General features: G+C 54.9%; 1 protein-coding gene across 2 annotated transcripts; it reads left to right on the forward strand.

The window, feature by feature from the left end:
- Positions 1-18434: 18434 nt before the first annotated feature.
- CMIP (c-Maf inducing protein) lies at positions 18435-222154 on the forward strand. 2 transcript variants are annotated; one of them, XM_065925089.1, is made up of 21 exons: positions 18435-18857; positions 146505-146630; positions 154383-154433; positions 177158-177319; positions 181822-181863; positions 186366-186428; positions 187815-187895; positions 192139-192242; positions 193699-193803; positions 199281-199634; positions 207385-207450; positions 208651-208677; positions 208967-209015; positions 211439-211546; positions 214413-214529; positions 215611-215751; positions 216067-216114; positions 217133-217279; positions 218104-218209; positions 218510-218580; positions 220180-222154. In XM_065925089.1, the coding sequence occupies exons 1-21, from the start codon at positions 18561-18563 to the stop codon at positions 220231-220233; spliced, it is 2319 nt and encodes a 772-aa protein (XP_065781161.1). In that variant the 5' UTR covers positions 18435-18560; the 3' UTR covers positions 220234-222154. The 2 variants fall into 2 exon arrangements, with proteins under 2 accessions (XP_065781161.1, XP_065781163.1); XM_065925091.1 differs by lacking the exons at positions 18435-18857; positions 146505-146630; positions 154383-154433 and adding an exon at positions 171900-172025.
- The last annotated feature ends 53842 nt before the right edge of the window (positions 222155-275996 follow it).

Here is a 275996-nt window from a genome sequence, read left to right on the forward strand (position 1 = left end):
GGCACATGTCACCGTCATGTAATTTGTCCCCTCTTTTCACCTGTTGTATGTCTGCTTTGGTGAATCCCCCATTCATACCTTGGCCCATTTTTTGCAGCTGGAGTTAAGAGTGTCTTCCATACTGATTTATAGGACTTGTTTGTAGATCCTCGATACACCCCTGCACTGCACAGCTTTTCAGCTGGTCTCTGGCTCATCTTTACACTCATTTATGATCTCCTTTGGTGCACAGAGGGTTTTTGTGTTATTTTTTTTTTTTTAATTAATCTCAATGTAGCCAAATGCTTCAAGCACCAATGTTTATCTTGTTTAAGAAATCTTCCCCTATATCACCGTCATGGAAATGCTGTCTTATATTTTCTACTAAATAATTTCAAGCTTTGTTTCTCACATTCTGGCCTTGGTCAACCCGGGCTATATTTGCGATGGATGAAAAAAAAAAATCTAATTTTGTTTTCCCCATTGGATTGGCGATGGCTGGACCTATCCTAGCTGGTTTCCCTGGTGGGCTGAGGCCCCAGCATCCTGACCCCTGATGTCCACATCCATGGCACACTGGGATCTTCCTCTGAAGGGCTCAGTGCTCAGAGCAGGGCCGTCTGTGCCTGCTCCCAGGAGGAGCCCGGCTGGAGCCCACAGCGATGGCTGTGCCCTGCTGGAAGAGGCTGCAGAGATGGATTCTAGTTTCCTAGGGTGGTCATAACAAATGACTGCAAATTCAGGGCCTTGAAATGACAGACACGTTTTCCTGTCATAGCTCTGGAGGCCAGGAGTCTGAAGTCATGGCATCAGAAGTGTTGATTCCTTCTGGAAGCTGCAAGAGAGAATCTGTCCCAGGCCGCTTTCTGAGCTTCCTGTGGCCTTTGGAGGTTCTTGGCACTCATCGGCCAACGGATGGGTCAGTCCAGTTTCTGCTTCGTCTCACATGGTCTCCTCCTCCATGTCTGTGTCAGTTCCCCCTTCTCTCCTAAGCACTGTAAGTGGGTTTAGGGCCCACCCTAATCTGCAAGGATGTCACCCTGAGATCCTGTATTACATTTGCCAAAGCCTTTTTGAAAGTCAGGTCATATCCACAAGTTCGAAGTGGACATGGCTTTTGGGGGCCACCATTCAACCCACTCTAGGTCTTATCTGTAGTGGGAAGGTGAGTTTCTACTCACTGGGACAGCAAAAGTGGTCCTCCTTCAGCAGTCGCTTTCTCTCACCGATGTGCACTGCCTTCTGGCTCCCTTGTTGGGTGATCTGGGAGCCTGGTCTGCTGTTTTTCTTTTATTCCTCGCCAACTTCCTAGTCCAGTGATGAGTTATCCCACTCCTGGAAATGTGTCTTAAGGAACTGACTCAACAGCATGAGAAAAAAGATCTTGTTGTTGCCTTGTTGATAATACTGAAAAGTTGGACGTAACCCCCAGGAGAGGAGGTAATTACTTAATTACGTCAATAACACTTGTTCATCACACAGACTAACTGAGAGACTTAGAAGCAGCTGGGAAAAGGAAGGAGCAGGATAAGAGGGGACGGTTGCCGCCTCCCTGGTGAGGGAGATGTTCCACTTGTGATGACCCAGAGGGCCACATAATGTCAGTAAGGAAGTGGACACCCAGGGAAGTCTTGGGTGTGATAAGCTGGTCTGAAACCATGAGACTAAGCCATGAAGGAAAAGTTTTCTCTGGTGGACCAGGCTGAGCCAGGAAGGAGGCTTCAGGAGGAGGGCAGCCTGCTGAAGTCTGCAGGAACCTCCTTACCTTGCTGGAACCCATGACCAGCCACCAAAATCACGAAACATGACAACACAGAAGGGTGCCTGATTAGATGAAAAATACAGCATAAAAATTGATTCAGAGACGTGCCTAGAAAAGTAGAATTGCCCTATGATCCAGAAATCTTACTTCTGGGCATCTACCCATAAAGAAAAACAGGGATTCACAATATTGTCAAAATGGCTATTCTACCCAAAGCAATCTATAGATTCAATGCAATCCCTATCAAGCTACCAACGGTATTTTTCACAGAACTAGAACAAATAATTTCACAATTTGTATGGAAATACAAAAAACCTCGAATAGCCAAAGTAATCTTGAGAAAGAAGAATGGAACTGGAGGAATCAACCTGCCTGACTTCAGACTCTACTACAAAGCCACAGTCATCAAGACAGTATGGTACTGGCACAAAGACAGAAATATAGATCAATGGAACAGAATAGAAAGCCCAGAGATAAATCCACGAACCTATGGACACCTTATCTTTGACAAAGGAGGCAAGGATATACAATGGAAAAAAGACAATCTCTTTAACAAGTGGTGCTGGGAAAACTGGTCAACCACTTGTAAAAGAATGAAACTAGAACACTTTCTAACACCATACACAAAAATAAACTCAAAATGGATTAAAGATCTAAATGTAAGACCAGAAACTATAAAACTCCTAGAGGAGAACATAGGCAAAACACTCTCCGACATAAATCACAGCAAGATCCTCTATGACCCACCTCCCAGAATATTGGAAATAAAAGCAAAAATAAACAAATGGGACCTAATGAAAATTAAAAGCTTTTGCACTACAAAGGAAACTATAAGTAAGGTGAAAAGACAGCCCTCAGATTGGGAGAAAATAATAGCAAATGAGGAAACAGACAAAGGATTAATCTCAAAAATATACAAGCAACTCCTGAAGCTCAATTCCAGAAAAATAAATGACCCAATCAAAAAATGGGCCAAAGAACTAAACAGACATTTCCCCAAAGAAGACATACAGATGGCTAACAAACACATGAAAAGATGCTCCACATCACTCATCATCAGAGAAATGCAAATCAAAACCACAATGAGGTACCATTACACGCCAGTCAGGATGGCTGCTATCCAAAAGTCTACAAGCAATAAATGCTGGAGAGGGTGTAGAGAAAAGGGAACCCTCTTACACTGTTGGTGGGAATGCAAACTAGTACAGCCACTATGGAAAACAGTGTGGAGATTTCTTAAAAAACTGGAAATAGAACTACCATATGACCCAGCAATACCACTTCTGGGCATACACACTGAGGAATCCAGATCTGAAAGAGACACGTGCACCCCAATGTTCATCGCAGCACTGTTTATAATAGCCAGGACATGGAAGCAACCTAGATGCCCATCAGCAGACGAATGGATAAGGAAGCTGTGGTACATATACACCATGGAATATTACTCAGCCATTAAAAAGAATTCATTTGAATCAGTTCTAATGAGATGGATGAAACTGGAGCCCATTATACAGAGTGAAGTAAGCCAGAAAGATAAAGAACATTACAGTATACTAACACATATATACGGAATTTAGAAAGATGGTAACGATGGCCCTATATGCAGGGCAGAAGAAGAGATGCAGAAGTACAGAACAGACTTTTGAACTCTGTGGGAGAAGGTGAGGGTGGGATGTTTCGAAAGAACAGCATGTATATTATCTGTGGTGAAACAGATCACTAGCCCAGGTGGGAAGCATGAGTCAAGTGTTCGGGCCTGGTGGGCTGGGAAGACCCAGAGGAATCGGGTGGAGAGGGAGGTGGGATGGGGGACCAGGATGGGGAATTCGTGTAACTCTATGGCTGATTCATATCAATGTATGACAAAACCCACTGAAAAATAAAAAATTAAAAAAAAAAAAGAAAAGAAAAGAAAATGAGATGACAAAATAAGGATCAACAAAAATCCATCATAATTAAGTTGACTCAGACTGTATATACAACTAATGGCCAGCAATGTAAATGACAGTAGCTTAGTATTAACTTAGGAAAAAGTTCACAGGTCACTCAAAAATTATTTTAGCTTCAAATTTTCTTTCTAAATACTTGGAATTATATTCTATTTATAACCCCAACAATTCCCAAATATCAGTATTAATGATAGCTACATGTTAGCATTCGCCTTCTAAAGCATGGCTATATGAATAGTCCTGTAAGTTACTAGAATTAATAAAATCATGATTAAGCCATGAAAAAAAAAAAAAAGAAAAACAGAGATTCAGAGAGATGTGTGTCCATCTGTGTTCATAGCAGCATTGTTCCCAGTAGTCAAAAGGTGGAAAGAACCAACGTCCATTATCCCCAAATAAATGGATGAACCAAGTGTGGTCTATCTATGCAGTGGCATATTATTCAGACTTAAAGAGGTAGGAAATTCTGACACATGTTACATTGTAGATGAACCTTGATGATGTCATTCTAAATGAAGTAAGCCAAATGCAAAGGACAAATACTATATAATCCCGATATGAGGGACCTGGAGAAGTCAGATTATTCATAGAAACAGAAAGCAGAATGTGATTGCTGGGGCTGGTGGGAAGGGGAGGGGAGTTAGTGTTTAATTTGGGAAGTTACAAAGTTCTGTACATGGATGGTGGTGATGGTTGTGTCACAATGAAAAACACAACACTGCAGAGCTTTGTTCATGGAACAGGTGGTTAAGATGGAACACATTATATGTATTTCACTACAATTTTTTTAGGGAAAGGATGCCTAGTATAGTAGCTGACTGGCTGGGGGAGGGGGTATTCAAATCCCAGCCACGCCTCTTTGTGCATTCTTTTGTCCCTCTGGCTTTATTTCTCCTGCTTAGATGCTGTGTGGCAGTGGGGGTCCTCTGCCCTGTGGGAGGCTCCGGGCAGCAGGGGCAGGCAGGCCTTCACCAAGTCACATCATCAAATACGGGCATGGATTTCCTCTCAGTTATTAGGTCTGTGACCTTGCACTAGCTGCCTCTCCTTTCTGAGTCTGTTTCCTTGTCGGTAGGAACAGGGACAGTCACATGACTGATGATAAAGCATGAGTGTCCTCTGAATGGCCCAGGCGGGAATGCTTAGCTGAGCAGGCCCTCCACAGGGGTGAGTTCCTTTTCCGGAGCTCCACGTCAGAAAGAAACGCCTGTGGACAGCGCTGACATGATTCGTGTTGCCCATGATGGACTCAGGGAGTATATATCCAGGTATTTTAAGTCATGTACTATCCTTTTATATGCCCAGAAGGTCTGGCAGGATATTCACCAAGGTGTGAAGAACCGGTGATAAGATGGCAGCTAGGAATTTTTTTCCTTAATCTCAATTCAGGGAGATCTTGAGCAAATATCCTGGCACCTCTAAACCTCAGTTTGGTTTTCTCAGGTGCCAAATAAGAATGTGTTTTTCTTTTTAATGCTTTATGGTGGGAATGTTCAAGCCTTCACCGAAGAAGAAGAAATAGTCTAGTGAACTCTACTACCCAAGAATGAAGAGTTAGCAATAAACTGCCAGTTTTGGTTCATCTCTGCCTCCCCACCTTTTCTCCTGATGGTTATTTTTTTTCCCCTGATGGTTATTTTAAAGCAAATCCCAAACAAAGAAACTCTTTTAAAAAAAATCACAATACCATTATCACACCTAAATTTTTTTTTTTTTTTTTTTTTGCTTAATTTTTTGGTCACACCACACAGAATGCAGGACCTTAATTCCCCAACTAAGACTGGAAGCCACACTCGCTACAGTAGAAGCTCAGAGTCTTAATTCACCGCCAGGGAAGTCCCTAGGTAATTTACGAAATTGATTTTTTTAAAGATTTTAGGCATAGGGACTTTGGTGGTCCAGGTTAGGGCTCCATGCTTCCACTGCAGGGGGCGCAAGTTTCATCCCTGGTCAGGAACCTGAGATCCCATATGCTGTGTGGTGTGGCCAAAAATTTTTTTAAAAAATAAGAAAATTTAAAAAGAATTATCTAATATATAATCAGTGTATAATCATCCTTGATTGTCCTGTGAATGCTTTTTAAATTTGATTTGCTTGAATCAGGAGCCACAAGATCCACACATTACACTTGCTTGATACATGCATTTCCCCAGAGTTTTAATTGGACAGTTTTCAAATGTCCAGTGAAGGCAAAAGGATTTTACAGTGAGCGCATGCATAACCCCCAGATTCAACCACTGATGTGTTACTGTCCCGTGCTCACCCATCTCCCTGTCTCTCTATAGTTAGTAGTACTTTTAAATCTTTTGACCTAAAGACTATCCTTGCTCTCATGTTTTTTCCTTGCCATTTATCTGTTGCAGAAATCATATCATTTGTCCTGTAGAATTTCTCATTTGAAGATTAGATGCACCGTATGCATAGTGCTTAAAATGTCATAGGTACCTAATTAATATTCATTATTATTTTGTTCTTTATCTGTATCTTCTGGTTTTTCCCAATGAAAATATATCCATTTTGTGTTAAAAAAAAAAAAAAGAGTTTTAAAAACGTCCCTGGGCTGCTAGACTTTTCAAAGCTACATTGGTTTGTAGCCACAAGGGGGTCTGTCTTCACTTTATTTGCTGGGCTCGCCCTGCCCCCTAGGCCCTCAGGAAGGACCGCCAGCCCTGGGCAGTGGAAGATGGCAGAATGAGGGAATGTGGAGGTGGGAAACAGAGCTGGAGGGGCTCAAGGGAAAGGTAGGGGGGAGTCTGGGGTCCAGCAACCTGGATCGGCCCCTTCCCCTGGGCTGAGGGCAGTGACACCAGGAGGGAGGCCCAGAGGAAACACTGCAAAGTGTGAAAAGCTGCAGAAATCCTGGGAGAGCGTGGAAGCAACAGCACACATCATTAGGACGCAGAGGGAGCATACAGCTTGGTTTCGAGGGGCTGGGGCATATGGAAAAGAGAAAGATGAGACTCTCTGGGGATCTGACTCCACAAACTCCGACACCAGGCAGACAGATGAGAAATACACAGGAACCAGCATCCTCCATGAGCCGCTAGAGGAAGAAAACCAGGAGACTGGTGGTAGGGAGCTCTAGGAGGAGGGGTCAGGAGCTCCAAGCCGGGATTTGCACTCCCACGACACCCATCACCTGTGTGGTCCTGGCTAAGGCTCCCTCCCTTCCCTGAACCTCAGTTTCCCCCACCTGCAAAATAGGAGGGGTGAACCAGAAGCCCCCTAAAGGTTTCTTTTCGCTCAGGCAAGGCCAGTATCCCATCTCACTGACTGCTCCCTGTGGGTGAAGGAGTGGGTCATAGCTGCTGGGATCTGGATGTGTTGGTGACTCCTTTGGCACTTTTCCTTTCAAGAAGGTAAACAGCAAGTCCAGGCTCAAAACTGTGAGTCACTAAGTCAAAGTACCAAGTGAGCTCAGGCTGTAGCATACACCATCCTGGATTCCATTCCTCACCCTGCCCTTCCTGGCCTGTGATCTTAGGTAGCATTCCACAAGGGACTGGTGATGCCTGTCAAGGCTAAAGAAACGGGCCCAGCCGGCTTTTCCTGAACCCAGATCCCAGACTTCTGAAAAGCGGTTAATCCTTGCAGTAGATTTGGCTAATTCACCTCCAAGGAAAACCTGCTGAATATTTTTAGCCAAATCAAACAGAAAAGTGAATAAATATAGAAATAAACCACTTGCCTGAATCCCTGGCCCAGGACCCCAGCCACCTGTCAACCACCACCATTGTGAAACCACAAGGCCAGAGGTCACACCAGTCAACTTGCATGTGTGGGTCATTGTCATCCACGCTAATGAAATTCATAAGCCTATTGTGAGTTAGGTCTAGTGCTATTCAGGTCTAGTGCCTCTGAAGTTGCCTGATGACACTGGTGCATGGTGGAGAAGCTCAGACCATGGAGCCTGAGCACAGGTTCCCTAAGTGCCTCGCCCGGAGTTGAGTCATGCCCCACCCAAGGTGCCCCAGTGGGTCCTCCTGAATCACGGCAGCTCCCAGGGAACTGCCCTCATGTGAGCTTGAGGACAGGAGGGCAGACTTGTGTCCATGCCCATTCCAGGGAAAACAGGATGAGCAATGCCCTCTGGGCTGTAGGAGCCGGGAGTGAGTTGTCGCGGTGAGAGCTGGTTAGGGCAGAACTAGCAGCACTTAACGTGGCCCACTTTGGGCTTCGTAATGGGTCACATTGTGCCCCTCCAAAAAGGTGGCCGAGGAGGGGTTCCCTTATGGACCAGTGGTTAGGACTCTGCGCTTCCACTGGCAGGGGCCCAGGTTCAGTCCCTGGTTGGGGAACTAAGATGCCACATGCCACATTCATGGCCAAAAAAAAAAGAAGAAAGAAATGAAAAAAAAACATGTCCAAGTCCTAGCCCCCAGTACCTCCAAATAAAGACTGTCACTGTATTTGGAAATAGGTTGTTGCAGATGTAGTGAGTTGAAATGAGGTCATGCTGGAGTAGGGTGGGCCCTTTATCCAGCAAGACTGTGTCCTTATAAATAAAAAGGGGAAGTTGGGGGTACAGGCACATGTAGGAAGGATGCCTTGGGACTTGAAGGCAGAGCTTGGGGAGATGCCCCTGTGTACAAGCCAGAGATGGCCAGCAAACCCTTGGGAGTGAGACAGGCCCAGAACAGACACTTTGCTTGGCCCTCAGACGACAGCAACCCTGCTGAGCCTCCAGAGCTGTGAGAGGAGATGTCTCTGCTGGGCAAGCCCCCCAGTTCATGGTGCTCTGTGACAGCAGGGGTTTGGGTGGCGACAAGCCAGAATCTTGAGTTGGTGGCCTCATTTCTGGGAGCCCTGGGGCAGGTTACTTTCCTTCTTTGAGTCTTGGGCCTAGAACCCAAGGCTCAGGGGGCCCATCTGGATAAAGCCCAGCCAGTTCCCCCGAATGCGTTACCTGGACATCTGGAGGTGGTGGGAAACTGGAAACGGTGCCCCCTTAGCCCTGGAGACTGGACTGAGTTGGCCATTTTGGGCCCAATGCCAGACATACAGCAGAGGCAGCCGGAGTCCCATGAGGCACTGGAACAGAATTCCAGAGAGATCAGGACAAAAGACGGAGGAGAGAGGAGGCTTTGTGCAGACCCTGCCTCGACTCCTGTTCCTCCCGGGCCCTGGCTGTTCTGTGCTGGCTGGGTTCTGACGTGTATGTCCTTTCCGAAGACTCTCCTTCCTTGAGGTGTCACAGAACAGTACACTAGCTGATCTCTTTGCCTGTCTTTGGAAGTGCTTTGAAAACTGTAAAGTGGGGAACACGTTTTCTCAGTGACAGCCACCTTATTGAACACCTGTTGCATGCAGGTAAAGAAGCTGTAAGTCCTGCCCTAGGTGGTCCAGGCCAGGGAGGCATCACAGGGCGGCGTGGAGAGGCAGTGACAATGCTGTCATGCCTGCCCACCTCCCCGACCCCCGCCCAGTTCAGAATGAAACAGAACTGCCAGCAGAGTTCCAGTGTTTTCTACTGTCGACTATAAGAGGTTTTGTGAGACGTCAGAGATGGCATTCATCCCCTTCCTCATCTTTTTTTCTCTTTTTGAGAAACGTGAGCTAACAGCAAAATTATGAAAAGCATAACTGGAGCTAAAACAGGCAGCACTGGGAACTCCCTGGCAGTCTAGTGGTTAGAAGTCCAGGCTGTCACTGCCAAGGGCCCGGGTCGGGGAACTAAGATCTTGCATGCCATGAAGCATGACCCAGAAAAATAAAATAGGCAGGGACTTCCCTGGAGGTCCAGAGACTAAGACTCCATGCTCTCAGTGCCAAGGGTCTGGGCTTGATCCCTGGTCAGGGAACTAGATCCCACATACTGCATGAACTAAGAGTTCACATGCTGCAACTAAAGATCCTGTGTCCTGTAAGATTCCGCACTCTGCAGTGAAGATCTGAGTGCCACAACTAAGACCTGATGCAGACAGATGAGTAAGTAAATAAATATTTAAAACAAGTAAAATAGGCAACATGGCAGGGTGGCTAAGAGAGGGAGTCTGGTACTAAACTGACCAGGTTCAAGTGTGACCTTGGGCAAGTTAATGAACCTCCCTACTCAATTTCCTCATCATAGGATGGATACAATAAACCCCACCGCAATTTCGTGAAGATTAATTTAAAGGAGTCAACACAGGCAAAGTGCTTACACCAGTGGCTGGCACATAGTAAGACAAGTAGGTATTTGCTATTGTTAATAAAATAAATGCATAAGGTTGGGGAACACAATGAAAGAAGTGGTTATTATTTGGGATAAGATGTTTCTTAGGGGACTGTCCAGCTCACAATGACCCACCTGACCATCCTCACCTCTAAGGAGTGGTCACCAGCATCCATATTCGGACAGCTTAGCTCAGACACTGGCTGGGGTGGGCATCTGGGCCACCTGAGCAACTAAATTCTTCCCTTAGAACTGGACCAAAGAAAGAACTCCCAGCAACTATATATAACTTTGTATATGTAATTTTTCAGGTCTCCTGTAAATGCGTTATCATATTTTCATAATTTAAAAGATAGAAAGAAAGAGCTGGTATTGTTGATCTCAGCGGGTCTCTTGAGGGTCCCCTTCTATTAGGCTGAAGCGATACAGCAGAGCAAGTCTGGATGCAGGGTAAGAAGGTGCAGAGAGAAGCAGGCACACGGAGCTGAGAGAAAGCCCCTGGTTTCTGGCTGTTTCTGAGACCTGCCTACCTTTATGCCCTTGGGGGTCCTGTGAGACACCCTTGGTTCCTTCTAAGCCATTTCCACTCTATTTGAGGCTACTCCGATTGGTTTCTGTTGCAGCCAGGGTCTCGGCGAGCACCTTGATGCTGCAGCCTGCCCTCCCCTCGTTTCTCTGAATCTGTGAGGGTCTGCTCACCAGAGCTACAAGAAAACGTCCACTCCTCTCCCTTCAGCCCAGGCAGACTGCAGTTTCAGTTTCATGGCTGCCATGAAGTTCAGTTTTGTGGCTGAAGAAAAAAGGAACCAGGAGTTGAGCAACCTGGCTTCCCTACCATGCATTGGGCACTTCTTCCTAAACCTTGTTCTGAGCACTTCACATGCATTGTCTCATTTGCTTGATTGTGACTATTAGATTGGATCTCTGTTTCACAGATGAAGAGATTGAGACTTCTGAGAAGTTAAGAGGTTCAGGTAGTGTCACCCAGCTAAATCAGGTGGACAGCTGGGATCCAAATCCAAAGTTTGTGCTTTCAGCCTCCTTCCCATCCCTCCTGGAGCCCCTGGATTCCATCCTCCTGTTCTTCTGCTCTGGGATCCTGAACAGACCCTTGATCATGTCTCGGCTGATGAAAGGGGGTGTGGCTAGGTTTTGGAAGAGCCACACATACTCCACACATGTTAACACGCCCCTGCCCCCCCATACTTCCTTTCCTTGCTTCTTAGCAACTGACTCAGAGCGGATGGAGGGGAAAGAAGTGAGGTCACATTTAAATTGGTCAATTTGAGCAGCTCACCGCAAAGGCTGGTGTGGGAGAGAGATGCAATTAATCTGAAAAACACAGTGGTTTTTATTTTTAAAAATATGATCCGTGGCCTTCAAACCTCTGTGCGGCTGTGCCAGGCATCCATTTCCACGCGTCAGCAGCAGCCTGGCATTTCATAAAGTCCCTGTGAATTTTTAAAAAAATGAATGGCATTTGTTTTCTTTTTTCAAAAGTAAAACAAATCAATACATGTTCATTGTAGAAAATTTGGGCTTGGGGGGTGGGAAGAGAGCAGAAGAGGACAACAGTATTTACCCGTAAGTGTTGCAGCCGTGTAATGGATAGATTAGTCAGCCACGAAAGGAACAGACCACAATACATGCACCAACATGGATGGATTGCCAAAAGTGTTACGGTGCATCAGAGGTCAGACCCAAAGGAGGACGTATCTTCTGACTCTATTTATACGAAGTTCAAGAAGGGGTGAAACTATCTATAGTGAGAGAAGGCAGATGGGGCGATGTCTAGGCCAGCAAGTGGGTGGCTGGGATCAACAGCAGAGGAGCAGAAGAAGCTTTGTTTGGGTTGTGAGAATGTTCTATATTGGTGTCTTGATTTGGGTGGTGGTTAACTGGTTGTAGACCTTCATCAACACTTATCAACCTGTTCTTTTAAAACTGGTGACTTTTATTTCATGTAAATTGTATTCTGATAGTGTTGATTTCAAAAGACAAAAGAATGACTTATAATCCCACCCACTGCAGAGATAACTGCTATTAAGGTTTTGGTGTGTGTATGTAAATCAATTGACTGACTGTGTGTAACAAAGATTAGTTTTAGATAAATGTTCAGTCCTCTGTAATACATTTTTTTTTTTTTAAATTAACCTCAGGGACTTCCCCAGCAGTCCAGTGGTTAAGACTTCATCTTCCAATGAATCTGGTACAGGTTTGATTCCTGGTTGGGGAGCTGGGATCTCATATACCTTGGGGCCCAAAACACCAAAACATAAAAAAAAGAAGCAATATTGCGCCTCCAAATCCCCTAAACTAGAGGAGTAGGGGGTGTGGCAGGTCATCACTCAGCTACCCAGTATCACAGGCTGCTAAATAGGAAATGGGGCTCCCATGCCCTCTCCCTCTGTCCCCACCCATGAGCCTAGAAAATGGGCTGACTTCATATCAGCTCAGAAGCGGGAGGGGGATGTTCCCTGACTTCAGGATGAAAACATGACTCCTCTCCTTATACCCAGAGAATAAGCACATTATTTGATCAGTACATTAAATGCCATCAGTACAGAGTGTGTGTTCCGTTATGCTGGTGTCTCATGCCTGTTAAAAATAAGGCTCAGGAATACTCTCCTGGATGATGTAATTTTGAGACAGAGTTTTCAATCGGAGCTTTGGGAGTGTTCCCCCAAAGCAGCAGTTCCATGGGGTAGCTATGAAATTAAGAACAAATAATTCTGCTTCTGGTACCTGGCATATGATTACAGGCATAGCTTCGTGCCATTAAGGGGCTCCAGAAACATGACTCCAAACAGGTTGCATCTCATTTCATCCCGTGGGTTCCTGTGTTCCTTGACAGCCTGATAAAGCTGGCTGTGAGTTTCCTCCGGCCCCTGGGAAGTGGCATCTGAGGAGGGACGTGCCGTTGCATGAGTGTGGACAATATAATCTCCCCCAGACCGTGAACCACAGGATGCCTGGGGAGCAGCCTGTACCGGCTGAGAAGGTGGGAAAAACATTTTCCTTCAAATCCAGGGTTCTCAATCAGGGCTGATTCTGCCTTCCCGGTGACATGCGGTAACGTCTCAAGACATTCTGTTTGTCACAAATTGTGGTTGGTCTTGGCATCTATGGGTTAGGGCCAGGGATGCTGCTTAACACCCTCCAGTGCCTGGGGCAGCTGTATGCTGCCAGGAATGATCCAGCCCTTAAATGTTCATAGCAGCCATAGTTGAAAACCCTGCAAAGACGCTGTATTGAGTCTCTGTGCTCCAGTTGTTGGGCAGTATGATCTTGAGGAAGGCTGTAATCAGGGCCTTGGAAACATGGGTTCAAAAATGGCAGTGGCAACAGGAAAATACAATGCTTATTCTATGTGCTCACCCAGTGCTGGGCTGTGAGCTCATTTAATTCCTATGACTCTGGGAAAAGGTGCTGTTATAATTCATTTTACAGTAAATCAAACAAAGATACACACATCTGGTAAATGGAAGGGCGAGGAGTTTGTTTTCTTCTCGACACACTTTTTTGAGGGGGCGAAGGGGGAGGAGGGGTGTCTGAGTCCCCTCACTCAACTATGAGCCCTGCGAGGGCAGCATCTTGTGTGATCTGGACCTATAGTCCCCAGCAAAGTCCTTGGCCCTCAGTAGGTGCTGACAGGGGTTTAATGGGATTGAATGAAGGCAGGCAGGAAGCAGGGCAGTGTTGTCTAGTGGTTAGAATGTTGGCATTACAGCTTGATTTCCAACGATTCAACAGATAACCGTCATGCAGCTTCTATAGTCCAGAACAGGAGGGGACCTGTTGGAGCTGACCTATGCTCGCCCATGAGAGCTGACTGTCTTTCAGGAATTTTGCAAGCTGGTTGTCAGAGCCATTAAACAGGATGGAATTAATATCAACTTACATTTAAATAAATTATATCTTTAAAAACATAATAAAACTCATCAGTTCGGTCCAGTTCAGTTGCTGTCATGTCCGACTCTTTGTGACTCCATGAAATGCAGCACACCAGGCCTCCCTGTCCATCACCAACTCCCACTTCCTAATTATTTTACTAGCATTTCTGTTCTGAAGGTTATTTATGCCTATTTCAGGGGTCGCCAAGCTTCTGTAAAAGGGCCAGATAGAAATATTTTAGGCTTTGCAAGCCCTGAGCTGAGACCCCTCTGCCCCTGTTTCGTGTCCCCTGGAATATTGTATCTGTAGGGTGGAAACACTCTGCAATGGGGTACATCTCTTCCCAACTCTCCATGTTCAGCAAGGCCTGCGATAACCTGAAGATGGCCGTGATGGGAATATTTCCACTAGGGAGATTGTCGAATGCTATAAGTCAGCACCCCGCCCCCCCAAGCTGATGCTTGAACATTCACCAGCACACCGCTGGACACAGTGATGGGCAGAACTGGAACAGATCCTGCCCTCCTGGAGGATACAGCGCGTTGGGTTTGTGGAGCATTTCGTGGAGAGGGGAGGAGGGAACTGGGCAAAGGACCTATGGGCGTGTGGTAGGTAAAAGCAAATGCCTAGGTGGCCCTCTCCCAGGGCTAGTCATCAGCTTTCGTGCTCTCCTCCCCACCGGGGACTTTGCCACTTCCTCATGTCCCTTTGTGGGCTTCCAGGGCAGCAGGTCTGTCTTTCCCCTCTGAGTTGGCTCCAGGGGGTGACCTGAGGGACCTCAGGGTTGAGCTGAGAGCTGTTTCCTGCCGGCTCACTACATGCCCCCAGCGTCTAGCAAGGAGTAGCATCTTCACCAACATGGTCCCGAGTGAACCCGTGGTATGCTGTTGATCCAAGTGGAAGAGGAACTTGTAGTAAGCCGGTGAGAACAGAATATTGCTCTTTGGGACAGGCTCAAACGAGGAGGGGCTGCCAGCAAAGATCGGAAAACATGGAAGCTTTGTCTGGTGATCTTTGTGAGTCAACCAGCCTGTGAGCCCTAGGAGAGTAATGGGGTCATGACCTTGCCTGTCATTCCTACTGCTCCATGACTCTTTCAGGTTTGATGCTAGGAGGGTGACCTCTAAGGGACTTGCACTATTGCTGGCAGAATCTGGACTCCTGTGACACCGAGGATGACCTGGGTACCTGAGGCACTGGTGGAAACTCAGTAGGCTTGTGTCTCCTACAGAGGTCGGGGGGCGGCTGGGAGGGGGATTCTGATGGAATCTGACAACTGGACTTACTCATTTTTAGGTCAAGAACCTAGGCCATTGGGAGGCGAGGGACTCTGTGTATCACTGAGTATAAGCCAACCCATCTCCTCGCAGCCTCGCTCACTGACCTCGGTCTATGGCCTCAGCAACAGGGCACAGTTGAGTCTGACCACAGGTCACTGTGTATTTGCTTGCAAGCACGAGGGCTACTGTTGACCATGAACTCCTGCTTTCAGTTTCCAGGGAACTTCTTACAGTATCTTGTAGGCTCCATGTCACTGTCAAACTCAAACCAAGAAATATTATTGAAAGATATATTGATCAAATTCAACACTTTTCTTCCTGAGCCTCATAAAACATTACAAAAGGAGTGGGAAAAACATGGTCAAACAGAATTTTGGGTCAAAATCTTGGCTAAGATCCTCATGTTTGTCTAAACCTCAACTTCCTCATCCTTAAGATGGAGATGGTAATTTCTGTCTTCTGGGTTGGTTGAGAGGAAGAAAAGAGAACAAATATATAACGCCTCCAGCATAGTACCTGGCACTTTATCATGCTGTTTCTGTTCAATGCTTACAGATTAAGCACCATATCAAGCAGTGCTGAGGAGGTCTGGATGAAATCTTAAACTGCATCCTGGTAAATCTTGTTCTGCTGAAGTTCTGCCCCTGAACGGGGAGAGGGTCCACAGATGTCCCTCAAGTGGACAGCAGCTGCTTTGTCTGCCATCGAGCCTCCCCACTCATGATTTCCTGTTGCATCCCATCACCTCCATCCTGGGTACCTTCGGCAGCCTCTCCACTGGCCTCCCTGCCTCCAGGCTGCTGCTTTGCAAACTTTGTCCATGTCGTGCTGTGTGTGACCAGTGGCCTGGATAAAGGTGACATCTACAAGTCACTCCCCTGGATGGCCCGTGTGGTGGCGTCTCACTGCTCTCAGGGGAGTCTGGTCCCTAGGCCTGCACTTCAGGGCACTGCTTGCTCTACCCCTGCTCACCTCTAGCCCCTTTGCCCTGCACCCCCTGGGCTCTTTGTATGCGGTGGCAAAACGACTGCCATCTCCTGCACCGGCTGAGGGTCTTCCCTGCTTCCAGGAGCAGCTTTCCCTGATTCCTAATGACCACCTGGAGTCAGGACATGTCCACAGTGCCACAGCACATACCCGCAAACCTCTCCCCACCACCCCCCATTCCTGTAGTGCCATGAGCAGTATGGTCATTGTCTGTACGTGGCCTTAGATGCTGAGCTCGCACCTGGGCCGGGTCCTGATGAGCCACATGAGGCTGGCAGCCTCTCTGTATCCTTACCTGCAGGAGGGGATGGTGATGGGTCAACCCTGTGTCATAATGTTGCTATGAGAAAGAAAAGCTGTGTGCGTGCTTAGGACACTGGGAATTATTCCTGCAATTGGCAAACAGCAGCTCAATAAAGGTCTGAACAACAGATCTAACCACCTTAAATGGGCTTCCCAGGTGGTAAAGAACCCGCCTGCCAATGCAGGAGATGTAAGAGACATGGGTTCGATTCCTGGGTCGGGAAGATTTCCTGGAGGAGGGCATGGTAACCCACTCCAGTATTATGGCCTGGAGAATCCCAGGGACAGAGAGGAGCTTGGCAGGCTACAGCCCAGGGGGTCGCAGAGGGTCAGACACGACTGAAGCAACTGAGCACACATAAACCCTCTTAAAGCTATGGCCTGTTGCTGTGTCATCAGTTAGGGGCTCCAGCTTGTTTGATGGTTTTCTTAAGGCTGCTGAAGTTCAGAACCTGAAGAAGAGAATTTGCCAGCAGGTTGTAGGGCGTCAGTGAATTCCCCATTTCCCCACCTCACTTGCCTCTCCAGGGCTCACGAGAGAACAGCTCTGTGCATCTATCTCCCGGGCAGCCTGCAGGTGTCTTCTCTGTGGAGGGACACACATCCGGCCCTGACTTCCACCCGGATCCCAGCCCTGGCCAAGCTTGGGTGAGAGTCTTTTGGGGAGCCCTAATCTTGTGTGTTCTGGAGTGCGGGGGAGGGGACAATCCCCACCGAAGGGCTGCCTGGACAGACTTTAGCATTTATGATGCAATTAAACGCATGCTCACACACCTGTGTGTCCACTTACAGAGGCACCTTCACTAAGCAAAAAGGCACAGATCTGGGGGTTTTAATGCTATTGACTGTAGAAGTGTGTGGATGTGAGGAACCCAACCCCAGAGCTGAGCGCTGGCTACCTCTCCCGATGGCACAAGGGGACCGTTTCTTGTTGCACAGCTGGAGTGCCCCTGTAACATGGCAGTTTCTTCCCCGAGGGTGCATCCAATATGGTTCTCTCACAGCCCTGCAGGGCCTGGGGATGCAGAGAGAAATGACCCGGACTGAAGGGGAGACGAAAAGAGGTCAGGGCCTCTGGGGTGCAGGCAGAGGGGGCGCCCATAACCCTGGAAAGGGATTCTGTGTCTAGGTTCCTATTAGGAACTGATCAGACTCCAGGAGGAGAAGGGAAGAGAGCGGGGATGGTGGCTGGGGAGCCTGTCCCCTTTCCCGAGAAGCTTGAGGACCCCAAGGGCAGACAGACATCTGTAAATGACCAGGACGCCCGTGGAGTCCGACTGGTTGAGCCAGGGCTTGTGTGGCTCATTATTCGGATACTTGACGGGACACTTGCAATTTGAGGGAATATCTGTGTCCCGTGGCCATCCAGGTGGGTGGCCAGAGCTGAGCGGGGGTGGAGGGTCACCTGGCCATCCAGGTGGGCGGCCAGAGCTGGGTGGGGGTCCCAGGTCGGGCGGCCCTCCCCCAGCATCTCCGGCCCAACCTGCCCCGGCCCCGGCCCCGGCCCCCCGCGCGGACCGCTCTCGGGCCGGAGCCGCTTGGGCACGGGCAGCGGGGGGGGGGGGGGGGGGGGCGCGGCCCGGCGTGACGTCAGGCGCCCCGCCCCCGGCCCCCGGTTCCGGGCGGGGCGCCGGGGTCCCTCGGGCCAGGCCGCCCCCGCCCCCCGCCCCGGGGCCGCCGCTCCCGCCCGGCCGCGCCCGCCCCGCGTCCCCCCGCCGGCGGACCCCGCCCGCGCGAGGCCGAAGCCGCGGCGGCGGCCGGCGTTGCCGCCATTGACGTCAGAGGGCGGGCACATGACCCCCGGGGACCAATCGCGCGCGCGCCGCGCGGCTCCGCGAGCTCCCCGCCGCGCCGGCCCCCGCGGCCCCGCCGCATACTCGCCCGCGGACGGCCGCCCGGACACACGCACCGTGCACACGAGCGGGCGGCGGGCCCGAGACACGCCCGCCCGCGCGGCCGCCCGCCCCCGCCGCCGCCGCCGCCCCCCGCCCTCCCGCGCCCCCGCGCCCCCGCCCGCTGCCCGCCGAGCCGGTCCGGCCGCCGCGAGCATGCACCCGACGAGCTAGGAGGAAGCCGGAGCCCCGCAGGAAGCCCCGCGCCGCCCGCCGCCCGGGCCCCGCCCCTGCGGGGCGCCCCCAGCCCCGCGCCCGCCGCCTTCCCGGGGGCTGGGGGGGTGCGGGCCGCCGCCCGGGGGGCCCCGCCGCCCCGGCAGCCCGGGCCAGCCCCTCTCCCCGCTTCCCTCCGGCCCGGCCATGGATCTGACCAGCAGCTCGGGCGGCGGCGACCCTCGGCAGATCGAGGAGACCAAGCCGCTGCTGGGGGGCGACGTGCCGGCCCCCGAGGGCACGAAGATGGGCGCCGTGCCCTGCCGCCGGGCCCTGCTGCTGTGCAACGGGATGAGGTACAAGCTGCTGCAGGAGGGCGACATCCAGGTCTGTGTCATCCGGCACCCGCGGACCTTTCTCAGCAAGATCCTCACCTCGAAATTCCTGAGGCGCTGGGAGCCGCACCACCTAACGCTGGCCGACAACAGCCTGGCGTCCGCCACGGTGAGTCGCTCTGCGCGTCGGCGCGCCCGCACCCCCGCGCCTCCCCTCGGGGTCGGGGAGGCGCCCCCTCCCACCGGCCGCTGCACCTGGAGCTCGGGGCCTGCCCGGCGCCGGGGGGGGGGGGCGGTGGTGGTGGGGGCACCGGGAGAACCTGGCACCCCTTTCCCCGGCTGGGCTCCCGGCTGCATTGTGGGTTCCGGCGGGCCCCGGGAGACCCTGGAATTCTGGAGAGGATCTGGCCCTGTCCCCAGACTGAGCATTCGAGCACCTCCGGGCCCAGCGCTTGTGTTTCTTACGGCTGGAACCTTGGGATAGACCCGAGGCTGGGCCCCGATGGTGGTGAGGGTTCCCTTTCTGAAGGCACATCTGGATCTGCGCCGGAGGGGAAAACAAAACAATTAAAAAAAAGAAAAAGAAAAAAGCCCCAACAACCTCAAAACCCCAAAACCCCAAAAATTTCCAGAAGCCAGTTCCTTTCTTTGCTCTACCCGTCTTTTTCCTGCCGGGGCTGGCAGGCAAAACTGGGTGCTTCCCTTTCTGAGAAAGAAAAAAAAACACCTCGTTGGCAACACCGGGAGGGTGGAAGTGGAGGGGGAGGGGCGGGGGTCCCGGGTTATCTCCTCCCCACCGAGGACGGTCAAGTTTCCCTGCGGAAGCTGGCTTGTGGGCTCTGGTATTGCATTGTCTGTGTTGTATTTTGTACGTGTGTTTTGTTGCTGGAGGTTGTATTTATGTTAGTGTTTTAAAATGTATGGTTGGGACTGGGTCACCCTGATGAGAGGGAGAGAAGTCGGGGATTGGTTTCTGAAATCAAATCTGCAAGGTGGAGAGAGACGACTGTTGTGGGGTCGCTGCGGGGGAGGGTAGCAGGCAGGAGGTGAACAGGATGCTTTGTGTTTTGAAACAAGGACAGTTTAAAGCACCAGCTTTGCTTGGGCCCCAGCCTTGTTGGGTGCAGGGTTATGTGTGGTGGGGGGTGTCCCGTCCTCTCCGGGGAGGTGGCAGGTCTTCCCCAGAATGCAGCCTTCCCTGGGGTAACCATGATCCTGTTTACTAAGCTTGTGGGGCGGTGGGGGTGTGCTGAATCCAATGCCTGCCCACACCTGTGCCAAGAAAACCCAGCCAGGAAGCAGGGTGTCACTTACACGACATGTCACAAACGTGTAGTGTGTGCAGACGTCCCCCCGGTGTCCATGTTCCCTTGGCAGTGTGTCACAGGCCATGACACATGCTCCAAGGAATGGGGAGGGGGGTAAAGTTAGCAGAAGAAACCATACTCCTTGAAACTGCTCCCCCACCACCACCTCCCGAGAGCATTGAAACACACGAGGACTCTTATTCTGAATTTTGGGTCCGACGTGCTCAGAACACCTATTTTTTCTTTCCTGTGGGCACGCTGGTGCAATCTGCAATGACCGCCTTCTCGGAGAGGATCCTGGGTTGCTGTGAAGCCTTCCAGCCCCAGTTTCAGGCTCGCGCACGTTCTCAAACCCCGTCCTGAGCCTCAGGCCGCGGCATTTGGCTTTTCATTTGATGGAGGGGGAGCCTCGGAAAACCCGCCAGCACACAGCGTTTTAGATTCAGCCCTTAGTGGTCCCCTGCCTGGGAGCCGCAGCCTCCAAATCTGGCTTCAGAATTTCCCCCTGGCTGGTGGGGAGTGGGGGTGGTGGTCAGAGTGGGGGACTTTTATCTTTCTTTCTGCCACCTCTTAACATGAAGGGGAGCTGGGGAAGAGAAAGCGGCTGGGAGGCCCAGTGGCCCTCCGTGGGAAGGACGGACCAGCTCCTGTGGCCCCCTGGAGGAAGCCGGGTGCTGTTCTGTGCTGCCCGCGGTTGGGGTGAGCCAGCTCTGGAGGCGCAGGGCGCCCCTCCCCCTCCCTGCCCTCCCCCAGTTTACCTCTGATTGCTCAAGAGGTGTGTTTTGTGGAGAGAGAGAGAGGGGAGGAGGCAAGGGTGAAGCCACTTGCGCTGGACTTCTCAAGCAACCAGGGTGCCCTCACCGACCCCCCCTCCCCCTGCCACCGCACCACCTTCCCCAGCTGAGGTGGATGGCACCTTCCCCTGCCCAGGCCCCTCCAGAGAAGAGCCGTGATTTTCTGGGCCTGGGGGCCAAGGGTCAGATGCGGCTCAGTAGAGCCTTGCCCTGGTGTTGGGGCAAGGGGGGAGCTCCGGGCTGGTGTGCCATGGCCTGCCCCCCTTCTTCCCGTCAGCAGGGCCCGCTGGCAGGTTGTCCCTTACTCTGGCCATGGTGGGCTCCAGGGGGGTGCATGGGTCTCTGTGTGCCAGGGCTCGCGGGCACTGACTGGGGCTGCTGAGGCAGGCCCGGCCTCGGCGGCGGCCTCCAGGGCAGACGTGGGGTTGATGGGCACCGTATCCCATCACCAGACACCTGGCCAGTGGTGGTGTCCAGGCCCCGGGGAGGGAGAGCAGCCCCAGGGGTTTCCCTGAGGCCCCGGGCGTTATGTAATCTGTCTGCGTTTTAGAGCTCGGCCCAAGCCCTCGATTGAGAAACGTTAGCCCAAATGAAACAAAGGTGAACTTGAGTGTAGTTCACTACGGCCTCGGAAAGCCCCGTGCGGCCCAGCCTCGAGCTGCTGGTGGGGCAGTGTTTCCTATCGGTCTTAGCCTTCCATCAAATGTGCATCGTCCTTTCATTAAGCCGTCTACACAGCTCCTCTCAGAACCATTTGGTAATTATCTGGTTAACTGTGTGGGCTTCAGGCACAAGACTCAGAGTGATTGATCTGGATTCAAACCAATAAACAAACCAAATACACTCTTTGCCCAAACCCTCTTTGTAGTCTGTCTACACGATCCAATTAGCTGGATGGTGGTCAGAGATACAGACCAGGCGTCCAGGACCACAGCTGTCTCGGGCGGGGTGGTGGTGGGGGGGGGGGCGCCTAGGCTCTCAGTCCCACCTGGCGGGCAGCTCCAGCCGGGTGCCCCCCACCCCCCAGGTGGACGGCCCTCTCTGCATTCCCTGCTGGGGAGGTGGGCTCAGCCCGGGGGCCCCCCAGGGTGTTGGCAGAGGATGGGGTGGAGGGTGGCAGCCTCCTCCCCTGGCCCGGCTGTAAACTTTGCCTCCGGTGGGGTCAGGTTGGAGCTTGCCCCTGCGCGTATCTGCTGGGCCGGTTACTGATTAAATCCTTGCAGAGTCAACAGTGTGCCTGACATGGCCGGTGACAGCGCCAGGCCTGATGCACTGTGTGCAGGAGACTTTGGATCCGGAAGACTCATAAACAAAGAGGGGAACACAAAGGCGACAGTGACCCGGCTGGCCGCCCTGGGGGGTGGGCGGGGGTGCTTGCGAAGCGCCTGCCCCTCCCTGGGGTACACATGGCCGCACCTTGCGGGGGAAGGGCTCATCTGCCCAGGCTGTGGCCTGCACACGGCGCCTCCTTGCCGTTTCATGTCCAGACTTCCCAGTCCCCCGCCTCCCTGGGCCTCTCGTGGCTGCTGCCCACGGCGTCGGTGGTAGCCAAAGGCCCGGAGTCCTGCAGAGGCAGGCAGGATTCGGGTCTGAGGGACCAGAATCCATTTTGCTGTTGTCTTGCCTGGGCTGAATTTGATCACCTGCTAGGCATGTTTGTCCGCGGGAAGAGGGCTTTGTCCCTCTGCTTTGTCTCCTCTGCACCAGAGAAGTGCGGATCAGCTGCTAACCTTTTATTCTACCTTTCTTTTTTTAAAAAAGATAACGTAGCATGTGGCATCTCAGAACTGGGGGAAGTGGTCTAGAATTGGGGGAGCTGGTCTAGTCTGACCAAAGGGGGTCAGAGCACAGGTTAACAGTGGCCTTCTTTATTCTTAAGCCTCGATTCATTGATGAGGCTTGTTTTTAAATTCTCAGCCATTCCGCTGCTGCAACTAAAATGTCTCTGGGCTTTTTGCTGCAAAAGGGAAAAGAGGAGTCCCTTCAGTTTTCGTTGGTTTCTTTGGCCTGATGTTTTCTTCGGGGCCCGACCTTCTGAGCTTGGACTCACGTTTCCTAAGCACCTACTGGGTGTCGAGTGCCAGGTTTGTCCAGATGGTGGTTTCTCTTGGGAGTTAAAATCCATGTCCTCCTGAGTAAGTCCCAGGTCCCGTGGGAGCTTGCCTGTGTGTGCATGCACACGTGTGTTCGTTTCTCCACTCCTGTCACTTGCACCTCCTCCTTGGGCCCATCCCGGCCTTTGATTTGTGTGATGCGTTTCGTGGCGTGAGTAAACACAGAGAATTCTTTTTTCTTCTTTCAGTGCCTTTTATCATAAGATTTTGGAGTATATCAAATTTGTTTCCCAGGTAACTTGTCTGATTGGAGGGGGTTGGAGGGGAGGGGCAGAGACAGAAGAGGAGTAGAAAATCTGAATTCTCTGTAAATAGCACACAGGGTCTGCTCCCCCAGGCTGTAATGAATAAGTGCGTTTTCAGGAGGGAGTAGTTTTGATGCTGTCACTCGCCTGGTGCAATCTGAGGTGCCCTTTCTGGCCGCAGGCAAAATCGCGCCGGTCCAGGTTGAAGTGTCAAGCCTGCTGCTCACGACTGGGCTCTGCTACTGAGCCAGCATGGGCTCCGTGCCCACAGGTGGCCATGCCCGGCGTGCCCACTCCTCCGTGCCAACTGGGGTGCCCGCTGACTCACCTGGCAGTGGGAGAGAGCATTTGTGGGGCACCACATTCAGCCAGGCTTAGGGGGACCCCGGTGGCCAAGTCACCCTGAAAAACCGAAGCTTCCTGAGAGTACCTCGTTGCTGGCTTCAGCTTGGCCTGCGAGCGTGGTACCCACTTGGTAATGTGGTGGAATGCACCTCCAGACATGGTCAAGTTACACCTTAGATGAAAGGCTTAAATGAGACTCAGCAAGGCAGCCTAGTGGTTCAGGCGTCTCCACTGCGGAGCAGCACAGAAGGGTTTGCTCAGGGTTGGGTTGTAAACTTCCTGGCTGTGTGACTTTGGGACGGTTGCTTTCCCTTACTGGGCTTTGCTTTCCCCCTAGAAGCGGGGATGATCCTCCCTCATTTGCAGGGTCCCTGTGAGTACTGGAGATCGCTCACATTGGCCCCTGGCAGAATGGCCAGCACGCAGCAGGGGTGTGAGCCCCTTGGGCTTGTCCTCGTTACCCTGAGAGAGCGTCGTGAAACCCTGGACGGATGCAGGGAACGACCACTGTTTAAAAACAGGCCGAGTCCAGAGGAAAGTCTCTGGGGACGAGCGGGGTGTTTGGGAAACTTAGGGGTATTTAGTGGATCTGGGATGTATGAAGTAAGAGAAATTGTGGGAAGCAGTTTGTGAACAATTCCTCAAGGGGAACAGTCTAGTTGTTTTTTTTTAAATACAGAATTCCCCCCGCCACCTTTTTTTTTTTTTTCCCCTGAAAACTGAAATACTAATACGCACGTCAAGTACCTTCTGATGGTACCGCAGGGCATGGGGAAGATGACATGTCCCTACAGTCCCCAGTTCTCCCAGGCCGGCCCTGCGTCCTTGCTGAGCGTTTGGGGCGTCTTCACAGGGTCCTGTGCTGCCGTTCCTGGCTGGGCGGTGCGCTCCGTCGGCCGTCCTATATAGACCCGTGCCAGCCGAGCTGCTCCTCCCTGCAGCATGGCAGAGGGGCACCGTGACGGTGTCAGTAGACCATCCCCCCCACTGGACACTTAGCTTAGTCCCAGGCTTCTGCTGTTTCCAGCCAGACAACTTCCCATTTGTATGGAGTGGAGTTGCTCTGTTTTTCTCATTTGAGTGCTCTTCGCCTGCTTTTCTGGCGAGTGTTAAAATATCCAGGCGAGGCAGGGCCGTGCAGCCTGGGGTCACTGCTGTCTTGAGTCACGCCTGGGTCTGGCTCACTGTCACGGGCCTGCGCGCCTCCTGAGGGTCTGGCCGCCCGGCCCCAGCAGGAGCCGCTGACCTCCGCCCTGAGGACAAGGGTCTGCATGGCCAGGCTGGCCGTTTCCTGCTCCACCTGGGAGCATCGTTGTTGTCCCCTGGCTTCCTGCTTCCCCAGGATGGAGGCCAGGCTGCCCGGCCCCATGGTGGAGAAAAGGAGGAAGTGACAGTGTCTCTTCCCTGCTCCCGGCCCTGGGGACAAGGCACCAGTGCGTTCAGTGGGGCGCCTAGGGAGGCCGTGTGAGGCTGAACCTTGGCTGATACCAGCAGGGCCCCACGAAGGGTGATGAGGAACACGCATGCGCACGTGTGTGTGTGTGTGTGTGTGTGCGCGCGCGCGCGCGCGCGCATGGGGGTAGTTTTTGTGTCTGTTGAGACTAAGGGGATCATGGAGGACATATTTTTTGGTGCGGAAATAGGTGGTTGTGCTGAAATGAACTGTCCAGTAGCTTTTATACCTGCCACATCCCGCTGTCTGGGGTGTTCGTGGGGTGGGTGGAGGGGAGCAGCCAGACCCAGCAGAGGGGTCAGACCGGCAAGCTTGAGTCCAGCCCCCACAGCGTCCTGGCTGGTGGGTGACCTCGGGCAGGCCACCTCCCCTCTCTCGTTATCTGTGAAATTCACATTATGGGGACTTCCTTTTAGCATGATGTCAGGGTTAGGTGAATGAAGGCTCGGTAGTTCATTCGGCAGAAATATCACTATCTGTAGGCACTTTGGGGAAAACCAGTCCCTGCCCTCCTGGAGCGTGTGTCGGTGGGGTGGGGGACAGACGAGAAACCACTGAGTGAGGAAATATAAAGTCTGTCCAGCCCCTGAGAAAACGGAGCAGCAGGCGGGCGAGCTGTGTGGGGCTCGGGCCTTGCTGCTCTGCATGCGCATTCAGGGCAGGAGGTGGTGTCTGGTGGGAGAGCGTTCCTGACCCAGAGGACCGCACGTGCAAAGGCCCTGAGGCTGGCCTCAAGGCCAGTGAAGTGCCTGCATCTCAGTAAACGCTCTCCAACTGTTATCACCCCTGCCTTCCGGGAGCTGCTGTCATCTATTAAAAAATACCTGTGAGCGCCCAAGACGTGCTCTGTGCGGGCACGCTGGCAGCTCCCTGCCCCGGGAGCCCCTTCCTTTGTTTCTAGCACTTCTGGGGTGTGTGTGTTTTATTTAACCCGCTCCCTCCCTTAGTGAAGAATGGCAGTGCTCTAAGAGACCCTTAAATTATTCAGTACAAAACCCAGCCAAACTCTTCAAAACGAAACGAGCTCCCTTTGTCCATACTGCATTACAGAGGTTCTCAGACCTAGAACCTACTAATCATTGAATTCGCCTCAGGCTTTTTTATCCGTTGAGTAAGCAGCGTGTTGCCCAAAGACCCTTGCACTTGACTCAGCAGCTGGGCTGGAATTCACCCCGGGGGCTCCCAGCACCCCAGGCCGCTGCTGCTTGCTTCTCCTGCTCTTGGGTTGCTGTCAGAAAGATGTGACCGGAGAGTGTGTGCACAGACCAGGCTGAGCAGACTCCTTTCGGAGGGAAGGAGGAGGACCAGATTCTCCAGTTGCCTGCAGTACTCTGCGGGGGCAGGGCAGCAGAGGCTCCTGGGGCTGGGGTCATCAGGGGAGAGGAGATGGCCCTGGCACGTTTCCTGGGGTCCTGGGCTGGTCCCCGGCTCTTTGAGGCCCGGGAGAGCTGCAGGTAGGAGTGCACAGCCTGGGGAGAGCCCAGACTGCCTCCCGGCCGTCCTCTGCCTCTCTCGGCTTGCTGTCTAGCCTAGGTGAGTGTGGTCTCCTCTGCGTGCCCGCGTGAGGCTCAGCTTGCGGCGAGACCTCCCCATGGATGGGCCAGGGCGCTGTTGGGGGGTGGGGGAGAGCCAGCCTGTGCTTCCCGCAGCACGGGTCCCTTCTGGCTCCTGTCCTGGGCCCGGGGGGATTTCTGCTCTGTCCAGGGCCTCGCGGGGTGGGCGCTGGGGAGAGGCGTGAGCACCACGCAGAGGTTCCGTCCGTGAGTCTGGCCACTCTGTGGGCCACAGCTCAGTCACAGGGCGACCCCGGAGGGCGGGGGGAGGCTGGGGAGCGGAGTTTGTCACATGCGGGAGACAGGAGCCCCTGGATTGATGGTGGCTCCCGCCCCAGGGCCTTTGAGACGTGACAGCGGTCCAGGGGTCTCCAGGACACCTGGAGCGGAGCTGCTGCCCTGGAAGGGAAATCCACATGGCCTGGTCTCACCTGGCTCTTGGGTTTGAGCGTGGGGGTCCATCAGGAAAGTCTGCAGTTTGCTCTCTGGTGGGGAATAAAACGGGGTAGGTGAACCTATTGCATGGGCTGGAGCAGTACACTCATGATTACCGTGAGGCTTACCGTCTGTCCGCTGAACACCAGGCACCGTGCTCATTGAATTTTCCAAACAACCCTGCAGGGCAGGTGTTACTCTTCCCATTTTACAGATGCTGCAGTGGAGACTCAAACGGGGAGAACTGGGGAGAGGCAGAGTTGCGAGGCAAAGGCGGGTCTGTGCCACACCTGAGGGTGCTTGTCCATGAATGTCTGTGTGTCTGCTGGAGGTCCAGAATAACTTCAGCCTCTTGCAGAAGCATCTCATTTGGGAACCAGTGAGCTTATCAGTTTCGTGTTTGGCAGACATCCCTTTGCGAATTTGTCAAGTGAGTTCAGGGAACTGGTGTTGGAACGTGAATGCCAAGTATTTGCACAGAGTGAGCGCCAGGTACTAGGTTTTTGGATGGAGTACCAGCTACTGTGTGTGCAGAGGGGTTTCCAGGTCCTGACCTTGGGAGCAGGTACCCCCCCCCCGCCCCCAGGCGCTGGGCAGACAAGGTGCATGTTCGCTGGTACCGCACGTACAAAGTCATGTGCTCCCCTGAAGACTCACAGTCAGATTGGGGTTCACTTCAGATGAGGGGGCACCACAGGAGCATGCCTCCTCAGAGAGGTTTGTGCCTCGTCCTGCTGTTTGGAGGCAGGAAGAGGTGCTGCTGCTGGAGGCCGGGGGTTTCATGAAGGGCTTTGTAGGAGAGACTCATCTCGATGGATAGAAGTGGGACTGGGGACCAGCAGAGAAGGGGGTGGAGGCCGAGCCGTGGGGGCGCGTTGGGGACACAGTGCCGTCCTCCCGAGGTGGGCGGCGTGAGAGCACGTGGGGATAAGGACAGGCAGAGTTGCCTCCCCGTGTAGGGGAGGGGACTCACTGGGGCACGGGTGGGCTGGGAGGCCCCGGATCACGACTCGGGGGTGGCAGGGCCCGGCTGAGAGCCCAGGGTGCCCCTGAGTGGGAACTTCGGGAGAGCGGGGGTCTGCATCATCAGGGCAGTCTTCAGCCCCAGCACAACTGCCAGACCGCAGTCACCGCCCGGGGTTCACTTCCAGGAGCTGGGCTGGGTGGCCACTGCCGTGGCCCTCACACACCCCCACGCTGCTGTCACCCCTCCTCACAGAGGGGGCCCCAGGGCCAGGCCTCTCGGCAGATGCTCTGTGGCTGAACGCGTGGATGACCGAGTGAAGGAAGGAGCGGAGGAGCTGGTGCAGGTGGGCCCTCGTGTGGGTGGGGCGGGGAAGACCGCCACCTTCCGAGTCCCTGCCTGTCTCCATCGCCTCCAGTGAAGGGCAGCGCGTGCCCTGCAATTGCCCCACAAAGGGCTGGACAGGCCTGTGCTTCCTGGCCTGCAGCCCCCAGGGCCCTTGAGTGCTTTCCAGATCCTGGGCCTGGGCCCTCCGCAGGGCACTGTGGCTCCCAGGGCTCTCCTTCTGGTAGCTGCCTTCCTGGAGGCCTGGGGGGGAGGCCCAGCCCGGCCCTGGGATGCTCGGGGAGGGGGTCCCGTCGAGCCGAGGCCGGGCAGCAGTGCTGGCCGCGGGGGGCCGTGATGGGCCCTCGGGCCAGCAGGCTGGGCGGCGGCGGGGGCAGGGCCGCTCGCTGGAAAGAGGAATGGCGCCTTTCTGACGTCTGTCTCCTGCTGCCTTTGGTTTGTGTTTCCTGACCCGGTGACCTGCCTTGGGGATGGGAAAACGGGGGAGCTTGACCTGTCCCCGCCATCTGGTGACTCCTGCGCTTGGGGGTCCCAGCAGGGTGGGCCTCTGGGGTCAGACGGCCCCGGCCTCCCTGAGCGGAGGGGACTGCAGGCCAGGAATGGCGCTGAGCCCTTGGTGTGTCTGCGCGTCCAAACCAGCCCCCAAGGCGCCTGTTTACACGTGGGGAAACCGAGGTCCCGAGAGCCTCAGCGACACTGGGACCCAGACGGCCTGGCTCCACAGGCCCCTTCCTCCATGGCATGGTGCCCGCAGGGCAGCGAGGACCACAGCTGGCGCTCACCCCGCCTCTGTGCTGAGCCCTTCACGTACCCGAGCGGGTCTCTTTTTCTTTTTTTATTGCAGTATAGCCAGTTTACTGCATTGTGTTAGTTTCAGGTATATCGGGTGTAGTGATCCAGTATTTTGACAGCCTTTGCTTAGTTGGACGTTATAAGGTGACGGCTGTAATTCGTGGAGGGTGGAGACTGAGCGAGTGTCTCACCTTGGGTGGTTCAGCCGTCTCCCTGCAGACCTGTGGAGGTTTGCTTCTCACTTGGCCCTGGTAAGGTGTTGGGATCATGAACTCAACCTCTCAGAGCCTGTTTCCTCACCTGAGATGGCCTGTCCCCTAGAGCTGACTTTGATGGCTCGGTGGCGGTCAGCCTGGGGTCCAGAGCCCACCATGGAGCGTGGCTGGGCTCCCCCAGCCCCTGGGGCTCCGGCTCGGCCCCCGGAGCCTTCCCCGACCACCGGTGGGGTGAGTGGAATCTTGGCCCGGTGCTTCCCCAGCGGGGGGACGATGGCGTCTGTGCCTGCCTATCTTCTCTGTCAGCTGTTCGCCTCCACACTTGTAAAATGAAACAAAAATAATCCCACGGGGACAATGATGATCTTACAAAATACAGAAGGAAACGATTCTCCCATAATCCTGCCACCCAGAAACCACCCAGGTGGACACTTTGGGGTAGAGGCATCTCTGTTCTCCCCGGATGAGTCTGTATGACACATGTCGTCGTGTGCACAGCGAGCCGGGCCAGGCCTTCTTAGTCACGGGTGCTGAGCCATTCTCGTGCACGGCCTCAGAGTGTGTGCGCTCTGGCCCCGTGGTACTGGGGGCCCAGATTGCTGGTGGGGACTGTCCTGGGCTTTGTGGACGTTGAGCTGAGCACCTGGCCCCAGGCCATTAGATGCCAGAGCTCTGCTCCCCACAGTTGGAACAGCCCCTCACGCCCGCAGATGCTGCCGGGAGTCCCCTGGGGGGCACACGGTGGATTGAGAACTCCGTGGTGACCCGACGGAGGCCCCGTCTGCCCCCAAAGGTCCCACGTGAGGAGCGGCCCCGGCTGCGGGCTGGGAGCCCCTGGCGGAGCTGGGAGCCTGCGCTTCTGTCTGCAGTCACCTTGCTCCTCTGGAACCTGGCACACGGTGGGAACCAAGAGCTAGCTGTGCAGGGCCGCAGGAGCCCTGACCCCGCCGTCTGTGGCGCAGGGCCGAGCCAAGGGCCCCCGGAAGGAAACCCCGAGCTCCCCACACCTTTGATCCCTGCTGCGGGGCACCCCCCGCCGTCCCTGCCTTCGCCTGATGACTCAGGACTTCAGAGATCTGGGTTGTTGGAAGGGGAATTGCATCATGCCAATAAAAAAAGAAGAGAAAATTGGCATTAGAAAGTTTTGGTGTGAGGAAACCGACTTTGAGACTCGCTTCTTGAATCCTGTCTAAGTTGTGTTTTAGGGGGATGGGGCGCAGAGAGGAGGGGGTGGGCGCAGCGGGCGGCCAGTGTGGCGGCTCTCCTATAAAGGCCTCCTGTGCTTGGATCAAGCCCCACCCGTGGCCGTGCTTTGGCTTCCCTGTTCTTTGGAGCCGGGTGACCACACCACCAGCAAGGATACCCAGAGGAAGCTTCTGGAGTCTTTGTGGGTCCTGCCGGCAGGTGCAGTGACGGGGTGAGGGTCTCTGGCCAGAGACTGTTGCGGAGGGCAGTGGTCTGGGGCCCTCTGATGTCCCCGTGGTGAGCAGGGCGCCCTCTGGGCTGGGACAGCCAAGCACTGGTGGATCTCAGCACCCAGCCAGCTGGTTCCGTGTCAGGCATTCCCCGCTCGGCGTTCTCAGTGGGTCCTGATTGAAGGGGCCCCCTGCTGCAGAGCGAAACCCGGGAAAGAGGTAGCTCAAGACCCTGCCTCCCGGGTCTGGCCTTCCCTGATGGGGATGCTCATTGTCTACAACTGCTGCCCAGTGATTTTGGATCCAGATACTTTTTAATTAGGCCACAGGAGCAGTGGTGTGATGCAGCGCTCAGTATTCTTGTCTGTAAGCTGGGGCTAAGGGGGGCTGTCGCTGGGGTTCTCTGAATAATGAAGGGACACGGCATATGTGTGGAAAGTGCCACGTGGTGTCATGCAGGGACCAGCGCTCAGCAGACGTCCCTGCCTCGTCCCCGCCAGCTCCAGCCTGTCCCCGCTCTGCCCGCCACGCTCCTGGTTCTGCTCGACCATGAACTTCTTGAAGGCAGGAGTCTCATCCAGCAACACCCGACAACGTCACCACCAGCTTCTGGCGGGATCCAATTGTCTGACGTGTAGAGGCCCCAGACATTGCAGGCCAAGAAGGGGCGGAACGGGTCTCAGGTTTTGTGGGAAGCCCCAGCCCTGCCTGGTGACCCCGGAGCTCTCAGGAGGACCTCCAGGGTGTGATCTCGGACCCTGGGACCTGGAATGGACCTCAGTCCTGGACTCAACCCCAGCTGCCGCGTCACCGACTTGGGCAAGATGGGAACCGGCAGTTGGAAGGATTAAGCTATTATCGGTGGTTTTCACCTCAGCTTTCAGCAGCAGTGCTTGGGAAATAAGATTTTGATCTTGGAAAATATGATTTAAAAACAGAAATGAAAGTCGCTTTTATTTTCTCAACGAGATTGCCCCTGACACTTGCACAGGGCCTGAATGTTGACGTTGAGGCTGAGCCTGCCAGTGGGAAGGCCCCACGCTGCCCTTCTGTGGGGCACGCCTGTGCACACAGCATAACCCCCGCATCCCAGCTTCCCACCTGGGATCCCCCCACTTGGGTCTGTAGTGCGAGGGCGCGCGGTTTAGGCAGAGCCCGGGGAGGCCCTCATCTCTGGAGGTAGCTCACCGTGTGGTCTCAGCCTCGCCGGCACCATCGGCGGTGACCCTGCCGCCAGGGGAGGGGGCACCTCCCTTGGACCCTGCCGAGAACTGAGCCCCTTGCTGAGTGGCTTCACAGGGCGTGCCTCTGGTTCTTCCCTCCCAGCGTGCCCATCTCAAAGCAGGCACTGGGTCCTCTCCCTGTTGGTCGAAGCCTGGGAGCTCTACGTCCCCACTGGGCTTCCGTGGAACCTTCTAAGAGGCGAGGTGTTGCCTCGGCCGCCCCAGGGCTGACTTTCCACCTTCGTGCATGCTTCCACCTTTGTGCACGCTTCTATCCTCGTGCACGCTTCCGTGTGTCAGCTCAGCCCTGGACTTCTGTGCCCTCGGCCTCCAGGTGGGTCTGGCCCATCGGTAGGGACCCTGGAGGGAGATGAGCCCTTCACCTTCTTCCCTTGGGGCTGCTGTGGGCAGGCAGCGTCCCTCGGCCACAGCTCCTGTCCCGTCACCCCCGTCCCGGCTTCTGCAGCTGCTGCTTTTCCATGTCCCTTCGGGCCGCAGGGTAGGAATGAGGCGACTGGAAGTGTCCCACCCGTTTGCACTTGCTTCCTGTGTCCCGGGAAAGCCCCGGTCCCAAGCCAGTCAGGACAGAGGGTCACCCCAGGTAGAAACCCCCTCGCGTGCTTTCCCCGTGCTCTGCCCACACCTTGGTGTGTTGTCTTTTTGTCGCAGTTTCTTCAGATGACACCAGTTTGTGTCTGCCGTCTGTTTCTTTCTGGGGCCCCAGCTGAGGCCCCAGCAGCTCCCGGAAGATGGAGCTGTTTGCAGAGCCTGTCTCCCCTTAGAGTTCGGAGTAACCAAAGGGGCTGTACTGCTGAACGTGGGGAAAAAAGTTACTCTTTTGCACTTAGACTTTTTTATCCTGAAAATATGCCCCCTTCAAAGACTGGTGGTGGTGGTGGTGATAGCAGTGGCTCTTTGCCCACTTACTACGAGCTTGTTGTTGTGTTAAGAACCCTGATGCACTCATGTGTTCAATCATCATGACAACCCTCTGAGGTGCTTCCAGGATGAGAAAACTGAGGCTGAGTGAGATGAAGTAATTTGCCTGGAGCTCAGGATGGGCCCGAGGTCGGGCCAGGGTCTGAACCCCAGAGGCACTCCCCGCGAGGTTCCTGTGCTACAGGCCAGGCCAACCTAGGCAAGCCCACGGTTGCAGTCCTCCTTGCTTGGACGGGCTGTCTTGCTGGGTGTGCGGGCAGCAGATCTGATGTTTTCCACTTCCTCTCATGTGGCGGGGCTTGTGTGCATGGAGCACGCAGGACTGGCTGGGCGGCCGGTTTTGGCTTTGCTGAATTTAGCTATGGCCAATGTTGGAAAATGTTAGTCTGTTCTTTCCTTTTCCATCCCTCCCCCCCTTTAAAATTTTTGTAATTAAAATCAGAGGCGGCCAGAATTGAAAGCGAGCCTGCAGGTCGTCTGGTTCTGGGATGGCAAATGTATGTGACACACGTATCGCCCCTCCTCATCGCTTTGCCCCTGGTAGATGTCGCTGATCGATGCTGGCAGAATCACTCCTTCCCTTTAAACCTGGAGACGGTCAGTGCCAGTCAGTCGCTGTTGGCATGCAGCGTGTGTCCCACTGCATACATTCGGGACCCAAGGCCCAGAGAAGTTAAATGGCCCTTGTGGGAGCCGCTGGACTTGTGGAGCTCACGCTACAGGGGACTCGTTGGGAGATGACTTGGGAAAGTCTGCCGTCTAAACAAAGTGCATTGTGGGGGAAGGACCCGGGTTTTGCATAGCAGTGTGTGGGTCTGGGTTTAAATCCCGCTTCTGCTTCTGGCTGCAACTTGAGGCAGGTCACATGGCTTCCGTGAGCCTGGGTCTCTGAAACTGGAAAGTATAGAGCCTGTGCCGCAGGCTTGTGGGGGATAAATGACTCGGAGGGCCCACTCGGCCTCCTGCAGATGCCGATTGAGGGCCCGGCGGCACGGGAACTGCTCTGGTCCCGGCAAGTGGTGTCAGCCCCATGGACGAGGCCCCGCCTTCCGTGACCTCAGAGACAGGGCCTGACTCAAGTAGTGAGGGTTTCTTCCTCTTCACTTCTTGGAAGCCTGTGATATTGTACTGGTATGGTTATTTTTTTGTTTTTTTTAACAACTCTTCCGTCACATCCACTTAAATTTGGCCTGTTTATGCATCACAAGGAATTTATTTTTTCTTTCCTTCCTAGTTTCATTTTTGTCCTTGTATCAAGGAGGGTTGGGTCAGGGAGACTGAATGGATATGCCAGGATACTAGGTCTTTTAGACTGTTTAGAGGTACACCCTCCTCTTGGATACCTGATGAGAGCTGTGGACCCTTCCTCAGGCAATAATGGTAAGAAGACAGGGTCGTAAAATTTGGCATCTAGAGTATAGGCATTTTTAGGAATTGATTCATGGACCGCCCCTCTCAGGTTATAAACCAGTCCAGGGGCCTGTGAGACTCCACTAGCTGGAAATGGACCTTTGCCCAGAAATAAACGTGTAAATGACAAAAGAAGGACGTTTCATTGTGAAAGGTCAAGGTTCTTGTTTGGAGTTCCACTCTTTTGGCTGGGCCAGTGGGTTTGTCCATGTGGCACTCTGTATGCTCCTTAAGCTGTGTTTAGTCTTCTTGGTTATGGTAAAACATTTTTTCTTTTATCCTAGTCTGGAGTTTCAAGGTTGGTACTTCTTGCCCCTAAAGTGTTTATTTTAAGGTTTAGTACAGTTCTTTACTCTCTGATAAGGCAGACAGCATCCCTGCAGACACGCTGTGGTCAAGCCCGGGTCGATTCCGCCGGCATCGCAGGTGGTAGCCCAGCACTCAGCTTGCCCAGCGCGCAGAGTGACCTTGGGCCCCCTCACCTCTCTGACCTGCGGAGCTGGGGACAGAATGACCTCCAGCCCCTGGAGGTCAAGAATTAAAGAAGAGTAAGCCGACAGCCTAGGCCTGGAGGACGTCCAAATAGGCTGTAGTGGATTTTGCATTCACTTGCTTGGAATTTGGACTCAGAAGTATGGATCCTTTGCACTGTGAAGGGTTTGTGTTTTTATATGATGGAGGTGGCCTGGCAGATTCAGCTGAAGGGAACTGAGTCCCTCTGTCAGGCTCAGGGTGGGTGCAGTTCTGACGCCTCCTCCCCCGGGTCCGGGGGACTTGAGGAGAAGGCCAGGGCCCTCCTTGGCGGGCAGCTTGCAGAAGCGCCCAGTAACGGGTTTCCTCATGGTCTTTGACTCTTGGATGCCGCCACCCCCCGCCCGGGCACCCTCCGTAGCCACGCCTGGGAGAAGCATGATTTAGGTGACTAGACAGAGAAGGTTCCAGGGGAGCATTTCACATGTGGACCTGGAATTTTGCCGGGCTGATTCCTTTGCCATGATTTTGCACTTGCGTGTTCTTAAGCCAGAGAGAAGAGTTGAACTTTCCCTCTTGTTTGCTTCATTACTCCCACCACATTTGGCAGTTTGGGTGGGATGTGGTTGTGTTTTTTTTATGACTCTCAGATTTGATTTTAGAAGTGTGCTGTGTGCCTGGAGGCCTCTCGTATCCTTGAAGATTTCGTTGGGAGTTCCAAACCAACTGTCCAGCTGGGCATGACAGTGGAATCTGCTGTTGCTTGAGCACTTACTATGCGCCAGGCGCTTGGGCACCTGATTATGCCCTTGCAGCACCCCCCGCCCCCGGGTGGGTAGTGTCCCTATGTTACAGGGCTGTGGACAGCCCCTGGCCTCTGGGCTCACACAGCTGTGGGCTGGGAGTCACACCCCGGTCCAGCTGGCCTGAGTCCGTGGGCTTTTCCCGGAGTCCCACGCTTCTCCTGTGACCTCGAGGGACTTTCTGAGTGTTCTTTCTGTCTCCACCCTGGTAAGAGTCCACTGGAGGAATGATGAGTAGGCACCGGTTGCACAGCGAGGCAAGGTCTTGAGAGTTGTTGCTGCAGCTCAGTCGCCTCACCGCCGGGCTCAGGTGCGGCTGGGGTCGTCTCTGCCATCCAGCCGCTGGCCAGGCTGGCCCTCTCCAAGTAACGAGCTCTGGGGTGAGCTGGGGCTTCACTGTCTGCTTCACCTCTGTGACCTTCCCTGGCAGCCGGGGCTGTGTAGAGAGGACAGAGGACGTAGCTTTCCTGTCAGTCTCCCTGTTTTACAGGTGACGCCTGGGCTCTGGGGGCCTGGCTTGGGTGTGGCCATTCAGACAGACAGATGGGAGGCCAGGCTGAGCCTGAGCTGTTCCTGGGAGGTGTGCACCGCCTGTTTACCTGGAAGGGATGCCTCTTGGGTGTTGGCGTCAGGACCTGAAGGCAGATACCTGCCAGCATCTTCCTCGAATCAGCTCTGAGTCATTGCAGGAAGGAACGGATCTGTGTGGTCACTCCGTCCATGTCTGGTCTGGCGGGACCATCTCGGCTGGTGCTTCCGTTTTGCAGTTGGGCAAACAGAGTCACCGTTCCTTCCCCAGCACAGCTTCTGGTTTTCTCTCTTTAGTTACCATGTACCGCCTCAGTCTTATTTAGGCGTCTGAGTTCTGTGTGTGTGTGTGCTGTCATATGCACACCATTTATCATTCTAGATGTTTGTTGGGGTAATGGTGCCGTCACCACAACCTGGACCCCGATCTTCATCACCCTCAGCATAAACCCTGCCCCTGTTCAACTGTAACTGCCCCTTTCCCCTCCCCGCCGGCTCCTGGCAACCGCTATCCCACTTTCTGTCTTTGTGGGTTTGCCTCTTCTAGGTACCTCATGTAAGTGGAATCATGCGGCCCTTGTCGTCCTGTGTCTGCCGTGTGTCACTTAGCTTAATGTTTTCAAAGTCTCCCCATGTTGTGTGTGCGCGCACTCAGTTGTGACTCTTTACCCCAGGGACTGCAGTCCGCCAGGCTCCTCTGTCCATTGAATTGTCCCGGCAAGAATACTGGAGTGGGTAGCCATTTCTTTCTCCAGGGGATCTTCCCGACCCAGGGATCGATCCCAAGTCTCTTGCATCTCCTGCGTTGGCAGGTGGGTTCTTTACCAGCTGAGCCATCAGGGAAGCCCCTGCCCATATTGTAACATGTATCTAAATTTCATTCCTTTTCATGGCCGAGTAGTATTCCATCCTATGGGGAGGCCATATTTTGTTTATCTGTTCACCTGTTGATGGACACTTGGATTGGTTCCATGAACGTTTAGTTCTATGATTGATGATGCTATGAACTTGGGGGCAGGTGTTGGTTAGGGCTGTTGATTGCAGGTTGTTTTCTTTTTCTTTTTTTTAATTTTCTTTTTTTTAATGTTATTCACTTCGAAACTTTTATCAGAGACATGATTCTCTTCTGGGATGGGGTGTAGCCTTGACCTCCGGAGGGACTCTGATGTTTCCCCTTCCCCACGCAGGACAAACCAGACCTCCTCCTCCTCCCCAGCAAAGGGACGCAGGATGGAGGCCCAGGCCAGATCACGGAGGGGTCCTTGGGCCTCTGAGTGTTCACCGCAGATGGAAAGTGCGGTTGATTGTTCACCCCTGATGGAGAGTGAGGTTGATTGCAGTTCTTTTGTCTCTGTACCTCGTTGTAGACGTTTATTATTGAAGGATGGTCATCTCCACCTCTCCCATTTCAAAGGGAACTCAGGTGCACTGTAGAATACTTAGTTGATATGATCAAACAAGAGAAGAAATTAAAATTTAACCCAAACAAGAACATCCAGGAATGATAATTGACTTTTTTTGGTAGGTCGGTCATTGGCATGTGCTGTTTTTTCCATCCACACGGGATTACTCCCTATCTGCAGTCTTTGGTGCTGTGAATAGGTCTTCATGCAAGGATGGGAAGGCTTCGGTGTGAGGCGCCGGGAACAGGGAGGAGGCGCCGGCCAGCCTCTGCCACCAGCTGAACGTGCACTCCCTCCAGGAAGCGCCTTTCGGGGGACCCGTTCCTGCCCGTGACTGCAGGGCCTCCTTCACCTGTTCCCTTCCTGTCACCTGCTCCCTGGCCAGTTTGCCCAGCCCAGCGCCTGGTGGTGCTTCCTGTTCCGTAGAGAAGGGGTGGGTGAAACTGACAAGCCTGCTGACTTGAGGCTCATGGGGGTAAAGGGGGACCCTTCCGCCCACACCCTGCACCCAGAGTGCTTCACAGCGAGCCGTCTCTCTTCTGTCCCTCCGCAGTGGATGCTCTCGCCCAAAGCTGCCTTCACACCGCCCTGTTTATTCCCCGTGCGTGTCCTCTCCCTCCACACGTGTTTGCCGCAGGTCTCCTGCGTATCAAGTGCCTGACTAGTGTCTGGGTGTGGGGTGACCAGCACAGGGCCCTTTCAAGGACCTTATATTCCAGGGTAGGGGACATCCGTGTACAAAAGAACACGGTGACTTCAGATAGTCGTTAAATGTGGAGAAAAGAACACATCTTTTCCTTTTGTTCTCCCCCCTCCCCACCTTTTCATTTCTCTTTATCTTAAAAAAAAAGACTCCAATCCGGCAGCTTCTTGGTTGCTTGAGGTCAGGGTTGTGTGCACTTCACTGGGTTCGAATCCCAGCTCCTCCTCTTGCTGGCAGTGCCCTCAGCAATGCCCTCACGTTACACTTGGCGAGCCTGCGTCTTCGTCTGTGCACGAAAGGTGGTGGTGTGTCTGCCTCCCTGGGCTGTGCCGAGACCCCCATCGCGCCGTGCACAGTGCCTGGCCTGCAGCTGCTCTTGTCATGAACCTGCGATCCCAGAACGAAGCTGCCAGCTCTGTGGTTTGAAAACGACAAAACCAACCCATCCAGAGCAGAGGAGCCAGAGAAGCATTGCGCGTGGGGGGCTTGACACAGCTTCGCTTGCCTGGCCGCTGAAGCTGCATCGCATTTGTCCCGCCCGCCCTTCTCCCTGGGAGCAGAGACAGAGGGTCCAGCGTGACGGCCCCGGGCCCTCACCAGGCTGGGGAAGCCGGCGCCGGGAGTTCTGCGTCAGGGCCCGGCCCTTTCCGTCTCCCTCTGCCTCAGCTGGGGCCAGACCCCTCTGGTTAGGTGGTTGGGGTGCTCAGAGCATACAGGAGAATAAGCAGAAGCTCCCGGAGTGCCCTTGGAAGCACCCCATCCTCACAGGGAGGGCATGGTGGTCTCCCTGTGTGCAGAGAGAGGTTTCTAAATTGAGCCAGTTGCCAGGTCGTCTGGCACACTGCTTGGCGAGATCGCAGGGTGCCCCCCGGCCCACGTGGACCCAGCCAGTGTGGCCGTCGGTCCTGAACCCGCATGGCCCCTCACTGTGGGCCCCGGGTGAGCCCTTCGCTGTCCCTGAGAGTCCAGCCTCAGGTCCCACCTGCACAGGAGGCGCGGCACGGGGGTGGGGGACAGCGCGGCCCCAATAGGGGCGCCCCCCCCCCCCACTCCCAGATGCCTGCTGTGTGGATGCGGTCCCCTTGGGAGCGCCACTTGTACCCCAGTTCAGGTCTGGGAAGAGCAGACATAGGGGGCTTTGCTTCCTGGGCCTCCTCCTTTTGCTCCTCTTCGAATCCAAGGGTTCCTGGGCCTCGGCCTGCCCCACAAGACTGTGAGGTCCACGCCGGGAGTCCGAGGTGACAGGAGGGCGGGGAGGCAGGCGAGGGGTACATGGGGAGCTGCTCCCTCCTTCCCAGGTCGGCTCTGAAAGATGCTCCGCTGGGCTCAGCCCCTCCCTTCCCGCCCACCTCTCTGACCTGGGCCACGGGTCTGTGCCAGCCCCCAGCCCTGCACCTCCTTCCCTCATGGGATGGAGCCTTCCACACAGGGGAGGGGGGACTAAGTGAGAAGACCCTCCCGCCTGCGTGCTGGGGGCTCTCGCTCGGCACTCAGGTGTCCATGCCTGTAGCATTCACTTACGGAGCGCCTGCTGGATACTGGAGAGAGCTGAGGACAGTTGGAGCTAACGCCCCGTGTGCTGGGGGCTCCGGGGAAGCACCGGGGTGCCCCGAGGAGAGAGCTGCTGATCAGAGAAGGAGTTGACTCTGACCAGTCGGAGGAGGCGAGTGGCAGCGCTCCAGGCCTGGAGGCGTGGCAGGGCCGGCCCAGCTGGAGAGGGCGATCCTCCTTGTGCCGGGACTGGTGAGCGGGGTGGGCCCAGGCGAGTTGTCCATGTGCCGGGCTCAGGACTTTGGACTAGAACATGGCAGCCCAATCTCTGGAATGTGCCTGAACATCTTGCTCCTTTGTGCTCAGCCTTGCAGGGACCTCGTTCTTTGCCCCGACTCGGTCATCCTCAGGCCTGAGAACCTGGGGAAGGCTGAGCTGGTGACTGGGGTGGGGCTCGATTCATTGCCAGCGAGGAAGTGGCCTTTCTCCCTGAACCTTTGGTGTTGATGGGGAGACTCACAGGGCCAGCCCTTGAGATCTCTCTGGGCCACAAACTTCTAGGCCCAAGATGGTGGAGAGAACTGCCTGGTATTTGAAAGGCCGGGATCAGTTTTCCAGGGCAAAGGGAGCCCTGGGGCCAGTGATGGGAGCAGCAGGCCGGAGTTCTCCCCCGGGCTCCAGCTGTGTGACCTTGGGCAAGTGTCCTAGCCTTTCTGAGCTTTCATTTCTCGTTGGTACAAGGGGGTGGCTCTCGGTACCAATCCTCTGGGCTTCGGAGAGGATTTGCTGAGATCAGCGCACGTCCAGTTAGAACTGTGCCTGCATGTAAACGGTGCCCAAGAAAAAGAGAGAATCTTATGCTCCTGTCCCCAGGACTGAGGAGGGGTCTGACTCCTGCACCCCTGGAGGGCGGGGCTGAAGACGACTTCCCAGGGCAGGTAACTTGGTGCTTTGGGGACAGGCTCTGCCCTGTGTGTGACTCTGGGCAAGTCTCTGAGCTAAAATTGAGCATGTTATTTACAGCCTCATCCTCACCCCTTAGTCGTCTGGCTTGGAAAATGGGATAACAACCCTTTACTCCCAGGCCGCAGAGCGGGTGTGAGAGCCGCCAGGTGGAGGCTCCAGTCTGAACCACGTTTGGGGGGATGGCGTTGAGCAGGGCTTTCCGCAGCTCCCCCTGTCTCCTGAAAACCCCCCGCAGACGGTTGGGGGCAGGGAAGCCGAGACTCAGCCCTGGTGGGAGCGCTGGCCTTGCTGACATTTCACCCAGAGCTGTGTGTTATCTTTTGCAGAAGTCATGAGCCGGAGGAAGGACAAACCACTTCCTCTACAGCCTTCAGATTTATCAGGCTCAACTTTTGACAGTTTCAGTTTGAAGAGAATTAAAAAAAAAAAAAAAAGACGCCAGCAATGATGTTGAGAAGCTGAGAAGCGTTAGATAAATACAGCGGCCTCCAGCCTCTGCTCCCTGCGCCCCGCCTTTGGATAGGGCGCCTGTCTGCAGGGCTGCAGGAGGCTACGGGGCTGCCCTCGGTTTGAGGGGCACCCGAGTTGGGAGCCTCCTGTGTGCGGGCTGCTGGCTGAGAGGCCAGGGCTCCCAGCCTCTGCCCCGGTTCTCATCCCGTGCGCCCTGGTGTCTCCATACAGATATCAGGTCGCAGAGATGATGTTCCAGAAGTTTGACCTCAAAGCAGCTTTCTTTTCCCCTCGCAGTGTCTGGAGAAAGTGTTGAAGATAAGCTGGGCCGGCCTGCAGTGACCAGCCGGCCCCCTGGAACTCTGGCCTGGGTGTTGTCCCCTCAGCCCCTGGCCGCCTGCGAACACTGCACACGCGGGGTACTCTCGGGAGCCTGGGGAGACTGCAGGGAACTGCGACTTGGTGTCAGAAATGATTGAATATTGGTTTCACAAAGTTCAAACTACAACTTTGCAAGTCAACTCAATTCCTGACTTTCTGGTGTCATTTCTTGGCTGTGGCCCCGAGACTCCTAAGATCGGTAACAGAAGGAGGCCCTTTCTTGGGGAGGAAAGGGGACCGTAATGGTTGGTGTCCATATGCGTGTGCGTATACACGTGTGGATACTCGGGTGCGCATACACAGGCATATATATACACAGACACACACGGGTATATACACAAATGACACATGCGTGCATGCACACACGCACCTGTGCAACTATACACACGTCTTCAAAGGCTGTCTGGTGTTTCACAGCTGTGTTCATCTACTGGGTGTCTGCATGACTTGGGGCAAGTCGTCCAACCTCTGCCCTGAGTCCTCATCTCTGTGACGAGATGGGCAGTACTATTGATGACCCGGGATTGTGGTCAGGACGCAGTGAAAACACTCATGCGACAAGCTCGCGACAGGGCCCGGGGCCTGGAAGAGGCTCAGTGCAGACACGCTGCTGTGTTCTGCGTTCTTTCCGGGTCTCCTTGCCCAGCCCTCTCTGCCCGTCCGGCCTGCGGTTCTCCTGGTTACATGCAGTGACTCTGCCACCCACTCAGCACCGCCAAACAGTTGCTCCGTGTCCCGCTCTGTCCCAGGGCCACGCACGCCCTCTGTTCCCAGGAAGCTTAGAGTTCATGGTGGGGCTGTGATGACAGCCACCGAACTAGTCAGCAGTCACCACGCTCCCTTCAGAGGTGCCGAGTGCTGGGGCAAAAACGAACGGGAGAGGAGCCACACTGTGGACAGTGTGGTCAGGGAGGGCCTCTCCGAGGCGGTGACACTGATGGTGAGCCAATTCTGTGGGGTCTGGGGAGGAACGTTTCAGGGCTGGGAGCAGCGGGTGCAAAGGCCCTGAGGTGGAAGGTTTGTGGGGCAAGCATGGTGATCCCAGCAAGGAACTGGGATTTTGTTCCCACTGTCGTGGGGAGCAGGGGCGTGGTGAGGTCCGAGTCTTTTTTCTGAGGCTGGTGGTGGGACAGGGCCCGAGGGCGGACCGTGGGTCCTGGTCTCCTGCGGCCCCTTTGGGCTTGCCTGGACCCGGCCACACGGCAGCTGCCCGGCGGCTGCTCTGGGCCAGTGGAGCCCTCATCCCGAGGGTTTGCGGACAGACGGTCCTGGGCGTCCGATGGGCCAGGCCTGTGTCCTCGGTGTCCTGACCTGTGCAGTGAGCTGAACATGGGCACCTTCAGCCCTGTACCCCTCTGCCCGGGGGCCCTGCCCCCGCATCCTCTCCTGAGGTCAGCCCTGTGCCCCGTCTGTCCCGGGGGAGGGCGTCGCGGTGCATTCCTGCTGCGTGAATGGCACAGGGCAGGAGCATGTCTGTGCCGCTGCTCTGTAATTTTCATGTCTGGGACAGGCCCCGCGCCGAGCTGCTCTGCTCCGACGGGGTGGCTGTCGCCCGAGTCAACAGCAGTGTGTCCCCGGGTCTGCCTTTGTTGGTTTTCTTTTTTCTTTCTTCTTGTTTTAAGAGGTCTTCCCCCACACCCCTGCCATGAAAAAAAGCTGGTGACTTGGATGTGGTGGGTAGGAATTAGTAGTTTCTGTCCTTTTGGTGTGGGAGGCAGGGGGCGGGGGGAGTGCTGATTTAAACATTTATTTCCCATTAAGAGGTTCACAGGCTGGAAGCTGGTGGTGGAAGTGGGGTGATCCCAAGGCCTGGCTGGTGGTTTGCGATGCCCACCGACCGGCCTGCCTGGGCGGGAAGCGGGGAGCCCGCCGCGCGGAGGTTACAGGCGAGGATCCGTGGGCCAAGTCCAGTCTGCTGATCTGTTTTGTTTGGCTCACACAGTATTTTGGAAAAAAAAAAAATCTCCAGTAAGTTGTCCACATGTAAAACTCGGGAGAGTTCCCCTAAAAAAAATCCGGATTTCCATTTTCTAATAATAATAACAAAAGCAAACATTTCTGTGTGGCTTACTGCGTGTGGTGCCCTTGTCTCTGCTCCCCTGACTCCCCGGGACGGTCCTGTGCTGCAGGCATCTGTCTTGCTGTTAGCTGCCTCCTGCCGCTGGGGTAGCCGAGGCGGTGACCCAGGCTGCTCCTGGTGCCGTGTGTGCCTGCCTGGCGGCCGTTGGCCCGGGCTGGAGGTGACCTGGGCACGCGCCCTCCACTCATCCCAGCCTCGCCCGCTCTCTGTACTCGGGTTCCTTCCCTGCCCGGGCCAGGGCCTGGGGGTCATTGGACTTGGGCCCTCTTGAGCGTGGAGAGGTCAGGACGGGTGCGGGGAGGAGTGCTGCTCATCTCGGCCTGAGTCACTCATCACCAATCCGTCCCTCCTGCCCATGAGCTGGCAAGTCAGCCGCGCCACCTGGGCTGGCCGATCGCACACCACTGCCGCCCCCCCTGTCCCGACCCCGGGAGAGGTGCCCCGTGAGGATCTCCACGGTGAACTGGAGTCAGGTCCCAGGGATGGGGACCCAGCCTTCCTGAAGGGGGAGCCGGGAGGGTGGCCAAGAATCCGTGGCTCACCTGTGGAAAGAGCTGCATGGGGGCTGTGCTGATTGGGGCACCTCCTTGTGGGGTGCCCCTGCCTACTCCCCTGTCCCCCCGCTCGGTGCCAGGGAGCAAGCCCAGGGCGGTGCCTGTCCCCAGGCCCCGCCAGCCTGGCTGTCCTGTGTCCTGCTGTGGGGGGGGATGGCGGCGGGGGACAGCCACTGTTTGTCAAAACTGCCTGTGGGCGGAACTTGGTTCTGGGGTGGCCAGGCTCGAGCTGACTCATTCTGGAAGCTTTGAGATGGCATTGCACCTAAGGAGGCTTCAGCAACATGGAGGTGAAGTGGCTTTCTTCACAGAGAGCCTGTGGCTTCGTGGATGGAGCTGCTGTGGTCAGCGTGGCTAGCCTTCCCTGGGGCAAAGAGGAGCGTGTGTTGTGATGAGAAGCCACTGTGTTTGGAGGCCTTAACTCTTCCCTCCCTCCCTCCTTCCTATCCCCTCCACCCCCCGCCCTGCACTCTCCTTCTCTGGGTACATTAAAAAAAAAAAAAGCCTCTTTATTGCAGTGTAATTGGCATACAATAAACTGCACAGTCTCCCTCTCCTTATAAGATGCTGAACAGTTTCAGTGGTTTGAAGCAGTATGTAAAGTATTATGTGACTGTAGCCCCCCCCCAACATAAGGAGTAAACCCTCCCAGCTTCAACTCCCACTGTTGCTGTGTTTGGGAGCAGCCCCTCTCTGCCTTACCCCCTTGGCCTTTCTCCAGGCCCTGAATTCTTGTAAATATCCCCCTTCACAGAGCAAGGCGTTTCCCCTGCTGACCCGTCCTCTCCTCCTCTTCCCACACCTCCCTTCCTCACGTCCTTACATCCCAGTGGCAGCTGAGTTCGGCCCGTTGGGCCTCTTGGAAATCTTCAGGGTATGGTGAAGAGTAATGAGAGGAGCTCCAGGCCAGAGGGCTGGGTCTTTGGTTTTCGCCCCAAAGTGCTGGATGTCTTTGGACTTCACCTGTAATAGGGCTGTTTCCATCTTGTGGGGCTAAGATAATTCATGCGCAGTTGCGCAGAGCACCAGGGGCGTACAGTAGGTGCTTGCTAAGTGGTGGCTGGTTGTATTACCCTTCACTGGTAAAACCAGTTCATCCACTGACTTGGCAGAAACACGTCAACCTTGGAAACACTGGCCCTGAATTCCCAAGGAGAAGATATTAGGGCATGGAGGGGGCTATATGTCGAAATCACAAGGGCCTAGTGACTGGGGCTACCTCCCTTCCTGCTGAAGATGGCAGGGTGCTTGTCTTGTGTGAAGGCAGCCAGACTCTTTCATCATCTGCAGTAAGACTTGGTTTATCCTGCACTGGGGTTCAGGGTTCATAAAGTATTAAAGATCTCCCAGCAGCTTAAATAAACTGAAACTTTGTTTTTTTCTTTCTTCTCATGTAAAAGTCTAGAGTATAGGCTATCATAGTAGGACAGGCTATCATGTTAAAACTAGTGTGGTTGATCTTTGCTCTTCATGGACTCAGCTGCTTTTATCTTGCTGTTTCACTGTTCTTAGCACCTTGTCTCATGGCCCAAGTAGCTGCTCAAGTTCCTGCCATCACATCTGCATTCCGGTTTGTAATAGCAGGGAGTTGGCGGTGGGGGGGGGGAAGAGTGGAAAAGGACTTCTCTTTTAAGGAGACTTCTGCTGTCATGTTATTGTTCATAGAGAGTCACACAGCACTTTGTAGCTGCAAGGGAGTCTAGAAAATAAGAGGAAGGTGTATGGTGAGCAGGGCACAGACATGCCCTTATGTTTCAGGCCATCCTTGGGAAACCTGCTCACACGTGGAACAGTGGAAGGAACTAAGTCTTATCCTGGGGTCTCGGGATAAGCAGTAAGTTTTCATCAAGGGTGGTAGGCCGGAGAAGTAAAGTAGACCAGTAAAGTAAAGTAGTACTTTCCAAGTAAAGTAGACCAGAGAACTGTCTTATTCTTTATGGTATAAGAAAGTAGAGCTGAGATCCCTGAGAAAGGGTTGAAGGCAGAGATTTTGGCTTCCTGTATGTGGAGGAGTAGGTTACCAGGTGAGGTAGTGAGCTCCCCCGGGAGAGGAAGTACGCAAGTGGAAGTTGAATGGACGTGTGTCAGTCGGGAGGCCACCGAGTGCGTTCCAGATCTGGAAGGAAGGTTTGCTGTCCAGGGGATCTCGTCCCGGACTGGACCGTGCGTGCTCACCTCCCTCCCCTGTCCCACCCGCAGTGGTCATCACTGGTCCCCCGGTGCCCCGCCGAGCCATGGGCCCCCGAGACCCCTCCCGGAGCCCCCTGTTGCTGGCCTTGGCTCAGTCACCTTTCCTGCAGGAGTCCAGTCTGTCAGCGGCGGACGAGGAGGACGAGACAGGGCCGTGACGTGCCCAGCAGTGCGCAGTGTGGGGCCAGCACGCCCAGATTCAGTCCCCCTTCAGCCCCGCTGTCTGCCTCCTCAGTGCTTTACCTACCGGCCAGGAGACCCAGGCCTGCCAACACTGCCTCCAGGGGCTGGCGTGACTGGGTCGCGTTTGCCGGGGCCCATTGCAGCCCCGTCCCCCGGAGCCGGCTGGAAGGCCGCACCTGCCCTCACGCTGAGGCTGGGCTGGACACCCGGATGCGGGGCGCCGGGTGAACGGGAAGTGAAAGTGTACGCCGGCCCTTTTAGTTCTGCTACTGACCCGGCAGAGCCTTTCCTGGGGGGAGGGGAGGGAGGCACTGTTTTCTTTACTTAATCTGGCCTTGCCCCGGAGAGAAAACAAATGCACAGTCTCCATCCTGTTTGTAAAGAGGGCGTTCGGGCACTCGAGGTCGCAGGCCTGGAGAAGCTGGGACTGTGTCGCCCGGACAGAAGTGAGTTGTGTGCATCCACATCTTGGATGGTCAGCTTGTGACTTCCGGCACTGTGGTTAACTACACAGGACATACAGTTTTACCCTTCCAGCCATCTGTACATGTGTGCGGTTCTAAGTACGTTCACTGGTGGTGCAAACGTCACCGCCACCCATCTCCAGAACTCTCTCCCCTGCCCAGCAGAAATGCTGTCCCCTCCAAACACTCTCTCCCCGTCCTCCCCTACCCTTCCCCAGCGCCCGCTCTCCCAGCAAGCGCCCTTCTGCTTCTGTCTCTGAGTTTGACCACGTCAGGTACCTCGTAGAGGTGGAATTGTATGTTGAACTGCTTTGGTCCTTGTGTGTCTGGATTATGATTTTTGTTTTCTGGTGAGGTGAGATTGACAAAATCCAGCCGTGTTAAAGCGAACAGTTCTGTGGCATGCAGTGCCTTCACGGTCTTGTGCAACCAGCACCTCTGTCTAGTTCCACACTGTTTCGTCACCTCCAAAGGAAAGCCTCTGCCCGCTCACAGTCACTGCCCTTCCCCCTCCCCCGGCCCTCGGCCACCAGCAGGCGGTTTTAAACCTGAGTGTGCGTCTCCTAGACATGAGCTTGGCACCCTACGTACGAAATGTATGTTGAATGAATGAAGGAAAAGCCTCGTCAGCTGATGAAATAGTGAGGAAGCTTGAATCTCCTGAGCACTGTCCCTGTGCCAGGTCCGTGCAGGCATTGGTGTTTCTCTGCCCTGGTTATGCCGTGGAACTCTCCAGGCGGTCTTCATAACCTGGAGGTGTTGAGTGCCTTGGTCCAGGGGAGACCTGGGCACTAGCCTTTTTCAGACAACTGTGGGAGTGTTCCAGTGTGAGAATGACCGATAATGCAACATGTCATTGTGCTGTAGCACTCCTCTGGGGCTACCTACGATCTCCATTTTATAGAAAAGGAAACAGGTTCAGAGAGGTTAAGCAACTTACCTAGGCTCACACAGCCTCCAGTTGTTGAGTCCAGAGCTCTGACCTGACTCTCTCTGCTGCCCCGCCCTCCCCTGATTAATTCTATTGTAGGTGATTTCTAAAGGGGGGCCTGTAGCCACTGAAATGTGTACTATGGGCTAAAATAACTGAAAACTCCCTCACTAGCATCTTTGGAGCATCAACTGTATGCCAGACACTATGCGCTTTTCAGCTTCCCTGGTTTCACTCCTACGGGAGCCCTGGGCTAAAGAGACATCATAGGGAGGAGCTGGAGCTAAAGGGCATGTGATCTTCTGAGACACTCCTGGAGAGCCAGGTGGGACCCCACTAGCTATCACGCAGCTGTCGGGCGGGAGGGCAGTCTGAGCTCGGGCCTGAAGCCGGGCACGGCATTTTCACAGGAGGGCCTTGGTGGTCGATTTTCGCTCTGCCCAGTTGGAAATATTTGGGGGCCATTGGCATCGACCCAGGGGAAGTCAGTGTGACCTCAAGGACCTGGCTTGGCTTCCTTCAGGAGCGTCAGGCCATGTGGTTTGTGTCTTAGCTCTTTTGATGCTGTGGGCCTCAGTCACTCATTCATTCATTCACCAAATAGTACTGAGGCCTGAGAGCCTGGTGCTGCGGGGGGCTCTGGGGTGGATGGTGGGCAGGCTGGGCACAGTCTCCATTCTCCGCAGACTGGACTACTTCCTGGGACACAGATGGTCGTGGAGACCCTCGCTGGGTCTGGGAGCTGGGACTGTCTCTGCGTGGGTTCTCACGGCCGTTGTAGGGGACACGCCCTTGGAGTGATTCCGTGTGGGAGATGAGGAGGTGGCAGAAAAGTTGGGAAACCGTTTGCAGAGTTGTGCGGCTTGTGAGAGGTGGAGGCTGAAGCTGACCGGGCTGCCTGGCCTCCCAGTTCAGGCTCCCCACCGCTGATGGATCATTGTGAAAGAGGAAGTCCCCGGAGCGCCCGTGTGGGCTCAGACCACGCTGAGGGTGCGGGGGGTGTTGCTTTCTTATGGCCACTGTAACAAAGGACCACAAACTCGGTGCCTTAAAACAGAACCTGTTTATCTTCATATGCTTACGAAAGTTGAAAGTCCAAAAATGGTTCTCGTGCAGGCTGCATGAGGTGTTTGCTCTCCTTGCAGCAGCTGTCGGGCAGAGTTTGTTTCCCGCCTTTTCCAAGCCCTGGAGGCTGCCGGCGTTTCCTGGTTCCCAGCACCTTTAGTCCAGCCCCTGCTTGTGTTGTCACTTCTCCTTCCATGACCCTCCCGCCTCCCTCTCGTCTGGACCCTCGTGATGACGTTGCGGCCGCCCAGGTGATCCTGGCTTGGTGACATCTGCAGAGTCCCAGTTACCACTGACAGTCACACGTTCCCAGGACAGGGACATCGCTGCTGTGCCTTCCACAGGCTGGCCTGGGGCCCCGGGGGAGAGGGGGAGCCTCCGCCCAGTGCTCTCTGGCCCGGAGAGTGGAGAGCTGGGGCATCGGTGTCCTGCGGGTGCCCGTGGTCTCCGAGGCAGGACGGCGTCTGGCTCCGTGGGGTCGGGCAGGCCCCACGTGCTGCGTATGTCATCCGCTGCGACTCGCCCGGGCCTTGGAGCCCCAAGCTGGCTGGACGCGGGATCCGCCGCATTCTAATTCGAGCCCATGGTGTAAAATAGGGGTGTGGCAGGGACTGTCTCCCAGGGTCTCCTGGGAGCAGGCGCCAGACGAGGCACATCTCAGGACAGTGGAGCTGCAGAGCAGATGGGGGCCTGGGCCCCGCGGAGTCCCCCCAGCCACGGTGGGAAGGAGGAGAGAGCAGAGAATCCTTCCAGCTTCTGGAAAACACGCCAGGGAAAAATGCAGCAGGATAAGGGTCGCAGTAGTGCTGGCTTGAGTGGGGAGGGGTCTGCATGTCGTGGCACTTTAGATAAGGTGGCCAGGGGATATGAGGGTGAGGGGACATCTGTGCAGAGACCTGAAGGGAGTAAGGGAGCAAGCCGTGCAGCCGTCTCAGCACATGCCAAGGTCCTGCGGTGGGAGCTTGGCGTTTCCTGGTGGGGCCTGGAGGTCAGTGTGGTGGAGATGGAGCCCCTCAGCTTGCAGAGGGTGGTGGGCTTGGTGGTCAGGGAGGCCGTGAGGGGCCAGACGGCCTAGGGCCCTGCGGGGAGAAGAGAGCCGTGCGGGAGGAGACATCCGAGAACCCGGCAGCTCTCAAGGCCTGAGCGCCAGCCTCCTGCCCTCCCTGCCCCTCCGCGCCCCCTCCTCCACGGCCCGCTCTGGTGTGCGAAAAGGGCTGGCCCCTCAAGGCCTTACTCCGACGAGCCGAGCCTCCCTCGCTCTCTGGTTTGGGGCCCTCGCTCGGCCGTCCCCTCCTCCAGCCAGCCTCCCACCCATCTGACACGGCTTTTGCTGTTTAGACAGCAAGTGTACAAGCTCTGCTTCTAGAACGTCACAGCCTCTCCTCCAGTACCTTCCCTCTCCAGGCACAGAACGGCGAGCTTTCTTCAAGTCAACGACTACGGAGAGACTTGTCGGCGTTTCATGTTTCCCGCCCATTATGTTTCCTCTTACTTGTCGGACTTGCAGTGGACTCGTATAGGGTAGCATGTGGTTTAGCTCAGGTCTGTATATGATCATTTCAAGGTTACTGGGTTGGTTAACGTTGGTTGCGCATCTACCCTATGTGCAGTTTTCTGGTAAATGCGAGATTTGACAATGGACGGAAGGGTCCCTTCTCTTTTTCTGTCTGGCTTTATAGGAATTGAGAAAACAAGTCAAAATAATTTTTGTCTTGTTTCAATGTCATCACCCCAGGTCAGCTTGGAGGCCCTTCTGGCAGAAGCCATCCTCCCCTCGTGGACCCTGCTGGCCCCCGTTCCTTCTGGCCGGCAGTTGCACTTGCCAGCCTGGGGCGCCTTCTGTGGGTGCAGACGCGGAAACTGCCGGGCAGCACTCAGCAGGCCTCCTCCTGGGCCACGATCTTGAGGGAGCCATTGCCGTGGCTCCCTGCCTCCCTGAGGTCCTGGAGAGGGTGCATGTCCTCCTTGACTCTAGCGAGAAAGATTACTCGCTTCTAGAAACCCTCAGAGTAAAAACCAACTCTCCCCCTTTTGGTCTGAGTGGAGCTGGAGGTGAGGCATGTACACAGACCAGCTACTTAAGGGCCATTGATCAGACTTCTGCAGACCTTTCAGTTCAGTTCAGTCACTCAGTCATGTGCAACTCTTTGCAACCCCATGGACTGCAGCATGCCAGGCCTCCCTGTCCATCACCAACTCCCAGAGCTTGCTCAAACTCACGTCCATTGAGTTGGTGATGCCATTCAACCATCTCATCCTCTGTCGTCCCCTTCTCCTCCTGCCTTCAGTCTTTCCCAGCATCAGGGTCTTTTCCAGGAGTCAATTCTTCACATCAGGTGGCCAAAGTATTATAGTTTCAGCTTCAATATCAGTCCTTCCAATGAACACCCAGGATTGATCTCCTTTAGGATGGAATGGTTGGATCTCCTTGCTGTCCAAGGGACTCTCAAGAGTCTTCTCCAACACCACAGTTCAAAACCTGTAAGTGATGGAGATACTAGGCCGATCCTGTCCTCTGAGGCTCTGCATGCGGTTGAAGGTGCTAGGTGGCTTCTACAGCATGTGGGACTTCTCCCCCTGCTCCTGCTCCCCAGCGCGCGGGCCTTCAGTTGACTCCTGGCTTCCTTCTTCCTCTGTCCCCTCCTGGTAGCGCCCTCTGCTCAGGACATCCTCTTCCCTCCCCTCCTGCCTGCAGGCGGCCCCTGACGGCCTCCCTTTTCTGTCCAAGGCGGCAGCTTTCATCTTGGGTTGCCCTTCAGAACGTCTGGGGGTTTAGGAGACTGTGCCGATGCCCTGGCCCCATCCCCAGGGACTGGGATTCCTGCGATGTTTGGTGGGTCCTAGGCATCGGTCTTTATGGTGACATCATCTCATTTAACAGCTGCAGCGTCGTCTCTTGCACATATGTACCAGCATTGTTTCCTTTGACAGACATTTCAGTTGTTCCTAAAATTTCCAACTATAGTACGTTTTACATCCATCTTTTTCTGAGATCATGTCTGTCAAGAAACACTGTAAATGACTTTGAAATGGGTGGGGAAAAGATTCCTGGGTGTCTTGTCTGGCTCACTCATCTGAGCTATTTTCTGCCTTTCATTGTGTTCAAGCTATTTTACAACTCTATTGTAGAAAGCTGATGATAATGTAAATGATTCTTGTTCATAGACATGCCAATTGAGCGTGCCTACTGAATGCAGTTGGTTACTGCTGGACACCATTGTTTGTAAACACGCCGCAGGTGACTTTATTGTGCATCCAGAGTGGCCATCTCCAGCTTAGAAGGTTCCAGGTCATATCCAACCACAGACTGTTGTCATCCCTCTGGCCCCGATGGGAACCAATGGCTTATTTCTTTTGCTGTAGGTTTTGACAGACAGTGGACGTAATAGTAAGAGTTCTCATTTGCTGAAGACTTAAACTACCCCAGACATTTTTGAGCATTTGGGGTATTGTCTAGTTATGTGGGTACTGTCTTAGACAGGTAAGAAATGACCTGGTGAAATAGGTGCTCCCGTGACCCCTGGTGCAGACGGGGAAGTCGAAGCAGGAGGAGTGGCTGGAGGTGCTATCAGCCTTCGGGCCGCCGCACAGAGGCGGGGCCCTGGGGTCTGTCTGCGCCTGCCCCTCCTTCCACCGGGTCACCCTGCTGCGTCACGGGGCGCAGAGCTCCCAGGCCTGCTGCCGAGAGGCGAGGCGTTGGGTGTGAGTCTGGCTCCGTGCCTGGCGGGCGTGGGGGCGCTCAGCCAAGGTCACGGTCAAGGTTGTCACCCTGTGTTCTCTGCCCGTTGGGTGTGCGTGCTCATCCCCTGCCTGGTCAGAGCGAACACGTGTGTCAGGCCTCATGTGAGTGGGTGTGGGGGCTGTGGTGGGTGAGGCTTTCTCAGGGGCATTCAGGAGCCCAGGACTCAGGCCGTGGGGTCTGGAGTGGATGGGCTGAGAAATGCAGGGGCGAGTGTGCTGACATGCTCTGCCAGGGCCTTGCATCTGTTTCCCTGTCTGCCCTCAGGACAGCCTGGGGGTTAGAATTGATCATGTCCCTTGGACAGATGAGGAAACAGAGGCCTAGGCGTTCATTCCCAGGTTCCTTCGCTCATTCACCTCGCTGGACCCCAGCACACAGGGATCACCTAGGATATGGCATTTTGAGTCCTTTCTGAGGTTCATTCTCCATTGGGAGAGGTGAAATGATTTGCCCCGCAGCCCAGAGAGGGCAGGAGAGTTGCCCAAGGCCACACAGCAGGGAGTGCCCGGGCTGGGCCTGCCTGCCCTCTCAAGCCGCTGTGACGTGAGCACACGCTGGGACTCCAGGCACACCTAGAAGTCCATGCTCCCCAGCGAGACGGTTTCCGGGTGTCCTTAGCCCAGGGGGCCCTCACCCAATCCCCGGAGAGACCCAGGCTCCCCAGGAACTAATTTCTTAAGAGAACTTTATGGCTCTTAACTCCCTAAGCGGATCCAGATGCGCCTTGTGGCCGGCGCTGCTGCACATGTCCTGGCCAAAGCCAGCTTGGTTTGGAAGCCCGGCCCCGGCAGCCGCCAAGTCTGGAAATGCAGTAAATGAGCGAGTTGTTCTTGGCCGTTTTCCCCTCATCTCAGCCCAGCTCAGATCAGACTCGGGCTGTGACCTCAGGCATCGCACATTCCAGCCTCCCCCGGCCTCCTGGGGGCCGGGGCATGAGGCAGCGGTGGCCCCGTCGGGGGCGCTGATCAGGGCGAGGGGCGTGTCTGGAGGGAGCGTGGGACCCGGGGTGGGGGCCGCGGGAGGAGGCGAGGGGAGGCCCGCGGGGGTTCTGGGGAGAGCGGTCAGGCCCTCTCTGCTGGAGCAGAGGCGAGACTGCCTGAGCGGCCGGGTGGGGGCGCCTGGGGGCTCCCGTCCACACCCCCAGCATCTGCGCGGGAGCCCCAGCCCGACTTCCTGAGCCACGGCGGTGTCCTGCTGCTCCCACTGGGCGGCCGCGCGGGCTGCACCTGGATTCCTGAGGTCCTGGGGAACCCGGTTCAGGCCTGGGTGGTCACGGGTGAGCACGGCTCCAATTCCTCCACTCCCCGCCCTCGGCCCAGACCAGACCACAGCCCTCGAGGGTGAATCACTTTGAAGAGACGGGGTTCTGGGTCCTGTGGCAGCCAAGGGGCCGACTGGGCGGGAAGGGGCACACCTGGTGGGCTTGTCTCTCTTGGCTTCTGGCAGCTCCTCCCCTCCATGGTGAAGGGGACCGGAGCCTGGGGGCCAGGGGCCAGGCATGGGGGTCACAGAGGCTCTGTTCCCAGGTCTCTTCCTACCTGTGTGACTGTGGGCAAGTCCCTTGACCTCTCTGAGCCTCAGCTTGCTTCAATGTGCCGCACCTTCAAAGGAGAAAATCTACCTGAAGTGATTGACTCCAAAGTTACAGTATCAAACAGTAGTTGGTGGCGGGGGAGGCGTGAGCCACACCGCAGCTGACGTGCATTCCAGACAAAAAAAGGTGCTAGTTTTGCAGACTGCTTTTAGATAGTCTCGTGATACCCCTCATCTCTCTGACTTACTGCCTGCAACCCTCTTCCGTATACATTCTAGAGGAGCTGTTGTTGCACTGTTTTAATTATGACTGTTGTTGTTGGCCATGTGACCTTTGCACACTAAAGCTGAGAGTATTGTTAGATTATCGTGACCATCATCTCCATGACCAAGCACCCTAAAGCTGAGAGACATTGACCATAGTGGTTATGAGTTCAGGTTCCGCGGCCAGCCTGCATAGGTTTTGAATTCCTCTTCGTCTGCTTCCCAGCTGGGTGACCTGGGGCCAGTCTCTCCGCTGACCCCTCTCGGTGGGCTCCTTCCCCCCGCCCCCCGCCTGACCTCAGTGCTGGCGTGGCCCCTGGGATGTCCAGAAGCGCCTCAGGCGGAGCCTCCAGACCCCGTTCTGGGAACTCTCCCCTGGGCCCGACTCAACCCTTTTGACCCATAGTGATCTCCAAGGACGAGGAGGAGGTGACTGTCCAGTCCAGATTGGCGCCGCCGTCGTGAGACGCTTGACATGGGCTCCTGACTCTGGGTGGCTGCTGAGGGTGGGAGACGGCCCCTGCATGGTTCCTGCATGTTTCGTTCATGCTTCAGTCTGTTGTTCATTCATGGTTTTTTTTTTCTCGCTCTGTTCCCACTCTTTTGCTCTCATTCACTCTCTTCATTTGTTCTTTCGTCGTCACTCACCACCTTTCTGAGCGTCTGCTGTGTCCTGGCCTCAAGCTCAGGTGTGGGAGATGCGGCCAGGGCCCATGCAGGGGCTGCGGGGACCCTCAGAGGCCGACTTGAGGGATCAGCAGAGGCTTCCTGGAGGAGGCAGCATGTCAGTGGCCCCCCGGGGCTGGAGCTGGAGGTAGCCAGGTGAGGAGGGGAGGTGGCACTCGTTCCATGTAGAGTGGGCCTTACTACAGAGCCTCAGGGTCCCTGAGGCCAAGCGTGGGCTTCCAGAGCTGCAGGGGGGCCATGCTCTCTATTCCCCCATCACGAGAGGCACCACCGCCGGGTACCAGGGCTGAGGTGAGAGACCTGCAGGTGTGATCTGGTTTGTGGATCCCTCATCCCCAAGATGCCACTGTCCCCAGACGTCTGGTGGCCCTCCAGGACGGCTCTGTCACCAGACCAAGCTCCACAGCGCCCTTCTCCCAGGACGCAGCCCCCGGGTGGCCTTGGTGGTCCTTCTCTCTGGGGTTGGAGCCCTGTCCTCTGTGGCGTGGCTCTGTGGCGTGGCTCTCTAGGGTCTGCTCCACACCTGTCCACGCCAGCGTTGGGGTGGGTAGAGCTGGGATGACTGTGAAGTACCCGCACAGGGGAGGCTTCTACAAGCGCCAGTGCCCGCGGGCCTGGTCCTGGCCTGGGGCCCCTTCCCCCAGCAGCAGGAGGAGTCACGTGGGGGGCACGACCCCTGGGGAGCTCCCCCAACCATCCAGCGCCAGGAGCTTGGCTTTGGCCTCCTCCAGGGGTTCTGGAATGCGGCGCTTGAAGTCTGTCGTTCCTGCTGCAGCAAAGCAGCTTCTCATGTTTCTGGCCAGTGGGACTCACGGCACCTTCTCAGTGGCAGCCTCTGGTCTGATGCCCTTTTGGTGCCTGGGGAGGGGGCAGGGAAGCAGAGAAGGCATAGGGCCCATGGGCAGTGTGGTGGCCTGATCAGAGGCCTGCAGCGTCCGGGGAGTCTGGTACCCCTTGGGGGCTGTACAGGCCATGTCAGCCCTTAGTTAAGTGTGAACGAAGGTTCTTGTTTCTCTGGCAGAGTTATCACCATCCTTGCTTCTTTCATCCTTAGCTCAGCCTCTGTTGAGTTCCTACTATGTGCTTGAAAGACACATCACAAAGAACAGAAAGAATCTCTGTTCTCACGGTGGGTGGAGCCTGACCCTAACCTGTGAACACTCCGCGTGTCAGGTGCGGATAAGGGCCACGAAGGAGACCGAGGCAGGATGCGGGGTAGACTCTCGGTGCCAGGGAACCCTTGAGCCACAGAGAGGGCAGTCACGCAGATACCATTCCAGACAGAGGGAGCACGTGCAAAGGCCCTGAGGCATGGAGGAGCGCACGCTGCGGCTGGGCATTGAGCTGGGTGCGTGGTGCACTGCCCCCTTTCATCAGCGACCCTTGGGGTCCTGACCACGTTGCTCATGGTCACGCTGAGGCTCAGGGCAGCTCAGCAAGGGGAGGAGTCGGGACTTGCAGCCTCAGCTCCGCATTTGCGCCGTCCTGCTCATCCGGCTGCAGGGCTGAGGTGAGGGATGCGTGGTGGAGGTTCCCCTGTCAGTCAGCCGCAGGTCAGGGGGTTACCTCTGCCGGGGGGGTGGGTCTGGCTCAGAGCGGGGTCACGGCCAGAGACGTCCAGGGGCTGGAGCTCTGGTGTCTGAGGACGGGCCTGGAGGCCTGGTGTCAGGCCTGGCGCCGCCTCCTGCTGGCCCTGCTTGGAGCCCTGTCTCTGCCATCACGTGGCTGTGTGACGCTGAGGAAGTCACTCCGTTTCTGAGTCCTCGCTCTCATCTCGGTAAAAACCAGGGTCAGCAACTTCCCTGCCCTGCCTCCCCTTCCAGCGGACCAGGAGAGGGTATAGACGAGGAAGCCCTTTGTCAGCCCTCAAGGTGGCACGTGAAAATTACGATGGTTTCCTTTATTTAAGAGCAAAAATGGTATCAAAGGAACATTAAAAAGAGTTTAAAAGGAAAAGAAGAATCCTTTACTTACAGTTCTACCACCTCAACATAGCCACGAATATCCTGTCCTGCCCAAACATGCCCCAGCTGCACAGATTGGGATGTGTTTTCACATAAATTCTGTATTTACTAAACTTTGCGCTCCTTACTATCCCCCGCTCAGAGCTGCACAGATTTCCTTTATCTGGTATCCTCTCCCCATCTGAGCTGGAGCCAAATGGATTTGGCCATCGAGAATTTCTTGTATCGATTTTCTAATTATTCCTCTTGGTTTCTGTACATATGTGCCTGTGTTTTTGTGTCATTACAGGGCGAACACGCCAGCTTCCTTTTCATTTTTTCCTCCTCTGTCCCTGACATAGATGATGTTTCTCAGTCTCCACAGTCATTGTCATTGCACCATGTCTTTACGAAACCTTCTCCCTTTGGTTAGATGTTAAGGCAACTTCCAGCCTTTTTTCTTCACTGAAGTATGTCACCGTGCATATCTGCATGCTCCTGCTTCTTTCCCCCTTTCCTTGTGATGATGAATAATTGTTTGGAAAAATTCCCAGGAGGGAGATTAGTTGGTCAAAGGAGTATGAGTGTTCTGATGGCTTTTGATAGCGGTGAGGCTCTGTCGCTTTCCAAAGAGCTGAACCCATTTGTAACGCCATCGGCGGCGACGCATCCTCGTTTTCCCATAACCGAGTCTGCTGTGGGTGTCGTCGTTTTTTCTGTTTTTTTTTTGGTCTTAAATTGACTTCAGGGTGGAAAATGGTGCAGCGTTGAGTGTCGTCAACCAGCGGTCGGCTCTAAGACCCCTGCTCGCGCATCTCCAGCTCACGTGCTGCCCGTCGCTGCTCGGCCGTCAGCACCGCTGTGGGCGGCTGTGACCCGGACCCCCTCCCCTCCGCCTGCAGAGTAGGGTGGGTGAGGCGCGGAGGAGAAGGCCTCCCATGGGGATCGCGGGAGAGGGTCTGGGCACAGTGGCTCCTGGGGAGGGCGCGCCAGGCAGGGAGGGCCCCGGAGAGACCCGAGGAGGGGAGCACAGGACGCCAGGAGCCAAGCCCTGAGCAGCAGCGAGGACCACGGAGAGGCGTGGGGCCAGCTGGGGTGCAGGCCAGACAGTGCTGCGGGATGGGCAGGGGGGTGGTTCCATCGGGGGAGCAGGGGCTGGGGGGTGAGAGACAGACAGACAGACAGAGGTAGGGACTGGGAGGGAGAAGAGAGAAACTGCGTGAGAAGGGCTGAAAGGCAGGGAGAGGTGTCAGCTGGGGAGACAGAAACCCGTTTCTTATGAGGTGGTCGCTTTCTCTGCAGGGGGTGGGTGGCCTCCGAGCCAAGCCGGGCCGGGGGGATGGGGCTAGGACACTTGGATGGGAAGCTCTGCACCGTGACTTGGGTCTGGGACCCGCTTTCCACCCCAGGCTGCCCCTTCCTAGGCATGTGATGCCATTCCTGTCTCCGGTGATGGCACCGCAGGGTGACGGGGCCCGTGAGCAGCTGGCACACAGGGACGCCTGCTTCAGTGTGACAGAGCCCCGTGCCAGGGGCTCCCGTATGCCCGGCCGGCATCAGAAGCCAGTCCATGGGGTGGTGGGTGGGCGCAGGCCCTGTGGCCAGGGTGCCTGGGCGCGCAGTGCACTGTGGCCGCGGGCCCCCATCACACGGTGCCCGTGTTGTCTGTCATCCTGCAAACCGTGGGCCTGACACGCGAGCAGGCCGAAGCTCCAGGAGGAGTCTGGGCCACTCCTGCCCCACGGCCACCCAGGGCCGGGACCCAGCGGGCAGGGTGCTCTCAGCCTTCCAGGTGTTGATTTCGTCCCCAGGCCCAGAGCCAGTGAACTGGAGCTTTTCAGGAAGGCTTATGAGAGATGGTTTACCTACTGGCCATGTTTCGTGTTTTAATTTTTAAAAAAAGTCTGTGAGTCTGTGGAGCTGTGATTCCACATGGGATCTGAGGGTGGAAGCCAGGGTTCCCGACCTGAGGGCTGCAGCCATGCCGCCTCGGTGAGGAACGTTCCAGAAGCTTGTGTCCAGGCGCCGTCCTCAGTTGCCTGGGGACGCAGGGTCGGGTTGGGTTGGCACCAGCCTGTTGGGGCTGCCTTTTCCTGGGTCTCCAGCCCGTTCTGGCCCTGACCTCGCACTCTAGCCCCCTGACCTCGAGCTGTGACACCCCTCCTCCCTGGCCCTGCGCTGGGGCACCCGCAGTGGGTCTGGTCATCCGGGGGTGTTTGCCGCCGCGTGCTGAGAACAGGGCAGGTGCAGGGGGAGGGCCCGGGCCGAGGTCCGTGCATGCAGAGGGTGGGAGGGGAGCGAGGCTGTAGGCAGGGCTGGCCCCCACAGGAGCTTTCCAGGGGAAGGCCGAATGGCCCTCCTTTCACCCCGGGGAGAAAACGAGTAGGACACACTTCCCACAGGAAGCCCACATCAGAAGAGTGGGTTAGAGAGGGGCGCTGGCTGGTGTCCGCCCAGGGCGGCCCCTGGTGCCCAGCCCCGCCGGTGTTTCTCTGCAGGGTCCCCGGGGCAGTGTGACCCGAGCAGCCCCCTCACCTTGCTCACAGTGCCCGGGGCCCTGTGGTGAGGAGCGCCGAGACCAGATTCCAGCTCGTTGTCCTGGGCGCTGTGTCCTGGGCTGCTCTGACTCCCTGTTGTTTGTTGCCCAGGTGCCTCTCGGTACTGGGTCCTTTTGTCCCCAAACAACACAGAATTGACTTCTGTTGTGAATATTCTTGTTCAGTTCAGTTCAGTCTCTCAGTCGTGTCTGGCTCTTTGCGACCCCATGAACTGCAGCACGCCAAGCCTCCCTGTCCATCACCAACTCCTGGAGTCCACCCAAACCCATGCCCATTGAGTTGGTGATGCCATCCAACCATCTCATTCTCTTTTGTCCGCTTCTCCTCCTGCCCTCAATCTTTCCCAGCATCAGGGCCTTTTCAAATGAGTCAGCTCTTCGCATCAGGTGGCCAAAGTATTGGAGTTTCAACTTCAACATCAGTCCTGCCAATGAACCCCCAGGACTGATTCTTATTAAGAATAAATAATAACAGCTGCCGCTTATCCAGAGCCTGTAGACGCATTCGCTTTCTTGCAGTCTCTCATTTATCCGCAAAGCCGCCCCTGACACAGGCCCCTTTATTCACCGTGATGCCTGGATCGCGTTACTAGCCATCCATCACCAAGCTGGTGTCAGAGACTGAGGGACGGGACCTCCCCCTTCTCTGATGACTGAAGTCCTATCCCTGGGCACTCCAAGGCCCTGGGCAGGTCAGGTGACCTCTCTGAACCTCAGTTTCCTCTTCTGTACAGAGGCCTAGCCCTGCCCCCTATGGCACAACTCTGGATTCTGTGAATTAATACATGAGCAGCGCCTGGCACGGTGTCAACTGGCATCCCTGTCGTCATCAATCACTGTTACCATCATACAGGGTCTCCCGAGGAATCCACACTGATGGTCAGAGGGGATCTCCCTGGCCTGGGCGGGGGGCGGAGGAGCACCCAGGGGTGTTCCCAGGCAGGCTGGGTGCAGTGGTGGTGGGAGCCAGGCAGACCCCAGGGAGCGAGACTCCTGGGGGGCCTGGGCACGGGCGGACAGTGGAGGGACCTCCGGGAGAGCAGCAGACCGGCCCAGCCTGGTCACAGCTCCGTTTCCCGCGAGGAGGGAAGTTACGGGTTTCCGCCCTGGCATCCAGGGAAGGATGGGACCGGCTGTGGGGGCGCGGTCTGCGTGGGGAGGATGGGGGAAGCTGGCTGTGCTCTGCCCCGCTCGTGGGCTGAGTCAGGGCCTGCCCCCACGCCGCTGCCCACAGGCCGGCGGGAGTCACAGACCTGCTCCTAGAGGGTGGGTCGGCTTTGCTCCTAGTCTCACACAACCTGGGCCCCCTTCCTTTTTGGGGGCTTCCCTCCTGGTGGCTCAGACAGTAAAGAATCTGCCTGCAGTGTGGGAGACCCAGATTCGATCCCTGGATTGGGAAGATCCCCTGGAGGAAGGCATGGCAAACCCCTTCAGTATACTTGCCTGGAGAACCCCATGGACAGAGGAGCCTGGCGGGCTACAGTCCGTGGGGTTGCAAAGAGTTGGACATGACTGAGCAACAACTTTCAGTTCAGTTCAGTTCCCTTCCTTCAGTGTGTGTGAGGAGCGGCCGAGATCCCAGAACTGTTGGCCCTGCTGTTCTCAGGCCACGGCCCACGGCCCTCCCAGCTGGAGGAGACTCCGCTTCAGCCTGCCCGTCTCGAGGTCCACTGCCTCCTGGAAGCCCTCCCTGATGCCTGGTGGCGGGCACCCATTCTTCGTTGAGTGGGGTTAGCCCCACTCGGCAGCTTCACTTGTTTCTTTTCCACTTTGTTCCCCACCTAGAGAGGATGCTCCTAGTCGCGCGTCTCCTCACCTCGGGACCTTGCACGTTTGCGTGACTGTTGCCCGCGCTCACCCCGTCTCTCCTGCATTGAGGCTTGCAGGACCAGGGACAGTGGGAAGGGGAGGGTCGCGGGAAGCAGGGTCCTGTTCCCAGCACGGGTTGGGGCTGGGCAAGAGAGCCAGCGATGGAAGGCAGGGGCCTTGCAGGCGTTGCAAGTCACCACTGTGGGTTCGCGCCCTTTAGGGCCTCGTGACCTGGCCAGCTTGGAGAGGTCGTGGCGCTCACTGGTCCTCCCCATGACATCTCAGCCCTGGCAGGGTGGCTAGGCCTTGGCAGCTGGAACCCAGCTAATCTGCAATTCCAGGGGAGCCCTGGTGACCGGGATGCCAGTTTGCGGCACTTACACTGAGGCCTCGTTATGCAGTTGCCAGGCCTGCGTGGGCTCTGGGCTGGTGGAGGTCGGCGCGGGAGCCTCCACCCGGCACAGGCTGCCTCCTCTGCTGCGTGGGTCCTGGGCCCCCGTCAGAACTGCCGCCGGGAGCAGCCCTGTGCCCCCACGGCTCCGTGAACAGGACGTGCCCCGCGATGCCAGCCCTCCCCTCGTGCCCGTCCCCTGGGCGCTGGGTTCGGTTTCCTAGCCATTGTTCTTTGTTCATTCATTCCTGCCTGCGTGCGCGCACTTGTTCATTCATGTTCTCTCATTCATTCTCTGCTCAGAGCAGCCAGGGGCAGAGAGGGCAGGCCCAGAGCTCCCAGAGCTGGCTTGGCGCCCCTGCTCCGAGCGGGGTGTCTGGGGGCAAACCGCTCATCCCGGTGGGTGTGGCTCTCCTCCTGGGGCTGCCGGGAGGGTGGGGGGTCCTGGCGAGAGCGCGTCCAGCGGCTGGTCCGTGTCCGTTGTGTGTGTCCGTCCCCTGCTCGGGCGAGGCGCAGGGCCCTGTCAGCCTTACTGGAGCGGGTCCCGCCTTTTCCCGCTTTCAGGCGGCCAGCGGATGCCTCTGGCCATTCCTGGCCCTGGCCGCCCAGAGCTGCCGTCCTCATCGGCATCAGCAGGCCTTCACCCACTGCTGTTCCCCCCAAGCGTGTCCACCTCATGCACACGCGCGCTCCCTGAGCACGCCTGCACGCCCCCACGTGCACACAGGCCCAGGAGCAGCGCGTCTCGGGCAGTCGCACACACTTCCTCGGGCATCGTGGGGACACGGGACACGTGTGTGAGAACAGCCAGACGCACTCCACCGTTGCCCCCCAGGCACACCTGCCCGTGCCTCCCTGCCCCGGGCACGTACGTGCCCCGGGCACGCTTCTGCACCGCACACCCCTGCGTGTGCACAAGTGCCCGTGCCCAGCTGTGTCAGCACCCACCCACAGGCCTGTGTTTGTTCTTTAACTCCCACACAGGTCGCCTTCATTCAGGCCCTGTCTCAGTGCTTTCCAAGAGGGGAGTTCACTCAGCCCCGCTTCTGGCGCTCTGAGCTGGGGACTGCCAGGAGCCCCGTCTCCAGGTGAGGAAGCAGGCCTGGGAGTTTGGGAAGTCAGGTTGCGCGCCGGGGCATGGCAGACCAAGACGTGGTGCCAGCCCAGCTCCCCCCAGGGCTCCGAACCCACCAGGACGCTGTTCTCTGAAGGTGTGCGGCGTGCACTGCCTCCCTGCGTGAATGTATGCAGGCGTGACGTGCACCCTCACGGTGGTGGTCCCACGTTCTCAAGGTCACGGGCGCACACCCCTCCCACGTGCATGGAAGGACTTGTGCTGGAGAACACGCTTGTGTCCGCACAGACACTCACACTCTCGCTCTCACACTCACACACACACGTATTTTGCACCCGGGTCCCAAGCTTTGACCCCGTCTCCAGCTCCCTTTCCCACCTTCTGGATTGTTCTCTGCTTCCTCCCACGCGCCGGGCTGGAGAGAGGAGCAATCCTGCAGGTCTTGACTTGCCCCGCGCAGTCCACCTGTGCTCCCCACCTCCCGGGTCTGTGGCCTCTGTACGGGAGGCGACCCTGTCCTGGCAGCCCTCCCGAGCACCCTGCGGCTCTTCCCTCTGCTAGGATCCCTCTTGGCCCCCCATGCATCCATCTTCTCGGCTGACACAGGAATCTGGGAACGTCCACGCTGGACTGGGCCGTGGACGGGACCACATCCCAGGGAGCAGGAGTGACAGGTCCAGAGGAAACTCAGGTTTCCTGCTTCCGGGCCTTCACTTCCTGCAGTTCCCCGCTCCCCCCCCCCCCCCCCCGCCCCTACCCCCCACTCATCCCCCACCCCCACCCTGCAGGGCCTTTGAATCTGATCTGACCGCCGTGGTTCCTGGCCCTGCCTAGGGCCTGCTGTTGTTGCCCGCTGTTCACAGAAGTCTGGGCTTGTTGGCCAAGGCAGGTCTCTCCTGTTTCGTCCTCATCAGAAGCATCCAGACTTCTGGGCCCTGAGCCGCTGGGCTCCCCAGCAAGGTCACCTGTCTCTGCACCTGGCTTGGCTGTCCCCACCCCCTCACCCCCCCATGGTGTGTCTCTTTCCTGCCGCAAAACACCCCCAGCCTAGAAGGAGGGGCCAGGTGCCCCCCTGCACTCAGCCGTCCTCAGCCCCTGACTGTCAGGGCTGGTGGTCAGTGCTGGCGCCGCTGGGCCCGGAGTTGAGGGCTCTCACTGAGCTCGTAATTGTCCTCTTGGTGGATTTTGATTCTTCGTCCAGATGCCCATCCTTCCCCTCTCCCTCCGCCGTCCCCTCCCTCTTTCTTTCCACGTGCCCAGCACTGTGTCCAGCCCCGAGCACTGCCTCCCTGAAGCGCCACAAGTTGAACAACAGAAAGAAAACCCCAAGGAGCTGGGAAATCTCTTGATTGTGCAGGTGCCCTTTGCCAATTGGTTAAAAAGTTTTTATGAGCAAATCTGGTGGTTATCCTTTGGAAAATAAGCAAAGGCAAACCACTTCCTGCCGCTTCCAGGAGCCCGGCCGCCTGAGCGCCTGAGCTTTCGAAGACCTACCAAGAATCTGAAACTTCAGGCAAGCTTCCTGCATTTTCCTGGAGAACTCGGAGATTTGTGTTGGTGAAATTCCACTGGGCCTGATTGGGTTGGAGATTGCATTTCAGTCTTGTCTTGCAGAGGAATTTCTGAACTCGAGTAATTTGGCTAGTGGAGGGGAAAGGGGAACTCTGGCTTGTGACTGAGGCGCAGTGCCCTTTCTACAGAAATGTCCTACAGGACGAAGGCCGCTCGGCTTTGCAAATGGCCACCCAGCCTCGGGGGACCCAGGCCCCCTCTTCCGAGTCAGCCACCAGGCCGGGTGAGCTCAGGCGGCACCACCTGCTGTGTGTGGGTTCAGGCCTCCCTGCACGTCTTGCTTGACCTGTGTCCTGAATTCCCAGACCTGGAGAGGAGGTGCTGTGCTTCCCACTGGCGGAGGCGGGTAGGACAGCAGGTGGTTAAGACATGACCTGGGTGTCAGGTTCGACTCCTGAGACTGACGCTAACTACCCGCTCTGTGTCTTAGTCATCTCCTTGTTTGTCAGTGATGATTCGACTACGTCCCCTGGGATGGTAGAACTCTGATTCAGCAAACACCCAAATAACGTACCTACCACGTGCTGGGTTCTGCATCAAGGCCTCGCCAGTATTAACTAGTGGCATCTTCACAGTGGCCCTCTGGGCGGCCACTGCTACCTAGCTCCATTGTGCAGGTGAGAGGTTAAGGAAGCCACGCGGTTGTGGGTGGCAGGACTGGGCCTTAGGCCGAGGGCCTGGCCCCAGGGTCTGGGCTTGTTCCCCCAGAGCTCTCAGGTGAGGTGCTGTCCTTCAGCAGGGTGACCCCTGTCCCGTTTCGCTTGGGACGATCCCAGGTTGCACTCGCAGTCCGGGCATAACTACCACTTGTGCCTCATGGCATCCCCGACTCAGGTGGACGTCAGTTTGAGTAACCTCTGGGAGTCGGTGCTGGACAGGGGAGCCTGGCGTGCTGCAGTCCGTGGGGTCGCCAAGTGTCAGACACGACTGAGCGCCTGAACTGAGCTAAGCTGTGTCTCATTTCACATCATTCTGCAGAGTGTCCCATTAGGAGGAGTGACGATGTGGTCAGCTTATGTGTGGGGCACTCGGCGGGAAGGTGACCCAGCCACCACCCCCTGCTGGGGGCGCAGAACAGGGATGTCGTCCCCCATCGGTTCATCCAGCGGCCGCGCCGGGAATCTATCACACGCCAGGCACGGGTGTCCTGCTGGGGAGGGGGTGATGAGGCTGGAGGCAGACTGAGGGCACAGCCAGCAGCTCTGGAAAAAAGTCACGCCCAGGACTCACCCTTGTAAGAAATGCAAAGCATTACCGTGGGGATCATACTCCCCTTGCTTTGTTTGGCAAATTGTGACATGTCACTGACCCAGCACATTGTGATTACCTATTGTTTGAATTTTTTTTTTTTTTTTTAAAGAAGAAGCTGGCCAGAAGAATTGCTTCTGGTTATGTGATCAGTATTTAGAAGTTTCCATTCCTGAGCAGGCCTCAGGGCGGGGCCGTCCTGGCCCTAAGATGCCTGATAATTAGTTTATCCTCAGTATATATCCACCGTGCCCCGTCTCCCTGTTCTCAGAAGTGTTTGCAGGATGTCGTGGGATGTGACTTTCCCGGTAGGTGTTTTATTAAAGACTTGCCGCAGCGCCGCACGTGCTAAACGCGGTGGCTCAAGAACACAGGCTCTGGGGTCCGGTGGCCAGCTCACCAATGTTTGCCCGCAACTAGCTCCCTTTTAAAACTGGAACTCCCCAAGTCCCAGGAAAAGCCAGCAGTTGGCCAGCCTCCTCTGGCGTGAAGTCAGCCCTGAGCGATCACCCCTGGCTCTGCTGTGTGTGGGCAGGTGCGTTGCTCAACCACTCTGAGTCTTAGTCTCCTCTCCTGCAGAAGAGGCTTATTGGCACCTGTCTCATGGGGTCACTGCGAGGTGTCAGAGTGATGTACTGGTTATCCTCGTGGTGCTGAGGCAGTAGCTTTGTATTTATTTATTTGTTTATTTTTGGCTGTATTGGGTCTTCATTGCTGTGTGGGTGTTTCTCTAGTTGCAGAGAGGTGGGGCTACTCTTAACTGCGATGCGTGGGCTTCTCATTGTGGTGGCTTCTCTTGTTGCAAAGCATGGACTCTGGGCAAGTGGGCTTCAGTCGTCGTGGCCTCGGGGTCCAGAGCACAGACTCAGTAGCTGTGGTGCATGGGCTTAGTTGCTCCGTGGCATGAGGGGTCTTCCGGATCAGGGATCTAACCTGTGTCTCCTGCGTTGGCAGGTGGGTTCTTTACCACTGAACCACCAGGGCAGCCCAACTGAGGTGGCCGTTTTTATCCTCTGGTCTTAGCGGACCCTCCAGGAGGCCTGCCCAGTCCCCCCTTTAGATGCCAGTGTCACCACCTTATCTCAGGGAGGGTATCTGCAAGTGAATTCTGCATCTCAGCCCACTGCCTTGTCCTGGGAGGTTGCTTGCAGCCTGCGGCTCCGCCCAGACCCCTGCATCGGTCCCTGGGCCTGCGTGTGACATGAGTGTCACTGGGGACAGGGCCGGATGTGCATGAGGAGGTGACGCTTACTGAGCCCTTCACACCTCGAATTGTGGTCTGTGCACTTCATCCTTAAATCCTCACGCGAAAATTCTTACCTTGCAAACGGAGACCTGAGACTTGGAAAGGTATCCCCATCATCAGAAAAAGGGGGAGCTGGGACTTGAGCCCACCTTCGTTTTGATCCACAGGCAGGGTGGCCCAGGATCTGTGCTGCTCTGCAGGAGACAGTACAGTGAGTAAGCACGTAGACACTTTTCTAACATAACATTGGAATGATGTTTTTATTGTGTTTCCAAAAGTATCAGTCTGCAGCAGATTGGAAATTAAAGTTGAAAACTGGTCTCTCGCCCCAGGTATGTTGAGAAGTGCTGCTGTAGAATGTGCTCTTTGACTCCTTGTATCAGCCCGTTAAACTAGGTTATGCCCCAGTAACAAGCAACCCCGCCCACCAGTAGCTTTATACAACTGGACCGCCAGTAGCTTTACGCAACTGATGTTTATTTCTCCTTTGTGCTAAACATCAGGGCACTTCAGCAGGGTTCTTGCTTACCTCTAGAATATTCGGGGCCCCAGGCTGGCGGAGGCCCCATCTAAACGTGCGTCTCCACCATCAGGAGAGGCAGGATAAGAGATGTGGCAACTTGCACACGGGCCTGCAAATGACGTCCGTCCCTGTTCCCATTGCACTGGCTGGAGCAAGTCACACAGCCACACCTACAATTTGAGGAGGTGTGGGGGGCCGGGGTGGGGGGAGTGGAGTCCTACTCTGTGCCCAGGTGAAGGAGGGGCCCTGTGTGTCTGGGGACCACACTGCTGCCCGCTCCCTTGCGGGGTGCCCAGTCCTCCGGGCCGGCCGGGCTCACACAACCTCGGGGCTGCAGGTTCTGCCCCGCAGACTCTGCGCGCTGTTCCTCAGGCAGCAGGGTTCGTGAGCTCAGGGCATCTGCAGGGCCCTCTTGGGTTCTGGGCGTGTTGCAGGGGAGCTTTAGCACTTTCTTGGTTTGGGAACTGAAAGTCTTGTCTACTTCCGCCAACCCCGTGTGAGGGAAGAGATGGTGAGAGGCATCAGGAAGCTGCTCTGACATGCTGCCCGAGATAATTTCCCTCCCCAGACCTTGGGGCTCTCCTTGCTGAGACGGGGGGGCGGGGCGGTGTACATCGGGAAACATATGAGCTACCCTTTGTTGGGGGCTTCCTCTGTGCCAGTCAGCAGAATGAGCAGTTTGCACACATTGTCTCGGTTCATCCTCTGGCGACCCTAACAGAGGGGAATGGTCCTCAGCCTCATTTTGTGGATGAGGTGATCGAGGCTAAGAGAGGTTAAGTCACGTCCTCCAGGTTTCACGGCTGGCTGAACTGGGGTTGGGTCCTGGCCGCTGTGATGAGCTTGCACTCTGGGCTGATTCAGTGGTGTCCCAGTGACTGGGTGGGGATCTCAGAAGATAGTAATGAGGTGGGCTTCGCAGAGAAGTTTTCAACCCTTCAGAAAGAAAGCTTAGTGCAGTCTTGACGTTTATTCTTGAGACCTGGATTCTAGGTTCAGTTCAGCTACTTTTTTTACACAGAGAATCCTGATCCTTTTATTGACATTTACTATTTTTTTTTCTTACTGTCTTAGTGTAATGGAAGTAACATTAGAAAATTGGAAATAAAAGGAAAATAAAAGTTAGTAATGGCTTAAGAACACTAGTTGGGGGCAGGGGAGGTTTTCCAAATATAAAGATTATTAAGCAGGAGGAGAATAAAGTGGGCCTTTGAAGTTGCAGTGGCTCAAAGTCTTTTCTCTAAGTGTGCCCTGAGGCTCAGCCCTGTGGCCTGGCTCTTGGGGGTCTCGGCTGCGCGCTCTCTGCAGATTTTAGATATGGCCCCCCAGCTACTCTCACACAGCATACGTGTAGCCCACCAGGAATCAGGAGTTCCAGAAACCACAGGCAGACTTGCTGTGTCTTCCCCACATACCTGCTTGACTTGTCAATTCAGAGGGAAGAGCTTAAGTCTCTTAGCTGATCTGTAATTGAAAACGTGACCTATCCGCTTGGAATAAGCATTTTACTTGAAGAGGGGAAAGGTTACGTGATTTCACCGGTGTGTAATTTCTAATATGGCACCTCTTTCTGGAAGCACCCATTTTAGTAGCAGACTAACTGGGCGGGGGGAGAGTGTAACCAGGGAGTCATCTAAAATATTAGTACACTGTTGGAGCAGGTGCAGGGATGGCGTGTGTGCTCAGCTGTGTCTGGCTCTGTGACCCATGGACTGTAGGCCGCCAGGCTTCTCTGTCCATGGGATTCTCCAGGCAAGAACACTGGAATGGGCTGCCATGCCCTCCTCCAGGGGATCTTCCCGACCCATGTCTCCTGTATCTCCTGCCTTGGCAGGTGGATTCTTTACCACTGAGTCACCCTAGGAAGTCACAGATGTGGGGTGCAATGCAAAATTCATAAGTCTTCTTAGAAGCGAAGACTCGAGTGAGATTTCTTGGCAAAATGGATGTGGGTTACTGAGTGTTTGCCCATTGTATGTGGGGTTCTTGGAGAATCAGGAGGCTGAGGTTCTAGGGAGGGTTTGTAACCACAGCGCCAGCAGTGCTGGGAGCGTGCCTGGGGGTTCTCTTGCTGCTCGGGACACCAGGCCAGCCTTGAGGGTCTCTGAAGGACGGAGTGACCCTTTATCTAGAGGTGGTCTAGGTAGACAGAAGCAAACGAATGCATATTTTTATTTTCTTTTTTGTTAAGCAAATGATGGAATCCCGCGTTCCTGTGTTGTTTTTTCCCCACTGAGCAGTCACAGGGGATCCCAGTCATCATGGCTACCTCATTCTTCGTGCGCTGCTGCAGAGGATTCCCATTCAGGTTCACGGAGCCCTTCCCTCACGGTGGGTTTGTTTCCAGCCTCTTGCTCTTTCACATGCTGCTGTGGCGATCAGCCACGTACACAAATCTTTGAGACACGCAAGCTCATCTCCGGGATCGATTCCTAGAGGCGGAGTCGCCGGGTCAAAGATTGTGTGCCTTTGGAATATTGATAGAAATTTCCAAATCGCTGCTGCCGGCAGAGGGTGCCCCCGAGGAAGGTCTCAGGACCATGGTGGAGGCCCAGGGCGGCCCGTGGTACAGGCAGGCGCCGGGATGGGTGGGCCACGTCCCGTGTGCCAGGACCTGACATGTGCTCTGTTAGCTGAGCCCCACAGGCCAGGAAATGCTTAGAACACATGCCCCGGTCCAGAGCCAGCCTCCCTGGTCCTACAGCCAATGGCTTGCAAAATTGAGCGCATGATACGTGCATTCTGAAGAAGTGGAATTTGGATATTTGGGAGGTACAACCCTCTTCTTTTTTGGAGCGAAGCCCCTCCCTCACCCCCCAATGAACTTTTCCATCAAACCCTGGGTTCTTTTCACTTCATCCAGAGAGTGGTAACTTTCATGATATGAAAGGAAATCACTGACTTATTGTTTTTCAAAGAAAGATCATCTTCAGGGAGAAGAACCCCCAGGCCCCAGTGAAAAGCGGGCTCTGCAAGTCTATGAGGGTCACGCATGCTCTTGGGGTTCCATCTCCGCCTGCCCCGCCGGGTTGGCAGCCTGCAGCAGATGGAGCGTGGCATTGGAGATAGCCACTGGGTTTGAAATAGAGGCTCCCCTGGTTCCTGCCTGTGTCACCTCTGACTTCTCTGAACTTGAGCCTCGTCAGCACTCAATAACGGGAATGGCTGTCACGATAGGGGTGCCCAGGGAGTCGTGAACCAACTGTCTTTCCCACCCTCTTGTTTGTCCATCTCCCTCCGGTCATCCTGAGCAGGTTGGGCCAGTGTGGCCCCAACACAGAGCTTTTCCCGTGAGTGGGGTGGGGCCACGTTTCAGGGTAGCTCGCAAACCTTGCCTGGGCCCCCCAAGGGCACGGTCTGACCTGCTGCATCTGCTCTTGGGGTGCTCCTGTCTCTGTGGCCGGGTCTCTCCCGGGCTCCAGGCCGCGGTCCCCTATCTCCTCTGACCAGATGGGCTGCAGCGCACAAGTGTGTTGGGAGCACAGGGTACAGGGCCTCCCACCTCTCTGCAGTGAGGCCATCTGACTGGAGCTCCATCTGGCCGTCTTGCCCTGGAGGAATGTCTTCTCGGCCTGGTCCAGTGGGCAGACGCAGCGTGCTCTGATCAGCCGGCGTCACACTTGGGAAGGATGCTCCTGCGTCTCTGATGGGCTCTTTGGCCGGAGCCCTCCCGGCTGGGCTTAGATGATGGCCCAGCATCCTGCCACCTTCCTGGTTCTCGGGGGCCGTCCACAGACCAGCAGACGCTTGCTCCTCATGGCCTTCTGGAGCTGCAGAGACCCCGTGTCCGGGCCTCCGTCTCCCAGGGTGAGGCCCCAGAGCTGAGGGTGGGCGTGTGCTCACGTAACCACCTCGCCTTTCATATTCTCCCTCAAAGTGACAACGAGACGGAAAACTGGTGGCGTGGCTGCTTAGCATCGCTGTGGGCCCTTGGAGAGCCCTTCATCTGGGTTGTTGTCTTCAGTCTTCATAGCAGTCTCCCAAGGAAGCACTGTGGTGATCAGCTCCACTTAACAGGGGCGTAAACTGAGGCTTGGCTGAAGGGATACGTGCCATCCCGTGACCAGCCTGTGCCAGGGCCAGGCTTTCGGTCCTGGAGACATGATTCCCGGGCTGGCTCTGGACACGCCAAATGCCACCCTTCTTTGCTACTACCCCAGATCAGCCTGAGATGCATGGATTTTTTTTTTTTTTTTCTTCCTCTAATTAAAAAAGAAATAGATGAAAACCAATATTTGGGGGAAACTTAAAAACATAAACTGACAACAGAGAAGAGTACAGTGACCCCCTGTGTACCCATCACTGACTTCACCAACCCTGGGCCGGTCTTGTCCAGTAACCCCTTCCCGCCGCCACTTCCCTCCTCTCCAACCGTGAAATTATCTGGAAGCAGTCCCCTGACATCTTATCATGTCAATAGAAATGACCGAAACAACTATCTCCAAAAAAATAAGGTATCTTTAAAAAGATACATATAAATGTAATACCACTTTCATGCCTAAGTAACTGACAATAATTCCTTGACATCAAGTGCTCAGTCACATTCCCCCAATTGTCTCATAATTGATTTTGGTCGTGATTTGTTCAGTAAGAATCCAAACATGGGTTAGTACATCATGTTTGCTTGGTATGTCTCTTAAGGGTTTTTAAAACCGCTTTTGGAATCAGGACACGTAGCTTGTGGAATTTTCTGTATTCCCAGCCTTGCTGATCGCTTCCTCATGGTGTCATGGAACCTGTTCCTCAGTGCCCTGTAGTCCCTGAAAGTTTCCTGCTCATCCCACGACTTCCTGGTTCATCCTGCACCCGTGCTTCTAATGCAGCAGCCCCCAGCTGGTCTGCTGAGTTTTTACTTGTCATCAACGACCATGCCTGGGTCCTGTATTAAATCAGGGTTGCAGAGCGAAGCTGTCTGAAGTCTACCTTTCCTTCTTTGTTTATTAGATGGAATTATTCTAAAGGGGACTTCATCAACTGCTTGTTTGAACTGAAGCTCAATTTACAAAAGGGAGGCAGGGAAAAAAACTTAAGTTTTCCCCTTTATTGCTAAGTTTTAAAGCAATGAGCTGATTTTTATTTGATGTGTTTGAATCCAGGGTAGTTGTTTACTCTTGTTTCTGATGCCCAGATCGTCCCACCTGAGGCTGGTGGGAGCCTTTCGCTTTGATTTTACTTCCTTACTTAGACCTTTTGTGAACGAGTCTCTTAAGTTCTATCCTCTTTTCATTGGGACAGAGAGTTCCTTGCTTGCAGAAGGAGTCTTCTGTGGAGCGGGGCCTGCTGCTCCCCAGGCCGAGAGGTGGGGGCTCCCTGCCAGCGGGCTATTCCTAGGTGCCACCTTCCCGCCGTTCCCGCTGCCAAGGCCGCGGCAGGTGGCAGAGTGGCCGAGCCAGGCCAGCCCTGCTGGCTCGGGCCCCATGCGTAGTAGGTGTTCCGGAAGCGACTGTCGGGTGGATGAAGGGCCCGAAAGCCGATCCGTCACGCCACCCGGCTGGGCTGGGCTCCTCTCCACCCAGGGATCCTCCCGGGAGGCCAGCTCAAAAATAGAGCTGGCCCCTGCTTCCCCGCGGCCTCAGGACACCTCAGAGCCAGGCACGCGGGGAGCAGGGGTGAAACCTCCAGGCTCACACCGAGGCTGCTGGCGTGGGAGCCACCTGCCCTCCGGTCCAGAGAGGAGGCGACGGCCGGCCCTGGACGCTTCCGAGACCCGGCCGTCCGGGGACCAGGCCAAGCTGGAGCCGGTCCCTGCCCCGCAGCAGGGCTCCCTCCGGGTGGGTTTCTGCCGCTCCACCCCCCCGAGCCTCTGGGTTTGGCTTCGCCACCCCACCTTGCAGCCTCGGTCACTCGGTCAGCGCTGTCAGTGTCTGCTCTGCGCCCCCCGCCCTGGCCGGGCTTGTCCCCAGCACCCAGCACCGTCGTGGGCACCAGGAAGGCCCTGTGACCGGAGCCCCCGGTGGACCTCGGGGCTTTTGCCCTGGTTGCTGCTGCTGTTCATTTAAAAGACAAAAGAAAACAAAAAAGGGAAAACGCTGCCAGCTTTGTTGATGTCCAGAGATACTGAAATAATATGTTTGTTTATGGAGAATGACTTCATGTATTTACTAGACAAGAGGCTAGAATCCGGTGACACTCCTGGTCTATTTGAGGGTGGATTTGTGTTGGAGGGCAGGTGTTCCAGCCCATGCAGCTAAATCCAGGGAGGGCGTGCAGCGAGGAGGACCAAGAAAGCTTCCCCTCTGGGGAGGGGGTGGCGTGTGACCACCCCCAGCGGATGAGGCTGAGAGAAGTCTCCGGAAACGATGTGCGGAGAGCGGAAGGGGCAGCACAGCCCGAACTTGGCAGCAAGACTGAGCCCTCAGGCCCAGGGGTGGCTCAGGAATGAGACCGCGCGGGCCCCAAGCTGCACGGCCACTTGTGAGCCAGTGACCCTGCACGGCGGCCTCACCTCCCCAAGCCTCCGCGTCTTCATCCACAACGTGGGGAGCCCTTCTGGTTGTTCTTGGCACATCGCGGGCACCCGTAATGGTCAGTGCCAGTGTGGTGCTTATGCATATGGGCTCTGGGGTGTCTACCAGCGAGTTCTGGCACCTCCTCCTATAAATGGTAAGCTCGTGGGCTCATTTCCAAATGTCTCTTGGAAAGTTCGTTTGGCATGTTTCCAACAATGCCTCAGTCTTCTCATCTGTAAAACCGGCGTGATTATATTTCCTGTCTCCCAGGCTTGTGAAGATTAAGTACCTTAATAGATGCAAAGTCTGTAGGATAACACTTGGCACATGTCTGTGCTGGGTCAGTGCCGGCATTGTTACTCTGGCTAATGAGGAAAAGAACTTAATTTTTCTCATCAGAAGTTTACATTTCTATTTTAACTCAATAAAAATACATCTCCCCCACCATCTCTTTCTAATAACAACTTCTACCCAAAGGCATTTGATCATTTAAATATCTCCTGTCCTTCTGTCCAAGGTGGCTGCCGTGGTCCCACAACGGGACCCTTTGCTTCAGTAACAGGAAGTGCAGCGGACGGGTCACCCAAGGGTCACTGAGAACCAGGCACCATCTCAGTGAATTTCCCAGCATCCCTGCAGGCAGATCCTACCCTTCCTGTTTCCCAGAGCTGGAGCCTGAGGCCTGGAGTGACCCATGGCCACCCAGTTGGTTGCTGGCAGAGCCAGGCAGCCCCAGAGCCTGAGGCCCTCTGCCCCTCTGTCTCGGCAAGCTTCACCAGGCCCCAGTGCTAGTCCTCCCTAGAACGAGCTAGCCTGCCTCCCCAGGCTGGGTGTCCTGTGGATGGCGGGCACCCCGTGCTCACACTGGGCCCGGATCTGGCTGTGCACTGCTGAGTCCAGGGGCCCGTGACAGGTACCAAACCATTTAGGTGCCTGTTCCAAAGAAGTGCTCCCTCACGCGTCCAGAGACGTGACCGGGGACGTGTGAGGGAGCAGAGAGAAAGCTGGAGACCACGTGCAGGGCTCAGAAGATGTCAGTCTGCTGGTTCTGCGGCATGTTGATGCATGGTGAAGAGCAGTGAGGGCCATCCAAAATGCCTTGCCGTGGAAAGATATCCAGAACATGCTGTGGTGTGAGACCCATTGTCACACCAAAGCATAAGACAAAAGATTTTTTTTCTTTTACATGCACATAAATGCCCATAAAATGACTCCAAGGAAGCACCTTAAACCGGCCCAAGGGGATTATCTCTGGGGAAGCCAGTGGGATTGAATGCAGGTAAAATTGTCTTTGTTGTTTTTCGCTTTTCATATTTCTTGGTTGTTTGAGTTTTTATGTTGACATCATATTCACTTGTCAGCTGCATAACTGTAAAATAAGTAGTGGTCTGTCAAGGGAAAGACAGCCCTACATTTAAGCTAGTGTATCTTATCCTTGGAGTACCCCCACAGACAATGGGGGGAGCTTGGGAACATCTTTTCCAGAAGAAACATGGAACAGCCTTGACTCTTTAGGGAATGTGTTGGAAACAGTCCCATCCTATGGGAATGCCATTTTGGAGTTAGTTAGATCTTCCCTGGAGACTTGGAAGGTACAGCCACGGCACAAAGTTGGCTTAAAACATGTTTTCAACCTTGACCTCCCACCCCAACAACAGGAACCTCTCGTACTTGTTGGATTTTCTAGGAAAATGGGTGCCGGTGGGTCTGTGGAATTTCTTTGCCAGCAAAGTAAAAGAGAAGTGTTGGCTTTGAGTGTCCCCTCCCCTCACTGCACCGTGGTTAGCTCTGCGTGTGTGTGTGCATGTGTGTGTGTGCGCGTGTGTCTCTGTGCACACATGTGCACGCACTCACACACTGTGGAGGCAGAACGGGTGATGCCGCTCTTGGAGGACGTGCCACCCTCTGGAGGGCTGCAGTGGACGGGATGCTGTCTCCTGAGTCACCTTGGAAACCCCCGTGGCTAAAGCCAGTGGATCTTCTCACCCCTCCATTTCCTGTCTGGCGCTCTCTTTGGTCAGAGGTCGCCAAGCACAGAGAAATCTGGGGTCATTTTTGAAAGTGTGACTGGCCATCTGCGAAGGACTCCGCTGCTCTGGCCCACTGTCTGTCCTCTGGGCCTCTGACACCGTGGACTTGGGGAAGCGGAGAGAGGTGTCAGGGTTGTGAATGAAAGCAGTGGCTTTCTCATGGATGGAACACAGGAAATGCCGGTTCTTTCAGGGAAAGAGGAGGACAGAGACTTGGGAAAGGCTTTCTCCCGAAGTCCCCCATGGGACCGGGCTGGGCCGCCCACGTCCAGCTTGCCGAGTGGTCCAGAGGCCAGCCGTGCACAGGAGAAGTACGGGTTCGGAGCCCCGCCCGCCCGTGTCCCAGGTGCAGTGCTGGGCTCGCGGCTCCCAGGATGGCGTTTACTTCCCGGCCAGCGTGTGCAGTGGGCGTTAGCACCCTCCCTTACTCACTGGCCAGCTGGGCTCTTAGCGACTCAGTAACTGCCCTTCTGCTTCCTGTGCTGTGGTTCAGTCGCTCAGTTGTGTGTGACTCTGTGACCCCACGGACTGCAACACGCCAGGCCTCCCTGTCCTTCACCATCTCCTGGAGCTTGCTCAAACTCGTGTGCATTGAGTCAGTGATGCCATCCAACCATCTCTTCCTCTGTCGTCCCCTTCTCCTCCTGCCTTCACTCCTTCCCAGCATCAGGGGCTGTGTTCTGTGTCAATTGATACTGATCTAAAAAGTGAGATGAAATCCCTGTAATTGCTGGTCTCACCTGTGTCCATTTGAGAGCGAGCTTGGATCCCTAAAGAAAGTCCTAGCCACTGGCCCCCTGCGTCAGATCTTACGCAGCACAGCAGGTGGTTCCTCTGGTCTGTCTTCACACTCAATCCCACCCTCGCCTGGCTTCTCAGCCCCTAGGGCACTTGGGGAGACAGCAGGGCTCTGTGGAGGGAAAGGACTTTGAGGCCAGACAGACCTGGCTCCACTTCTGGAGCCCCTGCTTCCCGTCTCAGTGACCTCTTAAGACAGGTCACGTAACCTCACTGAGCTTCAATTTCCTCATCTGTGAAGTGGGTGTGTGGTGAGGCTCAGATACTGAGACAAACCTTATGAAATTGCCAGCGTTCAGCCACTTTTACCCTCTCATAAGACAGTTTCATATGGCTGTCCGAATCTATGCAGCGTGGAAATAACCTTTGTGAGCTGCAGGGACCGACTAGATTCTCCTTTCCTCCTTTCATGCCCTTGGCCTTGGGGGCTGTCTCTCCCTGGACTGCAGTGAACGGGAAGTGGCTTCTGAAATCGTTGCCTCAGCATGAAGAGGGAGCGCTGAAGCCGTGACCCCTCTGGAGTGGGCTGTCATTAGGATGCGTGGAAGGGCGCCAGGGACCCAGCCGTGGGCCGTGACCCACATGCCCCTGCAAGGCCAGGCAGGGTCTTTTCACCCGTGTCGTGGGGTGACAGGTGCAGGCCCGAGCGTGGGGACCTTGGGAGGGTGGCCGGGTGGCTGCATCCGTGCTTGCGTTTCAGCTGCTGGTGTCACTGGGGAGCGGGTGACTGAGGGCCCGGCTCTGCAGTCTAGCTGGCCGAGTTTGAAGCCCAGGTCTTCCTCTGGCTTGCTGTCTGTGATCCCCTCAGACAAGTCATGCACCTCTCTGCGCCTCACTTTCCTCTTCAGTAGTCATTTCTGCCTCATGGACTCGTCAGCTGCCCCGTGTACAGTATCTAGCACAAGGCCTAGCACACAGTAAGCAATCGCTATGGGGTAGCTGTGAATGTTTATTGAAGATAATACTTGCTAAAATTCATCCATTAGCTGCTGTTATTAAGTAGGGTCTGATTCACTGAACACGGCATTGGAGATGATAAAGGTGACCAGACTCTCTCAGGGCGGGAGAGTCAGATCCAGACAGGACTGCCCAGTGTGCTGCGTGACCATACGCGGGTCCCTGAGCCTCTCTGAGCCTCATTCCTCTGTAAAACGTGGCTAGGAAATGGGACGTTCAGTTGATGAGCAGGGTTGTGAGGATGAAAGCAGGCGCTGCTTTTGAAAGGGCCTCTCCCGGTGCCGGTCTGCCGTAGAGGCTGCTGCAGGGAGCCTGGGGTCTTACCCTGGAAGCCCCTGGGTGTCCCAGCTTGCTGTTGTCTCCGTTTGTGCCGTGGCCAGGTGTGGAACGAGGCACCTGTGAAGTTCCTGTCTCAGGTGTTTTGCTCTGGAAATTTCTGCAGCTCAGGAACAGGAAGGTACTTTAGAAAGGATTTAATTTGGGGGGTACATTAGTCCCTGAGGAGCAGGAGGAGGGCTTTTAACTCCCAAGCTAATCATTTCAGAAGGCTTCTGCCGCTTCCCGGCCCCCGTGACTGTGGACCGCAGGACCGTCAGCCCCAGGGCCCTGTGCAGGCAAGCCTTCCTGAGTGGCCTCTGCATCATTGCTTGCTGAGTGGATGGTACTGTGCGGTTGCCATGGTAGCAGCAGGATGTGGTTCCTATGGTGATGGTCGGCAGCGGCAGGAAGACAGCAAAGGTTTTAGTTATCCGGTGGCTCCACGTTCGCCGCCCCCTGAGCAGCACAGCACGGACTGCCCCCACTGCCGCTCAGCTCTGCAAAATGGTTACTGCTGAGGTCACCGCCTCCCCGAAACGCCACTGCTGCTTCTTGGAAAGACGGGGTCGTGCCGGGGTGTTTCTGCTTCCAGAAGGGGAGGGTGCTCAGTGTCTGGGGCCCTTCCGCTGGGGAGGGGGCTTTCTGCTCACCCCGAGCATAGCAGGTGGGGCCTGTGGGGGAGCTGATAAGCCCCTCCTGGTGGCTCCCTGCAGTGAGTTATTTCCCATCCGAGTCTGCCTTGGTTTTCAGGAGAAACTAGACGGTTTGGAAAACTTCCCTCGGCACCTTGCACCCAGATTTCAGCACGGCCACACTGGGGGGGTCATTTGGGTTGTCGAGCCCCAGGGCAAGGAAGACGGTATCCTGAGTATTTCTCTCCCCCTCTGGTGTCTGAATCTTGCAGCTAGGATTTCTCCATAGAAGGGCGAGCGGATGACACAGACATAGCTTGCAGAATGTCACCTCTTTTTTATCTGGAGATGAGGGAGGCAGAGTGAGTAAGCAAGATTCAAGGGGCACCCGTTACGATGCAAGAGGAAATCTGAAATTTGGGAGCTCGGCGTGGGCGGGCACGGGGGCCGCCTGTTTCAGCGCTGGGCAGCGTGTCCATAAATTGCACATGCACCTTGATGAAGGCGCCCCGAGAGGAAGGAAGCATCTGCCTCCAGCTGACAGCCCGTCAGCCTGGCGTGGCAACATGGTTCGCTCACGCCGGCCAGTGCTCCGATTGGTGGCTGGTGCCGTCACTGGGTCTGCTGGAGCATGATTGGCGGAGGGGCCCCTGCCAGCAGGGGCGCCGTCCAGGTGGGCACCCTTGGACCGCAGGCGGAGGCCTGGGAGGTTCGGTGAGGCTGCCTCCGCCGCTGGACACCCCGAGCTCCTCCAGAGGTCAGAGGAGTGCTGTCCACCCCAACTCTGGGTTCTTGTTGGGAGGACTACAGTCTCGTGAGCACTTTGAAGGAGCACTCTGTGCTCTGGAAGACCTTTTCTTTTTGAATTTTGAGAATTAAAAATACAATTTAGGATACATACGATCAGAAAGATTCATTATTTGACCACACACTGATACCCGGATGAGTTTCAGATTAGCCAATAATCAAACAAAGAGCATCAAGGACTAATAGTAAAAACCACATTTCTGTCACCCAGACTGACCACTGTTTATATTATATATCCTCTTTGATATAAGTAAAAGGAATAAAACACCCCTGGAAAAGTGATAATTAATTACCTTGACCTCTGGGCTCAGCACCCGCCTCCAGGTACCCATTATTATAAATCTGGTGTAGATCTTTCCGTAAGATGTTCAGTACTTTCACACACTTGCGTAACTGTAAGGAACCGTAAACAGTATGTAGCGTTGCTTCATGTGTGCTCTTAAAAGGTGCCTACAGCTTGCCTTTTCCCCTCTGCGCCATCTGCTCCCGGGTTTGGGGTCTGCAGCTGTTGGTTGCAGTTTAGTTCTTCATTTTCCCTGCTGCACAGGGACTGTGCACTTGCCCTCTTGTGCAGATTCACCCCGTCTTATCTGTCTGTCTTTGCTTATGGTCACCTGGCTACAAGGTGGGCTGCATAACTCCCCACCAGCGCCCATCCCGGTGGGACCCCCAAGGCAGGGTGTCCCTCTCGCACCTCACGCCTGCCTGGTGCCCGGCCCAGCAGCAAGGAACCCAGGTCCCCAAGTCACCCAGCCCAGCTGCCTTGGCTGATTTAGGTCACTGCCACCCCCTCCCTTCACCCACAGAGCACTGTGGCCCAGAACGCCGTCTGCACAGGAAACCCACTGACGTGCTTTTGGCAGTAGGGGGCCCAGCGCCCGCCTCCCTGACCACCCTCGTCCCCAGGTTGGGTGCCCTCGGCCTTGGGGTGGCAGAGGCAGCCTGGGGTGCCTGGGCCGCTGGTCGCCCCGGGCTGCTTCTTGTGCTGAGTCGCCGTTGGGGAACCCTGATCTTCTTGCTCAGGCGCAGCCTCCTCATCCAGGGAGCATGGCCACAGGGCTGAGCTGGCATCCCGGCTCTCTCGGCGGCAGGGCCCCTTGAACCACAAGTGTCCCCCTCACGTGTAACAGAAGCCTGAGGGCCGGCCCGAGTCATTGGTGTCCTCTTGAGGCGTGCCTGGGCTGTCGCAGTGCGGGTGCGGCCCTGGATGGGAGACAGACCTCCCTTTTTTTTTTTCTGTCCCTCTCACTGTGGCTGACTCCAGCCCCACCTCTGCTGGAGGGTATCACAGTGTGATTAAAAAAAAAAAAAACAGAGACATTACTTTGCCAGCAAAGGTCCTTCTACTCAAGGCTATGGTTTTTCCAGTGGTCGTGTGTGGATTTGAGAGTTGGACCATAAAGAAGGCTGAGCTCCAAAGAATTGATGCTTTTGAACTGTGGTGTTGGAGAAGACTCTTGAGAGTCCCTTGGACTGCAAGGAGATCCAACCAGTCCATCCTAAAGGAGATCAGTCCTGGGTGTTCATTGGAAGGACTGATGTTGAAGCTGAAACTCCATTACTTTGGCCACCTGATGCTAAGAGCTGACTCATTGGAAAAGACCCTGATGCTGGGAATGATTGAAGGCAGGAGGAGAAGGGGACAACAGAGGATGGGATGGTTGGGTGGCATCACTGACTCAATGGACATGAGTTTGAATAAACTCTGGGAGGTAGTGAAGGGGGCTTGTTGCAGTCCAAGGGGTCGCAAAGAGTTGGACACAACTGGGCGACTGAACAATGGCAGCAATCGCGGCTCTGCACGGAGACCGGAGCTCCCCGGCCCCGTGGCTGCCACCCTCCTGCGCTTCATAGGGAAGCCAGTTTTGGGGCCAGACAGAACTGGATTCTTCCAGTCGCCGGGCAGGTATTTACTGAGCCTCCTGTGTGTGGCCCTGGGGACCGTGTGGCCAACGGAACAGACACGGGGTCTGTCGCACTGGAGCCTGCTGCCCGGTGGGAGAGACGGTAAACAAGCAGCAGGCAGATGACCGCAGCTGGACCTGGGCTCCTCCGTCAGCCTGGCCTTGCTGGCGACCTTGGGCAAGTTAGCTAAGTCCCCTGTCAGGGCAGGTGTGGTGCTACTAACCCCGCGGGGTCACGGCAGTCTCCGCACAACCGCGTGCCCGCCGCCCCGCCGGCCTGGCACCCGTGCCTGACGTGCCACAGCTGCCCTTGTGCCCACGGTCCTCCTCTGGAGGTGGAAACTGAGACCAGAGCGGTGAAGCAACCTGCCCAGGGTGGCCCAGCAGCTCGCAAGCCCAGGCACGTGTGACGGCTGACCCCCAGCCACGGGGAGGCAGTTCCTGTCCTCAGAAAGCCAGTGCCTTCCATGTTTAGGGAGTTTATTTACTTATTTATGAAAGTGGAAGTCGCTCAGTCGTGTCCGACTCTTTGCAACCCCATGGACTATACACTCCATGGGATTCTCCAGGCCAGGATGCTGGTGTGGGTAGCCGTTCCCTTCTCCAGGGGATCTTCCCAACCCAGGAATCGAACCCAGGTCTCCCTCATTGCAGGCGGATTCTTTACCAGCTGAGCCACAAAATGATCGTGGTCAAATATACATAACACAAAGCTTACTGTTTTAGCCGTTTGTAAGCGTGCAGTTGAGTGGCGTTAAGTACCTTCACCTCGTTGTGTAACCATTGCTACTGTCTGTCTCCGGAGCCTGACTTGCATCTTCCGGTTTAGAAGCCCTGTTCCCATACACCCTGACTCCATGTTCTCCCAGCCCAAGGTCCCTGTGACCGCATTTTCCTTTCTGTCTCTATGAATCTGTGTCCTCTTGGCCCCTCACGCGAGTGGAATCAAACAGTATTTGTATTTTTGTGTCTGTCTGACGTCACTTAGCATAATGTCCGCGAGGTTCACCCATGTTGTAGCATGTCAGAATTTCCTCTCTAAAGCTGAATGATATTCGTGTGTGTGTGTACGCGCGTGTGTACGCGCACACCACAGTGTTCATCCATTCATCTGTCAGTGGACTTGTGGGTTGTTTGCACCTTTCTGCTAATGGAAGTAGCTCCCCTGTACATGCTCGTGTGCAAGTGTCTGAGACCCCCTTTCAGCTGTCACTTTCTTCGTGTATACACGTGGATTCAGGGAGCATTTTATCACCAGGAATAGAGTAAAGGGGACAAAAGAAAACCCCCAGTTTCCAGTTCTTATCCTCAGGCCCGTGGATAAAGTTCAGGGTATCGGTGAACCTGGACGTGAAGAAACAACGTCAGCTTTGCTGTCGCTGAGCCGTGGCTGACTCACAGCGTTTCCTTCAGGGCTGCCCGCCGGCGGTGCTGTTGGTCGTGACCGGGACCCGGCCACCAGCAGACAGCCCGTTTTCCAGGCCCGTTCCCGCCGTTACAGACCATCTTGGAGTCGTTACTTTTGTCATTACTCCAGAGTCATGGTAGTTATCGGACCCTTGGCTAGAGCTTGTTTTTTAATGCAGTAAAGAAGTTGTCTTTTCCTGTTGCTCTACCACAGGTTTTAAGGAGTGTCTTGATAACCATAGTTCAGTACAGTCGGGTTCCCTTGTGAGGTGTTCGTTTTTGTTGCCAGATTGTGTTTCGTCTTACGACAGTCCCATTCTACTAGCGGTGGGCATTCGGGTTGTGTCCATTCTCAGGAACGCTTGCACACGCCGCTTGGGGATTTGTGCGTGAAGTTTTGTTGGCTTAGAGTTGAGAATGAGCTGGAGTCACAGGGTATGCGTAGAGTCAACCTTTGTAGCTGATACCAAGCCATTTTCCACAGTGGTTGTACCAGCTTACCCTCCCAGGAGCAGCATAGGAAGTTTCCAGTTGCTTCACCTCCATGCCTGTATTTATTACTGTGAGTCTTTTAAATTCTCGCCATTCTCACGGGTGTAGAGCAGTATGCAACTTTTCTTTAGGTTTCAAATTTTTCATAGTAAAAATCCCAGAAAAGTACCATACATACTCACGTAGCAACTTCACACAAAAATCGTCTTTTTAAGGCAAGTGGTTGAAACTGGTGCATGCCTGGCCTTGATGTGAAGATGCAGCTCCTCATTGTGAATGGACAGGGCCCAGGCTGCCCTCCGTCCTGTGATCCACCCCCCAGCCCCACCCCCACCCCCACAAGACACTGGCAGGTCCTGGGTAGCATTTAATAAAGCTGGGTGTACACAGGGGTAGGGCCTGAGTGAGGCGAGAAGAGCTTAGAACTGCGCCTGAGCATCCAGTTATGGTGGCATAGGGCCGGGGGGACCCCCCAAGCGGTTTTCTGGCTCAGAGGAGGTCCAGACACCTTCCGCTGGTCCCAGACAGGTGCGCTTATGAGTCAGCACAGGAACTTAGACTAGTTGATGGACCTTTTGCAGGTTCTAGCTGATGGTGTCAGGGCCGCCCATTCACTAGTGAGCTCTCAGACTCGGCACGGAGATGCCCGCGTCTTGAGTTTCTTCCTTACGTTGGCTGCTGTGTAGCTGAGTTCTCCCAACATCAGTGGTGCCCCCACTTCATGTCTTTTCCTCTCTTTCTCCCTCCCTCCTGGCTTTCTCTCAACAGATGTTTATTGAATGTGTACTTTTGTGCCAGGCGCGGCCACAGTCTCCCTCCCTCCCTCCCTCTGTCCTTGCATCTGTCTGCCTGTCCATCTACCCATCCATGCCTCCACCCAGCACTGACTGGATATCCTCTGTAAGACAGGCCTCAGGCTCGACCTGGATGAATGGACCGAGGTCCCCCCGGTAGCACGGGGCGGGGGGTACACGCCTGTTGGAGGAGTGTGACATGTACAGTGGGGCCAGAAAGCGGGAAGAAACAGGGTGTGGAGGCCAGGTAAGCAGCACCAGGAGGAGCTCCCTGGAGGTCACAGGGCTGAAGCTTCATCTTCACGGTGTCTTGGGATGGGCCCGGGGAGGGAGGGTGATGGAGAGAGTGGGCATCTGGCTTCCCTGGTGGAGGGACAGAGCCTGGGGCCCAGAGTGGACCTCAGGTCACCCCTTGTGAGGTCAGGTGGGAGAAAGAGCTGACAGGGTCACAGGCAGATTAGTTGGGACCTGATGGTCCCAAAGGGGTGCTGGGGAAGTTTTACCAAGGGGTGGTAGGACAGACCACTGCCCCCACCCCAAGGATGTCTGCAGCCTCACCCCCCAGAACCACGACTGGGTGACCTGCCCCGGCAGGAGGGTTGCCGAGATGTGATCAAGTCAAGGATCTTGCATGGGAAGTCATCCCGGGTTACCCAGATGGGCTCGCTGCAGCCACAGGGGTCCCTTAGGAGAAGGGCAGGCAGGAGAGACAGGTCAGAGGAGGAGGCCGTGGGGACAGAGCACAGGTGAGGGGTGCTGTTGCCAGCCTTGACGACGGATGGCGGGGCCCCAGGACCAGGGACTGGGCACCTCTAGAGGCTGGGAGGGCCAGGAGGCAGTCTCTCCGCTCGGGCCTCTAGAAGGACCGCAGCCTTGCTGATACTGTGGGTTTTGGCCCAGTGAGACCTGTTTGGGACTTCTGACCTCCAGACCTGTCAGAGGACACGTTTGTGTTGTTTTAGCGCACGGAGTTATACTCATGCATTGCAGCAGCCTTATGAACCTGATGCGCTGGCAAAGTGTGGGCTCGTCTGAAAACCTTTGTACAAAGGTCTGGGTTAAGGGCGGGGGGCAGGACTTTTTGGCCTAACCCTGGCAGAGGATGAAGTCATCACCATTACCTGGAAATGTTCTTAGAGAGTGAGTCCCTCTTCCATCCTGTGTTCTTGGTAGATAGATTGTGGTTCCACTCAAGTCCAGGGGGAGATTCACCTCCTTTAGGATCAAGGAAGACTCGCTGCTCCTGATCCATTCTGCCTTTCGAGCCTGTTTCTAGGGGGATTCTGCAGGGGGCCAGTGGCACAATGGATAATGCGTCTGACTACGGATCAGAAGATTGTAGGGGGATTCTGATAACACATCGTCCCAGGCAAATACAAGGTGAGCAGGGCCCTGCTCTGGGGCGAACATCACAGGGACGGTGGCAAACCCCATGGGAGCCTTGCTGGGCGTCCTGTTACTCATCCTCCCGTCTGCTGAGCGGGAGGTGAGGTGTTTAGTGAGTATCACTGTAACCTGTACTTTCCTGAAGTCAAACACATCTCTCTGGGTGGGAGTATCCTCTCTTGTGGGACGGGTGCAGCCCGTCTGACTCAGCGACTCCCCCAGCCGCACCCTCTGCTGCTGACACCCTGACAGTCCGTCCTCTTGTGTCTCCCGCTCACAAAAGCCTCCCTCCCCAGGAAGCAGAGCAGAGCCTCTCCCGCCCCGCCCCCCTCCCACGGCTCTCCCTGAGCCGTGCCTGTGTGGCTGCTACCCCCAGACGTCTGTGTCCCTGGCAGGATGTCAACGTCACCAGCGATGGAGCCAGGAGCCTCCTCCCATCACCACCGAGGGCGGCAGCTCTAGGTGGGCCGCATGCCAGCTGCCTTTCCATCCGTCACCTTGTTCAGTGGTGCACCCCCCGCCCTTCACATCCCTCACCTTGTTCAGTGGTGCACCCCCTGCCCTCCACATCCATCACCTTGTTCAGCGGTGCACCCCCCGCCCTTCACATCCATCACCTTGTTCAGTGGTGCACCCCCCCGCCCTTCACATCTGTCACCTTGTTCAGCGGTGCACCTTCTGCAGTAAATGTTTTATCCCGACACCTCAGGGTTAATAATGGGGAAAGCCAAACCTGACACCCAGCACCTTTACCTGCTGACGGCCCGCACCCCTTCCACTGCTGAACTTCGGATGTTCACCGCTGGCTGAGGTCAGCTTACGCCAATACCGTCGTCACCGCTGTCGGTTGAACTGTGTCCCCGAAGCAGGTCTGTTCAAGTCTTCGCCTCCGGCACCTGGGAGCATGACCTTATTTGGAGGCAGGGCCTTCGCAGATACAGTCAAGCTCAGGTTCGCTGTCCGACCTTTGCTTGGAGAACTGAGTTCACTGGGTTCAAGAATCGCTCCCTCTCCTTACAGGCTAGCTGATTTAAAGAGGTCAAACCACGCTGTGGCTTTTCCCAGACCAGCTGATTCAAACTGTGCCACAGCCAGGAAAGAAAAAAAAAAGCCAACAGATTATTGACGAAGAAACATTCATTTCTGTTGAAAATTACTGGTTGGGGCTAGTTGTTGATTATCTCACCTCTGTTGCCGTTTGTATTTAGAAATGGCTCATAAATTTGCTTACGTGGGTCTGGTTTGTCCTCTACAAGGAAACGGTTGCACTGCAAGTGGTTCCAGAACCATACTGTGATTTGATAGCTTCCATTTCCTGGCTCTCCGACGCTGTCAGGCACAGCGACGGGTGCTTTCCTTACCATGTCTGTGGTCTTCACAGTAACCTGGCGAGGTCCACTTCACAGATGAGGAAACCGAGGCCAGGACAGCGAAGGAAGTTTGGATCCAAGGTCATGCACTTCACATGTGCGAGCTGGCTCCTAAACTGCAGTCTCCAGACTCAAGAGTCTGCCCTGCCCCGCCTGTCTTCCTGTTAACTGCGGGCAACTTCATAATTAGATGGCAGAGAAGGCAAACACAGGGTGTTCGCACTGAGATGTGCGCTGGGGAGAAGCGTGTTGTGAGTGCATGCGTGTGCATGCTCCCTCAGGAGGCCACTGCAGAAACATGACGGTCTTCAAGAACGCTGACCGTCGTCAACTCGTTTGGAAAAAATATCCCACAAGTAGCCCTGCACTTCCCCAGTGACCAGGGCTGTCCTGCTCAGCCCTGCAGGTGCAAGGAGGCTCCTGGGCGTGTCCAGTGGCTGAGTCAGGAGAAGCATCCCCGGGACCAGGCGATGCTCTGGGACCCCACGCCACGGGGTGGGCGGGGGTGGGGGCATCGACAGGGCCCAGGGCTTCTGGCCACCAGCCCCTGAAGGAGGGTGGAGGCAGGGTGACCCCCTTCTCGAAGAGCCATCGGCGTCTGGCTGGTATCTCAGTGATTCACCATGTGACCTTGGGCTCGCCACACGGCCTCCCGGGCGGCTAGCAGAGGCAGCGTGGCCTGTGAGCTCACCTCGTCGCTCACCCTGGGACCGACCCGGGCTGCCTCCTGGGACACGCCTGGCAATGCCCCTGGAGGCCTCTACCCCGGCTGGGCCCTCGGTCTGTGTCTGCCTAAGTAGCCACACTGCCCACTGCCTCACTTCCTTTTGATCTTTACTCTGAAGTCGCCTAGTCAAGTTTCCTTGGCTACCAATCTGAAATGCTGACAGCCCACCCCACCACCGCAGTGTTTTATTTCTCGTTCTCTACCTTATTCTCTCTCCTTAGCACTTACCATAATCTAACAGACTGTGCCTTTGTTATTTTGTTTATTTTCTCTTCCTGCTCGAATTTTATCTCCTCTCTTTCCCCTCCCTCCCAACTGCTGTATTCCCAGCATTTAGAACAGGGCTCTGTGCCTGTCGATGCCGGATAAATACCTTTTAAGTGAATGAATGAATCCATTTGACTTTGCAGAGCCTCACTTTACTCATTGGAGTGAAGTCAGCCTACTAAGTATGTGGTTGGCGTTCCTGAAACTATAGACACTCGCTGAGTGACAGTATTTATGTATTAAGTATTCTGTGCTTTATCTTTAAAATTGAGGGGCTGCAGCTGACGTCTCCGTAGAGGCTGAGCAGGGGCTGCGTGCGTGCAGGACAGCAAGGAACACTAGTCTGGAGGCAGGGAGACCCCCTTCGTTCTCCCCTTGCCCATCGACCGTGAGCATCTCGGGTGTCCTCTGGGAGCCAGAGGGAGGGGAACGTCCTGGAGACTAGCATTTTCCTACACCCCCGCCCCGCCCGTCTGATAGCAGGCAGAGAAGAGGGGCCCCGTGGAAGCTCTTTTCACAACTCTGATGCCCCCCTTTCGTGGGCCTGCATGTCCCCACCAGACTGGGACTGGGGCGCCTGTCTCTGTCAGGGTTCCTGCACCTGGGCACGTCCCGGGCAGCCTGCGGTCAGCTGTGTCTCGTGGCCAGGACTTTCAGGAATGCACCCTTTTGACCACATAGTCCAGGCCACACATGCCTGATTATAGTGAACTCTGAACTCTTTGAAGGAGCGTGAACCTCACACGGCGCCTTCGTGAAGATTGGCCACCTTGAACCTCATTCTCTCCTCTCGCTCCATGAGTTCATCAGCTATTTGCATTTCTTTTGCACATTGTTTAGATTCTTATATATTTTACTTGTAATTGGAGAATATGCCTTTTTTTTTAATAAGAAAGGCTGTTTATAAGGGTTTTCATTTTTAATATAAAAAATCACTAATCTTTTTTCAAATCAAATATGTAATAGTTGTTAGCTTTTTCTACTTTTCCTCTGACTTCTTAATTTCATATGAGGTATTTATTGATATGTAGATGTTTCACATATTTTGGTGGTTGGATCTCAGTGCCTTTATTCATGGCTTGTTAATGACTTGTCTTAGTGGTTTATCAAAGTTCTTCCCGGATTTCAAGATTGAGCAGACATTCCCCATTTTTTTGTAACATATAACTGTAAAATTAATCTAGAATTAACTTTTGGTGTGAGGCAGGGCATAGTGATGTTCCAAATAGTTCACTGACTGTCTAGTATTATTTACTGAATAATGTTCCCTTTTCCACTGCTTTAAAATGTCACTATATCATATACTAAAAATTTTAAATATGTGGTCAAGTCTCTCCTCTTTCAGGCTTTCTGTTAGTTCCTGCTGATTTACTGTCCTTGCTCCGGCGTTGTGCTGTTTTGTTTATTGTAGATTCATAGTGGTGTAGAGTTAAACACCTTCATTTTTTAAAGATGAAGGAACCAAGGCATGGACAGGTCAAGTAACTTTCCCAAAATCTCCCAGCTGATTAGGCGCTCCAAATCTCACATGCGTGTTATTTCCAGTGTATTTAACCTCCTTGTCGGCCTTGTCTCATGATGCCTTCTTGTGCTGCTTAAATTATCGTCACTCTTACTCACAGTATAGCACTGAGATGTTTTTTTTTCCCCTGCAGCCTTAGTTAGTCCTGTCTCCCCTAAGCGGAAGTAGCCTAAGTATCTGCCATGTAAAGTTACTAACAAGAATGAGAGCAGATATGAATTTCATAGTACCATGCCTGGCACACAAAAGCCCTTAATCTATTAATAATAGTACAGTTATTTTTATTCCCATCAGTGTAATTGACTTTCTATAAGGTACATTCTTACTTCTTTAAGAAGTAAGGGACTTCTCACACCTTTCACCTCTGGGCAGAATTCGCAGTGAATGCGCTGTCGTCGCGTGTCCTTGACTCTAAAGGACACTCCCAGTGGCCAGTGTTTGACCCTGATGTCCACCTCCCTTTCCTCGAGCCAGTACGTTATTGAGGCGGCCCCACACTCTGAAGGGGCTGACAGGCTCTTAGGGTGATGAGAAGTCACGCTCTCGAACATTCCTGTGAGCTGCGGGCACTCCAGGTCCATCCGTGTCTCCCCCAGAGTGGTGCCCCCCAGGGGCGCAGAGAGCCTCCATGACGAGGGGCCGCGTGTCTGCAGCGTCCCGGGCCCTTCTGGGCCCACAGGGTCCCTGTGCAGGCTGAGCTTGTGGGCCGGGACTCAGAGCATCCCTCACACCCCCAGGGGCCGCAGAGCAGTGTCAAACGTTTGCGCTCAGGTGGATGCTGGTTGCTTTCACACTGCACTCAGGAGAGGCCCGCCCGTGAGATGGCTGCTTCCTTAGCCCCTTTTCAGGGTGGCAGCCAAAGGCACTTGGAAGCGCTCCCTGTCCTTGTTGCCAAAGTCGCCGTCTTACCCGTGGGCAGAGGTGCGTCCCCTTGGAGTGCCTGGACTCTGGAATGGGGGCTGATGTCAGTATTAACCATTGGCGGAAGCCCCTTGCGTCAGGCTCTAGAGGAACCTGTGCTGGGCAGTTCCTTGGTTTGAAAAGAGGTCCCTGGTCTGGCTTTGGAACAGAGTTGAGAGAGCGGTGGTGTCACCAGAGAGGCAGTCCACACAGGTGTGGTTGTTGAGTCTCCTGTCACCTCTGCTGAGAACCGAGACGTGGGGACAAGGGTAAGTGTCAGCGCCCCATCCTGCACTCACGTCAGGGGGTGAGGACAGTCTCCAGGAAACGGTCGGGAGAAGAGAAGGGAGGGCGACTGTAATTAGAGATGTCGGGTGTGTCTGTTTGGGTGGCACTGCCCTGGACACTGTGTTGAGAAGGATTCTGAGCCTGGATTTCCACTCAGCAGGAAAAAGGCTGAAACCTGTTTCCACGTGGAGAAGAGTGGCAGTGATGTCTCTTAGAGGTGCAGGAATCCATAGAGATTAAAAAACAAAAATAAAACCGGGCTGAAAAAGACATTTTACGAAGGGGAGGAACTAGACCCTGAGGCACAAAGGGTTGGTTATTTTCATGTAGTTTTATAATCAAGAAATATGAACGTAAAATATTCGAAGTGTCGAAAAGTAGAAAATCATCAGTATTTCTGCTCCCCAGAACAGTAAATGCTGTTTGTGACTCTTATTTCCTGCTCTGTCTAAATCCATGCCTATTTTAATGTACTTTTCCAAAGACATAAAAATTTGTACCCTGTTTTTTCTTTTAACAGCTACAGCTGTTAACTCGTTTTCCCATGCCTAAGGCAAGAGCTTTGAAACATAGAAGCCCTAGGGTACAACCTGGTGCCTTTCCCTCCAGTCTTTACCTCTGGGGTATTAAAGATGGATCTTCAAAAAAAGAAAATGGATCTTTAGAATTAGGGTATTCCCTTATAGTTCATCTAGCCCCTCTCTGATTGTGGTAAAATGCAGTGTAAAATTTGTCATCTTAACTGTCTTAAAGTGTGTAGTTTCATGGTGCTAAGTATGTTTACATTGCTCTGCAGCCAGTCTCCAAAACTTCCTCATTCATCTTAAATAAAGCCCTAGAACTGACCTCAGGATGGGCACCTAGTTCACGACCTCCAGGTGAGGTAGGTGGGATGTAGGACTGGAAGGCGAAGGAGGAGCTGCACCGGCAGAGACCTCTCCAGTAGGTCTGGTTACCTCCCTAGTCCCGCCCATTTTACAGATGGTGAAACTGAGGCACAGATTGTCATTCATTGCTTTTCTTTTTGGGGGGGGCAAATGTTATTGAAATATACATTCAGAAATGTGCACATATACTGTACAGTTCAGTGAATTTTTGCCAACTAAACAGCTCTGTAACCAGCACTCAAATCAAGAAACAGGCTAGCCTGTGTCCTCAACACCAAGGTAACTGCTCTCCTGACCTTCATTAGCACTCACTAGTCTTGCCTGTCCTGGAGCTTTACCCTGGTGCATCCATCATGGACTATCTTGTCTGGTGACTTTCGAATACGTGATGTTTGTGTGATTTATGCAAGCAGCTTACTAGAGCCCTCGGGGACAGAGCTGGGCTGCAGACTCAGGCTGCCCCACTGTCCTGCCATTCAGGTTGCATGCGGGAATGCCAGCTGGCCTGGGGTGTTGGGGGGACCCCAAGAAATAAAGCTGGCTAGATACGGCCAGGTCAGGAGTTCCGTGAATGTTCCGTGGCGTCGGACACAGGTGTTCCAGAAACAGCTCCTGTCGATTAGGGAAGCGACCTGTGTTCTCGGTGACAGCGAGACCCCGGGGTGGTGAGAGCTATGCGGAGGGAGCACAGGGCAGAGGTCTAGGAGAAGAGGGAGGAGGATTCCCAGAGGAGCGCAGGACGAGTGTGGGAGTTGCGTGCGTCACGGGCAAGAGACCAGGTGTTCTGGATCGAGCAGTAATAACTTTTAAAAGATGGTTAATTTATTCAGAGTGTTGCTTTGTAACGATACTGTCTTAATTTCCTGTTGAACCTGCTTCATCTGTAACCATCCAACATTAGGAGTTATCTCATTCACTTAATTTGAAAGTATTCTTAAATTAAGTATTCCAGTATTCTTGCCTGGGAAATCCCATGGACAGAGGAGCCTGGCGGGCTGCCATCCACGGTTTCACAAAGCGTCAGAGGCAACTTAGCGACTGATCAACAAACAGCATTCTTTTAAAGCTGTTACTGCTGTTTTACTGAAGTTAATTCAGCCTAGACACTACCATGAAAATATCACAGAAAACATGAGTGTTACAACTGTGATTTGGTTTAATAAACACAGTACTACAGACTGTTTTAGTCAGTTAGGAAATAAGCATTAGAACGTGGGGAACGGTAATACTTGACCTTTTTCAGGGGTTGCTGTGTGCCGGACCCAATACTGAATAAGCATGTGACACGTTTTCCTGCCTCCCTGTATCCACCCTAGGAGGCAGGAGCTGTCATTGTGCCCATTTTCAGATGAGAAAACTGAGACCCGGTGGGTGAGGTGACTTTCCCTAGATCAGGTGTCCGCAAGGAGCAGGCGTGGGGTCGGGGCGGTCTGGTTCTCAGAATTTCCTCCCTGACCCCCACATTCTGTGAGCTGCCCACGGAACTCATGGAGTAAAGACACGCAGGGAGTCAGCGATGGGCTTTCCTGCTTCCAGGAGCCTGAACGCCATGAACACCGAGAGAATATTCCCTGTCCGCCTACGGGGGGTTGTTGGGACCAAGTGGAAATGGTCAAAACCAGTTTCATCATCATTAGCAAATGTGCAGTGGGTTGGCAGGAGTTTTTTTCAGAGGATTTGCTTGAGGCTGGCATGTGTCTCCATGTTCTTACTTCATAAATGGAGTAAGTTGATAACTGCAATTTAAGAAGAGCCTGGTTTTTGGAAGGAAGTTGATTTGATTACCGTTTTATAAGATTTTCTTGGTCTGGTCTTGATCCTGTGGATTTCTTTCGGTTTCGGTAATTTCGGGGTGGTGACCTATCCCTTGCCAATTTGAGCCAAGTCCCGCTGAAGCTCAGTGTACCCAGAAGAATGTGCTGGGCTAGCCTCGTTCCGAGGAAACAGAGAAAAGGCAAACAGAGCGTGCCATCTCCAACTAAGACTGTCATGATCTCGGATAATGATACAAGTCGTCTGATTCCTACCCCCCCCCCCACGGCAAGTTGACTTCTTCTAAGATCATTAGTTTTATCCATATCTACTGGAAATTGTGTCCATTTTCAATTAAAATAAAAGTAATAGTGTCCCTCTGTTTTTGGAAACCATAATCTATCAAAGTCGATAACAGTCAGTCTGTTTACCAGATCATCACGGGTCAGAACAACGGTATTTATATTCATGCACACAGGAAACTTGATTAGATAGAGCAGAGGAAGAGCACACACAGATGGGACACGATTGCCCTGAATTCAGGCGGCCCAGATTTCTCCGGTTCACTCGAACATCCTATTAGCTAGGGAGATCCCCGTTGTGACGCAGAACCCCTGCAGCAGAACAGTTGGGTGTAGCCGCCCGCGAGGAAGAAACTCTTGCTTTGCAGCAGGGACCTTCTGAGCAGGCGTCTCCGCTGCACAGAGAAAAACTGTGGGAATGTTTCCTTAAGCCTGGTGGTCTGAGGGTTTCTGCAGCCCCGTGAGCGGGCTTTAACCAGGCATCCTTGACCTCAACGGGCGGGGTCAGCTGCAAAGGGTCCCGCTGTCCTCGGGGGCCTGACACGCACTGTGGCAAGGCCCACGGTGATGGAAGAAAGTGACGGAAGAAAAGAGGGCTGTGCTGGCAGCGCAGGCTGCAAAATCAGTGCTCGGCTGGACAAGGACAGCACATGCGTGGCGAAATGCCACCCTCCTGCTCAGGAACCCTGCTCAGGGTCCCCCAGTGCGTTTTGGGAAAACCTGCATAGTTCCTGACCTTAGTGTCACGGCTCCGCATGCTGCCATCCAGACCCGTCTCTTCCCACTGTTCACAGGCTGTGGAGTTCACTTCCCCGACCGCAGCCAAGGGCTCCTCTGCTCAGCCAGGCCAGCCTGCTGACGGCCTGGGTGCATTCTGACCTCTCTGCAAAGACTGAGTCTCTCCCCCACCTTCACTCCCCCCACCCCCTGGTTCTCACCAGGTCTCTGGCCCGTGTATGCCGCTGACCACGCCTTTCACCTTCTCACCCCCATTGAAAGGCGGACAGCTCCTTCTCTGAAGCCAGTTGAATGTTCCCACCCTGATTCCCCTCCAGTTCTCAGCTTCAGGGGCCCCTCCCCAGGGGCCCGTCAGGATGCCCTCCCCCAGCCCCCGGGTATAGGCTCGGTCGTTATCCTCATGGGCTTTACACTGCGAACACCGTTCTCCTGGAATAGTTTGTCCATAGTTTTGGGTCCCTCTGTGCAGAGATACAAGCTCCAGGTTCACGGCCGGCCTGCAGCTCCGAACGCGGTGCCTCACGTGAACGAGGGGCCCACACAGATCACTGGGGGTGAAGCATGGAAACACGTTTGCAGTGAAGGAGGCTGACAGTGGTTGTCTAACTCACAGAATAATCTCTGCCGCCTTGGAAGCTCCCTTTGAGCGCCACTTCTTGGTGGACTTGTCAGACGTACAGCATATCCAGGTAAACGGAGGAACAAATCAAGGGTTGTGTTGGTTGCTGCGGCAGCTGAGCGCCACCAGTGACCTTGTGTCTGGTCCGAACCCTCTGGTTTGATGAATCTGCCGGCTGTTAACTAGTCCCGCCCGTCGAGGACCTCTGGCCGGGGAATGTTGCTGACCACCCCATTCACTTTCTTACCCCAACTGAGGCAGACAGCTGTTTCCTTGAAGCCAGTTGAATGTTTCTTATTTTGAGTGTTATTTTAATTTTTTTTTTCTAACCTGCATTCATATCAGGCTCTGGGCTTATTTGTCTGATGTGCTGTAGTTTTCTGTTAAATCTTGTTGCTTAAAAAAAAAAATCATGTCTTTTAGAGGTAAGTCCTTTTGAAAGACAGTGCCTTAAAGAAAAGAGTGATGTTCCCCTTCCTCTGCCAGCAGTCCCATTCCTGTTCCCACATCCCATCCTCCCAGTGTTTTCTGTAGGTTTACATCTAAACAGGTAGTTCTGTAGAGAGTATATAATAAACACAAGAGGAGTTCGATTGTATGTGCACATCTTCAGTTTGCCTCTCCTCCTCCTAAGACTGTGGGGATGTGTCCGTGTTCGTCCAGTAGAGCCGCGTGAACTGTGCTAACTGGACTCCTGAGTGTAAATGTCAGAAGCCTTGCTTAACAGATTGGCAGGGGTGACTACCCCTCCTCTGTGGCTGGTGCACCCGTGATAGGGTGATGCTCCGGGAAGCCTCCGAGCTTTTCTCCTGGCAAATCACGTAGTGTGTTTGCAGGAGCCGGTGTGTGTGTTCCCTGGCCTGGTTATGCTGGCTATAGGTATTACCATAATTACCCAATTTACTTGATGTGAATGTGAAAGGAGAGTGGTTGTTTTTATGAAAGCCAAACGGGAATGCTTAAGAAAGTCTTGGTGAAACAATAGTTCTTGTGATGGCTATCAAAGAGTGAGAAAAAGCCATAATAACCAGATGGCCTTGTGGAGATCTTAAAAGAAACAGGAACTGCAAATTGCCAATTGCAAATTATTTGGGGTTTATGTGGAAAACAAAACAAAACAAAACTGGGGGCACTTCGGGAGTGGGGGCCATCTTCAGGGGCAAGACCCTGCTGCTACCACAAAAGACGGAGAACAGATACCTGTTTCATATACTTTCAGTGGAAATAGAATGTCTGTTTCATTTTATTGCGTTGGCAAAGAGTTTGTTCAGATTTTCCCCAAAAGACGTTCTGGGAAAACTCCCAAAGAAGCTCGTTAGCCAACCCAAAGTGAGTCTATCCTTTAGCTGTTTTGGGCTCCTCACCTGACCACTGGTCCTGCCAGCTGTAACCCTTTCTCACTGTTCCTTTCTGCTGTCGCCTTCCATAAACGGCCTTTCCTCCAGCCCCACGCCCTTCTGCCCGGTCCTCACACGGCTGAGCGAGGGCGCTCTGGTCTCTTTCTCGTCGTGTGAGGACGCTGATCCCATCGTGGGAGGCCACCCTCGTGACTCATCTATACCTGATGGCCTGCTGAAGGTCCTGCTCACCACCACCACACTGGGGGTTAGGGCTTCAGTGTAGGGGTTTTGGGGACAAACACATTAAGTCCATGACACCATCCCTGGCATGGTAGAACAAAGGAGGAACGTTATACTACAAAGGAGCAGAAAATGTATCGGCTCACTTGTGTCCTGCCTCTTTGCAGGGGCTGTGGATTTTCAGTCCAAGGCCTAGTGAAAGGTACATTCAAAGTGCCTTTCAGAGAGCATCCATCTGACTGCCTCCCCCCGCCACGACTGGGAATCTGTGAGGTGGGGCGGGCAGAGGCGTCACGGGACCTCTGGGTCTCTCCTGGTCCTGCCTTGTGCTTGCTGTGTGACTTTGGAGAAGTTGCTTCTCCTCTCTGGGCCTCAGTGTACCCATCCGATAGGCAGGCTGGGCCGAGTTCGGGGAATCCGTAAGCCATCCGGTCCCAAGATGGCACAGCGTGGCACCTGGCGCCAGGCCTCGCGGCCGTCTTTGCCCTGAGCATGATGACCCCCCGCCCCACCCCCGGTCACAGCCAAGGCCTCATGACAGCCAGAGAGTCCTCTCCGCTGGCCCCAGGAGAACATTTGGAAACAATCATGTCCACCCCCATAGATTGCTGCCTGTTGCTAAGACCGCGTTGGCCGACCAGCCCCACGTCACAGTTCAGGGCCGCTCAGGACGCCACTGCGTCCTCCTAGGCCCCGCGAAGTGCGCGTGCAGCCCGGCCTTGTCCCAGCGGAGCGAGAGGGCCCGGGGTGCCGGGACGGGAGGGCTGGGCCAGGGGTGAGAGCCAGTGTCCTGGGTGCACACGCTGGCTTCGGCTCGGCGGCCTCGCGCACGTCACTTCCCTGCTCAGCCTCCTCACTGAGGGCGGTGGCGAGGATGCAACCAGCTGCCGTCTCAGAACGTGGGCTTCCTGGGTGGCACAGAGATGAAGAACCCGCCTGCCAGTGCGGGAGACTCAGGAGGCTCCGGTTCCATCCCTGCCGTCACCAAGATCCCCTCGAGGAGAAAATGGCAACCCACTCCAGTACTCTTGCCTGGAAATCCCATGGACAGAGGAGCCTGGCGGGCTACAGTCCGTGTGGTCGCAAAGAGCTGGACACAACTTAGTGACCGAGCACACACTCACACACACTCACACACACTCACACACACTCACACACACTCACACACACTCACTCACACTCACACACACACACTCTCACACACACACAAAGAGCTGGACACAACTTGGTGACCGAGCACGCACGCACACACAGACTCACACACACACACACACAAAGAACTGGACACAACTTAGTGACTGAGCACACACACACACACACACACACTCACACACACACTCACACACACACAAAGAGCTGGACACAACTTAGTGACCGAGCACACACTCACACACACACTCACACACTCACACACACACACACACACACACACACACTCACACACACAAAGAGCTGGACACAACTTAGTGACCGAGCACACACACACTCACACACACACACACAAAGAGCTGGACACAACTTAGTGACCGAGCACACACTCACACACACACACACACACACACACACACACACACACTGTCTCACACACACACAAAGAGCTGGACACAACTTAGTGACCGAGTGCGCACACGCGCGCGCACACACACACACACACAAAGAGCTGGACACAACTTAGTGACTGAGCGCACACACACACACACACTGTCACACACACAGAGCTGGACACAACTTAGTGACCGAGCACACACTCACACACACTCACACACACACAAAGAGCTGGACACAACTTAGTGACCAAGCACACACACACACACACACACTCGCACACACTCTCACACACACTCACACACACAAAGAGCTGGACACAACTTAGTGACACACACACACTCCAGTACTCTTGCCTGGAAATCCCATGGACACACACACACACACACACACACACACACACACAAAGAGCTGGACACAACTTAGTGACCGAGCACACACACACACAGACACACAAACACACACACACACACCCCCCTTGGAACAGCGCCTGGCTCCTGTGTCGAGCCTAGCGGAGATGAAGCTTAATTCTCTGAGGCAAATGTAAATCTTTATTTGGCTCAGGCAGTCTCTCCTTCCGAGGAAATAATTGAGTTTGAGTTCATTTTTTAAAACTTGACTCCCTCCAGTCTACCCTGTGAGGTCCCTTCCATTTCAACTTCTACTTTCTCTCTGAAGAAGAGGGTTTACTGAGCTTATTGCTGGTAGGGGCTGTCTTGCAGGGACAAAGATCTGTCCTACCGAGGACAGTGCCACTGTTTTAAGGAGCGTGAGCATTATCTTCATTGCACCCACCTGCCACAAGAAATCTTCCTTGTGATTGAGCCCCCTCGGGGTAACCATTCTCCATGGAAAGCATCTTATCAGCTCAGGAGAGGGAGGAAAGGAGAGACCAAGTGTGAGGTCCATGTGGTTAAGTCCCCCCCCACATCATTCCATCTGTCCTGGGGCCCCCACCATTCCAGTCCTGTACCCTAGCTCTGAGTTCCTGCAGACACACTCACACTCCCCTTTTAAATGTGGGTGATGGAGAAGGGAGGAAGCTTTGTTTTTTAATGAGGATCAGGTTGGAAATTTGTGCAAGGGAAAAACTTTTTATTGTAAAGTCTCTGCTGTTGCATGTGGTTGCCCTGACCTGCAAAGGCATCACGTTGAATTACCTTGTCATCAGAAAGTGCATGTGCACACGTGGGTGCGCGCGCATGTAGGAAACCTCTTGCTTATGAATATTTCCTCCTCTGAACAGTCTGAAGCCGGCCTCCCAATTCTCTACATGGTTCTCACAACGCGTCCTTTTGGCTGTATCTTGGTGCCTGACGTGAAAGTGAAAGTTTTAGTCGCTCAGTCATGTCGGGCTCTCTGCGACCCTATGGACAGTAACCCACCAGTCTCCTCTGTCCTTGGGATTTCCCAGGCAAGAATATTGGAGTGGGTTGCCATTTCCTTCTCCAGGGGATCTTCCTGACCCAGGGATTGAACCCCAGTCTCCCACTGCAGGCTGTTTTTTTACCATCTGAGCCACCAGGAAAGCCCTTGGTGCCTGGGAGCTCCTATTTCTGCTCTGGGTCCAGTGCACGGGGAGGACTCTGTGTGTGTGTGTGTATAGGTGTGTGTGTGTGTAGGGTGTGTGTGTGTGTGTAGGGTGTGTGTGTATGTGTAGGGTGTGTGTGTATGTGTAGGGTGTGTGTGTGCACACGGGGCCAGGACTCTGTGTGTGTGTGTGTGTGCTCCCAGTCTCCAGGGTTGAGTAACTTTATGAGTGGTGCTTAAAACCCTTCTGTCATTCACAGGACAAAGTTCAGCTCCTTTTTTTCCTGGCAGAGGAGGCCACATTTGGCCCAAACTCAATCTTTTCATTTTTATCCTCTGCCAGTTCCTTACCAGGCACCCTCTGCTCCAGCCACAAGCAACCTTTTGCCGTTGCCCAAAGAGCTCATGGTCTTGTGCACTCCGAGACCTTTGAGGATGCCAGGCCCACGGCCAGAGATTCCCTTTCTTTCCTCCTTCCGGGGCCAGCTCACATGGGTGTGAAACCTCCCAGGCCTGCCCGGATCGAGTCCTTCTTCCGCGGACTCCTCAGCCTCTCTTATCCTCACGAGACCCGCTCGTCACGTGCACCACTCTATTTGATTCATTGCATCTGTCACCCCGGCAAGCGTCCGGCTGCCTGAGAACCGCTGCAGAGTCTGACCCGTCTCCGTGTCCCCGGCACCTAGTGGGGTGCCCGGCAGGGGCCCACGTTCAGTGCTGGTCAGAACCGGGGAGCAGAAGCTCAGGTTCTGTAGTGAGGCCCTCGTGTCGTGTGGCTGAAAGAGGCTGGCGGACTCATTGGCGTCGATAGTAATACATGTGTATTGAGGGCTGCTTCTGTTCTGGGCCGCCGCTAAGCCCTGTACCTCTGTGGTCATATTTAGCCCATGCCACTCTGAAGGCGGGTTCTGGCACGACCACCCCCATTTACAGCTGAGAACACGTGGCCCAATGGAGAGAAATGACTTGCTCCAGGTCACCATGAAGTAGGGCCAGTTCCCACTCAGTCGATCTGCTTTTATTCTGGATACTAAACCTTCCTTGGCATCACTTTTCTTGTGACGATGGTTTTTGAGGTCCACCCATCCAACTTCCATGGCTATGGGCAGCACCTTCCCATGTGCCCCAGGACCTTTGCACAGGATTTCCCCCTGCGGTTGAAGTCTGGGTGTCAGCGGAACATGGGAGCACAGCATTCCTATGTGCCCTTAAGAGAATTCCTGAACTTGCTTCAAGCATCCCCCCACCCCCACCCCCAGCACACCTAGTGAAGGCAGGGAGCGTCCTCCATGACCTATGCTGGAGGGAAGTGGGTCAGCGGAGTGGGGGAGCGTAGCAGTGTTGGGGTGCTCACTGCCGACACTCGGAGATAAAGGATCTGTTGTCAAACAGACTCACGCATTCACCCTCACTCTGCAGAGTTGGGCTTTTCCCCTGAAAGTTCCTGGGGGTACCAGTGCTGCCTGAGCAGGGACCTGCGGCCCCAGGGGAGGGAAGGGTCCCAGGCCCTTTTCTCTGAATCTGGGGCACCAGGCCTGGCGTCAGTGGGGAGGGCAGGGCACAGAGGAGGGAGGCTGCCCGCCGGCAGCCGAGGCTTGCAGGTGCCACCAGAGTGTGGCGGAGCTGGGCATGGCAGCGGGCCAGAGGACCTGGGTGGAGACATGTTCAGAAACCAGCCCCGCGGGATGGTTCTCCCTCTGTGTCACGGGGAAGGGAGAGAGGGACTGAGCTCCGGTTCATTCCTCCCGTGGATACTTACTGAGGTCGCAGGAAGCACGTGTTAATAAGACACTGGGGATGTAGTGCTGAGCGAGAAGTTTGTCCTGCGCTCAGAATGTCCTCAGCAGGAGAAGACTGCCGTGGGGCCGTTACACTGCGGGTCGGTGAAGTAGGATGATGAACTCCGTTCATTCATTCACTCAGTGAACGAGCAGGTACCGAGCACTCACCACACCCCAGGCACTGTTCTGGGCCTGCACTTCCTCTGTAGCAGCCCACGAGCCACGTGTGGCTGTTCACATCTAATTAAAATTAAACAAAACTGAAAATTCAGTCCTTTAGGTGGCCAGGCAGCGTTTCTCACGCTCCTCAGCCGTGTGTGGGCACCGGCTCCCGTATTGGACAGGGCACACGCGGACGGTCTCCATCACTCCGGGACGTTCTGTTGGAAATGCAGACGCCGGGCTGTGAAGGGGGGGCGCCCAGAAAGGCTCTGCCCTTGGAGTTGGCGGGCTGGTCGCGTGGTGCTGGATGAAGACCCGCAGGCATTCCGTTACGAAGCAGGGAGGTGGGCGCTGAGAGGTGGGTGCGCCGGAGCGGGGCAGCCCAGCCCAGTTCGGTGCCTGGAGGCCAGGGCTGTTGCAGTGAACCCTGTCCCGTGGAGAGGGTGTGGGGAGCCGTGTGCCAGGACGAGGGAGGGACACGCGTCAAGGCCTGGGCTCGTTCCGTGCGGCTGGTCGCGCGCCCCGTGTGTTCTCATGGCCGTCAGTGTGGGGGGTATGCAGACGGGCTGGCGGGGAGGTGGGCTGACCCCAGGCCGAGCTGACTGTGTTGTGGGACCCTCTGTCACCTCTGGAGAGAGACCCCCTCCAGGCAGGGGGTGGTGAGAGGAGGGTCCGGTGTGCACGCCTGGGTGGGCACCTTGCTCAGAGGAGCACTCTTGGCAAAAAGCTGGAGCAGCCGCTGAGAGGCCGTGAGAGGGAGGAGGCAGGCAAGAAGGAGTCTGCTCTGGGCCCCCGGCCGGGTCCAGCCCCTGAGGACGTAGTTGCGGAAATGGGCCGCCTCTACCTTGTGCAGCTGCGGGAGGACGGAGCGGCGGAGGGGCTGGCCCGCGACGCTGGGCAGGAGGGTGGGCTGACGGGCCGCGCCCAGCCCAGGGTGCCATGGGGGCAGGGACGCGGATGGAGCCGCGCGGCCCATGCAGCTCTGCTCCTGATGTCGCCCAAGCGAGTCTCAGCCCCTCGGAGCCCAGCTCCCCTCTCTGCAGCCTGGCGACGGTGGTGTCAGGCTGCAGGGCTGCTGGCACCAATTTGAGACGATCAAGCAGTCGAAATTTACTGGGGGCTTATCGTCCCATGTATTCTCACAGCGGCCCATTTGACAGACAAGGGACCGGCTGGCATCAGAGCTCAAGTGTCCATGCTGGGGTTGGAACCCAGGTCTTTGCCCACTCGGGCCTGGGTTAATTGGCTGTTCGCGCTGTGTTACGGCTGGTCTGGATGGCACAGGTACAGCCAAGGCCAGGCATGTCGTAGGCAGTGGGTGAAGGCACTTTGGATGGGCGATCGCTTGCTTGCTCAGTTGGTAAAGCAGGCCCTCGGACCTGCAGTTGCGCCCAGGGACCAGCTTAAGGGATGAGGGAGCCACCGTTCTTAGGCAAAGATTAACCCGGCGGGGCCGGTCTCACATTCAAGAGTCAGAACTTGACCCTGGAAAGTGCCAGCCTTGCAGATGTGGGGCCGTCGTTTCAGATGCTCTTTCTTCATCGACCTGTTACTCATGAGGTTGTGGGCAGGGCGGGCGGAGGGCCACTGGGCACCTCAGGTGGATCCCTCCCTCCCTCCCCTTCCAGCTCCAGTCTGTTGCATGGCCCGTGGAAACTGTCCAGGTCGGGGTCTCTCAGGGCTGGGTTTTGTCAGGTGTGAGTGTGTGTGTGTGTAATGTATGGTGTGTGTATGTGTGTGTTTCCAGGGCGTGTTGAGGAAGTGGCCCTGAGACCTAGGCCTGAGGTCTCCTTGCTTATTTACTGTCTTTGGAAATCACCATCAGTGATGAAACGCCCAAGGGCCAGAGGCGGCAAGGCCTGGCGTTTGCTAAACCTGGCAGCCGGGCCAGCAGGGCTCAGGGGCCCACATGTCCGCCTTCCTGTGAGTTGAGCCGCGTGTGTACGCACACAAGTGCTTGGGCGTGCCTGTGCCTGGGGGACCGCGGTATGCACCTCTCCATGTGTGTGCGTTTGTGTGCACTTGCACACATGTACACGCCTCTGTGTGCCTGTGTGTGTTTAAATCTGTGCGTGCACGTGTGTCAGTGTGTGTGCATATATATCGCACACTTGGGTGTGACATGACCTCTTCTACCCTCGTCACCGCACGTGGACAGAGAGAGACCTGGACTTGACGCCCAGCTATGCCAGTTGCTTACTGTGTGACCTGAGGCCTGCCATGCATGCTTTCTAGACTCAGCATTCCAGTCTGTGAGATGGGAGAATAAAAGCCAGCAACATGAGGAAAACCACGGGTGGTGGGCGTGCATGGCTGGAAGCCCGGCTGGAAGCAGCCGGTAGAGGCTTGTGCCCCCAGCTTTGGGGAGGCAGGGATGATAGCTCTCTTCCCTGCCCTGGAGACTGTCCACATGGGGTCTCCCAGGCCCATCCCGCAGCCCTGGAGCCCCAGCAGCCCGGGCTGGGCTGTGTGTACTCGCTGTGGCCGTCACGTGGCCTCCAGTGCCCGGAGAGGCCGGAGCTCAGCGGGGCTGTTTGTGTTCCGGCGGCTCTTCTGCTCGGGGTGAGGTGTTACTACGAGCCCGAGGTCTGGGCTCCGGGGACCCTGGCGGTGCCCACTGGTGACCCCGACACTGTCACTGCGATGTGAAGTTGCCACCCTGTCCCCTGGAGACTGCCTCCAGGGTTCTCCACGTTGGCCCAGACGTGGACAAAGAACATCCCACCCCCATTTTGCACACCCTCCCCTCCCCCACCCCAGCTCCTTCAGATAAACCCAGAGGGTTCTCAGTAACCACGGGCAGGCAACCCAGAGGCAAGGAAATGGGAGCATTTTCTCAGCCTGGATCTGTTTTCTGATTAGTCACGCCTGGCGAATTAGCATAAATAGAGCGAACAGTCAAGTTGGGAAAACATCCACTGACTGCCTGGAGTCCCAGCCACGGGCCTGGCGAGGCCTGGCGGAGAAGCAGGGAGACGGGGAGGAGCGCGCCCGGGGCCACGTCGCATCTGTCGTCCGGGCGTGGGCCCCAGAGACACGTGGGACACGCGTGGCAGGCTAGGGAGGCTCCGTCTCACCCTTTCTCCCCCGCGCTGTCTGGAAGGAATGATTTCACATCACGGTCATCTGATGACTAAGGCGGACTTCCCCCATCCCCGGGGGAAGTTGTCGAGGGGACCCTGGGGACTTTGCAAGGGCCAGTGGCAAAGCTTCCCAAGGTGGCCGGGAACCCTTGAGCAGACAGCTGCAGCGACGTGGGAGAGGGGCGCAGCTGCTGCTACGTAGGGGCTCCCGAGGCGCCTGTGGGACGTGTGAGGTCGTGTGTCACAATGAAGAGTCCCCGACCCCAGGGCCTGAAGGCGGTTCCCTCCTGCCCAGTTGTGTCCGCAGAGCGTCCGCGGGGACTCTGCCCCACCTGGGCGGCGCGGGGCCTCCCCCACCAGGCGACGTGTCACCGCCGCGCCAGGCTTCCAGGGTGGGAAGGGCCCTCCGCACGGTCCTTTGGCCCCAGAAGTGACTCATGTCACTTCACGCCTTGTGTTCCGCTGGACGCTGTCACTCAGCCACGGCTTGGCTTCAGGGGGGCAGGAATCCTCACCTTTCGGGTGCCCTGAGGAGGAGGAGGTGACCAGGACTCTGGGGACGTTAGTGCTGTCTGCCTGCCGTGAATCATCGCTGGCTGGGGCCCCAAGAGCGTCCTCCGTGGGTGTCCTGGTTTCCTTTGGCCGCTGCGACAAATTCCCATAAATTTGTGGCTTAAACCCACTTACATCTATGTCTTGTAGTTCTGGAGGTCAGGAGTCCAACATGGGTGCCCCAGGCTAAAGTGAAGGTGTCAGGAGGGTGTTCCAGGGGAGAATCTGGTCCCATCCTCCTCACGTCTCCACGGCCTGCCCACTTCCCTTGGCTCGCGCTGGCATCACCCTGACCCCTGCCTCTGGTCCTCCTGCCTCCGTCTGATAAGGAGCACGCGGTGACGTGCGGCCGCCTGAATGATCCGGCATCATCTCCCCACCTCAGGGGTCGTGACCCCGCCCGCAGGGACCCGTGTGCCACGTCAGAGCACATACTCACAGGTTCTGGGGGTTGGGGTGTGGGAGTCTTTGGGGAACCATTACTCTGCTGACCACAACGGGCCAGCCCTGGGAGGAGAAACCGAGTGTCCCCACCCCCCCACCCCCCGCCACTCTTGTTCTTCCCTTGCTCTTGGTTTCCCTCTGGACGCTGTGCTGGGAGCTGGGGACGACCCAGTCCTTTTCTTCCTGGAGCCAGCAGCACCTCCTGGAGGGGCGGCTGGCGTGAACAGGCCTCCCGGTGGGCACCTTCTGGGGCTGGGGTGGGGGCAGCTGTGGTCTGAACAGTGAGCAGGGCTCTGGGTGGTGAGCTGGGGGAGCATGTTCTGCAGAGTGCTTCCTTGGCTGCTCGGTTCCAGCGCCCAGGGCCAGGGCCCCCTCAACTTCTGGAGGCGGCTCCCCACTGTAGTCTGTCCTGCCCCATTCCCGGACCACCCACCGCTCCGCCCACCACTCTTCTGGGAGGCAGGAGGGGGCAGACTGCCTCCCCCTCATGCTGGTCCCCAGCCCTGGAGTGGCCGCTGGACTTGGCTGCAGGAATGTGGGAATTAGGACCCGGGACCTGTTGGCGGAAGCCCCGGTGAGAAGCTGGGCGGACAGGCTGGGCTCACTGTTTGCGCTGGGGAAGCGCCCGTCCCACGGATGCCTTCCTCCTCCTCCCCACTCTCCAGGCCAGAAAGGGGGATTGTCTGCGCCACTCCTCTGATGAAGAACAGATACTCCAAACAAACCCCGCTGCCATCCCGGTGCTAGCCTCAGACAGGGGTGACTGTACCGCGTGGCGGCTGCCCCCACGACAGCGGGTGAGGCTGTTCAGGCTGAGGGGAGAGCGTGACCTCTAAGTACAGCCTAGAGATAGAAGCTGGACACGCTCCACTGCCTCACACACACCTTCCCTCTCAGCCCTGCGCTGTGCCGTTGGCCTTCCCCCGCCCCATGCCCTCGCCCCCTGCCAAAAGCTCTAGTGGTGTGGCCAAGATTCCTCACTGGGGTGGAAAAATCAAAGGAGGAGACATGAGCTTCTAATTAGCAGAGATGGACCCGTGGCCGGCCGAGAGACCACCCTGGGCTTCGTGTGCTGCAATGTCCAGCAGTCTTTCTGTCTGGTGCCCACACTCCTCAGCCTTCAACACCCTCCTGGGCGCCGGAGCCGACGTGCAAGTGTTCCCAGTGGGATGTGGACTGAAAAGTAATTTTCCACGTCAGGATCAAATCCCTGCCAGGGAGGCAAGGACTGGCAGGCGTGATGTGGCCCCCTGCACTTTTCCACTGGAGGCGTTTAGACCAACTGCATTTAATTAAGTTGATGGTTTGTCTTCCTTGTTTAAAAGTAGTAAGGGCAGACACCCTGGAACACAGTGGGTGCCTAGTAAGTGTGCAATGCGTGGAACCTACCTTTCCTGTAAGAACTGAATCTTACCTCTGAAATGCCAAGTGTATCTTTTTTTTTTTTCCAAGTATGTCTTTTAATGTTCAGAGAAAATAGCTCCCTCTCCAAAAGCATTTCTGCCTGTTATTCTGTACTGAGCTCACTAAATACAAGAGGATGCGAAGGAGCAGGAAGTCCTTCTCCAGCATCAGGAGAGGATGTGTTGTTGACTCGTGATGAGAGATGCGGCATCTCTTATACAGTGTCCCACAGCCATGCCCAGAGCAGACATCAATAATCAATCACTGCTCTCCTGTCGAGCCCAGATACCCGCTGCAGGATCCTTCACAACACACTCCCAGGCAGTCACCACCAGGCACGTGAGATGTTTGCAAAATCCCAAACTGACAAACATCTCCATTGCAATCTAATTCATCTGTGCCCTACCTCCAGATTTCTACTTCCTGACTCAGGATGACCAGCACACTTTCTCGTTTTTAATCATCGACTTCAATAGGTGCCTTTCTTCCCGTGGCCACTTCACTGACCATGTGACCCTGGTCGAGGCTGCTTTAGCCTTGTGTGGACCACAGTCCTTGTTTGTAGAGTGGAAATAATTATAACGTCTGGCAAGACTCCCTGAGACCCAAACAAAGCTTAGTGCATTTGGCACAGTACTTACTTGCCAGCCTCTAATGGGCACTCAGGAAATGAGAGCAATTTAAAAAGACATTTGTCTCCCCCCTAAATCCTCAGCAGATTGAAGCCCCGGCAGCAGGTGGCCCTGGGCTGACATGCCCAGGGAGGCCTGCCCGTCCCGGGTCTCTGGCCAGCCCCCCCTCAGCACACCCCTGCGGTGGGCGGGGGCACCCTCTCACCTGGATGCCGCACCCCTGCCTTCACACCTCCCGGCCCAGGGAACCGCTGCGCCCCTCAAGACCTCATCTCTGGTCTGCCGCACCCAATGCAAAGCCAGGGGGTAAAGAAAACCCGAGATGTGTCTCTCCCCGCCCTTTCGGAAATCCACAAGAAACATTTCCGATGTTGTCATAGGTATAATAAGCAGCAGGCATCACTGAGGGATGGGAACACGACAGAGCAGCTCAGAAAAACAGCCCTCTTGCCCTTTTCTCCGAAGTGGTCTTCATGCCTCTGGGGAGATCTAGGTGCCCTGGGCTGAGGTGGGGACGTTTTCTCCTTCCTGACTTACCTCTACACCCTGGCGGGGCGACACAGGGAGACGGGGACCCCCCACAAAGACTTGCCAACGCCACTGCCAGGCCTCCCAGGGAGGTGGCCCCAGGCAGATGGGAGCAGAACCAGCAGGCCCCAGGTCAGGTCGCCGGGACGGATGGGCCTGCCGCCCCGCATGGGGGTGGAGGGGGCCCCAGGCGGCCAGCCAGGGCCCAGGCCCTGTGGCCCACGCGGCTGTTACCGGCAGCGGCAGGCGTGTCCCGTCCTCGCCCCCGGCCGGGAGCATGCAGCCTTTGCCGTGTGTGGCCCTCCGTTCCGCTTCTGCCCGGCCTGCTGCAGAGCCGCGCGTGCCCGACTGTCCAGGTGCTCCCACAGCCCTGCAGTCCGCATGCTACACACTAGTGACCCCTCGCCCCGCGTGGCTGAGACCGACCTCAGAGACGTGAAGCCGCTTGCCCAAGGCCACACAGCTCCCAGGGGCGCTAGTGCAAGTGCAGCGGGGCTGAGTTGCCTCCTTGGAACACACCTTGGACCGTGGCTGGCACTTCCCACATTTGAGGAACAAAACGGGTGTCAGGGGAAAAACTCGAAGGTTAATCAGGGGCCAAAAATGTGAGCTCCAGGTGGTAGTTTTGATGTGGGTTAGGGCTGACAGAACCGCAGTGTTCTTGGCCCTCCCCTCCAGCCCCAGGCATGGCCTCAGGAAAGCTGTCCCCTCGTGGAGACCCTTGGCTTCTGTCCTCGGGGTCTCTGAGGGCCCTTCCTGCCTTCAAGCATCCAGCCTCACACTGACGAGTCCCTGGGGCCAGTTCCTCCGTGTGGAGTGGGACTGGTTACCCTCTGCCCTGATTGAGGCGCCTGATTCCTGCCAAGTGGTTCTTCCCTCTGAACCTGAGTTTCCTTGTCTCTGAGGTGGGTCAGTTATAATGCTACCAGTGGGGGGCCATGAAGAGGATGGCCAGGAGGTTAAATCTTATCATCCAGTAGGTGCTTCATAAGCAGGAACTCCACTGTGGCTCTCATTCACTTTCCTCACAACTTGAGTACGGTCCCACCAAATAGAATCACCGCCTTCTCTTTCATTGGCCTCTGTCTTTCCCTGAAAACCGCAGACCCAGAGATGGGTAGGGATGGGTCCTGATCTTCCTGCTGGGGGCGGGGAACGTCCTCTTGACATCAGAACACACGGACCAGGCTGACACCTGTGTGACCTCGGGTGAGTCGGGTCAGGCGCGCACACCTCAGTTGCCCCTGCAGTGAAGAGGGCGGTGGGCGGGGCTGGTGTTTCATCCATTGCTTGTTCAGCTCCGTAAGGGTGACTCTCAGCAGGTAGCTGCCCTCTCCCTCGGTGGCTGCTTTCTGCAACTTCCCAGGGGTGGGTGTGCTGGGGACAGAGGGAGCTTCTCTCCCCTGCCCTCAAGAGCCCCCGGCTGGCAGCGTCAACAGTGCTGCTGGCCCGGTCCCGTCTCCTCCAGGGGGCAGCCGCTGCCTGGGGCCCCGGGTATCCGCTCTGGCGTCTAAGCCCTGCCCTGGGATGCGGCCTTGGCCGGGATGTCCATGGCGGGGCCAGCTCACCTGGCCGCAAGTGGTCCCAGCGTGCCCTCAGGGAGCCTCCGCTCTGTACCCGATGTCGCTGGGGCGGGGATGCCCTGGGGAGGAGGCGGAAAGTAGGGAGATGGGGACATGGGCGTTGACTGTTCCAGGGGGAGGCCCGTTTTAAAAGGAAATCAGTGCAGGATGCTTCCACTTTCTGGGTATTATGAATAATGTTGCTATGAACACAGATGTCCAAATACCCATGCAAGTCCCTTGTGTGGATTTTTGAGAGCATATCCCTAGGAATGGAAGTGCTAGGTCGTGTGGTGATTCCATGTTTGATTTTTGGAGGAGCCACTGATCTGTTTCCCACCTCGCCGGCTGTGTCTTGTAACACAGTCCCCTGTCCTCCCAGCACTTGCTGCTTTCTGTTGTTTTGATAATGGCCATCCTAACGGGTGTGAAGTGGCGTCTTGGTGGTGGTTCTGGTTTGCATTCAGAGACAGGGTGGAATGGTGGGCACCCCGAGGCAGGGGGGTGGCAGGCGGTGAATGAGGAGTGAACGTGTTATAGGGGCAGAGTTCCAGCTGGGAAGACTGAGAAAGTTCTAGAAAGTTCTGGAGACGGGTGGATGATGGTGGTTGCACAACAGTGTGCCCGTAGTTAATGCTACTTAAAAATGGCTCAGATCATAAATGTTACTCATATATATTTTACCTCAGTAAAGAAAAATGGGATGCCCCATGGGAGAAACCCAGATTCAAGGATGTTCTGTGAAGCCCCTGAGCAGTGCTCCTCAAGCCTGTCGAGAACCTCAAAGACGAGGCCCGTGTGAGTCACTTCCCGACCTGAGGCGGCGAGGGTGGAAGGACACGTGTAATCTGGGGTCCTGGCCCGGGTCCCGGGGCAGGGCGGGGGCGGGCAGCCGAGTTCAGGTGAATGGTCGGGTTAGCTGGTAGTCACGTCCCAAGGCTGGCTTCTTGGTTGTGACAAGTGGTCCATGGTCATGAAGATGTTAGCGTCTAACTAAAATGGTTGTAAAATAAAAAAGAGTTGTTGAAAGTGGGGAGGTGTCTGCGCTGGGTGGGTGTGGCTTCCAGGAGGAGAGGTGGTTAACGCATCAGGGCCCCGCGTGTGGACAGAAGGAGCAGCACGCACGGTGGGCTCGTCCCTGGATGCCAGGCGCCACGGGAAGCACCTGCATCGCGTGTGCTCACTTAAACCCATGGCACCGCGAGGGTGGGTGCAGAGCGTTGAAACGGGGCTGCACACAGTAGGTTCTCAGCCACCTGAACCTGCCTCCCCTACCCCTGCAGACACGTGCCCCGCGATCGTGACGCCGGTCCCCTTCGGCGTCGCTCCCCAGCATACTCTGTCCTTTAAAAAGCAAGGCGCAGACTCCGGCGGCCACGCAGGCAGATAAGACAGCCGTGTAAACATGTGGCGCTTCCCGGTGGAACCCATTTGCCCGGGTTTGTGAGGGATGGGGTGTGGCTGCCTGGCAGCCGGGCCTGCGAGTGCCCCCTGCTGCCCTCCTGCACAGCACGTCCTTCTTCTCTGCGGGGCTTCCAATTTCTTGGCGCCCACAGGTGGGGCACGCGGGCAGAGGAGAGGGTGTCGTCCCCCCGTGGGTTTTTATTAAAGGGAATGCCAGGCCTGGCTGGGTGGGCCAGGTGATGTGACATTAAGCCCTGACACGGGCCGGTCGAGTTTGGAGCGAGAATGATGATCATAGTTTATTGTTACCGCAGCAGCAGAGCACCTACTGTGCGCTGGGTATCTTAACGACGCTTCTGCTCAACTTTATCTGCTGTGTGCCCAGCCAGGGCTGCTCCAGGTTCAGGAAACTATGAGCTTGACAGGCAAAGATTTTGTGTCCGTGAATCTTACATTCTGGCAAGGAAGGAAAGAACAGGCATGTGAACAGGTGATACCATATTTCAGGTGAACATAGGCGTTCTGAAGAAAGCAAGCTGGGGCGGGGCTGGTGAGGCACTGGGGACTCGGATATCATTTCGTGGCATCAGTACAGAGCACAGAGTGAAGGGCACCAGCTGGGACGATGTTTAGGGAGTGTGTGTGTACACAGCACGTGCCAAGGCCCTGTGGCAGGAGTAGGGTTGGCCGGGGTGAGCAGCTACAGGGCAGCCTTCAGGATGGAGCAGAGTGAGCGAGGAAGAGGGCGGTGGTTGCTCAGGCTACAGAGAGAGAGGCTGGCGGGTCATGGAGGGTCTCACAGGCAAGCGCCAGGGCTCAGTGTTTCCTTCTGAGTGAGAAGGGAGCCTCTGGGGGCTTTTGAGCAGAGGAGGGACACAGCCTGACTTTGCCTTTAAAGTCAGCTGCTGGATGGAGGATGGGCTAAGCCTCCAGTCCGATAGAGCGCCACTAGACACAGGTGGCCATCGAAATTTTTTTTTTTTTTTTTTGCCATTGAAATTTAAGTGAAAAGAAGTGAGGTTGGAAGTGCGTTTCCCCTGTCCCTGGGGCCACATTCCACGCACCTGGTGGCCAGCACAGATACAGAACGCCTCTGTCGTCACAGACAGACTGTTCTGCCGGGTGTGTGGATGGGGCTGAGGACAGGGGTGGGGAGAGTGTCTGGGCGCCCGCGGGGGCTGCTCTCATAACCAGGGCAGAGTTATGCGATGCTTGGCAGCCGTGGTGGGGGCTGTGACCAGGGGCTGGCTGCAGGACCTGGCTGGCGGGGAAGTGGACGGGACTTGCCCGGGGTCGAGGGGGTATACATGTGCGAGGGAGGGTAGCTGAGGGCAGCTCAGGGTCGTGGGAGGGAAGCTGAGGGCAGCTCAGGGTCATTGGTGGGGAGGCATCTCCGAGATGAGGGCGTGGATGTAACCGGAGCTCACGGCTGGGCTGAATCGGGGACGCCCCACGAAGGGCCGTGGCCTGCCAGGCTCACTGGCTCGGAGCGCAGAGCATCAAACTTCAGCTCTGAGCTGCACACGCAGAACTCCTCTTTGGTGTTCTCTCATCCCAGAAACCGCCTGCGAGGTGCCAGACCCTCTGCCCCCAAGCGAGGCCCTTCAGGGCCGACACAGCGAGCCGGGCCTCTGGGGCCAGGGCGGTCTCACTGGGCAGTGGCCTGTGACAGTGGCTGCCGAGCAGTCCTCCCCTTTGTCCCCGACGATGCCCTCTCTCTCAGCACGGGCGGGTTGCCCCGCTGGGCCCCTGAGCACCTGCCTGGCTCGTTCATCTATGCAGTGTCGACTCTGTGCCAGTGTCGAGGGCCGCAGAGTTCATATTTCACAATAGTTCCATGAGGGAGGGCAGTATCTCCCCGCTTTTCAGAGAGGTGCAGTCGCTTGCTCAGCGTCACACAGCGGCCAATAGTAAAGGTGGAATTTGGACTCCGGACTGTTGGAGGAATGCAGGGCCATGCTCTTCCTAGAGTTCACTGCCTCTGCCTGAAACACCGGGGTGGCGGAGGGTGGGGACAGGGTCTCTCGCAGCTGGCGGCACGCTTTTCAGCTTTTCATTTCGGTCTTTGTCACGGCCAAGGGTCGAGTGGGCTGGGATCCCACGTGCCCTGGCGAGGAACTGACCCACGCTCCCTAAAGGGCACCTTGTTCTTTGCACAAAGGCGTCCCCAGCTCGCCCGGCCGTGACCCGTGCTGACCGAGAGGAGGGTTCATCTTCCAGTTCCCACAGCCTGGCTGGCACCCCAGACCTGGGCAACTGGCGAGAACGAAGCAAAGCCTGGAGGGCGCCTGGGGGGAGGCTCACCCAGGGTGTAGTTACGCCCTCAGACCCCGCGGCCCCCAGCCCGGGTTCAGAAACCGCCTCTGCGTCTCCCGCCTTTGGGACTCCAGGCGGACCATGAATTCTACAAGCTGCAGTTCCCTGTGTGTGGTTAATGTGGGAATGCTAGTGATAACCTCCTCCTCCGTCTGGTGGGAAATCACTTTGCCTCTGACGCGCGGTCTGCCTCGCCTGGAAGTGTGCTGGGCACGCACACTCTCAGACCCTTCTCGAGCCTGCTGCACGGTGCTGGGGGTCTTCACTAGGCATGCACTTCACCCGTAAGCTTTTAAAGCTAGCAGCTTGGGGTGAACCAGATGAGGTGATCATGAAGCAGCAAGAGGCAGGCACATTCTGCCTCTGTCCAAGCCGGCAGCGTCAGGCCGCCTCTCTTACGCTCTTGCTATTCCCAGGCTTCATGGCGCAGAGATGAGGAACCCTGGAAAACAGATCAATACCTAGAAAAGTCTCTGCCTTTGGCCCCGCTCCCGCTGCTATCTGGCCGTTAACCTTGCCCGGAAGAGCCAGGCTCTCATCGCAGACCGCAGGCTGGAGGCCGACCAGCCCTGCTGCGGCCCGGCTGTCTCCAGCCAGCAGAGCTTGGCGCCCAGTGGCCTCTGGAGCCGCAGAGCCTGAGACCGGGGCCCAGAGGCCAGCCTCTCAGCCTCCCTCCTCACCCCGAGCCTGCAGCTTTCGGACAGATGGACGTACGTGGTCTGAGAGAATTCAGGGTGGATGGAGAGAAGCAGGTGGCTATTACATCACAGCGGAGTTCGGGTCTCAATTGAGCAGATGTGTTTCCCGAGAGAGAAGAGAGCGTAAAGCCCCACACAAGAAGGGGGTCAGCGGCTGGTTGGGACACTTCCCTGGCAGCCCAGTGCTTAAGACCCCACTGCGTTTCCAGTGCAGGGGGCGCAGGTTCCATCCCTGGCTGGGAAACTGGGATTCCCACATGCCACGTAGCATGGCCTAAAAAATAAAAATTAAAAAAAATAAAAGCCTCGTTAGCACCGGGGCCATCCGCACCGCCCTCTACACCCCCACTGAAGCCACCTTTCTTTGGGGGGGAGGCTTACCTAAGATGTTTCATGAAGCTCTCCAGACACTCCATTTAAAAGCAAATGTGTACATAGGCATGGTTAAAAATAGAGATAGATCTTTGTGGTGGGTGCGTGTTGTATATTTAATGCTCTCAGAACAGAAATAAACCATAAAGCTATTAGAGAGGAATCTCGTCTCTGCGTCCTGGGGTTCTCAGCCCCTTCCTGGAATCTTTGAGGGTTACTGGGGGTGAGGAGGGGCAGAGCTCCGGGAGCCTGTTATAGGAGTGTGGGGAGGGGGCCTGCGGGCAGCATGCCGGCAGCTCTCTATTTCCGATGTGCAGGCCCAGGCGGGCCTGAGGCTGTGGCCCTTGGGGTCGCCCTCTGAGAAACTGGGTCTGGGGGTAGAATCCGCACATAACAAGTGACTGATGACAGGAGGCAGGACTAGAGGGAGGAGTAAAACTCACACACGGTGTTGGATGAGTGTACGGATCATGAATTTGCCTCTGATAAGGTGCCGAAGCAAAGCAGGGGAGCACGCGTGCAGGTGCACGCGTGCAGGTCGGGGTTCCAGGACGATGAGGGTGGAGCGGCGGCCTCCCGCCTGGCTTGCACACAGGGGCCATGCTCTGGAGAGCCCTGTGAGGTCTGGCCGATCCGGGTGGGAGCGCAGGACATCCTGGCTGGCGACGGGCTCAGTTCCGGGAGTGAGGCAGCAATGGCATGGTCACCGTGGAGTCTGTGGAAAGTCCCTACTTAGACCAAGGTCGGGGCAGCGGGTGAACTTGAGACTGGAGTCCACGCCCCCGCCGGGTGTGCAGAGGGTGCATCTGGCTATGTGGCAGACCTTCTACAGGGACGGTCGCGCCTCCTGGTGCCAGCGGGCTTGCTCAGAGGAGACAAGCCTTTCTCCCAGGCCTTCATGAGCTCCTGTGCATCCTCAGGACCCACTGAAAGGCGCTGTCCCCAGTTAGCCTCCCGAGGGCCAGGCGTGTATCACAGAGGCCGCGGGACAGCAGCGCCCAAAGCCCCTCCGTCCCCACTTCCCTCCCCCTTCGCTTCCTCCTCCTGCTCCCTCGGGCTGACGCGTGGCCTCCAGTGTACCCAGCTTCCGCAGCTGCTTCCACGTTGCTCTCACCCTGTTTCCAGATTCCCAAGAAAGGACCCCACATGGCCAGGCTCAGGGCTGGTACTGACCCCTGGACCATCACTGTGGCTGCTGGGCGGGGTCCCAGCCTACATAGGCAGCTGCCTGTGTAACCATGGTGGCCGTGTAGCCCCTGGAGAGGAGGGATGTTCAGAGGGGAAGGTTAGAGTTTTTGAAAGTGGCGGGAGGGGCATGGAGCACCACCCCCGGGAGGAGTGCGGGGCCCTGCCGGCCTGTCTGATTCTGCGGCCCTTCACCCGGCCGGTCAGTGGGAAAGCAGCCTTCCGCACACGTGGGGCTGTGGTTGTGTGCATCCCCCTCCGCGCATGTGAGCGCCTTCCGGCCCCACCGGCATCCTCCGTCGGCTCCCAGCCCTGTGAGGGGGCCAGCGGGGTGGGCACCCGCGTCACACAGGTGGGCACCGCCGACCCCCTGCAGGTTTCAGACCAAGAACCAGACAGAGCGGGTGCTCACCGCCAACGGGAGGCTGCAGACGAGAAACTCGAGAGACTGGAGAAATAGTTGGTCTTTTGAAGCTGAAGGCGGGCCTTGGGGGACACGGGGGACCGTTGACTGTCATCTGTTTGCATAAGCGAGGCTTCTGCCACCCTGTCTCGGACACCCCGGGGAGACAAAGGCGCTTCAGATCGGAGGCTGCCCTCTCCCCAAGAAGGAGGGCGCGCCGGGCGGCTGGACGCCTTTGCTTCCAGATGAAATTATGTGCTTGGGGTTTGCTGGACTTAGGCCTCATTCATGCATCTCTGTTTGCTCAGCCCTCCCGGCCCCATCCTCGGTCTCCCAGCCTCCTGGGGACAGAGTGGGGCCTTGCTGCCCTTCCAGGGAGTTAAAGAACGTTGACCTCCCCTGTCCTCCCTCTCTGAAGTCTCTCAGGGCACATCTGCCAGGTACACTTAGGGCACCCCCCCCCGCGAGAAGGGAGCTGCGCACAGCCGAGCGGGGGGCCCAGCTCTGCTCTACCCCAGCTGTGTGGCCCCCGGCAAATTACGTGACTTCCCTGTTTGCGCATCTGTGTGATGAGGCTCACGTTGCCTGCCCGCCAGGTCTTGGCAAGGATCCACTGTGTTTATTCTGCCTTCTCCTGGTGCCCAGTGATCCTGCTCCCGATGATACTCACCAAGAGACATGATCAGGAGAGTTCAGAGCAGCCAGAGTCACAGCCTGAAACTGGAAGCAACCCAACAGTAGAGTGGACAGGCACATTGTGACATAGTCACACGGGGGAGTACTATGCAGCCAGGAAAAATAACAGCCCCTGCAGACCAGTCTCACAGGCTTTATGTTAAGCAACATGAGTTGGACACAGATGAGTACATGCCACATGATTCCATTTAAATGTAGTTTAAGGGCAGGCAGACGGAGAAGGCAGTGGCACTCCACTCCAGTACTCTTGCCTGGAAAATCCCATGGACGGAGGAGCCTGGTGGGCTGCAGTCCATGGGGTCGCGAGGAGTCGGACAAGACTGAGCGACTTCACTTTCACTTTTCACTTTCATGCATTGGAGAAGGAAATGGCAAGCCACTCCATTGTTCTTGCCTGGAGAATCCCAGGGATGGGGGAGCCCGGTGGCAGCAAGGGCAGGCAGAACTAGCCTGTAGTGGTAGCCTGTAGTAACAGGAGTGCTTATTTCTGGGGGACGTTGCCATGGAAGAGGCATGAGAGAGCCTCCTGGGAGCGGGGCCGTGCTCACATGGGTGTGTGCATATATGAATGTCCATCCAGCCTGTGCAAGCATCAGAAGGGAACTGGGGTCCCCCACCCTCAAGTGAGGGGATGCTCCACGAAAACCCTGTAACCACTGGGCCGCTGAGGCGCCATGCCTCGGGGTGAGTCACTCCTTCTCCGGGCCAGGCAGAGCTCCAGGGGGCAGGGGAGTGACCCCACCGAGCCAAGGCCTCGCCGGGAGGAGGCCCAGGCACGGCCCTCGGCTGGAGGAGGAGGAGGGAGGGGAGCGGAAACTTTTACAGTTGTTTCTCACTGTGCAAGCCAATTAGCGGGGATCAACCTCAGATCAACAACAGCCCTGAACCTTGGCTGTTTCTGCTCGAGAAACCACAAAGGAAGGGAGAGCTAGATTTGGCTGCATAAGAAGTGACCCTCGAGCGTGGAGAAACAGTCAGATCCGCCTTACTGTAAATCCATTTGGAAGGCAAATGATGAACCAGGAAGATGCAGTTGCAGCATGTTTGGCAAATAAAGGATTAAAAAAAAAAAACTTAATGTGCAAAACGTGTGTGTGAATCAGTGAGAAGGCATGACCGCCTCAAGGGGAAAAAGTGCAAAGACCAGGAGACATGATGGCCAGTAAGCTTGTGAGAAGAGTCTGCCTCCTGACAAGCAGAGATGCGCGTTAAAGAGGAAACGGGACAGAATTTTTCACCTGAAGCTCGTGGAGAGCTGAACATGATAATACATACTCCAAGAAGGAGAGGCACCCGCAGCATTGCTGTAGCCCCTGGCCTTGTCCTGTTCTCTCTGCCCTCTTGTTCCATGTCTGCTGAGACTTGAATAGCCACCACTCTTGAGCTCCTACTCTGGGTTAGGCCTTCTGCCCTTATTGTCCTGTTCTGGACAACCTATGTGGGACGGCCTGTTGCTCCATTTTACAGATGAGAAAACTGAGGCTCAGGACGGTGCAGTGACTTGGGGAAAGCCCCACAGTGGGTGGTGGAGCCAGAGTTTGAACCAAGAGGTAACCAGCCCCAGAGGCCACTCTCTCCTCCTCTGCCTCCCCGCTAACCGCTTTTTGGCTCCTGCCTTTCTCAGAGGGAGATGCCACCGGCTGGAGCCCAGTTGGTCCTGGCGTCTCTGGTCTGCGTTTTGGCCTGGCTGCCACCTCCGCGGTCTGCAGGGGCTGACTGCACAGGGCAGTCCTGCCCAGGAGGCTGGTTGGCCGCGGGTGGGCATCCGTATCTATGCCACATGGCGCTTGGGGCCTTTGCTCATTGAGACAAGTCATCCCATAAGTATATGAACTCTCAGTGTGGGAATGTGGGTTTTTAACAAAACTTGGGAGCCCTGAGGGGCAGAACTTCACACCCCCCTCCCCCACACCACCCTATAGACACATAGACTCATGCTCAGAGAACAGATATGGCCTGGTGGTGGAGAACACGGGTGAGAATTCTGACTCCCTGAGTTTGAATCAGTGATGTGCCTGAGAATCTGCTTTCTGGGAAGTGGTGAATTTTCTAGGGGGGGAAACCTTGATTTGTAGAGTTTGCCAGTTTCCAGCGTAAATACCACCGATGTACACAAAGCAAGACCACGGAGGGCAGAATTGGGCAGAAATGTGCCCAAATGGGCATCAGACCTCCCAACCAAGGGACCTTCTCCAGAACACCTGACCAGCACTCCTCGTAACTCCAGGTCATTAAAAACAAGAAGAATCTAAGAGGCCGTCACAGTTAGACAAGCCTGAGGCGACATAATGACTAGATGCGATATGAAATCCTGGAGCAGAGAAAGAATGTTAGGTTAAATAAAATAAGTAAAAACTAAGGAAATCAGAAGCAGACATGGACGTTTGCTATAATAAAGCATCACTTTTATTTCACTTGTGGTGACAGAGGCATCGCACCAGTGTGAGCAAGGGAGACCACGGGAGCTTTCTTATCTTCCCTATTGTCTGTAGATCTGAAGCTATTTGAAAAAAAATCCATTAAAGGGGGGGAAAAAAAGGACTACCAAAGAAATCAGTTAGCCCCCTCATCTTGAGCTTGCAAGTACTTAAAGATCACAGCATGGGCTGGCAGGCCTCCCATTCATCACCTTGGCTGGTCCCACCCCTCCCGACCGAGCGTGGCAGCCCCTGCCGACTGTGGCAGTCCCAACTGTGCCTCCCAAGCTGGCATCGCTTCCGAGCTCTGAGCTGGGCAGGAAGAACCCCAGCCTCTTCCAGCACCGACAGGTGGGCTTGTGCTGAAACGACCTCTTCCCTGGTCCTCCCCACCTGGCTCCCCTCAGCCTTCCTCTCACGGGAGGAAGAACACTGGGAAGAGAGTCCCCCGCCGTCAGACCCTCCTGGATGCATCACTGGGAAGTCCTTGGCCCCAGCCCTGGGCACCAGCGCAGGACACTTTGATGTAGTGTTCTGGCTGGTCCTTGGGCCAGCTTCCCCCCTTCTCTGCCTGGGGCTTTTTTTGCGTGTTCTTCCCAAGGCTTCAGAAACCTTGAACTCACCATTGAAGCGGCCATCTCTTTCCTGGATCTCCAGAGTGGTGACTTCAAGCAGTCACCCTAGACTCAAATTCCCGTCTCTGCCATCAGATCAGCCTCCTGCCTGGCTCCCGTGTGTGCGTTCTGACCCTGCTCAGAGCAGCACATGACCCCGGTCGGCTCTTTCCGTGGACGGTGTGGACGACATGAACCTCTGTCCCCATTCCAGGACAGGGCTCTGGGGTCTCTCTTGGAAAGAGTCCCTCCTGCTGCAGAAGATGGGATGTGGGGTGTGGGATGTGTAAATCAAATATTTAGAGTTCTTCCTTGCAATTATTCAGAGGAGTTAGTTGTTCCTCTTCTGGGCTTTTAACAGTGGCAGCAAAAAAGGGCAAGATCCAGTGTAGTGTGAGCACCTGCTGTGCTTTTATTCCTTCTTTCTCCCCACAGCTGCCCTGGGAGGGGAGTCTCACTGTCCTCATCATACAGATGAGGACGCCGAGGCTTCCGGAAGCTCCTTGCTCCAGGCGCCAGCTTGCAGGGGTGGGGCTGGGATCTGAACAGCCCCAATCTGGGATCAGTCTGGCTTCAAATCCAGGCTCCTCTCTTGGTGCCCCTGCTTGCCTGGGGGCTGCCTGGGGGTGCCCCCAGTCTGGTGATGGTTGTGAAGCCAGCCCAGTGTTTCTCCTGGGAAAGCAACACGGGTCAGGAAGAGTCTGTCCCTAGTGACGGAGGTCAGTGACCCGCTGGTACCTTCTCCGTCCCAGCGTGGGAAGGCCCACATTCTGAGAAACTCCTTCACCCCAGGCAAACCATGCGGTCATTCACATCCCAGTTTCTTCAGGTGTCAGTGAGCCTCAGGTCAGTGAGAGAAGTGTAGACAGAAGATAATGAAATAACACGGGGAAACGACCTCTTGTCCCTAATCATCAAAGCCATAATAGAGAAATTCCTCTGTAGAAACAGCCAGGATTTTAAATGAGCCCATACCACGAGAACTTTATTTTTAAAAGGAGTGTGTTCCCTGCTCATTTCATCCTTGAAGGCTTCGGGAAGAAGCAGCGAGGAATTGGATCGTTGGCTGGGGGGTGGGGGAAATTGCGGAGTGGGCACCCCAGAGGTTAGACATGGGAGGTGGGGAGTCCAGGCAGGGGGGTGACCCCACATCGGGGTGTCAGTGAGCATTGCGAAATCGAGAGAAGGAGATCTGCAACCCAGGGTCCCTGAGAGCCAAGGCTTTCTTCTGCCGGGCTGGAGAGAGAGGGGTTTGAGGGGCGACGTGGAATCAGAAGTGCACTTTTAATCGGAGGAAGCATTGTCGATGGAGTTACCCCTCTACATATTGTTCTGGCAAAGCTTCCCAATTCTTGCAGATAGTGGGCCGTCTGAGAGGAGCTGGACACCCCCTGAAGGCTTTCAGCACCCACCTCCCTCCCCCACACTTGCTCTGCACCCCTGTTTTCCAGATGCACAAATGGGGAGAAAACCCACCGCACCCTGCTGCAGGAGGGTGGCTCGCTCCAGGAGTATGGGATGTGGGTACGGTGTTGAGATTGGGTGCGGGGGCGGCGGGGTGGAATGGGGCTCTTAGGATGGGGGCTGAAACTCTGGAATACTCAGACCTGAGTTCAAATCCTTTGTCCCTCCAGCAGCACAAGCCTCAGCCCCTTCATCTGTGAGATGGGTGATGTCCCTGTGCTCACCTCCCGGGTGACTTCCCTGGGCCCGTGTAAGTTAACGTGAGGGGCTTAACTCAGTGCCTGAGTTTGGAAAGGCGAAGCATCAGTTGTCTGAGGCCCCTGGTGCAGAGAGGAGACCGTGTGTCTGAGAGCAGGGCCCCAATGTGCTTTGCTTCATCCAGCTGATTTCCGGGGGTGCAGCTTAACCTCAGGATCCCAGGTTGGACCTCTGGAGTCTCTACCTGGGCAGCCCAGTATGGTAGCCACTAGCCCCAAGCGGCGGATTCACGTTAATTACAGCAGACTCAACGTGTGAGTTCAGTTCTGCAGTCCCACTAGGTGGCCTGTCACCACTCCTGGCTGCCGTGTTGGGGCGCTGATCCCGGGGGTGGGGTGGGGGTTGTTGGCGCGGCCACGGAGCCCGCCTGCCCGCTTCCCCGCGCTCAGCGTCCGACTGCAGGCTTCGGGTGTGCCTGTCCTGCAGCTCCCTGGCAAGCTCTTGGCCCATCCCGGCCACCTGGGTCCTGGCCCGGCAGCCTTCCCAGCGCTGGGAGTCCTCCTGCTGGCAGGTCCGGAGCGTGGGGGGTGCCAGGCCTGGCACCTGGCGTGCTGGCTCAATCAGACTGGGCAGGCCCTGTGCTGGGCTCGCGGTGTCTGCGCGACCCGCCAGGAAGGGAGGATGCTCTGGCGAAAGCGGAGAGCCGCCGGGGGAGTTCATCCTGGACAGACGGGGAAGCTTTGATTCACTGGAACGCGGAGGGAGGGAAGGTGAGGGGTGTCTCTCTGTAAGAAAGAGGCTTTGATTTTGAACTGAAATAGCCCTTGACCCTTGCTCCTTCCTTTCACCCGTCTGTTCAGTTTGGTGTGTTGGGCGCTGTGCTGCACGCCAGTAGGTATGTGGGCCACCTCTGGGGGCCAGGTCGCCGTCCCCGCTGACAGGGTCCCAGACCCTGGCAGGGACTGTGTGGTCCCCAGGGCCCTGTGCGCAGGAGGAACTCATTAAGTGGTTGCCGGAGGAACTTTTTTCTTTAACTTTTTATATTCTACTGTAGTAGGACCGTTTCTCTAGGACCTTGTCACTTGCTGAAATCTCTCTCATGTCCTCCTTAGAGGGGGGATATTGATTGCTCCCAATTCATGGGCTTCAAAGAGGCATGCCCTGCCGCTTCTGGAATGTTCTCAAGGAGAGTTGCTTTACAGCATAATATTTAAGATGAACTTAGGCGTACGCGCTTACTGTTTGCTCATGTGTACGCTAAGTCACTTTAGTCGTATCCGACTCTTTGCGACCCCATGGACTGTAGCCCGCTAGGCTTCTCCGTCCATGGGATTCTCCCTGGCAAGAACACTGGAGTGGGTTGCCATTTCCTTCTCCAGGGGATCTTCCCGACCCAGGGATCGAACCCACATCTCTTGTATCGGCAGGCTGGTTCTTTACCACTAGCGCCACTGGTACATGCTGAATGCTTCACCCTGATGACGTCGTTTAACTTTCACACCAACAAGGAACCTATTATTATCGTTCCTGTTGTTCAGAGGTGGAGATTGAGGCACAGAAAACTTAAGGCACACAGCAGAGGAGTGGGGAGCCCTCCGTCTCCTCCGCAGCTTTACGAGGCTTGGCACGTTCCCAAGATGCCAGCTTGGACTGCATTGACCCTGGCACTGAATTCCTTGCCCTCACCCACCACGCTTGTGGTCACTTCCAAAGCTGTCACCTGCCCAGTTTTTCTAGGAGACTCAGAGCAGGGCCCATGCAGGGCTGCGGGGAACAGAGTTCTTTCCCTGCCAAGTCCAGCCAGTGGGTCTCCAGAGTGAGGATCTGAGCCCCAGGAAAGCAGGTCCCCCGTGGAGGCTGACTTCATCCATTAGTGCAAAGCAAGCACTGTGAGTGCGGGCCCTCGGGGCTTAGCTGTGGCCCGGGACACAAGGCCCCTCCCTCCCTCCGCCTCCCTGGTCCCCCTGGGGAAGCCGAATTTCTGCCAGTGTGACAGCCGGGAAGCTCCAAGCCAAAGCTCTCTGAGCTGGGTGTGGGCAGTTAGGAGTTCCGAGTACTAATCCTGCCTCTGGCCCTTCTTCACCCTGTGAGCCTGGGGTCCGACTCGTGTGGGCAGGACTCTGCGATGGTCTCACGGGAGGGGCAGTTACGTCACTCAGCTAGCACTTGAACACGTTTTATAGACGGGCTGCGTTTCAGAATGAGAGCAGATGCTTGGCAACGCTTGCTGAGCGCCTGGGGCAGTAGATACTGAGCGCTCAGTAGATACTGTCTCACCTCGTCCCTGGAACAGCTCTGTGGGGTGGGGACCCTCATCTTTCAGCAAATCCAAGACCGCAGCTCGTAAGAGACAGAATTCTCTGAAGCCCTCTTAGAGGAGAGTGCACCCCAAACTTTACTATCACATCAGCTTTACAGGAGGGGATGAAATCTTTGAGTGGGTGAAATACACAGTTACTGTGTTCATTCTGGATGAGCGCAGAGAGGTGTCTGGACAGTGTTCAGAGAGGAAAGGCCGGGGAGAATGTTAAGTGCGCAATCCCAGCCTGGGGACTAATGGACCATAAAATTCGACTTGGAGAATATGAGTGCTCAGGAGTTAGGCGAGTGCAGGGAGCAAGTAGGAGAAATAGTCCACTCGATGGAGTCCTTCTGGAGCACTAAGTGGAAACTTGGCGTGAGTCCTTCCATCCAACCTGCCAGCACGCCTGCGTTGGATCAGCTCAAGAGCAGGAAACCCCAAGAGAAGGCTGAAAAGGGGTCCCAACCTCTGTTTTCTCATCTGTAAAATGGGTACCACAGCACCGAATTCACTGACAGTCCCTCACCAGGCTCCCTCTTCCTTGTGGGAAAACATGTATGTGATTTTTTTTCTCTTACCTCTGAAAAGCTCCCCCTGCCTGATAAGCTCAGCGGATTGTTGTGTGCGCATGCTAAGTCGCTTTAGTCCTGTATGACTCTTTACAGCCCTGTGGACTGTAGCCCGCCAGGCTCCTCTGTTCGTGGGGATTCTCCAGGCAAGAACACTGGAGTAGGGTACCATGCCCTCCTCCAGGGGATCTTCCCAGCCCAGGCATCGCATCCGCATTTCTGATGTTCCCCGCATTGGCAGGCAGGATCTTTACCACTAGCGCCCCGTGGGAAGCCCACGAGATTGTTACCAGGGCCTTTTCTGGAGCCTCAGGGGATGCTGGAGACTCAGCAGATTCTGAGTGGGAAACCTTGGGATCAGTGGAGCCCTCAGAGAGAAAGGAGGGGAGGTGATACTGGGGAGACTAGTTTCCAGTTGTCGAGGGTGTCAAGTACCATCCTGAGGAGTTTGGGCTTGCTCTGAGCGCGACAGCATTGCATCAGTTTCTTAAGAAGGCCGGTGATCCTCTCCTTGCTGTTGAGAAGGACTTCCTTCCAAATGAAGGGACTCAAACTGCTCCCGCCCCTTTCCTGGTGGTGCCAGGCATATCTTCGCCTCATGTTTCCTAGATTGAGTTTTGTTCCACGATGTTAATAGGTGTGCCAACAAAAAGTAAGAGTAACAGCAACTGCGAAACAAACATACCCGAAGGTTCTGCAGTGAAAAAACGGTATAGACAGATGTTCTGGTTATCGGCCTTCTCAGTTCCTTTAATAGGTCACTATGAATGGTACCCCTCAATGAGAACATCAGGGCGGCAGTTCTCCACATGTGTTTGTCTGTGAGACCCCTTCCTCCCTCCCTGTCTTCCTCCTTCCTTCCTACCTTTCCCTTCTGTCCAAAACCAGCCTCATCTCGGAGACAACGTTAGAGAGGGCCGACCCTGTGAATTTCCCATCCCTTGCCCCAGGTCCCTTCAGCCCTGAAGGTGTGACATCCTCGTGGATCAGCTGACAGGCAGATAACTTTCCGAACCAGTTAGATAGGGCGGCCTGGGCTTTTTCACGTGGACGATGTCGCAGAGAGCTGTGTGCAGGCACGCTCCATGGCTGTCTCTAGGGACGGTGGCCTGGATGCAGTAACACCGGCTTCCCACCTGTGGTGGCTGCAGGTGACTCAGAGCTGGCTCCACACTGGTCCTCAGGGGGTGGTGATGGCGGAGCCGAGCCCAGGCCGCCTCGGGCCCCGAAGCCACGCGCTCTCACCCTGGCTGGCAAGGCCCAGCATCACCTGCTGACTTGCCCAGCTGGGTCTCTCTTACCTCTCTGGACAGGCCGGGGCGGTAGGGTAGAAGGGGCGCTTGGCTACGAGCCAGGAGAGGTGTCCCAGGTCTTGCTCGGCTCCGTCAGCTCAGGAGAGTGACATTCCTCTCCTGAGCCCCTGTTTTTCTTTGCGAGTTCAGCTAAGAGTTCCAGTTTACCTTGAGCAAGCACGCTGACCTCTGTGCCTCTGCTTCCTCTGCCCAGAAATGGGTGGGGGGGGTGCCCCTGCCGGATGGAGCAGATGGGCTTCCCTGGTGGCTCAGCGGGTAAAGACTCTGCCTGCAATGCAGGAGACCTGGGTTCGATCCCTGTGTTGGGAAGATCCCCTGGAGAAGGGAAAGGCTACCCATTCCAGAATTCTGGCCTGGAGAATTCTATGGACTGTCTAGTCCCACGGGATCGCAAGGAGTCAGACATGACTGAGTGACATTCACTTGCAACAACAAGCAGGAAGATGAGGGTGAGGGCCACTGAAGTCAGGTGCCCTGACCCCCTGGAGCTGCTCGCCTCCCTGGGCAGCTTTCACACCCACCCCTCTGCCTCAGACCTTCCAGCCCTCGCTGTTTTCTCTTGAGACACCTACAGATGCAGCTGCTTCTCCGGGCCCCACGAGCAGCCCTCCAGACTCTAGAAGGCAGTGTCTAGCTCCAAAGCCCCTCTGTCCTGTTCTGTAAATGGTTCACCTTAACCCTCCTTCTTGAGGGGATCAGCAGGAACCTGCTGAGTCACTCGGGGGGTGTGAGGAGACGGGCCAGGGCCAGGTGGGACAAGCTTGGGGGGGCTCCACCCAGGCCCTCCCCCGCAACTTCCCCCCAGAGGTGCCCGCCTTACCCCTTACCCTCTGGGACTCCGGGCACAGGTTGCATCTGGAAAAAGGGTCTGGTGCTTTAAAAAGACAAAATGATTCAACGGGTTTTCAAAGCACTTAACTAAGACTTGCTGAGTTCCAGTGTTCGTTCCTGGTAGACCTGAGCCTGCATCTCTGGATTCAGAAGGGTTCTCTCTCCTCTTCGGATCCTTGTAAACAAGGAAGGTGTGTCTGCCTTCAGACACACCTTGTTTACCAGCCCCTGCACCAGCTCTCCATCCCATCCCCGCCTCCTCCTGCCTCTCAGGCCCCCACAGCATCACAAACTGAATGTTTTGGCCACCTTCCAGGCCCCGTGTCAAGCACCTGCACACGCCGTCTCATTTCTTCACCTCAGTAGCCCCGTGAGGTCATGGCCATGCAAGATCCAGTTGGTGGACCAGTGAGGAATCTGAGATTCCCAGAAGGGAGCCGCAGAATCTCCCACTGCTGGATCTTTTAACACAGTGGACTGTGTGCCGGGCACTGAGCTGAGGCCCATTAAAGCTCAGGTGAGAATCACCCCACGTGAAATTACCCGTTGTAAAGGAACGTGTTCAGAGGTACTTAATACATCCTTGTGGTTAAGCCAGCACCTCTGTCTAACTTTAGGACGTCTCACCATCTCCGAAAGAAGCAGGCATTCCTCGTTTCCCCGCCGCCCCGGCGCTCTATGCTCTGTCCTCCCCATGGTTCTCCGTACTCTGGATGCTCCAGACCCGTGGACTCACACAGTACGGGGCCTTCTGTGTCTGGCTCCGTCTGCTTAGCCTGATGTTTTCAAGGTTCATCCGTGTTGCAATGTGTAACGGTCTGTTTTTATGGCTGCATAGTATTCAGACCACATTGGGTTTGTCCGTTCATCCATTGGCGGACTTCTGCGCCATTCCCACCTTTTGGCCACTGTGAATACTCTGCTATGCACAGTGACGTGTAAGTATTTGTTTGGGTTCCTGTTTTCAGTTCTTTTGGCGACCTTACCTTGGAGGGGCATGTCTCAGCCTCTCATTTTAAGAACATCTTCTTTACTCCTCACAGTAACACTCTGAGGTAGGTGGCGATTTTTCAGAGACAGAGTGATGGAACCTCTTGCCTCATGTCCAACAGCTTTGAAGCGACAGAGCTGGGATTTGAACCCAGGGAGTCTGACTCCCAGCGCTTAGGGCCTTTGGCTCCTGCTCTCTGCCTCCTCCCTGGAGGGCCTGGGGACCCAGGGAATGCTCCCCCCACACTGGCGCTCTGGGTGGGTGCTCTATCATCACCCTGGAATTCCTGCCTGGCATGGTTATGTGCCGTCTCTACAGCTCAGCCCTGTCTATCTTTCTGAGCCTGATGGGGCCAAGGTGATAGTTTTAAAAATCAGTCACCAGACCGAGCTTGAAAAGGGCAGGCAGGTCTGGACATGTGAGGACCCAGAAATCAAAGGCCTGCGTCCTGAAAAGCGGTGGCCGCTATGCCACGAGCTCACGGGTCTCATTCGCTCACACCCTGGCCACGGCCCCAACAAGTGTATTGCTCGGGTTCCCAAGACCACAAACTAGAAACAGCAACTGTGGGAGGTGGGAGGTGGGGGGTACTTTCACAAACTGACATGCAAGTCCTCAGGGAGCACGAACACTTGTGCGCTGAGGCTGGGGGAGGGGGGCAACGATGGAGATGAGTGTGCAGAAACGCACAGCGGTTGGGGCCACGAGTGCGGGGCCAGCTTGCCGCTTGCCACTCACCGCTGCATCCCGAGCTCCTGACGGGGGCAGTGTGTGGTCACAGATGCTCAGAGTGGCAGTTAATGTCATCTAGAAAAGGGCAGCGGATATTCTGAACGGTCTGTTTACAGCAAGGAAAGAGGAGGCATTTCTATCTAAAATTATTTAAATTTTTCTAAAGGGCCTTGGCATGGAGGGTAAGCCCTGGCTGGCGTTGCCTCTGACCTTGGCTGCTTGCCTGGGCCATGAAAGAGGGAATTGTTCCTGGGGCTGTAAACAGGACCCTGCCAACATCTGGGCTGCCATGTCTCCCCGCTGACGGCGATCAGCGTCGGGAGAGTCCCGAGCCTCTCGTCTGTGTGAACATCCCCCATGTGTCATGAGTCCTGCCCCGAGGTCGGGGCCCGGAGCGTCTCCGGCAGCTGCGGTCCCAGCCGGCAGCAAAGGAGGCTCTGTTCCTTGACCCTGACTGCGATCGGCCACCAGTCTATTCTTGTTATTTGTGGAGCAACTGTCCGGGGCTAAATCTGAATTCTTTCTCAATCATTGCCCGATTTTGCTTCTTAAAAATAAATCATGGGGAATATTTGTCCCTGGGCAGAGCGAGGGACCAGCCGTCCATGAAAGTCGTCAGTAGAGTTTCCCACAGTCGGGTCAGAAGTTCAGATTGGGGGTGGGCGGTGGAGTGAGCCCCCAGAGAAGGCCCGTTGTCTCTGAGTCCTTTTCACCCCTGCCCCCAGTTGGGATTTGAGGAAATAACGTTTCTTTGAACCCTAGCTCCTCTCTGCTCTTAGACGTTGCACAGGTGCTCTAGACTCCGGGAGACACCAGAGCATCTGAGACACCTCACGGTAGCTCCTGGGTGCAGGGCCAGAGGGCTGGGCTCTTCTCTGTAGGCAGAGCAGGGCTGCCCAGGGTCACGGGGCCAAGGAACCAGAAAATACAGTGGGTTTCAGGAGGAAAACTCTGGTGGCAGCGTTCCGTCAGAGAGAGGTGGGGAGAGGAAGCTGAGAACGGGAGGTCCAGCCAGGAAGCCTTTGCTGTGATCTAGAAGGAAAACAAGAGCAGACAGAACTGGAGGAGCGTGCCTGGGAAGGCAGGGGTCAGTTGGAGAGGTGAGCAGTAGCCGGATCTGGCCGTGGTGATGTACTGGCTTCAGGGCTTAGGGCTGGGAGTCAGATGGAGTCATTAGACTTTGCAGGAGGCCACCTAGATGAGGTGCTGCCACGTAGCAGGCTCGGGAAGACCTCAGGGAGACCCCCTGAGTGGGCACAGCTTGGGTGGTGATCTGGGGGAGCCTGGAGGACATCAAGGGGGTGGTGCCCTCAGGCCACGGCTAGAGCATAAGCCCTCCACCAAGGCAAAGGGCCCTGTTTCATTCAATGACGTGTCCCCAAACACCCAGAACACTCTGGAAGCACTTTTGTGGCACACAGGAAGCCTTCAATAAATATTTGATGAATGAATAAACTGTGAGTCTGAAGCTCAGGAAACAGACTCTTAATCCAGTTTTGGGATTATTTATGTTGAGCAGAGTATACAAGGCAATGTGTGTGTGTGTGTGTGTGTGTGTGTGTGTGTGCGCGCGCGCACATATAAAACCATCCTTCTCTCTGCCAGAAGAATGACCCTGTTTCTACCTCGTGTGGTCATAGAGTTTTCCATGGAAATCGATGAGGCCATTGATCTGGAGTTAAGAGCTTGTTGACATCAACTGATTGCAGTCACACACAGTGGCTCGGTTCGTCCTACCAGGGCGGCCGGTGCTCTTGGAAATAACCACGGCTTCATCCTATACAGACCAGCCCGGCATCATCCATCATCTGAATTATCAACACATGATTCAATGCCAAGAGATGATTTTCTGCTCTTGAGATGGCTTCTGAAGGAGTCCCCTGAGACCCCCGCCCCTCCCTGTCCAGAGCAGGAACACTGCTGGCCGCTGGGCCCAGACACCTGCACGCGCGACCTCAGGGGGAGCAGAGGTTCAGGCCAGCCGCTCCACCATCGCCCTCCAGTCTAGAAAGTTCTTGGAACTCATTACATTTATTCAGAACTTTTTAAAAACTGAAGCGAAGTTCACATAACATGCAATTAGCCATTTGAAAGTATCCAGTTCAGTGGCCTTTCGTACCGTCACGGTGTCTTAGACACCCCGTTTATATGGTTCCACAGCACTCTCATTACCTCCAAAGGCACCCCGCCTCCCCCCGCGACGCTCATTAAGTCACTCCCCAGCCCTCGAGAGCCGCAGATCTGCTCTCCGTCTGTCTGGATTTACCCATTCTGGATGTCTCGCGTAAATGGAGCCATACGCTCTGAAGCCTCTTGTGTCTGGCTTCTTTCACTTAGCGTGGCGTTTCCAGGCTCATCTGCGTTGTCGCCTGCGTCAGTATGAGTTCACCCCATTCTGTAGGGAAGTTCACGCCAAACCACAGAGTTTGCAGATGCCCTTCACTGAGCAGCACTCAGGGCTCTTCCCTGGTCCCTGGCAGCTCCTCTGCCCGGGTCTCCAGCCTGCCCGTTGCCCGCCTAGAGGCCCAGGACACCGCCCGAGTCTGTAGCCGGGCCTTCCCGGCCCATCCCAGATCTCTCCCAGATCAGCCCAGGGCGGATCTCGGAGCCGCCCTGCAGTGACGCCCGCTCCCCACCACCCTGCAAGCTGCCCCAGACGCCTTTCCATCCCCTCATCCCAGCAATCTGCTAACTCGCTTCCCCAGAGTCCGCTTTGCAGAGCCGGTGGTCGTCCTCTCCTTCACGCCCGCGGGAGAGTCTGCACCCTCGTGCGGCTCTGCGCTGTCGCCCCGTGCCAGGCTCACCAGGCCCCGGTTCTCTGGGAGCTGCTGGAGGGCAGGGCACAGGGCGCTGCCGGCCTGTGGAGTGAATGAGGGGCCCAGTGAATGAGAGCTGCCGTTCTGACCCGCGGCCGTCCCTGCCGCCTCTTACTAGCACCTGCGGTTCGTCACTTTGTCCTTTATGTGTGTGCCTGTCTTTCTCCAGAAGGGATTTGGGGTTTGCTGGGGTCTCAACAGCTGCTTGTGGTGAGTGGGGTCACCCGCACCGACGTCAGGGGTCCCTCAGAGGTCAGATTTTGGAATCTCTTGTGTTAAGTAGGGTGCTGAGCAGTAGAAGGTGACTTTCACACCACTGTTTTGATAACTCAGGCTTAGAAATGCTCTTGATGGACAAGGCAGACGTTCCCCCGTGGCCATTTATTCCTGAGAGGGAAGGCCTGCTGGGACTGCTGTGTGGCTCTTCCTCGGAGAGGTGACGACTTGTGACTATTGTGACAGCAGCGTCGGTGACGGAAGGACATGGTTTCTTCATGGTTCACCTGGTTGCCTAGTTGCAGACACATAGCAACAGCCATCTTTGGGGGCAACCTGATGAGTCACTCTCTGCAAGGCCTGCTCACGCATGTTGGTTCCCTCACTGTCTTTTGTGTTGGGGAACCAAATTCCACCTTCCTTAGTTGTCCTTCAGAATTACAACCAGACATCCAAGGAGCTCCACAATCTGGATTGTAATAGTTTTGTCCAACTCCTCTCCCTCAGTCTCCCATCTCTGCCGGATAAACTCCCATTCACCCTTCAAAACCCAAGTCAAATAGCTCATAATTTCTGAAGGCTTCTTGAATGACCCTGTATTTTCATTGGTTAGTTCACCTTCCCCAGGACTCCCATGCCTTCATTTCCGCTGGTGTCATACCCATGGATTTCTGATGATGTGTCTGACTCCCCCACTCACTGAAAGTTCCTTAATTCTAGGCTTCCCCCCCCCCCCCCCTTGGAGCAGTCGCTTGACGGTGAATGAGGAGGTATCAGTGTGGGTGCTTTAAGTTGGTAAAGGAAGCAAGGAGATAGATGACCCATGGAGGGGCGATGGCCGAATTCTAGGGATTCCACATACATCCCTTGGGACCCAGGGAAAAGGGAACCGTCTTTAAGACTAAACTTAGAGAGTTGGTTGGTTTGGGGTTTTCAGTACAGTGTGTTCCGTTGAATTTGGCAACACCGGTGGTCCAGAATGCTGCTGGGTGGAGAGAGAGGGTCCTTTCTTGGTGAGAAGGGGGTTGTGCACGACCCATCGCCACGGGCGGGAATCCCGTGGACTGCACCTGGACACAGGAGCAGCTGCTTCCAGCTGGTGTCTGTTCCGATTCGTTCGTTCCCAGGCTGTCTCAGCTATTAAATATTTTTACTATCGCTTCTGTTTATTACGTCACAGATAGGTTTTGTTTGGTAGGGAGAATGCCTGAGGGTCAGATCGTGAGGTGGGTACCCTGCGTCACGTCTGGACACGTGGGGACCGGACTCGGCGCCCCACTTGACCTCTGCACCCCCGGCGCCACTGCATAGACAGTCCTTGGCTTCCCGAGCGTCCACGTAGACGTTGTAATCATCACGGTCCCAGTGACCGTCCTAGCGGCGACAGAAGGTGAGCTGGCCGCCCGAGGCCGCCCCGCCGCTGGGCTGCAGAGCCGGGACGGGGATCCAGACCTCTGGAGTCCACATCGCAGATCACTGGGCTTCCTGAAGTCACCAGCCTCTTCTGCCAGGGGAGCAGCTTCTGGGGTTTTTTCAGTCTTCATTTTTTTTTTTTTTAGAGCAGTTTTAGGTTCACAGCAAAATCAAGGAGAAGGTACAGAGATTTCTTGTGTAGCTGTGCCCCGGCCTGTGCACCGCCTCCCGGTCTTCACCCCCCGCCCAGGCGGTCCATGCATCACAGTGGATGGACCTGCACTGACACGTCACCCCAACCCCTCAATGCCCGTCGCCTGCCTTAGGTGGGGAGGGTCCCTCCTGCTGTTGCACGTTCTGGGGACAAATATGTAATGGCTGTGTGTCCACCACTATAGTATCACACAAAACAGTTCTCACTGCCCTAAACAAATTCATCCCTTCCTCACCCCTTCTCCCCGCAACCCCCGGCAACCACTGATCTTGTCACTGTCTCCAAATTTCTGCCTTTTCCAGAAGGTCAGATTGTTGGAATTGCACGGTATGCAGCCTTTTCAGATTGGCTTCCTTCCCTCCGTAACAGGCATTTAAGCTTCCTCCGTGTCTTTTCATGGCTTGACAGCGCGTTTCTTTCTAGTGCTGACTAGTATTCCACTGTCCGGATGTACCACACAGTATCCACTCACCTGCTAAAAGACGTCTGGGTTGCTTCCAGGTTTTGGCAGTTAGAGAGAAAGCTGCTGTAAGCACCACAGTACAGGTGTTCACGTGGACATACGTTTTTCAGAAGCAGATTTTTAAGCGATGGTCCTCGAGATCCCACCTCTGGGTGGTGAGCGAGAGCCTGCACTCGCCTTAGAGCCGGTTCTGGCCCTGCGGCCCAGCTTCCCTGGAGAAGGGTTAGCAGGTCTGTGCACAAGCAGCTGGCCTGTCACACAGCCTGGAACCTTTGGGTGGAAGCCTGCAGCCCCCAGGCAGGATCTGAGGCAGAACAATCAAGGATTTCCCACTTCTGATTTGCAAGGCACTGGCCGTGGCTGCCAGTCATGCTTCCCTGAGACTGATTGTGCTTATTTGTCTAAGGTTGTACCCTGCCTGCCTCCCGGAAGCTGGCAGCTTCTCAGAAGCTCAGACGCCCGCCGTGTGAGACGAGGCAGCTAAAGATCTCACAGAAGGGGCCCCTTGATCCCCGGAGACGCTGATCAGCCTGGCCTCGTCTGGCTGCCCCGGCTCTCTGTTTAGGCGGAAAAATGGAAACGTTGCTTTGCATTGCTTTTGTTTTCTGACCAAGAAGAGCACGCAAAGTCCATCTCACGGGATAGACCCCCGCCCCCAACCCCCACCCTCCTCTCTCTTTCTACTTCCCATTCATGGATTAAACCTCCTTAAGAGACTCTAGGTAGGATTGTCAATCAATGGGGCCCCTAGAAAGGGCTGCCTCCATGAACTCTGACCCTCAGTAGGAGGAGCTGGTTAGCTTGGTCTTTCTTTGTCACCATCTGGGGGTCTTGTTTCAGGTTGGGGGTGGTTCACCTCGGGAACCGGTGCATTCCAGTGGATCTCCATGTGATGCTGTCTGTATTCTGAGCTTTCTTTGGAAACTGTGTCGCCACGCCAAAGCCCGGCCTCCCTCCCGCCCTGCTTTTGTTTCACTTGAACTTGTAGCCACTTGACACCCTATGTATTTTGCTTATAATATGCCCGGACTCAGTCTTGCTTTTCAGCACGTTTATATTCATAGGAACAGCATCTGCCCACATTGGAAATACAGTGCGCAGTGTGTGTACAGACAGAGCTTTTTCTCAGTCTGTGGGCTGTGCCGATGGGCAGGGGTGGTCACACGCCGTGACCCCCCCCAGCCCGCTGTGTTCTCCGACACACGCAGGCACTCTTGACAAATTCTGCAGCGTGCGAGGAGATGTCACAGTCATCCTGCCAGCCCCCACCAGGGTCTCTGCCCATTATCGGCAACCATCAGTCCAGAGGAATCCTGTCTTTCAAAGGACATGTTTTCTGTTGAGTTGTGTGAAATACCTACAGAAAAACAGATGGATCCCAAGCCTGCGCCTCAGTGGGTTTGCACATCGACCGTGTCCTTATCACTCTGCCCTGGCTCAGGCCAAGATGATGAGCACTCCCGAGACCCTCCTCAGCCCCCTTCCAGTCAGCCCCCTCCCCCAGAGGTGACCGCTGCTCTGTCTTTGGCCAGCGTCTAGACCTTGTGTAAACGGACTCTCACGGTGCATCCTCTTGTGTTGGTGAAACTCATCACCCTGCTGCACAGACGTGTGGTCTTCTGTGCTCACAGCTGTGTCGCTTTGCACGGGGTGAATACGCCTTCATTGCGCTGCTCGCTGTCGATGGTGGGTGCCTGTGAGGTGCTGCTGTGACCCTGGGGGCAGTCCGGCTGGGCGGAGCTGGGAGTGGTGGTCCCGGAATGCAGAAGGTAGAGGAGAGTCGGCTTTCGGCTTTCGCAAACGCTGCCAGCTACTTTCCAAAGGGCTAGGACCTGCTCCTGCTCGCGCCAGCAGTGCCGGTCTCCCTCGTCCCGCTGTCACTGACGATTCTGTTTGCCCCAGTGTTTTTTGTCGTGGTGGTAAAATATGCATGATGTAGAATTGACCATTTTAGCCATTCTGTGGCATCCATCCAGTCACACTGTCAGGCCCCCATCGCCACCATCCTTCTCCAGAACTCTTTATCTTGCAGAACTGAAAGTCCATACCCATTCAGCAGCAACTCCCACCCCCAGCCACTGGGGGTCTTTCTATTCTGTCTGTGAATCCTACACTCTAGGTTCCTCATGGAAGTGGCATTATACGATACTTGTCTTTTTTTGTGACTATCTTATTTCACTTGGCATAATGTCCTCAAGGTTCATACACATTGTAGCGTGTGTGCAAATTTCCGTCCTTTTTTTTGTTTGTTTTTTTGTTTGCTTTTTGGAATTTTCAAGATCTGTTTTTAAAAATTGGTTGAAGTATAGTTGATTTACAATGCTGTATTAATTTCTGCAGTACAGTGAAGTGACTCAGTTTTATACACACACACACACACACACACACACATGTTCTTTGTCATACTCTTTTCCATTATGTTTATCACAGGATATTGAACACAGTTCCCTGTGAATCTGGTGTACAAATATCTGTTCCCTGTTGGAGTAACTACTTTCCAGTTGTTTGGGGTATATACCAGAAGTGGAATTGCTGAATCGTACGGTGGTTCTGTGTTTCATTTTTTGAGAAACCGCCAACTGTTTTCCACGCAGCTGCAGCATTTTCTGTTCCTACCAGCCCTGCCCAAGAGTTCCAATTTCTTCATATCCTCACCGACACTTGTTCATTTTCTGGGTTTTGGTTTTAGTTTGATCGGGGCCATGATGTGTGTGAGGTGCTGATAGCGTCTTTTTTTAAAAAAGTCATTCTGGTAGGTGTGTAGCAATCCTTTGGTGGTTTTAATCTGGTTTCAGAAGAATGAAGGTGTAATGAATTTGTCCGGGTATCTGCCTAGAATGTTGATTATTCTACCCTGGGCTGTGGTAGCTGATGCTGGGTCACCGACAGTGTTCCTCGGTCATGGTGAGGCTGCTGGCACACAGCACCGGCGTTCAGTCCTTGTTGAGAGAGCCAGCCACATGCTGGGATTCCAAGGGAGAGAAAAGAATCCTTGAACTGTGGAAACTTCAGAGCCGTACTTGTCCCGACAAGTGCAGAACCCCTGCAACCCCCAGTCTGTAGGGTCTCTCATCTCTTTCTTTGCAAGAAAAGACCTGCTCACCTTTGCAAGTTCTTGTCCCAGATCGGCTCACACTCCCAGATTCTGTGTCTCACAGAGCGCTGTCGACGGCAGTAGCTGAGAAACGTCCGGGGCCAGGGTAGCTGCCGGGCATGCCCCTGGTGCAGCCCCCCTCCCGGGGACCCCAAAAGCATACGCACCCTCCTGAGCGGCACGCGCAAGGCCAGCCTCGCAGCCCTGAACAGACAGGGCCACGTCCACCTTGCTGCAACTAGCACAGGGCAGCATCTTCTGGAAATGACAACCGACAGAACAACTGTACCAGGCCCTCCTGTGCCCGGCCTGGGCCCGGCTTGTACCCACGGGCCACCCCCGCCCCCCTGCCCCTGAGGGTGTCATCGGCCGCCTTTCCGACCTTTCTGTGTGTTGGGGGCCAGCACCAGCCGTTTGCACGTTTGCACGTCTAATCAGAGCTTTTCCTTAGGCCACTTGTTCCTTGTGCTGACAGGCACAGCTCCGGTGACTTGAGCAGATCCCGAGTAGGCCCCCGGGCCGGCCTGTGTAGTGTCAGAGCTGCTGTGCAGAACAGGAAACCTAGCGGCACCTCATGCCTTGCGTCCCCAGGGGCCTCTTCCTTCCTTTCTGTCCTCTCTTCCCTTTTCAGCAAGCCGGCGGCTGCTCCAGGGGCGTCTTTGTCACCAGCATCACAGGGCAGAGCAGCGATTCTGGGGATTAGACGAGCTGGGACCCCGTCCGGCCCCACTGCTCCCTTGCTGCTGACTTTGCCTCCTGGCACCTCGCAGGCCGATCTGTAAAATGAGAGGAACGGGGCTGCGCACCTCAGTGTGTTGATTGACTGATGCTTGCAAAGGCCTTTGCACCGTCACGTAAAAAGGAGCCCAGCTCATTCTCTCTCTTAGGCCAAGAGTGGAGTGAACTCCGGGCCTGGAATTCTATTTGAGGACAAAACGTACGTGAAGGACGATTTCCACGTGTGAAGGTCCTGTGCTGACTTCACCTGAGAAAGAGAGGAGCGAGAACGGTCCACTCATTTTCTCCTGTCTGTGTGTCCATCACCTGTTTATACTCCTCTTGAGTGGTTTAAGTCAGAAACAGCGCCAAGGCCACACCTGCCCCTGTCCCCTGCCCATCTTTGTTAATAGAGTTTTATTGGAATGTGGGCACGGTCATTTGTCTACTATCTGTGGCTGCCTTCACACCTCAGCAGCACTGTTGAGTTGTTAGGACAGAGGCCACGTGACTCACAAAGCCTAAAGAATTTACTGGTTGGCTCTTTGCAGAAAATGTTTCCCCATCTCTTGTTTAGATGGAAGGGATGGAGTGCCAGTCCTGGCTGCACCAGTAACTGGCACCTGGCTTGCGTGTGTGCTAAGTCGCTTCAGCCGTGTCCGTCTCTTTGTGACCCCATGGACTGTAGCCCACCAGGCTCCTCTGTCCAGGCTAGAGTACTGGGGTGGATTGCCACGCCCTCCTCCAGGGGATCTTCCCAATTCAGGGATCGAACCTGGGCCTCTTATGTCTCCTGCATTGGCAGGCAGGTTCTTTATACCACTAGCGCCACCTGGGAAGCCTGGCAGCGTGGCTTAGGAAGAGTTATTTCTCTTCTCTGGGCCTCAGTTTTCTTAGCTGTAACATGGGATCACAGTGATGCCCATCTTGTGGGTCCTTCTAAGGAGTCAGTGGGAAGACGACCTGTACGGACACACAGACGGCCCTTGACCAGGACAGTTACTGCGGACGCAGGCAGGGGTGGCAAGGTCCCTGTCCTCAGGAGCACACCGCACACAGACAGCTGACGACAGTGCACCAGGGTGGAGGGGGCGCAGCCTGGAGGACCCTAGAGCCAGGTGACCCTGTTTCCAGGCTGTCAGAGGCCACAGCTCTCCCCTGGCCCAGTCGCACCATCAACTAGCACGTCTATGAGGACATGGCCGTGTGCCCTCCGGTCCCTGCCGACATCCTTCCATCCGAGACAGCAAGCAGATCAAGGCCTGCGTGACAGCAGCCTCTGATCTGGGAGCTAAATTAACACTCACGTTAACCCCAAAGCCTTAGTTTTAACTCGGCGCTCACTCCAGTCTTGAGCAGACATGCCCTTCCCTCCTGGAGCAGCGTCCGTGGGAGCTCAGCAAGGAGACCGGGCCTGAAGGGGACGTCCGTTTCTGCCATGTGAGCCACAGAGAAAGTTTCTCGGCAGCCCGGCCACATCCTCGGTGGCTCTGAGTCCAGCTTGGAGGAGGGTGCTGCCTCCTGTGGGTCTCAGAGGCCCGGGGGAAAGACTCCTGAGAAAACAGAGCTCCATCCCCACCTGATCCCACCCCCAAGACTCAGGAATTGTGTTCTCCTTAAGGCGTGGGTACCTGAGAAGAGCGGCCCTTACAGATGAACTTGTGTTTACAGCAGATCTCCCAGGAACTCCCCACCGATGTTCTTGAACTTAAAGCAGTTTACTCAGTGGCCCAGGAGCAACCCCACTCCTGGGTATTTCCCCAAGTGGGAGCTCTTTTTCCCCTGCCCCCGCCCCCCCCATAAGTGCAGAAATGTTCCCAGCAGCTTCCTACATGGCAGCCGCAAAATGGAAACAGACAAGGGTCCGCAGACAGCGGGGGTGCGCAGAGAGGAAGACGGCCCTGCGATGGCAGCAGCTGCGGGCACACAAGCTGCACGGACAGGATGCCGAGCAAGAGAACACGGGCGCGTGAGCTGTGCGCTTCCAGCTGCTGGAGCCCAGGGACCCACCTCTCGCGACAGATCGAGAAGGGCGGACACTGCCGGGCAGTCCTCCTGGGATGGGGCTCGAGGGGGCCCGCCTCGTGGGGTGTCACAGACGGTCCCTGTCTTGACCTGGGCAGGCTTGACCTAGGCTTATGCAGAAGTAAATGCAGTCAAATATTTGTGCTTTTCGTGCTTTGCTGTTTATATGGTCTGCCTTCATGTAAAAGAAAGTGGTGGGGAGAGAGGGGGAGTGTCAGAAATTAGAGGGTTGGGCAGTCAAGGCTGAGCCCTGCTCGGGGTCCTGTCCCAGGCCTCCCTGGGAGTCCTTGTCCTCCAGCACTGTCCTGAGACCGCGGTATGCACACTGCGGGCCCGCAGACCCTCCCTTCGCGCCGTCAGGAGTGCCTGGAGCTGCCCTGCCCACCCGCTCGAAGGTCGCCTCTGGGAAGGCTTCCCCAGTGGCGCAGAGCTTTCCTCCCCCCGGGCCTGCCCTTTGTACCTCACGTCTGCAGCGGGGCGCTTATCACCCCGTTCTGTCATTAGCTGTGTGCACCCGTGACACACACCCCTCCCCACCGCCCTCACCGAGAGGCGTCCTCTGGTCACCTTGGGGCTCCTGGGCCATCGCCTCACAGAACAGGCATGGACGTGGCACCGAGGGCCAGACCTGGCCTCTGAGTCAGCGGTGTGGCCTCTGTGCTAAGCGGCCATGACTGCCGCAGGCCCCCCTCTAGTGGACGGGGGCGCCAGCCGCTCCCGGTTCCCAGGGGCCTCGTGAAGAGTCAGCGAGGAGGCGCCTGGGGCGCCTGTGATCCTTGGGACGTTTGCCCACCTGCTGGTTGGCCGTGTGCTGATGTTGAGTTTGGCCCTCAAGAGCCTCATTGGCTGCTCCGATCAAAGATGCCCCACGGTGGCACGGCTCCCCCAGGGCCCCGATTTCCATCTGGCTTCCCATGCCCACGCTGGTGGACAGAGCTGGAAGGGTGTGAACGTGGAAGTATCAGCCCTCAGCTCTATTATTAAACTTCTTGAGCCGTTTGGCCATAAAAGGGGGCAGCTGCCATGGCTGGACTCGTGATTAATGAGCCCGAAAGGGCCTCCTGACTCTCTGCGGAGCGCAGTCCATGGAGAGCAGCCCTGGCCGGCCCCGGACTCTGGGCCTGCCCTCTCGGCCCGGCCTCTGCTCTGTCGAGGTCTGTGCAGCAGGGACCGCGGGCCGGTGGCTCTTTCTTTTGTCCCGCAGATCCCACGGCCCCCTGGGCGACCCCTCCTGGCCCCCAGGGAGGCCTGGGCTACTGCGGGGGTGGTTGATGGGACAGGGCGAGGTGGGCAGGCCCGGGACAGGCAGCCCGGAGCTCCTGGGGAAGACCCCAGACCAAACATCCATAACTGATAAAGGCCTGCTTGGCGTTGGTCATCTGGAGCCGGCCAGTGACCTCCTGCACACCAGAGTGCTCCTCTCTGATCCATCTTTTTGGAGCAATCCATGGTGATGCAGGGCCTTGGAGAATGTTTGTGCAAGAGGCCCTTTTCCTTCTTGTGTCTTGAATCAGCCCGGAGCCTCATCTTTGGGGCCTGCGGAAGTCATGATTCTCACTCGCCTCTACAGAAATCCCCATGGAAACCAGCAGGCAGGCAGCCCTGGGCAGGAGGGAGGGGTTCCCCAGAAAGGCGGAGGGGGGGCGGAGCCTGGAGACATCCCGCCAGCATTAGGGGCCCGAGGTCAGAGGCTGTTGGGAGAGGGGGGAGGGGGGCTGGGGTCACCCTGCTCCCTGCCTCACGGGAAACCCGAGAAGGCATCGGGTTTGGAATGTCAGCTTTGAAGGCCCTTGGGGGTCCCTGGGGACCTTGATGATGTCTCTCCAGGGCCTGCTGCCTCCATAGGTCCAGGTGCGACGTGATCAGGGAAGAAGCTCATCTCAGAAGCAAAAGCTGGAGCGGGGGCGGTGGTGGCGGGGGGAGGGGGTGGTGGCCATGGTCTCTTCCCGGTCTGTCCACGCCAGGGCCCCCACCCGGCCCCTCATCAGTCTCTGAAAGCAAAAGGACAGAGGCACCCTGACTTGTCCCCCAGCTTCCCCAGGAGCGAGGACCCTGCTTGCGGAAGGATCTCCCCCCCAACCCCGCCCCGCCCCACAGAAGGACCCCCCCGCAGACTTCTGAGCCACCAGCACGCTTTCCCTGCAGTTACACCGCAGGCCCGCAGAGGCCCACAAGACCCAGTCAGGCTGGTGGCCCAGGGTGAAGGCCCCCAGTCTTAGCCAGGGCCCCCCAGCTCTCCTTAATTTCTCCTTAATGAGAGCAGTTTGGCAGCAACATAAAATATGCTCTTACCCTTTGTCCCAGTAATTCCATTTCTGGGAATCCGGCCTAAGGATTCTAAATTCTAATCCTAAACACGGGGCAGAAAAGCGTGCTTCACAGGGACGCCCATTGTGGCGCTGTGTATGTTAGCACGGAGCGGGACCACTGCGCTGTCTGGTGGGGGGGCGCGGCGTGGCGATGAGACGCGAGGGGTGGAATACTTAACAGCTCCTAAAATGGTAGCTCTGAAGATGGGGTGGGCATATGCTGCAGCATTGTGTGGGAAAAGGCAAGTTACGGAACTATATGGACCTTCAAAAAGTGAGATGTTAAAAAATAGCACAGGTGGTCTACCAAAGTGCTCGTGAGCGGTCTTGGTAACGATTCTGAGAGATTTCGTCCTATTCATCATCTCCCAAATTACCTTGAACGTTCGTGCGTTGCTCTTAGTCGGGTTTGAGTCGTAATTTACATTCGGTGAACTCCACTGTTTGCGCGTGCGCATCTGTTTACTTTGACGAGTGTGTGCGGTCAGGTAACCCCACCACCGTTGAGACGGACTGTTTCCATTGCCCCGAGAGGTGCCCCCACCCCCCTCCTCCGTGCCCCTCGGTAACCAGTCCCCTCGCCCCCCTGCCGGCCACCACTGGTCTGAGCCGTGGCTGTAGTTCTTGCCTATTCCAGGATGTCATACAAATGGAGCCGCACGGTATGATAACTGGTAATCTGCTTGATGTTCTCTTAAGAACACCTCTTAGAGCAGGTTTTCTTCACGCCCCTCAAGCAGAGAATTTAATTTTTCCTTTCTAGCTAACTCAGCCTTTACCCCATGCAGGAATCTCCTCTGCCCTAGCCCTGATCATCGTGTTCAGATTACCAGGGAATTATCAGTCCTCTGTAAAATCGTCCCGGCAGTGTGAAAGTACCCGGGATGAAGGAGGTCCTCAGTCCGCGCAGCCTCACACCAGCATCCAGAGAAGGCCGGGGGCGTCCAGTCCCGGCCTGCCCATTCCCCTCGCAGACCTCAGGCTCCTGTCCAGGGTCTGTCCACAGTGCTGACAATAGTGTCAGCAGTAGTGGCGGCAGCGGCGGTGCGCTTTTCTTAGTGAGCCTTTTATGTCAGGACAGTTTGAGATGCACAGGAAAGCTGCAGGGACATGCAGAGAGTTCCCTTATACCCCACACCCCTTTGCCCCGGGTGTGTTTTCGTCTGCCGGGGACGGGATTGACCTTGCTGTGGGACATGCAGAGGTTCAGTTCCCTGACCAGGGATCGAACCTACGCCCCCTGCATTGGGAGTGCAGTCTCAACCACTGGGCCACCAGGAAGGTTCTCCACCACCGCCCCCCCAATTGTTAACCTCTTACAAAAGCATGAGACGTTTGTCACAGCTGATGAACTCATATTGATCTGCTGTTATTGAAGTTCACACTTTGGTTTCCTTAGTTTTCCCCTAATGTTGCTTTTCTGCCCCAGCATCTCATATGGGCCCCCAGTCCATTTAGTCATCATATCTGCATAGACGTGGAGGGGACAGATGCTCAGACTTACCTTGTGTTTGGTGAGCACCGCTCAGGTGTTCTGAGGACTGTCACTCTGTTGGGGTTTGTCTGATGTTTTTTCTCACGATTAGACTAGAGTTATGGCTTTAGGGGAGGAGGATCGTGGAGATAAAAAAAGTTTAGTGTTTCTCACAATAGTTTATTGAGTTTTTCAGTGTGTTCCAGATGCTGTGCTGAGCCGTTAACAGGTTGGATCCCCTTTAAATTCTATTTTACCTAATAAATTCTCATTTTACCATTGGCGGAAATGGTATCAAGAGAGGTGCAGTAACTTACACAAAGATCCACAAGTAAGTGGCTCAAACACAGAGCTCACTAATTCTCCAAGTTTTGCTTTTTGCCAGTACTACTTCAAACAGCAATACATCTGCTTTTTTTAAAAAAAAAACAGTATGTGTTTATTTATATCCAATGTTTCCCGAAAATGCTTGTGCTGAAACTTCTAATCAAGGCCACCTTGAGACAGCTGCAGCCGGGTCATGAAAAAAGCAGGCACAGGTGGTCAGCTGTCCCCCATCATGCTAAGTCCCACCTGTCATGGTCATCTGGAGCGTGTTCCCACGGGCTTGGTGTGGGGGTGGGCGCCGGGCAGCGCGGGGCCTCTCCACGTCTCCGTCTCCAGGACGCCGTGGTGGGAAATAGAAGCGTCCAGGCTGTCTGCTCACGCGCCCAAGGTGCAATTCCAAACTGGCCGTTCGCTTGATAATCAGATCCGCCCCGTGTGCTCACACCCTACTGCTGTGGGATTTTCTAATGGGTTTCTGTATCCGTCGCTGGGTGTGGCCCGGAGATTTTCTAGATGCCAAAGTGACTGCGTCCTAGCCCGCATTCTCTGGCTTCTCTGTGCATCAAGGGGACCGTGGGCTGGGGTTTAGGAACCAGCCAGACCAGGAAAAGGCAGAGATGTGACTGTGGGCTGTCAAGGAAAGAAGGACCTTCAGCACATCCAGGCATCCAGGCGCCATTGCTTTCTAAAGGAGAGCTCTTTAATTTATTTTTAATTTTAATTTAATATGTAAAGCTAGTAACCACAACCTCTTCCCAAGTATGTTATGTGTGGATGGGCATTTTTTTACTTAGGAAAATCTTCCTGCATTTGTTAAGGAGGTATACCCATCACCTCCTAAACATCAGGCACGTGAAACAGAGCAGGTGAACGTTCCCACTCGCGCTGTGCTGAAAGCGCCAGCACAGAGACAGTCAGCGGGAAGCACAAGCCTGTTCACACGCATCCCCGAGGCCCCTGGTGCCTCTGGGCTTCTCAGGACAGGACGTGCGGTCAGGGCTGAGTCATTTATGCAGAATATTGAGAACGTGACGGCGCAGGGCTGTGGAGCAGGGCAGAGGGGCCACGGGGAGCCCACGTGTTTGCCTTTGGGATGCATTGGCAAACTGTCTTGGCTGGACACCGAGGCTGCCTGGGTTGGTGCCAAGGGGTGGGCCATGGGCCGGAGAGAAGGGCCGGGTGAACTTGGCTCCCCACTTCCGCCGCGGTCTCAGCGGCCTCTTGGCTCATCTGGCCCCGAGGAGGCGGCTCCAGGCTGTTCCTGCTTCCGCCCACTCGGTCCGTGCAGCAGAGTCCAGGGACGCTGGGAGAGCACCCCACAGCCCTGCCCCTCCCGCCCGTGGGCACCCGTTCCCGGAACCCCGCCGGGCCTTCCCGTGCCTCCAGATGCAGCCTGCCCGCCTCTCCACAGCCTTTCTCACCTGCCCTGCCTCAGTCCTTCCCGCACGAGCGCCCCCGGCCCTTTGCCCTGGCCGTGGCCGGGCCGAGATGTGCTTTCCCTCCCTCGTTCCTCGGTGCCCCGGCTCTCCCGCTCCCGACACTGCAGCGGTCCTGGTTTCCGGTGCAGCACTCGCCACTCTCCCATCGCTGGATGTTTGTGTCTGTCTGTCTGTTGTCTCTGCCCCGCTGGGCTTCTGTCTTGTTCACTGCTAGATCCCACAACAGCCAGCCCGTGGGGCCAGGAAGGTAACAGGCGCTCAGTTAAGTGTCTGTTAGGTGACTGACGGAGTGAGTGAATGAATGAATTGATCCATCAGCCCCTCTGACTATCTGAGTGTGGGAGCTGATCGTATCAGGGAAATTTGAGGCAGCTTAAGCCTTCAATCCTTTTCTGCTCCTAAACCACCATCACCACCATATCTCAGCTTTGGCAGATAGGAATTGAAAATAAACAACTTGGTGGGCAGAAACCAAGACAATACTATAAAGCAATTATACTTCAATTAAAAAATTTAATTAAAGAAAAAGCCTCATGGAGGTCCCCAGTCCTTCGGGTGAAATTCGCTTGCTGGGCCCCAGATTTTACATTGCTTGTGTCAGAGCTTACTGATCAGGTTGGAGATCCCTGAGCCAGCAGCCAGGCGGCCCTGGGCCAGTCAGGTCCTGAGTCGCGGCATCCTCATCTGTGCAGTGGGGACAACTAGGCACCTGCTCTGGGCACGGTCATAAGAGTCAAAGGTGCTTGCTCCTGCCGCATGCTCGGGGAGGCTCGGCCTGTGTCAGACTGTGGGGGGTGTTAGCTGTCCCCCTTCCCAGCTGGGCCACACTCGCCTCCGACGCTGCTGAAGTCTGGCTTCCTGGGCCCCGAGTGCCAAGGACGCGACCTCTGGGTGCCTGGCACCTCCTCTCCATGACAGAGGAGCTCACTTAGCCGTGAGCGACTGTGAATTTCGCTCGCCCCACCCTCACCCTGGCACTGAGCAGTGATAACCCTCACCAGTCTCCCCCTTTTAACACAAGTCACTGGGTCCTTGCTGTGCGCCGGACCCTGGAGGCAGAGCGGGGACCCAGACAGACGTGACCTGACCTCACAGAGCCACGGCCTGGGGGAGGCAGACGGCAAACAGACGGCCCGCACAGGTCACAGGGGTTGAGACGGATGTAGTGAGCGTGCGGGACCTGGGGAAGGGGGCGGCCAGGTGGGTTTCGGGGTCTGGAGAGGGCAAGAGGAGATGCCGGGGTGGGGGGGTGACCCCGCCTTTTGGGGACACGGGGCAGGCCGAGTGCCGTCCGCAGACCAGTGTTGGGGTGCAGAGAGAGGTGGGGTGGGGCTGGAGCGGGCACGAGGTCAGGCAGGGGGCCCGGGGGTGGAGTTCATGGTCGGGCCACCCGGAGCCCCTGACAGATGCAAGCAGGGGCGTGGAGGGATCGAGTTTGCCGACTCAGAACGCGGCCCTGAGTGCCCAGCGGGAACACGTGTCTGCAGGGGGAGACAGGAGGGGAGTCCGGAGGGCAGGGGGCTGTGACCACTTCCTGGGCAGGAGAGGGTGGTGGCTGGGACATGGTGAGAGGTAGAGCGGTCCCAGCTCCAGCCACACTGGGCCCCACAGACACTGGGAGGAGCAGTGCCCAGGCCTCGCACACCTCCCAAAACACGTGGGTGTCCGCCACGGCCCCTCCCCTCCAGCTGGACGCTGCTGGCCAGGAAAGACGAACTCCTTCGGTCTCCAAAGTTGCCAGGCGTCTGTACCAGCTCAGCGTGCTCATTGCTAAAGCGAGAATGCTTTCCAAGGCAGTTATTGTGCCTGATCTCATAACCAACGTATGTCTTTTCTGTTTTTTTTTGCTGTAGCCAACTGGGTACATGGAAAATTCAGTCTCCTACAGCGCCATTGAAGACGTTCAGCTGCTGTCCTGGGAGAACGCCCCGAAGTACTGTTTACAGCTCACAATTCCTGGGGGAACTGTCCTGCTGCAGGTAGGATGCGTAAACATGAACATGCACTTTTGACTCCATCCCTGCTCAGCACCCTCCTCCTCCCCCTCGGAGACTGCAGCTATCCAGAGGAAAGACTGACTTGCAGTGGTTTTTTTCCCTCCAAGTACAGGAAGGGTGTAAATCGGGGCTCACTGAGGGAGCAGAAGAGGGAGTGTGCACAGACTGGGCTCCCGCTGCACACCTGTCCCCACTGAGGAGCTTCCCACGTTGTGTTTTGGTTTCTCCGGTTTTCTGGTCTCCTATTTTACAGATGAGGAAACCGAGGCACAGAGACACAGGCTTTATAAGGCTATAAAAACCAAGTAAGCGGCAGATGTGCTCCCTTCTGTTGTAGTGTGAGTGAGGAGGTTTCTCACTTTTCACTAGTCTTTTCCTGTTGAGGCCCTGATGGAAGTAAGAGCCCTCTCCTTGGGAAACAATGCACGTTTTGTGTGTATTGGTCAGGGGCTGTTGGTTGGAAATGATGCAGATGTTGTTCAAATGATCTGAAGCAGGAAGAGAATTTGATGCTGTGCCTGGGCAGTCTGAGAGTGGACTTCAGGCACAGCTGGACCCAGGAGTCAGAGGCGCGCGTGAACGTCTGACTCTCCGTCTCCTGGCTTTGCCTCTGTGCGCTGGCTTTGCTGTCAGGCAGAGGCTCCCCACGTGACAGGAAAGACGGACATCTGGCAGCCTCGGGCTGCATTCCGGGAGTCTGTAATCCTTAAAAAATGTGAGAGCCCACTTTCCTTTCAGTATTTTCCTCTCAAGTCCCCTGGAAGATTCTGATTGGCTGGCTGTAATCTGATTTCACCCCCCCGGGGACACCTGCCCTGCGTTGCAGGCCCACCTTTAGCTTGGCAGCCGTGTACTCTGACAGCCCTGCCAGGACCTCGTGGGTGGGGAGAGGCGGGTCCACCAGGGAAGGAACTGAGGCAAAACTAATGACACGGCTGCTGCAGTCCATACACGTGGCACGCTCTGTCATTTCAGGGGGTCCCTGCCCCCGTGACTCAAGGGGGTTTTTCTCAGCCCCCTCCTGTCGGCTTTCAATGGCCTACCATTGTCGCTTTCCCTTGGGTTTCCAACAGGGACTCAAGTCAGGACTGCTTGTCCAGAGGGAATGGACTCTTATCTCCTCGAGGACGGGCTCCCTTTGCCTCTCTTTCAGGAATGTTTTCTTTCTAATTCTGTCTCCCCTGGGAGACTGCTCTGAGCCCAGAGAGATGCTCCCTAAAACTTGTTTCAAAAGTGGCCACCATATTATTCAATGATGCTGGAGCCGAGAGGCACACAGTTTGCCCTCTGAGGAATGTCGAGCGCCGGAAGCTGAGCATAACAGCTCATGATCCTTCAGGAAGACTCCAGCTTTTATCATCCCTCAGAGGACACTGCCTGTCTGCTTTCTTCCTAAATCTCTCACACCCTGCAGGTTTTCTCATAGCTGCCCTCCCCTTTTCCCTCCTGACTTCCAGCCAGCAGCGCTTTCCTTTCTATCCTTCCTGCCCCTCTGTGATGGTTGCACCTTCTGTGAAGGGAGTGGTCAGCTCTGGCCCCTTTGCACTGGGTGGGAGCAGTGATGGGAGTCTGGGGGCGAGGAGGGCAACACTCGGAGTCCGTAGAAAGCGGAGAGGGAGGGGGCTGAGAAGATCCCCTTGGAATCACAGAGCCCCGAGCCTGCTGTCCACTGTGCGGGCAAGGGGTAGGGAGGTGAGTCAGGCCCCCAGGGAGACAGAGCCACAAACAAACCCCCAGAGGTAGCAGCTGAAATCGAGGGCTGTCCCCGAGGGCTGGGGGACTCGCTGTCACCCTGGAGGTCCCAGGGAAGGCTCTCCGTGGGTGGTGACGCTAGAGCTGGGTGTAGAGGGGTGAGTCGGAGTGTGCCAGGATGGGATGCCCACTGTGGGCATAGGGAGGAGGAGGTGTGAAGCCTGAGAGTGTGGGTGTGGGGGGTCCCTGCCGCGGACAGGAGGAGGCGGTGGTGCAGGTCCTAAATACGAGCCCCGAATTGTCGGGTTGCAGGCAGCCAGGCCCCACAGGTCATGTCAGTCGAGCGAGGGAGTCACAGTGCTGTCCTGAGGGCCGCAGGCAGCCGTCGAGAGCTCCCGAGAGGTGGGGGGCAGTTGAGGGACTGGTCTGCTGGTCAAGCAGACGGGGCATCCGTGAGACCCCCAGGCGGGCGGGCCTGAGGGAAGCCTTGTAATTGCCCTGTCCCTGGCAGGGGCATCTCCCAGTGCTCTGGGGCTAGAGCGGGCAGCGTCCTCCACGGAGGGACCCGCAGACAGAGGGGCAAGGCGCTTGGAGGATGTGGGGTGCCAGGCGTTGCCCGAGTGTCCCTTTGATCCCGCGGGGGCCTCCCATCTGTGCTCCCCGGGCCTGGCTGACTGTGGGCAGGTGGGCTGAGGTGGCGGCCAGGTAGGTGCAGCCCCACCGTCCCCGGGGTCCCTCCCAGCTTGCTTCCCCCGTCGTCCCCTCCTCCTCGCCCTCCTGTGGTTCACGGGCAGCGAGCGGCCGCCTGGCTGTATCAGCAGTCTCGAGGCGCCGTGGGGCTGGGCTGCAGTCCGCAGGCCTGCGCGGTAATGGGGCGGCCCCCGAGGTGGCGGGCCGGGCGCCGGCTCTCCTGCTGGTCGGTGGGATCCCCTGCCGGGGGGCTTGTCCAGAGTCACAGGATGGGCCCAGAGCAGGGGTGTGACGGCAGTCCCCGCGTCCTGGCGGGGGTGGGGGGTGGGGGCCGAGTGCGGTGGCGAGGGGCACCGGTGGTCAAGGCCATGCTGCGCCCGGGTGCCGCCCCGAGCCGTGCTGCCCCCATAGCGGCCACCAGATGCACAGGGTCGTCTGCGCTTAAGTCCAAGGTAATGAATCAAGAGGGCGGCTCCTGTGTCCTCCGGCCTCGCTCTGGGTGCTCAGGACGTCCGGGTGCCAGTGACTCAGTCCTGCAAACGGCTCCCATCCACACACGGCTGAGACCCCAGGACTTCTCACGCCAACCCCTGCTGCCCCCGCGGGAACAGCCTCAGTGCAGGTGGCCTGTGGGCCCCCAGCACCCCTGCCTTCCCGCATAGGGGTCCATCCTGCGGCGGGGCGGTGTCTGGGGGTCCCTTGATGCACCTCACTCTCTGCTTCCCCCGCTGTGGTCTTTCTCCAGGCCTGCCTCTCCCCCCGGCCCCTTCTCTGTGCGTCCTGACCTAAGTCTCTCTTCCGCTCTCCGTTTTTTTCCCTCTCCACTCCCTACCCCTTATCCTTACGTAGCTGCTTTGTGAGAATTTGAGCCGGTGCCTCACTCAGACCCCCTGGGAACTGACCTGAGTTCAGGGAAGGTTCAGGAATGCTCGCAGGGGACTTCCCTGGTGGTCCAGTGGCTAAGACTCCAGGCCCCCTAGGCAGGGGGACCGGCTTCCATCCCTGGTCCGAGAACTAGATCCTACATGCCATGGACTGAAGACCCCGCATGCCGAAACTAAAAAAACACCAGAAAAGATCCTGCATGCTGTAACTAAGGCCTGGCGCAGCCAAATAAATGAATATTAAAAAGCAAAGGACAAGTGCTTTCAGGGAGATGGTCCTCTTGCCCTGCTCAGAGACACTGCGCAACATGCCTGCAGGTCCAGTCGGCAGACAAAGGCACCAGCCCTCCAGCCTGGGTCCGTCCGGCGTGTTTGTGGATGTTTTGTGTGTTTCAGCGTGAGCTCCCTAATGGCATGTTATTAGAGTCCCCGGGCGCAGGAAGGACCTATTTATCGTCTTTCTTCTCCTAATGCCCTGTCTGCTGGCATTTCATCGTGAGGGGTAACTCCACGAGCCCATGAACAGTGCCGGGCAGGGGGGCGGGGGATGCTCCTTGCTGGCCCTTGGAGTCACGGAGCAGAGGTGAAGACCCGGATCATCTCCCAGGGATCTCTGCCTCCTCAGTGGCTGTCCAGTCACTGATGAGAAAGCGGACAGAGCCCACTGCTCGGACAACAAGGTTTCAGGCGAGACCAGGAGCAAGGGGACCCCTTCCCACCCCTGCCAGCCCCACTTTCTCGAGAGTGCTGCTGCTTTCTGGAACGGTTTCCGAGACCGGCTCATCTCAGTGACGTTCCTGAAACCCCCTGGGGAGGCCAGGCCACTGTTTACCCCAAACGCTGGCAGCTGGGGCAGGACAGGGCGGGTGCCCTCCTTACTGGAAGCCGGAGAGAGAGACCTTTTCCGGCGGCACAGCACGTGCTGTTTTTTCCCCTAAGAAGTGGGGCGGGGAGGTCGAACCTGGGAACAGTCACCCACGGTGCACCCTTGGCTGTTTTTCTCACCTCTCCAGACAATACAACAATGAGAGGGAACTTGGCAACTTTGAAAGAGGAAATTAGGCAGAATTTGCCTGGAACGAGGCCCTTGCAGGATTCGAAAGATTTATCGCCAGGAGAGGCTGGCGCCCGCCAGAGCCTGCTTCCAGGGCCTCTTTCCCAGGCTGGGCCCCGCTCCACTCAGGACGCAGAGATGCGCCCTGGGTCCCCCGTGGTGGGGCTAGGGGCCGTCGTCCGGGCTGGGGGCCGTCATCCAGGCTTGGTCCTTCCCGTGGCAGCGTGGGGACTCTGTCCACTCTGAACGCGCTGCATTCCCCTGGACGGCGCCTTGAGATGCCCGCCCTGGGATTCTGGACGTCCCTGCACGGCCTCTGTCCTCCAAAGCTCGACCAGCCGGAGGAAGGAGCGGGAGGGCCTGCTCTTGCCGTGGCCTCCCTGTCTCCAGCATGGAGATGGGGGTCGTGACTGCGAGGGTGTCACAGAAATCGCCTCCCCTTTCCTGGAGCAAACTTCTGGCCCACCTTTTTGTTTGCAGGGCGGAGGCCTCGCCCTGACCGGAGCCTCTCCCTTCATCAGCGTGGTGCCTTCAGGTTCCCAGGGGCCCAGCAGTACAGAGAGCAGGTGGTGGGGTCACACCTGCTGCCAAAAGGCAGAGTACCTTGACTGTGGTGGTTAACACAGCACAGGTTTGAGAACTCCCTGCTGAAGCAGGGGTAAAGACTTGGCTTTCCCTGCTCTGGGCCCGGGTTTGATCCCTGGTCAGGGAACTGAGATTCTACAAAAAAAAAGGCCAGCACAGATTTGTATCTTGACCATCCTGGGGATCTGAATTCAACACGTGTCCCACTGGGCTAAATTCCCAAGTGTGGGCAGGACTGGTTCATCTGAAGCCCTAGGGAGGAATCCATTTCTAGCTTCTCAAGGCCGCCTGCATCCCTGGGCTCATGGCCACGTTATTCCAAGCTCTGTTTACATCTCTGACTCTCTGACCTCCTGTTTGCCTCTTATATAGACCCTCATAACTCACCCAGAGGGACCGAAGTAGTCTCCCCACTACAGGGTCCTTGACTTGATCCACAAAGTCCCTTTGCAACAAGGTAACACATTCCAACCAGTCCATCCTAAAGGAGATCAGGCCTGGGTGTTCATTGGAAGGACTGATGTTGAAGCTGAAGCTGAAATACTTTGGCCACCTGATGCAAAGAACTGACTCATTGGAAAAGACCCTGATGCTGGGAAAGATTGAGGGCAGGAGGAGAAGGGGATGACAGAGGATGAGATGGTTGGATGGCATCACCGACTCAATGGACATGAGTTTGAGTAAACCCTGGGAGTTGGTGATGGACAGGGAAACCTGGCGTGCTGCAGGCCATGGGGTTGCAAAGAGTTGGATGTGACTGAGCGTCTGAACTGAACACATTCCTGGGGATTAGGACGTGGACAGTCTCTGGAGGCCCCTCGTTCGACACGCCACACCTCCCCTGTCCCTGATCACCTTGGTGTGTTGAAAAGCAGAGAAATGGTTGTGGGTCTGAATCATGTTAGAGTGGCTCATTCCCGCCTGTCCCAGCTCCCGAGAGCCACCAGGATCCTGCCTTAGCTCTGGTTCAGGGACGTGCCCTGGGAGCCTGGAGTCGGCCAAGGGGCGTCCGTGTGGACGTCCGCGCCCACCACGATCGGGGCTGTTCATCCAGGGCGGCTGCTGTTACAGGTTTGTCAGCACTGCGCTGGCCGTGGCCGTCCCGCCCTGACCCCTGCTGTTGGCACAGGCGGGGCGCCGTGCTCAGTGGGTCTCCACGGACGCTCTCATCGTTGGGGTCTTGCCCCGCTCTTCCTGAGTGTGGGCTGCGTTTGGTCACCCTGAAGTCCACGACCTGTCCTGAGAGCACAGCTCGGTCAGCACCAGCAGGTGACCCCCCAGGGCCCTCCACGGGGGCTGCTGGGCCTGCCCCCCACCGGTCAGGTGTCGCAGGATTTGGGTCCTCAGGGGGCTTGAACCTGGGGCTTCTGGAGACTCAGCTACTGCAGAGGGTCCTGCGTCCCACGCAGGGTGCCCTCCAGCCTATTCCCCCGACTCAGAGCAGAAGCACACACTCACGTTGCCTCAAGGTGCTGGTGTGGAGCTGCTTGGGGTATCAAACGCGTCTCCAAGCTTGCCCGTGGAAGCCCGATTCCCGGCTCCATGGGCCACTGAACTGGTTCATTTTCTGCAGCTCAGAGACTTCCCCAAACTCTGGCTTGGGCGAGCAGCTGGGGTTTCATTTGTGGCTTGCCGGGGATCAGGGGAGGTCATCTGTAACAGCTGAATCCCCTTGAATGAGGGTGACCCCAGGATGCACACAGTGGGTGCATTTGTGTGTGTGTGTGTGTGTATGTGTGTGTCTCTGTGTGTTTGTGTGTATGTGTGTGTGGCTCAGGAAGAGAAGGCAGACATTCCTGCCTGGAGAGAGGCTCTGGTCTTTGTCAGAGTCCCTCGCTCGTCAGGGTTGTGGCCACTTAGAACAGCGGGCCGGGGCTCAGGCAGGGGACGGGCACTACATTTCTGCCTCGGGGGTGGCTAGTGGCAGACGTGAGATGCCGTCACACTGCGATTTCAGCGTGAGTCAGACTGCTGGGTCCAGGCGCTGGCCCCCTCCCATGCTGCCTGTGATCCCCTGGGGGATGAGTTCAATCTCTTGAGCTTCAGTTTCCTCGTCTGCACCACGGCTGGAGTGCCCACTCCCCAGGGTTGACCTAAGGACAGGATGAGCTCGTCTAGGCGTAGGGCCTAGCATCCAGCGCCTGGCAGACCCGCCGTGAATACTGCACTTGTCATCAGCAGACGTGCTGGAATTGGGAGTGAGAACCGTCCCACCCCAAGTGGCCCGGAGGCTCGGAGCTGGCGTGGTGTCGGTCTTGGAAGGCCGAGCTCCCCGAACGGGGATGTGTAACATCTACTAGTTCTGCCTGAGGCCAAGACCGCCTGGTCTCTACAGTGGCTGTCTGCAGTTGGCAGGGGGTGCGGTGGTTAAACCCACAGACTTGGAAGCCAGGCTGCGGGTTTAAATGCGGTCAGTTGACGTGAGCGTTCAGGGTCTCAGTTTTTCCCTTGGTGAAACGGAGCGTTGCCCACCTCGGAGGACAGATTACACGGATGGCAAATGCTTGGCGCCTGGAGCACCCAGGCAGCTCATCCCCATCACCCCCTCGCCCCGTGCCTCTTCCCCACTCATCCCGGCCCCTTCTCTGATCCTGAAGATGCTGAGATTCGTGTGCAGTTGAAGCTCTTGCAGCCACCAGCGTCTGCCCAGCAGAATAAGCGCTAGGCAAGAGCCGTGTCTTATTTCAGATGAGTCCACCAGGTGACCGCTTCCGGTTTGGTTTTACACACGAGGGGTTCAGCCTGGTGCAGGACCTCTTGCTGGCCTATAAAATGCTCTGAGATGCTGCAGGCTGGGAACTGACCCGCGTTGTCCTGTTCTCGTTGCAGGCCGCCAACAGCTACCTGCGAGACCAGTGGTTCCATTCTCTGCAGTGGAAGGTAAGTCCTGGCTCATTGCTCGTTTGAGGTGCCACTTGGTCACCCAGAGGCTGGAGAGCAGGGCTTTCTCACCTTCTGGGTGCTTTGCCCCATTGTCTGAAAGCCCCTACCTCCCTCTTGGATGGTTGATACTTTGCCCCCTTGCGATGCCAAAGCTGTGTCCCTGCCCAGTTGGCCCCTGACTTTGCCTGGGAACCTTGCGGCGTGCTGGCTTTTGGAAGGATCGTAGACCCGCTTGCTCTCAGAACAGGGGCTCACCTGAGCGGCTCTGGGGGGCAGGACTTGAGGGAGTCCAGGTGATAAGTTGAAAGTGACTTTCGAAGTTGGCAGCAGAGGAAAATTTATCAGAGATGCAGAAATCCAGCTGTATTTCCACAGGCTTCCCTTCCTTTCCACTCTGTCGTTCTTTGGCCTGCTTTTCGGGTTCTAGCTCCGTGTGGGATGGTCCCCAGCTCTCTAGCACAAATGCTGAATTAGTCCCTGACTGGTCGTGTTCAAGACCCAGGGGCCAGATCTGTGCGAAGTGTCCCCACTGCCCCGGAGAGTCCACATTCTGCTCTGTGGCTCAGGACCCACATCCTGCCTCCTGTCCCGCACCTCCTGACCTTTTAGTTTAGAACAAGCACAGGAGGCCTTGCAGAGCCAGCAGGGTGTGGCTAGGATGACCGGTGTTCATCCCGAGCCGGCACCTTTGCAGTAAGCTGTAGTGCGGTGGCGCTGAGCGGCTGGCCCTGAGTGGGGTTTGAGGCCATGTGTCATGTGGGGAGGACCAGGGGACACTCAGCATTCTTCTCATGCCTTTGGAGGGGCTCCCGTCACAGCTGGGCAGAGGACAGAAACTCAGCCCTGGAAACTGACATTCCAGGTCCCCAGACGGCCACCCCTCCTCCCCACCCGACAGCGGCAGGGCCTCTCGCTTGTGCCTGGGTGGCCGTCTCCGAGGCTGAGCCTGAGTCTCCAAGCTGGGGCTGCACAGGGAAGGGACTGGCGTTTACCGAGCGCCTGCCTCATCGTGACTCTTTGACCCTTGTCAGGCTGCTTGTTATCATTGCTCCCATTTTCTCTGTGGGGAAGGCAAGGCCAAACCCGAGCCCAGCTCCTGCAGCCGGTAAGGGCCCGGGGCCAGGTTCAGAGCCAGACCTTGCTCATTCTGGGGCTTCCTGAATGTGGGCGGAAGGCCCTGGGAGGCACCCGTTTGTGGCACCGGCAGGTGCTGCTCAGACCTCGATTTCTGCAGGGACATCCTCTCTGAGGCCTGATCTCTGCAGCCAGGTGTCCCGGGACAGACAGGGAGGGTCTGCCTCAGGACCTTCCAGTGGGCCTGGGAGGTGAAGGCCAGACCAGCCACCAGAGAGGAGTACGGGCAGCGTGATGTGGTCCCTGCGAGGAGGGGCCACCCCACGGCCAGGGACGGCGGCGGCTACCTGCCCAGAGCTTTCCTCTTCTGCTCCTCCTCCCGCGCGTGTCTCCCTCGTGAGTCCTCAGGGAGTGAGCACCTTGCTTTCTCTCGGAGCACGACGGAGACTTACTGCCCACCTAACAGGCTGGGGAGACGTCTCTGAACAGGTGGCAAGATCAGTGTCAAGGAGGAGTGGATTCTACTCTGCTTGCCGCCTTGCCCTGGTCCACACTGTCTCCAGCCGCTTTCTGGAATCTCTGGGAACTCCTGAAGGGCAGGACAGGTGACATGTGTGAATACTACACAGCTACAAGTGATGACTAAGATGGTAGGCATGGAAAGTGGAGCTTCGGGAGACTGTGACAGCCGAAAGGGTGGTTTAAAGCTGACAAGCTCGAAATGTACAAATGCAGGCACAAGGATTGCATGTGGGGTTCAGACAGTTGATTGAGCAAGTACCGAAGTGGGGAACCCTGAGCTTCTAGCAGTTCTCATCAAGACCTGGATGTCTGCTCAGTTTCGGCAGTGGTTGGTTTGTTGATGGTGGTTAAATCACTTAAATTTTATTTATTATTTTTCCATAGCATCGTTTTATTTATTTGTTTGCTGGGTCTTTGCTAGTTATCCCTCTTAAATATAGCAGTATGTAGATGTCCATGCCAAAAAAACAAAAGCAAGCACACTCAGGTCAGAGTGTCCAGGAATCAGCAAGTGCCCAGCAGTGAGCAGCCCTTTTGCCAGGTGATGGATGGTGACCTGTGTTCTCACCGTTTAAGCACTTTTTGTCGTGGGCTTAGGGATGTGTAGGGCTTCCCTTGGTGGCTCAGTGGTAAAGAATCTGCCTGCAATGCAGGAGACCTGGGTTTGATCCCCGGGTTGGGAAGAGCCCCTGGAGGAGGGCGTGGCAACCCACTCCAGTATGCTTACCTGGAGAATCCAATGGACAGAGGAGCCTGGTGGGCTACAGTCCAGGGGGTCGCACAGAGTCGGACACGACTAAGCACAGCACAGATGAAATGCTCGTAACCTTTCCCTTTTGACACCCCCGCCCCCCAATAATTCAGGTATGCTGCCACCAGGTGGCAGTGATCTCTCAGCACCAGCAGCCTGGTTTCATTCCTGTGACTCTTTGCCACTCAGTTTTGGTGAGATGGAAGGGAGGCACTCTCCCCTTCCTTATAAAACGGCAAGGAGACATAAGGTGTTTTTGAGGTACTGCTGACTGGTGAAATGAGCCAGGAGACCCGGGGTTTGAATCCCGGCTCTGTAGCCGATCCATCTCACGGTTTGCACAGCTTCCAGCCGGAGTTCATTCAGTCAGACGCAGTTGCTGAGTACCTGCCGGTACAGGGTGTGTCTCTGCGCTTTGCTGTTCCTTATTCAGCACGTGTCAGGGCTCAGAGAGGTCCAGTGACTGGTGCATAGTCACACACAGATTGCAGTGTGGATCCAGGGGCTGCCCCGCATCCTGCCCGAGCCACCTGCGCCCGATCCCAAGCTTCCGCCTCTCTGCCCAACTCAGGATGTGTCCTGGCTCTCCTGCCTGATACCGCCACTCTCTCCTCTGTATTTACCGCTGACCGTTTGGGATTTTTCTTTTCTTTCATTTGCTTTTCTCTGCCTTTAACTTAAAATCAATAGAACATCAAAATTAAGGACATTCGAAATCCCACAACCTCGGCTTGAGTTTTTAAATTCTCTAAATGTTGTATTTATCATTTTTCCCCTACACCCAGTGCATGTGCGTGTTGTGGCTGCAGGACAACATAGGGAAAACTTCTGCTTGTGAAGAATGCTACCTCTTACCTGCTGTGTCCTGTAGCTTTATGGAGTCTTTACCCAGTAGTACTGGGACCCGCCAGGGCGTTCTCCACAGGTGTGGTACTGCCTCCAAGGGGGCCAGGATCGGTGTTTGGGGCTTAAAGATACCTAGTTATTCCAGTGGTGTGTAGAGAATTTAGTTCAGTCTACTGAACAGACTCTTGTTTTCTAGAATTTAACCTCAGTGGGATCAGGGCAGATTGGGATGGAGGTGTCTTAATAGGCTCCTTAGGGGAACCATAATGAAAAATAATAAAGCTTGAGAACCACGGCTCTAGAATCGACCTCCAGTTGCGCTGTGGCAACAGGCAGAGTCTGAGAACAACACCAGTGTGACGTCCTCGCCTCTCTCCATCCTGGGGGTCCTGCTGCTCTTCTGGTCTCAGCTCTGAACTCCAGCCCACAGGGAGCATTTCCCCCGAGGGGCAGTGGGCTTTGAGTGTCTTCTCAGCTCACCAAATGTCCGTTGTTGCTGATGTTTGCAAGTGAGGGACTCCGAGCCACACTTGTCCAAGATTCCAAGGCCCCCAGAAGGGGACAGGGGTGACCCTCAATGTCCCAGGCTCCCCCCCTTCCCTGCCCCTTCCTGTCTGCACGCAGCTCTGCTGTTCCTGCTGGCTCCCGCCCCGGGGCAAGTGGGTCAGGGAGGTGCAGGGGGGGCCCGGGGCCCAGAGCAGGAGGACAGGATCGGGTTGGGGTGGCAGCCAGCACCCCCCACCCCCGCCAGGGTGCCCCGGAGCAGAGCAGTGTCCTTGGGGCTCCCTGGAGAGGCTGGCCCTGCCCTGCTGAGTTTAGGGGGTTTGGCCCCCGAGGCCGATCCCTGGGGATGTGGAAGCATAAACAGTTGTCTTAGGTTAATGAGGTCTCGTTTCTGTCTCAGATGCACTTGGAAGCCACGGCTTGTGGACACAGGCCTGTCCCTGCGTGAAAGGCTGTGAGGGGCCAGGCTGGGTCTGTGTGATAGAGCCAGGGTGTGCTTCGGGCGGAAGGGGCCAGGGTGTGTTTACCAAGCTGGGAGGAGATGGGCCCGTCCCTGGGTTCAGGGCAAGAGGCCCGCTGCTCGAGCTGTGCGGGACAGGCCCCGAGGACCCGGCTGTGGGGAGACACACCCTAAGCTGCCCTGAAGGAGCCCCGAGAAGCACGATCTGCCTGCTTCGTGCAGCCAGCACTTCTGGTGCCTCCAGCTCTGAAAGACACCTTCTCGCTTCCTGAGAGGGGTTCCTGGGCCATTGCCCAGAAGTCTTGAAAACCAAGGTGATTTTCCCCCTGGGGGACGCTGGGGAAATCCCAGTCCAGGCCCCCATCTTCCCTGGCCGGCCACCCAGCCACGCCGCTGCCCGCCCCCTGCATCCCTGAGCAGAGTCTCCCGAGCCCCTGAGGCGGCCAGTGCCGCTCGGTCACCCCTGTCCAGGGCCTGTCCCTCTGCTGGACAGAGTAGGTGAGTCGAGAAGAAGCTGGGGTCCGTGCCTGTGTGTGCATGTGTGCTGCGGGGAGACAGTGTTTGAGTACATTGGGTGTGGGGTGTGTTTACTGGGGCCTCAGTTTTCTCGTCTGTGAAATGGGGAGATCACTAAGTAGCGCCTCGCTCACATGTCAGTGTGAAGACGGGCTGCCCTGCCAGGGCTGTGGGAGCGTCACCACACATGCCCTGGTCAGAGCAGCCAGCAGGTGCTCACCGGCCCTCATGGTGCCCCCGTGGGGTGTCTGAGATCAGGGTGGGGGAGAGCAGTCTGTCCTCGGAGGGCACTGCCTGGCTGGGAGTGCCCTGTCTACACCTGTGGAGCAGTTCTGCATGCTCCCAGCTCCTCCGTCTCATGGATGGAGGGACCCAGGGGACGAACGCCATCGCCAGGGGCAGCTGCTCTTCATGGTGTCACGATCCAGCTTCTACACCATGCTCCTCCTGTGCCGAGCCGATGCCAGCACCTTGCTCAGTGCCCTGAGGGACCCCCACAACCCCGAGACGGGGCCTCGGCCTCCTGTTTCCCCGTCTCTCAGATGCAGAGACCGAGGCCGAGAGGTTAACACGCTTGCTCAAGGGCCCGTAGCCCTTAGTGGCAGGGCTGGGGCTCGAACACAGGTTTGACTCCAGCACCTGGGAGCGGGCTCCCACTGCACACATGTGTGCACACAGATGCACACTTGCACTCGCACCGGCAGCTCCCGCCTCACACCTGCGGGCTTTGCAGCGTCCCCGTCGCCTGTCTGCCCTCACGCCTCATGTGCCAGGGGCCCCGGCGTCCTGTCTCCAGAGGCGTTTCATGAGAGCTTTGCATTTTTCTCTGAGCCTCAGCCGTCACTGAGAGGATTGCGTGAATTAACCTCTGCCATGGCAATCCCCTGCTTCTGATGGGAGAGCTGATTTTCTGGGACACGGCAGACCCCCTGGGCCTGGCCCCGGAAGGTCACGCTCACACACCTGCCCAGACACACGGTGTCCCCCAGGTCCCCGGACTGGAGCCTCCCAGCTGTCACCCACCCGCGCCTCGCTCCTGGCCCCCGGACCCTGCGCTCTTGGGTGATTCGCGCTGGGCTCGATGTGTCCGGAGGGAAGGCGGCGACCCGTGCTCCCCTCCTGCCGTTTCCACGCGGCCTGCCCCCTGCCCCACTGCTGCTGCCCTCTTTAGCGTGGTGAGAACACCCTTACGGCCACAGCAAGGCCAGTGACCGCCCTGCTCCTGGTCTCACCCCCTAATGCCCTTCCAGGCTCTGTCTCCCTTTGCACAGCCTCTTGGCAGCTGTGGCCAGATCCTTAGACGTGTCAGCGTGTCCGTCACATCTGTGAGGAGGTCATGCACAGCTGACCACAGGGTCTGCTCTTGGGCATTTGGGCTGTGCCCATCCTCCTCAGTTACAGACAGTGAAGTCATGACTATCCACTGTAGCCAGGCTTTCGCTTCTTTAGAACTCCTCTTTCAGTGCAGATTTCCAGAACAGTGGGTGCCAGGCAGAGAGCACGGATGTATTTTCTTTGGTGACTCTTTCCACGTGTTGCTAATTCGCCCTCAAGAGAAACATTTCTAGCCCCAGGCTGCCCAGGTTCCAACCCTGGCTCCTCCCCCACCCCATGGGTCGTGGGACCCCTGGAGTGGCTACTTTCCTCCGTGGACCTCTTTTTTTCCTCCTGAGTAAAGTGGGGGCCACGTTAAGACCAAGCCTCTTGGGTTGCTGTGAGAGTCACATGGGTTAATAGCAGTAAAGAACTTAGAAATGGCACATGCCATGTGGATAAGCACTGGATCAGTGTTAATTATTCTCTTTTAATGATCAAGGTCTCTTTCCCTTTGTGTAGACAGTTTCCAGAAGACAGGGCTCTCAAAGAAAGAAGGCGCGTGCAAACCGCACGTGTGTCACCCACCCCCAGAGAGCTGCTGGCAGGCGTCCCTAATCAGTCACTGCCCCCGGGGCAGACCCCTTCTCCACGCAGCCCGTGAGGGTCACCTTGAGTTGACAGAGGGAGCGACAGCTCCCCCCGACCCCTGCCCCCGTGACCTCCCGTACGGAATCCACGTCCAGTCCCGTCGGCTGCGGCCCGTGTCTCTCTGAGGCTTGTTCACGGGAGCCTTTGCCGAGCTGCCTGGAGAGGTCGTGAGTGTCGGCTGTCCTGCCCCTGAGCGGGAAGGTGAAGCTGGGGCGGGGAGCAGGCCGAGAACGGCCTCTTCGGTCCTTTCACAGGCCCAGCCACAGGTCGGCTTCCTCCAGGTCCAAGAGGCAGGAATTCCATCCAGATTAATTTCTGGCACTTGGTCAAAGAGGGCTTTGTGACTTCCTAAGAGGGATCAGAGGGATTCCACAGAGAACCGTGAAAGGGGGGCTCCCCCGCCATGAGGCAGGGGGCCCGTCACCGTCCAAGACTCTGGGGTGTGCCCGGCGGGAGGTGCCCTCCGTGGCAGAGCTGATCCCGGGGAGCAGAGGCCCTTCCCGAGGTGAGTCCAGCCAGGCTGCCTCTTCACCTGCGCTCATCACAGCCCGCGGGAGGCCACGGTCTCCAGCGACTCGCAGCCGCAGCTCCTGGCCCCTGGTGGGTCATCAGGGGCCCTGAAACTAATAACACGGGAAGCCTCAGGGATTGAGGCTAACAAGTGGCAGAGGGCAGGGCGCCCTGGGGAGGAGCGCTCCCGCTCCCGTGGGCTTTCCTGCGGTAACCGGAGAGGACGGTCACTAGGTGCCTCCCAGTGTCCAGGGCTGCGCTGGGGGCTCCGGTGGACGCTTTCTACCAATCTTCTCAAAGGCAGGTTCATTTGGAAGGGGGAGCGGAGAGGGCCAAGGAGCTCATCCACAGCCAGAACCAGGTGGAGCTGAGAGTTGAACACTGGGTGGTTGGTGGATCTCCAACTCTCTTCTTTTGGCAGAAAGGGGCACTGCCTTGAGCATGGAGTGGGTGGGTGGCCTAGTCCCCTGTCTGAGCCCACAGAGGCAGGGAAGCCCCAGTGAGCATCAGGCCCTTCCTCAACCAGAGTTCTCTTTGGAATCGACATAGGGAAGTTTGCTCTGTGTTTGAAGTAGATTTTTCATTGAAGCGATAGCATACATGCAGAAAAGTACACAGATCGAAAGGTACTACTGGCTAAAAATGCCACAGATGCTTATAGAATTGATCTTGTAACCGCCCAGATCGATAGAGAGAACGTGACCGCCTCCCTGGAACCCCCCTCCTCACAGAGCTCCCCTGGCCCCTCTGCACCCCACCCCCCACCAAGGGACCCACTCTCCTCCCTTCCTGCCGCGTGGATGTGAGAACTTCAGGTAAATGGAGTCACACGGCCTAAACTCCTGCGTGCCTGGCTCCTTCGGCTCAAAGTTACGTTTGTGAGATTTATGTGTGCAGCATATAATATCCTGTGTAGTAGTGATTTATGCATTTGCTTCACTCAATAGTGTTCTGTTAAATGAATAGACTATTAATTTGTTCCTTCTGTTACGGACAGAGATTTCCAGGTTGGGGCTATTACGAACAGAACCGTTATAAACACATCTCTTAGTGAACATATGTTTACATCCTTTTGAGCTCAGGCCATTGGGCAGGCAGAGAGTCCCTTTTGGTGGACGCTTCCCGAACAGTTATCCAAAGTGATCCAAACCAGTTTACACACCTGACAACGGGATACAGGAGTACTGAGGTAGGACATTTAAAATTGAATTTATTAAGGTTTCCTCTGAATAGTAAAAAGGACAGAGAAAACTGGAAAAAAATGTGCTACTGTCCATAGACCTCTGTAAACACTTTTAAGTTAAAAAAAAAAATGGAGCTGTAATTTAGACATAACAAAATGCACAAATCTGTTGGGTCGTGTGGGTTTTGACTGCTGTACTCACTTGAGTCGCCAGCGCCCGGGTTCCCATCAGCCCGGACAGTTCCCTCCTGCCAGCTTCCCTTTCATCCCCTCCCTCCCTCCCCAAATATCTGCTGCTAGCACCTAAGACCAGTGACAGCTATTCATGTACTCGGTCCTTGGGAAAATTCTGAAAGGTGTGAAATGCACAGTCTCTGCTCCCTTGAGTTCGTTTTCCCAAAGGCCGCCCTGTTAGCTTCGTGGAGCCCTTCAGAAGGTTGTCATCAAAGTTCCTTTCAAAGCACCACACGGATTTCATTACCCACGCTGGGTGTTCCTTGCTCCCTCAGCATCTGTCACGTCTCGTGGTTGATCTCACACACCAGCTCGTTCAGCGCACTCAGGTCTACCTACCTCGTTGCTTTTTATGGTTTTGTAGTAGTTCGTTCAGACAGGGGTCAAGCCCGAAAGGACCGAAATCTCTGAGTGAAACAATGTTATTCAGACGGGAAGTTGAGTGTCTGAGAGAAAGGACAGGTAATGCGGGTGCCCACCACCCGTGGACCAGGGACAGTAAGGGGCGCCTAGAATAGTCTCACCTCTGTGGAGCCCTCTTAAGCATCACACTCGAAAGGTCAAGAGTACAGAGCCCCATGGGGCCCAAAAGAAACACCTGCTTGAGCCCCAGGGCAGGAAGCAGGGGGTTGGGGTTTGCACCACATCCCTGGGACCCCAAGCCTGTCCCCTCCCCACGCTGCCCAGCTCTGGGCTTGGGGACATCAGACACCCCACAACGCCCGCATGACAGCCCTCCCCCAGCCTCAGAAGGAGCTAGTGACAGCCGGCTCGCCACACAGCCAGGAAAGAAGCGCGTTTGTGGCTTGCTTTTCCCTCCCAGACGAGGAGGGGGCCCGGGGGCTCAGCATATCATCCCACGCACGCTTTGACGGGGCTGATGACTCACCCCACCACACAAGGAAGCCTTCCACGTAAACGCTTTGCGGGTGAACTTGTTTTCTGCCGTTTAAGGCAGAATTTTTTTTCTCTCCCTTTCTCTTTCTTCAAATAAGTCTGTAAAACGTAAATGGGAGGCTGTCTCTTGACCAGGAAGACCTTCTGTTCTATAGGAGTCTGTCTGGGGGGTGGACAGCAAGCCCCCCAAGTTGGGGAGGCTGGCAGCTCTCGGCAGGGTGTGGGGGACTGCCATTCTGGGTTTGCCGCCGAGGCTCCTGCCTGCTTGTTGGCTCAGAGACGAAGCCAAACAGAGCTTCCAAAAAGAGCAGCGCCTGTCCCCACAGAGGGACTAGGTCCTTACCTCACCCGGGGGTCAGAAAATACCCCGGGGGCAGCCCGCTCTCTAGATGGAAAGGGGTTTGGGAGGGAGGCTGACTGATCCTGAGGCAAGGGCAGAAGCGCCACAGCCCCGGTGGCCGTTGTCCACACCTGCTCCCCTGTGGGCCCTGGTGCCCTTTTAGACCCCAAGGGTGGTTTGGCAGAAAACTCTGAAATGGACAGAGAGCCCCTGTCCAGGGTCCTAAAGCCACCTAGATGGAGCCTGCCGACCTTGGCGGCTGGAGGCCATGGTGGCTCGTGTCCGGGTGGGGGCTGGAGAGGCGGCAGGGACCAGGCCGTTGCGCGGATAGGATCCTTCGGCAGAAGGGGCCGACCTCTGGGCTGGAACAGATGGCCAAGAGCCCATGGACCCTGAAAAGCATAGCCAGGAGGTCAGGGACCAACTCGACATTGAGTGAAGGTGGTGAGCTGCTGCAGACCCTTGGCGATTGTTGGCTCTCAGAGCTTCTGTCAGCGTCTGCGATGAACTTTCCATCCAGAACAGTTTTTATTTCCTTCCAGGCCTCTCCGCCACAGTAGACCCACCGTGGCTCACTGGTTCTCAAAATGGGGCCCCCAGACCAGCAGCCTCTATGCGGTCTGGAAGCTTCCTAGCAATGCACACCTGTCTCATGAACTGGAAGGTGGGGGAGGAGAGTGTAGCACAGCGTGTTTCCCAGGTGACTCCGGTACACACCCCCGTCGGAGAGCCCCTGCAGTACCTTGAAGAAAGAGGGAAAGCGCAGCAGACATGCACTGCATGCCCGCTGTTTCCCAGCCACTTCATCTACTGCCCTGTTGAGACAGTACAGTGTCACTGGGAGGTGGGAGTCAGTTCAGTTCAATGGCTCAGTCATGTCCGACTCTTTGTGACCCCATGGCTCCAGCACACCGGGCTTCCCTGTCCATCACCAACTCTTGGAGCTTGCTCAAACTCATGTCCGTTGAGTCGGTGATGCCATCCAACCATCTCATCCTCTGTCGTCCCCTTCTCTTCCCACCTTCAATCTTTCCCAGCATCAGGGTCTTTTCCAATGAGTCGGTTCTTCCCATCAGGTAGCCAAAGTATTGGAGCTTCAGCTTCAGCATCAGTCCTTCCAATGAATACTCAGGACTGATCTCCTTTAGGATGGACTGGTTGGATCTCCTTGCAGTCCAAGGGACTCTCAAGAGTCTTCTCCAACACCACAGTTCAAAAGCATTAATTCTTCAGCATTCAACCTTCTTTATAGTCCAACTCTCTCATCTGTACATGACTACTGGAAAAATCATAGCTTTGACTAGACGGACCTTTGTTGGCAAAGTAATGTCTCTGCTTTTTAATATGCTGTCTAGGTTGGTCATAGCTTTTCTTCCAAGGAACAAGCGTCTTTTGATTTCACGTCCCCATTTTGCAGACCAGAAAACTGACTCAGAGTAAAGAACTTTCCTCCACACCTGAGGCAGAACTCAGCCCCCGGCCTGAGGCTCCTCTTTGCCCCTCTCGGCTTGAGACCATTGAGATCAGGCGTGGCGGCTTTGGGTTGCTTCTGCCAGCATCTCCTCCGCCATGTGGGCCACTCGGATTTCACGGCCGTGAACGCCCTCCAGGTCCCACCCCTGGATCTGCCTTGACCCTGCCCTGGGCCGGCCTGAGTGACTGGTGACTCCTGCTCCCCACAAGACCCCCTTCTCAGGAACTCAGGAGGAAACCCTCCCCCTTTGATTCAAGCGCACCTTCATTGCCTGCGTGGACATGAACACTGACGATCCACTGCAGGTGAATTGATTGGGGAGCTGGGTCCTTTTCCAGGGCGCTCATAAATTAATGCCGTTTGCAGCAGGAGCTGTGGCTCCAGCCCAAGAAGAGGCAGCCTGGTGAGGCCTCGAGGCTCCCCACAGGAGGCCTGAGTGGATCGGATGCCTTTGAAGTCCTGCGAGCCCCAGATAAAGTTCTGAGTCAAATAAACAGCGGAGGCCCCTGTCGAGATGCTACCGCCTGAAACCGAGCCCGGGAACTCCTTATTTGGGATAGTGAGTTCCCTTTCTCGGGCCCAAGGCAAACAGCCCCGTGCTGTCCTCTGCCTTTCAAGGGAGTGAAACTTACTCTGGATGTCTTTCCCACCCGACAGAAGAGGAGCAGCCTCGGTACCGTATTTGCATTTTTTAATTTATGTGTTGAGTCTACCGGGGGTGATTCCTCAAAGACAGCCTTTCCTGTTAGTGATGAACACACCCTGGGTTGAGTTTCTAGTTATGGGGAAGCAGGACATGATTCTGGGTATGCAAGAGCCTGGAGGCAGGGTGGGCTTTGATCCTGGGGACTGTGGAAGACCCTGTTGGACCGAGGGGGCTCTCGTGGGGCAGGCAGTGGTCCCTGGAGAAGAGCTCTGTAACAGAGAGTTCCTGGAAAGGCTGTCTGGTCAGGGGACCGCCCTGCTGGGTCCCTGATGCGTGGCGGTCACAGCGCCCGATGACCACTGCCCAAAGAGGCCACACACAGGAGTTGCCCAGAGCTCTGGCCGAGGTTAGGAGAGAAGACTTCCGTTTGCTTGATTTTCATTTTCTAAATGTACATGCTGCCTTTGCCCGGTGACATTTGAGGTGGCTTAGGACAACACTCAGCATGGGAAAATCTATTCTAATCGATGTGGGGCCACTTCCACCCACAGGGTGTGGATGCAGAGACCCATGTACAGCGCGATGCCCTTTGTGTAAACCGAACAATGAAGGCTGGGAGCAAAAGCCAGCTCTCTGTATATTTGCGTTTGATTGCGTGTGGCCAGGGAGGACGATCGGAGCTGATACTCCCGGGGGTTGACAGGCTGGCCCATTGCCTGTTTGTTTCTTTTTAAATAAGAGATTCAGGGGGCACCCAGCTGCCCCACCCTCACCCGCAGTCATGCTACAACAGCAGAGCATGGCCCGAAAAGCCTGTGATATTTATCACCTGGCCCCTTCCCAGAAAACGTTTGCCAACCATATGTCATGGTTTTGGCATGCTGGGGTAGGGTGCGGTGAGGGGCAGAGGTGAGGTTAAAAACAAGCCAGCCTGTATGATGTGGGCTGCATTCATGTACCCTTTTAAGGGGGGGAGGGTGTGCACTCAGAAGGAGAACCCGTGGAACGACGGACACCAGCCCACGACCGTGCCGGCGGTGAGCACTCCGTGAGCCCTCCTGCTCTGTAGCACTCCCCTCCCAAACACCGCTCTGTCGGATTCTGGGTTTCCGGTGAACGTCTTATCATTTAAAAAAACGAGGTGATCGAGTGGAACAGTGAAAAATCAAGGAGAACAGGATCTCAGATACTTTCCAGCTCCTTCTAAAAATGTGGGGTTCTGCCCAATTTTAAGGATTCCGTGGACAGGGGTACACCACCACCTCCATGATCCCAGTTTCTGAAATATTTGGGGGTGTTTCTCTTCACTGCTTTGAAGTTAAATGTACAGCACAGCTCTGGCTTCCTGCAGCAGTTTGAAGCGTGTCATGAAGCCGAAGCTCTTCCTCGGTGCCCCCCCCACCCCACCGTGCTCTTCCCCTCTCCACCTGTGTGTGTGCTCGTGTGTGCTCCTACACGCCACGTGGCTCGTGGGGCTGGAGTCCATGGCAGGGCTGCTGGCCGCTCTCCGTTCCTTTTACCTGCTGGCTGGTGTGATCTCGCACGTGGCCATGGTTGGTTCAGGCATTTCCCTGTCAACGGGCGTTTAGGGGTTTCTCGTCACCTTTATTCTCTCTGCAGACTTAACTGTCTTGATTCAGTGCACCACTGGCCCGATGGCTAGCATTTATTAAACATCTAGAAGGTTCAGCAGGAAATATCACATTTAATCTCATCGGAGCTGCCAGAGGCAGGCTCGACTCTTAGCCCCATTTTGCAGATGAGGAAACTGAGTTTCAGAGAGGTGATATGGTTTGCCTGAGGCTGCACAGCTCACAAGCCGCAGGGCAGAAGTCTGAATGCAGAGACGCCCCACTCTGCACACACCCGAGGGCCGAAGCAGGGGTGGGATCTAGCCTGCCGTGTGACTCCTCTGTGCCCAGGACCCCGAGTCAGCCCTGTGCCGACGTCCTCCCAGGAATTCCCTCTGCAGCTTCCCTGGGTGTCCAGCCTGCTCCTTGGGACAGCAGTGACAGTGCGGGTGCCCAAGTGCACAGGCGTCCCCGCCCGGCCTCCCTCGAGGCAGCATCGGACCAGAGCTTCTGTGCCCAGGTCATCAGCTGGGGGTGGGCGTCAAGGAGAGAGCAAGAGAGAGCCAGGGGGTCAGGCCTTTCCCAAGAAGAGAAAGTGAAAAGTGAAAGTGATAGTCGCTCAGTCGTGTCCGACTCTTTGCGACCCCATGGACTGTAGTCCGTCAGACTCCTTTGTCCATGAAATTCTCCAGGCAAGATGCTGGAGTGGGTTGCCATTTCCTCCTCCAGGAGATCTTCCCGACCCAGGGGTCGAACCCGGGTCTCCTGCATTGCAGGCAGATTGGTTACCATCGCAGCCCCCAGGGAAGCCCAAGAAGAGACAACCCAGCAGATTCCAAGCCGAGGGTAAGCTGGGAGAGGCTGCTGAGAGCAGGGGCCGCGGTACCACCTCCGCACGAGAAACGGATGGGAAGGGCCAGCTCAGATGGCAGAAGCAGGACAGCAGGGAGGCCAGGAGCCAGGCTCCTCGGGGTCCGCCTTGCTCTCATGCTGTGTGAGTTTCCCGTGACAAAGGACCACGAACTGGGAGGCATCAGACATCACACGTGTGCCTCTCGGACGTCAAGGTGTGGGCAGGTTCCTTCCTGGCCTCTTGCAGCTTCTGGGGGCTGCCGTGCTGCGGGGTGTCCCTCTGCTGGTGGGAGCCTCGCTCCCGCCCTGCCCCCGTCCTCACCTGACCTTCTCCCTGTGTGTGTCTTCCCCTGACCTTTTTATGAGGGCCCGCCCTGCTCCAGCATGACCTCATCTTCCCTTGATGGCGTCTGAAAAGACCTATTTCCAAAGAAGGTCACAGCCGCAGACACCAGGGGCTAGGACTCGGACATACCACGTGGGGGATATAACCCATGGCACCAGCTGCGTGACCTCAGGCGAGGCATTAACCCCTCCTTGCCGCCTTCCATGTGTCACAGGGACCTAGCAAGCATGCCTGCCCCCTGGGGAGGAGCGGATGAGGCCCAGGGGTCGGGTTCACGCAGCTCTTTACATGCAAGCTGCTTCAAAGTGCAGACTCCCAGGCCCCGTGGGCTCTGCTGAGTTAGAACCTGTCTTTTAACAAGCCCCCCTGCAGGTGGTTCCTGCATTTGCAGTGGGCAGGGAGGGTTAAGGGTCTGGTGTGGTAGCTGGTAATGGCCAACATGTACCACTACGAACAAAGCTTGTGGCAGTGATGGGATGTCAGCTAAGCTATTTCAGATCCTGAAAGATGATGCTGTTAAAGTGCTGCACTCAATATGCCAGCAAATTGAGAAAACTAAGCCATTGGTAGCTCTCTTTCTGATTCTTAATCTCCTCCCTTTGACAAATACTGAGAGCACCTTCCATGTGCCCTCAGCAGTTCCAGGCACCACACAGAACAGTGAGGAGACAGACAAGGCTTGACCCTTTCCCCAAGGAGCCAGAGCTGAAAGAGGAGAACAGCCACCTAGCATTTTCTCAGTGCAGTCAGTCGGATCCATGGGTTGACTGGATTTTGCCAAGGATGCAGCAGTCCCCAAGAGCTAAGTAGGATGTGGTACCCAGCTGCCAGCCTGGCACCACGACCAGTTCACTGCCTCACCAGCCAGATGCTTGGTTTCCCAGGCAACCAGCCGATGCTCCGGAGACGACAAGCGGGACACTGTGCCCGCGTGTCTGCTGTTTCCTTGGAAGCAGTAATGACTGCAGGGAGACCGCCTCCAGTGGGCACTCGGAGGGCAGAGTGCCAGGATCTCTCCCCTCTCTCTCACACAGATTGCCTGACTCCCCAGGCTTCCCGGGCAGATGTCAGCTAGGTGCCCAGCTGCAGCCAGTCTCCAACCGGCCCTGGGCTCAGCTCCTCAACGTGAAGGGCTTCTTGTTCGTTTCAGCAGGAGGCCGCAGCATCCATCGAGGCAGAGAAAGCACTCAGGTGTGCCCCTCAGATTGGCATGGCATTCGGGGACTAGGGATCCAAAGCTAGACCTGAGTCCCAGCTCCAGCTCTGGCTTTTACCAGTTTCTTGACTTGATTTCTCTCAGCCTCAGTCTTCTTAACTGTAAAAGGGAGCTGATCATGCCATTCACATGGACATGATCGTCGGTGAGCGGATGTAGCATGAATGCCAGTGAGCGGTTGCGGGACATTGTAAAGATGCTTCGCAGAAGAGGGGCTGATCTATGGGGAGCCCTCCAAAAGCGTTGCTGGCTAGTGCTCTTGTATCACTTGTCACAGCCCATTATCCTGCACACTGCGCCCGGGACAGGGGTGGCCAGCACCGCTGGAAACGGCCTCTGGTAGGGCGAGAAGGCCATGCCTTCCTCTCAGCCCGGAGGGGAGCACCAGGGCTAGGCTCAAGTCTGACTTTGTGTCTTATCCTCTACTCCCTGCCCCTCCCGACTGGAGCCAAAGGCCCCGCCCACTCAGGGGGGTGTCCCGACACCCGTCCTCACAAACCCACGTCCTGGAGGGTGTGCCTTGGTTCACCCGTCTGTTGTTGGCCAGTCCAGCAGTAACAGTTCAGTAACCCTATTGGCTAAGCTGGAGTCTCTGTGGAGTCCGCGGGGGGTGGTTGAGAGGGTATGCCGGTCTCAGGGTGACGATCTAGACTTGGGCCCAGATGGACGGTAGGGAGGTGACACACGTGGGCCAGTCACAGACCTGGGTTGCTTCTGAAGGCAAAGGGATGGTGCTTCATGCAGAAAAGATTTAACAGAGGCCGTTCTGGAGGGCGAAAGAGAGGGTCAGAAACGCCCCCCACCCCGATGTCAGGGACCACGACCACCCCCAGCCAAGAAGCACACTGGCTCCGCAGGGATGCTGGGCCCCCTGGCACAGCCAGCTGGCACACTCACTGCGAGTTTGGGAGAAATGAGGCCGTCAGAGGCCTGTCTAGGAATCGGGGAGGCCAAGGAAGTCAGCCATGTGGTCCTTCTCCCCGGGAGTGCAGAAGACTTGCGGGGAGAGGCCCCTGTAGGCTTTGGAGGGGAGGCCAGTGGAGCCCAGGCAGGCCGGCAGGGTGCTGCTCACACACCGGCCCTGAGGGATGGCAGGGGCAGCAAGCCCGTGGCTGGTCCTCCAGGGCAGGGGTGGCCGAGGGGACACTTAAGACTTCAGGACAGCCTGCTCCGTAGAACTTTGTGCTGCGCGGAACGCGTCCTCTGTTTGCACCGCCCAGTGTGGCCCCCGCCAGCCCCGTGCGGCCGTGGAGACACTGAATGCCCAGCTGTGTTTCCTTTTAATTTGTTTCAGCCGAAGTAGCCACTCACTTTCGAAAGCTGGTGGCTTTAGAGCTGGGCAGCACAGCTTCGGGACGTCCCCTGGCACGAAAAAAGTTATAGAAGCCAGCCCCGCTCCAGCCTGGCTCCTCCCTCTAGCCCCCGAGCGCCCCAGGCTGCCTCCCCTTTAATGACGGGCGGGGGAGCATGCGTGCTCGCGTGAGCCCAGCCTCGGAGGCTGCGGCAAGCGCCGGAGCGGCCGCCCCGTCACCGGGAGGCGTGCTCCCAGCCCCTTCTGAGTCACGCCGGGGGCGCCTCCCCGGTGACAGCTCGTCTCCCGCGAAGGCGCCGGCAGGCTCCGCTCTCCCAGGCCGGAGGAGCCGGGCGTCGCGTTTGCTGGAGAGATGGCGGAGGTTGCCCAGGTAACGCCCCCTCCCTGATAAGCAGAGGGCGAGGACTGCAGTGGAGCTGCGGGCTCCGTGGTCTGGGGAGCTGCCGGAGCCTTCCTCAGCCCTGCCTGCTCTGGGTCACTCACGCTCGGGACTCGGGCGATGAGAATTAGAGCTTCTGTTCAGCCAGGAGCAGGGCTCTGACGGGCTGGGCACGGCCAGTTTCTGGCAGTTGTCGCTGTCAGCGCGCGCTGCAGACGAGGCAGCCGGGTGTCAGTAACGGCGGTAAGCTCCGGGAGCACCGTGGTCTGCCTGCCTTGCTCCCCACGGGCAGCCTTAGCACTTAACTCCGGGCCTGGCAGGCCGCACTGGATGGTGCCCAGCGGTATTGCTAGCTGGTTGGAAAGATGGATAACGCTTGGCTGGAGAGGATGGGGGTGTGGATGAATGGAGGAGTGAATAGGTGAACGGGTGGATGAAGCGGAGCTCAGATCTGAAGTCTGCTGATTGCAAAGCCTGCACTCCTGGTCGCGAAGCCATACTGTCTCTGACTTTGATACCCTCCACCTGCATGGGTGGGGATTTTTTTTTTTTTTCTTATATACCTTAATTGAGGTATAATGTACATAGCATAAGATTCAAAAATTTACCTATTGTGAGTGAGTGATTCAGTAATAGTAGTAAACTTATAGCTGTGCAGCCATCACAACGCAGGTTTAGAATATTTCCATCATCTGCAAGACGTCCTCATATCTGTTCGCAGTTCCAATCCCTGTTGCCACCTCCCAACCCCAGGCACTTTCTGTCTCTATAAATTTGCCTCTTTCTAGACATTTCATGTAGAAGGAGTCTTCCAGTATGTCTGTTGTGTCTGTCTTCTTTCACTTAGCATATTGGTGAGGTTCTTCTGTGTTGTAGCACATATGAGACGTTCCATCCTTTTTACTGCCAACTAGTATACCATTGTCCAGGGAGACCACTTCTTGCATCTTCATTCATCAGCTAGTGGACATCTGGGTTGAACAGTGCTGCTCTGCATGTTCATGTGTGCGTCTTTATGTAAAGTCTGTTTCTGTTTCTCTTGAGTAGATTTCTAGGAACAGACTTGCTAGGTCATATGATAAATTTATGTTTGACGACTTGAGAAACTGTCTAGCTGTTTTCCAATGGTGCTGTACTCATGCAGTGCACAAGGGTCCCGTTGAATCCACACCCTCGCGACACGTGGTGGGGCCTCTTGGTTCCCTCCAGCCTGATGGGTGTGGAGCGGTGTCTCTCTACGGTCGGAACCTGCGTCTCCCCAGTGGCCTCTCAGCCTGAGCTGCGTATGCTCTGACTTCTCGGCTGGGTGGGCTTTGGACCCTTTCCAGCCTCCGGGTTAGCAAACTTTTTCTTGAAAGGGCCAGGTGGCAAATGTTTGGGGCTCTGCAGGCTGCATATGAGCCTGTGGCATATTCTTTTCTTTTCTTTTTCTCCCTAACCCTTAAAAAAAAAAATGAGACAGTTCTTGGCTTCCTTGCACAAAAACAAGCAGGGAGGCAGCTCCAAGGCTCCTGTCAAAGGAATCCCTCGGCCCATGCCCTCGGGACACGTCAGGAGGCTGCCCACCCCTCTGGTAAAGCAAGCTCAGTAGAGGAGTCCCCACGCAGCAGAGCCGAGGGCCTGGCTGCGGGGAGCCTGGGAGTCTGGGTTCCAGAGACGGCCCCAGCCCAGTCCCGCCATGATTCATCACCACATGAGCTCATCAGACTGGCTCCTGGGATGAAACGTGCCATTTTGTCACCCAAGGCGGAGCGACCAGGCCCCTGATCCTGCCTCTGCCCTGCGGCTGTGCCCTGCCAGGGCTCAGAGCCCCTTCCAGGAACCGGCTGCCTGTCCACACCCTGTAACCATGGCTGTCACAGCCGCCCTGCCCACGGCTGCTCCCATGGCCCCCAGAGCCCAGGAATGTGTCCCAGGCCCCGAACCACTCCTGATGGCCTTCCTGACTGTGTCTCTAGTGAACCATCTGCGCTGGCCCTAACCGGTGTGATAAGACACTTCTCTGGTCCCTCAGAGCTGGTTCGTACTTGGAATCTGCCCCCTCTCTGGCCGTGTGGCCTGGTTTGAGTCATGTCACCTCCTGGCTGCAGTAGACACGTGTGACAAGGGGCTACCAGAGCCCAAGGTGGAAGCGGCAGGCCCCCACTTCTCGGCCTCTCCCTCCCTGAAGGCTGCTCCCTGTAAGCCCGGGCGACCCAGGGGCTTGTCTACAGGAGCACCCTGGCCTGGGCACAGGGCAGCCAGGAGCCCAGGAAGCTGGTGAGTGGCAGCCACTGGTGGGTCCCTCGGGTGGGTTGGCTCCAGGGTGTGATCTGCCCTGGCTGTCTCGTCCCTGCGGGGGCAGCGGTGCTGGCTGCCTGGTCCTAACGCTTCACGACACCCTGGTGACTTGCTGCCCGCTCCTCCCAGCCCCGCTCCCTACCTGCTCTCCTGCATTCTCCATCACCTGCCAGTAAATAAAGCATCTGCCCCCGGGTCCTTGTCTGTGGCCCTGCTCCCGGGGCTCCTGGCAGGTTCCTGGCTCCTGGGGCGAGCGGGAGGATGGCACAAGCTGACTCCTGGGAGAGCCCTGTCAGCCCCTGGGAACTTCCAGCGGGGACGCCTCTCAGGCAGGGGCCCGTGGGAAAGCTGTCGTCCCCCCCGGTCCGTTGAGGGGGGCTGTGTCTGTGAGCCCGAGGCTGGGCGTGCCTGGGAGGGGGCTCGTGGGAAGCTGTGCAGGGGCTGGGGGCACCCAGAGGGCCCTCTCCCTGGGTCTTGTGTCCCGGAGTCTCGGCGACATCCAGGTGTGGGTACCCGGGGACAGAGGGACCACGCTCACGTCCACCAACTCCCATGGGCCAAGTCTAAAGGAGAGCTGGCTGAAACAGCATTCATCGAAGATTAATGATGGCTATTTCTAGGTGGTGGGATCTCTGAGGCCCTTTTTTCATTGATCCTTTCCTCTGTGTTTTTCAGCACCGTTTACATTTCTCACAGTGAACCAATGTCCGTTTTCACAAAAAGAATGAAGTCATTATTCTCTCCAAAATAAATAACCTGTAGCTGATTAGAAGAGAGGGCGCTTAAAGCCCAGACCGTAGGCCCATCTAGAATATACCAGGGGAAGACCTGCCTGTGAGTCCTTGTGGTTTTCTTTGGGGCTTAATATACAGCAAGTTTCTGCAACCATCTCATGGTCATTTAAAAAAGTAAGCGATTCTCTGGTCACAGAGCTGACCCGCAACGTCCAGCACTCAAAGGAGCGTTCATCTTCAGGGCTGGGTCAGGTTCTTGCCTTGCAAAGTGTCTCTGCTGCCTGAGATTTCGGGCTCTGTGTGTCTGCTCGGACCTGGCCACGCTCCTGGCTGACAGTCGCTGGGACTGAGGCTGGTTACCGTCCCAGGGAAGCCTTGGGAAGCTGGGTGCACCTCGTCATGAGAGAACAGGGTTTGGCGAATACTGCCAGTCACCGTTATCCCCATCAACGGTGTATGTACTGTTCAATAACCCCCCCCCACCACCACCACCACACACACAGAGAAGTTGCCATGGTTTCTTCCAGCCCTGGTAGGATCTAAGATGATTGACAAGTAAACGTCTCCACTCTGTTCAGTACCCCACTTGAGGAAAACTGTGCTGTCTTCACGGCAGCAGCTGGGGGTGTAGAGTTGAGGGAGGTGGGGGAGGTGGAGGGTGTGTGGAGAGAGAGGGAGGGAAGGAGACGGATTTACAGGAGAGGGCTTGGATGAAAACTGGGAAGTCCTCTCAGGAGTGAGTTCACCCAGTGGGGGATGGTGGTGCTGATGGGAGTGATTAGCAAGGAAGAGGCTCCAGAACACCATGGAGTGTGAGGGGGGAAAAAAAACGGGAGAAAGAACATTAGAATGCTGTAATGTCTGGATCACGGTGGCTTGTAGGTTTCATCCCTTTCTAGTTTCTCGGGAGACCAGCTGAGTGTCTGAGTTCCCTCTTTGTTCCTTGGTTGTGCTTCTTGGACTGTGCTTCTGAGCACAACTCCGTCCAGAGAGGAGACCACGCGGGTTCAGGGTTTGTAAGGCTTACACAATGGACGGGGCCACAGGCCGTTTTCATGCATAATTTATAGAAGCGGAAACCGAGGCTTAGGAGGTGGAATGCTTTATGGGAAGAACCGGGTCTGTCTGATTCCACAGTTCTGCCTGGGGGTTTCCACCACGATGCCTCCCTCAGCACCCTGAGCTACTTGGTCCGATGTGGACTTTGTCCCCCAGATGTTCCATTCTAGGCCTTGGGGTCCAAGACCCTTCATCCTTCTTAATTCAGAAACCCAGTGGTCGGGGGGACGCTGGAGGCCTGCGAGCTCGTCTCTGGGCCTCAGGGGCCAGCTTGAGACCCTTGCCGCCTCCTCCCCTCATTCAGACTTTGGCTTGGAGGCTGTGACGTGTCACCCAGCTGGCTGCTGGCTCCGTGACTTTAAAATTAGGTTTTCCCCAGGGAGCGGGGCACTTAATGAAGGAGTTTATCCAGTTAGAAAGAGAGGCTCCCAGGCAAGCCGGGCGGCAGCAAGGCAGGCAGCTGCTGGGACCGCGGCCTTCGGAGAGGGCTTCTGTTTCCATGATGTCAGAGGGCGGAACCAGCCCGGCCCCTGCTCCAGCAGCTCCCCAGCTCTGGGTGCAGAGGCGAGAAGGCCCTGTCTTACTCCCCACGTGCAGTCTGAGGACCACTCTGGGCTCAGTCCCTGCCTGGCTGGAGCTGAATTCCAGGCCCCGAGCCTGTCTGTCTGGTTTCCCAGCTGCTCACACTCTCCAGGCAGCCTCGAAGGACCAGGGTGAGCAGAAGCATTGCCTCCAACACAAAGAAAGTACCTTCCTGCTCTGATTGCATTAGAATACTGGGGGAACGAGTTTGGCACAAGATGCAATTTGAAGGATAACTATCTTCATCCTTTTCAAAAGGTCACTGGAAGCAGGGTAGAAATGACTCTCCTAGTGGTCAGGAGGCCTGGCTGTCTGCAGCCGCAGCCTTCGACTTGGGGCAAGACTCTGTTCCTCCGGGATGGGATTCTGATGGGGAGGGAGGGAGGCGTCCACCCTGAAGCAGTGGAGTCACCGATCGTGTTGTATATTTCGATCACCCACGTGGGTCTCTTTCTGTCTCCCAACCAGAAAAAGATTTACAAATACAAGAAAGTCCTGAGTAACCCGAGCCGTTGGGAGGTCGTCCTGAAGGAGATCCGGACGCTGGTGGACATGGCTCTGACATCCCCTCTGCAGGACGATTCCATCAACCAGGCCCCACTGGAAATCGTCTCAAAACTGCTCTCAGAGGTAAGGCCGCCCCTTGGCCTGATCTGGCTCTGTGCTACCCGTCCCCACCCCAGCCCCCTCCAACACTTTGAAGTTTTATTCCTTTACGGGGTCCTCTGAGCACCACCCTGTGCCAAGCAGCAGATGGAATTCAAGTTTGTGCTGTTTTCCCATCATGGGAGGAGCTGAGTCGTCCCCCAGTGGCACAAGGGAGCTGAGAAGGAGGTCAGGTCGAGGGGAGAGCGGTTGTCATCCCACGGTGCTCCAGGACCTGCTTTGGGACAGGACCTGGCAGGTGCTGGCCTGGACCCGAGCTGGGCTGGCGGCGGTGGTGATGGCAGCTGCTGTCAGAATCCTCTAGTTCATCCCAGGTGGGAGCGCATCTGTGAAGCCCGCAGACTGCCCTTCCTCTACCCCCGGTGCTGGCTGCCTCTGTATCACCTCACCCCGAGCACTGGGGTTCCGGGCAAACGTGGCTTCCCGCTCTCCTCGGCACCCACAGCCCACAGCCACACTCTGTTTAGCTCGCACAGGGTTTTAAAAATCAAGAGGCTTCACCACAAAGTAGGACTTTGCAGGTTCTCTTTAGAAACAATCAGAACGCCTAGCAGCAGTTGACAGCTGGCTGCTCAGCGCCACCCAGCTGAGCCTCCGGCTTCACCAGGCAGCCCCAGGCTGTGAGCATGTGCCGTGTGCCAGGCGCGGCCCCTGGCTCCTGGATAAAGGTGGTCTCCTCCCTCTTGGGGCAGGAAAGACAGCGGGACGTGAGGCTTGATCTTAGTTAGCTGGGCTGCTCGATGGAGGGCGAGGGGCGCCTGGGAGCGTCTCACTATTTCCTCTGTCCCGGTGCTATTCTGAGCGCTTCACAGAGGTCAATACTGCCCTCATTCATTTGCTCCCTGGCCCCCAAGGGACCCTGGGGTTGATGACTCCTGGGCTCAGCTATGCATGGCCACCAGAGTGGTCTCTCTCTCCCTCTTCCCTAGGAGTGGCCCCGGTTCCCTGGGTGGCTCCTCCACCCCCTCTCGGACCCTGCACAAGGTCCCTGCTGCCTAGAACCTCCGCCCTGTCACAGACGCAGGCTGGTTGCTGCCCATTGGTTCAGAAAACTGGCCCAGGCCTTCCACGTCTGCTGAAGAGAGAGGGTCCCGCACCCTGGGGGGAGGTGGGGGCAGGCAGTGAAAGGTGCATGGCAGAGATGGCTGTGGGCATAGGATGTGACCGTTCTCAGGTGGGAGACCAGCCTCGTCCCACGGGAGCATCAAGACTCCGGCTCTGAAACGGATCACAGTCATGGTCTGGGATTTGAGGCCAGCCGCCGTCGGCCCAGCCTCGAGTCCAGCTCCCAGCCTGAGCGGGTGGGGCTGGTCAGCAGGCCTGGGCTGGTTTCTCATGGGAGACAGCAGAGCAGCTCATCCTCAGGATGCACCTCTCATGTGCCAGGCGGGAGCCAGGCACACAACATTCCCCGAGAGAAGGGCCTCACTGCCTCCATTTCACAGATGGGGAAACCGAGGCCCAGCGACACCGTGTGACCTGCTGAGTAAGCCGTGGGGCTGGAAATTCCACCCCGAAGGGCAGCCTGGCCCCCACCGCACAGTCACTCTGACCACTTTGTTGGCCCCACCAGTCTCAGCCACCATCTCTAAGTTTACGTCAGGCTCGTGGTCAGCACAGTGGGGACAGCGGCAGGTAACCCCATGGCCAGCCTCTGCTGGGACTTCCTGCCCATCTCAGATGTGGTTTCACGTGGCCACAGGGTCACGGACTTCACATCACTTCTCAGGCTTTATTTTTTTTTTATTTTTTTTTTTTTTACTTCTTTTTTTTTTTTTTTACTTCTCAGGCTTTAGATCAAGGGACTCAGAGTCACCTGATCCCAAGTGCTAGGATAGAGAGACGAAGGCATTTAAAGAAACAAAAATGGAAGAAGCTTATATCTGCCCTGCACTTGCTGGGTGTCAGGCAGGCAGGGGGCCCATATTGTCCCCAATGTACTGATGAGCGCGGCCGTTGGCAAGGGACAAAGCCGGGGCTGCAGCCCAAGCGGCATCCCCTCCAGTGAGATTCACGCCTCTGCCAGTGACACTGAGGTTCTCTGAGCACATGCCCTGTGAGGATCAGGGTGGCAGGCATTTACCCCAGCCCCTTTGCATTTCTCCCCGGGACCCTGCTTGGGAAGCACATGGAATCTCAAATGGAGGCTCTGCGGGGTTAGGTCGGCTGCCCAGCATCACTTGGATGAGGAGTGGGCAGGACCCAGACCCAGGTCTGCCCCACTGTGAGGCTGATATGGGATGTTACCTGAACTGGTGGAGACTTTGGTGAGCCAGGGACCAGGTCCCTAGGGCAGCAGTGTGTGGAGTCGGCAAGTCATGGTTCTACCCTCAGGGGCTCACGGGCCTTACACAAGGAGCTAGGTCTCTCAGTGGGCTGACCTAAGATTAGCTCCCGTTTCCTAGTTAGGGATTGGGTGTCCTCAAGTGTATACAGAGCCTGGCTCTGTGCCTGATATACGGGGACCAGTTGATAAATGCTCACATTTCTGTCATGGTGGGAGATGGCTATGAACTTGACCTTCAGCACTGTCAGCTGGATACGTAGAGGGGATGGCTGGAAAAGCAAGCGCTCCCCACTCCTTGCCCTTTTTTGTTTAGAGCATATGGACTAGATTCTTTGTTCTCTTTACTCAAGTTGTTGCCCAAGCCTCCTCTTCCTAAGAAGCTCCAGGCATCATCACCAAATTGGCCTAAAAGTGGGCAGGATCCTGAGAAGGGAGAAGGAGGACAGGCCTGTGAAAGCCAGCGTCCCCCGCCTCCTGGGCTTTTGTTGGGTCGAATGTGTAGAGGGGCCACTCTGTGTGGCATGCAAGTGTCCCCTCCAACGCAGTGGCTGTTAGAGCGCTCCCCACCCAGGGTCAGGAGGGGCCTCAGCGGAGAGAAGGCTCCCTGAGAAGGGCACGGGCTGTCACCGTCGGCGGGGACCAAAGAGACACACCCGTGCCTGCTGGAGACTCTCGTTGAAACCGTGCGCGGGGCGCCGAGGCCCGGTGGTCCCTTCAGCGCGCCCATGGCAGCCCGAAAGGGGAACTGGCCCTCGTGTGGCCCGAGCCCCCAGGTCAGTGGTGGGAGGTGGGAGCTCAGGGACAGGGCAGTCGGGGGTCACAGCCCCACTCCACCCCGTCATCCCTGCCGCTGGGCGAGCCCCTGGCTGTAGAACCTGTCACAGGCGCAGGAAGCGGGTGGAAGGAGTGTAGCGGAGCCCCGACACAGCGCCTGAGGTGTGGTGAGCAGAGCAACGAAAGCCAGGCTTTTTACCTGCCCTTGGCTGAGAAACGGCCGGCGGCTAAAAATCTGCCATCTTCGGCTCCTCAGACTCCACCCACATCCACAGAAAGAAAAGGTGTTAGAGTCCAAGCAGCGTCCCCCCCCCCACATGGTCTGGACCCTGGGCACATGGGTCGGGCGGTCGCCGTGGGAACCGGGATGTTCCCGGCGCTCACCCCGCCTCCCTCGGGCAGCCAGCTGCCTGGACCAAAGCAGAAGGATAGCTCCCTCGCTTTTCCTTTGCTTTGGCTGGTGTAAACTTGTTGGATACCAGACACTCCTTAAACCTGTTTAGCCCGTGGGACTCCTTCCAGAATCCAGGGACCGTGTCGGTCTTGCCATTTACTGCCCAGTGAGGAGTTTGTGTTATGAACACCTGTTGGAAAGAAAGAGTCGACACCAGTGAAAGTCTGCATCCACCGAGACACTCAGAGCAGAACACACCAGGATGCTAGCGAAACAGACGAGGCTCTGCTTGGGTTTTCTCACTGTCTCTTGTTTATTGGATATCTGTCCCTTTCCTCATTCACATCCTCATTCTTATACACAGGATGATGGTCACAGGTACCAGCTATGTAAGAAAATTCCAGATGGAGAGGAGAGAAAAAAAAAAAACCCTAAAAATCTAGCAAGTTTAATCCATTCTACTTAATACTTTTGCAGGTTAGTCGCTAGAATTTTAGCATAGCTAAACCATCTTGGGCCAACATCATGAACACTCGTGTTCCTTGGGATCCCCTGAAATACTTCTCAAAGACTGGCTGACAGAGAGTCAAGACCCAAAAGTGTCATTTTACGTGTTTATCATGCACCTGCCTCCAGGCTTCCAGGTGGCGTATGTCGCCATGAGAAGGGCCAAGCTCAGGTTTAAGCCCGAAGTGGACCCCATCTCTGGACGAAGAGACTGTCTCACTGAGGATTGACTTGTCCGAGGGCGTGTCAGTCCACTGGTGAAACAGGGACTTGGAACTCTCTTCTCCCTGCCCCAAGGCTGTGCATCCTCCCACACCCCCCCTTTATGACTGTGACTTTGATCAGCTTCTGATCTATTTAATTAAGAAAAAGTGACAACCGTCCTCTGTCCGAGAGGCTGAAAGCGATTTTGAAGCCGTGTGGACATTTGAGATACCAGTGTTCCATCTTACTAACCGTGTGTTCTGTTCTGTTTTCCTCCCGCTCTCCCTGCTCGCCCTTCAGAACACAAACTTGACCACCCAGGAGCACGAGAACATCATCGTGGTAAGTCCCGGGCGGCCCCCTCCCTCGCCCCCTCCTGTGCCCGCAGCCCTCCCCGGGTTTGAGTGAATTCCTCAAGCACCAGCGTCATCTACCAGCACGGCGGTCTTGCTCAGGTTTGTCCCTTCCGTCAGGCCAGACATGCCTCCCTCCTGTCTTTGCACATGTCAGAGCCCCAGCTGATGGGAGGGGGTGGTAATTATCAGTCTCTGAGGCTTGTAGCAAATGTGTCTTAATCGCCTCCTCCTTCCTGAGTCTGCTGTACAGAGTCAGAGGCAGGAGATGGCAGAGACCATATAATGTATTCTCAGCCATAACCCCATTAGCTGAAAGGTAAACTTGCTCTTTCTTACCCCAGGACCTGTGTCCTAATTAATCCACACACAGAACCTGGATTTAATTCCCTCTGATGTGCAAAGTGAGGGATAGTCTCTGGGACTTAACTATGACTGTAAGCGTGTTTGAGGTGAAACATCCTTCCTGGGTGATTCTAAGCTATGAAGTGTGACTCTCACCAGAGAGAAGAAAGAAAAGAAGTTGCCCCTTCTGGGCACCAGGCCGTGTGCTGTGTGTTTGAATTCATGGATGATGAAGACAGCCCCTGCTCCCAAGGAGTCCTTCATCTATTAAATGAGATTATTATATTTATATTATAATTATATATTATAATTATATATAATATATATTTAAATTATATATATATTATATAATATATTATTATATTAGATGAGATTGCAAAGATAGAGGCTTGTAATCTGGAGAGTGGAGTGGTGAACTCACCTGGGAAAGAAACCAGAGAGCTTCCCAGAGGCAGTGAGGTTCTGAACTGGGTTTTGAAGGATCAATAGGAGTGTGCCAGATGCGGGAAACAGATGAAAGTCTTTCCAGAGAGAGAAAACAAAGTGTGCACAGAGATTTTAAGCAACGTGGGGTATTCTGGATGCTTCAGCTTTGCTGGAGCCTGAAACGTTAAGGCAGTGGAAGCAGGAAGGCAGAACTTGAAATGGAAGTGAGAGGCAGAGCTCTGTGTGCCTGGGAAAGGGTCTGGAACATTCGGCTGCCCAGGAGGTCCCGTGGGTACAGCCTTTGACACAAGGGCAACATCCCACACACCATGCCCCTTTGAATTGCGTTTTAACCACGAAGCGTAAAGGCTGCAGCTTCTGTGGAGCCCCCACCGCGGAGTCACTCACTGCAACTGCTCGCTGTGTGTCTGCTCAGAATGTAGAGGTTTTCCCCACGCTCTGTCCTGACCACCCCTCATCTTCTCTTGCTAGAACAGGGGCAGCATCGACCTGGGCCTCCCCACCACCTCGTTTCTCTGGCATACTATCAATTAATAATTTAACTTAACAGACATCTGTTGACCCGTGAGGACAAGTATGTGCCAGATGCTCGTCTCTGTTCCGCCGACAGAGCTGCCATTGAGGGATTACTTTGTGCTGGGGGAACCTGGCAGATAATCCAGAAATCACGCGGTCTGGGCTGGAGATGCATCCAGGGAGTTAGGGGAGCACAGAGGGACTGGGAGGAAGATGACGGAGGACTTCAAGGAGGAGGTGATGGGGCTGGAGTCCTAACGAGCAGATAGGAGGCTCCAGGGCACGGCAGTCCAGGGAGCCCAGCACAGGCAAAAGCAAAGAGGCTCTGTCTGTTGAAGCAGGCGGCAACCGAGCAAGGCGCTGGCGTTTTTCCCTCCCAGCTGGCGGCACCCGGGTCCCACTCTGCACCTTGTCTCCCGAAGCGGGGTCAGGGCCTTGGACTTGGGAGGAGCCTGGGAAAGGAATTTTGATCTGAGAAATCCGGGCTGCATTTATACAGCTAATTTGGCTGGGCTGACCTCTTAATTGCACTGGGCTGAGTTTCCCTGCTCAGCGGGGAAGCCTGAGAATGGGAAAGAATGTGATCCTGAGGTCTGATCCTCAGCCCCCCGTTTTGCAGCCTCACCCGCGTTCCGTGTTCTCTGTGACCAGTGCTGTTAAAATGAGCACACGGTCTCCATCGCCTCCATCCACTCCAGCAGTTACATTATCTGATCTGACCTGTTGACAGTCCGTCTTCTCCCCACAGGGATTGGTATTAGGTTTCTTTTTTTTTTTTATGTACTTAGTTTTCAGAAATACTTTCACAAGTAATTTGAGTTGGTTTTATTCAGCCCATCAGTCAGGCATCAGTGCCGTAGGTCATTGTTGGCCAGTAGCAGCTGGCCTGTCACGGGACAAGCGTGGACCTGGGGTCCAGACCCTGGCAGGGCTCCCACGTGCTGGTGAAGAGCGTGGGCTTAAAGCCGAGTATGGTTCAAGTTCAGAGGCGAGTGACCCTGGGTCAGCCTCATACCAGCTGAGACCTTGGGCAAATAATGAAGAGCTTTTAATTTTACTTAAAATATCTTTAAGATATTCTTTACTTTTATAAGAATTTCATGAGTATATTTTCACTGTTTTTTTTAGAAAAAAAAAAAAAGAAAGATTTCATCCCATCCCAGCCCTGGGGCATCTCAGGGGGTGATAAACCCATACAGAGAGATACGGTTGTGTATTTATATTTCGTTTTTAACATTAATGATGTGAAGCTGAATGTGTTGTTCTGTGTTTGGTTTGTTTACTTAACAACATGTCTTGGAGATTCTCTTAAGCCCTTTCTTGCATGTCTAACCTGGGGTGTCTTGCCCTCGGCACTAGTGACGTATGTGCATGGATGGCTCTTTGTGATGGGGGCTGTCCCGCCCATTGTAGGACATCACAGCATCACTGGCCGCGACCCCCTGAATGCCAGTCACATGCCCCTGTCATGACAATCAGACTGTCTCCAGACATGCTAGTGCCCCCTGGGAGGGGGGCAGAGCAACCCCGGGGGAGAACCCCTGGTCGGCCCTGTACTCCATTCAGCTACCTTGACACTCTAAACCTCAGCCTTCTCATCTGTGAAATGGGTGTGACCACAGTGCCTTTCCTGCAGGGCTGCTGGAACAATTAACTGGGAAAGATTCCACAGGAAACACCCTCCTTTTTTAAATAATATGATCTAAAACGATCACTACTCCGTGACTGGGGCAGGGCTCGTAACAGCCTCCCCGCCCCTCTGTCTCTTCACCTATACGAGTGGAAATCACTCCCGTTTGACCTCACAGAGTTGTCGTGAGGCTCAAATGAGATAATAGCCATGGGAGCGTGGAGCCCCCGCCTGACACCCACTGTGGACGCTTAATCTGTTCCCACTCCTTCATTCTTTGACTCGTGCCTGTGAAGGGAGGCCCAACCTGATGGAAGGGGCTGGAGCCAGGGGGCCCCATCCTGCCTCATGGTCCCCCCTCCCAGAGACCAGAGCGGGGAGCGGGGCTGAGGGCCAGGCCGGGACCCGAGGGCTGGGGGAGGCCCCGGCCCCTGCCGCTGCTGTGACCCACACGGGAAAGCAGAGCATCCCCGTCCAGCGGGCCGGGCACTGAGCTTCTGAAAACGAGGTGTGGAGCCCAAACTGTGGGCCTGGCTCACTTGGGGTCTCTCACTGCCCCCTTTTCCCTCCTCTGGAGCTGTCCCCAGACGGCTTGCCTGTATCCTGGTCCTGTGGAGAGCTCAGGCTGAGAAGTCGGCTGGTGAATAGCTCAGGTTTTTGGGTCACATTTGAGGGTTCAAATCTGGCTCCAGCACCTCCTAACCATGTGACCCTGGGCCACAGACTTCACCTCTCTCAGGAAAGGGCAGGACACACACCCGCCTCCCAGTGCGTAGTGAAGAGTGGGTGACGGGACACAGCCCGGAACCCGGCACAGACAGGCGCCCCATTACAGCGGCGGCTACTGTGATGTTGCTCATGGTGTGCTGGTGTTATCACCAGTGTAGTGACTGGTCCACGTGGCTGTGGGGGACGCCACGACGGTGGTGGGCTCAGCCTCGCGGTCAGCTTGGAGCCCACCACCCCCTTCCCACACCGTGGGGAGAGCTTCCCTTGGTGATGGGCATGCCCTCTGTCTGCCCTGTACACGGCGGTAGCCGCTAGCTTCGTGGCAGTGGTGAGCGCTTGAAATGTGTTTAGCACAACTGAGGAACTGTACTTTTATTGCCTTGAAAATTACTTTCTTCTGGCTTCCCTGGCAGTCCAGTGGTGGTTAGAACTCTGCTTCTGCTGCAGGTTCGATCACTGGTCGGGGAACTAAGATCCTGTAAGCCACATGGCATGGCTAAAAAAAAAAGGTTTTCTCCCATGTCACTTAAAATGGTAAGATTCACACGTGGCCAGAGGCTACTATATTGAACAGCACAGCCCTAGGCAAGTAAAACCCTGGGCCCCGTCTCCGCCTGGGGGTCAGCATGCCCGTTGCCGTTGTGAACAGAGCCTCAGTCTCCATGGCTCTGTCTTCCACTGAGGTGCTCACATAACTGGCCTTGTCTGCCCAGACAGCGACCAGTAGGTCGTGCTTTCCACTGTGAATCAACCCTCGTGTGTTGACACACCCCCTACGATTCCTTCTGAGGGATTCCGACTGACGTGTGTTCCTCTTCTTTCAGGCAATCGCTCCTTTGCTGGAAAACAACCATCCACCACCCGATCTCTGTGAATTCTTCTGCAAGGTATGGCACCGCTGAAGTGGGGCTGTTTGCAGGAAGCAGCCTATCTCCGTGTGAGTGCTGCGGGGGTTGGTTTTGCAAAATTTGCTGGAAACCCAAACTCAGACTCCTCCCTGAACAGATCAGGGCCCCAGACAGAGTCAGAAACGAGCCAGGCCCCCGTCTCCGCCACACAGGTAGTAAGTGAGGCCCAGGGTCCAGACCAACAGGTTGAGGGGAGCACTGAGCTTTTCCTGGGAGTGTCTTCCTGGCTGTCTTGAGAGAAGTTTGCAGCACATCTTCTGGCTCCGGCATCAGAGCTGGGCTTTTATTAGCCAGGGCTCCTGTGAGCACCAGCCGGCCCACAGTGGGAGTGTGGCCATGGGGCTCCCTCAACTGGGCAAGTGTTGGGGGGTTGGAGTGCAGGTGAGCTTGGAGGAGCCTCGGAGCAGGATCTCTGCTCCCAGGGATCCAGCGTCAGCCTTGCGGTGGGATTCACACAGAGTACGCCCAGAGCACATCGGGACCAGTCATCCTTCACTCGAAAATGCACCTCGGCAACCTGAGGGCTGGACCAGCAGGCAGTCCTGCTTGGTCCCTTGCCGGATGACTTTTCAACGCAATGATCTGATGTCCTTGGATAGTCGCTAGGCCTGGGTTTGCTGCTCGTCCGGCTCCCCTGGTCTTCCTCCTGCCGACCCCCTTCCCCGAGTTCTTGGGTATGTGGTCTGTATGCACCAGAGAGACAGGTGCAGCGTGGTCAGGCAGGCACTGAGGGCCCGCTAGTTCTTGAGATCTGGGGAGAGTTTGTTTATCAAGGATTGTCCAGGGTTCTCATATCCCAAGTCCAGGCCCTCTGGAAATAGCGCCTTCAGGCCCTGGCAGGTTTAAATATGTTGGAGCAGCGGGTCCCATCTGCTCCACCCAAGGGCCTTCAATTTCATTTTGAAAAACAAAACCCCATGCCAGTGAGATAAATACGCTGAGAGCCACGTGTGCCCTGCACATGGCTGCGAGCTTACTGTCAAAGCCCTCAACTAAAAAGTCACAGAATTTTTGAGATTCTCATGTCCAAACAGCAGCCTCCAATTTTCAAGAGACTCTTCCCATTGGACCTTCGTGCTACAGAAATCTCACTCTGTTAAACAGGACTGTGTGATAGGAATGTCCTGTTAAATAGGGTTGTCTGTACCACCGGAAGCACCTGTAGACTGTCAGATCAAATCAGAGAGCAAGCAGGAGGTCCCATCCCTACCCACTTCTCTTACTCTCCCCAGAGGGAACAGAAAGCCATACAGCAGTGTGGAGCGGGGGCCCTCCGCCTCCCCCACACACCGTGGCCAGGGCTTCCGGGGGCCCCAGCTGGACCCCGCCTGGCTCAGCCCTGACTGTGCCTTGCTGTCTCCCCAGCACTGCAGAGAGCGGCCCCGGTCCATGGTGGTCATCGAAGTGTTCACCCCCGTGGTCCAGAGAATCCTGAAGCATAACATGGTGAGTTGCCCCGGGCCCCCCAACGCAGAGCCCGCCGAGGGCCACCAGCTTCCAGTCTGTCACTTTTCCCAAAAAACTGGGGGATGGGGCTGGCAGCCAAGGGCCGGGGGACTGGACTTGGGATTGCAAGTCGGGGTCTGCATGCAGCCTGTCCTGCTTGGCTCTGTGCTTTGCAGGTAAAAGGCGGCAGGAAGAATCTTTGCACAGTAAGAATGACAAAAATAACGTGGTCGGCGAAGATATAGGTATCGTGTGTATAGCATCACAGATAATACCTGTGGAACCTTGGCCCTCGAGGAGGGGGTGTGAACCCCTCACCGCGTAGGAGGGGGCTGCCGGTGGCAGTGTCCCTGGAATCGGGGAGCAGGGCCATGCGGTGCAGGCCCTGACGGTTGTGACCTCAGCCAGCTGGGTGAGGTCAAGGTCAACAGTGAGAAGTCACAGTGTGGCAGGCACCCTTTGTGATGTGAGCAGGAGGGCCCTGGCCCACGGGGGTCTTCCCTCTCCAACCCTCCGCCTCGGTCTGATCGTGAGAAAAGCCTCAGACCAGTCCCAGCTGAGGAGCATTCCACACCACGGTCCTCCGAACAGCCAGGTGCTCAAACACAAGGAGAGTCCGAGAGGCGATCACAGCCTCGAGGACCCAAGGGACCTGACGACTCAGTGTCACAGGTGTTCAGGAGTGGATCCCAGGACAGGAAAAGGGCGTGCGTGAAACGCGAGGAGATCCACATCAAGTCTGCCCTGCAGTCAATTTTAAAAGCACAGAGGCAGCATTTCACTGCACACTCAGTAGTCCAGACTCCCATAACCCGCCAGCCCTTCTGCAGTCTCGCCTCAGTCCAGTGGGAACAGCCCTGGATGTGGTCGTTTTCTCCACATTGCACGTGGGGACACGAGCTGAGCAGACTTGGCTGACTGGCCCCAGGACCACAGCTGGGAACCGGAACAAGTAACACCTGCTCGCAGGTGCCCATGGAGTGCCCCTCGGAGGCGGGTGATGCTCCAGTGTATGGTCTCACGTGGCTCTCCAGGTGGCCTGTGGCCTCCTGCAGACCAGGAGACCCATAGAGTCCTGTGGGTCACTCTGGGACCCTGTGGGCAGGTGTGGAAACAGCTCTGAAGAAGGGTGACCTGCTCACAGTTTGATCTGGGAGGACGCTTTCCTGCCTTGACACCAGGCCCCCAGAGAGGAGGATGCAGCCCACCCCCTTCCACAGTCAGGGTGGAAACACAGGACACGTGCGCCAGCCCCCCGTCCCACGCCCAGGGCAGACGTCCTTAGTCGATCACAGCACTCGTCCTGCGGAGCCCAGAGTAGCGTCGGAATCTTCCTCCAGGCAGCCACGAGCGTGGGCCCGTCCTGGCGCTGTGAGAATTCTCTCTGACTGACCGATCGCATACTGCCGTTGAACTGTCGCTTGTTTCAGAGCCCTCCTCTGTGGTTTGAGATGAACATGTTTTTCTTGTTTTTGAAACACGGGGTGGGTACCCTCCATCCAGTTTGTCTCCAGGACTAAGGAAGAAGCTCCGCTGGGGGGTGGGGGGGGGGAGAGGGGTTCCGCCTGATTGGGGCTTTGATCACTTCAAGGGCAGTCTCCGGCTTCGGCCAGCTGGGAGAAAAGGGTCCCTGACTGTTAACTTTAAAGTCAGCGTGGATGTGGCGTGAAGTGAGGGCCACGCTGTCTCGGAGCCCAGAGCGAAGGTACTGGAGTTCCTTTGGCAAAGAACCTCACATCGCACTTGTCAGGGATAGAGCCACCCCCCAGGGCATCCCTGGCCAGGGTCCACCCTCCTCAGGTACAGATGCACATAATAAGGGTTCTCTTAGGACGTCTGACTCCACAGGAGAAAATGTCAAAATCCAGGCAGCCTCCCAAGGTTTGACCATACAGCATCTCCCTTATGTCTGGTTCGTTTTATGGGCTGGGAGTGTTGACCATGTAATTTTCTGGATAAAAATCAGAACAACTACAGGGCAGACCCAGAATTTATAGCATCTGTTGTGGTCTGGCAGAGCCCGGGATCCCTCAGGCAAGAGCCCTCTCTTCATGTTTATAGAACTTACCCCCTGTGGTCCCAGCGTCCAGGGATGCTATAAAGCTTCACAGTCGTGCTTGCTCTTGAAGTCTGCTGATTACGAGGAGAACTGTAGGCAGGACCGGGTCAGGAGTGGGGCCCTCCTGCAGGAGAGACGAATGTGACTGTGGCTCACGCCCCATGTGGGAAGCTGCACGAGCCTTCGGTGTCACCCACGTAACACCCCCTAAAGCTCAGTGATCAGCCAGGACGCTGTTTGGGAGCTGGCATGGAGGGCCTGGTCACTCACTGGCCAGCGCGTGTGCCTAGCTGGCCGCCAGCCATGGACCTGTTAGCACGGGGTGAACCCTGACGGCTCTTCACCCTGTGTGCAGTGTCTCTCATTCAGGGGGCACTGGAACGTCGGGCAAGTGGGGTGGGTCACATACCCACACACACCTGCCCCGTGGTGCTTTGGGATTCCTAGTCTGCAATTCCTATATTTCGAGTGCAACTCTTGTCAGTATATCACGTGTCCCATCTCAGGGATGAGCAGACCGAACCCAGGTTAAGAATCTCAAAGAATGTTACTCCCTGGGCCACAATAAAAATTAGATATGGAAGCAGTTGTTAAGTACATTCCCCTGGAGATTCTAAAGTGTGTTCATTGCATCCCTAAGAATGATCACAGTCCCTGTGCCCCCATGCCACTTACTAGCATGTTCTTCTAGCCACGGTGGCAGGAAGATGTGGCCATGGTCCTAGTGGACCACTGGCTGACCTGACCTCCTGCTTTCCAAGGGGAGCGTGTTTGACTTTGCCAAAGAGGCAAGATGTCCCTCACCCATGTGTTCAAAGGCCACCAGACCAATCTATAATGTTAAAAATGACCTTGACTATGCAGAAATCTAATAGCAGAGATGATAATGGCAGTTATCTTTAGCAGGGCTTAATGGAAGCAGTTTTCATAGAATCATAAAACCTCATGGGTGGCAGGGTCCTGGAGATGAGTTTTTGCAGCCCTTGTTGCAAAGGGGGGACAGTGGGCCCAGGGAGGGGCCTTCTCCCGGGGACTGTGGGCGTCCACCTCAGTGTGAAAGCGCAGTCAGGCTTCAGGCAGGGGCCCCGTCTTCAGGCCTCGTGCACATGTGTGCACGTAGGTACATATGTGTGCACACACACGTGCACATGTTTAGATTCCTCCTGCACTTTCTCCGTGGCTTTTGCTGCCCTCCTCACGCAGAGGCATAACTCTGGCAGGCAGGATGGGAGGAGATGAGCCCCCACCCCTCGGGGAACCTCATTCAGCCCCTCCCTACAGATGCAGAGCCCTAGGTCGCTCTGGAAACCTGCTCTGTGAGCTGGCCGGAGGAGGTGGCAGGCCACGTCCTACTCTGAGCTCTTTCCCCAGGGCCCGTGGGATCCATGAGATCCACAGGGCAAGTCCCCAGGGGCTCTATTTAGATTAGAGTTCTGGCCCAGGTTGCTTTTGGTTAAGTGGGTTCCCCCGATTGGGGGCCGGAGGAGAAGCCGAGGAGGCTGGAGACTGTCAGGCTCCCCCCTCCCTGAGGTTGTACTGGTCAACCTCATTCCCACCCTCACTGGCCCTCCTGACTGTTGGCACCCCAGCTCGTGGGTTTACAAGCCCAGCGACTCCGGGTCCCTAATGTGACATGGGATGGGGCGCAGACCTTTCCCGGCCCACACTCACCTCCCCCGCTCTTCACACTGGACACATGATTCCTCCTTCCTGCCCCACCCCTGCGGGGCTGACCCCGGACTCACCAGCCACCTGCCTGCACACACTCGCCGTCCAGGGCACACACCTGCCTTCCAGGCCGCAGCGGGCCCAGAATCGGGGGCTGCAGAAAAGGCCTTCGTGGTCATGGCTGGAGGCCAGCCGGCCGTCGGCGGGTCCCCACGTGGCCCAGCTGGGCTGTGTTCCCAGCACGTCTGGGTGGTGCGCTGACCCCTGCCCCCGTTGCAGGGTGGCCGACCAGTGCCAGGGACCGTCCTGTGCTAGGTCGTCTCCCAGCTCCGCGGGCAGCCATGGAAGGGCATGAGCTCGGGCGTGAGCAGGCCCGTCCCTTCACGTGGAAGACGTGTGCGCTTCCAGGAGGAGGGCGTGGCTGGCGGTGCCCCGTTGCTCCCACACCCGGGGCAGAGTGGGGCCCCCCACCCCTTCTGGTCTCCCCCCAACCCCTGCCGTCTGCACTCCCTGCAGGACTTTGGGAAGTGCCCGCGACTGAGGCTGTTTACTCAGGAGTACATCCTTGCCTTGAACGAGCTCAACGCCGGGATGGAGGTGGTGAAGAAGTTCATTCAGAGGTGGGTCTCAGCTGGGGCCCCTCCGCTCCTGGCCAGCAGGCCAGCTATCGCCGGCACCAGAACTGTGCGCTCTGCTGACGCTAGGAGAGGCGCTGCTGGCGTTCAGAGGCCCCAGGCACCTCATCTTCTACCAGGGCCTCCTGGGTCCTCTTGACCACATGCCATCTGAGGCACTCACTTGCTGTGTGACATCAAGTCAGTTGCTGTACCTCTCTGATCCTCTTTCCTCTGTTATCTACCAGGATTATTTGTGCAATTAATGAGATGATATCTGAGGAAGCCCCTAGTACAGTGCCTGATGGTCAGTAGGAACTCAGGAAATGGTAACCATCCTAAGTGATAAAGAGTATTGCTGGGAGTGTGGAGAACCATCTCCTGGTAGCCCTGGAGAGTCCTCACCGGGGATCTGAACAGCCACCTCCCAAACTTAGCCTCGAGGAAGTCAGATCCTCTGATTCACTTCTGGTTTCAGGGTGGTAGGGGAAGGGGGGTTGTTTCGCTCTGATTTTTTAAAACTTTTCTCTGTACCTCAGTTTCCTCATCTGTAAGATAAGGACTATGGTACTCACTTCATCCAGTTGTCGTGAAGACTCGGTGAACTCACACATGTAAACACCAAGAATGGGGCCTAAGTGTGGCAGGAATGTTAGTGATCATCGTCACAACTCTTCTCTTTTTTTTTAAGAAATTTGTGATAGCCTGTTCAAGCCAGTTCCAAAAGCTACTCAGTACCTGGGACTCACAAAGCATTTCCAGACCCAGACGACTGCCCTTCTGCCAGAGCCCTGGTGACCCCAGGGCCCCTTTACAGCACCCAGTCATGGTTTATGAAACTGTTTCAGGTCAGGCCTCTTAGCCCCAGCAGCCATGACGTTTTTCCAGCAGTGTTTTGGGTATTATCCCCAGGCTCCAAACAACACTGGGAGTGGGGGTACGAGACCCATTTTACAGATGAGAAAACAGGCGCAGAGATAGCGGTAGTAAGTAACAGTGGCTGGCATTTGCAGAGGACCATGTCCCAGACCCCATGCCAGGCCAGGGTGCCGATAATAACTTCTTCTTTCAAAGCAGCCCACGTGGACAGGAAAAGGAGGTGCTGTGAATACTCATTTACAGAACCACTGGGTATTAACACGACAGTCCCAGGCCGCCTGGCCCCGTAGGCGACATCATCCCCTGAATTAGAGATTGGGTCCTGAAATGAGGAGCAGGCCGTTGTCCTCATTCCAGAGCTGAGGAAAGAGTGGAGAGTTTACGAGGCTGGAACCGAGGCTCCCTGAACCCGGGGTCCTCGGCCCGGAGCTTGGCCCTCATGCCTGCGCACAGCGGAGCCCAGGACCCAGGTCCCAGGGTTGCCACCTCCCTGCAGAGGACTCGGGGCCACCCCGTTTCCCCCCCCCCGCCATGGGCAGTGCCCCCACAGCTGCCCGCTCACCGGCCCTCTGCTCTTTTCCAGCATGCACGGCCCCACGGGGCACTGCCCCCATCCCCGGGTCCTGCCCAACCTGGTGGCCGTGTGCCTGGCCGCCATCTACTCCTGCTACGAAGAGTTCATCAACAGGTCAGTGCCCTCGGCCTCGGGAGGGCCTGGGTGGGACACGCTCTCTCCAGGGGCGGGGGTCTGCACACAGCTGGCCGGCCGTGAGGGTGGAGTGGCTTCCACTGGAGCTGCCCCCAGTGTGTCTGCCAAACCCCCGTGCTCACTGGTGCCAGGGCCCAAGCCCAGGATGTGACTGGAGAAGCCGACAACGGAATCAGGGCTGGTGCCGCAAGGCCATTGCGTTGGCTCGACTTTAGGGACACATGTCTATTCTGAAGATTTCTCAGCCTCGGGCCTGTGTGACAGGAGGAGGGCATGACAGAGCCACTGTCCTGGGTCCCGCGGGGCTTGGGTGCGTTGGCTTGTGAGGGAGCTAACTCCCCGAAGGCAGTGGGAGGGAGCCTGGGAGGCCCCTGAGTGCGCCCTCGGGGACCTCCCGGGAGACTGTGTGATGTTCTCAGAGCCCTCCCCCTGAGGAATGATGACGCCAGGGTGGGTAGTTATCAGCTCCCGTTCTTCCTGGGTTGAGGTTGGCTCCTAGGATGCAGTGACGTGGATGCCGTTAGTTGTATGAACTTCGTATGGTGATCTCTGGGGTCACGAGGGCACAGATGGCATCTGCTGCAGCGGCCCTGTGCAGTGCACAACTCCGAGAGGGCCAAATTGTGTCAGGGCTGCTGGAGCCGAGGCCACCGCAGCGATACATTTCAGTCCTTAACAAAGAGGCAGTGGAAAACATCATGAGTGGAAAACCGGAGTGAACTGGGCAACGTGAAGATTTCCTGCCGGTCATTCCCAAGTGCCTGTCTCACGCTCCGCAGCAGCTTACGTTTTTTTTTTTAAAAAGGAAGAGGAGGTTGAGAGGAGCACACGGCCTGTACAGCCGTCCTCGGCTTCCCCGTGCGCACACATGGCCACGTGCCCTTGGCCTCGCACCCTGCACCCTGGAATGGATCCGCACGCATGTCAAACGCAGACCACCCCAGGAAGTAGGAGGAGCATCGGGAGTGGCACACACTCTCAGGCTCTTTTGCTCCCGAAGCCTCTGACTCATCTCACCCTCCCCGGCTCACTCCAAGGACACCTGAGCTGGGACTCAGGTCTCGGGCAGGAGCGGGAAACGGCACCTCCCAGAGTTTTCCCTCTGAGTCTCCCCGGCTCTGCCTGGGTGCCCTGGAGCAGGGATTCCATGACTCAGGGAGGAGAATGGAATCTCTCTCCCAGATCCCCCCCAGGAGAAAGAACCAGAATTACAAACGACGCAGTGTTGCACAGATAAGGACCTGAAGATAACAATGGCCACCTTCTTCCTTCTCTCATCCTTTCTCTCTTTCTTGTATTTTTTTGGGGGGTCTTTTTGGCTGTGCCACACAGCACACGGGATCTTAGTTCTCTGACTAGGGATTGACCCAGGCCCCTGCACTGGGTGCATGGAGTCTTAACCACTCTTCCCACAAGGAGGTTCCCTGTCCTTTCAACACTCGTTTAGTGAGGGTCCATGGTGTGCCAGGTGTTGAAGCCACAAAAGTGAGGCAGCCAGTCTCCCGCCCTCCCAGAGTGGCTGGTGAAACAGTGGACGGAGGGGCGGGGAGTGAGAAAGCGAGCGGTGAGATCAGGGCTGTGATGAAAGAAGCCAGAGGCATAACTCACGTGGTCTGCAACCCCGGGTGCACGTCAGTCACCCGAGAAGGCTCTACAAACTGAAGCCTGCATGAGACTAAGCGTAAAGTAAACCCTGGAACGCAGCTCTTCATCGCTGGGGTACCTCAATCAGAAGACAGGTATGAGACGGTTTATAGTAGCGTTGTCAGTCACAGCCCCAAACTAAGATCTGCCTCGAGCCCAGCATCCAACAGCAGCCACGCGGATAAGCTGTGGTCTGTCACACGGAGGAATGCTGCAGGGAAGCGAGAAGGAGCGAACCAGTGCAGCTGGCAAACTGGGAATTAATCTCCCAAACACAATATGGAACAGAAGAAGCCATAGAGTGTAAATCTTGTTCCTTAAAGTGCAAGAACAGGAAAACAAGTCTATGGTGATAGAGGCCAGAATAGTGGCTGCTGGCAGGTGGGGAGTTAGGCATGAGAGGAGCTTCTGGGTTCTCAGGAACGTTTGACGTCTTGACCTTGGTCGGTGGTTCTCAGCTGGGGGCAACTTTGACGCCCCAGGGCATATCTGGCCGCGTCTGGAGACATCTTGGGTTGCAGAAGGAGGGGTGCTACTGGAAGAGTGGGTAGGGGTCAGGGATGCTGCTGAACTCACTGCCATGCATGGGGCAGCCCCACCCCCCCACCCCCCCAGGAATTATCTGAACTATCTGGGAGCAGATGTCAGGTATGGAGGAAGCCTGGTCTGGTGGCTGTTACACCAGGGAACTTGTGACAGTCACAGAGCACTGTGCCTGAGATCTGTGGACTCAGCTAGACTGAAGTCACCCCAGGGGTATGCATACTGGAGCCCACAGTCAGGGATGGCACATTGGCCGTTAAATCCGGTCATGGAGGGACTGTTTACTCCAAGAAAATCGGTAGGCACTACCCCTCAGGGCTTCTATTCTGCAGAATTGGTTGTTAGGTATTTACCAACGTCTCACTGGTTATATCTTTAAAAAGAAAAAGAAGAAAGGGTACCTGGGCCCCACCCACTGCAACTCTGATTTAATTGAAATGCCTCTGGCATCAGGTTTTTTTTTAACACTTTAGGCAAATGGCGTGTGTGGCCAGAGCTGAGAACCCCTGCTCTAGGGGAAAGAGAGGAAGGGGTTCTGCAGAGCGGTGATGCTTAAACTGACACGTCCTGGCTGTCAGCAGGGCTGGAGTCTGGACAGGAGGACCCAGGCAGGGGGACTGGCAGGCGCCCAGGCCTGGCGGGGCAGGTGGGCCAGCCAGTGGTCACGTGTCCTCTGTCGGTGGTCCTTAAGTGCCTGCTTCACAGTGCCCTGCACGGCTTATTTCAAATGCAGACTCCTGGACGCCACGTCTCTGGGCCTGGCCCAGGAGTCTGCATTCTTGGCAAGCTCCATGGGGGATCTGCTTCAGGTGAAAGGCCCCTGCAGGGAAGGTAGAGAGGGAAACTGAGTGTGACCCGAGCAGACAGAGGCACAGAGGCGGAAGACCAAGTTGGAGACGAAGGCCGGGCCACGGAGGGACCGCGCTGCTGAGCGTCCCCCACCTCCCACGCCGAGCTGCTCCTGGGGTCCTCCTCCCAGGCCCGCTGTGCCTGACAGACCCCCAGCGCCACCATCGCTGGTCGGGGACCACTATTTGAGTAGCGAGCTACGCTGTGCCTGCCCTAGAGGTTTTCTTCTAAGGGCATTGTAGTCACCTATGGGTTTTAAGTAGACAAAGGACTTAATGTCCGTTTCAGGAATCCCCTCTGGAGTACCCTCTGGCCGCTGCTGCAGAAGCCAGGCATGACCTTGGGGATACCATTAGGCTGCGGTTGCAATTCTGTGCCCAGGGTGGAGGCCTGGGGAGGGTGAAGAGGACCCTGGTATCCTCCCTAGCCCACACGGGTGGGTCCAACTCCCCGCTCAAGACAGCCCAGCGTCGGAGCCCAAAGTAGTGTGGATTCTGAGAGCAACCGTAAGCGCCTCCAGGAAGTCACGTCGTGGGCTGCGAGACCTTTCCTGGGCTCAGGTCCACCCACCCTGCTGGTCAGTCCCTGGAAGATAAAGCCCCACACCGTCCTCCAGGCTCTTCCGCGGCGCTCTCAGTGGGTACACGATGTCCTCATACACAAAAGAACAGACAAGCTGACCCAGGTTAGCGTAGCTCGCTGGAAAATCACCCAGTCTGAGCCAAACAGCCTTGAAAATCCACTCCTAAATCCCAGCAGAGGCGGAGGGGATGGAGCTGAGCCTTTGGGTAGCAAGTCGGCTCTGAGCCCCTGGAGTCAGCTAGCACGCCTCCCCCACCGGACCACACACAGTTTTCCATGAGCCATAGAATTCTTGGACTTCAGCTCAAGGGTTTTGTTTTTTTCCGCAGCAAAGCTTAGAGTGTATTTATCAAACAGCCTTGGTGGGCTCTGCTCAGACCCGGCTCGTGGCATGTGCTAGACCATTTAGGCCCTCCCAACGTGGTGGGTGTGCATTCTACGCCCGGCCCACGTGCACAGGGAGCGTGCACGTCTCTTTGGACACATAGCCGCATGCGTGTGGCCCATTTAGGGAGGGTTGGGACGAGCAGCTGTTTGTGGTCACATCATTGTGCTCTGAGTCCCTGAGAGCAGCAGCCTCAACCTTGACAGCACACACAGGGAGCCCCAAACCTTACTGGTGTCCGGACTCCACCCCAGAGATTCCAACCTAATGGGACCTCAGGATGTTTAGAAGTGCCCCAAGGGACACTGGTGTCCAGCCAGTGGTGGAGAGCTCTGGTTCAGGGCCAGGAAGGGTGAGAACGGCAGGTGGAGGAAATCAGGGAAGACTTCTTGGAGGAGGAGGACCTGCATGGGCTCATCCTGGATCTTAGAAGTGCAGGCAGCAACCTGGTTTCACATCCCAGCCCCCCCACCACCACCACTAACAAGCTGTGTCATCTGGGTAGTCATTTGACCTCTGGTAGCATCTTTTCTCATCTGTAATGTGGAGAGAGTAATTCCTTCTCTTCAGAGATATCTGAGAATGTCTGTGTGAAAGTGCTCGGCACGGTGCCAGCCTAGGGGCACCAGCAAAGGACGCCCACTGCAGGAGTTCCCTTCATTCTGAAGCGCCACCTCGCAGCATTTGGAAGCACCCAGGGAGGGGGCGTTTAACCCTGACGACTCTCTGACAAGTCCTGCCATAAAGAGGCCCGGCATTTCCCACTCACGTGTGACCTCAGTGATGCCACAGTGCCCTTTATGCAGCTGACACCCATTAACCCTCTGCACACCTGTCATTCCTCTAGGCAGTGGAGAGGCTGTTCTGGGGACTTAGCCAAGAGTGGTGGGGTGCTGCAGACAGGAGCGACCTGCGGACCGCAGGGGACCAGAATCTGAGGTTTGGGGTCCGTTGGAAGGGGGTTGCCCAGTGGACAGCAGAAGCTGAGCTTTCTCAGCCGGCAGGGATGGGGCGGCAGCGGTGGGACTTGGGGCTTGTCCCAGGGACCTTATGGCCTCAGCCGGAGGGGACAGTTAGACCACAGGAAGCAACTGGAAGCCAGATCACTAGGAGGTCTCCAAGGTGTGTCCAGAAGGCGTCTTGATGGAGGTGCACGTTGAGGGCCTAACGGGTCAGTAGAGAGATCAGCATTCACTTATTCACAATCGTGTGTCACCCGCCTGCTCCATGTGGGGATGCCGGCACGCGCCTTAGGCACAGGCGGTCCAATTCAGATGCCGTCTCCACCTCTCCATGTCTGCAGGCCTTGAGCAGTCCTGTGTGCTCGCTGGTGGGTGGGAGCCGGCTACCACCCGATCCGGGGCCGCCGGGGGCACTGAGTGGGTGCAGCCCTGCCTGTGACGTCCAGGACCCCCCGGGGCTGCACTCACGGCCCTCCCCGCCTCTCCCGCAGCCGCGACAACTCCCCCAGCCTGAAGGAGATCCGGAACGGCTGCCAGCAGCCCTGCGACCGGAAGCCCACCTTACCTCTGCGCCTTCTGCACCCCAGCCCGGACCTGGTGTCTCAGGAAGCCACGCTGTCCGAGGCACGGCTCAAGTCGGTGGTCGTGGCCTCCAGCGAGATCCACGTGGAGGTGGAGCCCGCCAGCACTGCCAAGCCGGCGCTGACGGCCAGCGCGGGCGATGACAACGAGCCCAACCTCATCGACTGCCTCATGGTCAGCCCTGCCTGCAGCACCATGAGCATCGAGCTGGGCCCACAGGCCGACCGCACGCTCGGCTGCTACGTGGAGATCCTCAAGCTGCTGTGAGTGACCCCGCCGGCCGGGCGCCTGTGGGGGGCAGGGGCTTGCAGCTGGGGGAAGCTGAGCGTGCACATGCATGAGTGTGGGTGCACAGGATGCAGATGTAGGGCATGAGGGCACAGGTTTGTGGGGGTGTTGGGAGTACAGGCCGGGCTCTGTGTGTGCATGTTTGTCTGAGGGCCTGGACACGTGTATCAGGCGTGGGCACAAGCAGGATGTCCACACGTGTGTCCAGGAGTCTGAGAATGTGTGAGTGCACACTCCTGCCCAGGGTGTGCTGCAGCACGTGGTAGCCGAGTGTGTCTGTGAGTGTGTGGACACCTCTGCGTGTGTGTAAGGTGTAGGCTCATTCTGAGTTTGTGATTGTCCTCGTGTGCGTGTGAGTGCCTTTGGATGTATGAGGGCATGATAGCGTGTGAGTGGCTGCCTCCGTGTGTGTCTGACTGTCTGCATAGACGAGCTGGATGTGGGTTGGAGGTGGATGTCTCTAAGGGGCCAATATGTGTGTTTCAAGTGCATGTACACAAGTGTCTGGGTGCTTGTGCTGCTTCTGTGCATGTGTAGCTCTTGAGTGCTCACGTGTGGGTGTGAACACTTGTGCACAAGAGCTGGAGTGAGTGTGTGTTTCCGTGTATGTGTGCAGATGTGCCCATGAGCCAGCATGTGAGTGTATTGTGTGACTCACACGTGCTTCATGTGCATGGTGTGTATGTGTTGTGTCCCGTAGCCTCATCTGGTGGGCAGGGAGCAGCGTGCCATGCAGATGAGGGTCCCCATGCCTGGCTCGTGCGAGGAGCCCTGGGCAGGAGCCAGGAGACCGGTCTGCTCTGGGTGGTGCTTCTGAGCTGGGTGCTCCGGGCCGTGCGTGCCCGTCCCTGAGCCTCGGCTGTGGGACTCTGAGGAGCCTGTGGTGTCTGTGAGGGTGAGCACATGCATGCATGCACAGGTACACACACACACCTGTGCACGCAGGTACACATGTGCCTGCACACGCACACACATGCCTGTGCACGCAGGTACACGTCTGCGCGCACACACGGTGTGCACACATGCTTGTGCGCACACATGTACACCTGTGTATGCACATATGCATACATGTAAGCAGTGGCTTCTCGTGCTTGGAGGCAACTGAATACAGCCCCCTCAGACTCTTCCTCAGCCCTTGCTTTGGCCCCAGAGAGGAGGCAGGTGTCTCCCAGGACTCAGCCCAGCCTGGCTCATGGTTCTGGCAGCCAAGGCCAGCCCAGAGTGCACGTGCGTTTAGCAATGCCCCCACCCAAAGCAAATCCCAATTCTGCCCAAAGAGCATCCCCCAGAACGCATCCCAGTTTGAGGCTGAAGAACTGCCCACTTCCTCCTGGGGTGGCAGTCAGCCCTCCGAGGGACAGACCGGCCACGATCCCATCTTCTCCTCCGGCCGGGCCCTGGCCTCCTCCCCGGACCCCTGAGTCTGACTGTTTTCTGCAAACACCTGGAGCTCCCGGGCCTTGCGGTGGCCCAGGCCCTGACTCATATTTCTCATTAAGCGCTAAGGGTTTGAGTTTCATCATGCAGTTGACACTCATTTTTTTTTCCTTCTTTGTAAACACATTCATGAATGAAGACTCTGTTCTTCTTAATCTGCTTCCAGACCTCCTGCCTACCCGCGCCGCCCAGCTGCCAGGTCGTGGGTGTGGGTCGGGGGGCCCGCTGGGCGGTGTTCCTGACCACTGCTCAGAGCAGCCCCTCCCGCCGAGCCCGGGGGTCTCCACGAAGCAGGGTGCCCACCTCCTGAAGCCCTTGTCACCATGGGGGAGCTCAGAGCACGGTCGGGCCCGGTTACTCCTTCTCCTGGCTGCTCTCCTCCGCTAACTGTCACCTGCCTGAGTCACTGGCCCACCGGAGGGCGTCACGTCTGTCAAATCCGCAAACCCCAGCAGCCTAGGGCACTCCAAAGTATGATCCATTGGAAAAAGCACAGATTCAGAGCCAGGCTGTTGGGCTCAGGGGCTGGGGATGTCCGTGTCAGCTTGTGACCACGGGCTGGTTACCCGCCCTCTCTGAGTCATAGCTGCCTCCAAGCAGAGAAGGCACGGATCTTCTCAAGGCACGGGTACAGCACAGAGCAAGTACCCCCCAGGCATAAATACTGGGCAGGTGGGGGTTACTGTACTTCCAGTAACAACAACAACTGTATTTCCTCTATTTTAAGGTACTGTTGGGACTGAGACACATGATCTATTTAATAACAGCACTTTGGGAGGAGGAAAAAAATTGGGGGGATTCAGTGCAGGCTCAGTTTGCAAGAAACGTGCATCTGAGAATTGAGGAAGTACGGCCATAGGACTTAGTCTGCTGTGTTCTCGGGGCCTTGTTTTTCTCATCCATAAAGTGGGTGTTTTCCTCAGAGTGGAGAATTCAGGACTTGGTGAAAGTAGACCGCTGTGGTCAATAGGACGGCTCCCTAGATGAGAGTCATGTGTAGACAGTGGAAGGACAGAGGCTCTCGTGTGAAATTGAGGGGTCTTGTCAGCAAATTGTGGGGTCCAGAGAAGCCCTGCTCAGAGCCAGGGCGCAGCCTGGCAGACTGCAGCCACAAGGAGCAGGCTCCTCTCTATCCTGAGAGAGTGGGCGAGAGTCCTGGTTAGTGGCTGCAAACCGTAAGAGTCTGACACCTTCAGAAAGGAACATATGCCACTATCAGCTCCCCGGAGACTCTTGCAAAGGAGAATTGCTCCCAACATAGGTCAGGGCTGACACTGAAATCACCATGGTGTGAGACCCAGGCTGGGTGGGACAATGGGACTTGGGAACATGGACTTGGGAGTCAGACAGACCAGCTTTGGCCTCTAGTCATCTGGAGTCTAGCTCTTAACCTGCTGGGCACGTGCAATTCACACATTTATGTATCCATCTCTCTATGCATTCTTTCATCAAACACTGACTGGACGCCCAGAGGGTCCGGGTTCTGTGCTAAATGCCGGGGCCCCTTTGCTCGAAGCCTCAAGTAGTGCCAAGTGCTGAAAGCAGTGGCATCGCCCAGTGCGTTGGAGCGTGGGAATCTCTAGGCACAAGCGTGGCGGCAAGCTGAGGGACACCCTTCTGTCCAGGAAGAGAAAAGCTGCCGTCACGAGGTCTAGGTGGGCACGTTGGCCATTTTCTCATCAGCTCGAATCTGCCTCCTTGTTACTTTTGCAAACACCTGGATTTTGAAAGGCCTCAATGGGCTGGGGTTCAGCTGGAAGATGCCTCACCCCTCTGGGGCCCTTAGGGAAAATGCAGACAGATTTGGGGTTGTTCTAGTGACCGAGAAACATACTGGTGACTAGAATGTAGAAGGCAGGTGCTGGGACATGACCCAGGACAGCCCTCCTCGGTGAAGAACTTGCTCGGCCAGACATGTTGGACGGTACAACCCTGCCGAGGGGAAACGCCAAGGGTTTGGTGCGAGGAAGTGGGGAGACTGGAGACCCTGGCAGATAGGAATGGCTGAAAAAGCCTCCAGCAGGCTGAGAGATGGAAAGGGGGGCTGTAAGAGGCGAGGGGCCAGGATGAAGCCACAGAGTCTGATGTGGCTCTGGGGTGTGGTGGACTGGAACCCAGCCAGCATGCTCTGTCCTCACGAGGGTCCCAGACTCAAGCACTACCAGCTCATCCTCCACCAGCCACGATCCTCCCAGTGGGACTCAGGTAGGGAGCTGGGTACCTCAGGGGGCAGGGGTGGAAGGACCTCCTCCTTGGTTTCACATCAGTCCACATGGGATCCAAACTTCCTCCCCTACATCCAACTCGTGATACGCCTTAGGACTGCGAGTCTGCCTCTCTGAGCCTCGGTTTCCCAGTTGTGAACTAAGGATGGTCCTCCTGGTCAGTGCATTCTGGCCCCCAGGGCTGCCTTGAGAGTTCAGTGAATTCCTGCGTGCCTCGTGTTGGCCACAGCGCTTGGCACCTGCAGGCTTGTGGCAAGGTAGGGTACCCGGGCCCCACAGTCAGCATCTCTGCACATGGGCTTCTGGAGAGGGTTTTAGATGTTGCCGGCAGAGCAGCAGAAATTCACATCTTTACTGTATGCACGGTGTACGTGTTTGAGTAGGTGGACCCATCTGTTTGGAACCTTGCAGATACAAATTCCTGGGGCTCGTGACCACTCTGTAGAGTCCAGACACTCCCTGGTGCACCCAAGGCCAGTGGATCTGCCCGCAGCCTGGAAAGGTCCCCGGTGGGATGACGGGGCTGAGAACGGGGCTTTGCCCAGGTCGCCAGCCGCAGGGATAACGGCCACTCGTTTCTCACCTTGGATTTTAATCCTCAGGTCAGCTGGTCGGCCTGTTGAGGGAGCAGATACTTGTGCATGTGACGGCAGGAGCAGGGCAGGGTGAGCCCCCCGACACACCCTCCTGGCACCCTGGTCTGCCTCGCCCCAGGTGCCCTGCCTCCGGGAAGGCCATGGACCTCCCACTGGTCCCCCAGGCCTCGCTCTGCCCTAGTTCACCACCCCTCCTCAGAATCCCTTTGAGAACCCCCTCCCACTCCACCCCAGGGAGCCACCCTCCAGGGTGTGGCTGCGTGAGACCAGGGTTCGGGTTGGATGCTGCATGCAGGCCGCCGTTAGGACCAGGCCTGCCTGACCCAGACCCGTGTGCTGAGGACCTGGCTTCTGAAAGGCTCGTGTGGCCCCAGTGTCTCTGGCTGGGGTGTCTTCCCAAGCACCTTGTCCAGGGAGCAGCACAGAGCCCCGGTTTTGCAGCACCTGCCAAGCTGCGTCGCAGATCTGCCGAAGTGCACTGTCTCCTGCCAGGTCAGGGCGGTCGTCCCACATCCTCAGAGCCACCCCGCCCTCATCTCCTCCATCCCCCGCCTCACTGGCCCAGCTTGACTGCAATGTTACCCACCCACCACCTTCCCATGCCCGCGAAAGGAAGTCCTTGGTCATGTAGGCACTGAACCCATCGTGGAGTGGCGCGGGGCTGGAGGCCTGGGTCTCCTGCTCAGAGGGCCTCATTCAAGTGCAGCTTCTCCCTCGTCAGCTCCGTGACCTTCCGCAGGTGTCCTGGCCTCTCTGGGCCTGTCCCGCCTCTGTAAATGGGTTAGGGGAGTCAGTGTGTACTCTTTGGCCCTCAGGGCACATCAGAGGCCATGAGGATGCTGAAGGGCCCCTGGTCCACTCTCGCCTTCCCCCCTGAGCCCGGAGAGGCCTTGCTGTCCTGTGCTTCCCGGGGCTGGGCTCAGGCTCCTCCCAGCTCGGCCGGCAGCTCTTCCTGCCCCCCCAGGCTGGCCCTGTTCTCAGGTTGCTCGTGACAGGCGCTCTGCTGTCCACGGGGTCCCACCCCCATCCCGTGGGCCTGGCCAGCCTCCAGGCCCCATGTGCCCGGCCTCGGTTCGACACTGCCACTGGACCCTCCAGACTGGTCACACTGGGCGTTTGGGGCAGGTCCAGGAGCCAGCCACAGACTCGGAGCTGAGCAGGGCCACGGCCAGGAAGGAAGTCTGTCTGCCCTCCCCCTTGTCCTTCGCCCCCGTCCTCCTCCTGGTCCTGCCTGAGCTGCCATGCTGGGCTGGGCACCACTTCCACCCAGACCCCAGCCCAGCCTCCCACTGGGCGCCAGGTGACGCACGCTGCTCACCGAGCAGTGTTGTGGACGTCCCCTTCCGTTCAGAAGCGAACCCGGGCCAGGCGGGTCCTACCGGGAGCCCGGCAGGCACACACACTCCCCACCCGACCCTGGCTCTGGGCCTCTGACACCCACTCTGGTTTGTGGTGGTTGTTCAGCCACCCGGTCGTGTCCGACTCTTCGCGACCCCATGGGCTGCAGCATGCCCAGCCTCCCTGTCCTCACTATCTCTTGGAGCTTGCCCACGTCCGTGTCCACTCTGATTATGGAGGATTTAAACATTGCTTAGAATTTTCTGTATATAGCAGCATTTCCACATAGTGTTTTTTATTATCATAAAGCACAAGAAAAACTAGTATGTGCCCCTTTTTGAGAACGGCAATGGGCCTGCCTCTGCAGATGCGAACAGTGGGCCAGAGCACAGACTCAGGAGCCAGGCTTCCGGGTGACTGTGTGACCTGGGGCCTGTGCTCACCAAGACTCAGTCTTTGGCTGTAGAATGGGGAGCTCACCGGGTACCCTGGAGGAACGCAGGTCCGATCCACACATGTGCCTGGAATAGCCTCTGGCTTGTGACAGGCACTGTCTACAGTGTTTGCACCAGTTATTCTTAAATTTCTCTGGAAACTATGAGTGTGTCAGTGACAGGTGGGGGCGGGGGGAGGGGTTCAGAGGGAGACGAGGCACCTACCAAAATCGGCGACAGCAGGTCTGAGATCAGGGGTTTCCATGTCCTGACGGGGGCTCCCTGAGCCCAGCCCCCCCCCGCCCCGGGCAGCGGATACCCAGCCTCGGGCACTGCAGTCTAAGGACCTGGCTGGGTATCCTTGCTCCCAGCCTCCCAGCCGCGTGAACTTGGCCAGGCCGGGAGGCATCCCGGGCCTTACTTCCTCACCTGGAGGGCAGGTGTGATCCTCCTGTCCTCAGGAGCCTGTCCTGGGGACTCAGAGAGCCCAGCTGGGCCCACTCTGAGGACTTATCTCCGGCCCACAGGCCTTTCTGGGAATCCTTTCCTGTGCGTCCGGGGCTTGCGTTTTTCCTCGGCACACTCCAGGGTGTGCGCTGGACTCCAAAGGCTGCCGCGTTATCGCCACTTTATGTGGAGGAAGGGGGGCTGGGAGCACTTCCGACCCGGGGGTTATCTAAACTGTGCTGGGTGAAAAGATCTTCCTCCTTTTTTGGGAATGAAGTACAGGCAGACACACGGCATGTAGACAGATACTGTATGCTGAGAGCGCAGTCAGGGGAAAGTGCTGAGAAAGCTCCTTGGGGCGGGGAACAGGAAGGCCCAACTCCGGGAAAGATTGAGAAACTGAATTCTGGGAATTCCCAGGGGTAGGTTCTGTGCTACCCCTGCTAGAGGCCCAGGTTCAACTCCTGGCTGGGGAAGTAAGATCCCACAAACTACAGGGTGCAGGCAAAAAAAAAACACCCCAAAACAGAAAACCATCGAATTCTATACACAGCGGAGTCCCGGGGCCATAGGAGCAAGAATTAGGTCTGGGCTCTGGGGCCAGCCTCTGCCTAGGCCAGGCTCTCACAGAGACCCAGGGGCCTAGAAACAACGAAAGTGCATTTTCTCTCATTTCTGGTGGGGGCTGGCACTCTGGAATCTCTGTGTGGCTACTGTTGGTTTTGTCTGAGGCCTCTCTGCTTGGCTGGGAGGTGGTCACCCCTCTTTGTGGGCCTGTGTCCCGAGCTCTGCTTACGGGGACACTGGTCAGATTGAATTAGCACCCGCCCCAGTGAGCTCAGTTTTACCTTGATCACGTCTTTGAAGGCCCCACCTCTGTAAAGCTACCATCTGGGGTCTCGGCATTAGGCCTTCCACTTGTGAATCTGCAGGGGCACGTTTCAGCCCACAGCTGAATGGTGATCTGGGAACTGGCTACAGCAGCTGGGAGGTGGATTCCGGGAGCTGGGTGGCTGGCCCGTTCGGTGACTGCGGTCAAGTCTCTGGACAGGCTTGACAGGCTACACCACCATGTTGCAGATAACAGGTGCTTGTCCCTCGGGGTCCCTGGGAGCCGAGGTGACCGAGAAGAGTTGGGGCCGTGTGGTCCCTGCCTGACTCTCACCCCGTCTCTGACCCTCTGTGATGAGGCACCGTTAACCTCCCCGGGCCCAGAGCACACCTGACCGTCACCCCTTCTCTTTCCAGGTCGGACTATGATGACTGGAGACCGTCTCTGGCCAGCCTGCTTCAACCCATTCCATTCCCCAAAGAGTAAGTCCCCCACACATCTCTGGAAACCTTTGGCCTAAGAGAACAACGTCCATCTCCACCCTGGCCTTAGCAGGGGACTGGTCAGGTCGTGGGACGCACCTGGGGACACCACAGATGACAGAGGGAGGTGGAAGTGTTGGTCCTCGGCCGTGGGACCCCTGGGAATGTTCACCTCCCCACCCTGAGAAATGGGGCACCACCTCATTGCTGGCTTTGCTGGGCCACGAGTACAAAGCTCTCTGCACTGGCCTTCAGGCGGTCACGTTAGCAGATGCTTATGGAGCATCAGGTGGAGTTGGGCGCCTGCCCCTCCTGTCTCCAAGGACCAGAGTGAAGATAGTGCAGGTGGGACCACTCCGTCTGGGGTACAGCCAGACGCTGAGCCCTCCCTTGTTATCCCCGTGACGGTGATCCCCACAGTGAGCTGAGCCGGGAATGGTCCCTTCAGTCTCTCTGGACAGTGCTCATCCCAGTATCGAATTTATCTCAGGGAAAAGAGGAAGAAAGCTGTCTGGTGGATGATGGCCCGAGGGGAAGGCTCGGTCTCCATCACCAGGCCCTGAAATGCCTGCAGGCCTCTGTTTTGATAGATGTGAAGCAGCGGACCCCAGGAGGCCACCGCGAGCTCTCTGCGGAGCCGATTAACGAGCCCGTGTTTATGAAATGTGGCCCTCCAAGGGGACATTACCCTCGGTAATTGCCCCATTTGCCGGCCTGGCTGGTCCCTGGAGCCCCCAGGATGCGAGACCGGAGAAATCCGACTCCCGAGGGCAGTGGCGTCATTGGCTGCAGCCCTGGCCCCATGGCCCAGGGGACACACCGACAGTGAGCCATGATGCAACACTGCTCCAGGAACGGTCCCCGACCGCCGCTCCGATGCGAGCCGGTAATTAGCGCGGCCGTGCCTTCATGGTGGAGCGATTAACAGACACACCTGGGTCCCTGGTGCCCATGCGGAGACTGAGCACGTGCACCCCACTGAGCACCACTCCTCTTCACCGGGGTGGGCCCCAGGGGCTCAGCCTGTTCCCGTTCTGACCCACATGCAGTCGAGTCGGTACACGATGTCCGTGTTGCCCGCTCAACTTCCCGTTCACTCCTGGAACCAGGCCTGCCATCCCCAGAGGCAGGCCTGTGGGTCACTGTGCTGTCGTCACGAGCGCCCCACTCACTGCAGTCTTCCCCTTGTTTCTGTTTCAGAGCTCTCGCGCACGAGAAGTTCACCAAGTGAGTATTCGGGCAACACCCATTATCCCCTTCCGGGACACATGTTCCCTGTCCTGCGGGCGTCCCCCAGCGACCAGCCACCCTTTTGGCCGGTCCTCCGCACTTGCGTCCGGGGAGGTGAGGATGGCGCCCCTAGAAGTTCTCCCGAGACCCGTGTCCATCCAGGCCCGTCTGGGCATCTCCTGATCCTGCCAGCTCAGCCGGCACCCCACCCCATCCTCAGCGCCCCCATGCTGGTCCACCCTAGCCAGGACCCCAGGCACGACTGTCCCTACGCCATCTCTTTCAGGGAACTGAAGTACGTGATTCAGAGGTTCGCCGAAGATCCTCGACAAGAGGTGAGGCCACCCAGTCCCTGGCAAGCACACTGTCCTGCAGCAGGGCGCCTCCCTGACCCCCTCGGGCATCCCGACAGTTCACATGGACCCCCTGCCTTCGCTCAGACACAGCTCCCGTCCTGCGTGTCCGAGCCCAGCCCGTGATGCGAGCATTCTCCTGTAAACGCGGGCTCACAAGAGGTGCTTCCCAGCAGTGGTTTCTCCTTGGAGCACAAACAGGCCTCGCTTTGGGGCCAGGCCAGCACCAGGACTCCTAACCGCATCTGAGGTTGCGGCACATCCTCTCTGCCGTTCTGAGGGTCAGCGGGCCGGGACAACACTGGCCTGGGATCTTCCCGGGCACGGTGGCTGAAGGCCGCTCTGAGGGGCCGCTCCCCAGCTGGCCTTCAACGTCAGCGAAGCCTTGCAGCCCAGAGCCCCTGCATGTGAACAGGGACTTGGAGTGGGCTGGGCGCCCACCCCAGCCATGCTCCCATCACGTCAGTATAAGGGCAACTGCCAGCCTTCGTGAGGGGCTAACCCCATGTCGGGCACACACGTGTGCTCATTTTAACCCTCATAGCAGCCCTAAGAGTAGGTGTTATTATCACCCCCATTTTGCACCAGAATCACCCTCCTTTCAGAGTTGAGAAAACCGAGGGTACCTGCCCAGGGTCACAGGACGGGTGCCCTGGCTGGGACGGGAGCTGCACCCCGGGAGCCGGGCTCTGGAGCCTGTGTAGGACCCAGCCCTGCAGCGCACACACTGGGTGAGGGAGAGAGGGGCTGCGGGGGCCGCCCCGGGGAGCTCAGGCCCCTTCTCCGCACGTGGAATCTGGGACATGAGGGGGACCTGGGCATCCCCAGCAGAGCCAGAGGATGAGGAAGGCAGAGGAGGCGGGGGTTATTGTCAGTGGGGCCAAGGCCACGCTGTAAAGCCTTGTTCTGGAAGGATCCGGAAGGATCTAGTTCTAAAGCAGCATGATCCCACCCTGACTCCAAACGTGGTCTTCAGGCACGAGCAGCAGACAGAGCTCTGAGCGTCCGGGTCCCAGGGATGGCCTCCGCTGCTCTTAAACCTGAGCCGTGCCCTGCTGGAGGCAGTCTGAGTCCTCCCGGAAAGGGAGGCTTTATTCCAGACTGACTTTGATGTTGATGAATGAAAGTGGTGCCAGCTGCCTCCCAGAGCGGAGCCGCAGCCCGAGTGCCGGGAGCGGCCTCTCCCAGCCGGGGTCGCCCCGCGAGGACACGGCCCGCAGCAGGCTCACCCCGCCTCGCCTCCCTCTCCCGCCGCCTCCCCTCTCCCCATCCCTCCGCCCTCCTCCCCCCTTCTCCATCCCAGATGGAGCCAGTGGCGGTTTTCTTATAAATCATTTGCTGGGTCTGCTGCACAGAGTCCCTCACTCTGGATCTCTCATTTCTTTGAAGTAGCTCAGTTGACGTTCGGAGGGGAAATCAGAGCCTGGCCGCCCCTGCACGCTGTTTACTTGTGCGGGGGATGTGATCAGGGGACTGTCTGTGAGTAAGTGGCTCTTGGCAGCAGGTCGGCCTTCACTCCTGAAGGAAGTGATGGGGCTCTCGCCTCCCTCTCTGCTGAGGAAGGGGAGGAGGAGGAGGAATACAGGCCTTTGTCTGTCTCTCTCTCTGCAGTTACAGTGGGACCAGGGTGGGTGTGGGGTTCCTCCCACACACGCACACGTGTTTGCATACACGCACGCGCCCACAGGTGGACACATGGCACTCTGGGAAGGGAGCTGACAGCCACAGAGAGAGCTGGGGGCATGGAGATTGCCCGCGCTCTGCCCAGACTGTTTTTCCTAAAAGAGGGCGTCAGGGTCCCAGAGAGAGAGGGGGGTCAGTGGGGCAGCGTCCATACCAGGGGACGGCGCTCGTGAGGGTGGAGCAGGGGAGAGGCTGACCCCCAGGGTTGGAGAGACAGATGCCCCAAAAGTGAGGGTGAGGAATGCAGGGAGCGGACACCCCAGTAGTGAGGGGGCGGGGCAGGGCGGAGGTTCAGAAACAGCAGAGTGCGAGAGCGGGGACTTGGAGACACAGGGCGGGTCAGAGGCCCCGACAGACAGAGGGAAGAGCAGCGTCCCCATCAGAGGCACAGGAGAACGCTGTGAAGGTCCCTTCACCTCTGCCCCGACTTGGCCCCGGACTGACTTTATTCTGGGCGACTGGACTAGCCAGGGCGTGGCCGTCCATCTCCAGGAGCCGGTGGCAAATGGCTGGAGCTCCCCCGTGTGTGGTTATCAGTTTTTCCCTAAAGGCCTTCCCTGGATTAGGAGAAGGCTGGGCGTGTATGGGCTAAACCAGGTTGAACAGATTCCTGGAGCATGAGCATGGGGCTCATCCAGGCCTTGGGTGTTGGCGTGCGTGGGTCCTGGGCCCCCGTCATCGCGGATGCGCGGGACTGACCGAGCGCGTCTCCTCTGCCGCAGGTCCACTCGTGCCTGCTGAGCGTGCGAGCCGGCAAGGACGGCTGGTTTCAGCTCTACAGCCCCGGAGGGGTGGCCTGCGATGACGACGGGGAGCTGTTTGCCAGCATGGTACGTGGGGCGGGGGGGGCACTGGAGCTCTATGTGGGCGCTGGGTTCACCCCTTCTGAGCAGTGAGAGCTGCCCCGTGCCTGCTGGGGCCTGCCCCGAAATTTCCAGGCCGAAAGGATGCTAGTGATGAAGGCGGTGATGGTGACACCAGTCCCGAGTGTCACCTTCCCATGTCTCACCCGAGTGGGCACTGAGCCACAGGCCCCCCATTTTACAGATGAGGCACTACCTGCTCAAGCTACTGGGTTCACTCTGCGCCCCAGTGCTGTGTAGGTTCAGGGGACCGAGCGCTGACTGGTACAGGGGCCCCAGAAGTCGTTGCAGGTCCACCCGCTTGTCTGATCCTTGCACCGAGATGTCAAGGTCGGGATGAGCAGCCCGCCTTGGAGATGAGGGCTCTAGAGGTCACCAAACCCATAAGCACACCCTTTTGGTGGCTTCTGGTCCTTTCCCCGCGCACTGCGGCCAGCATCTCACCTGACCACGCACCATCTTTCTTCGTCTCCATGGCAGCCCGTTCCCTTAACTACTTCTGTGTTGACAACAAGCACAGAGGGGAGCAGTGGCGTGCCCGAGGTCACACAGGCCTCTGGCCTCCACAAGCCTCCCTGCGCCGGGCCCACGCTGACCGGAGCCACCCTCATTCCAGCAGCAGAGGGAGCACAGACGCCCCCTTCCCCAGGGCAGACGCTCCTCCAGGCAGCCAGCGCTCTCACCAAACCCACTTCCTAACACAGCTCTGCCCCACAATCACGCTTGTCCCGGAGCATGAGAAGGCCAAGCCTCGGCCATCCGTGGCCAAGGTTGCAGCCCTGCCCCGCGCTAGCCTGATGACCTTGGACCAGTATCTTTCCTCTCTGGGCTTCAGTGTCCTCGTCTGTGAAATGGGGATCATAGTCCTGGCATCTTGGGATTACCTTGGTGATTGTAATACTAGATGCGTGGCGCTTGGTGCTGTGTCAGCGCACGCCAGTGATGGCTGTGGTTCCTCTCATCTCTGCTGGGCAGCTGGTTCAGCAGGATGAGCAGCTTGTAATGCCCTCCGCCGTGAACTTAGGGTGGTGTTTGCGCTGTGACGACAGACCCCAGCGCTGCCTCTGGATCCTTGCTTGGAAAGGGGCTTATTTTTAGGTTCCTTTTCTTATGCGCTCACTCACCACAGCTCGCTCACCTGCTGCCTGAAGGCTCCCTTCAGAGTGCCCTGTGCATCCTGGAAATGCCGGCCTTGCCTGCCAGCACCACCTCTCTCTCACTTCTCCTGGGCTCCTCTGATGTCACAGCGTCACCATGGCAACGTTTCATGGTGCTCCCCCCCAATGCAGTGACTGTGAACGAGAGAAGCGGGAGCTGGCAGCTCCCCAGCCTGAGAGATCGCATTTGTGAGCCAGAATTGTTAATGATGGAGCGGAAAAGGGTCTATGTGGGGAAGGAAGCAGGCGGCCCCTGGATGGCGGTGCAGCGTTGCCATGGAGACACGTGGCTCGGACGCCGTCCCCTGGATGAGGCTGCCGCTTCCAGCCGTGGCCGGGCATCTGCTCCACTGTGAAGTCAGGAAGTGCAAGCCAGGTGGCTGGGGACCCTGACCCTGAGCCCCACCCGCGGGTGCGCTGGGAAGCAGCACAGACCCCTGTGCCGAGCGCGGGTGATTTACGGCGTCATGGTGCTTCCAGGGTGCAGCGAGGGGCGTCAGCCACAGGCACACATACATCTACTCTTTCTAAGATTCGTTGCCCAACTAGGTCATTACGGAGTCCTGAGCATAGAGCTCCCTGTGCTAGACAGCAGGTCCTCACTCGTTAGCTGTTTCATATACAGCAGTGAATCCCAATATCCCAGTTTGTCCCCTGCCCCGACCCTTTCCTGCCAGTACTGTGTGTTTTCTACATCGGTGACTCCTGTTTTGTATGTAAGTTCATTTGTACCCCTCCTTCTTATTAGATTCCACATATACGCAATATCACAGGATGTTTGTCTTTCTGCACCTGACTGACTTCACTCAGTATGACAATCTCCAGGTCCACCCAAGAAACACAGTTTTCTTAACGGCTGTCCTGCACGTAACCCAGACAGAGCAGAATTGACCAGTTCCGGGATTTCTGGGGCAGGCGCCTTCGGGGCCGCGGGGGGCACTGGGGGTGGGGAGACAGGGCTCCACGACGTCCGTGGCCCCGCGGGTGCGGCCCGGCCCTGTGCACCCTGAGCACGGGCCTCCAGAAGTTCCTGCCAGGTGTGACCGTGCTGAGAACCCAGGGCGCCAGATGTCAGCACAGCCCCGAGGGGAACGGGAGAGGGGGCTCCTGTGTGTGTGTACAGGGCACGGGTAAAACCTACATACCGTGAATCTTACCACCTTAACCGCTTTTTTATGTTTTACTGAAGTATGGTTGATTCACAGTGCTGTCTTCATTTCCGCCCACCTGAACCCTTTTTACGTGTCCAGTCTGTTAGCAACAAGTGCCCTGACACCGTCCTGCAGTCATCACAGACCTTCATCTTCCCGAACTGAAGCTGACCCCTGTCTACACTCACTCACTCACTCCCCGCTGGCCCCCTCCTGGCCCCCTTCTGTGTCTGCCGTCTGACTCTGCATCCCTCCCAGGAGTGGACCCTGCAGGGCGTGTCCTTCTAGGACTGGCTGACCCCAGGCAGCGGTGACCACAGGGTTCATCCCCATGGGAGCCAGTGTTAGAGGGGTCCTCTGAACCCCCGGGGAGGGTCTGGTGATGGGTTCAGATCTGCTGTCCAGACAGGGTGTGGGGTGCGTCTGGTCAGCATCTTCCGGCCTCAGTCTCTGGGCCACAGGCAGGCACCGAGGGGTGCAGCCCGTGGCGGTCGCGCCCCTCACCTGGCCCGTGTCTCCTCACAGGTGCACATCCTCATGGGCTCCTGTTACAAGACCAAAAAGTTCCTGCTCTCCCTGGCAGAGAACAAGCTGGGACCGTGCATGCTCCTGGCGCTAAGGGGGAACCAAACCATGGTGGAGGTGAGGAGCCGGCCCCATGCCCTGGCCAGGTGGCCAACACTCCCAGGCCTTCGTCCTTGCTGACGCAGCACCTTCCAGGAGCTTCCAGGCGCCCAGAGCTACTGCAGTAGCTGGGCCATGGCAGCAGACGAGGCAGCCCTCCCTGAACCTGGCGGGGCAGGAGGCCCTCGTCAGACTGTCTGTTAATTTCACGTTCATTTAACTCGTGATCGTCTGGCGGTCCCAGGGATTGAGCAGGTTTCTGATCTGTCTGCCTTTTGCTGCAGAACAGACCGCCTCCAAGCGGGGGCTCCAAACAGTGATGCTCATCTGTTTTGCTCCTGGGTCTTCAGATGGTTGGGCTCCGCTGACCGCTTCTCACTGTAGTTTGTCATGGGGTGGCGGTGGATGGGGGCAGGCGGGCTGGGTCTTCCTGAGGCTGCCTCCTCTGCATGTCCAGTGCCGTCCTGAGGGGACTCAGCCCGCGGAGACGGAGTATCTGGGGCTCCCAGGCCGCTGTCGGCACTGCAGCCCTGGCCTAACCTGTCCACTCGCCAGCCCCAGGCACTCGGTCACCTCTCTGTTCCCCAGAGCCCCCAGCAGCCTGGGGCTCCCAGAGCCACTGCAGAGAGACCAGGCAGAAGCCACGTCTCTCCTCCGGCCTCCGCCTCAGGGTCAGGCAGAGTTACTCTCTAGCCACCAGAAGGGGGTCAGCAAGGCTAGACCCAGGGGCAAGGACAGGAGTTAGACTTCACCTGTTTGCGGGGAGGGTGTCAAGCAATCGGAAAGCCGAGGGGAGAGAGGGTGGTCTGTCTCTCGGGCCCCCCCAGCCCCCGAGCCTGGCCACATCGTGCGTGCGCTATTGACCAGGTGCTGCCGGGCATGCCCTTGACATGGAGGGGGCGCCGGGGCAGGCGATTCCCCACCATCGTGCAGTGGGCGGGGGGAGGACAGGACCTCCGATCACAGGGCGCCCCCACCCTGGCCCTCCGCAGGCGTGCGGGGCTCTCGGGACAGGGTGAGGGTTGGGCCCCCGCAGCCTTGGTGGAGCAGCCCTGCCTGGGGTCCCAACCGGTGGTGACGCTCCTCCCGGTCTCGGCAGATCCTGTGCTTGATGCTGGAGTACAACATCATCGACAACAATGACACGCAGCTGCAGATCATCTCGACCCTGGAGAGCACGGGCGTGGGGAAGCGCATGTACGAGCAGCTGTGCGACCGGCAGCGGGAGCTGAAGGAGCTGGTGAGAGCGCGCGGCTCCGCCCCGGGACCCCCACCCCATGGGCCTCTGCCTCCCCGACTCCTCTAATGTCCCAGAACCCCAGGCTCTTCCTTCAGGGGCCTTCACGGCCTCAGTTCCCTGCTCTCCTGCTGGTGTTTCTTGGAACCACCTCTCTGATAAACCACCTGCACTCGGGCCTGGCCTCGGGGTCTGCCCTGAGACCAAGACCATCATGTCGTCTGCTGCTGCTGCCCTGAGAGGTGTTCGCTGGAGGTGGGGGTCCAGGGGGGACGCTTAGGGAAAAGTGGGTCCTAACCAGCTGGCTTCTCTTTGCAGCAAAGGAAAGGCGGGCCCACCAGGCTAACACTGCCCTCCAAGTCCACAGTGAGTTGGTTTCCTCCTGGGGACTGGGTGGAGGGAAGAAGGTGGGCTCGTCCTCCCTGGAGGGGAGCAGCAGACAGCCTCTCTTGGAAGTGATGGGGAGAGGGGAACAGGGACTCAGCTGTACTTGACAAGCCAGCTTTTCTAGGCTAGAACTGTGTTGCAGGAAACCAAAAGTGATAAAGATTATTGTTAACATGTTGCAAGTCCTTCATAATGATGACAATAATAGCTCACATACTTGTGCATTCGTGTGCCAGATTCTGTGCTAATAGTTCATTTTATCTTGACACTAAGCCTATCAGGTTGGTGCCTCTTTCCTTCCCCATTTTATAAGGTCTTCAGGGATCTTAGTTCTTTTCCTCCTACTGCCCCCTGTCCTTGGTACATAGCTTCCACTTAACAGTCCAAAAGAGCTGCTGAAGCTCCAGCCATCTCATCTCCATTCAAGCCATGAGCAAAAGGCAAAGAACACCACCCCTCTTCCCTTTATGGACCTTCCTGGACGTTCCAATGGACACATCTGTTTATATACCATTGTCCGGGTTTAGTACATGGCCCCATCGAGCTAGAATGTTAGCCTTAATACAGGGCAACCAGTTGGCAGGTAACACTCAAGGATTCTATCATAAAGATGGAAGGGACCCTCAGCAACCTCAGAATCTAACGCTCACATACTCACTGATCCCCACAGGCCTTAGTGTTGAGGGGACCTCAGTGTTTGCAGGCAGGGAATGGGCACAAACCTGGGAAAGAAAGAGGGTCACGTCTGTGACCACGCACACTGTGGGAGGGACATGGCCTAGGAACCCCCAGTGGTGACTCAGGGTGTGACTCAGCGCTCCCAAGGCTTTCTCCAGCCAGACAGCTGCCACCCACAGAGACGTGGAGGCAGCCCCGCCCTCCTGGACAACCCACTGGGCCATGCTGTCCCCCCAGTTAGAGCTCTTCATGGGGAGGTGGTGGTGGGGAGGCCCCAGGCCTCCTCTGAGACCCCGCCTGCCCATTCACCCACCTACAGGACGCTGACTTGGCTCGTTTGCTGAGCTCTGGCTCCTTCGGAAACCTGGAGAACCTCAGTTTGGCCTTCACCAACGTAACCAGTGCCTGCGCTGAGCACCTCATCAAACTGCCTTCTCTCAAGCAGCTAAACCTGTGGTCCACTCAGGTACGCATGGCCTGCCCGCTGTCCACTGCACCCTCCTCCGTGCCCACCCTGCACCCCTGCCCCAGGCCTGCCCTGCAGCATCCTCCACGGCCTGCTTTCTGCCCAGGACCCATGGGTCCAGCCGCTTGATCCCCACACCCCTCTGCAGCCCAGCACCCGCGCCCCCCAGGGTCCCAGGCCAGAGGAGGGCTAGGCCCCCATGAAGCCCAGCGGCCCGTCTCACAGTTGGAGCTGCCGAGGCCCAGAGCAGGGAAGGGACATGCCAGGCAGAGCCTGGGGGAGCTGACATGGGTCTCAGGCCCCCGCCTGGGGAGTTGCAGGTGGCCTGTGGGTCTGCTCCGGGTGATGATGAATGCAGGGCACACGGCGCCCTCTGTCCTGCCCACACCAGTCTGGCTCTTAAGCACTTACTCACCAGCACATGTGGTCTCCACGCCCCTGTGAGGTGCAGGCCCACCGACACCATCTCACAACTGGGGCCCCTAGCTGCCCCCCGTCCTACTCGGGGAAGGACCATCTTGGCTCCCACTCAGAGCTGCAAGTCGCTGGGTTCACAGCCTCCCTTGACAGATGGCAACACCGACTCTGGTAGGGGAGCAGGGTCTCTGTCGGGGCCACGGCCCCGGCAGACCCGGCCTGGTGTGAACTCAGGTCAGGGAAGTGGAGTCTCCGAAATGACTGAGGGCAGCCTGTGTCCAGTGGCGTACAGGCCATGGGCCTCAGGCCTGGGCCAGGTCCCGTCCCCTTCCTCGGCAGCTGCCCCAGCCCCAGGTGCCTGGGGGAGGTCCAAGGTGGGCCCCAGACTGAGGGCGTCTCTCCCGCAGTTTGGAGACGCCGGCCTGCGGCTCCTGTCGGAACACCTCACGATGCTCCAGGTGCTGAACCTGTGCGAGACGCCCGTCACCGACGCTGGCCTGCTGGCCCTCAGCTGTGAGTCCACACGCCCATCCCCTCAGTCCTTTCTCCATTCCCATGGCACACGGGGCACCGCGTGCTCACCGAGTACCTCCTCCGGGCCAGGAGCAAAGCGGGTGAATCTCCCTGCCCTCCTGGAGCTGATGTCGTTGAGGACAGGAAACAGGAGCGAGGCCCAGCCCACCCCCTCACATGGTCACAGCGGGGTCCCTTTGGGCTGGTCCGCAGTGGGCAGCAAGCTCTGGGGACACTGGGGTACAGGTGTCCCTGGCGGGGTCTCACTGACCTGATGACTGTCTGTCTGTTCCCATACAGCCATGAAGAGTCTCTGCAGCTTAAACATGAACAGCACCAAGCTCTCGGCGGACACCTACGAAGACCTGAAGGTAATCCTTTCCCCAACTCCTTCCTACCTTTGCACATGCAAAGGTCCTGAGGCAGAGAAGGGTCAGCATGCACTGGCTCTGCAGCAGATGTGACTAGAGAACAAGAGAACAGATTGGGGCCAGACTGCATCAGCCCTTACAGGTCGCAGCAGGACCCTGGATTTTCATCTGAGTTCAGTAGAAAGCTTGCAGAGGCTCCGAGAAGGGCAGTGCATTATGCTAAAAGCTTGTTCTGGCTGTTAGGTGGAAAACAGGGTTTCTGAGGGAGAGTACAAGCGAGGGTAGTGCCACAGAGTAGGGTTGTAGGACTGGGCGAGAGTTGGGACCGGCCTGCTGTGCTTGGCTGCCAACTTAAAACTGGGGAAAGACAGAGAATCTGAATGGTAGAAGGCAGACACGTTTGTTTGTTAAAAAAAAAAGCATGTCTCATCAGGGCCGGAGACTCCCAGGCCCAGCTCCCTGGGAAGGAAGGGCTGGGCCAGGAGACACAGTGCCATGAGTGCACTGGCCCCTGGGCACCCTGGAAGCCCACTTCCAACATGGCCCCCTGCCCCCCAGCTCAGTCAGACCCACAGCCCAGGGCTCGCTCACTGGCCCAGCCTCCAGATGTCCTTCAGAGCACCCACTGTGTGCCAGACCCATGCTGAGAATGGGGGCAAGAAGGTGCAGCCAGTTTACCCCTACCCAGGAGAGAGCTCAGACCCAGCGGACAGACAAGCACAGCAAACTGAGGGAGGTCAGGGCTTGGGGGCCAGCAGGGAGGGGACCACCTGCTCGGTTCATTGGAGCCTACACAGAAAGGAGGAGTTAGAAGTGAGCCTGCTGGGCAGGCCAGTGCGCAGGAAGTTGGGGAGACAGGATGTAAAGGCAGGAGACCAGCAGCCTCTCTGTACAGCAAAGGCTTGCAAAAAAAAAAAGTCAACTGTTTATAAAAGAAGGCAGAGCAGGAGTACATCTGGGCGGCAGGGGTGGGGAGCAGGAAGCCACTCTGAGGAGCTGCAGGTGGGACTGTATAGTCCAGTGACACATCCCGTAGGAGATCCTGAGTGTGAAGGCTTTCTGCCGACCCCCAGGAACCTGCAACTTAGGGATCCTCCTCCATTCTCTTCACCCAACTCCTGGCAGCCTTGAGGGCACATTATCATAGACAAGTGAGAACAGTCTGTGTGCTGAGCACGCAGCGCGGTCTCACACGGGGCGCTCTGGGTTTAGTCCCTCGCCCTGTCCTGTGAGCCACAACTGGACGTGGAGTCCCTCCACAGAGGAGGAATTCCGCTCTAGAGGCCCAGACTCTGCCCACGGGCACGAAGCCTGCAAGTGACAGCGGAGGGTGCACACCTCAGGCTTCCCACCCCCAGAGCTAGTGATTTGAAGCCCCTCTGGGCTGTGGATGTGGACTCCCCAGCAGCCGTCACCTGCTATCCTGGGGCTGGCCACATCCCACCCGCTGGGTTCTCCCCAAGGTCCCCCATTTCTGGGCTTCGGAGCCCCAGGCAGTGACAAAGTGGGGAGGGCTCAGTGGGAACAGTAGTCACTGGGACAGGTGGAGCTCCGCGCCACCAGGTTCTGGAAGGGACCAGATCCTTCTTGCTCCCCCAGGCCAAGCTGCCTAACCTGAAGGAGGTGGATGTCCGCTACACGGAAGCCTGGTGAAGCTCCCGTCGGCAGGAAGCAGTTTGCAACCGCAACTCACAACTCCTGACTAATAGCCGTAGAGCAGCGGGTCTCGGGGTCCCACCCCCGTCCTGGCTGTGAGATAGATGGGGGAGTCTTTCTGGGGGCAGAGGGCGGAGGGGGGAGGGGTGGGGAGGGGGGGTCCGTAAGCACGCCCAGCCCCCGCCTGATTCTTGTAGCTTCATAATCGGAAACCTTGACCTGATCTAAAACGGACTTTGTAGCAACCGGAGAGTGGCAGTGGGTGGGGGAGAGGGTGGGGGTGGGGGCTTGGGGAAGGGGGACCCTTTGTGGATTTTCTTTGCCTTTGTGTTCAATGCTGTGTGGGAACAGTCAAGTCCGACCCCACATCACGCGACCCCACTGGGCCCAGAGGCCAAGGAAGGATGCTGTCCTCCTCTGAGGCCCGCCGAGAACTCGCCCCACCATCGCCATTGGACAAGACCCAGTCCCGTCACCCCACCCGTCCTGTGTTCTCGCCATTGCTATGCAAAGTGATTCTTGTTGTACATAAGATTTAAATAACGCGCCTATTTAAGAAATGTTGACAAATTGCAGGTCTGGGACCTGCCTGTTATTTATGAAGTCTTTGACCCGCCCGCCCGCCCGCCCGCCTGCCCGCCGGCCGCCCCTGGCGTGTAGTACTGTACAAACCAGTCAGCTGGTAGTGGTAGTATTCTTGTTATTTTTTTAAAGGAAACAAACAGACGGAAAAGAAAAAAAAAAAAAGAACCTCCTTGGAAATTTAATTGCTTTTTTTGTAATGGATTCTGTCTGCTAATGCTCTCTTGTCCGTCCGTCTGTCCATCCCCCTGCCCACCCCGCCGCCATGCATTTCGATTCCAGAAGTCTCCAGTTTCCTCACAGGGTGGGGGTCAGACTGGGGGAGGCAAAGTGGGGTCCCCACATTGTCGTCTTGCTCCTCTAAGGCCCCATCTTCCTCTCGGCCCCCTTTTACGCATCTGGAGGGGTGGGGTGCTAACCTGTCCCGCCGTCCGTCCCGTAAGAGAGCTGCCCCCACCCCCTCCCCCGAGCACTCCCGTCTCTGGTGACCTCTGCCGTCCCCCTCCCGACTGAGACTCTGCCACCCGTGGCCTCCCCGCCGTCCTGTGCCTCCGTGGTCCCTCATGCATGCCCGCCTTTCTGCATGGTCTCTTGGGAGAAGAGACATCTCCTCCACCGGCCTGACTGCCCACCCCACCCCACGAATGTGACCACTGCAACGCAGACTCCCTCCTGCCCTTCTCTGCCCCCCCACCTGCCCCAAAGACATACCCACCTCCGTTTCTTTTATAAACAAGCCCTCACTGTACAGAACAGCCCTCATGGTTTACTTGGGGTCCCCTCTCCCCCAAGCCCCATCTTCTGTTGGTTTAGCACAAATACTCCCCTCTTTCAGCACCTCCAGACCTAACCCCCAGTCAATGTAATTGTTTTATATATATTTAATCTTATTCAATGGAAACCATGCTTTTGTCGTTTTATACTTTGCTAGGTAGACTTTATTAGCCCCCCCAACTATGCCCTCATTTTTTTAAAAAAGGAAAAAAAAAAGAACTTGGGTTTCAGTCTTAATTCATTTTCTGTGCCAGGTTTGATTTCGTGCGTGCGTGTGGATGTGTTCTGTCTCGTGTTTTGTTTTTGTTGTTGTTGTTGTTTTCTGTTGTTTGGTTTTATTTGCTCCCCTCTGGTCCCATACTTTACAGCACTCTGGTGCAGGAAGAAGCAGAAGCAAAAAAATAAAAAATCTAAAAAGAAAAAAAAAAGAAGAAGAGCCGAGACATGCCACCTTTTCCCTTCGCACTGTTGCTTTTCCTGATGGTTAATACTACTGTCACGTAGCTGTGTTCAGAGATGTGAAAAACTTTCAGGCAAAAATAAACTGTAAGTGACTCATTGACATCTGGCCTTTCTGTGTGGCTTTGAGGGGGCCTGGTGTGGGGACAGGAAGGGCCAAGACCTAGGCCAAGAGTTGGGGGGCTCACAGCAGAGCCTCTACACCCTCAGTGTCCAGAGCTCCTCACCCTGCACACTTGGGAGCCAGATCTTTGTTGTGGGGCCACCCCGGGCATCAAAGCCAGGTCTCCAACCCTCACGCACTGGATTCCAGGAGCACCCACCCCCACCCCAGCAGATAGAACAACCAGAAATGTCTCCAGAGGGTGCCTAGTGGCCCTGGGGGACAGTCACCCCCAGGAGAGAGCCCAGCTGTCCACCTGTGCCGCAGAACCCCCAGGGAAGCTCTAGTCCAGTGAGGTGCCTGGGAAAATGCAGGGTCTGGGGTGGGGCCCCAGACTCTGCATTTCTGAGGCGCTCTGGGCGACATAGATGCTTCCACCCACCCTCCTCTGCCCCCTAATCCCCCTACACCATCTTCCAAGCCCTGAGGACGCCCTGCCCCGCCGCACACCTGCTCTCACTTCCCGAGACCGTTTCAGCTGACCTGCGCGACGGCCCTCTGACCCATCAGGGAAGGCAGGTGCCCTGAGGGAGGCTCTGGACAGCCCAGACTGGCAGGGCCGGCGGGCGCTTCGGGACCTCCGGTCCTCAGGCCAGATGGGCCGGGAGTCACGAAGGCCCGCTGCAGGCCGGGGTGCAGGGCCTCGAGGCACCACAACCCGCCGCCTTCCCGCCCAAACAGAGGCCCTGGCTTAGCAGGCGCTCATCACTTGCCAGAGGAAACGGAGGACCCTGCCGGCGACCGACCTCAGCCCTCTGCCCTCCGCTGTCACCTCGGCTCCTCTGGCCCAGCGGGGAGAATGCGGACTACCCGGCGGACGCAGGGCCAGGGGAGAGGGCGTTTCCTCCCCCGTGCTGTTCTGTCAGGAGCCGCCTCTTCCCTGAGCTTTGATTCCGGCTCCCACAGAACAACCGCCACCTTCAGCCTAGGCCTGGCAGGATCTGCGGTAGTCCCAGCAGCCTCACTTGCCTCAACCCCGCCCACCCACGTGCCTCAGAGAGCTCTCCACCCCACCCATCCACAGCCGCTCAGCTCTTAGCCCCGCCCACTCCACATTTCTCACACCCCCTGAACTGGAAAGCCCTCCGCTCGCGAAAGCTGCGTTTACCCGGTGTCTTCACCTTGCCCCGCTGACCTACACATGGAAGCAGCCCCTGCTGCAAGTTCGCGGACCTCAGCATCCCTGGTCAGGTCGCTAACTGTAGCCCTGCCCCACACCCCCACCCCCCACCCCCAGGAGTTAGCCCTTCCTCACACCCTTCCATTTCATGCCAAGACCCTGCTTTCCTCCACCAACACACAAGCAACCCCCGCAGCTGATGTGAGTGCCCCACTGAGAGCCCAGTGGAGCGCTGGGCTCTGGAGCTGGGGAGGGACGTTCGTCAGGAAATTTCAGGGAAAATCCTGAATTAGGGACAGGGAGAAACACTCTAAAGAGAGTGGCAGTTGGATTAGTGGGAGCTGAACTCGTGGTCCACAGGCCAGCTTGATGCCCCACTCACAGTGACTGCTCTAGAATGCGCTGTCTTCTAGTCATTTAGGGTGTGAATGGTACACCTTGGAGTCATGCCAAGTGGGAACCTGGTTGTTATTTGTGTCTGCCAGACTGCTCTAAAGTTAAGCTGTGCTAAAAGTTTCTCTGAAGGCCAGCAGGGAAGGGGATCAGAGAGCCTTGGAAAAGGGCCTGGTTTCGTTCATTCATTCATGCATTCAACCATTCTTTGTTGAACACCTGCTTCTAGGCGGTGCTAGCAGGTTCTAGACAACATGCTAGAAGAAGCAAGAAACATGGCCCTTGCCCTCCGGGGCCCCAGTGACCTGGAGCATGCTGGCAAGGAGTCAGATAGCGTTGATATTGTGTGGCAATGGCAACAACAGGAAGCTCTGGCAGGCACAGAAGGTGAGAGCTAACCCAAGCTTTGGAAGTCAGGAGGGCTTCCTGGAGGAGGTGGTATTGTTGACAGTGAAGAGTGAGAATATATGTCAAATCATCAGAGAGGAAGGGGAGTGTGCAAAGATGTGGCAACAGACTGGAGCCAGATCTGTGTTGGGAACTGCAGATGGACATGTGGTGGGCACAGGGGTGAGGGGGGATGTGGGAGGAGTTGTTATTGGGGCTGAATTGTGTCCCTTAAAAAAGATGTCGAGGAGGAAGGGGACCAAAAACAAAAAAGATATTGAAGTCCTAACCACCCTCCCCCCACGGCCCCCAGTACCTAAGAGTAGGACTGTATTTGGAAACAAGGTCTTCACAGAGTATTCAAGTTAAAATGACATAATTAAGGTGGGCCCTAAGATCATGGCATCTGGTCCCATCACCTCATGGGAAATAGATGGGGAGACCATGGAAATAGTGACAGACTTTATTTTTTTGGGCTCCAAAATCACTGCAGATGGTGACTGCAGCCATGAAATTAAAAGACGCTTACTCCTTGGAAGGAAAGTTATGATCAACCTAGATAGCATATTAAAAAGCAGAGACGTTACTTTGCCAACAAAGGTCCATCTGGTCAAGGCTATGGTTTTTCCAGTGGTCATGTATGGATGTGAGAGTTGGACTGTGAAGAAAGCTGAGTGCCGAAAAATTGATGCTTTTGAACTGTGGTGTTGGAGAAAACTCTTGAGAGTCCCTTGGACTGCAAGGAGATCCAACCAGTCCATCCTAAAGGAGATCAGTCCTAGGTGTTCATTGGAGGGACTGATGCTGAAGCTGAAACTCCAGTACTTTGGCCACCTGATGTGAAGAGCTGACTCATTGGAAAAGACCCTGATGCTGGGAGGGATTGGGGGCAGGAGGAGAAGGGGATGACAGAGGATGAGATGGCTGGATGGCATCACCGACTCGATGGGCATGAGTTTGAGTAAACTCCGGGAGTTTGTGATGCACAGGAAGGCCTGGCATGCTGCGATTCATGGGGTTGCAAAGCGTCGGACATGACTGAGCGACTGAACTGAACTGAACTGAATCCAATATGACTGGTGTCCCTGTAGAAAGGGGAAGTTTGGACCCAAAAGCAGATATGCACAGCGGGAAATCTACCAGACGAGACTGGCACACAGGGAGAAGGCCATGTGAGGAGGAGGGCGGAGATGGGACTGAGGCCTCTTCCACAGCAAAGATGGTCAATAAGCCCCCAGAGGCTGGGAAGAGAGGCCTGCAGCAGACCCTGCCTCACAGCCCCTGCTGACACTTTGAATTCGGTGTTCTGTGAGAGAACCGTGAGAGAATACGCCTTTGTTATTTTAAGTGCCCCCCACCCCCAGTCCATGCTGCCTTTTCACAGCAACCCTAAGACAGAGTACATCTGTTTTCCTGGGCCACCACACAGAGTACCCCAAACCCAGTGGTTGAAAACCCAGAGATATATTCTCTTGTTTCTGGAGACCAGAAGTCCAAGATCAAGATGTCAGAAGGGGGCCTTCCTTTCCTTCTCTTCCAGCTTCTGGAGCCCCCCACGCTCCTGGCTGGCCGTTGCATCATGTCCATCTCTGCCTCTGTTTCATGTGCCCCCCCCCCGCTCTTCTCCACCTCACCTCTCCCTCTGCCTTTCTCCTTCAAGGACATTTGACGTTGGATTTAGCGCCCACCTGGATAATCCAGGGCTTCCCTCATAGCTCAGACGGTAAAGAATCTACCTGCAATGCAGGAGACCGGGGTTCGATTCCTGGATTGGGAAGATCCCCTAGAGTAAGAAATAGCAACCCACTCCAGTATTCTTGTCTGAGAAATCCCATGGACAGAGGAGCCTGGCAGGCTACAGTCCATGGGGCCACATCCTGGATAATCCAGGGTGATCTCACATCCAGAGCCTTAACACAATCACATTATCTGTAAAGAAGCTTTTTTTTTTTTTTTCCATATAAGGTCCCAGTCACTGGTTCCAGGTGAAGGCACCTTCTGGGGCTATTATTCCACATGCTGCACAGTGGGGGCGAGACCAGCCATCATCTCCTTAGTCATATTTAGAAACCTGGGATTTACCCCAAGGGCTCTGAGAGACTGTTAGGACATTGCAATTATCTTACTCATTTTCTGACAAAGCATGTATATAGCCTCTCCTATGTGCCAGGCACAGCAACCGAGTTTTGTAACTCTGAACTCATTCTTTCCTCCTGCCAAACCTTTGAGGCAGGTGATAACATGATCTCTCTTGACCACTGGGGAAGTGGAGGTCAGGAGATGCTGCATCCTTCAGTCAAGGTCATGCAGGGAGCAGGGGACCAAGGCAAACTTATGACCCAGGCATTATGGGAAAATCTATCTACCGCTGACTGGTAAATGGATGGGGTTGAAGCTGGAGCTTGGACCACATGGAGAAACAAATTCAAGAGAAGCCTAGGAGTAAAACTGCAGAACGTGGGGATTGGTATGGAGGGAGGGCCATCAAGGAGTGAAGGAAGAAGTTCAATTTCCTTGCCTTGTTTCCTGAAGCTCTGTGAGCTCCAGAATTGCACCTCTGCCAGGCAGCAGCCCTCGTGGCAGGCGGGGCTGATGTGTGAATGCTCTGGCTCTAGGTCCTGGTGGGGGCGGAGAGCTCCAAGGCTCCTGTCCTTCCCTGGGGTTCATCTCCAGCTGCCCCCAGGGTTCTCTTGCTGGTTAAGACTTCCTATCCTTCTCTCACTTTCCCATGGGCCCATTCCTGGTTCTGGGGTCACTTCCCACATAAGCTTATTTGGGCTGGAGGAAATCATTGTTTTAGAGCCGACTTCTGGGTAAGCCCCAAACTAAGACAGTGCCTGGCCCTGCCAGGGGACAGAGGGCCAGGATGGAGGGGAGCGCCTCCATGACAGACTGGGAAATCCCTCTCCAGGGGACCAGGTCACCCGGTATTCCTGCCCGGTCCTTGGTGACACAGGCACTGCTGATCTTTGCCAGGAGGGCTCTGCAGCTAGGGTCCCCAGAACCAACTTGCACCCATTTCCAGAGGTGGGGTGGCAGCTGACAGGAGCTCCTAGACATTGCTGGTGGAACTAGAAATTGGTTTGACTGCTTTGGGAAATTTATCTAATCAATACTAAAGCTAAACATCTGTCAACATTGTGACCCCAGAGTTCTGCTCCTGGGGAGACAGCCAAGAGGGCCGAGCTCACATGTCCACCAGAGACACAAACAAGAATGTTTATAGCAGCGTATTCACAATAGCCCAGAGTGGAAACAGCCCCATGTCCACTCACAGGAGAATGAATAAACTAACTGTGGAACAGATACACAGTGGACGACGCAAATGCCTCCATCAGCGGGAGGAAAAATAAATACACCAAGACACATCCATATGCTGGGGTTCTGCAGGAAAAATGACCCAACAGATACACACAATCGGGTAAATGCATCGGACAGGCGTTATGTTGTGTGAAAGGAGGCAGACATAAACGAGGGTTTGCCGTGTGATTACATTTATATAAAGTTCACCCACAGCCACAGACCATCAGTAATTACAGAGATCACAGAAGTGGTATCTCTGCAAGGGTGGGGGTCACTGTTGATCAGGAAGACAGGAGGGAATCTTCTGGGGGTGATGAAAACACACTGCATCTTGATACACAAATATTTATACACATGGAGTTCTACACTTAAAAGACTTGTGTAGTTTACTGCATATGTTCACATCAGCTTTTTTTTGGGGGGGGAGGGGCCATGCCGTATAACTAGCAGGGTTTGAGTTCCTCAACCAGGGATCAAACTTGTGCCCCCTGCAGTGAAAGCATGGTATCTTAACCTCTGGCCCACTAGCAAATCCCAACATCAACTTTTTTTTTGATGTGGACCATTTTTGAAGTCTTTATTGAATTTGTTTTACAACATTATTTCTGTTTTATGTTTGGTGTTTTGGTCTCGAGGCATGTGGGATCTTGGCTCCCCTATCAGGGGTCGAACCTGCATCCCGTGCATTGGAAGGTGAAGTCTTAACCACTGGACTATGAGGGAAGTTTCTCAACATTAAGTTTTGAAAAGTAGCAGCAGGCAGAAACAATCCAAATGCCCATTCATAGATGAACAGATAAATAACCAGGATGTATACTCACAGTGGCCTCTTAGCCACGCATAAGAAGGAACGAAGCACCGCTACTTGCTCCAAAATGGATGAACCTTGAGAACATTATGTTAAACAAGCCAGACATAAAAGACCACCTACTGTATGGTTCGGTTTATCTGAAATACCCAGAACAGGAACGTCTATACAGACAGAAAGCAGATTAGGGTTTACCAGCATCTGGGGCGTGACCACTTAATGGGTGTGGGGTTTTATGTGGGGGCAGTGGTATGGTCAGGCCAGCCAAGATGGCGGTTCTCTCGCTCTCTGTACGGGCCCTGCCCGACCTGGGCCTGCTTCACACACAGCTCGCCTTCCTACATGCTTGCCCCAGGCCCCAGCTAGTGATTAGTCTTCTCAAACCGGCCGTGAGAAGCCTCCTGTTCCACTGCTGCTCTCCTTAGTAGCTAAGGAGCCGACCTGACGCCAATTCCCCCCGGAACTGGTGACCTCGCCCTGACCCCGGAAGCAAAGCCTGCCGCCATGCTTTGCCCTCCTCCAAGGTCTGCACACGGTGGGTGTTGCTCCAGGACCTTAACTTCAGACACGTAAGCTCCCCCATCCACTGAACTTTTAATGTCTCTGTGGCTGTCTTCGGGTTCTTTCGTCCTGTTTTAAAGCTGGGCAAGTGCAGGGTTTTTGTTTGTTTGTTTGAAGTGCCATTCTTACAGGTCTTATGGGCCTGCAGGCTGTAGGGCCTTGTAGAACCTTTTAGGCCTGTGGGGTGCAGCCCAACCATTAGGAAAAATTTTAGGAACTAGATAAGAGGTGGTGATGGCACAACACAGTGAATATTCGAAATGCCACGTTAAAGCAATCTCTTGAATATGAATTTTGTGCCAGTTTTTAAAAAGCAGCATCAAAACAGTACTTTTTAAATGAAAAGGTGGCTGCTGCTCGTCTCTGCTCTGTCTGGTCTGGGGAGGGTGAGGGGTGCCGTTGCCAAAATCTTGGCTCCCTGTCCACCGACGCCAAATAAAAATAGGGAGACAGAGTTTGGAGGAAAAAGAAAGATGGCTTTAGTCTCTGCTGGGCAAGGGGAGAGCACAGCAGACCAGCGCCTTGAGGACTGTGCCTCCTCCCTAGGAGAACCGGGAGACTTTATGTAGCCTGGGTCTCAGACTTAGAGTAAACGATAAGGCTCCAAGTAATGAGGGTCTTGCATTTTTCTTCTTCCTGCGTTACTTCAAAACAGTAGCAGCTGGCATCAGGCAGCTTTGTCCGTTTGTCTCTGCGTTATTGGCCTGCGACCTTCTTTCTGAAATGCAAACAATTCTAAGGGGTGATTTGCTACAAGTGAATGTAGGGTGTAATTTACATAGTATAGGGGGTGATAGGTTTCCTTTGTGAAGGACAATCTAGTTACAGACACTGTAGATTAGTAATAGTTAAACAGGGAGTGACTAACTCTGATTAACTCTTGTCTCTTCTCTAACTTGTTCACTGTTCCTTTTACTGTCCATGTTCTCAAGAGAGGGAAAACTTCTTTTCTGTTTTTGCTGCAGCAGTGCCAATGCCACCATGACATTGCCTGTTGGAGCCATACTTGTCCATCCTTATGAAGCCTCTTGGTGAATGGTTGTGTCCCTGCCCCAAGAAACTCTCTACTGCCATCTCCTGGAAATTGTCATAGTAGACATACAAGTTTGTATAATAAACATACCTACTGCTCAAGGTGGTGCTCTTGTGCAGTGCACAGTCTGCACAGCTGTCCATGGCGGGATAGGTGACTTGGCTCTGTTTTTCAGTGTACGCTATCCAGATATGAATGGGCCCTTGAGCACCTCAAGGTTGACCTACCCTCCATTCCACACTGATGCCCAATAAGTCTAGCCTAGCCTAGCCTCTTCCAGGGGGATGTCATGGGGATGAGATCCACATGGTCCCTCGTTCAGTCATCAGTATATTGAAATCTGCCTTTCAGAGCCACCTCTGGAAATGAAACCTTCCTCAGAGCACTTTTGGTCATCACTGAAGCAGAAGGTTAGAGGATGGGCTAGAAGGTCTTGTGGACTTAAAAGTATTCACAACCTCACAGTTGAGAGTTCTGTTTTATTCAGTGGGAATTTTTAGGACTTCAAACCAAGGAGACAGCATCTCCAGTAACCCTGAGAGAACTGCTCCAAGGAGGTGAAGGGAGGAGGCAGGTTATATGTACATTTTGTAACAAAGGGCAGGTAATCAGAACATCAAAAGAAAAAAAACCACAGGTATTCCAAGTGAAGGAATTTAGTGCTTTTCTGTGTATGAAAAGATGCAAAACTCAGGGCTCACTGAAGTTATTCCTTTGATATGTGCGCTAAGTCACTTCAGTCTCTTATTTCTATTTTTTTAGTTGCTCAGTCATGTCTGACTTTTTGTAACCCGATGGACTGTAGCCTGCCAAGCTCCTCTGTCCCCTGGATTCTCCAGGCAAGAATACTGGAGTGGGTTGCCACGCCTTTCTCCAGGGGATCTTCCTGACCCAGGGACTAACCTGTCTCCTATATCACCTGCATTGCAGGCAGATTCTTTACTGCTGAGCCACTGGGGAAGCCCTTCCTTTGATAGGCACCTCACCTATCTGGGGCCAGCATCCTTCCTTTTCACAACATCCTGAGTTTCATCAGGGCTCACTGTAGGGAGTGGCTGCAGTCAGCTGGATCTCAGGTATTCTTTTCCTTCCCAGGTTCCCTCAGGCTTAGCTGCCTCTGTTGGGGCTGCAGTCACTGACAGTTAGGTTCCGCCAAGCTCCTAGCCACAGGCATCTTGGCTGTTTTTCTCTGTTGTAGGGACAAGGAGCTGAACATGCCTAAAACACCGGGCTGTGTCTCATCTCTGACTTGCCAGGATTTGCCAAGGAGGGGAATGGGCTGTAGGATCCAGTGGGAAGGAGCTTCAGCCCAGAGGGCCCTGTGCTGGGCACACCTTACACTGCCACCTTGATGCCAGAAATTCATTCAGCCTCTGTGAAGCCGATGCCAAATCTGATTTCAGAGACAGAGTTTTGGGTGAAGTAGAAAAGAATAGCTTTATTGCTTTGCCAGGCAAAGGGGGCCACAGCAGGTCTGTGCCCTGAAAAACCATGTACGACCTGGGAGGATTTGGTGGGGAGTTTTATCCCAGTGGTTCAAGGGCTGGGTTGCTGATAAGGATCAGGGTCTCAGGTGACCAATCTCCTGATGGGCTTTTCTTGTTCCCTTGATCTGGCCTCAGGTGACCACTTCTTTTTTTTTTTAATTTTTAGCATAAATTTATTTATTTTAATTGGAGGCTAATTACTTTACAATATTGTAGTGGTTTTGCCATACATCGACATGAATCCGCCACGGGTATACATGTGTTCCTGATCCTGAGCTCCCCCCCACCTCCCTCCCCATCCCATCTTTCTTGATGAGCTTCTTCAGGCCATCAAACTGAGATTCTCTGGAATAAAGAATGCTCACATCTTCCATTTGTTGAGAGTTTCAGTTCTGTAAAGATTTAGCTCAAATCTTTACATCCTTCGACCTGGGGCTTCCTTGGTGGCTCAGGGGTAAAGAACCCACCTGCCAATGCAAGAGATGCAGGTCTGACCCCTGGGGCAACCTGCTCCAATATTGTTGCCTGGAGAACCCCATGGACAGAAGAGCCTGGTGGGCTACAGTCCAGCGCGCGCGCGCGCGCGCACGCACACACACACACACACACACACACACACACACACACACACACACACACACACACACACACACACACACACACACACACACACACACACACACCCCTACAAACAAGAAACAGGGGACACAGAAAGACTTCTTTGCCCAGGAGTCCCACAAGGTCCATCCGTCCTGCTGGGTCCTAACAGCAGCTCTTGTCTGGGGCTCTCCCACAACTCCCCTCCACTGGCTGCAGGGGATTTGCTGGGGTGGGAGATGAGTCTTTTGTGGACATCAGCGATGCATCTTAAGCCCCTCACTGCCCCAAAGTTCTAGTGGTGTCACAACTATGAGATGAGGGGCCGACTTCCCTGGTGGATCTCTCTCCAAGACTTCGGCTGTCCTAGAGAAATAGACTGCAAACCACATGTGTGGAGTGGGCTCATAGCCACATTTTAAAAGTTAAAGGAAAACAGGCCACATTCATTTTAATAGCATATATTTTTTTACCCTAACATACTCAATGAAATCAATCAATGCTCAATCATTCAATCATGTCCAGCTTTTTGTGATCCCCATGGACAGTAGCCCACCAGGCTCCTCTGTCCATGGAATTTTCCAGGCAAGAATACTGCAGTGGGTTGCCATTTCCTTCTCTGGGGGATCTCAAACATTATCATTTCAACATGCAATCCATATAAAAATTATTAATGAGATATTTTACATCCTTTTTTTTCCCCAGTATACAGAGTCTTCAAAACCTGGTGTGTAATTTGCCCTACTAGGGCATCTCAGTCAGGACCAGTCATGTTCAGCTTCCCTGCAGCCACAAGCAGCCAGTGGCTCTTGTGTGGACAGCATGTTTCCAGAATTTCCATAAATCAGGAGTGGAGCAGTGGCACCTTGGTGGGAAGTGGGGAGAGCAGCAGGGAGGCAGGACTTGAGCCAGCACTTACACAGCCATAAGTGGTTTGTACTGAGGCGGTGTGAATTGAGAAGCTGTTACAGAACAGCTCTGTGCTGTGTCTGTGTGCCCAACGCACAGTGAGGACAGACTAGCAGAGAAATGTTTACTGCAGGCCAAGCAAGGAGAATGGGTGGCTCGCACTCAGAGACCCTAACTTCCCCAGTGGTTTTGGGGTTGGGTCGGGGGAGAAATTTTTATAGGCAAAATGTGAGATGAGAGCTATAGGGTATGTGACTTTCATTTGACAGCTGAAGTAACCATCCTCCACCTGGGTGGGGGCCTTAGTTTCTGCAGAACTCAAAGGTATTGTTATATACATTTCTTGAGGAGGAACCAGGACCCTGCCCCAAGGCTGGACTATTGTTTCTTGACGACTGTGTTTCTGTGTCTCCTCCCTTCCCGGATTAGCAACTGTTTGGATCTGCCCTGGAACTCAGGGAAGGTCCAGGAGGCTGAATGAAGCCTATTTCCTACACACAAGGAAGGAGGGGGGAGGACCCCACAGGGTCCCACTCAGTTCCAAGGCCCCACAGGAAAGGCCCCTCAGGAAAGGTTGGACCCCACTGTGGGACTTCTCCTACAGAACTGATGTCCAGAGCTGCCAGGTTTGTGGGTCTGATCTTAAGTCCCCCTGGAAAGCAAGCATCTATTTCAATTGATTTTTTAAAAAAGAAACGTATATTCATTTACAAGAAAAAAACTTATAGATGATAACTTATAGGAAGGGCGACCCCATTCTAGGGCCCGAGAGTGGGCTCTTGTCTAACTCTCAGAAGTGAATTGTCCGAGGAGACACACATGCTGACAAAGCAAGAGCCTTTCCTGGGAAGAGGTGCCCATGGAGAGAGCAGCAGGGTGACAGAGCCCAGGAGAAGTGCCCTGCCCTGTGGCTTGGGATCTCAGGGTTTCTGTTAATGGGCTCAGTTCTGGGGTGTCTCTGGCCAGTCATTGTGACTCAGGGTCCTTCCTGGTGGTGCACGCAGCCAAGATGGATTCCAGCGAGGACTCTGGGAGATTGGTAGGACACATGGACTGGTGTCTCCTCTCCCCTTTTGACCTTTCATGAATTCTTCCAGATGGTGGTGGCTTGTTAGTTCTGCATTCCTTACCAGGACCTCCTGTTCTAAGATAACTCATACAAGTGGTGACTATCCTGTCTGGCCAGGGTGGGCAGTTTTGATCAGCAGTTCCCTTAACATAACCATGCATTTTTGTAGCATGAATGAATGAATGAGTGAAAAACTTCAATATGAAGACCAGAAAGCACCTATGCCGATGAGGGGCAGTAGGCATCAGACCTACATCTAATGTCAGGGGCTGGGCAGTGAGACTGGAATCTCCACGTTGAGACGAGGAAGTGTGTATGTGGGCAGCCAGGCTGCAGGCGCATTCTGGCCTGTCCCTTCTTAGCTGTGGATCCCATGACAGTCCCAGGTTCTCCCACGCACTGCCCATCAGTCCACCCAGAAGAGCCCCTTACCTTTGCTCTCCATGGCCTTTCATTCATTCAGTCACCCGCTCATTCATTCATTCCTTGAGCAAAAATATATATACTCTGAACCCTGGAAGCAGTGCCCAGTGAAGTAAGCCAAAGTCCAGCCGTCTGAGTGTCCAGTTCAGGGGAATCTAGGGAGGCAGAAAGTTGACTGATGGCTGCTTAGGTCTGAGCGATGGCAGAAGGGGGGGGTGGGATGGGGGGACAGGAAGGTGAGAGCTGAACGGAAGAGGTTTCTTAAAAAAAAATTATATATATATATATATATATATATAATTTATTTATTTGGCTGTACCAGGTCTTAGTTGTGGCATGTGGGATTGTGTTCCCTGCCCAGGGATTGAACTTGGGCCCCCTGCACTGGAAGCGTGGACCACCAGGGAAGTCCTGAGAGGTTTTTGGGTTTGTTTTTTTTTTTTTTTTTGGTGAGGAACATGTTCTAAAATTGATTCTGGTAAAGTCTGCACAGCTGTGTAAATATGCTAAAAACCATGAAATTGTACAAATTACTTGGATGGATTGTATTGTATGTGAATTCTATCTCAATAGCCTACTTAAAAATATATATATATATACATATTTATATATTTATTTATTGAGTACCTACTGTGTGCCAGGTAAACTAGGGGCTCAGGAGTGAATAAAAGTGAACACAGTCCACCACCACATAGTCTGACCACGAGGAGGCAGCCACTAGACAAATCATCCCAGAAATGCTTTTCACAAGGGCAGCGTATAGACCTAAAGGAAGGTGCAGGCTGGATTGAGCACCTCCCAGGACCGGGCAGCACAGAGCTGACCCAGAGGAGCTGGAAATGACCAGCCCTGTGGGGAGACAGGGAGGTGGGAACAGCCTTCCAGACAAAGGGGAGGCCGAGGGCGGAGGCCCCGAGGCAGCGCCCGGCGCTTGGAAGGAATGGCCGAGGAGGAGGAAGTATGGGGGCAGGAGACAGGCCAAGCCCCTGAGGTCTTTGTCCTCCTGCGTGGGAAGCGCTGGGGGCTGCGGCTGGGCAGTGGGGAGAAGTGGGGTACGTGATCCTTTCGGAGGACAGAATCTCCGGGTTTTACTGTATAATGGACCGAGGGCCCCAGAGGCGGTGGAGGCAGGAGGGGCCGGCACCTCACCTCCCACATTGTATTAAGATGTGCTTTCTCCCAGGGAGGGGGCTTCCTGTTCATGAAACAGGAAGTAAGGTCTGTTTAGCTAGCAGCCGGCTGGGAGCAGACTGAGGACAGAGGGGCCCGAGGAAGCAGGGATCGGGCAAGCAGCCGCAGGTGAGGCCTGGCTGGCTCGGGTCACACCTGCGTGCCTCTGGTGGCCAGGATGAGCGAGGGCAGGGCGGCCACTCCAATGCCTCTGGGCCCGGGGCTGCTGCCGAACCAGGCTCTGGGGGCGGGAGGCAGCGTTCCAGGACTCCAGGCCCATGACGTCAGTGTTGCCATGGAGACCCCTGCTTCCATCAGCACGTGTGGCAGCTGCAGGAGACCCCTGGGCAGGGAAGGCTAGCGGGGTGGAGGGAAGCAGAAAAGAGCAGGACCCCACAGGCCTGCAGTCCTGCCCGTGAACAGGCCCCCTAGAGGGCAGGGGTGCCAATCCTGGAGGGCACCCTCCAGCTCTCTTATCCGGCCGGCGGCCATGGACCCCGACACTCTCCTTTCCTGCAGTCTGAGAGATGCCTCGGTATGAAACAGCTCAGGCTGTGGCCCTTCCCCACTGCAGCAGCCAAGGAAGGTGGGTGGTGGGGGTGAGTGTGCTCCCTCTACCGACCCTCCCACCCCCACACTCCCAGCTTCATTGTTGGGTTTCAGATGCCTCTTCATTCAACCGTTTCCTGAGCCCTCCACGGGTCAGATGCTCTGTGAGCGCCTCTGATCCCAGCGAGGGACGCTGGCCTGCTGCTCATGGGTCCAGCGCATCTATGAAATGGTGTTTCCTTTGTCTCTAAACCTTGTTCTCTGAAATGTTTCTTTGCAGTTTCTAAAAGACACCTTCAATGGCAAAATGCCCAGGCTAGCTGAGCACTTCAGCCTCCCATTCAGCTTCCTGTTCATTTCACACCTCTTCTGGTTTCTGTCCCTGGCTCCTCTCTGGGGTGGGGTGAAGGTGAAGAAGGACCATTGTCCTTGTCCTTGCTGTTTCTCTGAGTGGCCACGGGGCTGTTGAGTGAAAAAAAAAAAACAAACCACCTAAAAGCTGAGAATTATGTTAGATTTGAGGACGTTACTGAGAACTAGAGACCACGCAGGCAGCCTCTCATTGCTCTGAGGGACTGTTACAGAGAAACGAGGGAGAAACCAGGACTTAAAGGAGTGTTTTGCTGGGAAAAATAGAAAGACTAGAGAAGGTTATTGCTAACCACAAAAGCAAACATCTCAAGCTAATGATTTTAGTGTCTTTCTTTGTATGGGGAAGTGTGAGTGTCTAGGCTTATTGGAATAATTCCTTTGATAGGCATCTCAGCTGTCTTGGGGCCTCCCAGGTGGCGTTAGTAGTAAAGAGCCCACCTGCCAATGCAGGAGAGGTGAGAAACGTGGGTTTGGTCCCTCGCTCAGGAAGATCTGCTGGAGGAGGGTGTGGCAGCCCACTCTGGTGTTCTTGCCTGGAGACTCCCCATGGACAGAGGAGCCTGGCAGGCTACAGTGCATAGGGTCGCAATGAGTCAAACACCACTGAATTGACTTCGCAAGTGCTTAGCTAGCTAGGGCCAGTATCCTGTGTTTTCCCATGCTGAATCCCCTCGGGGTGTACCATTGATTGGCTGCAGTGGTTCATGGCCTGACGACTGGCAACATTCCCTGCTTCTCAGAATGGCAGGCACATTCTTTGTTTATTGAAATGGCAGGTACCCTATTTCTGTCACTGGGGTAGCCCAAATGTGTGCTTTTGTGGGACCTGCGTGGGTGTGGGCAGAGGTGAGGGTTCCCACGGCGTGCTCCCCTGCGGCCCCCTCTCCCTGCGACCTGTCTCCCACCTTCCACTCCCCCTTGGGGCTGGGGGTAGAGGTCTCCTCATCCTGGGGCCAACAAGCCTTTGGGATGGAATGATGCCAGGAAAATGCCTCGGGCCTGCTGGCTTCCTGGTGCTGGTGGGATTCCCAGATCCTCGCACGTCCCCGACCTGTTGTGGTCACCTCCTACATCCTGGCACCTCTCGCCAGCTCTTCTCTCCTGTGGGAAGGGAGGGGGTGGTTCTCAGCAGGAGGAAATGAGGCTGCCGGGATCAGCTGGGCAGGACCCTTCACACGAGGGGGCCAGCCGTCTCTGGGAGCCAGCGTATGTTCCTGGGCAGTGCAGGCTTGTCCGGCAGGACCAGGTACCAGCCATGTATGAGCCGAGAGCCGTGTTTCTTGGTAAGTCCTCTGGCCCATCTTAGGCCTTAACACAGAGGACACATTTAGAAATCGTCTATTCATTCACTTGACATGAGTCTCCTCTGTGCTTGGCCCCGTGTTCTGGGATGGATGGATGTATGGGTGGGTGTGTGCGTGACTAAATGAATGAATAGGTAGGTAGATCACGGATGGACAAGTGGGAAAATGAATGGACAGGTGGGGGAGTGGATGGGTTGGTAAATGGAAGCAGTGCACAGGATCGGCAGTTGGTTCAGTGACTCCTGATCAGGTGTGTTTGCTGTCTGTCCTGCAACAAATTATTCCAAAGTTTATTGGTCTAAAACAGACTCTGTCTTACCACTTTTGTGGGATTGGAATTCGGAAATAACTGGGTAGTTCTGACTCGGGATTGCTCCTGTGGTTGCAACCAGAGTGTCAGATGGGACTTGACCGGGACTGCAGCATCTGCTTATTTATTTTCTTTTGTCTTTTTTTGGCTGTGCTGGGTCTTCGTTGCGGAGCATGGGTTTCTCTTGTTGTGGTGAACAAGTTCCGGAGCACCCAGGCGCAGGACTTGTGGCACATGGACTCTCTAGCTGCAGCGCAGGGCTTAGTTCCCCCACAGCGTGTGAGATTGTAGTTCCCTGACTGGGGGTCAGACCCGCTTGCCCTGCATTGGTAGGTGGATTCTTAACCACTGGACTACCAGGGAAGTCCCAGTTTCCGCTTCTGTAATGGCTCCCTCTTGGGGCTGTTGGTGGACGACCTATTTCTCCATCACCATCACTCCTCCTCTTGTTTATTGTTCCCCTTTGTTAGAGCAAGTCAGTAAGTCCTTCACACTCAGGGGGAGGGGAGTTGAGCTCCATCTTTCGAAGGAGGGACATCAGAGAATTTGGGGACAGATTTTAAAACCATCACAACAGATGGAGGGATTGGCATGCCCACTCCTTCCTGGATGCTGGAGTCTTCGAATAATCTTAGACCAGGGACACCGCCCCCCACCCCCCAATCATGACTCTATGTTAAATTCATCTAGGACACTTAGAACATATCAGTGTCCAGGGCTCAACCCCCAGACCACCTTCTTAGTCTGATGAAACCTGTGGACGTTTGTGTTTTGTTTTGTAACCTTATGCTGGGAAAGATTGAGCGCAGGAGGAAAATGGGGTGATAGAGGATGAAATGGTTGGATGGCACCATCGACTCAATGGAAATGAGTTTTAGCAAACTCAGAGAGATCGTGAAGGACAGGGAAGCATGGTGTGCCGCGGCCCACGGGGTCACAGAGAGTCGGACACGACTGAGCAACTGAACAAAAACAACAAACTTTAATCACGAAACCCAGCACTTGTGTTCCCACTACATGGGTTTTTTCTTTATTGTGGTAAAATATACACAACACTAAATTTACCATTGAAACCATTTTTAAATTTAGTTTTTATTTTATATTATAGTTGGTTTACAATGCTGTGTTAGTTTCCAGTGTACATCGAAGTGATTCAGTTACACACATACATATACTAGTTCTCTTTGGATTCTTTTCCCATGTATGTTATTACCAAGGACTGAGTCGGGTCCCTTGTGCTATGCAGTAGGTCCTTGTTGATGATCTATTTTATGTATAGCAGAGTGTGTATGTTAACTCCCGACTCCTGATTTTCCTGTCCCCTGACCTTTCCCCTTTGGTAGCCATACATTTATTTTCAAAGTCTGTGAGTCTATTTTTGTCTTGTAAATGAGTTCATTTGTATCACTTTTTTTAGGTTTCACATATAAGTGATATCATATGAAATTTGTCTTTCTCTGTCTGACTTAAGAGCTTCCCCTGTGGCTCAGTGGTATAAAGAATCTGTCTGTAATGCAGGAGCTACAGGAGACACAGGTTCGATCCCTGGGTCAGGAAGATCCCCTGGAGAAGGGCATGGCAACCCACTCTAGTATTCTTGCCTGGATAATCCCATGGACAGAGGAGCCTGGTGGGTTAACAGTCCATGGGGTCGTAGAATGAGAAGTCAAGTGGGCCTTAGGAAGCATCACTACGAACAAAGCTAGTAGAGGTCTTGGAATTCCAGTTGAGCTGGAATTTCAAATTCTAAAAGATGATGCTGTGAAAGTGCTGCACTCAATATGCCAGCAAACTTGGAAAACTCAGCAGTGGCCACGGAACTGGAAAGGGTCAGTTTTCATTCCAATCCCAAAGAAAGGCAATGCCAAAGAATACTTAAAAAAACCACGCAATTGTACTCATCTCACATGTTAGCAAAGTAATGCTCAAAATTCTCCAAGCCAGGCTTCAACAATATGTGAATTGTGAACTTCCAGATGTTCAAGCTGAATTTAGAAAAGGCAGAGGAACCAGAGATCAAACTGCCAAGATTTGTTGGATCATTGAAAAAGCAAGAGAGTTCCAGAAAAACATCTACTTCTACTTTATTGACTACGCCAAAGCCTTTGACTGTGTGTATCACAATAAATTGTGGGAAATTCTGAAAGAGATGGGAATACCAGACCACCTGACCTGCCTCCTGCAAAATCTGTATGCAGGTCAAGAAGCAACAGTTAGAACTGGACATAGAACAACAGACTAGTTCCAAATCGGGAAAGGAGTACGTCAAGGCTGTATATTGTCACTTTGCTTATTTAAATTATATGCAGAGTACATCATGAGAAACGCTGAGCTGGATGAAGCACAAGCGGGAATCAAGATTGCCAGGAGAAATATCAATAACCTCAGATATGCAGATGACACCACCCTTATGGCAGAAAGTGAAGAACTAAAGAGCCTCTTGATGAAAGTGAAAGAGGAGAGTGAAAAAATTGGCTTAAAACTCAACATTCAGAAAATTAAGATCATGGCATCTGGTCCCATCACTTCATGGGAAATAGATGGGGAAACAGTGGAAACAGTGACAGACTTTATTTTGGGGGAGCTCCAAAATCACTGCAGATGGTGATTGCAGCCATGAAATTAAAAGACGCTTGCCCCTTGGAAGAAAAGCTATGACAAACTTAGACAGCATATTAAAAAGCAGAGACATTACTTTGCCAACAAAGGCCCGTCTAGTCAAAGCTACGGTTTTTCCATTAGTCTTGTATGGATGTGAGAGTTAGACTATAAAGAAAGCTGAGCGCTGAAGAATTGATGCTTTTGAACTGTGGTGTTAGAGAAGACTCTTGAGAATCCCTTGGACAGCAAGGAGATCCAACCAGTCCCTCCTAAAGAAAATCAGTCCTAAAAAAAAAAAGAAAGAAAATCAGTCCTGACTATTCCTTGGAAGGACTGATGTTGAAGCTGAAACTCCAATACTTTGACCACCAATGCAAAGAGCTGACTCATTTGAAAAGACCCTGATGCTGGGAAAGATTGAAGGTGGGAGGAGAAGGGGACGACAGAAGATGAGATGGTTGAATGGTATCACCGACTCAATGGGCATGAATTTGAGTAAACTCCAGGAGTTGGTGATGGACAGGAAAGCCTGGCGTGCTGTAGTCAATGGGGTTGCAAAGAGTCAGACATGATTGAACTGAACTGAACTGACTTCACTTAGAATGATAATCTTCAGGTTGATCCACGTTGCTGCAAATGACATTACTTCATTCTTTTTTGTGGCTGAGTAATATTCTATTATATATACTACATATTATGTATCTTACATATTATATATATTATGTTGTTATTGTTCAGTTGCTAAGTTGTGTCCAACTTCTGTGAGCCCATGGACTGGAGCATGTCAGGCTTTCCTGTCCTTTACTATCTCCCAGAGTTTGCTCAGTACATGTCTACTGAGTCAGTGATGCTATCTATTCATCTCAACCTTCGTCACCCCTTCTTTTGCCTTCAATCTTTCCCAGTATTAGTCTTTTCCAATGACTCGGCTCGTAGGCACGCACACACACACACACACACACACACACACACACGCATGCTCACACGCAGTGGTGGAGGATAACCATCACCACTCCCTCTGACACACACCCTGCATCTTCTTTATCCATTCCTCTGCTGATGGTCATTCAGGTTGCTTCCATGTCTTGACTATTGTAAACAGTGCTGCAGTGAACATTGCGGGGTGCATTTTAACCAGTCCCTGATAATCTCTGTTCTCCTTTCTGTCTCTGTGAATTTGACTGCTCTAGGAACCTTATATAGGTGGAGTCATACAGTATCTGTCCTTTTGTGTCCGGCTATCAATTCAGGAAGCACAGTGTGTTCCAGCTCCATGCAGGTAGCAGGTGTCAGATTTCACTTCTCTCATGGAGGAGTAATATCCGCTGTATATGCCACATTTCGTTTATCCCTTCCTCTGTCGATGGACATATGGGTCGTTTCCACATTGGTATTGATATTTTTTAAAAGCTCCAAAGTGATTCTGATGTGAAAGCAGGCATGAAAACTGAGGCCTTCGTTCTCAATCCTGGCTGCCCATTAGAATTACCTGGGAGCTGTAAAACACAGACAGAAAGACTCCCACAAACCCAGTGCTGGTGCCCGTGCAGACAGACCTGCCTCAGTGGCAGTGTCTCTGCAGGTGGACCCCAGGAGTCCAGATGAACACCCAGCTCCTTCCAGTAACAGAAGGTGCAGACGCCTGGAATCATTTCCAAGTCTCTGCTGCCCCCTGGTGGCACAGTTGACAACATTCCTGGGAGTCTGGCTCTCTAGGACAGGCTTGCCCACCCACTGGGAGCCCACAGTGCCAACCCTGCCCAGGGGCCTGAGGACCCTGCAGAGCTCGACCTGTACCCCCGCCCCCACTGCACTTCCTTGCTGGCCCTGTGTGGCTCCTTGTCTGGAAGGACAGAGGAGAGGACATAGACAGGCAGAAGACTCCACTTTGTGTGACTTTGAACAAGCCATTTAAACTGTGCCTCGGTTTCCCAGGCTTTCATGTGAGGATAATCACCACCACTCCCTCACCCTGAGATCGCCTGTGGGTACGCGTGTCTGCCTCTGGAAGGACCCAGGGCCGGTGTGTTCATCTCGGGCGTTTGGGGCTGGGTCTTCCCTGTATCGGAGCCGTCCTGGGCGTGGTGGGGTGCTGAGCGGCTGCTGGGCTTCCACCCACTAGCTGCCAATAGAAGCCCTCCATTGTGATCCTCAAAAATGTCTCCAAATGTGGACAGATGTCCCCCAAGTACAAGGTTGCCAGAAAAAATACAAGTTTCTCAGTTACATTTGCATCGCAGATAAAAAGCTCATAACTTTTTAGGGGAATCATTTTGCAAAGACTGCATCTTTATTTGTTAAGTCGGCAAACCCTACCTGGGGACAGAATCACCCATTCGAGAGCCCCCATCCTGGCGAGCTGTTGATAAGTGTTTAGGAGGCTCAGATGCCAGATGGGGAGGTTGCATCTGGGTGGAACTAGGTTGAAAACACCATGGGTGCTGGCTGGGGGCGCGCCCAGCAACGGTCAGCCCAGGACTCCGGGCCACTGTCGGGGTGGAAGCTGGGCTCAGGGTGGGGCCTTCTTGGTGATGCACTGAGGGAGGGGCTGGGGGGGCCACCCTGCTTTCCCACACTGGGGGCTCTTGGGGACAGGGCAGCTTGTGGTCGACCACACGTCAGAGCAGCGCACCACCCAGCTCTTCCCCAGGGGGAGCCCAGGCCCTCAGTGACGGAGGTTCAGGCCCAGCTTACTCACTTGCAAGAGGGAGAAACCGGGTCAGAGACAGGCAATGACTGGCCCCGGGTCACACAGCCAGCTCGTGGTGGTGCAGAGCTAGGGTCTAGGCCTTCAGGCCAGGACTCTCGCCCCTGGGGTGGAGCGTGAGAGTGTCCTCAATTTCTGGTAAGTTCTCTAGGAGCTCCCGGCATTTTCAGACACAACAAGAGGCACTCAACACAGGCTTCATGGCCCCTGCGGTCCTCAGCTGCCCCCTCATTCTACTCCAGGGGAGCCCTGGGCCTCCTTCTGGGGCTATCCCTGTGATGACCAGCTCTTGTTTCTATCTGATGGGGAGAAGTGACTTGGGTAAGTGGAGACACACATGGGTTTGGAGCCAGATGGACTGGGGCTGGAGACTGACTGTCTCTCCCTGACTGTGGCCTGAGGCACTCAGGGAGCTGTTTTACAAAGGCACTCACACTTTGTAGAGCTGTTTTAAGGATTCAATGGCTTAACAATTATGAGTGCTTAAGACAGTATGTGACAGGTAGGAAGGTTTACTATTTATCTAGCTTTCATGCCTTCTTGTGATATCAAGCCCCCGTCCCTTGGGAAGCTGGTTCAGTGGGGCTGTCAGTCATAACCCTCCCCTAAGGGGTATATGACTCATCAAGACCAATCACTGTACCCTATTGCCCCAGGAAGTCACTGGGTTAGTGAGTGAAACCAGCCTGATGAAGGTCTAGTTCAGTCCCTGGATCCAGCCTAACCTGAAGCCCATGACCTCCCTGGGATTCTCAACATGTAAGACCATAATGCTCTTATTTTGTTTAAACAAGTTTGAGTAGAGTTCTGATCCATATCCCTTCTTAGCTCCATAGGACGTGAAGGGTTTCCCCAGGACAGTCCCCTTCTCCCCTGGACTAGGGTCCCCAGCCTTGGTTTCGATCCAGCCCCACACTGGATCACTGCTGCTCACTCAGAGAGGCAGGTCTTCTGTGTCTGAGCTGTGATCAGGGCTCACAACAAAAGGAACCAGACTTGTGTAGAGTACCTGCCGTGCCCCAGACATTGTGCTGGGGCTTTCGTTGTATTTACAGCTGAGGCAGCTGTGACTCAGAGAGGTGCAGTGACTTGCCCATGGCCACACAGTAAGGAAGTAGAATCCCTTCCATTTGAACCCAGGCAGTCTGGCTTCAAGGCAGAGGTGTATTTCTCACAGCACCCAGTGGCTTCCTATTGGTGGGGGCATTTTTTTTCCCATTAAAAAATGTATAATATAAAATTCACCATCTAAGAGAGGAGATTTTGAAAGGCAGATATAGCCAAAAGATGACATAGAGAATTCACTACTCCCAGTGGAGAATGGAGGCCTGGGCTCATTCATTCACGCAGCACGTGTTACAGGGCCCTTACTAGGTGTCTGGTGGAGTCCGAGGCAGGGCTCAGCATTCATGATGAGGCCACGAGAGGCCTTAGGTGAAGAGTTTAAGGTGACACCCCCTTCTCAGGGTTGACCCTGCACCTGTACAACTCCCTGCCCCCCCCAAGGTGACCCCACCCCAAATCCTGCGCCAGCAGCCTAGCTTGGTCACTCTCGTCCCAGACCAGGTTCGAGATCAGACTTTGCACTTCTGCTGCAGGGGCCGTGGGTGTTCGATACCTGGTCGGGGAACTCAAGTCCCACAAACACCCGACCTCACCCCCAAAAAAAAGATCAAGGAGAGTTTAGATAACCTGGCAGACACCCAGTCCAGCCAGGAAAGGCGCTTCCGACACACTGTCCCTGAGGAATGACTGTTGGCAAGGTTTCCAGCAGGGCCACTTGGCACAACATGGCCAAATCACTGGGGGGTCTGGAGGGGAGACTGAAGGCAGGCTCACCTCTGCTCGCGGGCACACCAGCTTACCACCTGCGACAGCATCCTCAAGGGCAGGGACGCCCACTGTCCGGCCCCTCTCCAGGGTGCTGTTGTTCCAACTGCGGCCCCCAAGCTGACTGGCCCCTCCTCAGAGGCCTGGGGCCCAGCTCCGAGACCCCCTCTAAGCTTCCCGTGTTCCTCCAGCCCCAGGGGTGGTGGCCGCTCTGGGTCACGTTAGCCCACAGTACCTCATCGTCCCTGTGTTGTCTTTTGGGTTCGCAACCCCTGGCTGGCAGTTCCATCACACTGTCTCTCATCAAAGAACCAGGGTGCTTTCTGTGTCCTGGGGGGAGTCTCAGTGATGCTGGAGGAAAGGGCATCAGCTGGGCAAGGAGCTGAAGGCGGTGTAGGCAGAGGCGCCCGCAGGGCTGGAAGCCATGAGGCTGGAGGGAGGCAGGCATGTTCCAAAGTCGAGGGCACTGGAAGAATGACGGGGTGACAGAAAAAGGTGAGGCTGCATGGGTTGGCCCTTGTGGGCCGTGGAATGAAGCGTCGATGAGATCCTGAGGGCACCGGGGAGCCACGGAAGTGTCAAGTGACTGAGTGATGTGATCTGATTTATTTTCTGAAGGATTGCCTTGGAACAGTGAGCCTCCCTTATTAGAGGAGCCTACCTCCCTGGAGGAGGCAGGAGTGGGTGTGGGTCCATTCGAGGGTGGGGTCACTCCGATGGTGAGGAACAGTCTACCTGTGGGAACCCTCAGGTTTGTGCTCCTGTAACCCCCATCTTGGGCTCTCGCTCCTAACTGCAGACATCCCTGGGGATTTGCTGGTGGCCTGGATATCCCCAGGGCTTACGTGCTTTGGGCAGAACCTTGTGAGTCCATCAGTGGTTCTTTCCGTGAGAAGTCATAACAAGGAAGAGAACAGTTACTCCCCAGGCTGCTTCTAGGCCCACACCTGTGTCCTTCAAATAATTTATAAAGATTTTAAAAATTTATTTGTGTATTTATTTTTGGCTGCACTGGGTCTTCATTGCTGGGTGTGGGCTTCTCTGGTTGTGGCAAGTGGGGGCTACTCTCTAGTTGCATGGCCTTCTCTTCATTGTAGTGACTTCTCTGTTAGCAGTGCACAGGCTTTAGGCATGAGGGCTCAGTAGTTATGGCGCATGGGCTTAGTTGCCCTGCAGCATGTTGGATCTTCCCGGACCAGGGATTGAACCCATGTCCCCTGCATTGGCAGGTAGTGTTAACCACTGTACCATCAGGAAAGCTCTTCAAATAGTATTTTTAAGTGTATAAAATAAAGTTCAAGGAGTCTTGAGGACGCCAGTTATATTGAATACAGTTAAAATAAAAAGCATCCAAATTTGTGATATAATAATTCCTGTGCTTGTTAGTAACATATTTAATAACCAGCTCTAGCAAGCAGTCTAATAACGTTAGACTTTCCAAGAAGTGATGAGCATCAATGATATTTTCAGATGTCAGTAACAACTATAATGTGATGTGAAGACATCTGCAGTTTCTGAGAGTGAGGAAGTCACAGGCCTTGCCGATACTCCTGTGTCCTTTGCCTACAGTCGTCATGGAAGGAAATGTGAAATATCAGTTAAAGGTCAGTGTACATGAAGGTGTCATTTTTTTCCCCACATCTGTATTAGTCAGCCCTGGCTGCCATAATAAAATACCATAGACTGAGTGACTTCAGTCAATATCAGTAACCTCAGATATGCGGATGACACCACCCTTATGTCAGAAAGCAAAGAGGAACTAAAGAGTCTCTTAATGAAAGTGAAAGAGGAGAGTGAAAAAGCTGGCTTAAAACTCAGCATTCAAAAAACAAAGATCATGGCATCCGGTCCCATCACTTCAAGGCAAGTACATGGGGAAACAATGGAAACAGTGACAGACTTTATTTTCTTGGGCTCCAAAATCCCTGCAGATGGTGACTGCAGCCATGGAATTAAAAGACACTTGCTCCTTGGAAGAAAATCTATGACCAACAACCTAGACAGCATATTAAAAAGCAGAGACATTACTTTGCTGAGAAAGGTCTGGCTAGTCAAAGCTATGGTTTTTCCAGTAGTCATGTATGGATGTGAGAGTTGGACCATAAAGAAAGCTGAGCACCGAAGAATTGATGCTTTTGAACTGCGGTTTTGGAGAAGACTCTTGAGAGTCCTTTGGACTGCAAGGAGATCAAACCAGTCAATCCTAAAGGAAATCAGTCCTGAATAATCATTGGAAGGACTGATGCTGAAGCTGAGGCTCCAGTACTTTGGCCACCTGATGCGAAGAACTGACTCAATGGAAAAGACCCTGATGCTGGGAAAGACTGAAGGCAGGAGGAGCAGGGGATGACAGAGGATGAGATGGTTGGATGGCATCACTGACTTGATGGATATGAGTCTGAGCAAGCTCTGGGAGTTAGTGATGGACAGGGAAGCCGGAGTGCTGCACTCCATGGGGTCACAAAGAGTCAGACATGACTGAGTGACTGATCTAATTGAACTGAGTGGCTTCAATGCCAGATAGTTATTTCTCACAGTGCTGGAGGCTGGAAGCCTGAGATCAAGATGCTGGCCAATTTAGTTCCCAGTGAGAACCCACTTCCTGGCTGTCAAACAGCTGCTTTATCACTGTGTCCCAACATGGCACTAATCCCATGATAGAGGGTCCCACCCTCTTGACTTTTAACTCTATTCATCTCCCAAAGCCCCCCCTCCCCACTTAAGTATCATCATGTGGAGGATATCAGGGGCACACAGACTTTCATCAGAAATAGCATCCAAATTCATGGACCCCTTTAACCACAATCCTCAAAATAAACTGTTCTAGTGGAAAGGGCCATGTATGTTTATTAGAAATACTTTCTTGAGCTGCTTAGGGTTGAAGGTGGACCCCTGAAGTTACGTTCAAGTGGCAGCGACTAAACTGCCTGCTGGGGGATGGTGTCCTGTTGACTGGAAGACCCTTCCCTTTGCTGAGCACCCAAATGCCCTGGCTCTGGAGTTAGGACTGCCTGGGTGTAAACCTCATCGTCTCCCTACTGGCCCCAGTTTACTCATCAATTTGATGGTGTAATAGTCCCTCTGGTGAGTGTTTTTGTTTGCTTGGTTGGTTGGTTGTACCAGCTGTGTGTTGAGGTATATGGAATCTTCGATCATCATTGCAACATATGGTGTCTTTTAGACGTGGCATGTGGAATCTAACCCCTGATTGGGGATTGAACCGCACCCGGCCCCCTGCATTGGGAGCACAAAATTTTAGCCAGTGGACCACCAGGGAGGTAGTGTCCTTGGGGTGATTAACTGGCTCGTCTGTGTGAAGTGTCACCCAGCGTGCATCCGAGCAGACAGGCACGGTCCAACCCAACATCCACCTTCCTGTCTTTGCAGTCAGTCCCCCGCCTGCCTTGAGGGGACAAGTTCGCATGCACTCCAGGTCCGTGGGTTGATGGCGCAGACTGCCCCTGACCTGATGATTGCAGGTGTGATCATCCGATCCATCTCCACTCAGAAGGGGGCTCAGGCAGGGGCACTTCGTCCTTGCTGGGGGCTGATGAGAACTTGGGCTCAGGGCTTTCACCTGACCTACTGGGTCAGGAGCTCTCCTTCCTTGTGGGTGGGAAGTTGGGAGAAGGGACACTTGGAGCTCCCGAGGCCACTGTGGGAGATAACCTGCCTGAGGGCCAAGTCCCCATCAAGGGAGATGACGGGGTGAGACGGAGAGCGGCTGCGTATTATGACATTGTCTGACCTCCTGGGTCCAGCTGTGACCACAGGCCTGGGTTCTTAGCTACATGAGCTGATCACCTCCCTTCTTGTTCCAGCCAGTTTGGTTGACCTTTCTCTCACTTGCCACAAAAGATTCCAGTTGCACAGCAGTAGTCTCCATAAGTACTGCCGTCGACCCTCGAACAACATGAGTTTGACTTCTGTCAACATGTCCTTGCTGCGCAACTCACAGTTGTATCCCTGAATGCAGAACCTGGGGTTGTGGGGTGGGGTGCAACTGACTGCAAGGTTATAGGCGGGTTTTTGACTTTGAGGGGGTCGGCGCCAGAAGCCTCTCGTTGTTCAAGGGTCACCTGTGGTAGTGATGGGGGTGATGAGGCAGGTGTGGGAAAGGCACTGAGAAAGACCTGAATTGCTCTGAATGATGACGGGAAAAGGAATTTTAAATTTTGAGAGACATGTGGAGAGCTGGAAAGGGAAGGAAGGGGAGATGCAAAAAAGTGGTGCTTTTTCTAGAACAAAAAGGTCTAATCTTAACCCCAACACTATTGTGGATTTTAAAAAGAATTGTGCAGTGGGACTTTCCATCCTTCCATAAACATTCGGTGAAGAATATAGGGATCGTTAAATGCTTGTTGTAAGTGAACCGCAGAGAAGGGGCTGTGTTCAGTTACACTTGATGTCGTAAGTTCCCTTTCTTCTGTTGCGACCCCACGCCAGGGTGCCCAGCTGCAGATATTGAATCTTAGTTGGTCTAAGCCAAGATGATATTCCTCATCCTCTTCCCACTGGTTGGACATGTGCTCTTAGTTACATGAGCTGATTACCTCCTTGGTCCTGACCTACGAGAAGTAGGTAGGGTTTCCAGAAGCCTTCCATGATGACCTGTGGCCGCATAGATCTTTGTTTTCTCTGAGTTCCAGTATTCTCTGAGTGTTGCCATCGAATATCTCTGCCTCTGACGATTCTCTGCCTCTGACTATTCTGTCTCTCCCAGCTTGAATTTTCTTGAATTCCACCTACACCCCCTGAAGTGTGCTTGTGCATACACACACACACACCCTTTCAAGACAATGACTATAACTTTTAGGAACTGTATTCAAAATATTCAACATCCAGGAAGACTCAAGCACTGAACAATGAATGGCCACTCGCCACAGACAACTGGCCAGCTGGTTTAGGAACTATATTCAAAATATTCAACATCCAGGAAGACTCAAGCACTGAACAATGAATGGCCACTGGTCACAGACAACTGGCCAGCTGGTAAATGCCAGCTGCATATCAGTCCCAAGGACAACATGGGCTGGGTCCTGGGGATGCAGTGTTAAATCATTTACATTTATTGCCCTCAAATCAGGCAGTCTGGTAGCTTAAGAAAATGTAGGTAAATCTAGAATATAAGCATCTAGTATTTTCCCTGTAAACCTGAGGCTTTGACCTTGACTGCAGCTCACGTGAGGAGCTTTCTCCAAACGGATTCAGCTTAGTCGGGACTGATTCAGTGGATCTCCGTTGGCATGGGCATGTGGGTTTTAACCAAGAGGAGGTTGAGAACTCTGCTTTCAGCTCTTGATTCGGAAGCAGAGTTCAGTCACCAGACTTGAGCTTCCTGCCTGTAATACAACTATCTGAAAGAACCAGATAACTTTTAAAAGGTGCTTCCTTTTTTTCTTTTTTCTTTACTGCTTAGAAGGTGCGGGTGTGTCAAGGAGAAAGAAACAGGGTGCGCTTCTGAGGAAATATGATGCCATAGGAACCAAAGGACCGAACCGTAGGGCCTTTAGAAGACTCAGCAGTGAAGTGAATACCATGATCCTCCTAAACGAACCTCTGCTGACCCTGAAGTCCGTCAGAGGTAGTCGCAACCGATAGATTCCCGGGGTGGCGTGGTCACAGAGCCAGTCTGCTGGATAAAGGGAAGTGGAAAGTGATTTCAGGCCTGCCCAGTGCCTTCGGCTTATAAAGACAGTATCTATTCCCACCCCAAGTCTTTGTGCCACGTGGGTTTACCCCCAGGACTCTTTCCAGCCTCTTCAACACCAGTACCGTTTGAGACCACAACTCCCAGAAAACACCTAGGCTGGAAGCGGAAGCGCGCAGGCGGACGTGGCTTCACTGTATTCTGGGAAGTGTAGTCCACAGAGGTCGAAAGTGCCCTGAGAGTGATGTGTTCTGGGGAAGGTAGTTTTCAGGTAGCTTGAGACTGGGAAGGTGAAAAACAAGTCGATGTCATATGAGCAGAAATCTTCGGCCAGAGATTGGCAGTTTTGGGATTTGGAGTTACTTTGTAGGGTTTTCGTTGTGTTGTTTTTTGGTATCTGTACACCTCTCCCAACATCAAGGAGGATATTCTCACTTCTGTGATGGCAAACTGGTCTGGATTGGTTATTGCTCATTCAAATTGTAGTCTTAATAGATGCAGTTTCTCTCACTGGGTCAGGAAGATCCCCTGGAGGCGGGATGGCAGCCCACTCCAGTATTCTTGCCTGGAGAATCCCATGGACAGAGGGGCCTGGTAGGCCACAGTTCATAACGTCACAAAGAGTCAGACACAACTCAGCAACTGAGTACACAAACTGTAGTGACCAGGCTACTTGACCTCCTGAGTCTGTTTGCATATCTGTAAAATGAGCATGTTAAGAATGCACACTTCGCAGGCATACGTCAGGTATTGCTTAACAAACCTCTCTTTTTGAATTGTAGCAGCTTACTTAACAAACAGATGTGCTTTGTAACAAAGATCAAGAATTCTGCTCCAGGAGAATTCTTTGGGCTTTGTCTTTGGAAGATGGGATTTTCTTTGGATTCTAGCCCCAACTCACAGGGGAAAATGTAAGGAAATCTTATCAGACAGTGGCTCACCAAGGCTGTGAGGCCTACTAGCCAGGACACAGGGGAAAAGTTTGAAAGTATGACAAGCTTCAGGGGCAAGCATCCTCACAGTGTACATGGAAGTATTAATAAATATATCCTCTGTAAAGGGCTATTTAGAAATAGCGTTCAGGATTACAAATGTGTATATGTGTAAGTACAGTGATTCTTCTAGGTGTATATCCTATAGATCTACTCTGTACTCAGAAACTTTCAAAATGACAGTTTTAAAAATGTTTATTGTGTCACGTTGTATAAAACAAATTATTGGAAATCATCTAGACCTCTTTGGATAGAGGACTAGCTATACAGTTTATATACACTGGGTACTCTGTTGTCATCAAAAATAATGAGGTGTAATGTCAACTGTATACTATTTCTGCAAAAAAACAAAAATGTCTTGAAGGATTGGGGAAATCCAAATTGAGGGATAGTTTGCAAAACTGGCCTGGACACTTAAAAATGTCAATGTTCTGAAAGACTGGAGAAGCTGAGACTGTTCTAGGTTTAGAGACATGACCATAAGTGCAATGGGAAATCCTTCATTGGAACCTGAATTTTTTTTTTTTTTTTGAAACCTGAAAATTTTAAAAGCTTTTTAAAATTAGATACCTGGGGCAGTTTGATTATAGGCAGTATAGTACATGATAGTATCATACTGATACTGAGTTTCCTGAATGTGATCATCATAATGTGGTTATGGAGGAGAATATCGTTCTTCTTAGGAGATACCTGATGAAATATTTAGGATTGAAATACTAACTCTTGGATAGCTTAGGAAAAAAAAAGAAAGATAAAACAAACATGGCCTGTATTAATAATTGTTGCTGTTGTTCAGTTACTAAGTCACATCCAATACTCTGCAACTCCAGGAACTGCAGCACACCAGGCTTCCCTGTCCTTCACTATCTCCTGGAGTTTGCTCAAACTCATGTCCGTATCCTCTGTCGCTCCCTTCTCCTCCTGCCTTCAATCTTTCCCAGCATCAGGATCTTTTCCAGTGAGTTGGATCTTTGCATCAGGTGGTCAAAGTATTGGAGCTTCAGCTTCAGCATCAGTCCTTCCAGTTAATATTCAGGGTTAGATTTCCTTTAGAATTGACTGGTTTGATCTTGCTGTCCAAGGGACTCTCTCAAGAAGTTAAAAATATGGTTGTTTATTTTCCTATTCTTGCAACTTTTTAAAAAAATAGCATTAAAATATTTCAAAGTAGAAAGTAGGGAGGAAAAAGAAAGAGGAAGCGCCATATGAACTCATAGGGGAAAAGCTTCAACAAACGTTGGTGAACTCTTTAAAAAGCAATATGCAGAGTAATAGATGTAGAATGCTTCATTTTTGTGAAAGAGCACAAAAACTGACCCCAGAGGAAAACAGAAGAAAGAGCTGGCAAAGGCTGCCTCTGGGAAGGAGAAGTAGGGGATGAGGGGGCAGGAGGGGGAAGAGTATGCTTCTCACATTTAGCCTTCTAGATCTTTTGAATTTTGTATTGCATGTATAATCTATTCAGATTAAAAAAAAAGAAAACCTAACAACTTCAGAGAAGAATGTTTCTGGGAAAGCACTTGTGGTCAGAAAACCCCAGACTGGGCTCCCCGATTCCCCAGCTGTAGACCTGACGGCAAACCCAAAACAGAAGGAAGGAAAACCAGTTACTTTCACATCCTTCCCCACATCTGATCCCCATCATGACCAGTGAGTCAGGCAGGTTTTATTGGGCCCATTTTACAGACTAGGAAAACTGAGGCTCAGAGAGTCTTAGCAACTGGTGCAAAGTCATCCGGTAGGCCACTGCCAGAGCTGGGGTTGAAACTGAGTCTTTTCTAGTGACCCAGCCTGGCTCCTTCCTCCCTCAGGGTACCTGTCTCAGCCCTGAGGTCTGGGGCTGGCAGGAGAGGGCCCAGGGTGGAGCCTGCATGTCAGCCCAGCTGCCTTCCCATTGCTGCTTTTACACGGGGCTCTCCAGGCAGGAAACAGAAGTTGATGCTGGGCGTCCAAAGCATTTACATGTTCATGCATTACTGGTTTGGGGGTTTATTTGGGGGACCTGAGGTAACTCAGCCAAAGAACCTCAAACCGAGCCCATCTGGGCTGGTTTTTACCATCTCTGTAATCTTAAATCTTGAAGTGGTCTTTTTATTAAAAAAATTAAAGTGTTAGATGGATATTGTTACCAATTCAACAGTGAAGTATTTAGAGGATAACTTGTGTCTGTCAAAATTTAAAATGAGCGCACACACACACACATATATGTTATATATTATATGTTATGTATTATATATATGTCATATATGTGTGTTATATGTTATATATATATAATATATGTTTTGCTACATGAGCCAGCATTTATGGGTGTTGGTTTTTTCTATGATTATGCTCACTCAGGTATTCAAACATACATGTGCAAAGATGCATTGCTTATGAAAGAAAGACCCAAAACTGTAAACAGCCCATCAGTAGGCAACCGCGAAACATAGTGGGTCTCCATCCACACAAGGGAATGACAGGTGACATGGTGATTCAACACAAAACTAAACAAAGCAAAGCATCATGAAGTTGGCTGCGTTTGCTGACCCAGAAAGAGGTCCTCAACATAGTGAGTTAAAAATGACCTCATATTGGGGGGAGAAAAGCTAGCTAAAAGCATATATACACAGAGCTATATGTGACTGAATAAATATAAAACCAATGTTCATCGCAGTCCTGTTTATAATAGTCAGGACATGGAAGCAACCTAGATGCCCATCAGCAGAAGAATGGATAAGGAAGCTGTGGTACATATACACCATGGAATATTACTCAGCCATTAAAAAGAATTCATTTGAATCAGTTCTAATGAGATGGATGAAGCTGGAGCCCATTATACAGAGTGAAGGAAGCCAGAAAGATAAAGACCATTACAGTATACTAACACATATATATGGAATTTAGAAAGATGGTAACGATAACCCTATATGCAAAACAGAAAAAGAGACACAGATGTACAGAACAGACTTTTGGACTCTGTGGGAGAATGTGAGTGTGGGATGTTTCGAGAGAACAGCATTGAAACATGTATATTACCTAGGGTGAAACAGATCACCAGCCCAGGTTGGATGCATGAGACAAGTGCTCGGGCCTGGTGCACTGGGAAGACCCAGAGGGATCGGGTGGAGAGGGAGGTGGGAGGGGGGATCGGGATGGGGAATACATGTAAATCCATGGCTGATTCATGTCAATGTATGACAAAAACCACTACAATATTGTAAAGTAGTTAGCCTCCAACTAATAAAAATAAAGAAAAAAAATAAAAGAAAATAAAAGAAAAAAAAAATAAAAAAAAACAGTTTATAAGATTAGATAGCAAATAATTTGACTGGAATGTAAAAATGGCATTTCATTTTCATTTCTTTGATTAGTGGGGTTGACCTCACTAATCTTTTTTTTTCTTTTTTTTGAGCTGGCCAATTGTGTTTCCTCTTGTGTGAATTGTTGAAATGTTACTGTTCCTTGCTGTTTGGTCACATACAAATAGTGTGAAATTCTGCCCCATGTCTCATAAGAGTTTCTATCTAAATGTCCAGTGCTTCCTTCACGAGGGTATTTTGGAAAAGAGGTTTCTGAACTTGAAGTAGAGGGCACTCTCCATCTTAATGTGATGAATTAGCCTGTGAAATGAGGTGCTCACTCTCAGGGCCCGTCCTGGGTACTTCATGAACGACCTGTCATCAGCTGTCGCACTCGGGGCTGCGGTGGTGCTGACCATTTCTGCTCAACTAGATTCACCGTGGTGGTGGGGCAGACACAACTAATTCTGCCTGCAGGTCAAGGCTACAGAGTTTGGGCTCAGCTCCGAGATGGGGTCCCAGACCCCTTGCGCTGTGCCGTTCAGCGTGTTGGGTGATACCAGCATGTTGTCTTGAGGTGTGCAGGATTAATTAGATTGTGCTTCGGAGGGGATTCAGAGTAGGTCTCTGGGGAGATGGAGACCATCCGTTTTTGTCCCTCAGATTTTTACGATTCTCTCTCCATTCGTGGTAGCAGCATGGTTACCTCTGTCTGCACCCACCCCGTGTGCAGTCTCTGCCTGCTGCCAGCCCTCGGCCCTGCCTCCCAGAGAGGAGAGGCAACCTGCGGGCCTCAGAGATTCCCCTGACACGGCCGTGGCTAACACAGGACTTCTCTGGTGGCTCAGCAGCTAAGACTCCATGCCCGGGTTCGATCCCTGGTCAGGGAACTAGATTCCACGTGCTACAGCTAAAGATCCCGTGTGCTGCAACGAAGATCTGGTGCAGCCAAAAAAACCCCAAACAAGAGCTGACACTGGTCAGGCTATCACCGCCTACCACGCATGGCATTTAGCACTTGGTATCTCAAACCTCACTGAATTCTCACCACAAGTTGGGGGCTCTTGTTGTTTCTAGCTTGCTGATGAGGAAACAGCCTGTCTGACCACAGAGCTAACAGGGGCGAGCAGGATTTGAACCCAGAACCCCACGATGCCCATCGTCCCTTCTCGTGGCCGTGAGCCTGCTGGGTTCTGGGCACTGCCCTGGGGACCCCCACGGTCCTCTGTCCCCGGACCTCGGGGCTCCCCAGGGCCGGAGGGTTTTAGAGTGTCTTCAGGACATCGGAGTGGGGTTAGAGCAGGTTTCCTCTTGGCCAGCTGGAGGTTCCAAGAAGCGCCGGGCCAGCTTGGCCCCCTTTCCTCTGAGGGGAGGGGGCGGGTTGGGACACGTCCTCTTTTAGGGCTCTCTCTCTCCTCTCTTGCTGCTTCTGACCACTTCCTCTTTGCCCTGGGGCGGAGGCAGCTGTGACCGCACTCATGGCAGCAGTCCAGAGAGTGGCCTTGGAGGCTCTCCTGGAAGGGCCCTCCCGCTGGCTGGGGGTCTTCTCTGCCTGCACTTCCAGGGTCCCGCCTTGAGCCCCAGGGCAGTGGAGGGTGGGTGGGCTCCCCAGCGCTCCCTCATGGACCAAAAATACTGACCCAGTGCTGCCCACCCTCCCTCAGGCTCTGCCTGGGCTGAAGCCGTTCCAAGCAGCTTCTGTGGAGGATGTGCCCCAAGTCCAGGACCCTTGCCCGGCGACCAGACATCCCCACAGCCTGAGGGATACCCACGGAGGTGAAGGCGCAGCACCAGGCTCTCCAGCAGCGAATGCTGCCCCCCCCGAGGCAGAGGAGATGCGGCCTGGGAAGACAGCGGGCGCCCAGAGACACAGGCCTGGCTTGGCCCACTGGGGGCCTGGAGCAGGCTGCTTTTCTTCTTGGAGCCTCAGTTTCTGCACCTGTGCAATGGACAGAAATAACACCTCCAAGGGTTGTAGTAGGAAGCAAATGAAGCACCACATGTACGGTGCTGAGTACAGGGTCTGGTATGCAGCAGTTGCTTAATAATGGCATCAGCTATTAATAGGCCAAGAAAGGTGGACCTCCTCGACTGTAGTCCACCAGCCTGGAAATGGAAATTTCCAGGCAAGAATACTGGAGTGGGTTGCCATTTCCTACTCCAGGGCATCTTCCTGACCCAGGGGTCAAGCCCAGGTCTCCCGCCCTGCGGGTGGGTGCTTTACCAGCTGAGCCACCAGGGAAGCCCCGTTATTAGGAAGAGCCTGCGGCTGGCCTGATCCTCTGAGGATGCCCCCACCGCACTAGTCACAGCCGTGGGCCCGGCTCGTGGCCTCCACCCTGTCTCCACTCCCACCCGTGCGGCTGCCCTGGCTCCCTTCCCCGAGCAGGCATGGCCTGAAGCTCAGGTCCATAGGGAGCACGCCTTTCTCTGGTTGGCAGCATCTCAGCCCCACCTAGCCAATTCGGAAAAAGATCAATGTCAGTTATTGTTGGGGTGTCCGGCCCAGTATTGTGCCAAAACCTGGGGTCTGTCTTCTTTTTAAGTTTGTTGATTTATGGCTGCACTGGGACTTTGTTGTTGCGTGTGGCTTTCTCGAGTTGTGGCGAGTAGGAGCTGCTCTCCATTGCAGCGCGTGGGCTTCTCACTGCGGGGGCTTCTCTCGTTGCAGAGCACGGGCTCCAGAGCTCAAGCTCAGTAGCTGTGATGCACGGGCTTAGTTGCTCCGTGGCTTGTGGGCTGTTTTCCCACCAGGAATCAACCTGTGTTGTCTGCATTAGCAGGCAGATTCTTAACCCCTAGACTACCGGGGAAGAGCTGTGTTAATTCTTGTGGTCAGAATTACATAACATAAAGTCAACATCTTAACCATTGTTAAGTACAGTTTTGTGGCATTGCGTGCGTTCACATGGCTCTATGGTGCGTTCACATGGCTCTATGGTCATCACTAGTGCCTGTCTCTGGAACTTTTTTCTAATCTTCCCTGATTTTAGACTCCGTCCCCATGAAGCACTAACCCCCCAGCCCCCTCTCCCAGTTCCTGGCACCCACCCTTCTACGTTCTGTCTCTACGAATATAACTGCTCTATGTGCCTCATATAGGAGGAATCACACAGTATTTTGTCTTTTGCATCTGGCTTGTTTCAATAATGTCCTCGGGGTTCATCCGTGGTGTGGCAGGTGTCAGAATTTCTCTCCTTTTTGTGGTTGGATAACATTTCTAAAATACATTTTAAGAGACTTATTTGTTTTGTTTTTGGCTGTGCTCGGGTCCTTGTCGTTATGTGCGGGCTTTCCCTAGCGGTGGCGAGCAGGGGCTCCTCTTCGTTGCGGTGTGTGAGCGTCTCAGCGCAGGGGCTTCTCTAGTTGTGAAGCGCGGGCTGCAGGGCGTGCGGGTTTCGTAGCTGCAGTGTGTGGGCTCAGCGGTGTGACGCATGGGCTTAGTTACTCTGCGGCATGTGGGGTCCTCCCAGGCCAGGGATCGAACCCGTGTCCCTTGCATTGCAAGGTGGATTCCTGACCACCAGACCCCCAGGGGAGCCCTGGATGATATTCCTGTTCTGTCTAGACCACGTTTTGCTTATCCCCTCATTCATCAGCAGCCACTGGGGTTGCTTCTGCATCTTGGCTACTTGTGAATAACACTGCTAATGCTGTTGTGCAAGTGTCTGTTCTCAACCCCACTTTGACTTTTGGGGTGTACCTAGAGGTGGTGTGGGACATGGGGATGGCTGGGGCATGTTGCATTGATTTTTTCTCTTTTTTGAGGAGTTGCCAAAGTCTTGGGGTTTTCATTCAGACCAGTCACTGGGGAGGCCCCTCTAGCTGTACTGAGGACAGAGGGTGGTGGACTCAGGAGGAGTGTGACGACGTGGAGACCAGCCCTGACTCTGCTGCTTATCAAGGCTGCGACCTGGGCAGGTCCCTTGCGCTCCGTGTGCCTCAGTTTCCTCCACCGCAACATGAGACGCACGGCACTGCCTCGTGGGCGGTGATGGTGGCCAGAGGATTTCCCTGGACCGGTGCCTGGCACCCAGGAAGTGCTGGTAACTGTTCGCTCTGGTTACTGGTGCATCTGTGTACTTGCTGAGATCCAGTCCTGCAGGCTCACTGCTTCTGCAGCACCGCACCAGCCTGACTCCTCTGTGGAGCGTCCCTGGGGGGGATGCTTTTCCCCAGGACTCGTTTCTTTTTCCCCATTTCCAGGTTCCTGGGAATCTCTCTTCATCTGGAGGGAGTCCCTGTCTCCCTGGACATGGCTTAAGCCTTTGAAGACAAAAGTCAAAAAGCAGTGCCTTGGACCACGTGTGGGGGCGCCTGAGCCAGGACCGGAGGGGACCCGGAGGGGACACTGTGCTGACCAACGCGGGCCCTGGTGCAGGTGAGGAGGAGCCGTCTTCCCTTTAACCTGGACTGTATCCTTCTTTATGCCTGGGTCCAGTCGGAGCCCCGAGTCTGGGAGGGGACAAGGGAGCTAGGAGGATGAATGTAGACAGGCCACAGCCAGGATGACAGGGGCGAGGAGAGGTGATTGGGGCAAGAAATGAGCACTGGTTTGGAGCTTTATCCTGAGGAGTGTTAGCTGGGGGCTCGGGTGCTGGCAGGGGCTGGGCAGGGAGAGGAGGTGGTCGGGGCCGGGACAGTCCCACCTGTGCTAGAGGCTAAGCTGGCGTGAGGGCGCTGCCTGGCCAGCGGGCCTGCACTAGGTCCCCCTAAGCCCCGCTGACCTGGGGGATTCCAGGAGGAAGGGACGGCCAGACCTGGCGGGCGAGGACGTTGGTGCTTGGAGCCCTTGCCTGGGAGTTGACTCGGGGAAGCCAGGTCCTGGGGGCCCACCTGTAGGTTTGCCCCATTCACCTGTGATAGGAGGGAACAGAGAAGCCTCTGGAATACCCCTCCCGCCCCTTCCCCCCAGCAGCCCCCCAGTATTGCCTTCCTCCAGCATCCTTTCTCCTTTGCGTTTGTCTTTGCCTTTCACCTCCTCCCAGGTGGTAGGTACTTTGGAAATTCCCAAAGCAGTGCACGCCACAGTTTATCTGCATCAAGGAGCTGGTAAGAAGTCAGCACTCAGGACCTGCTTCTGTGAGTGACTCTTTGCACGGCCCTCTGGCAGAGCTCACTAAGGGGGACCCACCCCCCGCCTCCCCCACTTCTCCCTAGCTTTGTCAAAACCAGGCCTGTCTTAAATGTTTGCAGAAAACCCCAAAGGGGCACTAATACCTGCTCTGGGGTAGTAAGTAGAATATGCCATGAAGATTAAGCAGAATAACATGAAGAAACTGCCCGGTTACCACATTGCAGTTTTGTTTTTTTTTTAAATTAGTTATTTTAAAAAATAATTATGTGAAAAAAGGGGATTTTTTAAAAAAATGTTTATTGAACACCTACTCTATCCCAGGCATACTGCAGCATGTGCACTCTGGCCTGAGAGTCGAGCTGACTTTCCAGCCCGGCTCAGCAATGGTGACGCCCATCAAGGTCATCTCCCCGGCAGCAGCACAAACAGGGGATGTGGAGGAGAAGGAGTCAGCTGTGCGTCCTCAGGCAGAGTGCCTGGCCTCTCTGAGCCCCTGTTTCCTGATCTGTAAAAGCGAGATCGGAAAAGCCCTCTCCCGCTTCTCGTGGGTTGGGGGTCAGTCTTGGCAAAAGCTGGAAGGTACTGTCCCGCCAAGCAGGGAGGTGGGCATCCAGGGGAGACCAGCCCGCCTGTGCCTGTCACTGGAGCACGTGCCCTCAAGCTCCTGAAGCCATGACTGCAAGCTCAGAGTACACCCCTCAAGGACACCAGCCTGTCTGGAAAAGAACATTCCTCCGAGTCCATGGAAAGACAGTCATTCCCCTGGTGCCCTGGGTGAGGGCGTGGCGATGCCCCCAGTCATCCCAGTGCTACCCTGACTCCAGAGTGGTCCTTGGAGTCTGTTTCCATGGAGACCAGGGAAGGAGACAGCAATTCTGGGAGGAAAGGTGAGCTTTTTGTTTAAGGTTTCAGAGGTTGAGGAGGGTGGTGCTCAGCTGAGTGGTGGAGCCGTGTTGTTCCATCAGGATGAAGTGTCGGGTGGCCAAGCCCAGGACAGTCAGGGAGGCCGGGGGGATGGCAGCTTTGTTCCAGGAGGGCCCAGCAGATAGCTCATTACCGCCCCTCCTGCCTTTCAGACAGAGCTTGGTGGGGTGGTCGTGATGCACTGTGTTCTTGTCATCTGTATTATTACTGCCAGCGTTCAGCATGCTATGTGTAAGTCATCAACCTTAGTGATTATAAGATTATCACCTTTAATGCTTACAACAAAGTTATGAGGCAGTCGCTATTGCCATCCCCATTTTACAGATGATGAAACTGAGGCACAGAGGGGTTTAGTATTGTGTCCAAGTTTACACAGGAGAGGAGCAGAGCCTGGAGTCCAGCCCAGGTCATCTGAAGCCGGAGCTGGTGACCATGCCATGCACTGGCATGGGCCCGGGGGGACAAGCAGGGAGCTGAGGCAGGGAAAGAAGAAAAGTAAGTCCTAGCACCCAGGTCCCACCTGGATCTGTTGTTAATATTGGTGTGGAAGAGTCACCGACTTCATGAAGGGGTGTCACGGCTCTCGTAGATGAGGAGCTGGGAGCACAGGGAGGCTCAGTGAGTCGCCCGAGCAAGGGAGCTACAATCTGAACCAGACTCGTGGCTTGTTCAGTGACCCCCCTGCCCCCTACCCTGCCACTGTGTCTTGCTTCTTTGGCCATCTGTTTCAAATCTGATCCTTCTTGGGAACCCTGGACGTGGAGCAGACACACCAGGAATCTACATGTGTTTTCTGAGATCACGGACAAGACCCCAGGCACTTCTGTTTGCTGCTGCTTTGGGCGAGGAAGAGGATGGGTGGTAGGAAGTGTAGTGACCTCGTGTCTTTGGTGCCTGGATCTTTCCCTGAGCCTGAGCTCTGCTGAAATGGAGAGTTTTGAAATGAGAATCATGTTGGAGTATTGCATCTTTACTTGTGTGTGAGTCAAAGAAAGAGGAAATCTCTAGGAGGGACCTGAATTGAAAATTCTGTCCTCTCACCCATCTGTCCTTCCTTCCAGTCTCCAACCATCCATCACCAATCCACTCACTCACCCATCCTTCCATCTATTCTCCCACCTACCTATCCTTTCTTCCATCTATACATGCATTCACCCACCTATCCACCCACTCATCCACCCACTCACCCATCCTTCCCTCCACCCACCCTCCATCCATCCTTCCTTTCATCCATACATTGATCCACCAACTCATCCATCCACCCATCCTTCCATCTGTCCCCCTCCCATCCATCCACCCACTTACCCATCCGTCCTTTCTTCCATCCACATATCCACCCACCCCTCCACCCACTCATCCATCATCCATCTATCCATCTCTTTATAAATCTTTATTAGTAATCCATTGCTTCTTGACTCCAAAACTTAGTGGTGTAAACAACAACAGTTAATTTATTGTCTCGTGGTTTCCGAGAGTCAGGAATTCAGGAGCGGCTGTCTAGTCGGTGCTTGCTGTTGGTGAGAAGCCTCAGTCCCTCTCCACAGGAGCCTCTCCAGAACGTAGTGGCTGGGCCTGAGAGAGTGGCCCAAGGGAACAAAGCAGAACCACCATGCCTTCATAACCTAGCCTCATACATCACACACTGGCCCTTCCACGGGATTCTGCTAAGGCAGAGTCAGCCCTTGTTCAGTGTTGGGGGAGGCATCCCGGGTCATAAATCCAGGAGATGGAGATCAGGAGCAGCCATCTTGGAGGCTGGCCACTACCATCCATCCATCCATCCTTTTGTCAGCCATCCATCCGTTCATTCAGTAAACATTTTCTGGACTCCAGTTTTTTGCCAGACCCTGGAAGCCACACACACACACACTCTGAAAACAAACAAAAAAAGGCATTGTTTGACATTTTTTACATTTTTGATCAGTTTTACTGAGATGTAATTCACATACCATACCATTCACCCATTTGAAGTGTATATTCAGTGGCTTTTAGTGTATTCACAGAGTTGTAAAACCATCACCACAATTGATTTTAGAACGTTTTTAATCACCCCAAACAGAAACCCCACACCCATTGCAGTCACTCCTCATTGCCCCTTTCCCCAACCACCTTCAATCACAAATTCACGTCCTATGTCTATAGATTTGCTCATTCTAGGCGTTTCATGTAAATGGAATCTCACACTAGGTGGTCTTTAGTGACTGACTTTCACTTCACATGATGTTTTCAAGGTTCGTTCATGTTGTAGTGTGTATTAGCGCTTAATTTCTTTTCATTGCTGAAAATATTCCATCATGTGGATATTCCATAATTTGTTTATCCATTCATTCGTTGATGGACATCTGAGTCATTTCCACCTTTCGTCTATTATGAATAATGCTGATATTAACGTCCTGTACAAGTTTTTGTGTGAACATACATTTTCAGTTCTCTTGGGTATCCACCTGGGCGTGGAATTGCTGAGTCATATAGTAACTCTATTTTTAACCTTTTGAGGAACTGCCAGACTATTTTCCAAAGTAGCTACACCATTTTACATTCCCACCAGCCAGTATATGAGGGTTCTAATTGCTCCCTCATCCTTGCCAACACTTGTTATTGTCTTTCTTAGATCTGCAGTCCTAGTGGGTATGAAGTGGTATCTCATGTGATTTCACTTTGCATTTCCCAAATGGCTAATGATGAAGAGCACCTTTTCATGCTCTTATCAACCATTTGTATATCTTCTTGGGAAAAATGTGTGTTTGAATTATTTTGCTTGTTTTTAAAATGGGTTCAGTTGAGTTCAGTTGCTCACGAAGGGTCGTATCTGACTGTTCTTGACCCCATGGACTCTGCAACACCCCAGGCCTCCCTGTCCATCACCAACTCCCAGAGTTTACTCAAACTCATCTCCATCGAGTCAGTGATGATATCCAACCATTGCATCCTCTATCATCCCCTTCTCCTCCCGCCTTCAATCTTTCCCAGCACCAGGGTCTTTACAAATGAGTCAGCTCTTCGCATCAGGTGGCCAAGGTATTGGAGTTTCAGCTTCAACATCAGTTCTTCCAATGAACACTCTGGACTGATCTCCTTTAGGATAGACTGCTTGGATCACTTTGCTGTCCAAGGGACTCTCAAGATTCTTTTCCAACACCACAGTTCAAAGGCATCAATTCTTTGGTTCTCAGCTTTCTTTATAGTCCAACTCTCACATCCATACATGACCACTGGAGAAACCATAGCCTTGACTAGACGGACCTTTGTTGACAAAGTAATGTTTCTACTTTTTAATATGTTGTCTAGGTTGTTCATAACTTTCCTTCCAAGGAGTAAGCATCTCCTAATTTCATGACTGCAGTCACCGTCTGCAGTGATTTTGGAGCCCAAAAATATTAAGTCTGTCACTGTTTCCACTGTTTCCCCATCTATTTGCCATGAAATGATGGGACCAGATGCCATGATCTTAGTTTTATGAATGTTGAGCTTTAAGCCAACTTTTTGACTCTCCTCTTTCACTTTCATCAAGAGGCTGTTTAGTTTTTCTTCACTTTCTGCCATAAGGGTGATGTCATCTGCATATCTGAGGTTATTGATATTTCTCCCAGCAATCTTAATTCCAGCTTGTGCTTCATCCAGCCTAGCGTTTCTCAAGATGTACTCTACATATAAGTTAAATAAGCAGGGTGACAATAGACAGCCTTGATGTACTCCTTTTCCTATTTGGAACCAGTCTGTTGTTCCATGTCCAGTTCTTTTTTTTTTTCATTTATTTTTATTAGTTGGAGGTTAATTACTTTACAATATTGTAGTGGTTTTTGTCATACATTGACATGAATCAGCCATGGATTTACATGTATTCCCCATCCTGATCCCTCCTCCCACCTCCCCCATGTCCAGTTCTAACTGTTGCTTCTTGACCAGCATACAGATTTCTTAAGAGGCAGGTCAGGTGGTCTGGTATTCCCATCTCTTTCAGAATTTTTCACAGTTTATTGTGATCCACACAGTCAAAGGCTTAGGCATAGTCAATAAAACAGAAATAGATGTTTTTCTGGAACTCTCTTGTTTTTGATGATCCAACGGATCTTGGCAATTTGATCTCTGGTTCCTCTGCCTTTTCTAAAACCAGCTTCAACATCTGGAATTTCATGATTCACGTATTGCTGAAGCCTGGCTCGGAGAATTTTGAGCGTTACTTTACTAGCGTGTGAGATGAGTGCAGTTGTGCAGTAGTTTGAGCATTCTTTGGCATTGCCATTCTTAGGGATTGGAATGAAAACTGACCTTTTCCAGTCCTGTGGCCACTGCTGAGTTTTCCAAATTTGCTGACGTATTGAGTGCAGCACTTTCACAGCAATATCTTTTAGGATTTGAAATATCTCAACTGGAATTCCATCACCTCTACTAGTTTTGTTCGTAGTGATGCTTCCTAAGGCCCACTTGACTTCATATTCCAGGATGTCTGGCTCTAGGTGAGTGATCACACCATCGTGATTATCTGAGTCATGAAGCTCTTTTTTGTACAGTTCTTCTGTGTATTCTTGCCACCTCTTCTTAATATCTTCTGCTTCTGTTAGGTCCATACCATTTCTGTCCTTTATTGAACCCATCTTTGCATGAAATGTTCCTTTGGTATCTCTAATTTTCTTGAAGAGGTCTCTAGTCTTTCCTATTTTATTGTTTTCCTCTATTTCTTTGCACTGATCCCTGAGGAAGGCTTTCTTATTTCTCTCTGCTATTCTTTGTAACTCTGCATTCAAATGGGTATATCTTTCCTTTTCTCCTTTGTTTTTCGCTTCTCTCATTTTCTCAGCTCTTTGTAAGCCCTCCTCAAATAGCCATTTTGTTTTTTTACATTTCTTTTTCTTGGAGGTGGTCTTGATCCCTGTCTGCTGTACAAAGTCATGAACCTCCGCCCATAGTTCATCAGGTTCTCTGTCTATCAGACCTAGTCCCTTAAATCTATTTGTCACTTTCACTGTATAATGGTAAGGGGTTTGATTATGGTCATACCTGAATGATCTAGTGGTTTTCCCTACTTTCTTCAACTGAAGTCTGAATTTGGCAGTAAGGAGTTCATGATCTGAGCCACAGTCAGCTCCCAGTATTGTTTTTGCTGTCTGTATAGAGCTTCTCCATCTTTGGCTGCAAAGAATATAATCAATCTGATTTTGGTGTTGGCCATCTGATGATGTCCATGTATAGAGTCTTCTCTTGTGTTGTTGGAAGAGGGTGTTTACTATGACCAGTGCGTTCTCTTGGCGAAACTCTATTAGCCTTTGCCCTGCTTCATTCTGTACTCCAAGGCCAAATTTGCCTGTTACTCCAGATGTTTCTTGACTTTCTGCTTTTGCATTCCAGTCCCCTGTAATGAAAATGACATCTTTTTTGGGCGTTAGTTCTAAAAGGTCTTGTAGGTCTTCATAGAACCATTCAGCTTCAGCTTCTTCAGTATTACTGGTTGGGACATAGACTTGGATTACCGTGATATTGAGTGGTCTGCCTTGGAACGGAACAGAGATCATTCTGTCGCTTTTGAGATTACATTGGGTTATTGGTCTTATTATTACTGAGTTGTATATTCTAGATACAAGATACAGATATATGATTTTCAGAGATCTTCTTCCATTCTGTGGGCTTCAGTTCTTTTTCATTATATCTTATTTTCTGATTATTGAAGTATACATTCTTACACTAAGATATTCAAAAGATGGAGAAATATATAAATAGGTGAAGAAATAACCACCCCAAGACCACCATGATTAGTATTTAATGATGTTTCCTTTTTTCTTTATCCTTTTAATCAATTCAATTATGTATTTATTTTCTGACAGGTAATATTTGCTTAAGTAGAAATTGTACAAGTTTAAAGGTTTAAAATAAGTCTCCTGCCCTGAGCCCCAGCCACCCAAACTCTTTCTAGGAACATACACTATTACCATGTTCTTGGTGATTTTTTGGAGCTGGTTTATACATACAGACATATACATGTCAATTTCCCCTTAAACTGCATGGTATATCATCCTTTACACCCGGCACTTGTCCAGTCTTTTATCTCCTTTCCAGTCTTCCAGCTCTACATAGTTTTCCTTAAATAGTTAGGAGTCATCCTGATGATACAGTGTATCCGTTAGTTATAGGAGGTGGAGGACAAACCCATTCCAGTGTTAGCAACTACCAGGGCGTTTATGGAAGGATAATAGGTGACTTGCAGACTCTCTGCAAGGGCAGAGATCTAGGTCTGGAATCTACATGACAGGAAGCAAAGCAAAATGAGGCATGGGCTGCCCCTGCCAGGGTCAGACACAGACCGCACAGCTAATTCCCCTGGGCTCAGAGGCTCTAGCCTCTGGACCTGCTGCTGTTGAGCGCTGGGTGTCTCTGCTGCTACCTTTGTCAGGCACGTGCCCTCTGACACCTGCTTCTCCCATCTCCAGCTTCTGATCACAAGCCTGGCGTTCAGAAGCCCTGCCTTGCTTCCACGGCCTTGGACAATTCTGCTCTGTCCTAGACTTCCAAACCCCATTCAGCAAAGCAGACCTCTTGTACCAGTTATATGTTGCTGCATAACAAAGTCCCCCTGGCTTGGAATCACATTGCTCATTGATCATCTGTCACGGTTCCTGTGGGTCAGGGATTTGGGAGAGGCAGGGCATCTCTGACTAGGGTGGGGAGTCTGGAGCAACAGCAAGTGGGTGCTGATTTGTTTGGGGACCATCTCAAAGGCTGCTTCACTCTCATATCTGGCACAGAGTGGGGCTGGGGCAGCTGGGGCTCCTGGGCATCTTGGGGCAGTCTCTGCAGACTCTGCAGCACAGTGAGTTCAGGGGTGCTGGTCTTAAGTCAGCCTGGGGCTCCTAAGGTGTGTGTCCTGAGCTGGGCAGAAGTTTTGCGCATTGTCCCGTTTGCGCCCTTCTATTGGGGTGCAGTTACAAAGATTGGCCAGGTTCCAGGGAAGGGAAGCTGGACGCCACCTCTCAGAGGAGAAAAGTCAGGTGGGATGGAAAACACAGTCGCCCCCAGGTGGCTTCTAGGTAACCTCCACCTCCCGGGAAGGTGGTGTAGCCACCAGGGCTTACCCTGAGGTAGGGGTCTCACCCTCACCCCTGTGGTTGTCTTCTCAGCCGCCAGCTGAGCTCTCTGGTCATTCCAGCTCCCTGGGAAGCTGGTGGCAAGCCCCGTTCTCTCCATCTGTCTGTGACCTCCTGTGCTAGGTTGAGTAGGGTCCATCCCAAATTCACACCCACTGGGAACCTCAGAAGGCCACCTCCTTCGGAAACACGGTCTTGGCCAGTGTAATCAAGTTAAGATGAGATCGTATTGGGTTGGGGTGAGCTCTAAATCAGATGGCTGGTGTCCTTACAGAAAGAAGAGAGGATGGACCTCCCTGGTGGTCCAGCGGTTAAGACTCCACGCTCCCAGAGCGGGATGCCCGTGTTCAAAACCTGGTCAGAACTAGATCCCTTATGCCGCCACTAAAGATCCTTCATGCTGCAACTAAGGCCCGGCGCAGCCAAAATAAATAAATATTTTAAAAAAATGAGAGAGAGGACACAGAGGAAAGGTAGTATACAGACCCAGACTCACAGGGAGAAACCACGTGACAAGAGAGGCTCAGACGGCAGCGATGCATCTGGCTGCCAAGGACACCAAGGGCGGTTGGCAGCCGCAGGGACTGGGAGAGGCTCAGCCCAGGTCCGCCCCCAGCGCCTGCAGGGGGCGCCACCTGCGGACACCTTAATTCCCGACTGCCGGCTCCTGAAGGATTGGAGAACGCATTCCTGTTGTTTTAAGCTCCCGGTTAGAGGTTTGTTACAGCAGACCCAGGAGATCTGTGCACTTGATAGTGACATTTTGGTCCCTGACAAATTGAGGGGCTGGCTGGCTGGTTGGCGGCTTAATTCCGGCCTGATGCAAAGGCTCAGGACGCGCGGGAATGAGGCCCGGGGACGCTGTGCCGAGTGGCCGAAGGAGGTCACAGTCCCGGAGACACAAGGGCGGCGCCCGCTCTGTGGACGGCCAGGACTCGGGTGACGCGTGAGTCATCGGTCCCTGGTGTGTGTTTGCTTGCTCCGGCCTCTTAGGTTCTAACTGTGAAAATCCAGACTGGCCTTCCCAGGTGCGTCCTGCGGCTCCCGCCTCTGGAGCAGCCCGGCTTCTGTCAACACAGGTGCTGTTTACAGTGGCCGCAGCTGCGACCTTCAGGGCCTGGAGAACGCCTGCCCTGGTGGGGTCAGGCTGTGCTTCCACGCTCACACTCGGGGCCTCGTTATTCTCTAAAACACCGAGGAATGGAGACTCACCCTGGGGCTTGAGGGAGGGCTCTCACGTCCTGCACCCCTGATGTGACCCTCGGAAGTGATGGGGCGTCTTTCTCTTGGAGCCACCCCTCCTCTGCAGGTCGGCTCAGACGTCACCTCCCCTGAGAGGCGTCTGTGTGCCTCATCCGAACACTGCCCTCACCTCCCCTGTTTTATTCGTCTGCTCTCACCCCAAGGTCATCTGCAGTGACCTTGTTACTGTGTATCCTTGTTTTTATTTATTTCTTTATATTTTTTGGCTGCTCCCTGAGGCATGTGGGATTCTCAGTTCCACGACCAGGACTTGAACCTGCGCCCCTGCATTGGAAGCAGCCTTCATGCCTCTTCCAGAATCTCCTGTGAATGGGACCCTGGCTCTGTGGGGGACAGATTGACTACAAACAGCACGATGGAATTTGCAGGGTTGGGGGGAGTGGGGTCGTTTTATTGTTGGTTGTGGTGGAATTACAGGATTTAATGAAGTTACCAAAACTCATAGAACTGTGTACCCAAAAGGATGAGTTTTACTGAGTGTAAATTGTATTTGACTCAAAAAAAAAAAAGATGTTTACAAGTGATAAGGCCAAGGGTGAGGCCAAGAATAATTAATGCAGGTTTGGGGAAGAAATGGAAAGCGAGGATCCGGAAGTCTTCCTGGAGGTGGTGGTCCTTACACTGAGGCTAGAGGAAGGACGAGTGTTGAACTTGAACCAGGAGGAGAGGAGAGAGGGCGGGATTTCAGGCGGAGGAACAGCTGAGTGACACACTCAGTTCTGCAGAAGTTGAAGGCTGGATGTGCCCGAAGGGGAAGGCAGGCCTGGCTCCACTCCTGCAGGGCCAGCTCAGGCTTGCTCAGACATTTGGACTTGACAGTGACCCCGCTGGTTTCTGGTTTGGAACACTCACTATGGAGCAGAAGGTTGGGATGAGGGAGCTGGACTAAAGGCGGGAGGGCTGGTCCAGATGTTCTTTGCCTACCATTGTGCATCCTTGACTGAGGCATTTTGTCATTTTGTCGCTCCCAGACATTAACGAAGCACGTGCCACTTCACCAGTAGAACGCAGGAGACACAGGGGAGCTTCAGCCCTTTCTTGTCTCCCCAGCTTCTGTTAACAGTGCCTGGCAAGTGGCAAGTACTTGGCTAGTATCTGTTGAGTGACAGAGGGGTCTTTCACTTAGCAGAGTGTATTGGAGATTCAGCCTTGGTCTCATGTGTTTTCTTCTCTTTTATCCATGGGTGCTATTTCCATGTATGAATGTTTGTTTATCCCTTCATTAGCTGAAAGACATTAGTGCTGTTTCCGGTTATCATTGATTATACAGTGTTAATCACTCAGTGGTGTCCGACTCTTTGTGGCCCCTGTAGCCTATCAGGCTCCTCTGTCCATGGGATTCTCCAGGCAAGAATACTGGAGTGGGTTGCCACGCTCTTCGCCACAGGATCTTCCCAACCCAAGGATCTAACCCAGGCCTCCTGCATTACAGGCAGATTTTTTAACTGTCTGACTCACCAGGGAAGCCCAAGCTGCTATAAACATGAGGGTACAGATCTTTGCATGATTGTATGTTTTCATTTCTCTTGGGTAAATACCCAGATGTGGGGTTGGTGTGTCATATAGTAAGTGTGCATTTAACTTGTTAGAAAAAACTGCCTAGCTGTCTTCTAAAGAGGCTGCACCATTTTGCACTCCCATCACTGGCTCCACGATGCGTTTCTTCCTTGTTGTTTCAGCAGAAGGCACTGATGTACACACCAGAGGGTACAGAATCATGGGCTGGGGTGGTTAGAATGCAGATTCCCCAGGTCCTCCCCTCGAGGTTCTGACTCCATAGGCCCAGCATCCCTGGGTGTGTCTTAGGCCTCCCTGAGAGCCCCCAGGAGAAGCAGGAGTCCTTTGTGGGGGTGGAAATAACCCGGATCTTGATGCAGGAACTCGGTGTCAGTGCCCGGCTCTGCCGTTAACTTCCGGGTCACCTCTGCATCATCTATTGCCTCCGGGCCTCAGTTTCCTCATTGGTAAAATAGATGTGAAAATCACTGAACTTCCTAGTTTGCTGTGAGGACTTAATGCATTTGTTGTGTGAAAGGTCCTGGTTCTAGGTAGGTATTCAATAAATGTTACCAATTTTGGTAAACTGCAAAGATTTTAAATGCTTCCTTCCATCTTTAGCTAACGGCCTTATATTTTAATGTTTTTCTTGATGCGTAACATAATGAAGAAAGTGCACTGAAGACAAGCGTACAGTTCAGTGAATTTTCACACATAGAACTCATCCGTGACGCCAACGCCCCACCAAAACGGGACGTGACCACATCCCTGGGGCTCCCCTCAGTTCACGCTCATCAACCGCTTTCCAGACTGACCTCTCCTGGACCTGTGACTGTAACAGCCTTGATTGTGAAACACTTTTGTTTTTCTAGTATAGCTAAGATGTGCTCAGTGGAGTTTATGTTGAAAACACGGAAGGCAGAAGCATAGAGACAGCCTGTTACTATATTGAACAGCCTTTTAAAATGCTAATTTTTTAATTGAGATCTAACATAAGATTGCACAGGTTGTAAGCATAAGGCCCAATACACTTTCGCTGGGTGACCGCCTCATGTTAATCACCAGATTGAAACTGAGAACAACATGGCTAGAACCACTGTTCCAAGGGCATTGATCAGCTTTGCCCAAACAGCCTTGTTTATCTTATTTATAGTTTTTGAAAATTTATTTTAATCAAGAATAGTTGATTTACAATGTCGCATTAATTTCTGCTGCTCAGCAAATTCACTTAGTTATACTTACACATACACATAAGTATATATACATATACATACATATACACACACACTCTTTTTCACGTTCTTTACCATTTGGCCTATTGCAGGATATTGAATATAGTCCCCTGTGCCATACAGTAGGACCTTCCTGTAGATAATGGTTCGCATCTCCTAACCCCAGACTCTCACTCCATCCCTGCCCCCCCATCCTCCTGGGCGCCTGCACGTCTGTTCTCTGTGTCCATGAGTCTGTTTCTTAAATAAGTTTATTGGTGTCATGTTTTATTTTTTATGATTATTTTTTATATTTATTTTATGTATTTGACTATTACAGGCTTTACTGCAGCATGCAGTGTCTTTTAGTTTTGGCATGTGGAATCTAGTTCCCTGACCATGGATTGAACCTGAGCCCCCTGCATTGGGAACGTGGAGTCTTAGCCACTGGACCACTGAGGAAGTCCCCAGTTTGTACCATATTTTAGATTCCCCAATGTAAGTGATATCATATGATATTTGTCTTTGTCTGTCTGACTTAACTTCACTTAGTATGATAATCTCTAGGTCCAACCATATTGCTGACTATGGCATTATTTAATTCTTTTTTATGGTTGAGTAATATTCCATTGTATATATGTACCACATCTTCTTTATCCATTCATCTGTCTGTCGATGGTTGTTTCCATATCTTGGTTATTGTGACTAGTGCTGCTATGAACACAGGGGTTCAACACAGGGGTGCGTGTATCTTTTTGGATTAGTTTTGTCCGGATATATGCTCAGGAGTGGGATTGCTAGATCATATGATAATTCTATTTTTAGTTTTTTGAGGAACCTCCATACTGTTTTCCACAGTAGCTGCACCAACTTACATTCCCACCAACAGTGTAGGAGGGTTCCCTTTTCTCCACGCCCTCTCCAGCATTTGTTATTTGTTGACTTTTAAATTATGGCCATTCTGACTGGTGTGAGGTGGTACCTCATTGTAGTTTTGATTTGCATTTCTCTGATAATGAGGTGTTGAGCACATTTTCATGTGCCTGTCGGCCATCTGTAGGTCTTCTTTGGAGAGATGTCTATTTAGGTCTCTTCTGCCTATTTTTTGAGAAGCCCAAATTAAAACTACAGTAACAGAGGCTTTTCCAAGCAGCCCTCAATTTGAATAGCAGACTCCTACAACTCAATAGCAAAAAACAAGCAATCAAAACCCAAATAAGCTGCTTTTAAAAATGGGCAAAACAAGACAGCAATAATAAATCCCTAAGAAACTTTTGAAGGTGATGGGTATTTATTGCCTTGAATGTGGTGATGGTTTCATGGGTGTATGCAGAAGTCCAAATTCATCAGATTGTGTACTTTGATTGTGTGCAGGGTGGTTTTTTTTTTTTTTGGTATACTAATTATACCTCAGTAAAGCTGGGAAAAAATGGGGTGTGGGAGTCTGACCACTCCCATGCAAAAGCTTCTATGTCGGGACTGACCCTGGCCAGGTCTGGAAGCCAGTTCTGGGTGGTACTTCCTCTCAGAGTCCTGCCACCCAGCAGCTGAGACTCGGCTTGTCCCCAGGGGACATGCACTTCTCTGAACAATATCGGGAAAGGAAGCCAAACGCAAAGCCTCTCAGGGGTTTTCTGGCTGTTTTTGGTTGTGGGGGTGGAGGGAGGAGGCTGGCAAGGCCCTGGGGCAGGGCATTGGGCCTTGGGCTGGCTGCTGCAGAGACTGGTGGGGTGAGGACGGCTACGTTCAGAAGACCTACTGTCTAATAATTATTATTATGTGAGCAACTGCTCCTTTATTGAAGGCTGTATTGTGCTAAGCCGTGTTAGCCATTAATTCTTTAAACAGCCTTCTAAGGGAGGTTTTGTTTTTTTTTTTCAATAGCTTTATAAAGACATAATTCACATCACATACAGTTCACCCATTTAAAGCCTACAGTTCAATGGCCTTTAGCATCTTCACAGAGCTGTTCAGCCATTATCACAGTCAATTTTAGAATATTTTTATCCCTTCACAGAAAAACCCTGTACCCCTTCCAAGACCCCCCACGTCCCCCTAGGTCCCAGGCAACTACTAATCTACTTTCCATCCCTACAGCTTGCCTGTTTTCGGTATCCCAAAAGTAGATTGAATGATGGGGAAATTGAACGTTCAGAGAGGGTGACTGACCAGCTTCAGGTCACACAGCTAAGGAAGTGGCCTTGGAATTTGAACCCAGATCTCCCTGTCCTCCAAATCCACACTTTCTCACTGCAGCATGGGCCTTTTTCTTCTTCCTGCCAATAACAATACTGAAAATAGTCAACCCTGATGGCTGAACTGTTTTGCCTGTTTCATCGCTCCGTTGTCTCATTTAATCCTTATAATCACCCCTGGGAGGTAGGTACAGTTATTATACCCATTTTTGCAGAGAGAGAAACTGAGGCACAGGTGCTAATGGTCCAATACACCATGGCTGCTAGCAAATGGAAGAGGGTTATGAGGAAAAACACGATCATCCTTGAAGACTGGTGAGGGAGGCAGAATAGAAAGCCCAGACAATGCTGATTAAAACACAGTTTTCTTTCCGATTATTCCCTCCCTCCCTCTTCTTCTTTCTTTTTATGTGAAAAGGAAAAGAAAGTTCCCTCCACCCTTTGAGGTCACTTCCTGAGCCGTTTGTGAATCTATGTGGAGTGGTTACACGCGCACTTCTCCCTGCCTGCATTCCTCCTAGTAATGCCGGGGATGGGCCACGGGCCTGTGCGCCCATGAGTTCCAGCACCAGGTAGACTCGGGTTCAAATTCTGCTTCCACCGCTGCCCCCCCCACCCCCATTTAATGCCTTTGAGCCCTAGAATAGCTAACTTGTGATGGGGACTTTCCACCACATGTATATGTGAATATACAGGGAGGCTTCTCCCCCCACCCCTTATGCCTTGGAGAAGAAATGTCATTTTGTATTCGAGCCCTCCCAGAACCAGGGCTACTATCTTAGTGACTTTATTTTGAACAAACGAGTTGCAGAAAAAGAGGCGATGTGGAGCCCCAAGCACTCCCATTCATCGCACTGGATTCCTTTAGCTGTTCACCTGAAAAAGTGAAAACTGTGAAAAAGAGGAAAAGCAATTAAAAATATGAAAAAAATCAAACTGCCATCTCAAACACAACAGACATTTTAACTCCAAAAATGCTGTAGGCTCACAAGCACAGTAAGCTGAAGTAGGTGCTCTGTGCTCTTCTTTCTTGCTTGATTCCGGGGGACCAGGGAGGTCTCCAATCAGAATCAGCTCCTGTCTGGACTGAGAAGAGGAGCCAGGGCTTCCCACAGTGGTTTCCAAAGCCAATTGCCTTTAGTTTCATCTGGTCAGCAAGAAATTTAACATGGTCCATTATACATGTGGACTTTGTAATAATAAATTCTACACATACGCCGTTGTACCACTAGATCATGTACATTAGATAACATGTACCAAAATAGAAATGATAAAAAGGATTGATGGAAATATAAATTGAAGTTCTTAAAAAAAAAAAAAAGCAAAGAAATTTAACCCAGATTTACCATTCCTGGGGAGGTGGCCCCCTGGTTTCAGGTGGTTTCAAGGATTTCTTTAAAAAGCGGTGCAATAAGTGATCTATAGGAAATAGCAAGTGTACACCCCTGGGCTAGGAGCAGTGAAAAATGAGTCAAGCTTGCCTAAAGTCAGCACATGAGCCCTGTGGCTTTAGATGTCATATTTTCAGCCAGAGCAACATTTAAAAAGATTTTAAAAATCTTTAGCAAGATTTTAAAAAATGCTGTAAGTCAAGTGGCTCAGGAGTAGAACTGACGTGTCCTGACTGCTCTATAGGTGATAGAAAGGCTGACTCTAGTCACAATGGACACGTCCAAGGTGCAT

This window comes from Muntiacus reevesi, chromosome 2, assembly GCF_963930625.1.
Source record: "Muntiacus reevesi chromosome 2, mMunRee1.1, whole genome shotgun sequence".
NCBI classification, from domain to species: Eukaryota; Metazoa; Chordata; class Mammalia; order Artiodactyla; family Cervidae; genus Muntiacus; species Muntiacus reevesi.

What these genes read in the sequence shown, in the direction of transcription:
- CMIP (XM_065925089.1), top strand. Translation starts at nt 18,561, where the DNA reads ATGGATCTGACCAGCAGCTCGGGCGGCGGCGACCCTCGGCAGATCGAG. An exon ending in GTGAAGAAGTTCATTCAGAG is followed by an intron (nt 192,243 to 193,698) that starts GTGGGTCTCAGC and finishes GCTCTTTTCCAG; the next exon opens with CATGCACGGCCCCACGGGGC. An exon ending in TGGCCTGCTGGCCCTCAGCT is followed by an intron (nt 218,210 to 218,509) that starts GTGAGTCCACAC and finishes GTTCCCATACAG; the next exon opens with CCATGAAGAGTCTCTGCAGC.